Here is a 258,614-nt window from a genome sequence, read left to right on the forward strand (position 1 = left end):
ACAAAGTGTCATCACAATTTCACACACAGTGAGAGGCAGTATAACACACAGCTTAGGAAGATCCTCTTTGACATCATCTTCTATAGTAATTTAACCTTAGTCTTTGGTTTTCCAATCTGTAAAATGGAGACAATTATACACATATCCTGTATTTCACATTTAAGTTCTTTTGAAATAGGTGTGTTAAAGTCAGTATGTATGTTTAATTTTGTAGTCTTCTTCTCCCCCCAAAAGCTATCATTAATATATCTCTTATTCAACAGAATCTCAGAAACATGGAAAATAGGTAATATAACAATAAACCACAGTTTTCTTTTTTTTTTTTTTTTTGAGACGGAGTCTTGCTCTGTCGCCCAGGCTGGAGTGCAGTGGCCGGATCTCAGCTCACTGCAAGCTCCACCTCCCGGGTTCAGGCCATTCTCCTGTCTCAGCCTCCTGAGTAGCTGGGACTACAGGCGCCCGCCACCTCGCCCGGCTAGTTTTTTGTATTTTTTAGTAGAGACGGGGTTTCACCGTGTTAGCCAGGATGGTCTCGATCTCCTGACCTAGTGATCCGCCCGTCTCGGCCTCCCAAAGTGCTGGGATTACAGGCTTGAGCCACCGTGCCCGGCCTAAACCACAGTTTTCTTATCAGTAAAACTGAGGTAATAATTCTATCTAGGTCATAGGGTCTTAGGAAGATGAACAGAGATAAAGCACATAAAACTCTTAGCAATGTACCCTTCACAAAGGAAACGCTACACACACACACACACACACATTCACTCACACTCTATCTGGCATAAAGTGTGTATAGTGACTAGACCAGAAGAGAATTGAAGATTTGGCTGGAAGGCCTCTTCCATAAAAGACTCTTTCATAAAAGATGGAACAATCTCGCCCTGGCCTTGCTGCTAATGGGTATCTTTTCCTTATAACACGGATTTCTGGCAGCATCTATTAGAACTTGGAGCCCCTGGCAGTTCTGTTTCAAGGTTGGTTAGATCTGGCTGAGATGCACTTAACAGCCCTTCTATCAACTTTTCTCTGTAATCTTCCTCCTACGTTGTCTTCTGGCCTACTCTTGCCCCATACTGCTGCCTCTTCACAACACCGCAGAGTTATTAATATTTTTTAAAAACTCAGTCAGATCATGTCACTGTTCTGTTTGAACCCTCCCAGTGGCTTTCTCTTTCTCCCAGATTAAAAGCCTGAGAAAGGAAGAGGCAGGCCCTGACATCTGAGAGCTGGTCTGACACAGCTAGACTTCAGGGTTGTTAGAAGCTGGACTGATGCTCACAGCTTGGCCCAGTTATTCTTCTGTGGCACATAATCTCACAGAACACCAACATGAGTGAGACAAGGTCAGTCAGACTAAAAAAGGTGAGACACAACGAGGCCATTTCAAAATTTTGTCTAAGAGACAAGAGAGCAAGGTCACTGCAAGCCATGAAATATAAAAATGTTCTTCTCTATTATGAGTGACTGCTGCTTCTTTACCAAGTATAGCTTTATCTTCATTCTAGTCTGTCCATCTTACAGACAATACTGATTCAGATACCTAGTCACAGAAACGTCCCTGCTTTCTGACAGCACCCAATCCAGGGTGAAGCCTGGCTTTCTTGAGCCCTCCCGCAAATCGCCCAAATTCTGTAATAGGTTCTCTCTCTCACCAAGCTGTCCCAATGGTTCTCCACAGCACCTGCTTCCTCACTGCAAGACCTATTAATAATGAACTCAACTTGTTTAAGTACAGGTGTGTTCCTGATGGTCTCTGGCTGGAGGGCAGGGACAGGCCAGAGTCCTTACAATTGTCTACAAAGCCCCACATGGTTCTTGGACTTCATCACCCATCAGAATCATCTGGAAGACTAGTTAGAAGAGAACTGCTGGTCCCCAACACCAGAGCCTGTGATTGAACAAAGCTGGGGTGAGGTCTTAGATTCTGCACTTCTTTTTTTTTTTTTTTTTTTTTTTTTTTTTTTTGAGACGGAGTCTGGCCCTGTCGCCCAAGCTGGAGTGCAGTGGCGCGATCTCGGCTCACTGCAAGCTCCGCCTCCTGGTTTCATGCCATCCTCCTGCCTCAGCCTCCTGAGTAGCTGGGACTACAGGCACCCGCCACCACGCCCGGCTAATTTTTTGTATTTTTAGTACAGGCGGGGTTTCACTGTGTTAGTCATGATGGTCTTGATCTTCTGACCTCGTGATCCGCCCGCCTCAGCCTCCCAAAGTGCTGGAATGACAGGCGTGAGCCACTGCGCCCAGCAGACTCTGCACTTCTAACAACTCCCCGCATCTGAGGCTGCAGGTCTGGAGATCACACTAAAAGACTCACTTCTCTAAACCATTTGTTCCTCCCTCTTGTTTCCCTGACTTAGCCTCCTTGTCTCTACTCCCGTCTTACTTCATTCTACTCCAGCCACACTGGCCTTCTTGCTGTGTTGAGCCTCCCTCTGCACATGCCTATCTTAGGCTTCTGCTTTGTCTGCACTCTGATTCATAACACTTACTCCCTCAACCCTCAGTGAGAACTACCCCAATGTCCTTACCCTTTTAAGAATTTATTCTCCACAACACATAATCAACCTTCTGACACGCTGAATAATTTACTTATTACATTTATTGTTTTGCTCTCCCTCTGCTAATAAAGGAATGACACCCTTAAGACAGCAGCTATCTGAGTGTATTTTGTTCACTGCTGTATCCTGAGACCTGGAAAAGTAGCTGGCAAGTAGTAGATGCTCAACAAATACTTTCTGAATCAATGTTCCTTCCAGCTTTTCAGCTGCTTCTCCTGAGTTAGGGCAGCGCTCCCTTCAGATCTTCCTATAAATACAATCTCCCTCCTATACGCCCAACCTCTTGACAATTACAATATCCAGCTCCTGACTTTTCGCTTCAGCGGCTCACGCCTGGGATACAGGGAAGGTAAGTCAGTCACGGGTCAAGGAGACCAAATAACACCAGAAAATTACTGTATCCTGCATCTCTTCTTCGCCCACCTTCTCCAAATGACCTTATTCACCCACCTCCCTCCTCTCTTGTTTTCCAACTTTTTCGTTCACCTGGCTGTCTCCTCTCTCTGACCACCAACATTGTTATGGCACCCCTAAAAAAATTAAAAAGTAACCCCTCGCCCCGTGCTGCGCCACCCTCATGCTGGGGCTCCGCTTCTCCGACAAGGATCCTCCTGACTTTGTTTCTCCTTTCTACTCCCTGAAATTTTGCTTCTGAAATTCCATTACCGCCTCCTTCCTAAATTCAACCGCAATTTTAGGTCTTGCTCTTTCCTGATACACTGCGGAATTTAACACATCTGTCTGGAAACTCTTCAAGAACACCGCGTGTTGCTTCTACCTCCTTTATAGATTCTACTCCGGTCCTTCCTAGTCTTCCCTTCATAAGTGTCCTCAAGTTTCCTTCCAGGAAGATGGGTCGTGGTTTCCTTGACGCCAACGCGTTTCTGGCCGTGCCCTCGTCACTTGCCCACTCCGGGGTCAAGAACCAGGTACCTCGGATTCCGGACGCAGCCGCGGCTGAACCCGGTGCTTTGAATGCGGGTGGAGTTTTCAGTCTGGAAAGAGGCGGGGCCTTGGACCGCCCGGAAGTTTGGTCCTCAGCGGCTTCCGTCCTGCAGCAAGTCCGGAACAAGGCCAGGAGGCTGGGGTCGTGGGACCTGGCTCGGGACCGGGCTGGAGATGGAGTTCGACTGCGAGGGCCTGAGACGGCTGCTTGGCAAGGTGCGGGCAGTCCGCAGGGCCAGGTCTGGGTCCTCAGGGTCTTGGGGGGGGGGGTTCCTCTGCCTTTGGCCAGATTGCCTCCGTTTTGCGTTTCCCGGCTTGTAGTGGGGCTTGGAGCGGGGGCAGCTGGCTATGGGGAGCGGCCCCAGGGTGGCTGAGGGGACCTGGATTCTGATTTCTCCCGCAACTCCGAGGTTTCCCAACCTCCACCTGGTGCGAGCCCTCCTCATACCCCCAGCTTCACTGACCTCGAACAGCTCGCAGCACTCGCCTAACCACGCCTTTCTGTCTGCTGAAATGGTCTGTCTTTTTTTTCTTTTTTCTTGAATTGCAAAGCTCATCCTTTGTAAGACCCAACTCAGTCACTCCCTGGAAGATTGAATCAACCCTTCTGTTTTCAAAGATACCGATTATCACATTGTGGAGTAATTATGTATTTACAAACCTTACTCTTGCTGTGAGCCCCTTTGACTGCAAAGATTGTGCTTTTGTATTCCCTTCATCTAGCCACTGTGTTTGACAACAACATAAGTACTAAATAACTGTGCTGTGAATGAAAGAGCTGAGTAGATTTAGGGATGAAGACAGAGCTTGAAGGCCCTGGAGAGATCTTAATGTTGGAAGGTTGGGGAGTAGGCGGGCCGACCTAGAAATCTGACCTTTATTTCCGAGACCTGACTAACCTGAGTTCCCGGTGTACAATCTGAGGAAATCCCCACCAATTTTCTAGTTAAGAAAACTAGTTTCCACCAGTTTCCTAGTTAAGGTTTTTTTTTTCTTTGACAGAGTCTTGCTCTGTCGCCCAGGCTGGAGTGCAGTGGCGCGATCTCGGCTCACTGCAACCTCCACCTCCTGGTTTCAAGCCGATTCTCGTGCCTCAGCCTCCCAAGTAGCTGAGACTACAGTCGCGCGCCACCATGCCTGGCTAATTTTTGTATTTTAGTAGAGATGGGTTTTCACCATGTTGGCCAGTCTGTTCTTGAACTCCTGACCTCAAGTAATCCACCCGCCTGAGCCTCCCAAAGTGGTGGAATTACAGGTATGAACCACCGTACCCGGCCTTAAGTGATTCACCCGGCCTTAAGTGATTCTTAATGCGTCTTAAGACTTTCTAATGCGGAAACCATAGTTTATGCCATTTTTGTTATACTTGCTTCTTTCCTTGTTGGGGCAGTTTACATATCCGTGGGAGGTTTTGAAGCCTTACGATTGAAATTGTTTATGTAAGGGACTTGAATGAATTTATCTACTGCGACAGGTGCAGATCTTGTAGGAAGAGAAGTATCATAATGCTTAGGATTACTACGCTTTCTGTCTCCTCTTCAGAGCACATGAAATTAAAAGAACCATTCAAGGTTTAATGTGCAGAGGATGATGGATTGTCCGATGAGAAGAATTGTTCAAGTTAAGATTCAAGCATAGAGCATATTTTTGGTGGAACTGGAATGAAGGAAAAGAAGAGAGACAATGGTTTTTTCAAGGGTGAGAGTAGAATAGTATTTTCTTTTTTCCGTCAGTGCATAGCATAGAGTCTGGCACATAGATAACTTATTGTTATTATTATTATTATTATTATTATTATTCATTTTGAGACGGAGTCTCGCTCTGTCAGCCAGGCTGGAGTGCAGTGGCGCGATCTCTGCTCACTGCAATCCCCGCCTTCTGGGTTCAAGCGATTCTCCTGCCTTAGCCTCCCGAGTAGCTGGAACTACAGGCGCCTGCCACCACGCCTGGCTAATATTTTTTTGTATTTTTAGTAGAGATGAGGTTTCATCATATTGGCCAGGCTGGGATAGCTTATTATTAATAAGTATTTGTTTGCTGTATAAATTAAGGAAACCAATCAGAAACAAGTCAGTTCAGCAAATATTTGAGGTTCCCTGACCATTCATTGCAGTAGGCAAATAATATCATTTAATATCTGAAAATAGTTTTAGCCTGGGCACGGTTACTCATGCCTGTAGTCTTCGCTACTTCAGAGGCTAAGGCAGGAAAACAGCTTGAGCCCTGGAGTTTGAGTATGCAGAGAGCTATGATTGTGTCACTGCTTGCCAGCCTGGGAGACAGGATGAGAACCTGTCTCTAAAACATAGAAATAAATTTAAGGCCAGGCACGGTGGCTCATGCCTGTAATCCCAACACTTTGGGAGTCGGAGGCATGTGGATCACCTGAGGCCAGGAGTTCGAGATCAGCCTATCCAACATGGTGAAACCCCATCTCTACTAAAAATACAAAAAAATAAGCCAGGCATGGTGGCACGTGCCTGTAATCCCACCTACTTGGGAGGCTGAAGCAGGAGAATCGCTTGAACCTGGGAGGTGGAGGTTTCAGTAACCTCAGGTTGTGCCACTGCACTCCAGCCTGGGCAACAGAGGGAGACTCCATCTCAAAAAAATAAAAAATAAATGAATTTAAAATTTTTAAAAACTTAAGAAATAATTTTGTTGTGGAAAAATCGATGGAGAAATGATCAGTACATTAAAAAATTAAGCAACTATGGAGAAAGTAAAAAATCTTATTAAATAGATATCCCAGTTTCATAGATGTGAAGATTGTCAGTTCTCCCCAAATTGATCTATAGGGTCAATGCAGTTCTTGGAAACTTCAAACTGATTCTAAAATTCATTTAAAAGAGCCGAAGGCCAAGGATAACTTTGACATTGTTATGGAAAAAGAATAGATATGAGGGCTGGGCGTGGTGTGGCTCACGCCTGTAATCCCAACACTTGGGAGGCTGAGGTGGGTGGGTCACTTGAGGTCAGGAGTTCGAGACCAGCCTGGCCAACATGGTGAAATCTCCTCTCCACTAAAAAATATAAAAACTGGGCATGGTGGTGGGCACCTGTAGCCCCAGTCACTTGGGAGGCTGAGGCAGGAGAATCGCTTGAACCCAGGAGGCAGAGGTTGCAGTGAGCTGAGAATGCGCCAATGCGCCCCAGCCTGAGCCACAGAGCAATACTCTGTCTCAAAAAAAAAAAAAAATAAGAAGAAGAAAGAAAGAATAGATGATAGATTTGAGGACTTGCTCTACCAAATATCAGTACTGGCAAGTAAAATTTAGTGTGGCATTGGTGTGGAATAGACTAACCAGTGAAACAGACTAAAGGGCCTAGAATCATAGTCATACATGTTTGGAAATGCAATATAAAACAGAAGACATTGCAGATAACTCGCGAAAGGAGAATGCAGAGAAAAGTGAATATCCACATGGGAAAAATGAAATTGTACCTTGTATTCCTACCTTACGCCAAACATAAAAATTTCCAGTGGATTAAAGACCTAAATGTAAAAGACAACTTTAAAACCTAAAAATATAAATGGTATAGGCTCAGAATATGCAAACCGTTTTAAAATAATACACAAGTAAGAGACAAATTCAACTATATTAAAATTAAGAACAGAAGACACTGTGGAGAAGATGAAGAGGCAGCCAGGCGCAGTGGCTCACACCTGTAATCTCAGAACTTTGGGAGGCCAAGATAAGCAGATCTGTTGAGTCCAGTAGTTATGGCAAGACCCTATCTCAGTTTTTTAAAAAAGAAAGTGAAGAGGCAGGATACAAACTTAGAGAAGCTATCTGTAGCACACATAACTGACAAAGTTTTGATATCTAAAATATATAAAGCATGCCTACAAATCAATATTAAAACCAATAAATAGGCCAGGCATGGTGGCACACACCTGTAATCCCAGCACTATGGGAAGCTGAGACGGACAGATCACAAGGTCAGGAATTCGAGACCAGCCTGGCCAACATAATGAAACCCTGTCTCTACTAAAAATACAAAAATTAGCCGCCCATGGTGGCTTGTGCCTGTAGTCCCAGCTACTCGGGAGGCTGAGACAGGAGAATCACTTGAACCTGGGAGGTGGAGATTGTGGTGAGCCGAGATCGTGCCACTGCACTCCAGCCTGGGCAACAGAGTGAGACTCCATCTCAAAAAAACAGAAAACAAACAAACAAACAGTAAATAGAGAATTGGGCAAAAGATATAAATGAGCATATTTTTAAAAACAGGAACAAATCACTAATCACATTTCAATTGTTAGTAGCCACATGTGGTTTGTGGCTATCATATTGGACAATGTATGTATAGATTATTTCCATTATGGCAGAAAGCTTTGTCATACAGTTGTGTATCGTAAGTGGGTGGGTCAATTCACCAGTACTTATTATTCTTCAAAAAGTGTGTGCTTTTTCTTTTTTTTTTTTTTTTGAGACGGAGTCTCGCTCTGTCACCCAGGCTGGAGTGCAGTGGCCGGATCTCAGCTCACTGCAAGCTCCGCCTCCCGGGTTCACGCCATTCTCCTGCCTCAGCCTCCCGAGTAGCTGGGACTACAGGCGCCTGCCACCTCGCCCGGCTAAGTTTTTTGTATTTTTAGTAGAGATGGGGTTTCACTGTGTTACCCAGGATGGTCTCGATCTCCTGACCTCGTGATCCGCCCGTCTCGGCCTCCCAAAGTGCTGGGATTACAGGCTTGAGCCACCGCGCCCGGCGCTTTTTCTTTTTTTAAAAAAAGGTAGAGTCTTGCTCTGTCTTCCAGGCTGGAGTGCAATGGTACCATCATAGCTTACTGCAGCCTCAAACTCTTGGGCTCAAGTGATTCTCCTGCCTCAGCTTCTGGAGGTAGCTAGGACCACAGGCAGCATCACCACTTCTGGCCAATTTTTATTTTTATTTTTGTAGAGACAGTGTCTTGCTATGTTGCCCAGGCTGGTCTCGAACTGCTGACCTCAAGTGATCCTCCGTCCTGGACTGTCCAAAAAGCTGGGATTACAGATGTGAGCCACCATGCCCAGCCACATAAGTATATTCCTTCATTTATATTAAGTGTTACATTTAGAGAAATTACCTAGTTTCCTAATTCCTATTTTCTGCTCCACCAGCTGAGTTCTGTCGGAGAGGCAACTTAACCTAGATGTGCTCACTCATAAAATGGTAATACGGCAGTGGCTCACACCTGTAATCTCAACACTTTGGGAGGCTGAGGCGGGTGGATCACCTGAGGTCAGGAGTTCAAGATCAGCCTAACCAACATGGAGAAACCACGTCTCTACTAAAAATACAAAATTAGCTGGGTGTGGTGGTGCATACCTGTAATCCCAGCTACTTGGGAGGCTGAGGCAGGAGAATCACTTAAAGCTGGGAGGTGGAGGTTGCGGTAAGCCAAGATTGCGCCATTGCACTCCAGCCTGAGCAACAAGAGTGAAACTCTGTCTCAAAAAAAAAAATAAATAAATAAAAATACTGGACTTGTTCTATAAGATTCCTTCCTGCTAAAAATTTCTTTTAATAAATGATACTACAAAGTATTATTATTCTTCAGTGTGCCCTACATTTGAGCAAAGTCATATAAGAATACTCTTGAAATATCAGTCTTCTGGGCCAAGTGTGGTGGCTCATGCCTGTAATCCCAGCACTTTGGGAGGCCGAGGCAGGTGGATCACACGAGGTCAAGAGTTCGAGACCAGCCTCGCCAACATGATAAAACCCCATCTCCACTAAAAATACAAAAAAGCCAGACATGGTGGCTGGTGCCTGTAATCCCAGCTACTTGGGAGGCTCAGGCAGGAGAATTGCTTGAACCCGGGAGGCGGAGGTTGCAGTGAGCCAAAATAGCACCACTGCACTCCAGCCTGGGCAACAAGAGTGAAACTCAGTTAAAAAAAAAAAAAAGCATGATGGCTCACATCTGTAATCCCAGCACTTTGGGAGGCCAAGGCAGGTGGCTTACTTAAGCTCAGGAGTTCGAGACCAGCCTGGCCAACTTGGTGAAACCCAGTTTCTAGTAAAGATAAAAATTAGCCAGGTGCACACCTGTAATCCCAGCTACTCAGGAGGCTGAGGCAGGAGAATTGCTTGAACCCGGGAGATGGAGGTTACATTGAGCCGAGTTCATGCCATTGCACTCTACTCTGGGTGACAGGGTGAGACTGCCTCTCAGAAAAAAGAGAAAAGAAATATCAGTCTTCTGAATATACTGTAGTACAGCAGGCAAATTTAAAATTTTATTAAACTCAATTTTTCAGTCTTAATAATTTTTATAACCATGTTTAGAATCTCTTGGACCACTTTCTTCTTTAGTGAAGTACTTGTACCCTTTAAGCACATGGCACTGCTTGAGGCACATTTCTTGAGAGAATGTTATGCAGAATTTTCAGTGGTGAGGACCAGTATGAAATCTGTCTTAATATTACACTAAGAAGATACGCTGTTTAATATGTAGTGAAAATAAGGCTGGGTGTGGTGGCTCACACCTGTAATCCCAGCACTTTGGGAGGGTGAAGCAGGTAGATCCCTTGAGCCCAAGAGTTCAAGACCAGCCTTGGCAACATGGTGAAACCCCGTCTCTATGAAAAATACCAAAAAATTATCCAGCCATGGTGGCACGCACCTGATTGTGCCACTGCACTCCAGCCTGGGTGACATAGTGAGACCCTGTCTCAAAAAAAAAAAAAAAAAAGTTAATATTTTCCTTGGGACAGATAAAATAGGTCCTTTTTGGCAAGGTAGGGGGGTGTCAAAACAAAACAGCAAATGAAATATTTAATAGTAACATTTGGGTTTTTAAGTCCCGAGAAGAGTGCTTTTGCTGGCTTTGAGAAACTTGTGTAGCAGTTTTGCAATTAAATCAATTCTAGTGTAGCCTTATATAGCTATTAATAATCATGTTCTCCAGTGATTTTAAGGATGTGAAAAATAGTGGAAAATGAAGCAAATTATATTTGTTGATAATATGTATATTCCAGGTGACAACAATGCAGCCTTTTGTACATTTGTGTAGTGTTTGGAGTTGAGGTGACTTCATTCAGTTTTGTTTACACTGAATCATGGGCACTGAATCTAGGACTCACTTTGCCCAGCAGACTAAACAAGTCTGTTTTAGTTAATGCTAATCATTTCTTAGTTTTGATGCTCAATGCTGTGGATCATATTTACTTTCTATGTCTACTCTACTCATATAAATCTGCCTATTTCCTAACTCCTATCCAAAAAAACATTATCAAAGGCACACCCTGTACTAAGTACTGTGAAGAGATAGAACAATGAGTGAAAGACGATTCCTGCTCTCGAGTTGTTTATAGTCAGACTTCTCTTCTAGCAAATTCTTCCCCATCTTAGAATGACCTTCCCTTTTCCCCCTAATTTTCTTTTTTTTTTGAGACAGAGTCTGGCTCTGTCGCTAGAGTGCAGCGAGGTGATCCCAGCTCACTGCAACTTCCACCTCCCCGGTTCAAGTGATTCTCCTGCCTCAGCCTCCCGAGTAGCTGGGATTATAGGTGCATGCCACCACGCCTGGCTAATTTTTGTATTTTTCGTTGAGACAGGATTTCACCATGTTGGCCAGTCTGTTCTCGAACTCCTGACTTCAAGTGATTTGCCTGCCTTGGCCTCCCAGTGTGCTGGGATTACAGGCTTAACCACTAATTTTCTATACCATTCTAGATTCTAGGCTGAAATGTAGATTCAACTTCTCCAGAGGCCTTTCTGTAACTTAGATGTTCTTTGTGTCAATTTGTAGTTTCCTGCCTGTACTTACTGTTGTATACATATTTTGTTTATTATCTCACTTTTACATATGTTAATTGTAAGACCTTCATACACACCTGTTGAAGTTGGTAGGCAGTAGAGCTATATCTTTTTTTTCTTTTTTTTTTTTTTGAGTTGGAGTTTCGCTCTTGTTGCCCAGGCTGGAGTGCAATGGCACGATCTTGGCTCACTGCAACCTCCACCTCCTGGGTTTAAGCTGTTCTCCTGCCTTAGCCTCGCAAGTAGCTGGGATTACAGGCATCTGCCACCACACCCAGCTAATTTTGTATTTTTAGTGGAGATGGGGTTTCACCATGTTGGTCAGGCTAGTCTCGAACTCCTGACTTCAGGTGATCCACCCACCTTAGCCTCGCAAAGTGCTGGCATTACAGGCATGAGCCACCGCGCCCGGCAAGCTGTATCTTTTTTGCGGGCAAACAACTTAAGGCTCTGAGAGAGGAAACAGGATCCACTAGCAATCCTCTTCCATTTTCTCCCAAACTCCCACAATCCTAGGTATCCACCAGTCTACTTTGTGTTTCTATGTATTTGCCAGTTCTGGATATTGCATATACATGGAATCATAAAATAGGTAGCCTCTGTGTCTCATTTCTTTTATTTTTAATTTTTCTTTTTTTTTTCTGGGAAGCACAGTCTCTGGCCAAGACCAAAGGCAGGCACTTCCTGTGTCTATTTTCTTTCACTTAGCATAGCATTTTTAAGGTTCATCCATGTTGTAGCATGTATTAGCACTTTATTCCTTTTTGTGGTTGAATATTTCATTTTATGGATATGCCACATTTTATTTATCCATTCATTAGTTAATGGACATTTGGACTGTTTTCACTTTTTGGCTAGTATTAATAATGCTGGTATGAACAGTCGTATACAAGATACCTGTTTTCATTTTTCTTGGGTGTATACCAAGAAGTGGAATTGCTCAGTCATGTGGTAACCCTGACTCTGTGTTGAATCTTTTGAAGAACTACCAGGCTGTTTCCCAAAGCAGCTGCATCATTTTGCCACTGGCAGTGGTATATGTGTGAGAGTTCTGATTTCTTTTTTTTCTTTTTTTTTTTTTAATTTTGTTTTCTTTTTTATTTTTATTTTTTATTTTTTGAGAGTTCTGATTTCTTTACATCCTCTCCAACACTTGTTATTTTCTCCTTTTGGTTATAGCCTGTCTTTTGATTATAGTATGAATCCACCAGCTGTTTTGTTCTTTTTCCTGATTGTTTTGGCTATTCTGGGTCCCTTGAATTTCCATATGAATTTTAGAGTCTGTACATCTTTGGCAAAAAAAAAAAAAAAAAAAAAAAAGTGCAGCTGGGCTTTTGATAGGGACTGTGTTGAATCTGTTGAGGAAAATTGTCATCTTAACAATACTATCTTCAAATCCATGAACAAGGGATGCTTTCCATTTACTTTGCTCTATTTTATTTTTTTCAACAATGTTCTGTAGTTTTCAGAGTCGAAGTTTTGTACCTTTTTACATTTATTCCTAAATATTTTATTCTTTTTGGTGCCATTGTAAAAGGAACTGTTGTCTCAAATACATTTTCAGAATGGTAAACTCTTAATATACTTATTTTCTTTCATTTAAACCTCAACGCAGCGTAAGAGTTAGGTATGATTTATTTTTGTAGATGAGAAAATAAGCTTAAATAATTTAAATGATTTTGCCCCCAAGACAACCAAGTTAGTATCTCTGAGAAGACATCTGGATAAATGAAGAGGCAGTTCACACACCTGACTACAAAACCTTACATGATTTTGTTTTCCATTTGAAACCCAGCATGCAGTGCCAGGAAGGTGGGATGGGAAAGTCGAGGTGTCTCAAGTGAATAAGTCATGCCAAAAAGACAGTTGGATCTTGAATGGTGGTGAGAGGGGTGATTTCATTCTGCCTTCTCTCTCTGGAGGTGTTTGGAGGCAGTTTGATTTAGAGATTAAAGACCCTGGTCCTGGATTTGAGCTCCGGCTTCACTATTTAACTTGCTATCGAACTCAGCAAGTTACTCTGATTCTCTAGCTCTTGTTTTCTTCTGCTGCTCCTATAGAGCAGTTGTAAAGCCCTCCCTGCCTCCTAGGGGTGTTGTTAAAAAGATTAAATCAAATACCATTCATGTTTGTAAAGCTCAGAGCTCAGGGCCTAGTACACGGTAAATTGTCAGTTAAATGTTAACTGCAGGCCAGGCGTGGTGGCTCACTCCTGTAACCACAGCACTTTGGGAGGCCGAGGCGGGTGGATCAGGAAGTCAGGAGTTTGAGACCAGCCTGACCAACATGGCGAAACCCTGTCTCTACTAAAAGTACAAAAAATTAGCCAGGCGTGGTGGCGCATGCCTGTAATCCCAGCAACTCGGGAGGCTGAGGCAGGAGAATCGCTTAAACCCAGGAGATGGAGGTTGCAGTGAGCCGAGATCCCACCACTGCATTCCAACCTGGGCAACAGAGCGAGACTCTGTCTCAAAAAAAAAAAAGTTAACTGCAATTGTTCTTTTATAAGCTTTATTCTTACTACATGCTTATTTTTCTCTTTTCAGTACAAGTTCAGGGACCTAACTGTGGAAGAACTAAAGAATGTAAATGTATTTTTCCCACATTTCAAATATTCCATGGACACCTATGGTAAGAATCATATCCTCTAGTTTAAATGCTGCATTATTTGAACTACTAATTTTTGGTCCTAAAGAGCTGCAAAATTGTAATTTCTTGTTTTCTCTTTTATCCTCTGATTTTCAGCTATACTTTATAAACTGCAATTTCTGAGAAAGCTTAAATTAATACAGTGTATCTTGTATTAGTTTTCTATTGCTACTGTAACAAACTACCACAAACTTAGTGGCTTTAAAAAACACACATTTACTATGTTACAATTCTGTAGGGCAAGAAGTCCAACAAAAATTTCTATAGCTTAGAAAGTGAACTAGAGGTTTGACTTGGCTAAAATCCAGCTGTGAGCTGCCTTTGTTTCTGGAGGCTCTAGGAGATAATCTGTTTCCTTGCCTTTTTCAGTTTCTAGAGGTCACCCACATTCCTGGGCTCTTGGTCTCCTTTCTGCGTCTTCAAAGCCAGCAGTGTTGCATGTCTCTAACCATTCTTCTGGAGTCAAATCACCCTCTGACCACAGCTGGGAAAGATTCTCTGCCTTTTTTTTTTTTTTTTTTTGAGACAGAGTCTCGCTCTGTCGCCCAGGCTCGAGTGCAGTGGCGCAGTCTCAGCTTACTGCAAGCTCCGCCTCCCGGGTTCACGCCATTCTCCTGCCTCAGCCTCCTGAGTAGCTGGGACTACAGGTGCCCACCACCATGCCCAGCTAATTTTTGTATATTTAGTAGAGACGGGGTTTCACCTTGTTGGCCAGGATGGTCTCAATCTCCTGACCTCGTGATCCGCCGGCCTCAGCCTCCCAAAGTGCTGGGATTACAGGTGTGAGCCACCACACTCGGCCAGATTCTCTACTTTTAAGGACCAATGTGATTAGATTAGACCCACCCCAGTAATACCAGATAATTTCTTCATCTCAGACTCCTTAATTTTTTTAAGGTTAGCCAAGTGATCAGAGTCACTAATCACATCTAAAAAGTCCCTTTGCCAAGTACGGTGACACATTCACAGGTTCCAAGGGTTGGATATGGACATCTTTGGAGGACCTTATTCCGCCTATCATATATATGGTTGATTCTAAATTATTAACAGTTTTAGTTATCTTGTTCACTTAATAGTAAGAATTTAGTTATCTAAGAAATATTTTACTTTATTCTTTTTTTTTTTTTGAGACAGAGTCTTGCTCTGTTGTCCAGGCTGGAGTGCAGTGGCACGATCTCAGCTCACTACAACCTCTGCCTCCTAGGTTCAAGCAATTCTCCTGCCTCAGCCTTCCAAGTAGCTGGGATTACTGACATGCACCACCACTCCTGGCTTGGCCAGGCTGGTCTCAAACTCCTGACCTCAGGATGATCCTCCTGCCTCTGCCTCCCAAAGTGTTGGGATTACAGTTGTGAGCCACCCCTCCCAGTCTATTAGCTTTCAAAAATTTCTGACTACAGCCTGCAGTTGGAAGTATATTTTATATCGTGATCCCATATGCACATAACTAAATACTGTGTCCACTTTGACATTTTCTGTTCCATCCCATTTTTAAAATTTTAATTAAATTAATTAATTAATTAATTTTGAGATAGAGCTTCGCTCTGTTGCCCAGGCTGGAGTGCAGGGGTGTGATCCTGGCTTACTGCAACCTCTGCCTCATGGGTTGAAGCAATTCTCCTGCCTCAGCCTCCTAGTAGCTGGAATTACAGATGCGTGCCACCATGCCCAGATAATTTTTTTTTTTTTTTTTTTTTTTTTTGAGACGGAGTCTCGCTCTGCCGCCCAGGCTGGAGTGCAGTGGCCGGATCTCAGCTCACTGCAAGCTCCGCCTCCCGGGTTTACGCCATTCTCCTGCCTCAGCCTCCCGAGTAGCTGGGACTACAGGCGCCCGCCACCTCGCCCGGCTAGTTTTTTGTATTTTTTTTAGTAGAGACGGGGTTTCACCATGTTAGCCAGGATGGTCTCAATCTCCCGACCTCGTGATCCGCCCGTCTCGGCCTCCCAAAGTGCTGGGATTACAGGCTTGAGCCACCGCGCCCGGCCGATAATTTTTATATTTTTAGTAAAGTTGGGGTTTTGCTATGTTGTCCAGGCTGGTCTCGATATCCTGGCCTTAAGTGATCTGCTCGCCTTGGCCTCCCAAATTGTTGGGATTACAAGTGTGAGCCACTGTGCCCGGCCCCATTTTATTCCACTTAAAAATAAATGCTGAACTAGCGCAGGAACAGAAAACCAAATACCGCATGTTCTCACTTATAAGTGGGAGCTAGGCAGGGCACAGTGGCTCACGTCTGTAATCCCAGCACTTTGGGAGGCTGACACAGGTAGATCACACCGTCAGGAGATCGAGACCATCCTGACCAACACGGTGAAACCCTGACTCTACTAAAATACAAAAAAATTAGCCAGGTGTGGTGATGTGCACCTGTCGTCCCAGCTACTCAGAAGGCTGAGGCAGGGGAATTGCTTAAACCAAGGAGGCGGAGATTGCAGTGAGGTGAGATTGTGCCACTGCACTCCAAGCCTGGCAACAGAGTGAGACTCTGTCTCAATAAATAAATAAATAAATAAATGGAAGCTAAATGATGAGAACTCATAAACACAAAGAAGGAAACAAGAGACTAGGGTCTACTTGAGGATGGAACATGGGAGGGGAGAAAAGAGTAGAAAAGATAACTTGGAAACTGGGCCTCATACTTAGGTGATGAAATAAATCTGCACAACAAATCCCCACAACATGAGTTTACCTATGTAACAAACCTTCACATGTACCCCCAAACCTAAAATACAAGTTGTTTTAAAAATTATGTATCATATTAATAAAGTAAACATGCCAAAATAAATAAATAAATACAAATGCTTGTTAAAATTCAGGACCCAAGAATTAGTCAAAATTCACATTTTCAAAAACTGCTTTATTCTGCATGTGTATGTTTTAAATTTCAGTTAGATTAAGAAAATGTTCAGATAAATTCAGATTATATAAATTCAGATTTATATAATAGACATCTTGAGGAGTTATTGAAGTGTTTTGTTTTTGCTTTTTTTTTTTGAGATGGAGTCTCACTCTGTTGCCTAGGCAGGAGTGCAGTGGCGCAATCTCGGCTCACTGCAACGTCCGCTTCCCGGGTTCAAGCGATTCTTCTGCCTCAGCCTCTCAAGTAGCTGGGACTTCAGGTGCATGCCACCACACCCGGCTAACATTTTGTGTTTTTAGTAGAGATAGAGTTTCACCGTGTTAGCCAGGATGGTCTTGATCTCCTGACCTCATCATGATCCGCATGCCTCGGCCTCCCAAAGTGCTGGAGTTACAGGTGTGAGCCACCGCACCTGGCGTATTGAAGTATTGATTAGCACAATAGCATAGGCTTACATATGTGGCACATAATTGTGTATGTGGAAGAAATTATTAGATTCTAGGCTGGGCAAGGTGGCTCACACCTGTAATCCCAGCACTATGGAAGGCCAAGGCAGGTGGATCACTTGAGGCCAGGAGTTTGAGAACAGCCTGGCCAACATGATGAAACCCTGTTTCTACTAAAAATACAAAAAAATAGCTCGGTATGGTGCCATGCACCTGTAATCCCAGCTTCTCAGGAGGCTGAGGCAGGAGAATTGCTTGAACCGGGAGGCGGAGGTTGCAGTAAGCCGAGATTGGTCCACCGCACTCCAGCATGGGCAACCAAGTGAGACCCTCTCTCTCAAAAAAAAAGAAATTATTAGATTCTGATTCATCAGTGACTGGTCTCTTGATTAGCACCTAGTTATTTGGTGCTATGTAAGTGCCTGGAATGAGGGATATAATAGCTACTGTTTATTGAATGCCAGATATTCTTCCAAATGTTTTATCTACATCATCATTATTATTATTATTTTTGATACAGAGTCTTGCTCTGTTACCCAGGCTGGAGTGCAGTGGCGTAATCTCGGCTCACTGCAACCTCCACCTCCTGGGTTCAAGTGATTCTGCTATCTCAGCCTCCTGAGTAGTGAAGGGGTGGCCTGCCCCTCCACACCTGTGGGCATTTCTCATTAGGTGGAACGAGAGACTTGAGAAAAGAAATGAGACACAGAGACAAAACATAGAGAAAGAAAAAGTGGGCCCAGGGGACCGGCGCTCAGCATACAGAGGACCCACGCCGGCACCACGTCTCTGAGTTCCCTCAGTATTTATTGATCATTATCTTTACCATCTTAGAAAAAGGGAAGTGGCAGGATAATAGGATCATTGTAGGGAGAAGGTCAGCAGTAAGACATATGAATAAAGATCTCTGTGACATAAGTTTAAGGAAAAGTGCTGTGCCTTGATATGCATATGCAAACATCTCCATAAACCTTTTTAGTGCATAAAGAGCAGCATTGCCGCCAGCGCGTGCCACCTTCAGCCCTTAGGTGGTTTTCTCCTTTCTCAGTAAACAGAACATACAATCGGGTTTTACACCGAGATGTTCTCCACCCAGGGACGGGCAGGAGACAGATGCTTTTCTCTATCTCAACTGCCAAAAGGCCTTCTTTCCTCTTGTACTAGTCTTCCTCAGCACAGACCCTTCACGGGTGTCAGACTGGGGGACGATCAGGTCTTTCCCTTGCCACGAGGGCATATTTCAGACTGTCACGTGGGGAGAAACCTTAGACAATACCTAGCTTTCCTAGGCAGAGGTCCCTGTGACCTTTGGCAGTGTACGTGTCCCTAGGTACTTGAGATTAAGAGAATGGTGATGACTTTTCACAAGCATACTGCCTTCAGGCACTTGTTCAACAAAGCACACCCTGCACAGCCCCAAATCCGTTAAACCTTGAGTCACCACAGCACATGTCTCTTGCAAGGACAAGGTTGGGGGTAGGTCACAGATTAACAGCATCTCAAATACAGAACAAAATGGAGTCTCTTGTGTCTACTTCTTTCTATATAGACACAGTACCAGTCTGATCTCTCTTTCTTTTCCCCACAAGTAGCTGGGATTATAGGTGCCCACCGTGATGCCTGGTTCATTTTTGTATTTTCAGTAGAGACGGGGGTTTCACCATGTTGGCCAGACTGGTCTCGAACTCCTGACTTCAAGTGAGTCACCTGCCTCACCCTCCCAAAGTGCTGGGATTGCAGGTGTGAGTCACTGCGCCTGGCCTGTCTATATTATCTTAAATATTTTTTTTACAACCAAAGCTGTGTGGTATTATTGTCTTTATTTTGCAGATAAACTGAGACTCCAGGAGTTTAAATAGCTTGCTCAAGATTACACAGCTAGTAAGGGATGGAGTTGGGGTTTGTACTCATGTCTGTCTTGCACTCTGTTGTCTCTTTCCTCTATTTTTTTTTTTTTTTTTTTTTTTTGAGACGGAGTTTTGCTCCTGTTGCCCAGGCTGGAGTACAGTGGCGCCATCTTGGCTCACTGCAACCTCCACCTCCCGGGTTCAAGCAGTTCTCCTGTCTCAGCCTCCTGAGTAGCTGGGATTATAGGCTTGCACCCCCAAGCCCAGCTAATTTTTTGTATTTTTAGTAGAGACAGGGTTTCACCATGTTGGCCAGGCTCGTCTCCAACTCCTGACCTCAAGTGATCCGCCCGCCTCAGCCTCCCAGTGTTGCGAATACAGGCGTGAGCCACTGCGCCTGGCCTTCTTTCCCCTTTCTAACAGGTTATCAAATCTATTTAGAATTTTTGCTTACTCTTATACAATGTCTTTCTTCACCATATAGTTTGATGCTTTATTGTGTCAATTACTTCTGATTCTCATTTCCCTGTCTAGAGAAAGCTCTAATGCCATTAAACCCTCAAATTATAGGATTAATATTGTCAATGTACATTTTTTATTGAAGACAATGACAGTAACGCATCACAGTCACTTCTATTTTGGCTTTTTAAATATTTTGCGTAGACAATGAATATTCATACTAGTAGTTTCTCTACCCTATTTCTAGGTGGTTCTATGTCCTTGAGTAACAAACCCTATTCCACTCCTGTTTCTATTTAGTTTTTGCTAGTGGTCCCTTCATTCATTGTTACCTTTCCTTCATGTAATTCAAGGTAAACACTTATACTGACGTATACTCTTGGCCCTTGGGTTTTCTGTATCAGCCTGTGCTGTGGTCTGAATGTTTGTGTCCCTGCAAGTTCATATGCTGAAATCCTAACCCACAAGGTGATGGTATTAGGAGGGGGGCCTTTGGGCCCTCATGAATGAGACTGGTGTCTTCATAAAAGAGCCCATGGCCGGGCGCAGTGACTCACATCTGTAATCGCAGCACTTTGGGAGGCCGAGGTGGGTGTATCAATTGAGATCAGGAGTTCGAGACCAGACTGGCCAACATAGTGAAACCCTATCTCTACTAAAAATACAAGAAAATTAGCCAGGCATGGTGGTGGGTGCCTGTAATCCCAACTACTAGGGAGGCTGACGCAGGAGAATTGCTTGAACCTGGGAGGCGGAGGTTGCAGTAAGCTGAGATTGTTCCACTGCACTCCAGCCTGCCTGGGCAACACAGCGAGACTCCATTAAACAAAAAAAAAGCCCTGAGAGAGACTCCTTGCTTCGTCCACCTCGCCCTTCCCACTATGTTAGGACACAACAAAAAGACAGCTGCATATATACCAGGAAGCAGGCCCTCACCAGACACCAAATCTGCTAGCACCTTGGCCTCAAACTTTCCAGCCTCTAGACTGTGACAAATAAATTTTGCTGTTTATAAGCCACCCAGTCAATGGTATTTTGTTACCGGAACGTGAATAGACTAACACAACCTGGTTTCCTCTTGCTGCTTTCTAATAGGTTATGAAATCTATTTAAAATTTGTTCTTCGTCTGCTCAAATAATATAGCTACTGAAGTACTAAAAGGACTGCACTCCAAGATAGTTTGATTGTTTGAGACCAGAGATAGTGTTTTCTGTACTCAATCCTGAGATTAGGGCATTGATTCTCTATCAGTGTGTCCCAGTTATTGATGGGAAAGTTGAAATTTCAGAGATATGAATGTTGACAAAAGGTTGAGAATAATGGAATTAGAGAAACCAAGGAAAGTAATTATTGATCTAACAGGTTGCTTTAGAAAGCAATGCTGGCAGTTTTTCTTCTGATTCTAAAAGTGACTATAAATGATTTTGTTACATGTGATAATTTTTTGTCCGTTTGTTTTTTGCGGGAGACTGGAGGTTGGTTGGTTTGTTTGAGACGTAGTCACTCTCTGTTGCCCAGGCTGAAGTGCAGTGGCATGATCTCAGTTCACTGCAGCCTCCCCCTCCTGGGTTCAAGCAGTTCTCATGCGTCAGCCTCTCCAGTAGCTGGAACTACAGGTGCATGCCACCATGCCCTGCTAATTTCTGTATTTTTAGTAGAGACGAGGTTTCACCATGTTGGCCACGCTGGTCTTGAACTCCTGACCTCAAGTGATCCACCCACTTCGGCCTCCCAAAGTGCTAGGATTACAGGCATGAGCCACTGTGCCAGACCTGGAATTTTACTGTTACTCAAATCAGTCTCCCTGAGCATTCTGAGATCAGTTTTTAATGACAGCTTGGTGGGTGGGGGAAGCCAGTGAGCCAGGAGTGCTGATTGGTTAGGTAGAAGATGAAATCATGGGAAGTTGAAGTTGTCCTCTTGCTCTAAGTCACTTCCCAGGTTGGGGTCACAAGATCAGATGAGCCAGTTTATCAATCTGGGTGGTGCCAGCTGATCCGTCAAGTGTACGGCCTGCAAAATAAGCGCTGATCTTAGGAGCAGTTTAGGGAGGACCAGAATCTTGTAAGCCTCCAAGTGCATGATTACTAAACCATAATTTTTATTTTATTTTACTTTATTTATTTTTCTGAGACAGAGTCTCACTGTGTTGCCCAGTCTGGAGTGCAGTGGCGCAATCTTGGCTCACTGCAACCTCTGCCTCCTGGCTTCAAGTTATTCTCCTGCCTCAGCCTCCCAAGCAGCTCAGACCCACCACACCCGGCTAATTTTTGTATTTTTGTAGAGATGGGGTTTCATCATGTTGCCCAAGCTGGTCTTGAACTTCTGACCTCAAGTAATCCACCTGCCTTGGCCTCCCAAAGTGCTGGGGTTACAGGTGTGAGCCACCATGCCCGGCCATAAACCATAATTTTTAATTTTGTGGCTAATTTGTTAGTCCTACAAGGGCAGTCTAGTCCCCAGGCAAGAAGGAAGTTTGTTTTGCGAAAGGGCTGTTATTGTCTTTGTTTTAAACTATAAATTATAAATTAAGTTCTTTCCAAAGTGAGTTCAGCCTATGCCCAGGAAAGAACAAGGACAGCTTAAAGTTTAGAAGGAAGATGGGGCCGGGCGCGGTGGCTCAAGCCTGTAATCCCAGCACTTTGGGAGGCCGAGACGGGCGGATCACGAGGTCAGGAGATCGAGACCATCCTGGCTAACACAGTGAAACCCCGTCTCTACTAAAAAAATACAAAAAACTAGCCGGGCGAGGTGGCGGGCGCCTGTAGTCCCAGCTACTCAGGAGGCTGAGGCAGGAGAATGGCGCAAACCCAGGAGGCGGAGCTTGCAGTGAGCTGAGATCCGGCCACTGCACTCCAGCCTGGGCGACAGAGCGAGACTCTGTCTCAAAAAAAAAAAAAAAGGAAGATGGAGTTGGTTAGGTTAGATCTCTTTCGCTGTCCAGTCATCGTTTTGCAAAGGCAATTTCAATCCTCCCTTTGGGTTTTTAAAACACCTTAATCTTAAGGTGTTGGCTAATGAAAATGGGAAAAGGCCGTCGATCACTCTGGCTTCTTCCTGCTGACAGGGGGCGTAGTGGAGGTAGGTGTTGACCCCGAGGTGAGAGGAGTAGAACCACTTTGCAACTGACATGTGACAATTATTTAATAATGGCCCCAAATATTATAGTACTTCTTAAAAGTTTTCACATTCTGTCATACGATCGTTATGACAACTTGGTAAGGCAGTCTTATTATCTTTATTTTATAAATGATGAAACTGAAGATCAAAGACGATTAAAGTCACCAAAAGTCACATTCCTCTAAGTGGGGAAGGTGGCCTTAGAACTTGGGGTTTCAATATCAAAGGCCTGTATTCTTTCAGCTACCGTTACTGCTTTCTAAGTAAACAACATCTAATCATTTCCTCTTGTTGACAGATTTACCGATTCCTAGATTATGTTTAGAGATTGTGTGTGTATTTGTGTGTGTATTCATGAGCACACACGTGCACACTTACATACTTTACTACAGTTCTTTCTCTTTCTGATTGCACATTTTGGGGCTTTTTTTTTTCTTCTAGTTTTTAAAGATAGTTCCCAGAAAGACCTGCTGAATTTTACTGGCACAATTCCTGTGATGTATCAGGGTAAGTGTGGAAGTTGAAAAAACGTGAGTTTTCTAAAAGACCAGTTCATTTAATAACTTACATTTGTATATGCCATAACATTCTTAAAGTATTGTTACAGATATATGACCTATACAGAACCTTACTGGATCTGTTCCAGTCAAGGAAAGCCTATATTAATGTCAACAAGTTCAGTTCAATTCAACAAATACTTATTGTCAACTGTGTGCCCACTGCTCTGGTAGGCTCCAGGGTACAAAGGAAAGCAAGACAGACATAGGCCTGCCCTTGGGGAGAGTTACTTTTTTCTTCTACATCTATATTTTGTTCCCCTCCTTTCCTCTCTATGTGATATAACATCATCTCCATTCCATAGGTGAAACTGAATCTTAGCCTGGTCTGATTTACCTAAGATCACACAGCTAGTGTTAGCCTGAAACTCAGACTCCAATAGGAAAGTTTTACAATACAAGAGGTCATGAAAGCTCAAAGAAAGGAACACATTTTAGAGTGACCTAGCAGTTTAAGATAGCTAAGTGTTTGCCCAAAAATAAAGGAAAACAAATCACTGACTTTTCTTATACTTAACTCTTCCCATGTTTCCAGACCTACTTCTCCTGTGTTCAACAAGGACTAACCTTTCAGATAAGAATCACAAGAGATTGCTTATGTATAGTATGATTTTAAGAACACCAGTGAATCTTTGTTTCCAAATATTTCTCTGAAGTGGTGCCTGAAGTTTCACTATTAGAAATTCACTGTTCTTGCTGGGTGTGGTGGCTCATGCCTGTAATCCCAGCACTTTGGGAGGCCTAGGTGGGCAGATCACTTGAGGTCAGGAGTTCGAGACCAGCCCGGCCAACATGGTGAAATCCCATCTCTACTAAAAATAGAAAAATTAGGCCTAATGGCACGGCCTGTAATCCCAACTACTCAGAAGGCTGAGGCAGGGGAATCTCTTGAACTCAGGAGGCAGAGGGCAGTGAGCCGAGATCATGCCACTGCACTCTAGCCTGGGTGACGGAGTGAGACTCAGTCTCAAAAAAAAGAAAAAGTTCACGTTCTTTTGAAATGCAAATAATCCCAGGAAGAATAACATCTATAATCACTAATATACAGTTATGTGCTTAAAGGAAATTTTTGGTATTTGTTGAATAGTTGAGTTAGTTTGATTATTGACTGAAGGGCTTAGGAATAAGTGGCTTACTGGGGCATTAAAGATACACTGAAAGGGGGGCTGAGAAAGATTTGGAAACCAAATAGGGAGACAGCAGCATAACTTTGCTCTCCTAAAAAGAGTTCAGCATTGTACAATGAGAATACATTGCCCAAAAGACACTAGGACGCTGCATTTGGGGGGACTTCTTTCAAAGTAGGTGCTTCTTTGTGAGCTCCTGGATTATCACAAACCCCCTTAATTCCCCACTCCCCACCCCCAGTGATGACTTGTTGCTAGAGATGCACTCATGTTTTGTTCTGTGTCTGTGTATGTCCCACCATGATACCTCCTTTTGCAATAATAGGCACTCAGGAAATATGTAGGAATTCATTTTGTTTTTATGCATAGGAGAATGGATGGAGATGAATGCAGCTAGCCATGGGATCCATGCAGAGATTGCAGAGTGAGGTAGGCAGAACAGGCATAGAGTTGATTTTTCTTTTCTTTCCTTGCTTTTCCCTGCCAAGCTTTCAGACTGTTTCCTGGCTGCGTAGAGAATTTTACTCAGACCTATTCCCCTTAAGTTGTATTCTGAATTTATCTTGGTTAGATGTTGAAAAGAAAGGAAAGGGAAGGGTATTAGGGAAAGGAGGAAGGGAGAGGAAGAAGGAAGGAAACTGATGAAGGTGATTCATTCTGAGAGATAAAGGTCAATTCTTAACCCACCCCAGTGTTTTCAAGGGTAGTTGCATATTAACAGAGGAGCTTGTGAATTTAAATGAACTACTGCTTAGTAGCATTTCAGTTTCTAATACAGAGTAGGGAGGTAACATGAGGGAAGAAAGGTTATCTGAATACCATAAAATCCTGCTCATTGGCACTATGCCTGTCCTACAGTCATTGAGTTATGTCATTGATTCTTATGCTGGGGTCTTCCTCAGGTGCACCCCCCATCTTTTTTTTTCTGCATTATACTTTTCGTTTGCTTTGGAATTGTATCAACTCAATGTGAATGCACGCTAGTTATTTCCTGCTGATCAGAAGGTCAGAATGTATATTATCTTTCTCATCTGTAAAATGGGCCAATACTAGAGCCCACCTCAGAATTGTAAGGCTTAAACGAATTACAGTAAGTAAAACTCTTGGCATAGTGCCTGGCATATAGTAAATGCTCAGTAAATGTGGCCATTATTATTTGTCTGCCTTTATGTTTTTTGGTTTTTTTTTTTTTTTTGGAAATGGAGTTTCACTCTTGTTGCCTAGGCTGGAGTGCAGTGGCGTGATCTCGGCTCACTGCAACCTCCTGGGTTCAAGCTATTCTCCTGCCTCAGTCTCCTGAGTAGCTGGGATTATAGGTATGCACCACCATGCCCAGCTAATTTTGTATTTTTAGTAGAGACGGGGTTTCTCCATGTTGGTCAGGCTGGTCTTGAACTCCCAGCCTCTGGTGATCTGCCCACCTCTGCCTCCCAAAGTACTGGGATTACAGGTGTAAGCCACTGTGCCCGGCCTTGTCTGCCTCTATTACTCTCTTTTAGTTAACTAGTTTTATTAGTGCAATGATTATACATGCTTATGCTAAAAAAAATTTAAACATTTGGGAAGGGATGAAGTGAAGCCTGTATCTAACCTCCCATCTACATGAAACTTCTGTTAATATTACCTTATATTTATCTCTAGAAATTTTTGGTATTATTTCTTATACAGCCAACATTGTGTTAAGACATAATTGGCTGGGCGCGGTGGCTCACGCCTGTAATCCCAGCACTTTGGGAGGCTGAGGTGGGTGGATTACGAGATCAGGAGTTCAAGACCAGCCTGGCCAAGATGGTGAAACCCCGTCTCTACTAAAAATACAAAATATTAGCTGGGCATGGTGGCGGGTGCCTGTAATCTCAGCTACTTGGGAGGCTGAGGCAGAGAATCACCTGAACCCAGGAGGTGGAGGTTGCAGTGAGCCGAGACCGCGCCACTGCACTCCAGCCTGGGCGACAGAGTGAGACTCTGTCTCAAAAAAAAAAAAAGACATAATGATACTTTTTCGTCAAACACTCATTTTTTAGAGATGTATATAATCTTCTTTTTCTTTTAAGAGAGGGTGTTGCTCTGTTTCCTAGGCTAGAGTGCAGTGGCGTGATCATAGCTATCTGTAACCTCAAATTTCTGGGCTTAAGCATTCTTCCTGCCTCAGCCTCCTGAGTAGCTAGGACTACAGATATGCACTACCACACCAGGGTCTTGCTTTGTTGCGCAGGCTGGTCCTGAAGTCCTGGACTCAAGCTATCTGCACATTTTGGCCTAGCAATGTATTAAGATCCCACCTGTCTAAACTTTGTTTACATCCAACTTAAGTTACGTTCTTATGATATAATTCCTTTAAATCTGAGGACTTTGTGTCAGGAGTTTGGACTCTTCAGTGCTGAATTACTAAAAGCTAGATGTGCAGGGTAGAAGTCAAGGTATTTGCTGATGGGAAGGAAGAAGAGACTAGTGAACTAGTGGTGAAATCTTACCATTTAGACACAGGAATCTGAGTCACCAATTGCTTTGCTAGTCATGGGCTGTTAAAATGCATAAATACTGCTGGGGAGGGGTATTGGTGGAGGCAGATCCTTGATCAACCAGGGGAATACTTTCAATAGACATTTTTTGTTTTGTTTTTTGAGACAGAGTATTGGGCTGTCACCCTGGCTGGAGTACAATGGCGCAATCTTGGTTCACTGCAGCCTCCGCCTCCTGGGTTCAGGCGATTCTCGTGCCTCAGCCTTCCAAGTATCTGGGATTACAAGTGCTTGCCACCATGCCCGGTTAACATTTTGAATTTTTAGTAGAGATGGGGTTTCACCATGTTGGTCAGGCTGGTCTCGAACTCCTGACCTCAAGTGATCCACCCACCTCAAAAGTGCTGGGATGACAGACGTGAGCCATCACACCTGGCCTTCAATAGACATTTCTTTCCTTTTCTTTAATGTGTAGTGATTAATGTAGGAAGCAACTCTTATCAGGATTTGGGCTGCCACTTTGGCTATATTAGTAAACATTTTTGAAAATTTGATTTTTTTTTTTTATTTTTTTGAGAGGCAGGGTGGATGATTTGGGCGTTGTTTTGTTTTGTTTTGTTTGAGACGGAGTCTCCCATTGTCACCTAGGCTGGAGTGCAGTGGCGCAATCTCAGCTCACTGCAAGCTCCGCCTCCCAGGTTCATGTCATTCTCCTGCCTCAGCCTCCCGAGTAGCTGGGACTACAGGCGCCTGCCACCACACCCGGCTAATTTTTGTGTATTTAGTAGAGACGGGGTTTCACCGTGTTAGCCAGAATGGTATCCATCTCCTGACCTTGTGATCTGTAATTAAACTTACTCAAGTGTTGTACCAGTGCTCTAAAAGGAACATATTTCCAATGTGAATGTGGATGAAATGGGAGGAATAGGCCTTGATTAACATTAATCCTTTATATGTAAACCTGACTAGACTACTTATTTCTTTTCTTTTTTTTTTTGAGACAGGGTCTCACTCCATCACCAGGCACAATCATGGCTTAATGCAAACTTGACCTCCCGGGCTCAAGTCATCCGCCCATCTCAGCCTCCCCAGTAACTAGGACTGTATGTGTGCCACCACACCCAGCTAATTTTAAAATTTTTTGTAGAGATGGGGTTTCTCCATGTTGCCTAGGCTGGTCTCAAACTCCTGGGCTCATGAGATCTGCTCACCTCAGCCTCCCAAAGTGCTGGGATTACAGGCTTCAGCCACCATACCCAGCCTACTCATTTCTTAAAATGCCACCTAGCTATATCATAAGTATAATGTGTGTGTTTTATTATTGTTTGAAGATATGTTTCTTTTGTCTCAAATAGGTAATACATATAACATACCAATTCGTTTCTGGATTTTGGATTCTCACCCTTTTGCTCCGCCTATTTGCTTCTTGAAGCCAACTGCAAATATGGAAATCTCAGTCGGAAAACATGTGGATGCTCAAGGCAGAATATATTTGCCTTATCTCCAAAACTGGAGCCATGTAAGATCAATTTGGATTTTCTACAGAAAGCTTTTTTTTTTCTTTTTAAGACTTATAATTGATTATGCCAATACAAATAGGTATGATACTACATTTTTTTTTCAATGATATTCTTCATGTGGTCTTTGGAATTAATTTGAAATTGAGCTGTCTAGGCTTACCCAAGTCCCAGAACCCTGATGACAACCGCCTGTACAAAGCTGCTCCCTCCAGGTTTTGGAGCCAACTCTTGTTTGCTCCCTGTCTTTTTATAGTCGTTTCCCACTTGAGAAAGTACGGGAAGAGCTACTAGCAAGTAATTGGGGCATTATTTCCAAGTCCCTTCCTATTACAGATTTTTGTGTAATATATATTTATTTGTAGTTTTGCCTGTTTTTGACTTTCATATAAGTTGAATCATACAGTATGTAATCTTTTGTGACATGCTTTGTTTTAACCAACATTAAGTTTTAAAAAGTCATCCACATTGATCTATATAACTGTAGTATTTGTTTTATGTCCTCATGTTATATAATTTTGTATTCTTCATTTTTCATTGACCATTATATTGAGCATTTCTCCATGTAAAACTATTTTCAAAATACATGGTTTTTAATAGTTGCCTGATGATCCAGCATAAGGATGTTACATATTGTATCTACAAATTGCCCTATTGTAAGACATTTAATGATGAACTTTTTTTTTTTTTTTTGAGACGGAGTCTCGCTCTGTCGCCCAGGCTGGAGTGCAGTGGCGCGATCTCAGCTCACTGCAAGCTCCGCCTCCTGGGTTTACGCCATTCTCCTGCCTCAGCCTCCCGAGTAGCTGGGACTACAGGCGCCCGCCACCTCGCCCGGCTAGTTTTTTGTATTTTTTAGTAGAGACGGGGTTTCACCGTGTTAGCCAGGATGGTCTCGATCTTCTGACCTCGTGATCCGCCCGTCTCGGCCTCCCAAAGTGCTGGGATTACAGGCTTGAGCCACCGCGCCCGGCCATGATGAACATTTTTAAATGTGAATGTTTGTATATATCCAATATACATTTGATAATTTCCTAATGATAAATCTCTTGGAGTAGAATTATTGGATCAAAGATTTTAAATATTTTCAAGATTTTCTTATATATTACCAAATTGGCCTCCAAAAGGGTGCACAGAAGGATACATTTCTATAATCAGTAGAAATCCGTGTAGGAGGGTACCTATTTTACAGTACCTTTTCTCTAATAGAAGGTATTATCCTTAAAACAAACCTTTGCTTATCTTCTATACATTGGTTTAGATGATGTATTCTCTCATTTTTGTAAGTAATTTAAAAATTTTATAAAAGGATTATTTATAATATGTTTATATGTACCCAGAAAGCTAGTAGGGCTGGGTATGTTGGAGTCAATTGAGGTTGGAGTAAAGACTGCCTTAGGATTATCACTTCTTATTTTATAGACAGCTTATAAAAAGGTGTATAATTGTAGATGCATTTTACTTTGTTTTGTTTTTCTATATTTTTATATAGAAAACATTTAAAAAGAAGAAAAAAGAAATAGAAAAACAAAGGACATACTTCGGATTATCAGTAGTAGGAGCTGACATTTTACTTTATGAATATTTATGTTATTTGCATTACCTGATGATTCAAATAAGATTGCCAGTTAAATGTGATGAATGGGGCATAATAAAAATTTGTCAATTGGAAGGACAAAAATGGATCTTACTCTTAATTTTCAGTTATTTGGTTATTTGAGAAATTGAAATCATTTTCATTTACTTATCCATCATACATTTCTTCCTTTTTGAATTGTCTGTTTCTCTCCTCCATCCATTGTTACACCCTTCTTTAAACAAAACAAAACAAAACTATCCTCGAGTAGTATTTGTGACATCTGTACCATGTTGCAGGAATTCATGTATCCTGTTTCTTCTCTCTGGTTTTCATTGGGATCTCTTTTCATAATTTTGTTTGTTTAGTAAATCCTTGAGGATAGTCTTATAATCTAGTGAAGGTTGTGCTTAAGTTTAGTTTAGACAGTTCTGGTTTTATTTTACTGTTCTGAGCCTCTTTATTATAAGCTAAAACTAGTCTCTTTTTTTCAGACAGGGTAATGCTGTCTTCACCCACACTGGAGTGCAGTAGCACAATCAGAGCTCACTGCACCGTGAAATTCCTGGGCTCAAGTGAGTTTCCCACCTCAGCCTTCTGAGTAGCTGGGACTACAAGCATGGTCTACCATGCCCCACTAATTTTTTAATTTTTTGTGCAGACAGGATCTCCCTATTATTCCAGGGTGGTATTGAACTCCTGGGATCAAGGCATCCTCCCACCTCAACCTCCCAAAGTGATGGGATTACAGGTGCGAGCCACAATGTCCCGCCTTAAAATTAGTCTTAAAAAGATATTACATTATTTAAATTGCCCTATTTAAAAGTACTGCAGCATACTGTGATACCTGGCACAGTGCTTTGATCTTATGATGCCCTCTGTACTGACCTGAAGGAGACGAAAGAGTCCTTTCCCTTTTTGAGTTTGAATCACAGCCTTGATGTGGTCTCTTGTTTTATGTCCTCGTTCCTAATGTAAAAGTGCTTAACTGCTTCTTGGTTGTATTGGGTAGCATTGGGATAAGATTTTAACTGGGTGTTCTTGAATTGCTTTTACAATAAACCAATTTTATAATCTTTAAATTTATCAGCTTTTTACATTTCTGTTCTTTTCAGTCAGGGCTTCTTAGATCTACTTATGGTTGATAGAGCACATTGATTTGGAGTTTCAGATCTTCCAAAGCACTGTTTGTTGTAATAACTATTTTCTAAATACAGTGCCTTTAAAGGAAAAATGAACACAGGGAAGTGACTTTGCTACAAATAATGTTGCTGTTTTAAGTATTCATATTAAATACATGCCTTCTATATGCAACATGGCAGAAAGACTGCAAAATAACAGTAATTAATTGTGTAATTCAGAATTCATACCACTCAGTGTTGAAACTCAAACACTGCAAAAGTAGGTGGCAATATTCAGTGCTTAACAATTTTATAGCGTTAGTATATCTGAGAAATGAGTGCTCAGGTGGATTTATCCTTGCAAGCATGTTTTTATAAGAATTGTGGGTATGCCTATCATAACAATTGTTTTCTGTATCTTGAAAAAGTATTCTCCACATTTTAAATGGGTTTATGGCCGGGCGCGGTGGCTCAAGCCTGTAATCCCAGCACTTTGGGAGGCCGAGGTGGGTGGATCACGAGGTCAGGAGATCGAGACCATCCTGGCTAACACGTGAAACCCCGTCTCTACTAAAAAAATACAAAACTTAGCCGGGAGCGGTGGCGGGCGCCTGTAGTCCCAGCTACTCCGGAGGCTGAGGCAGGAGAATGGCGTGAACCCGGGAGGTGGAGCTTGCAGTGAGCTGAGATCCGGCCACTGCACTCCAGCCTGGGGGACAGAGCGAGATTCCGTCTCAAAAAAAAAAAAAAATAATAAAATAAAATAAAATAAATGGGTTTATATTAGAGAATTCTTTTTTTTTTTTTTTCTGAGATGGAGTCTCACTCTGTCGCCCAGGCTGGAGTGCAATGGCGCGATCTCTGCTCACTGCAAGCTCCTCCTCCCAGGTTCACGCTATTCTCCTGCCTCAGCCTCCTGAGTAGCTGGGACTATAGGTGCCTGCCGCCATGCCCAGCTAATTTTTTTTTTTTTTTTGTATTTTTAGTAGAGATGAGGTTTCACCATGTTAGCCAGGATGGTCTTGATCTCCTGACCTCGTGATCCGCCCGCCTCGGCCTCCCAAAGTGCTGGGATTACAGGCGTGAGCCACAGCACCCAGCCTTGTTTTTGTTTTTAATTTTAACCTTTCTACTACACATATAGTGACATCTCACCCTATATTAGAGAATTCTTTAATGCACACTTGTCAAATATGTATTTGTAGTACCAATGTTACCTTTTTATTTTTTGTTTTAGATATAAGAGCATGCTCATATGTTAGGTAGTTACATAAATTGTTATATTAGTTTTTCTTGTGTAATACCTTTTTGTTTATGTGGTTCAAATATGTTCTTTCCTTAAAAAAAAAAAGTACTGCAGCACCTTTAAGTTCCACATGCAGTTGGAATTATAATTATGTAGCATAATTATATAGAACTTTGGAGCTAGAAGGAATCTAGAGGTCATCTAGGCCGGGGATTGCAGTTTCTCCAAGAGATTCAGAGGGCCGCGTTAGGCCTATAGAATTTGTTTGAACAGCACAGTTCGTTTTGTTTTACCTTGTTTTGTTTTGTTCTTAATGTAAATTTGAATGCCTATCGGCATGCTCTTTCCAATTTGCCACAATAACTGTCTCTCCAGATTTTCTTATACTTGCCAGCTTCACACATTTAATGTTGTCTGCTTGGTCCCCAAAGGTGTTTGAATTCTTGGCCCTAATAGCCTCATCTCCTTACTTTATAAATAGTGAAACCCACACTCTGAGAAATTAAGCACTTTAAAAATGAGCATACTACTAAATATTGCTAAGAATAATAATAAACATCTGTTTTACACTCACGGCTTATAGTTTGCATTCATTGACTCATTTATTACTCATAACAACCATTTGGGGTTTATTATTCACATTGTATTACTGATGACACTGAAGCTCAGACAGGTTAGTGAATTTCATCAAGGTTGCTTAACCAATTACATTAAAAGAATATAGTACCAAATTAGATAGTATTTTATCAGTGTTAATTTTCTGATTTGATAATAGTTAAAAGGAGAATGTTTTTCTCTTTTAGGAAATATACATTAAAGTACTTAGGGGTAAAAGGACATCATGTTTGCAGTTTACTTGTTCAGTTCAGAAAAACTAGAGAAAGAAAGACTAAACAAGCAAATGTGATAAAATGTTAACATTTGAGTAATCTGGGTGAAGAGTATATGTACTATTTTTGCAACTTTTCTGTCAGTCTGAAATTATTTCAAAATGAAAGTTTAAAAAAAAAAAAAAAAAGAGTTTCCAAACCTAGGTATTAGGCTATTAAGCACATTCATGCTATTATTCTACTTTTGGGAAATGTTGAATTAGCATTTCTTCTTCCTTTATTTTTCAGTTAAAAGTATTCAATAATTTTTCAGTGAAAAGCATTGCAACAGTTAAAAGTATCATATAATTTGTATGATGGTTTTCAAAATATGAGAACATGATTGAATACTTCTTTTTGACTAACTCTAAAAGACTGTATAGGTTAAAAGTTTTTTTGTTTGTTTTGTTTTGAGATGAAGTCTCACTCTGTTGCCCAAGCTGGAGTGTAGTGGTGCAACCATAACTCACTGCATAACTCAGACTGCAACCATAACTCAGACTCCTGGGCTCAAGTGATACTCCTGCCTCAACAAAGGTAGTATTGTTCAGCAAAATTTTTGTGTAACTTTTCTGTTTTTTGTGTATTCTACAGCCTAAATCTGTCATTGTTGGATTAATTAAAGAAATGATTGCCAAGTTTCAAGAGGAACTTCCGCTGTATTCTCTACCATCATCTGATGAGGCACGGCAGGTAGACTTGCTAGCCTATATTGCAAAAATCACTGAAGGTTTGTATATTTGTCAGGCAGACTGTCTTGAGAGTTATGAGTTACCAGTTTCTCACAAAAATAATTTACTTTCTGCCACTTGATTTTTATAAATAAATTTGTGTGCATATGTACATCTGTTTTTAAAATAAGAAATTCCTGTGCCTCAGGCCAGGCACGGTGGCTCACCCCTGCAATCCCAGGACTTTGGGAGGCTGAGGCAGGCAGATCACCTGAGGTCAGGAGTTCGAGACCAGCTTGGCCAACATGGTGAAACTCCATCTCTACTAAAAATAAAAAAATTAGCTGGGCATGGTGGCGGTTGCCTGTAATCCCAGCTACTTGGGAGACTGAGGTGGGAGAATCACTTGAACCCGGGAGGCAGAGGTTACAGTGGACTGAGATTGAACAACTGCCCTCCAGCCTGGGCAACAGAGCAAGACTCCATCTAAAAAAAAAAAAAAAAAAGAAAGAAATTCCTTTGCCTCTATCATAGGATATTACCATGTAATTCCAATAAATATTTTTTATTTGTTTGTTTATTTTTTTGAGATGGAGTCTCGCTGTGTCGCCCAGGCTGAAGTGCAGTGGTACCATCTGGGCTCACTGCAACCTTTGCCTCCTGGGTTCAAGCGATTCTCCTGCTTCAGCCTCCCATGTTGCTGGGACTACAGGCATGCCCAGCCAATTTTCGTATTTTTGATAAGGATGAGGTTTTGCCATGTTGGTCAGGCTGGTCTTGAACTCCTGACCTCAGGTGATCCTCCCGCCTTGGCTTCCCAAAGTTCAGGGATTACAGGCATGAGCCACCGTGCCTGGCCAGGTTTCTAAAAGTGTAAAGAATTAGTGTTAAGCAGATAAAACAATTCTAAATGTTCAAAACCACTTGACATATGTTAATGATCCCAAACCTTTTTTCATGATATGTATATGTAGCTTGTTGGCTTATTCAGTATATTGGACCAGAATATCTATGCTTCTTGATTCTCATTAAGGATGAAAGCAAATACCTATGTTTGAAACATTTTGGTAAGGTGTTAGACATATTTTTTTATTGTAGACCAGAGTAATGAGTTGGAATATTTTTCAGAATTATGGAAATCCTACTTTTTTAGAGTCTTATATATTTTAAAAGTGTTTACAAAGATACGTTCTCTTTAGAAGGATAATTTCTATTTAGTGGAATATTTAATAGAAGACGTCTGTCTTCCTTGCATTCATTTGTTCAGTAGTATTTTTTGCCCATTATGGAGTAGCACCATATTTTCTCTCTAAGCTATGAAGCCTGCTATATATTTTTTTAAAAGATCCTAAAAAAATTGTTGATATTTTTGAATTCTCAGGATAATTCACTTTTCTTTCTAGGTGTTTCAGGTATAAATTCAAAGAGCTGGGCAAATCATGAGAATAAAACAGTCAATAAAGTTACTGTGGTTGGAGGTGGAGAGCTGGGTATTGCCTGCACATTAGCAATTTCAGCAAAGGTATGTAAACATAGTGCTTATAAAGACATCTATCATAGTGCCACACTTCTAGGCAGGTTATGTTTTACACACCAAAAAATGCCTTCATTTTGTCATGTGGGAAAACCTTATTTTGGCTTAAAATATATTTAGTAAGTTGACAAAAAAAAATAGCTGAAAGCTTTCATAAGTGATGTTGCCTCTTAATTAGTAGTTAGGCTTAGAAAAAGTGATTTGAACAATGGGCTTATCCTCATCCAAGGGAAACCTCAACTTGACATTCATATGACTTAGTCACAAATTCTTTTGTATTTTCTGAATCATGCCATTTTAATTAAACTCTTATTTAATATAATAATTTCAGCTCTTCCTAAAATTAGCTTTTTTTAAAAAAAAAGATTGCCTTTTCTTATATAATTACTTTCTTTTAGGATCATAGTTTCTGAGTTGATATGTTATACTAGTTTAGGGTTTATTTTTTCATCAGTCCTTTTCACTAGTCTTTGCATAAATTGTTTGCAGAAAGGCTTAAATTCCTTTCCAGAGAGGTTCAAAAGACCTGCCTGCCTCCCTCCAGAGCCCAGTATCATGATAACAGCATGTCTTTTGTCATTTGAGAGATGTAGCCCTGAATAGAATAGCTGTCCCTCTATATATTTATTTGGTGGCTGGCATTAGTTTTTCTTTTCTGTATATATTGGATTGTTTTACCATCTAAATTCTTCCCTTTCCATTTAAGACTCACATATGTCTTGGAGGTGGGTTCTACTTGAGCAAATAAATTATATCCATGGAGTTAGAATATCTTAAAAGGTGTCTGCTCAGAATTAAATATGCCAACTTTTGGCATACTATAGTTTTATTTTTTTCACCCTCCATTTGAATACGCTATAATACACTATTACCCCCTTTTTTTTTTTTTGAGGTGGAGTCTTGCTCTGTCGCCCAGGTTGGAGTGTAGTGGTACGATCTTGGCTCACCACAGCCTCTACCTCCTGGGTTCAAGCGATTCTCCTGCCTCAGCCTCCGGAGTAGCTGGGACTACAGGCATGCGCCACGACGCCCAGATAATTTTTGTATTTTTAGCAGAGATGGCGTTTTGCCATGTTGGCCAGGCTGATCTCGAACTCCTGACCTCAAGTGATCCACCTGCCCTGGCCTCCCAAAGTGCTGGGATACAAGTGTGAGCCACCGTACCTGGCCTGCTATTACCTTTTTTTTTTTTTTTTTTTTTTTTGAGATGGAGTCTTGCTCTGTCGCCCAGGCTAGAGTGCAGTGACCGGATCTCAGCTCACTGCAAGCTCCGCCTCCCGGGTTTATGCCATTCTCCTGCCTCAGCCTCCCGAGTAGCTGGGACTACAGGCACCTGCCACCTCGCCCGGCTAGTTTTTTGTATTTTTTAGTAGAGACGGGGTTTCACCGCGTTAGCCAGGATGGTCTTGATCTCCTGACCTCGTGATCCGCCCGTCTCGGCCTCCCAAAGTGCTGGGATTACAGGCTTGAGCCACCGCACCCGGCCTGCTATTACCTCTTAATTAGAATTTGAGTTGTATTCAGTCTTTTGTCCCTAAATAAATGCTTCTATAAACATTTCAAGTTGCTTATTTTTTCCTCTGCATTTTTATTTGGTCATACATTATTTTATTTTATTTTATTTTATTTTATTTTATTTTATTTATTTATTTATTTTTTTATTTAGACAGGGTCATGTTCTGTCGCACAGGCTGGAATGCAGTGGTGCAATCTCAGCTTACTGCACCTTCCGCCTCCCCAGCTCAAGCCATCCTCCCACCTCAGCCTTCCAAATAGCTGGGCCTATAGGCGCCAGCCACCATCCCCACTAATTCTTGTATTTTTTGTAGAGACAGGGTTTTGCCATGTTTCCCAGGCTGGTCTTGAATTTCTGGGCTCAAGCAATCCTCTTGCCTCAGCCTCCCAAAGTGCTGGGAGTACAAGCATGCCCCACTGCACTCAGCCTGGTTGTACATAATTTTAAAAAATAGTACTAGTGAGTCAGAGGGCATGAATGGTTTTTATAGCACTTATGACATAGTGCCAGATCGCTCTTCGGAAAGGCAGAGCTAATTTATGCTGCTAATAACATGCACATCAACCGATTTTTTACATCCCTAACAATACTAAGTTTTATTTATTTGTAATTATTTGTAGAAAATCATGGTTTTTCGTTTTTGTTTTTGAGACCAGGATTCTCTCTGTTGCCCAGGTTGGAGTGCACTGGTGTGATCATGGCTCACTGTAGTCTCTATCTCCTGGGCTTAAGAGATCTTCCACCTCAGCTTCCTGAGTAGCTGGGACCACAGGGGTGTGCCACTACACCTAGGTAATTTTTAATTTTTTTGTAGAGATAGGTCTCCCTGTGTTGTCTAGATTGGTCTTGAACCCCTGGTTTAGACTATCTTCCTGCCTTGGCCTCCCAAAGTGCTGGGATTACAGGCCTGACTCATTGCTTCTGGCCATGTTTTTAAACTGTTAGAAGAATCTCACTGTCATTATTTGTCTGTGAATTGTCTGGGTGGAAAATTTGCCATTTTTGGGCTGGGCCCGGTGGCTTACACCTATACTACCAGCACTTTGGGAGGCCATAGCAGGAGAATCACTTGAGCCCAGGAGTTTGAGACCAGCCTGGGCAACACAGCGAGATCCCCATTTCTATAAATTTTTTTTTTTTTTTTTTTTTTTTTTGGAGATGGAGTCTCACTCTGTCTTCCAGGCTGGAGTGCAGTAGCATGATCTCAGCTCACTGCAACCTCCATATCCCGGGTTCAAGCGATGCTTCTACCTCAGCCTCCTGAGTAACTGGGATTACAGGCACGTGCCACTATACCCAGCTAATTTTTGCATTTTTAGTAGAGAGGGGGTTTCACTATGTTGGGCAGGCTGGTCTTGAACTCTTGACCTCAGGTGATCTGCCTGCCTCAGCCTCCCAAAGTGCTGGGATTACAGGTGTGAGCCACTGCACCCAGCCTACAAAAATTAAAAATTAGCCAGGTGTGGTGGTGCACACTGGTAGTCCCAGCAACTTGGGTGGCTGAGGATTACTTGAGCCTGGGAGGTTGAGGCTGCAGTGAACTGTGATTGTGCTGCTGCACTCTGGCCTGGGCAATACAGTGAGACCCTGTCTCAAAAAAAAAATTCTGTTTTTCGGGCCGGGCGCGGTGGCTCAAGCCTGTAATCCCAGCACTTTGGGAGGCCGAGACGGGCGGATCACGAGGTCAGGAGATCGAGACCATCCTGGCTAACACGGTGAAACCCCGTCTCTACTACAAAATACAAAAAAACTAGCCGGGCGAGGTGGCGGGCGCCTGTAGTCCCAGCTACTCGGGAGGCTGAGGCAGGAGAATGGCGTGAACCTGGGAGGCGGAGCTTGCAGTGAGCTGAGATCCGGCCACTGCACTCCAGCCTGGGCGACAGAGCGAGACTCCGTCTCAAAAAAAAAAAAAAAAAAAAAAAAATTCTGTTTTTCTTTTTAAACATCAATATTTTGATACAAAGTACAATATGCATAAGCCACTATTATGACTGCAACAGTGATAGCACTCATAATAGTGGCAACAAAAGTGGTGGTAGCAGCAGTAACTAACCTTTACAGAATGCTTATTAGGTAACAGACACTTGTCTAAACATTTGACTCTTTTTGTTTTTTCTTGAGATGGAGTTTCGCTCTGTTACCCAGGCTGGAGTGCAGTGGTGCAATCTTTTTTTTTTTTTTTTTTTTTGAGACGAAGTCTCTCCCTGTTGCCTACGCTGGATTGCAGTGGCACGATCTCAGCTCACTGCAACCTCAGCCTCCTGGGTTCGAGTGATTCTCTTGCCTTACCCTGGGATTACAGGCGCCCATTACCACACCTGGCTAATTTTTGTATTTTTAGTAGAGACGGGGTTTCACCATGTTGGCCAGGCTGGTCTTGAGCTCCTGACCTCAGGGAATCTACCTGCCTCAGCCTCCCAAAGTGCTGGGATTACAAGCGTGAGCCACTGTGCCCGGCTAGTGGTGTGATCTTGACTCACCACAACCTCTGCCTCCTGGGTTCAAGCGATTCTCCCACCTCAGCCTCCCAAGTAGCTGGGATTACAGGTATGTGCCACCATGCCCGGTTAATTTTTGTACTTTTAGTAGAGATGGGATTTCACTGTGTTGGCTAGGCTGGTCTGGAACTCCTGACCTCAGGTGATCCAGACTCACCTCGGCCTCCCAAAGTGCTGGGGTTACAGGCATGAGCCACCATACCTGGCCCACTTGACTCATTTTTATAACAACCCTTTGTTTAGGTACTGTTATTACTGCCGTTTTACAAATGAAGAAACAAAGGCATAAGGAGGTTACCCAAGTTGCTCCAAATCACACTGTTAATAAATGATGAAGCAAGAACTTTTTTTTTTTTTTTTTTTTTTTTTTTTTTTTTGAGACGGAGTCTCACGCTGTTGCCCAGGCTGGAGTGCAGTGGTGCGATCTCGGCTCACTGCAAGCTCCGCCTCCCGGGTTCCCGCCATTCTCCTGCCTCAGCCTCCTGAGTAGCTGGGACTACAGGCGCCCGCCACCGCGCCCGGCTAATTTTTTGTATTTTTAGTAGAGACGGGGTTTCACTGTGGTCTCGATCTCCTGACCTTGTGATCCGCCCGCCTCGGCCTCCCAAAGTGCTGGGATTACAGGCTTGAGCCACCGCGCCCGGCCGAAGCAAGAACTTAAAGACCAAGTAATCTGTTTATCAGAGCCTGTATTATAGAGCCTTACTACTCAAAGTGTGGCTTTCAAACTAGCAGCATTGGTACCACCTGAGTTCTTGCTAGCAATGCATAATCCAGGCCCCTTCCCAGACCTACTGAAACAAAATCTGCATTTTTTTTTTTTTTTTTTTTAATTGAGATGGAGTCCCACTCTGTCCCAGGCTGGAGTACAGTGGCATGATCTCCACTCACTGTAACCTCCACCTCCCGGGTTCAAGAGATTCTCCTGCCTCAGCCTCCCGAGTAGTTGGGACTACAAGCACGTGCCACCATGCCCGGCTAATTTTTGTATTAGAGACAGGGTTTCACCATGTTGGCTAGGGGGCTCTCGAACTCCTGAGCTCAGGCAATCCACCTGCCTTGGCTTCCCAAAGTGCTCAGATTCCAGGGCTAAGCCACCATGCCTGGCCAAAATCTGCATTTTAATAAAATCCCTGGTGATAATATATGCTTCACTGATTGATTACATGGTGATATATTAAAGCTTTTTCAATCTCTGCTATAAACCACTGTATTATATTGTCTCATTGTTGTTACTGATGAACATTTTGTTGTTCCTAGTCTTGTGAATATCCTTAATATTGTATTCTTTTACGCATGTACTGATAAATTTGTAGGATGATTTCTATAAATGAATCGATGGATTAAAGGAGTTAATGTTTTAAATTTTTGATAGAAAATTGTCAATTATCTTTTATTAATTATACCAGTTTATTGCCATACCCATAATATGTAAGAATACTTATTTTCCCACAACTTCTGCTAAACTTTTGGATTTTTTTGTGCCTTATAAATGAAAATAGTAACTCATAGTTTTCTTTGCATTTTCCTTATGGGTATAGTTAGCATAAAATTAATAACTATGTTTTAGAGGGGATTACTATATGTAAGCCCTGTGTCACATAATTAATCCTTATAACCACATAAAGTAAGGCCGAATTCAGTGACTGTCCTGGTGTCGCATAGCTAATCCATAGTGTAGCAGGGTTATTTTCTTTCTTTGTGTGTGTGTGTTTGTGTGTGTGGAGATAGGGTTTTGCCATGCTGCCCAGGCTGGTCTGAAACTCCTGGGCTCAAACCTATGCCCATCTGTCCTTCCAAAGTGCTGGGATTACAGGTGTCAACCACCATGCCCAGCCAGGGTTGTTTTCTTAACCATCATACTTTCTGCCTGATAGTCTGGTAGATCTTTGGGTACTTTTGCTCATGAATCCTAAAATAGGAGATATCCTCAAGTCTCCTAGTACTTTGGAGAAAGACCTTCCATAAAGGTAAACTGATTTTTAGGAATTTCTATGCTGTTATTTACAGTCTGCCCACTGTGCCATCCTATTTAGAGACATGTGGAGTATTTTCCATGAGATCTCTGGGGAGAGTACTGCATGATAATAGGATTTGATTTTAGATTTTATAGCTATTATACTTTTTTTTTTTTTTTAAGAAAAAGCTGGCCAGGCACGGTGGCTCACGCCTGTAATGCCAGCACTTTGGGAGGCCAAGGCAGGCAGATCACGAGGTCAGGAGATCGAGACCATCCTGACTAACATGGTGAAACCCCATCTCTACTAAAAATACAAAAAAAATTTAGCTGGGCATGGTGGCAAGCGCCTGTAATCCCAGCTACTCTGGAGGCTGAGGCAGGAGAATGGCGTGAACCCACGAGGCAGAGCTTGCAGTAAGCCAAGATCGCACCACTGTACTTGAGCCTGGGCGACAGAGTGAGACTCCGTCTCAAAAAAAAAAAAAGAAAAAGCTGGCATTATTTTTTAACTTTTCTGCTATAAATAAGACACCCAAATAAACCCAAAAGCTCTTTCGGAATGAAAATAACATCAAAATGAAAACATAAATTAAGAGCAATAGCAGAAGTATTGAGTGCACCAAGTCATCTTTATTAACTCATCCCATTAAAAGAAACCTGCAGGGGCCAGGCATAGTGGCTCATGCCTATAATCCCAGCACTTTGAGAGGACGAGGCAGGCAGATCACTTGAGGTCAGGAGTTCAAAACCAGCCTAGCCAACATGGTGAAACCCCATCTCTACCAAAAATGTAAAAAATTAGCCAGGTGTGATGGCACGTGCCTGTAATCCCAGCTACTCAGGTGGCTGAGGCAGAAGAATTGCTTGAACCTGGGAGGTGGAGGTTACAGTGCTGAGCTCGTGCTACTGCACTCCAGCCTGGGTGACAGAGCAAGACTCCTCCTCAAAAAAAAAAAAAAAGAAAAAAGAAAAGAAAACCTGCAGAGTCGGGCGCAGTGGCTCACACCTGTACTTCCAGCACTTTGGGAGACCAAGGCAAGGGCATCACCTGAGGTCAGGAGTTCATGACCAGCCTGGTCAATATGGTGATACCCCGTTTCTACTAAAAATACAAAATTAGCTGGGCATGGTGGTACATGCCTGTAATCCCATCTACTTGGGAGGCTGAGGCAGGAAAATCACTTGAACCTAGGAGGCAGTGAGCCGAGATCATACCATTGCACTCCAGCCTGGGCGACGAGTGAAACTCCGTCTCAAAAGAAACCTGCAATCTGTGACTGGTGAGTTAAGCCCTGTTAGAACTTTTAGTAGTCAAGCCTACAGGATTACTTATTGAAGTTCGTAATTTCTTTTTTTTTTTTTTTTTTTTTTTGAGATAGAGTCTCGCTCTGTTGCCCAGGCTGGAGTGCAGTGACACGATCTTGGCTCACTGCAATCTCTTCGTCCTGGGTTCAAGCAGTTCTCCTGCCTCAGCCTCCTGAGTAGCTGGGATTATAAGCATATGCCACCATGCTCGGCTGGTTTTTGTATTTTTAGTAGAGACGGGGTTTCGCCATGTTGGCCAGGCTGGTCTTGAACTCCTGACCTCAGGTGATCCACCCGCCTTGGCCTCCCAAAGTGCTGGGATTATAGGCCATCAAGCCTGGCCACAGTTAATAATTTCTTGCTTGCATGTCACTTTTACTGCTACTGTGTTACTTATTCTTCTTAACACTAAAAGACAGTGTAGGAGGCCTGTTTATTGTCCTTTGGTCCTCATTGTTGAATGAATTTAAATTGAGTCTCTGGCCATGTTCAGTGTAATGTTCTTTCTCTTACTGTACAGGGCATTGCAGACAGGCTGGTCCTTTTAGACCTCTCAGAAGGGACTAAAGGAGCCACGATGGACCTTGAAATCTTCAACCTTCCTAATGTGGAGATCAGCAAAGGTCTGTTTATTCTGCTTAAAGATGTTTGCCTTATTAGCTCTTCATTTTTGACTCCTAGAATGTTAATGCTGAAAAGCACCTTAAAGATCACCTTGTCCAAGTCTCTCATTTTACATATTGGGAAACTAAGATTGAAATAAGTTAAATGACTTACCCAAAGTCATTCAGGGATTTTAACTGATTATATTAATAGGAATCAAATGAGCAAATAATTCAGATTTATTCAGATTGGTCAGAAGGAGTTATTCTTTGTTTTTGACTTATACCTCAAAATAAATTTATCTCTGATTGCCTCTTTTTTTTAGAATGTATTGGTTAAGAGCATTGGCTTTAGAGTTCCACAGATAGAAGTTTCCATCCCTGCTCTGCAATGATAGTGCTGACATTTGTCAGATTATATAATCTCGCAAACTTCAGTTTTCTCATCTATAAAGTAGAAATAATACCTACCTCTTGGTATATAGCAAAGTGCTAAACCAAGAATAAGAAAAAAAATTTTAGCTGGGTGTGGTGGCTCATGACTGTAGTCCCAGCTATGTGGGAGGCTGAGGCAGAAGGATTACTTCAGCCCAGGTGTTCAAGGCTGCAGTGCACTAGGATTGTGATTGTGAATAGCCACCATACTCCAGCCTGGGCAACATATCGAGACCCTGTCTCTGAAAAAAAAAAAAAAAAGGAAAGAAAAGAAAAAAAAAGAAAGAAAAAATTTCAGTTTACATTCATTGCACTAAAAATACATTGTTAAAATAAATTTTAATAATAAAAAGATTTTCTACATCAATAACATTTGAAATACTAAATTTTCTATCTCTCTTTTTTTTTTTTTGAGTCGGGGTTTCACTCTGTCACCCAGGTGTGAGTGCAGTGGCATGATTCAGCTCACTGGAACCTCCACTTCCCCAGCTCAAGCTATCCTTTCACCTCTGCCTCCCAAATAGCTGGAACTACAGGCATGCACCACCATGCCTGGCTAATTTTTGTATTTGTAGTAGAAACGGGATTTGCCTTATTGCCCAGACTGGTTTTGAACTCCTGGACTCAAGTGATCTGCCCGCCTCAGCCTCCCAGAGTACTAGGATTACAGTCATGAGCCACTGCACCCTGCCCTATCTCGTTTTTTAATTTAAAAATTTGCATGTATTTTACAATGTACATAACATATTAGTATAGACATATTTATGTAGGTAAATACCATATTTGGGGATGTGGGGTTGAAAATATTTTACCAAGGATGCATGATCCAAAAAAAAAGAAAAAAGGCCACTAAACTAGAATAAACATTCCCAAAGCTTTTCTACCTAGTTATGGGTAAGGTCAGATTATAACATGCTATAGTTATTTGGCTTCCCTTTGCCTTTCCTTAGGTCCCCTTTATTCCTTGACAATATTTTCCAAATAATATATAAAGACATACAGTATCACAAGCCTTAATAAACTAAGGAATGTAGTCAGAAAAGTTGAAATTATACCTATCAGTTGTAAAAGTTAGATGTAAAAGTTTTAGTAAGCCTTTGGCTGCCTGTAGGATACAATGAGTTCATTTTCCTTCTCGGGAAAGAGTACCATAGTTGCTTTAAGGATCTTTTTTATAGGTCTCATGTAGAAGTTCTTTGGGGAACTGGATATTCTCTTGTACCTGTGATTTTCAGGTACTAAAGTTCTTAAGGGACTTCCTAACTTTTCTAAATCACTTTAGGAGACTCTTTAGTATATGGACTCTAGAGGTTGTGAGACCACGTAGGACCTGAAGAAATTGTTCCTTCCTGTGTATCTCATTAACCATCAATAGTTATTACTTCAGATAATTGAAAGACTAGAATCCTTGGAATAGATGTGTAGTATATGGTGCTTGCCACCAAGTAAGGAGTCAGTAGTTATCTGTTGAATGTTGAATGAGTGTATATCATCTTGGGGTAACTTTCATTCTTGTTCCCCTTATTAATTGTGGTTGTACTTTTTTTTTTTTTTTAAAAGAGACAAGGTCTTGCTCTGTGGTCCAAGCTGGAGTGCAGGGGTGCCATCATAGCTCATTATAACCTCAAACTCCTGGGTTCAAGCGATCCTACCACCTCAGCCTCCTAAGTAGCTTGGACTACAGGCATGTGCCACCATGCCTGGCTAATTTATTTTCATTTTTGCAGAGACAGGGTCTTGCTCTCTTGCCCTGGGCGGTGTTAAACTCCTAGCCTTAAGCAGTACTCCTACCTCAGCCTCAAAAGTATCTGGGACTACAGGTGCATGTCACCATACCCAGCTTGGTTGTATATTTCTGATAGCATTTAATTTAATTACTATTAGATGAAGTAATTTTATTTATTTGTTTATTTTTTTTTAGACAATGTCTCACTCTGTTGCCCAGGATGGAGGGCAGTGGCAGAATCATGGCTCACCGAAGCCTTGACCTACCAGGCTCAAGTGATTCTCCCATCTCAGCCTCCCAAGTAGCTGGGACCACAGGCATGTGCCACACCAAATTTTTTTTTTTTTTTTTTTGAGACAGAGTTTTGCACTTTTGCCCAGGCTGGAGTGCAGTGGCATAATCTCGGCTCACTGCAACCTCTGCCTCCTGGCTTCAAGTTATTCTCCTGCCTCAGCCTCCCGAGTATCTGGGACTACAGGTGCCCGCCACCACGCCCGGCTAATTTTTTGTGTTTTCAGTAGAGACAGGGTTTCACCGTTTTAGCCAGGATGGTCTCGATCTGCTGACCTCGTGATCTCTCCACTCAGCCTCCCAAAGTGCTGGGATTACAGGTGTGAGCCACTGCGCCTGGCCCTAATTTGTTAATTTTTTGTAGAGGCAGGGTCCCCCTTTGTTGCCAAGGCTGGTCTTGAACTCCTGGGTTCAAGCCATCCTCCCTCCTCGGCCTCCCAAAATGCTGGGATTACAGGCATGAGCCACTGTGCCCATCCTTAGATGAAGTAATTTTAAATGTAATGTTAACTGACTTCTCATGAATATATTCTGTGATATGGAGAAGTACATTAATAATTTGGGGAATTAAAGCTCATTTGGAAATTTTAGTAATGCCCCATCGTAACACACATAGATGATTGCAGCTGACTGATCATCTGATGTCTTTTTAAATAACTACTATAACATTTTGGGGAGGGATATACATATATACATATGAGCATGAAAGTTTACATACAGATACATACATACATACATATACAGTTATGCTTGTGTATATACAGACAATCTAGAGAAATACTAAGAAACTGTTAAGACGTTGGGCGCGGTGGCCCATGCCTGTAATCCCAGCACTTTGAGAGGCTGAGGCGAGTGGATCACCTGAGGTCAGGAGTTCAGGACCAGCCTGGCCAACATGGTGGAACCCCATCTCTACTAAAACTACAGAAAATTAGCCAGGCGTGTTGGTGGGTACTTGTAATCCCAGCTACTCAGGAGGCTGAGGCAGGAAGATCACTTGAACCCGGTAAGCGGAGGTTGCAGTGAGCTGAGATTGTGCCACTGCACTCCAGCCTGGGCAACAAGAGTGAAACTCCGTCTCAAAAAAAAAAAAAAAAGAAACTATAGAGAGAGTAGTTGCTTCAGGAGTCAGACTGAGGGAATTGATTTTGCACTTGTTTTTTACATATAACAGTATATATGTTTAAATCTTTTTATCTTTTTATTATGCTCAAATACATATAACATAAAATTTACCATTGGTGACTTTAGGTACTTATTCACAATGTTGTGCAACTATTACCACTAATTTCCAGCATTTCACCACCCCAAAAAGAAGCTCTGTACACATTGAGCAATTACTCTCCATTTTCCTTTCTCCCAGGTTCTGGCAACTTCTAATCTGTCTGTTCTGTGGATTTTCCTCTACTAGCTATTTTATATAAATGGAATCAGATGGTATGTGACTTTTGTGTCACTTCGCATAATGTTTTCAAGGTACATACATATTGTGGCATGTGTCGGTGCATCATTCATTTTTGTGGCTAATGTTTCTTGGTATGGATATACCACATTTTATTTAACCATTTATCGGTTAATGGATATCAGGTTGCACTTTTTTACTATTGTAACTAGTGCTACTGTGAACATTCATGTACCAGTTTTTTTAATGCCTCTTTTTGGTTCTTTTGGATATATATCCAAAATAAAATTGCTGGATTATATGGTAATTTGATCTTTAAGTTATTAAGGAATTAATTCTACATTTTTGAAGATCTTTATTAACAGTACATATAATATAGCTCTAAGTAACTCTATTTCTTTGAAAAGGTTCATACATAATATTCCATCATATGAATGACTGTATTTTCTTTTTTTTTTTTTTTTTGAGGCAGAGTCTTGCTCTGATGCACAGCCTGGAGTGCAGTGGCACAATCTCGGCCCACTGCAACCTCTGCTTCCTGGGTTCAGGCTATTCTCCTGCCTCAGCTTCCCAAGTAACTGTGATTACAGGAGCACTCCACCATGCCTGGCTAATTTTTTTTTTTTTTTTTTTGAGACGAAGCTTCGCTCTGTCACCCAGGCTGGAGTGCAATGGCGCTTTCTCAGCTCACTGCAACCTCCGTCTTCTAGGTTCAGGCGATTCTCCTGCCTCAGCCTCCCGAGTAGCTGGGACTACAGGCATGTGCCACCATGCCTGGCTGAATTTTTGTATTTTTAGTAGAGGCGGGGTTTCACCATGTTAGCCAGGATGGTCTCGATCTGCTGACCTCGTGATCCGCCCGCCTTGGCCTCCCAAAGTGCTGGGATTACAGGTGTGAGCCACTGTGCCCAGCCTAATTTTTTTTTTTTTTTTGAGACCGAGTCTCACTCGTTCAGGCTGGAGTGCAGTGGTGCAATCTTGGCTCTCTGCAACCTCCACCTCCTGGGTTCAAGTGATTCTCTTGCCCCAGCCTACGAATAGCTGGGATTACAGGCATGCACCACCACACCCAACTAATTTTTGTATTTTTAGTAGAGATGGGGTTTCACCATATTGGCCAGGCTGGTCTTGAATACCTGACCTCAAATTATCTGCCCGCCTTGGCCTCCCAAAGTGCTGGGATTACAGGCGTGAGCCACTGCCTGGCCATAGCAACTATTTTTTAAGAGAATACATGTATTCATACTCTGTTACTTCTCTTACTCCAGTTTATAGATGAAGCAAGTTAAGACTCAGATTTTGAGTTAGGCCACACAGTAAGAGACTGAGTTGGAGTTTCAAACATACATCTGTTACCAATTTCTTATGATTCATTCTAGAAATAGCCTGTGCATATACAAGTGTAAATGTTTGTGTGTGCAGGTAGGTGTGTGTGTGTATAGAGAAAAATAATTGTAAAGAAAAACTAAGTCATTGTTGATATAATGGAGCAAAATAAAATTAGTTCAATAGACAGTGGTTCTTAAGACACGGTTTTTGGGTTGATCACTTTTTTTTTTTTTTTTTTTTGAGACAATCACTCTGTCAACCAGGCTGGAGTGCAGTGGCATGATCTTGGTTCACTGCAACCTCTGCCTCCCAGGTTCAAGCAATCCTTGTGCCCCAGCCTCCTGAGTACCTGGGATTACAGGTGTGTGCCACCACACCCAGCTAATTTTTTTTTTTTTTTTCTTGAGACAGAGTTTCACTCTTGTCACCCAGGCTGGAGTGCAATGGCGCAATCTCTACTCACTGCAACCTCCACCTCCTGGGTTCAAGTGATTCTCCTGCTTCAGCTTCCCAAGTAGCTTGGATTACAGGTGTGCACCACCACACCCAGCTAATTTTTGTATTTCAGTAGAGATGGGATTTCACCATGTTGTCTCGAACTCCTGACCTCAGGTGATCCACCTGCCTCAGGCCTCCCAAAGTGCTGGGATTACAGGTATGAGCCACCGTGCCGTTGGCTTGATCACTTGTATCAGAATCACCTGAGGTGCTTGTTAAAATTATAGATCTCTAGCTTCTTCCCCAAGCCTACAGATCTTGAATTTCTAGAGGTCAAACCTGGGAATCTACATGTTAGACAGGTTTCTCAAGTAGTTTTTATATTCATTAAAAGCAATATTTTTCAAATTGTGAGTAGTGATACAATAGTAGATTGTGAAATTAGGATAGTGGATGGATTATGAGCAGCATTTTATAAAAAATGAACTGATAGAAAAAATGTCAGCATGTATGGTAAAGGTGTTTTTTGCAGTGTTTTTGTGGCGTTTACATATATCCCTACACATATCTTGTGTATCGGGTTATGATATAAAACATCTCTCGTAACACAATTCATGAGCTGGGCACTGTGATGTGTGCCTCTACTCTCAGCTACTCCAGAGGCTGGGGCTGGAGGATCATTTAAGCCCATTAGTTCAAAACCAGCCTAGGCAGCATAGTGAGATCCTGCCTCTTAAGAAGAAGTTTGAAGTTCACTGTGTTGAATTTGAGAATCATTGATTTCATCATCAGCTTTCCTCCCTTCCGCTTAATCCAGGTAAATAAGTCTCTCATTAGCCTCAACTTGCCTGTCTTACTGCTCTTCTTAGTTCCTTATAGCCTGAGTCACCTTCTCCCTAGGAAACCTTCAAGAGTAACCCTTTTGCCAGATCACTTATTATTCTTTATGCTCCTAGTGTTGATGTCTGCAATTTGTATTGTATCTTTTTTTTTCTCTTACTGTGAAATTTTATCAATAGACCTACCATTTATTTTGTAGACAACCCTTTCTAAAGATAGGCATAACATATCAAGTTCATGGCCTTAGTTTACTACATATAGTAAATCTTTGATAGTCTCAGCATTCTTTTTTTTTTTTTTTTTTTTTTTTTTTTGAGACAGAGTCTTGCTCTGTCACCCAGGCGGAGTGCACTGGCGCAATCTTGGCTCACTGCTGACCTCAGGTGATGCGCCCGCCTCAGCCTCCCAAAGTGTTGGGATTACAGCCGTGAGCCACTGCGCCCGGCCTCAGCATTCTTTATAGAACTCCAAAACCCAGCTCACTGCAGCAGTAATGATTAAACCATGCGCCTGAACTGAACAGTGATTTCCTACATTGTTTAAATATGAGTATCCCTGTTTAACACTTTAAAAATCTACACATTTCACCATTTCAGTCTATTCATTGACTGAAACATAATGCCCAAAGTTACTATGAATTCATTCATTGGGATTTTCCCCTCCAAAAGAACATAGGATTTTTTTTTTTTTTTTTTTTTTGAGATGGAGGCTCACTCTGTTGTCCGAGCTGGAATGTAGTGGCAAGATGATAGCTCGCTGCAACCTCTACCTCCCGGGTTCAAGGGATTTTCCTGCTTCAGCCTCCTGAGTAGCTGGGACTATACGTATGCCCCACCATGCCTGACCAACCTTTTTTTTCTTTTTCTGAGACAGAGTCTCACTCTGTCACCAGACTGGAGTGCAATGGCGTGGACTCAGCTCACTGCAACCTCCGCCTCCCAGGTTCAAGCGATTCTGCTGCCTCAGCCTCCCGAGTAGCTGGGATTACAGCCATGCACCACCATGCCTGGCTAATTTTGCATTTTTAGTAGAGACAGGGTTTCACCATGTGGGTCAGGCTAGTCTTGAACTCCCGACCTCAGGTGATCCGCCCACCTCAGCCTCCCAAAGTGCTGTGATTACAGGCGTGAGCCACCACACCCGGCCTAATTTTTTAATTTTAATTTTTATTTTTTGAGACAGTCTTGCTCTGTTGCTCAGGCTGGAGTGCAGTGGTGCAATCTCAGCTCACTGCCACCTCCGCCTCCTGGGTTCAAGTGACTCTCCTGCCTCGGCCTCCTGAGTAGCTGGGATTACAGGTGCACACCACCACGCCTGGCTAATTTTTGTATTTTTAGTAGAGATGGGGTTTCACCATGTTGTCCAGGCTGGTTTCAAACTCCTGGCCTCAAGTGATCCACCTACCTTGGCCTCCCAAAATGCTGGGATTATAGGCGTGAGCCACTACACCCAGCCTTCAGGAAGATTTTTAATAGCTATCATCTTAGCACAGTTTTCTAGACTAATGGTCATTATCATTAGTATGAGAGAACACAAATTTCTAAAATTTTGGGTCATATTAAAAAATAATTTGAAAAGAGTATGTTCAATAATTTTTAGTACTGTGAGAATGGTTTAATGATATACCAGATAAATGAAAATATGTGTAGTGTCTTCAGTATATTCAGACTGATAGAGTAGCTAGAATATTTCAATAGCTCTCCACAGTATTTACACATCATTATTTGATACAGAGTTACCTGGTCTTTCAGTATTTTAAATAATCAGCACTGTTTTAAAATGAGTTCATATTTCATTCATCATAACGTTAGCCTCATCTGAGAAGAGTAGTATATTAAAGCATGAAATATTATTTACTGGGTGTTTTGACATACTTGATTTGATCATCCCTTAGTATAACTGTGACCAGCCTTTGGTTTAGGTTGTAGACCTTGGCTTAGCAGGAAGGATATAGTTTTTTCTGGGCTACCTATAGAAATGGGAAAGAGGTGAGAGGCTTGTGTCCTTATAACACAGATGCTGACCGAGTTCTTGGCATGGGAAGAAACTTTACCATTATGCTAAGTCTAAGTGAGACAGCTCATATTTGAACCAGGCAGTCTCATTTTGAAGCTCTCCTTACTAACCCTTGTACTACGTTGTGTGATATATAGAGTAGGGACAATATCATGTTCACTTTTGTTTTCTTAGGGCCTAACATATTACCTGGGACATAACAGGACCTTAGTAGGGGTTTGTTGAATTCATTATTGTCAAATGAATTTTTATCCTGATGCTTTTTTTTTTTTTTTTTTTTTTTTGGTGACGGAGTCTCACTTGGTCACCCAGGCTGGGGTGCAGTGGCGCCATCTCAGCTTACTACAACCTCCGCCTCCCAGGTTCAAGCGATTCTCTAGCTTCAGCCTCCTGAGTAACTGAGATTACAGGCATGTGCCACCATACCCTGCTAATTTTTTTGTATTTTTAGTAGAGACGGGGTTTCACCATGTTGGCCAGGCTGATCTCGAACTCCTGACCTCATGATCCACCCACCTCCCAAAGTGCTGGGATTACAGGCATGAGCCACCGCGCCTGTCCTATCCTGATCCTTAACCTTGTAATTTATAGCTTTGTATAATCATGCTTAAAGTTCTTTCTAATTCTCTTTATAATCTTCTTCCCTTATTAAATCATCAACTTGTAAGGGAAGACTTGAAGAGTCAGACAAAGATTTTGAGTGCTAGGTACAAGGAACTTAGTTGTCTGTGGAGCAATGCTAACCAAACCTGGCTGTGCATCAGAATCATCTGGGGGTTTGCATTCCTGGAAGCTATTTCCCCTTATATATTTAAGTAAAATCTTCAGAACATGGGCTAATCTGCATTTTTATTAAGCTTCCCAGGTTATGCTTAGGCACCTAGCCTAGCATTTAAGAACTGCTGCAAGGGATTGATAGAAATGGAAGACTCTACTTGGTCAGAAGCAGCTTAAAGTTCAGATAAAAAAACACATGCAATATGTAAACAGTCATTCATGACAAGAGAGTGAGGAGACACTATGTGATTAATGCCAAGAGAGTGGTCCAGACAGGGAGGACTCGAAGTTGGGTAGAGACAGAGATTGCTTTCAGCTGATTAGGATTGAGATAGTTGCTGGTTCTTTTGGGATTGGGGAGATTTGGACTGGCAGAAAGTTGGGGGAAATGTTCTAATTGCTATGCGACTAGATCTTGGAGGTGGAAAGATGAGTAAGAAACAAATAACCCCTGCTCCCCTAGAGCTCATAATATGTTTGATGTAGACAGTTAAGCAGATGTTTGTCAAACATGTGGTAAGTGCAGTGAGAATTTGAGCAAAAGCCAGTATCAGGAAAATTAGGTAAATTTTCTAGGGAATGAATATAGACCAATTCAGCCTGCATCACAAGTTTATGTAGGAGAATTTAAAGAAATACTGAGCTGGGTGCTGTGGCATACACCTATATAGTACCTCCTACTTGGCAGGCTGAGGCTGAAGGATTATTTGAGCCCAGGGATTTGAATCCAGCCTGGGCAACATAGCAAGACCCCATGTCTAAAAGAAAACTTTGAAAGAAATACTGGCTTTTAAACTCAAAGGAGGCCGGGCACAGTGGCTCACGCCTGTAATTCCAGGACTTTGGGAGGCCGAGGCAATTGGATCACCTGAGGTCAGGAGTTCGAGACCAGCCTGGCCAACATGGTGAGACCCTGTCTCTACTAAAAATCCAAAAATTAGCTGGGCATGGTGATGGACACCTGTAATCCCAGCTACTCAGGAGGCTGAGGCAGGAGAATCACTTGAACCTGGGCAGAGGTTGCAGTGAGCCAAGATGGCACCATTGTACTCCAGCCTGGGTGACAAGAGTGAAACTCCATCTCAAAAAAAAAAAAATTAAGGCCAGGCGCGGTGGCTCACACCTGTAATCCCAGCACTTTGGGAGGCCAAGGCGGGTGGATCATGAGGTCAGGAGATCGAGACCATCCTGGCTAACACGATGAAACCCTGTCTCTACTAAAAATAAAAACATAAATTTAGCCCTGTGTGGTGGTGGGCACTTGTAGTCCCAGCTACTCAGGAGACTGAGGTAGAATGGCCTGAACCCAGGAGGCGGAGCTTGCAGTGAGCCAAGATCGGGCCACTGCACTCCAGTCTGGGAGACAGAGCGAGACTCCCTCTCAAAAAAACAAAAACAAAACAAAGTAAATAAATAAAAAATAAAGGAATTGATTTAAAGGCCTGAGAGCTTGATGGGAAGATCTTTTGGAGTAGGAAACCTTTCTTGTACTTTTGAAATCATATTAGGGGCCGGGTACAGTGGCTCATGCCTGCAATTCCAGCACTTTGGGAGGCCAAGGCAGGCAGATCACCTGAGGTGAGGAGTTCGAGACCAGCCTGGTCAACATGGTGGAACTCTGTCTTTACTAAAAATACAAAAATTAGCCGGGCGCAGTGGCGGGAACCTGTGATCCCAGCTACTAGGGAGGCTGAGGCAGGAGAATCGCTTGAAACCGGGAGGCAGAGGTTACAGTGAGCCGGGATTGTACACCACTACATGCCAGCCTGGGCAACAGAGTGAGACCCTGTCTCAAAAAAATAAAACAAAACAAAACAAAAAAAGAAAAGCAGTCACATTAGGCAGCCACTACTATGTTTACTCCTAAGTCAACCTTGAAGATGAGGAAGCTAAAGGAGCAAAGAAAAGAAATCACGATAGCCTGTGGCCAGATTGTAGAGTTATAAATTGAACTGTCCACTGATATTTCATAATATGGACAGACCACCTAACCTCTCCACATAACAATTTCCTCATCCTTATGAGGGTGTAGTAGTAAGTTTCTAAATGTAGCATAGTGTTTAGTAGCACTTTGAAGTCAGACTGCATGGGCTTAACCTCTGGCTCTACACTTCAGCTCTATGACTTTGAGCAGGTTATTTAACTTCTCTGTGCCTCAGATTTCTCATCTGTAAAATACTCCATTGTGTATTGTTGATTAGATTAAGCAAATAAATATATGGAGAACTGTTAGAACAGTGTTTGACACATATGGAATTGTTAAGTGTATCCCTTCCAGCTCTAATGTCTTCTAATTTTTGAGGTTTTGACTCATCACCAGGTATCCACTGTGAACCCTACAACATTGGAATTACTTAAGAGGACTCATGAAGAACCGTAATTAAAATATAGGACTTAGTGTTTAGATCTGCCATCACTACAACTGTATCAGAATAGGAAGTAAAATTAGATAATGCATCTCCAGTGGACACATTGCACAAATGTTTCCTTCTGAAACTTGTTCAGAAAGATGGCCTTAGCCGGGTGTGGTGGCTCATGCCTGTAATCCCAGCACTTTGGGAGGCTGAGGTGGGTGGATCACCTGAGGTCAGGAGTTCGAGACCAGACTCACCAACATGGAGAAACCCCACCTCTACTAAAAATACAAAATCAGCTGGGCATGGTGACACATACCTGTAATCCCAGCTACTTGGGAGGCTGAGGCAGGAGAATCTCTTGAACCTGGGAGGCAGAGGTTGTGGTGAGCCGAGATCGTGCCATTGGACTCCAGCCTGGGGCAACAAGAGCAAAACTCCATTTCATAAAAAAGAAGAAAGATTGCCTTACGGGCTTAATTAAGAATATAAACAATGGAGTCTGCTGTCTCCCTGAGAGGCTAATATTCATTTGTAAATGTTGACTGGACTGATGCCATTCTAATTACTTTATTATGGTTCTCTTATTTCTGATGTTGGTAAGATCTGGCCACGGTTTGGGCATGTACTTACTGTAAAACACACTGTGCAATGGTGAGTAATATAGTTGTAACAGCATAACATGTGATGGAGGGTCAAAGGTGCTCTGGAGTCAGAGTGAACTCCATAGACTAGCTTTTCCTAAGTCATAACAGTTGATTACCTGTAGTTCCCATTGAAAGTGGTAGTTACCCAAGTACCTTCAGTATAAGAAAAGTCAATATTTACAAATGAGGCAGGTGCGGTAAAGTCTCAGCTTCTCAGGAGGCGGAAGCAGGAGGATTACTTGAGCCCAGGAGTTTGAGTCCAGCCTGGGCAATATAGTGAGACCTTGTCTCTTTATTAAAAAAAAAAAAAAAAAAAAAAGAAAAGCCAAGATATTTAATTTAGAGATTTTTAAACCACTCTTTAGAGTAGAATCCTTGATAAGTAAAACAGATTTTTAAAAAGCAGCACTACTCTGCTTGGATAGGCCAAAGTAAGTGGCCTAGAGCTGTGCTTACCAGACTTCTTCCTACTTATTTCCACTCCTCCGTGATGGCCTCCGAGTTTCTTTCAAGGAGCTTTAGGGCGCCTAAACTCACAGTTTAGGAAACGATGGTGTAATTGATTTTAGGTTCATTTTGCCTATAGCATAATATATATTTTCCCTTAAAATTGTAACTTATATAAAAAACTCAGTTCCTGTTTGTAGGTTTTAGATCCCATAATTTATTTTGTTTATTACTATTGCTATCTTCCCCCCTTGGGATACACTCTTACTCTTTTTTATTGAGACAGAGTCTCACTCTGTCGTAAGACTCTGGAGTGCAATGGCGAGATCTCAGCTCACTGAACCTCCGCCTCCCGGGCTCAACCGAATCTCTGCCTCAGCCTCCTGAGTAGCTGAGACTATACAGTCACACACCACCATGCCTGGCTAATTTTTGTATTTTTAGTAAAGATGGGGTTTCGTCATGTTAGCCAGGCTGGTCTCAAACTCCTGGCCTCAAGTGATCCACCAGTCTCAGCCTGCCAAAGTGCTGGGATTACAGGCGTGAGCCACCACACCCAGCCAACACTTACTCTTAACCCTCTATTTGGAGGCAAACCTCTGCATTTTGTATGCTTTTGTGGATATGGGGTTGATTTATGGGGAGGCATGCCTAAAAATTCTCTGTTGAAAAGAACAACCTTTTAATTGTGAACTAGAACTTGATTAAATCTTGTATCTTCAGCTCAGACTGTTTCTTTTCATTCACTAGATTTGTCTGCCTCTGCTCATTCCAAGGTGGTGATCTTCACAGTCAACTCCTTGGGTAGTTCTCAGTCCTACCTTGATGTGGTACAGAGCAATGTGGATATGTTCAGAGCCCTTGTCCCAGCTCTGGGACATTATAGTCAACACAGTGTCCTGCTCATTGCATCTCAACCAGGTAAAATGCTTTATTTTAAATTAAGTTGATGGTCAAGTGCATCAGTAGAATTGCCATTATTGATAAAAACCATAAAACTTTAGGGCCAGGCACAGTGACTCATACCTGTAATCCCAACACTTTGGGAGTCTGAGGCGGGCGGATCACCTGAGGTCAGGAGTTCGAGACCAGCCTGGCCAACATGGTGAAACCCCGTCTCTACCAAAAATACAAAAGTTAGCCAGGCATGGTGGCGGGCGCCTGTAATCCCAGCTACTTGGGAGGCTGAGGCGGGAGAATTGCTTGAACCCAGGAGGTGGTGGTTGCAGTGAGGCCGAGATGGCGTCACTGCACCCCAGCTGGCCAACAGAGCGAGACTCTGCCTCAAAAAACAAAAACCAAAAAACAAACAAAACCTTTAAATTATAAAGAGACGGCTAGAATATTCAGCAAAATTGCCTATATAATAAACAGTGTAGTATTCTGGCAACCAGTTACTTGTTATGACTAACATGATCTAGAAGGTTCCAGCATACAATTTTTTAATGAAATATGATATTATGTTCTAGGTTTTAAGCCATACCTTCCTCAGTGAGAAGATGTTTAAACTCCCAAGAGAAAAATGCAATGACTTATATGCATATTTTGTTAATTCTGAAGTGTCAAAAATGTTAGCATGCCAGAGTACGTTTTTAACATTTTGTATTTTGCAGGTTGTTTTGGAATTGTCATACTCAAAAATAGAAATGTTTTCAAAGAGTTAGTTTGTACTGGACTCAAATTGGTGAACAGATTTTTTTTAAATGTTCCCAATGTAGGGGTATTGTACGCATTTCACTTTTTTTTTTGTAGTAATTTGTTGAGTGACATTGATCTCTTTAATTCTTGACATCCTTTTGGAATGTAAGAAAAAAGTAGTTGTGTTTTCATTTATAATGCTACACTGAATCCAGGTGGCATATGAATCAGTATTTTAATTTAAAGATAGAAATTCAGTTAGGCTGGGCACAGTGGCTCACACCTGTAATCCCAGCACTTTGGGAGGCCGAGGCAGGTGGATCACGAGGTCAGGAGATTGAGACCATCCTGGCTAACATGGTGAGACCCCATCTCTACTAAAAATACAAAAAATTAGCCGGGCGTGGTGGCAGGCACCTATAGTCCCATCTACTTGGGAGGCTGAGACAGGAGAATGGCATGAACCTGGGAGGCGGAGCTTGCAGTGAGCCAAGATCGTGCCACTGCACTCCAGCCTGGGCAACAGAGCAAGACTCCGTCTCAAAAAAAAAGATAAATTCAGTTTAAGATAGATGTAAAAGAAAACTCAAATCAATAAGAAGAAATTATTTTTTGTTTTTTTGTACCAGTTTTTATCCTCACTTAACTGTTCTAGGAATTATCTATTTTCTACCCCTGACAATTATATATTTAACAATAAAATTTGGCCAGACACAGTGGCTCACGCCTGTAATCCCAGCACTTTGGGAGGCTGAGGCAGGTGGATCACCCGAGGTCAGGAGTTCGAGACCAGCCTGGTCATCATGGTGAAAACCCGTCTCTACTAAAAATACAAAAAGTAGCCGGGTGTGGTGGTGCACGCCTGTAATCCCAGCTACTAGGGAGACTGAGGTAGGAGAATCCCTTGAACCTGGGAGGCAGAGGTTGCAGTGAGCCCAGATCGTGCCACTGCACTCCAGCCTGCGGGACAGAGCAATACTCCGTCTCAAAAAAACCACACACACACACACACACACCCCCCCCCCCCCCCCCCCCCCCCCCCCCCCCGCCACACACACACACAGAGTAAAATGTATCTTGTTGAAACCTTGTTAGTGTTTCTTTTTTTTTTTTTTTTTTTTTTTTTTTTGAGATGGAGTCTCGCTCTGTCGCCCAGGCTGGAGCGCAGTGGCCAGATCTCAGCTCACTGCAAGCTCCGCCTCCCGGGTTCACGCCATTCTCCTGCCTCAGCCTCCCTAGTAGCTGGGACTACAGGCGCCGCCACCTCGCCCGGCTAGTTTTTTGTATTTTAAAGTAGAGACGGGGTTTCACCGTGTTAGCCAGGCTGGTCTCGATCTCCTGACCTCGTGATCCGCCCGCCTCAGCCTCCCAAAGTGCTGGGATTACAGGCGTGAGCCACCGCGCCCGGCCCTTGTTAGTGTTTCTAATGTATATTAAAAATATGTTATGGGCCAGGCACGGTGGCTCACGCCTATAATCCCAGCACTTTGGGAGGCCAAGGCGAGTGGATCACGAGGTCAAGAGATCGAGACCATCCTGGCCAACATGGTGAAACCCTGTCTCTACTAAAAATACAAAAATTAACTGGGCGTGGTGGCACGTGCCTATAGTCCCAGCTATATATATATATATGTACATATATATATATATATAATGCTGCAGTACATTGAGGACCTAATATAGTTACTAAAATAATAAATATTTTGTGAGCTAGGCTAGAAGTATATATTTTTTAACCTTTACATTTTTTACTTTGTATGGAATATTTAGTGGAAATCATGACCTATGTGACATGGAAACTGAGTGCATTTCCTGCAAATCGAGTGATTGGAATTGGATGTAATCTGGATTCACAGAGATTACAGTATATTATTACAAATGTTTTGAAGGCACAGACTTCAGGCAAAGAAGTATGGGTTATTGGCGAGCAAGGAGAAGACAAAGGTAAGAAGTACATTTTTAGGCTGGGTGTGGTGGCTCACGCCTGTAATTCCAACACTTTGGGAGGTCAAGGCAGGATTGCTTGAAGCCAGGACTTCAAGACCAGCTTGGGCAACATAACAAGACCCCATCTCTACAAAATGATATAAAAAATTAGCCAGACACGGTAGTGCATACCTGTAGTCCCAGCGGCTCGGGAGACTGAGTGGGAGGATCCCTTAAGCCCAGGAGGTCAAGGCTGCAGTGAGCCATGATTGCACCACTGCATTCAAGCCTGGGTGACAGGGTGAGACCCCATTGCTAAAAAAAGAAGTACGTTATTATTAGTTATAACCAAAATTGCCAGTGGTCGTGGCATTCACATATATCTGAGGACCCCAGAATTGTGGGCTTAATTGGCTTTGTTCCACATTTGAGTGTGCCTTCTGTATACCAGGCCCTATATTGTGAATAAATTCCTCATATGTGTCATTCTGATTGTAATTACTTTTCAGTAAATTTAAAGTTAGACAAGACCACTTAGTAGGATATTTTATTTTTTAATTGAATTTCAGAGTCCAGGATTAATTTAAAACTTTAATTTTCCAGAAAGAAACATTAATTTTTTTTTTTTTTTTTTTTTTTTTTTTTTTTTTTTTTGAGACGGAGTCTCGCTCTGTCACCCAGGCTGGAGTGCAGTGGCCAGATCTCAGCTCACTGCAAGCTCCGCCTCCCGGGTTCACGCCATTCTCCTGCCTCAGCCTCCTGAGTAGCTGGGACTACAGGCGCCCGCCACCTCGCCCGGCTAGCTTTTTGTATTTTTTAGTAGAGACGGGGTTTCACTGTGTTAGCCAGGATGGTCTCGATCTCCTGACCTTGTGATCCGCCCGTCTCAGCCTCCCAAAGTGCTGGGATTACAGGCGTGAGCCACCGCGCCCAGCTTAGAAAGAAACATTTAAATAAACTTTAAAGCACCTATAGAACTCTCCCTTTACTCTCCCCACCCTTCAACCTTGCTTACCTTTCCCAAGTTCAGACCTTCTCCCTAGATACATGCCTCCTGTCTGCTGCTGTTTGAACATAATTTTCACTCATTGTTTATCCCTATGGCCTTTTTCTCCAACCACTTGCTCTTTCCCACAAAAGGCATTCAGTTTCCTGTATTGGAAAGCTCCTTTTCCTATTTCAAAGGAATGCTTTCCTTATTTGACTTAAGAATCTCTTCCCTTACTCCTTTAGTGTTTCTCTCTTGCTATAAAGCCAGGTTAGTCAGTGATTAAAGTGCTTTTTACCCTGATTTTGTTCATTTAAGTATATGAGTACAATAAAGATACAGTATACTATTTGAGTAAGTACCAAAGTGAGTACTATACACTTACAGTGCTTGGATACTTATGAGTGAGCATTTAACATGGGCTGAAATTACTAGAGAAAATTCTATAAAGGCCATTTGGAGTTTGAACTGGAGTTTGGATGAATGAATAGGATTTTAATAGATAGTGAAGAGTAGGAAAAACATTCTAGGAATGGGAAATCAGAATTAGGCAAAAGCAGAAAGTTAAGTATGGCATATTCATGGGATAAAAAATGTGGACTACTTGTTGCAGAAAGTTTCAACCAGATAAATCTAATTGAAATTACATTTTGAAGATCTGTGAATACTCGATCGAAGAGTTGGAAAGTGATTTGGGGGAAGTTAGTCATTACTTCATCATTTGAAGTACTTTACTATTAATTTCACTCAGCATGTAAGTGCTGCAAGGTAGAGCATGATACAGAAAATAACCTCTCTGGGCTGGGTGTGGTGGCTCACGCCTGTAATCCCAGCACTTTGGGAGGCTGAGGTGGATGGATCACAAGCTCAGGAGATCAGGAGCATCCAGGCCAACATGGAGAAACCCCATCTCTACTAAAAATACAAAAATTAGCCAGGCATGGCAGTGCGTGCCTGTAGTCCCAGCTACTCGGGAGGCTGAGGCAGGAGAATCGCTGGAACCTGGGAGGCGGAGGTTGCAGTGAGCCAAGATTACGCCACTGCACTCCAGCCTGGGTGACAGAGCGAGACTTCATCTCAAAAAAAAAGAAAAGAAACAAAAAGAACCTCTCTGCCTGTGAGGAGGTGATAATTTACTTTGAGAGTTCGTTTTTTACTTTAATGCACATTAAAAAGTTAAATAGGCCGGGCGCGGTGGCTCAAGCCTGTAATCCCAGCACTTTGGGAGGCCGAGGCGGGCGGATCACAAGGTCAGGAGATCGAGACCACAGTGAAACCTCGTCTCTACTAAAAATACAAAAAATTAGCCAGGCGCGGTGGCGGGCGCCTGTAGTCCCAGCTACTCAGGAGGCTGAGGCAGGAGAATGGCGGGAACCCGGGAGGCGGAGCTTGCAGTGAGCCGAGATCGCGCCACTGCACTCCAGCCTGGGCAACAGCGTGAGACTCCGTCTCAAAAAAAAAAAAAAAAAAAAAAAAAGTTAAATAGATGTCAGACCATATTTCCACAAAGCAAATCACCTTCTCAAAACTATTTCCTTGGAATTTAAAGTGTCATCTATACTTTGATGCCATTAAAATAAAATATTAACATTGATGATATCTAGGTTAGCGGTAACTTAAAAATTTGTAGTTTTCTGTGTAGTAAAAATATGTAGTATTTATGTAATTTTTAAGAAAAGCATTTTAATCGGTGGCTCAAGCCTGTAATCCCAGCACTTTGGGAGGCCGAGTCGGGCGGATCACGAGGTCAGCAGATTGAGACCATCCTGGCTAACATGTTGAAACCCCGTCTCCACTAAAAAATACAAAAAACTAGCCGGGCGAGGTGGCGGGCACCTGTAGTCCCAGCTACTCGGGAGGCTGAGGCAGGAGAATGGCGTAAACCCAGGAGGTGGAGCTTGCAGTGAGCTGAGATCTGGCCACTGCACTCCAGCCTGGGCGACAGAGCGAGACTCCGTCTCAAAAAAAAAAAAGAAAAGAAAAGCATTTTGATAAAATAAAGCAGTATCTTAAATCTGTAAAAATCTGCACTGGCTACTAGAAAGCTCAGTGCTAGAATGAGTCAGCCTATAAAATAAACCCTTAAAAAACCTGACAGTGTGACTGAGCGAAAATGCTTCTGAGGCTCCAGATGCTCCCTGACACTACACGCTGATCAACAGGACCCTGGAAAATGGTAGCAAGCAAGAACTTGGAGCAAATGTATTCAAGTAATGAATGTCTAGGGATTCGATCAAACTCAAAACCCAACATAGACCAAACCCTCTGGTCCATGTTGATCTCTTGCTTGCCTGGTTATTGCACATCTCACATCTTCCCCTCTAGTCTACCCTATAAATGATGTGAAATTAATAGTATTAGTCAAAACTTACAGAGTGTTTATTGTGTGCTCTCACATATTAATTCAATCTTCCTAGAACATGTTGTTATTTTCAGAAGCTTTCAGAGGCTTCCTCTGACCAAACCATTAAATTGCATTGCTTGGCACTCAGGGACCCCGAAAATATAACCCTAATCTTTCCTCCCAATTATAGTTTGGGAGATAGCCATGTTACGAGAGAGCTGGAAGGGACATTTTGTTTTAGGGAGCCAGTGAATGTAGGCATTGTAAAAGTGACCTGCCTGGAAGCCTACAGCTTTTAGGGTCAAAGGACTAGCACCCAGGTCTTTTGTCTCCCAGGCCTACCCCACAGCTTTGCCACAGGGACATTTACCCACTTTTTTTACCTCATAATTCCTTCGCCTTCTTGGCCATCTTATTGATATCTTTCAAGGTCTAAGTCAAGCACCCCTTATACAATAAAGGTTTTTTCCTGATCACATCACTTCACAGTGATTTCTTCACTCCTTTGAGCTAAAGCTATTTCAGTCTATAAGGTAATAAACTACCTATTGTCTCATCATGTTTCTTTTGTTGTCCTGCTGCTTGTTCTTATCTGATTTGTGTGTGACCTTCTCCTTATTTAGAGTGCAAATTATTAAGTTCTTTTAGTTGAAAAAGTAGTACATTCACACTGTAAAAATAAGTACAAAAAGATATGCAGTGAAAAGTCTCCCTTAGATGCCAGACACTCAATCCTTCTCCCTAGGGACAATCACAGTTATCAGTCTCTTTTATAATCTTCCAGAAATATTCTATGTATAGACAAACACATATGTGAAATAGACATCATACATCATTCTTCACCTTGCCCTTTTACTTACCAATATGATTGTGGAATGATTGCACAGTAACATAGAGCTCATTCATTCTTTTTAACTACTGGATATACCATAATTTATTTAACCAGCCTCTCTACTTTACAAGTTTTGAGGAATAGTTGATATACAATAAATATTGGATGAGTGAGAATGTATGAAATATGGTTGTATTAATTTCTCAAGTCTCATAAAGAGAAAATACAGGCTGATGTGACGTGATAAATATATCACCTACCCTAACCTAGTATATTTGGGTAAAGGAAGAAAACAATCTAGTAGAAGTTATTGTGAGCTCTTCAAAGAGGAACAATTTAAAACCTACCAAAAAGCAGTTTGTGTTTGATTAAATGACCTTTCATCCCAAATATAGGAATTTATTTTCAGAAACATTTATTGACCACCTGCTTTGCTCAATAAACACTGTGTTGACTGCTGTTAGAACTATATAGATGTGTAAGAACCTGACCTTGTCTTTAGGAAACTTTGAGTCTAATACTGGAAATGGCTGGAAGGCTGTATTGACATACTCTGAGAGAGGTCCAAGAGAAGTAGAATAAAACCACAGGGAAGAGATGTAGTAATTCTGTCTTGAGGTCTCAAATTGGAACTAGAAATAGAGAGATGTAGGTGCATGCAAAGTGAGGTTGCATAAATGTAGTATTATGTAATATTTGACACACATGATGCTAGTGTTAAAACATAACTGAGCACTGATGAATCCATACTCAATTAAGAACATTACCAATACTGAAGTTAACTATTTACTCCTCCCCAGTCCATCTCCCTGTCTGCCTTCTAGAGGTACCATGTGATCACTTTTTATTCTGTCTTCTACTCTTCTTGAAGAGCTAGTTATATCCATGGATAGGTATATTTACTTTGGCCCTGGTGTCAGAAATGGATTAGAAGCTCCCTCTGCTGGTTTCATGTACAGATACCAACTGGTTGGACTTTTGTATAAGTGATACCATCACAGTAATTGCAATTATAATTACTTTTTATTGTGCCTACTATGTGTATTAAATATTTTGCATATCTCATTTAAATTTTATAAACTCTCTGTGCAGGAGTGGTGGTTATCCAGATTTATACAGGAGGAAACTTAAGGCTCAATGAGATAAGTAATTTGCCCAAGGTTACATATCTGTGAAGGGCAGAACTGAGATTTGAACCCTAATCTGACTCTGAAGCTGTGCTCTTCCTTGCTGTCACTTAAGATAATTTATCTAGAGCATTTAGTACAGTATCTGGCACAGAGCAAACACACAGCAAATGGTAGCTATTATTACAGTGATTGGCAAGACAGTGATGAATAGAAAATTGGCAGAAAGACATATAAAAATACTCTTTGAAGTAAAGCAACATTAGGATTTGGAAACAGATATAAGAGTAGCAGTTGTGTAAATAAAATATTCTCTTCAGGTATTTCAGAGACAAGCGACAGCTACAGCCTAGGGAGGAATCACATGACATACAGGACCTTTAGATCTATTTCCTGCTTCATCTTCTCCCATTCTCCCAGGCATTCTATGCTAGTCAGATGGTTGACTTGCAGTTGACTGAATGGTTCATGCACTCTCATGCCTCCTTACCTTAGGAACTGCTGCTTCCTTTACCTGAACTCGTTCACTTGGCTAACTCCTGCTTATCCTTTAGGATTGGGCTTGAGTGCCACCTCTCCCAGGAAGCCTTCCTTAAGTTTCCAAGTTAAGTAAGTTCATACAAATAATGTAACAAATTTTTAAAGTAATCTACCTATTTCCCTTCTATCTAAGTAAAACACATATGCCAAAACACATTTTTCAAAACACTCAGGCTAATGTTTAAAGAAAGTAATCCACCTATCACCCTTCTATCTAAGTAAAACATTGTTAAAAATCCCTTAATTTGTCCACATGTATTTATATTTTTCATAAAACAGTTTATGGTTTTGTGTTTTTTTCTTATATAAAAACTTTTGGCTGGGTGTGGTGGTGCACGCCTGTAATCCCAGCACTTTGAGAGGCTGAGGTGGGTGGATCACAAGGTCAGGAGATCGAGACCAGCCTGGCCAACATGGTGAAACCCCATCTCTACTAAAAATACCAAAAATTAGGCAGGCGTGGTGGCAGGCACCTGTAGTCCCAGCTACTTGGGAGACTGAGGCAGAATTGTTTGAACCTGGGAGGTAGGGGTTGCAGTGAGCCGAGATCACACCACTGCACTCCAGCCTGGGCAACAGAGTGAGACTATCTTAAAAAAAAAAAAAAAAAAAAATTTAAAACTTTTCCGTTTTTCAACTTAACTATGGCAAGTATGTTTTCCCCTTTCTTTTTTTTTTTTTTTTTTTTTTTTTTTTTTTTTTTTTTTTTTTTTGAGACCGAGTCTCGCTCTGTCGCCCAGCCCAGGCTGGAGTGCAGTGGCGCGATCTCGGCTCACTGCAAGCTCCGCCTCCCGGGTTCACGCCATTCTCCTGCCTCAGCCTCCCGAGTAGCTGGGACTACAGGCGCCCACAACCGCGCCCGGCTAATTTTTTGTAATTTTTAGTAGAGACGGGGTTTCACCGTGGTCTCGATCTCCTGACCTTGTGATCCGCCCGCCTCGGCCTCCCAAAGTGCTGGGATTACAGGCGTGAGCCACCGCGCCCGGCCATGTTTTCCCCTTTCTTACCAAATATAATTATGAATTGTGCGAGAGATTTTGTATTTTCTTCTGTGTACCCAACACCATGGTAAAGAATACGTGCAAGAGGGGCCAGCCGCGGTGGCTCACGCCTGTAATCCCAGCGCTTTGGGAGGCCAAGGCGGGTGGATCACTTGAGGTCAGGAGTTCGAGACTAGCCTGCCCAACATGGTAAAAACCCATCTCTACTAAAAATATAAAATTAGCCGGGCGTGGGGGTGCACACCTGTAATCCCAGCTACTTGGGAGTCTGAGGCACACATCTGTGATCCCAGTTACTTGTAAGGCTGAGGCAAGAGAATCGCCTGAACCTCGGAGGCGGAGGTTGCAGTGAGCTGAGATGGTGCCACTGCATTCCATCCTGGGTAACAGTGAGACTCCATCTCCAAAAAAAAAAAAAAAAAAAAAATGTACAAGAGGACACAAAAGAAGAATACATGGTCCCTGCACTCTGGGAGCTCATAATCAGTTTGAGGAAGGGAGGCATCTGGATACATATGGGGTCCTTTGTTGCTGACACATGACTAAGTGGCCTAATTTTGAATGTAGTTTAGAATTCTTGTATCTTAAAACATATTATTCTATAGCCACGTGTATTTTTGTTTTGCCTACTCAAATATGTGCAGATTTGTATCAAAGAATGTCTTCATACAGATGAGAAACAGATGAATATTGAAAAGGTTTCAGAATGTTACCGGCAATTTCAATTTAATATTAAAGTTCGGTTGGGCTCAGTGGCTCACGCCTGTAATCCCAGCACTTTGGGAGGCCAAGGCAGATCACCTGAGGTAAAGAGTTCAAGACCAGCCTGGCCAACATGGTGAAATCCTGTTTCTACTAAAAATACAAAAATTAGCTTGCTGTGGTGGCAGGCACCTCTAATCCCAGCTGCTTGGGAGGCTGAGGTAGAGGAATTGCTTGAACCCAGGAGGCAGAGGTTGTAGTGAGCCAAGAGTGTGCCACTGCACTCCACCCTAGGTGACAAAGTAAGACTGTGTATCTAATAATAATAATAATAATATTAAAGTGTGATATAAATTTCTAGTCTGGCCGGGCATGGTGGCTCACACCTGTAATCCTATCACTTTGGGAGGTCGAGGTGGGTGGATCACCTGAGGTCAGGAGTTCGAGACCTGCCATGTTTCGCTAACATGGCGAAACACCATCTGTACTAAAAATACAAAAATTAGCCAGGTGTGGTGGTGGGTGCCTGTAGTCCCAGCTACTCAGGAGGCTGAGGCAGAATTGCTTGAACGGGGAGTCAGAGGTTGCAGTGAGCTAAGATCACACCACTGCACGCCAGGCTAGGTAACAGATCTAGTCCATCTCAAACAGAAAAAAAAAGAAAAAAGAAAAAAAAACATATAAAGAAATTTCCAGTCTGTGTATACAGCTTTGAAGTTTTGAATTGTTTTTATAAATGATGTAGTGAGAGGAAATGGGTAACCCGGAAGATTCTTTTAGAAAACAGGACCCTGGGCCGGGCGCGGTGGCTCACGCCTGTAATCCCAGCACTTTGGGAGGCCGAGGCGGGCGGATCACAAGGTTAGGAGATCGAGACCACGGTGAAACCCCGTCTCTACTAAAAATACAAAAAAAAAAATTAGCCGGGCGCGGTGGCAGGCGCCTGTAGTCCCAGCTACTCAGGAGGCTGAGGCAGGAGAATGGCGTAAACCCAGGAGGCGGAGCTTGCAGTGAGCCGAGATCGCGCCACTGCACTCCAGCCTGGGCGACAGAGCGAGACTCCGTCTCAAAAAAAAAAAAAAAAAAAAGAAAACAGGACCCTGGGGCCAGGTGCGGTGGCTCACTCCTATAATCCCAGCACTTTGGGAGGCCGAGGCAGGTGGATTACGAGGTCTAGGAGTTCAAGACCAGCCTGGCCAACATGGTGAAACCCCGTCTCTACTAAAAACACACACACAAAAATTAGCAGGGTGTGGTGGCATGCACCAGCTACTCAGGAGGCTGAGGTGTGAGAATCGCTTGAACCCAGGAGGCAGAGGTTGCAGTGAGCCAAGATCGTGCCACTGCACTTCAGCCTGGGTGACAGAGCAAGACTCCATCTCAAAAAAAAAAAAAAAAAGGAAGAGGATTCTCTGCCTCTGTAATAGCTATGGAAATTCTAGCCCAAAATAGGTGATCAGATTATTCCTTACCTGGTGAAATTAGTCTCAGTGCATTTCTCAGCAGAACAAATGTCAAGTGCTTATAGATTTCTACTTTGATAGTAAAATGGCCCTTGCAGAACTGTTACCGATGAGAGAGAACAGGTAAGGAGACGGCAAGTAGACTTTGGGGATAATGTTTTTTGTAGTTCAGAGTTTTCTTCACCTTGGGCTAGTGGTATAGCACATTTATTGTCATCCAGTGGAAAAATCTAACTTGCTAGAAATGAAAAAACTTCTACATAAATATTAGCACAGGTACCCTTGACTGCAAAAGATCGGTTATCACATCTTAATCCAAAGAGAGTCATTGGCAAAACATAATTAATTCTTCATCTAATTTTTAGTGCTCACATGGAGTGGCCAAGAAGTAACGAGTCATACCTCTGAAGTGCAGCTGTCCAACAGGTAACACTGACTGGAAATTTGCATTTATCCAACGAAAAATCATGTACTTCATAGCTAACAGCTATTTATACAGTATGTACTTACCAGGCTTCTGAAAACAAAACTAGGAAACACAAACGTATAAAGGAGCACTGTTTTATATTCTTTGATTTCTTATCTGAAAGTAGATCTAAGAGTGCTTTGCAAGCTTTTTCAGATAACACAGTTCACATTTAAAGGGAAAAACATGTTCTTTATTTGTAGACAGTGATTTACTGCTTCTATATCTAAACATCTGAGCCTCGCTCTGTCACCAGGCTGGAGTCAGTGGCGCAATCTCGGCTCACTGTAACCTCCGCCTCCTGGGTTCAAGTGATTCTCCTGCCTCAGCCTCCCAAGTAGCTGGAATTACAGGTGTGCACCACCACGCCCAGCTAATTTTTTGTATTTTAGTAGAGACAGGGTTTCACCATGTTGGTCAGGATGGTCCCAATCTCCTGACCGCATGATCCACCCGCCTTGGCCTCCCAAAGTACTGGGATTACAGATGTGAGCCACTGTGCCAAGCCAACGATTTTCTTAATGTAGAAGATAATTTGTCCACACCACTTAAAAATGAGTATCTAGGCCGGGCGCAGTGGCTCAAGCCTGTAATCCCAGCACTTTGGGAGGCCGAGGCGGGCGGATCACAAGGTCAGGAGATCGAGACCACAGTGAAACCCCGTCTCAACTAAAAATACAAAAAATTAGCCGGGCGCGGTGGCGGGCACCTGTAGTCCCAGCTACTCAGGAGGCTGAGGCAGGAGAATGGCGGGAACCCGGGAGGCGGAGCTTGCAGTGAGCCGAGATCGCGCCACTGCACTCCAGCCTGGGCAACAGCGTGAGACTCCGTCTCAAAAAAAAAAAAAAAAAAAAAAGAGTATCTATTAATCACATGCAAATAGAACTGGAAATCAGTCTAATGCGAATGGATAAGCCATATTATATGTTCAGGCAAACAAAAAGTGTAACACACAGATCCTTTTATCTTTTGCTTTTATCCAGAGGCCTTCCAGGGGTCTGTACCCCATAGGCAGGACTCTACACAGAATTTATATTCATGCCATTTGTTGTTTCACTGTCACATAATAACATTTTCCTGAAGTCTGAGAGGTGGCATTTTTAGTTTTCAAAGCCATCAGCTTATGACTTTTAGAATATAACAACTGGAAAAAGTGTTGTTTTTTATTGAGAAGATTAGTGTATGGTATAATTCATTCTAATCTGATTATACAATCTTGCATTTATACTTTTTAAAAGGAAAAAATTTAACTGTTTATATATTTTTATCATTTACAAAAGAATGTATGCTTATTATAAAATTTCAAATACTGCAGATATCTATAAAGTATTAAAAGAAATTAAAAAGCTAAGGTAATTCCATTTTTCAGAGACAACCATTTTTGACAACTTAGTGTCCACATGCCCAAAAAATTTTTTTCTGGCCGGGCGCGGTGGCTCAAGCCTGTAATCCCAGCACTTTGGGAGGCCGAGACGGGCGAATCACGAGGTCAGAAGATCGAGACCATCCTGGCTGACACGGTGAAACCGCGTCTCTACTAAAAAATACAAAAAACTAGCCGGGCGAGGTGGCGGCGCCTGTAGTCCCAGCTACTCGGGAGGCTGAGGCAGGAGAATGGCGAGAACCCGGGAGGCGGAGCTTGCAGTGAGCTGAGATCCGGCCACTGCACTTCAGCCTGGGCGGCAGAGCGAGACTCCGTCTCAAAAAAAAAAAAAAAAATTTTTTTCTACTCAGGAGGCTGAAATGGGAGGATCAGTTGAGCCCAGGAGTTTGAGACCAGCTTGGGCAATATAGAGACCCTATCTCTAAAAAGAAAAAATTGTTTTTCAATGCTTCTACAAATGTATAATAATATAGATTTGTGTTATTCAAACTATCCTGCAACTTGATTTCTTTCCTTAATGATAAATCTCAGACATTTTTGCACATTGTACATGTAAATCTACCTTATTCTTCTCAAAAGCTACATGGTACTACATGGTAGTGATTTGTTTAACCAGTCCTCTTTTGATGAGTTGTTTCCAAATATGCAGACATGCTTATTATGTACATCTTTGCACTCTTGAGCATACTGCTATAAGATAAATACCTAGAAGAGGAATTTCTAGATCAGATGTTACCAAATCTTCTTCTTAAAAGGTTAGATCACTTTACATTCTCAACAGCAGTTATGAGAATGCCTGTTAATAGTTTCTCCAAGTTAATTATCAGTCTTTTTAATTTTTGCCAGTTATCGGTAGGCAAATAGGTATTTATTGTTTTAATTCATATTTGGTTAAATATCAATGGCAGTGAACATTTTTTATGTTATTAGGTCATCTGTATTTTCTTTGAACTGCCTAACATCTTAAGAAAAGTTTAAATAAACATTAGATTATCTATAGACTTCCCTAACAATTGCTGTATAACTCGTTTCTGTCATAGAAACATCTAATTAATACCTTAACCAGAATGTAAAACTAAATGTGCATATTCTGTGGATTTTCTGAGATCATATATTTTTGTAACCTAGAGCCATGGAACTGCTTAGAGTAAAAAGTCAAAGATCCTGGTCTGTTGGACTATCAGTAGCTGACATGGTTGACAGTATTGTAAACAATAAGAAGAAAGTGCATTCTGTATCAACTTTAGCAAAGGTAATTGCTATTCTTATTCTCTCATTATATTTTAAACTTAGATATTATTAATACAAAACTAGCAAAATCATTATTCATACTCTAACCCCAGGTGTCTTCAGTATTTTAGAGTAACAGGTAGGAGAAAGCAGTTTAGTTTAAGCCCTATCCTGCTTAGCTATGAGAAGTCTGCCAGCTTGGGCAACATAGTGAGACCCCCATCTTTACAAAAACAAAAACAAAACTTTGCCAGGCATGTGACAGCCACTCAGTAGGCTGGGGTGGGAGAATCTCTTGAGCCTGGAGGTTGAGGCTGCGGTGAGCCATGTCACTGGACTCCAGCATGGACAACACAGCGAATCCCTGTCTCCAAAAATAAAATCTTGACTGGGTGCAGTGGCTTATGCCTGTAATCCCAGCACTTTGGGAGGCAAGGCGGGCGGATTGCTTGAGGTTAAGAGTTTGAGACCAGCCTGGCTAACATGGTGAAACCCCTCTCTACTAAAAATATAAAAATTAGCTGGGCATAATGGCAGGTGCCTGTAATCCCAGCTACTTGGGAGGCTGAGGCAGGAGGCAGAGGTTGCAGTGAGCCAAGATCACACCACTGCAACTCCAGCCTGGGTGACACAGGTTGAATTGAACACTAAATTCTAGTGTTCAACAGCACAGTAGGGTGAGTGTGATTATTAATAATTTATTGTACATTTCAAAACACCTAGAAGAGGGTGGGTGTGGTGGCTCATGCCTGTAATCCCAGCACTTTGGGAGGCCGAGGTGGGAGGATCACTTGAGCTTAGGAGTTCAAGACCAGCTTGGGCAATATAGAGAGACTTCATCTCAACAAAAAAAAAAAAAAAAGAAAGAAAGAAAAGAAAAACAAAATAGCCAGAAGAGACCATTTGGAGTGTTTTCCACACAAATAAATGATAAATGTTTGAGGTGATGGATAGCCCAATTACCCTGATTTGATCATTACACATTGTATGCATATACTGAAATATCACATGTATCCCACAAATACATACCATTATGGTACCAGTGTTTTTTTTTTTTAGATGTTATTGTCATTTGACTGTGCCCAGAGACCATCCCATGCCCCTCCCCAGGAAATCCATTCTTAACTATTTTTTTTCTTAGCCCCCAACCTGCTACCCATATTGCAGGGGGCTAGCTTACTTCTCTACAAAGTGGGTGTCTGACCAAGTTGCTTCCATCTCTCAAAAATTTTCTGAAATGATAAGTTTATAAAATCAATGAATGATTGTGAGGTCTGGACTTCTAAAAATAAAATAAAAATAAGTAAATGAACAAAAAAACCTTTTTGAGTCCAACTTGTATCACTTTGTCTTAGAACTAAGAAAGCAAGAAAGTATGCATTTTTGTATTAACTTCTTTGCAGTGATTTAGTTCTATTAAAACCCTTATTTTTCTCATTTCAGGGATATTATGATATAGATAGTGAAGTGTTTTTAAGTTTGCCTTGCATCCTTGGAATCAGTGGAGTATCTGAAGTCATCAAAACCACACTGAAAGAAGATACAGTTTCTGAGAAACTCCAAAGCAGTGCATCCTCAATCCATGGTCTCCAACTACAGTTAAAACTTTGATTCTCAAATGCAATTTAAGAGGCTGGACTTCTACCTAAAGGGAAAAGTCATTTAATTTTACCAATATATATAGGTTTGAGAATTTCTGTATCCTGCTATTTATCCTTACAAACTGCTTGGTTAAAGTAGAGGGTTTCTTGATTAGCTCTGTGATTTAAATCCTTAAGAAGTTACATAAGGAGGGGAAAAATTAATTTCATTTGGGGTTCTTGAGATATCTATGCTGTTCTTTAAATCTACAGCAGGGGTAAACATTCATCTGAAGTGTGCATCAATTTAAATCATATATCCTAAACTAAAAGCACAGTTCACACTTTGGGAATATTTTATAAGTAATACATCTTTAAAAGAAAACTACCCTTTGACTTTTATAATAAACATAAGTTCAAGGCCCAGTATGGATTTACAAAATCTGTATCAATTGTACATTCACAGGATCCACAGCTTAAGTTACTAATGTTTCTTGTGTAAAATCCTATTGGTAGTACTAGTAAAGCATTATATTTCCCTTCTTCAAATTAATTAGCTACCAAAAAATGGAAAAGAATTTTACATGCACTTTAAAACAGAAAATGGAAAGTGAATTTTTAAAATGATATGCATTAAAAGTTTAATTTAATTTCCAGTGGGACTTTATGAAATTTTCTATAACTTCTTCCTGGAGTATATAAGATCTCCAACATCTCATAAACTAATTGTGATATTAGTAGAACCATAGACAAATGTATATTTTTAGTGGAAATAGATTATGAATGAAAGCCAAGCAGCTTACTTCAGAGCCAAACTATGAGATTTTCATTAAAAACATTGGTCATAATAGGGAGAGGTCAAACGGACTCTCCCCATTATTTGTTCTGAGCAAATCCTTTAACCTCTCCTGATCATACAGTTCAGAGTACACACACTTTGGTGATAGATCAACAGCAATATTTTCTTATGTGAAAGATAGCTTATTATTACTATTGTGACATTACAACTGATAGTAACAGTTAACATTAACACTTCATATATACCAGGCAGCATGATAAGCACTTTATTATTTTACTGAATCCTCACAACAGCCCACAGAGGTAGGGACTATTACCATCATCATTTTATAAAAGGAAATTGAGGTTTAGTCCTCAAGAAGTCTTGGCGATTAAGGGGCACTTATCCATACAACCTCTACTTTTTCTAGGCACTAAAAGGGGGAAAAGGCTTAACAGCCAAAATAGTTATCAAAAGACCCTAAAGTTGGGGTCCTATACACCATGAAAGGATTACTTTCATTCTCATGTAAGGGCATGCTTTTATAAAAAACAAACGTGGGCTGGGCGTGGTGACTCATGCCTGTAATCCTAGCACTTTGGGAGCCCGAGGCAGGCAGATCACGAGGTCAGGAGATCGAGATCATCCTGGCTAAAGAGCCTGTCTCTACTAAAGATAAAAAAAATTAGCTGGGCGTGGTGGCAGGCGCCTGTAGTCCCAGCTACCTGGGAGGCTGAGGCAGGAGGATGGCATGAACCCAGGAGGCGGAGCTTGCACTGAGTGGAGATCACACCACTGCACTCCAGCCTGGGCGACAGAGCGAGACTCCATCTCAAAAAAAAAAAAAAGTTTAAAAATTTGCCAGGTGTGGTGCTGTGCACCTGTAGTTCCAGCTACTCAGGAGGCTGAGGCAGGAGGATTGCTTGAGCCCAGAAGTTCAAGATTACAATGAGCTATGATCATGCCACTGCACTCTAGGCAACACAGTGAGACCCTGTCTCTAAAAAAATAAAAATAAAAATAAATCAAGCATATAATAGGTTAATCCAGACGGACATAGGAGGGTTTATAAGGGCAGACACATCCTAGGTAAAGAGGAAATAGGCAAACTAACACTGTTTTAGTGTAATAAGGAATGCTTATAATGATGAACTTTAGTCATAAAGAAAAGGAGAAATTATATTCAGTAACCCATGTTTAGGAAAGCAGAAAAGTATTTAATATGCTTGGAAAGATTCCCACCAGAGTTAACTGGATAAAAACCTTGGACATTTGAAGAGAAAAGCATTTAGGTCTATGTAATTTCAATATGCACGCGAATTAGTTCATGTTACCCTAACAATGTATTCTTACTGTCCTTTTTTATGAAATAGGAAAGTAAAACTGAAAGAACTATTGTTTTTAAAACTAGCCTTTTCTAATATTTGATATCTAAAGTTAGATAATATGTAATATGCTTTTGAACAATAACCAGAAAATAGTGTATAATAAATTACCAATAACTCATTAATTATAAAAGGAACATGTCAATACAACAAATGTTTATTTAACACCTACTGTTATTCCACATACTGTGTTAGAATTTGACTGTTCGAAGATGAATAATAGTCTTTGCCCTCTGGAAGGCCACAATGAAGAAGTAATTCTCTGTATCAGATATTTCTTTGAGTGTTAAGTATATTAGTAATCATGTTGTAAATCCCAGTGTAAGTCAAGAAGCAATATCACCACCACCACCTCCCTATGATTTTGTGATAATTTGACATTCTCAATGCTTGTTAACTTTCATGTTTTTATTTTTACAAAATCATGCAGAGCTTGTTACAATTTTTAGTGGGGTTTGGATTCAAATGCTTTTTTGATGTAGCAGAAGACAAATTTTTTTCCATTGTTTTCCTTAAATATTAAGAATAATGAACAAAATAAACTGATTTCAAAATCACCAGGTGATCCTTCATTTATTAAGTGAAAGGAAACATTCAGATTAAGGAGATTTTTTCATACAATTCACACAGCACCCAGGATATTTAGTTATTTTGTGTAAAATGAAGAGACTAGATTTTATCAATTGTTTTCAAACTTTTAAAAATTAATTTAGCAAGAAAACTTTTAAAATCTTTTTGGTTTTGAGCCAGGTTCTCACTATATTGCTCAGGCTGGACTCAAACTCTTCGGCTCAAGTAATCCTCCTGTCTCAGCCAATGGAGTAGCTGGGACTGCAGGTGCACCATCAGCTTGTGTTTTCATCTGTGATAATCGGGGGATTTAAAATTCTCCACTAATATATGTGAGGACAGAAATCAAAATGCCTAATGAGTGGGAAAAAACTCATATTTAGTGTTGAAATGGCAAGCAACTTTCAAAAGCATTTCAACTACTGTTACTTTCACATCAAAAAATTAACCGATTTTGCATATTTCTAAAACCACAAAGACTTTTTCCCCACACACAATTCAATCCTTCATGGTTCCAATGAAATAGATAAGAAGTTAACACTGTATATTGAGGTAGCGTTGACCCTGAAAGATTGCAAAAGACTGATAGTAAACATGCAGCAAGAAAGCTTTTTAAACAATATATTGCTGGGCACAGTGGCTCACACCTGTAATCCTAGCACTTTGGGAGGCTAAGGTGGGAGGATCACCTGAGCCCAGGAGTTCTGAGGCCAACCTGGGCAACAAAGTGAGACCTCATTTTTACAAAAAATTAGAAAATTAGCTGGGCATGGTGGCACACGCATGTGGTCCCATATACAAGGGAGGTTGAGGCAGGAGGATCACTTGAGCCAGGGAGGTCGAGGCTGCAGTGGGCCATGTTCACACCACTGCACTACAACCTGGGCAACAGAACAAGGCCGTGTCTCAAAAAATATATAAATAGGCTAGGCGCAATGGCTCACGCCTGTAATCCCAACATTTTGGCAAGCTGAGGTGGGTGGATCACCTTAGGTCCAGAGTTCAAGACAAGCCTGGCCAACATAGTGAAATCCTGTCTCTACTAAAAATATAAAAAATTAGCTGGGTGTGGTGGTGGGCACCTGTAATCCCAGCTACTCAGGACGCTGAGGCAGGAGAATCATTTGAACCTGGGAGGCAGAGGTTGCAGTGAGCCGAGATCACACTATTGCACTCCAGCTTGGACAGAAAGAGCAAAACTCCGTCTCAAAAAAAAAAATTAAAAAAAAAAATATATATATACACACACACACACACACACAAAATTTATTTTAATATAAATTTATATATATTTATAAAATATATAAATAACATTACCTGGCATTCCTCCAATTCATAAAGGTACAGTTGCTCTAATTAAAGGGACTCCTGGTTAAGCCATGGCTTTAAGAACAGTTTGAAAACCCCATTGCTTTTAAAAAATATAAAACAGCAAGTAAAATGGAAGGACAGACTGACCTCTAGTTTGGTTTGACTGGAGCTGTATGCTTAACTAAGGAGCTGGAAAACAGGCGGAGGTTGCAGTGAGCCGAGATGGTGCTACTGCACTCCAGCCTGGGCGATGGAGTGAGACTGTCTCAAAAAAAAGAAAAGAAAAGAAAAACAATACTTATTGGAATAGTCTTTATTTGTGTGTGTTAACAACAGTTTATAATGATGCTTCTACATGCTTTCAGTTACGCCCTCCTTGTGAATGTGACCTTCATTTAGATGCCAACTTTGAAGGGAATCAATACCACAGCCTTGTTCTCATTAGGGCTGTACTAAAATAACTGAAACTGTCACACATCTCATCATCAAACTCAAAATTGTACAATACCTTGAATGACACTGTGGTTACAAAACTGACGGTGATGTGTAATGATGACTAATGTAAGTCACCATGAAGAATTTTTATGGGAAGTAAAAATTCAATTAAGATGGAAGTACCTACCCTTGCATTGTGCAAGGCAATGAAGATCTGAAGTAAGCCTGCCTTCAAGGGCTTGGATTTTGACAGTGACAGGTACAAAAATACAGCACCAGGTAAAATACGGCCTGTATTATCATTTATGTCTGGGTACAGGAGAAAGCTGACTTTAGGAATGGTTTCCTGGAGAAGAAATTACTATCTGGCTTCTCGTGAAACAAAGGCTCTACATTTTACCCTTGCCAACGTAGTATGAAGGTCTTTAAAGCTTAAAAAAAAAATCACTAATTAGAGGAACACTGGGCATCATCTAATGCAAGTGTATCACTTTACAGTCGGGAGAAACGTATGCCTGAGCTAGAAATGCACTAGCCTACCATTATCACAAGGGCAAGTCAGTGACACAACACTCTGACTGCCAGTGCAGTGCCCTCCCACTTGATGAATCAGTCATTAAGGCGCATTGGCAAGCCCTTGGTACTTCTTCCCTTTCCGGCACTAGCTTCCTCAAGTCGACTCTGTGAAATACCTGCCAATCTTATCCTGAACCGGAGTTTCGACCCTCGGAACAGTCTTGCCCACATCTTTGGGACCTGATTCGTCCTGCTGAATCCGGCACTCGAGGGTAGGGTTGGTTGGAACCCACCCCGTCAAGTCTCTTTCAATCCCACACCGCGTCCACCCTTGCCCGCAGGATGGCGGCCCGGAAGTGACGTAGTGGAAACGGAAGTGGTGCTTTGGTTCCGACTTCCTGTTGTTTGAGGCCGGGTCGGGGGTGTGCGATTGTGTGGGACGGCCTGGGGCAGCCCAGCAGCGGCTGACTTTCTGCCTGCGGGAAAGGGAGTCGCGAGTGGGCCGTCATGGCGGTGTCGGAGAGCCAGCTCAAGAAAATGGTGTCCAAGGTGAGGCTGCGACGCGCTCGCCCTCCAGCGCGCGCCCACCGCTCCCTTCCGCGCCCTGCCGAGTCCGTCCCGGCCCAGCCAAACAAGCTTCCCAGACGGGCCGGAAGCCCCAGTACAGCTCTTAGCCACCTTCTCAGACCCTCGCCCCGAGGCGCCTGTCGCCTGGTGCGGGAATCCCCGTACGGGAGCTGGGAGGGTGGGGGGCGGCCACAGTCGACAGAGACGTGGAGCGGAAACTGCCGGACACCTGCCGCCCACCCGCCTTTCTCTCTTCCACAGAGTTTGGAGCTGTCTATGGGGCAGTGTGGTTTTTCGTCTTAGTTTCTGTAAACACAAAGACGGAATCTCATTTAGCTCTAGATCTGAGGCAATCCTCTATTGGTGTCCCAATCCAGGGATCCTCCAGTCTTAGCCTTTCTTTTGCCGACCTGCAGAGATTGTGGCCTTTTCAGTTTTGTATTCTCCGGAAAAGTCCAGAGAAGCCAAAATACCAGTCCCTTACTGAAATACCATTACCGTTTCAGGGATTTGCTAAGAGTAACTACTCTTAAGTGTATGCTGCTTATAATGCGTATTTATTTGCTTTGAGCTTAATCTATGATCTTCACGGCTCAAGGCTAGTTATTATTATTTTTTTTCAATTTTTAAAAAAGCAGTTAAGCATTTTGTATTTTAAAGCCATGATTTATTTATATAATTACTTCAAACGTGGCACCTCACACCAGAGTGGAATGGCTTTTGTTATGTTTTGTTGTAATTTTCCAAAACTATGTAAAATGATTGAGAGCTGAGTCTTGACCAGTTCAACGTGTTAGCTTCGGATAGTTTTGTCAAAGCAAGAATGGTAGCAATCAGCGGTTTAAGCGGTTTCAGTTTTTAATAAAACACACTATTATGTATAAAACATTTTTAAAAACGGACTTTTTCCAGTTAAATCGCCCCCATAGTCCTTGATTGAAGACCAAGTAACCTCTAAAGAGAAAGTGACAGTTTTCAAAATAAAGCATACCTTAGTTGTGTAATCATGTATTTTAGGCTTATTGGTTTTGTTTTGACAAACTAGTTATCCTTAGTTACAGAGGAAGTGTGGGAAGCCATAGAAGATTGTGACCCAGGTAAAGATCCATGTTGTAACTTTTATACATCACTTTCTGAAAAAACGGTATATTGTTTTACATAGTATGTAGCTGAAGAGTATCTGTTCCGTTACTTTTTTTTTTTTAGTGTCTTGCTCTGTCACCCAGGCTGGAGTGCAGTGCCGCGATCTTGGCTCACTGCAATCTCCGCCTTCCAGGTTCAAGCAATTCTCCTGCCTTCGCCTCCCAAGTAGCTGGGATTACAGGCGCCCACCACTTCACACAGCTGATTGTTGTATTTTTAGTAAAGTCGGGGTTTCACCATGTTGGCCAGGCTGATCTTCAACTCCAGACCTCAGTATTCCCTCTGCTTTGGCTTCCCAAAGTGCTGGGATAACAGGCGTGAGCCACCACGCCTGGCCTCCATGACATTTTTGATCTTTAAATTGATAGCGTAGTCATTAAGATTTATTCCTTGGGCCGGGCGCAGTGGCTCACACCTGTAATCCTAGCACTTTGGGAGGCCAAGGCAGGTGGATCACCTGAGGTCAGGAGTTCAAGACCGGCCTGATCAACATGGTGAAACCCCGTCTCTTCTAAAATACAAAAATTAGCCGGGCATGATGGCGGGTGCCTGTAATCCCAGCTGCTTGGGAGGCTGAGACGGGAGAATTGCTTGAACCCGGGAGACGGTGGTTGCAGTGAGCCGAGATGGAGCCACTGCACTCCAGCCTGGGTGGCTGAGCAAGACTCCGTCTCAAAAAAAAAAAAAAAAAAATTTATTCCGTAATGTATGTGTATATTCATATAAAGAGCAAGAATATTCAAATATTAGCTTATTTTTTATACCCTAATTAAGTTTCCTAAGCGTCCTCTAGAGAAACCTGCCATCAAAGACAAAGGCAAGGCATGTTCAGAAGATATTTTATACCTCTGCCTGCCTCCCCCTGCAGCCAACCTGTGATTACTCTAGAAACAAAAACAGGTAGGGAAGAGGTAGGAGAGGGCATTCTACCTGTCTTTTGGTCCTTGGCTCAGTATCTGGAAAATTGAGACTCCTGTATGTGATTATGACGATTCTGAGCATCAGCATCTGTTCTGTCTAACCTATGAATTTTAGACAGGTAAGAATAGCAAGTAGAGTAATAGAAGCAGTTGTGGGGCTCCTTCCTCCTAAAGAAGGGCTTGAAATGTTTTTCTTTCAGCTGGTGTGGTCTGATGTAAGAATTGTTAGCCAGGACCCTGCACTCATGGCTAGGGTGAAGGTCATTATTGTTTTCTCTTTATCTGATTGTAGGCTCTCCACACCCATCATGGTACTCTGGCCACCTGCCTTATGTTTTGTATGTATATTATAAAAGATCTTTTTTCCCCTTGAGCATTATCTTAGCTCCCAATTTCAACATAACTTTTAACACCCTTCTCTGTTATCATTTTTGCAATTAACAGAGGTATATTTATACCAGATTAGTCCTTCTTGCTTTAAAGAAACAACTTTCCACTTTAGATGTTTCATGCATACAATCACTTACATTTTTACATAGTTTATTTACAGCATTTCTAGAGGCGCAGTCACTGCTAAATGAGTAGAAGAAAACTGTGGGCCTGGTGTGATGGTTCATGCCTGTAATCCCAGTACTTTGGGAGGTAGAGATGGGAGGATCACTTGGGGCCAGGAGTTCAAGATCAGCCTGGGCAACATAGCTAGACCCTGTCTCTACAAAAAATTTAAAAATCAGCCAGACTTGGTGGCATGCACCTGTAGTCCTAGCTACTTGGGAAGCAGAAGCAAGAGGATTACTTAAGCCCAGGAATTCAAGGTTACAGTGAGCTATGACAGAATGAGAACCTATCTCAAAAAGTAAAAAATGAAAAAAAAAATTAATAACAAAATTGGCCAAGTGCGGTGGCTCATGCCTGTAATCCCAGCACTTTGGGAGGCTGAGGTGGGCAGATCACTTGAGGTCAGGAGTTCGAGACCAGACTGGCCAACATGGTGAAACCCTGTCTCTACTAAAAATACAAAATTAGCCAGACATGGTGGTGCGTGCCTGTAATCCCAGCTACTCAGGAGGCTGAGGAAGGAGAATTGCCTGAACCTGGGAGGTGGAGGTTGCAGTGAGCTGAGATCACGCTACTGCACTCCAGCCTGTGTGACAGAGCAAGATTCCATCTCAAAAACAAATAAATAAATAAAAATAATAAAATAAAGATTGATATGTCCCTCACACTGTTTTAGGCTCTAGGGATGCAACAGTGAACAATCAGACAAAAAAAAAACTCTGCTTCTGGAATTTAAATTTTTATAGAAGACAATAAATAACTCAATAAATACATCAAGTAGTATGTCGGAAAGTGATAAGTGCTTTAGAGAAAATAAAGCAGGAAAGGGAAATGGGGAGTGCTAGAGTGTGGAAATGGGATGAGTCACAGTTTTGTATCTGATAGTAAAGAGAGGTCTTTCTGAAAAAATCTATTTGAGCTCACCTGAGAGAGGTAAAGAAACTGTGTGGTTGGCATGGGGCTCACACCTGAAATCCAAGCATTTTGGGAGGCCGAAGCTAGAGGATCGCATTGAGGCCAGGAGTTCCAGACCAGCCTGTGCAACATAGCATGACCTTGTCTCTTCTCTACTAAAAATATAAAAAAATTAACCAGTCGTGGTGTATACCTCTAATTCCAGCTACTTGGGAGGCTGAGATGGAAGGATCACTTGAGCCCAGGAGTTTGAGGTTGCAGTGAGCTGTGATCATACCACTGTACTCCAGCTTGGGTGACAGAGCGAGATCCTGTCTCAGGAGAAAAACAAACCTGGAACAATCTGGGGTAGGAACATTTCAGAAAGAAGGAGAAACAAATGCAAAGGCTCATAGACAGAAGTTTGTCATGCATGATAGAGGAACAACAAAGGAGGGTATGGTGGCTGGACTGAAGTGAGCAAGGGAGGAAGTGGTGGTATGGATCTAGACAGATCCATGGTATGGATCATCAATGGTATGAGAGGTTTGGAGGACCTTGCAGGCCATCTTAAGGACCTTGGCGTTTACTTGGAGTATGATGAAAAGCCATTGCTCTGTTTCAGCTGTTAGCAATATTACTCTAGCTGCTATGTTGAGACTAGACTGTAGTGGGTTAACGATGGAGGCAGAGACACCATAAAGAGGCTGTTGCAGTAATCTAGGTGAGAGGTGTTGGTGGCTTAGACCAGGACTGTAGCTGTGGAGATACCGGATGTATGCTGAAGGCAAAGCTAACAGGATATTTTGACAGATTGGCTGTGGATGTGAAGAAAAGAGAGGGCATCAAGGATAACGTCAAGGTTTTTGGCCTGAGCACCTGGAAGGATATGTATGTGTACACATATGGAAGACATTGGAGAAGTAAATTTGGGGGGAAGATAAGGAGTTCAGTTTTGGTCATGTTCAATTTGACATTCATTAGATATCCAAGGGGAAATGTCAAATTAGTAATTGTATATATGTTTTCTGGAGTTCAGAAAAAAGGTTAAGATTGGAAAATTTTAATTTGAGGGTTTTCAACATATAAATTATATTTTCAGCCATGAGGGAGATCAAAGGAATGAGTTTAGATAGAGAAGAAGACCAAGGACTTAGCCTGCACTCAATAATAATTGGTTAGGTTAAGAGAACAAGCCAGCAAAGAAACTGAGAAGGCACAGAGTTCAGGAGAACAGTTGATGTCCTGGAAATCAAATGAAGAACATATTTTAAGAGAAAAGGGGCTGGCCATGATGGCTCATGCCTCTAATCCCAACACTTTGGGAGGCTGAGGTGGAAAGATTGCTTGAGCCTAGAAGTTCAAGACTAGCCTGGGCAGCATGGTGAAATCCAGCTCTATCAAAAATATACAAAAATTAGCTAGACATCGTGGTGCGTACCTGTAGTCCCAGCTACTTGGGAGGCTGAGGTGGGAGGATCACTTGACCCCGGGAGGTGGAGGTTGCAGTGAACTGAGATCATACCACTGCACTCTAGCCTGGGTGACAGAGCCAGACCCTGTCTCAAAAAAAAAAAAAAAAAAAAAAAAAAAGGAACGGACCAGGTGCAGTGGTTCATACCTGTAATACAAACACTTTGGAAGGCTGAGGTGAGAGGATCACTTGAGCCCAGGAATTTGAGACCAGCCTGGGCAGCACAGTGAGATCTCATCTCTATGAAAAATTTAAAAATTATCCAGGTGTGATGGTGCATGCCTGTAGTCCCAGCTACTTGGGAGGCTGTGGTGGGAGTATCACTTGAGCCCAGGAGGTTGAGGCTGAAGTGAGCCATGATCGTACCTGCACTCTAGCCTGGGCAACAGAGTGAGACCCTAACTCAAAAAAAAAAAAGCGGGGGAAAGGAAGGAATCAGCTTGGTCAAATATTGCTGATAGATGAAGTAAGACAAAGATAGTATTGGTCATTACATATCATGTGGCAGTTATTGGTGACCTTACTGAACAATTTCAGTGAAGTACGGAGTATAGAAGCCTAATTGGAGTGGATTTGAAGAGACCAGGTCTCTAGACATTGAGCATGGTTGCTAACATCACAGAGATACTCAGATATGTTGTGCTCCATGATGAAAAACATTATCCTCTATGAAGTGATCTTATCAGAGAAAGAAGAGGAAAAAAATATAAAAGGAAAAATTTTTTTTTTTTTTTGAGACTGAGTCTAGCTCTGTCGCCCAGGCTGGAGTTCAATGGCGTGATCTCGGCTCACTGCAACCTCTGCCTCCCGGGTTCAAGCAATTCTTCTGCCTCAGCTTCCTGAGTAGCTGGGATTACAGATGCGCGCCATCATGCCCAGCTAGTTTTTGTGTTTTTAGTAGAGATGGGGTTTCACTGTGTTGGTCAGGCTGGTCTCGAACTCCTGACCTCGTGATCCGCCCACCTCAGCCTCCCAAAGTGCTAAGATTACAAGCGTGAGCCACCATGCCCGGCTGGAAATTTTGTAATCGTGAGGATAATAACCTGTAGATCCAACTAACTCACAGAAACATGTATCTATGAAACTATACTAAAGGTATACAATTAACACATTCCAAACCATGAGAGCCTCTATAAGACAAATGAACAAATGTCTTTAACAAATAAATTCTAAGGAGCAAAAATAGAGATGTGCCCATCAGTTAAGTATTTTTCAGCTGAACAGTAGATAAATAAAGTGTGCAGTAAGAAGTGGGCCATACTTGCCTGTAAATCCCAACACGTGGGGAGCCTGAGGCGAGAGGATTGCTTGAGGCCAGGAGTTGGAGACCAGCCTGGGCAATATAGCAAGACCCTGTCTTTACAAAAATAAAAATAAATTAGCTGGGCATGATGGCACATACCTGTAGTTCTGTGTACTTGGGAGGCTGAGGCAGGAGGATCACTGAGCCTGAAGTTTGAGGTTGCAGTGAGCTGTGATTGTGCCACTTTACTTCATCCTGGGCTACAGAGCGAGACCCTGTCTCCAAAATAAATGAAAGGAATGAAGTACAGATAAATGCTACAAGGATAATCTTGAAAACATGCTAAGTGAAAGAATTTAGTCATGAAAGATCACATTGTATGAATAAGCAAATCTATAGAGACAGATTTGTGGTTGTCTAGGATGAAGGCTGGGGGTAGAATGGGGGGTGATTGCTAAAGGGTATGCATTTCTTTTTAGGGATGGTGAAAATGTTCTGAAGTTGATTACGGTGGTGGTTACACAACTCCGAATGTATTAAAAACCATTGAACTATACTTTTTAAATGTGTGAATTATATGGTATAGTTAAAGAATATAGATTAAAAGGGACTTGAGACATTTTAACAAATGCAATGTGTGGACTTTATTAGGATCCTGATTCAAACTGAAAACATAAAAAACATGACTTGAGACTATAGATATTTTCTGATGTTAAGGAAATAGTGATTATTTTAGTGTGATAATAGGATTGTGGGGTTTTTAGGTTCTTTCAGGCTTTCATTAATGCTAACGATTAGTGAAAAAGATTTTAAGAAAATTCATCCGCTCTAAAATACATGTATTGGTTTTAAACTAAATTCTTACGCGATTTTGCTTTTCAGTACAAATACAGAGACCTAACTGTACGTGAAACTGTCAATGTTATTACTCTATACAAAGATCTCAAACCTGTTTTGGATTCATATGGTGAGTTTATGCAATAAAAATCAATTTCTATACTTTGAGTTTACTCTCTTTGTTAATGATTGTAATTTTTTCCATTTTCCTTTGAGGTTTGTGGATTTTTCAATTGTAGGACTGCACCACCACCTAATAAAACTGTTGGAAGGTAGCATATTAGAAGATCTAATAAAAACATTTTATATTTATTTAGTTTTAGTTTTTTATGTTAAAAAAAATACTCTAGCTGGACGTGGTGGCTCATTTCTATAATCCCAGCACTTTGGGAGGCTGAGATGGGTTGGACCACTGAGCCCAGGAGGTTGAGACCAGCTTGGGCAATATGGTGAAACCTTGTCTCAACAAAAAAATACATAAAGTTGGCCTGGCACTCCTGTATTCTCAGCTAGCCAGGAGGCTGAGGTGGGAGGATTGCTTGAGCCAGGAGGCAGCGGTTGCATTGAGCTGAGATCGGGCCACTGCACTCCAGCCTGGGCAACAGAGCAAGACCCTGTCTCAAAAAAAAAAAAAAAAACAACTACTAACATAGAACTATGCAAATTTAAACCTAGGAGGGCATGTTAAAGATAGTTTAGTCCATTTCCCAAAGTTTTGTCTCTAGACCCTTAGTTGTGCTGGGGACAGGGGTAGAGGCAGAATTCTATAGTTAAGCTTGAGCAACTTATGGATTAAACAAAATTGAGTTTTATTGCATGAAGATTTCTCAGAGCCTTTAATATGCTAATGTGTTGTGTATCACTGAGATGAGCAAGAATATATTGTATAATACATCCTAAAGTTACTTAACTGCTGAACCTCCCTGTCCCCACAGTGTCTCTTTATATTTTCAGGAACACATTTTGCAAAACTATACTCTGGACTGTCCCTTTCATTTTATAGTTGAGGAAAATATTATTTAATGTGGTCTTTAATTCTATAGAGTAGGTAAGCATGTCAGTTTGTCTCTACTTTCTATTGAGACAAAATAAAGTTGTAAGACATGACAATGCTTGGAGTTTCCCTTTTTTTAAAATAGTCTTTTCTGTCCCTGCCAAATCCTAACATAATCTCTTCTACCATGTCTCCTTGAAAATACTTAATATGCCAGGGCCGAGGGAAAACCCATGCTGCTGCTTGTCCACTGTAAGACCCTTAACTCTGAAGGCAAGGAACTGAATTTTGTAGCTGAGACTTTCTAAATTTCACTTGCTTCCAAGGCTTTGAAAACATTAGGAAACTGGTGAAGAGAGGTGGGAAGGAACAGAGGGGCAATCAGTTCTGCATTTCCTGAAACAATAAAGACATGAACCCAAAGTCCTCTTCCAAACCTAGGTCACAATTCCTTCTCATCTCAGCCTACCTTATTTCTGTCCACATGACAGTTTTGATCAAAACTGACAAAGACTCCCTTATCAAATCGTGTGTAGTTTCATATGGCTGGACCAAGTGTAAATCATTGTTACCAAATTCTTTTAGAATAAACAAAGCCCCACATTTATATAAGGTGGTTTTCTTTTTTAAAATGCACAAAATCAGAATACATTGCAGTGTAGCTTACATTCGTCAACAGTAAGTAAAAGAACAAAGGTCAACAATGTACCGTCATGCATTTTGTAGTGATAGAGATATGGTCTGAGAAATGCATTATTAGGCGATTTCATCATTGAATGTACTTAGACAAACCTGGATGGTATATCCTACTACACACCTAGGTTATATGGCATGCCTGTTGCTCCTAGGCTACAGCCTATACCAGATGTTACTGTACTGCATACCATAGGCAGTTGTAACACAATGGTATTTTTGTATCTAACTATAGAAAAGTTACATTAAAAATACAGTATAGTAATCTTATGGGACCAATGTCTTATATGCAGTCCATTGTTGACCCAAACATTACACAGTAGATGGCTATAGTTCTGTTTTTGTACTGCACATTACAACCTTTCCCCTATGTGTATAGTGTTAATTCCAAATCACTGTTAGAAATAATAGCTGTCCAATACAAACTATGTGCTGTATTAAGTATAGACATAAATTATAGATAGAAAAATATGTGGGGTATGAGAAATACAGATTAAAAGAAATTGTCTACATTTGGCTATGAACTTTTCTTTTTTTCATTTTAATACTGGCTAAGGAGGCTGCGGCCAGGAGATCACTTGAGTCCAGGAGTTCAAGTCCAGCCTGGACAACTTAGTGAGACCCCATTTCTAAAAAATAGGAAAAAAAGCTGGGCATGATAGTGCACGCCTATAGTCCCAGCTACTCAGAAGGCTGAGGTGGGAGGATTGCTTGAGCCTAGAGTTTGAGGATAGCCTGCACAACATAGCAAGATCCTGTCTCCAAAAAACAATAATAAATGTGAGTGACAGTCTGGATAAATGTCTAGAGATCTCTAAAGTATAATGACATTAGGTGAACATTTAGTATGGTATTGTTTGATAGTGTTTTTTGTTTGTTTGTTTGTTTGTTTATTTTGCAGTGGAGTTTTGCTCTTGTTGCCCAGGCTGGAATGCAGTGGTACAATCTTGGCTCACTGCAGCCTCTGCCTCCCGGGTTCAAGCATTCTCCTGCCTCAGCCTCCCGAGTGGCTGGGATTACAGGCATGTGCCACCATGCCTGGCTAATTTTGTATTTTTAGTGGGGATGGGGTTTCTCCATGTTGGTTAGGCTGGTCTCAAACTCCCAATCTCAGGTGATCTGCCTGCCTTGGCCTTCCAAAGTGCTGGGATTACAGGCGCAAGCCACTGCGCCTGGCCGATAGTGATATTTAAATAGTTTTAAAAGTGACTCACACCTGTAATCCCAGCACTTTGGGAGGCCAAGGCGGATGGATCACGAGGTCAGGAGTTCGAGACCAACCTGGCCAGCATGGTGAAGCACTGTCTCTACTAAAGATACAAAAAATTAGCCAGGTGTGGTGGCGCGCGCCTGTAATCCCAACTACTCAGGAGGCTGAGGCAGGAGAATCGCTTGAACCCGGGAGGCAGAGGTTTCAGTGAGCCAAGATCGCACCATTGCACTCCAGCCTGGGCGACAGGGCGAGACTCCATCTGAAAAAAAACAAAAAAGAGCTGATCAATGACATTGAGTGAATCAACAAAGAATTGTTAGTTATTGGACAGGATGGATGATACATTGACAGGTCAGCCCCTTTCAAGGATAAAAATGAATTTTAACCAGTCTTTCTGAAAGAATAACCTATGGGAGTATCTAAAAAAAATGCTCATGATTAAATCATTGTTCTTTCCTTTCAGTTTTTAATGATGGCAGTTCCAGGGAACTAATGAACCTCACTGGAACAATTCCTGTGCCTTATAGAGGTAAATGTCTTATGTTATTAGGTTTCCAGCTAGATGTATTTTGAATACATAATAAATATGTTGCCAAAGAGTTATAAGTAAATTAAACCTACTTTCTCATGGCTTTCATGCTGATATAGATTTTAACTTCTATTCAAATTGAAGTTCATTTGGCAGCAACACCTAACATTTTCAACTTTCTTAAAACTTCCTTACCAAGATGTATGAACAAATAAGTGCCTAAGTTCACCAGAGGAGTTTAATGTTTCACAGAATCAAAGAATTTTAGAACTAGAAAGGGATCTTACTTGCCTCTTGGTTCAGCCTCCTACACCATTCAAACTTTCCTGACAGTGGGAAGCTTAAGATACAGGCTTCAAAGTCAGGACAGAGTTATGTTTGAGTTCTTGCTCTATAATCTTAGCAGTTCTGTTACATGTTATAAATGGACATCTTTGACATTTAGATAATAGTACCTAACTTGGGGAAATGAGCATTTATTCGTTAACGAATGTGAAGGACTTGGCACAGAGCCTTGAATGTAATAAGGAGACAGTTAAAAGTAGCTGTTATTTACGGTTGTGATGTTGGCGCTAATACTAATGGTAGATAATTGATCTCTGTTAGCCTGTCTTTCACCCTCTGCTGAAATACTTAGTGTTGAGGAAGCATTTAGCTTCATGCGAGACCATTTTGTTTTTGGACAGCTCTGTTTGTTAATTATTCCTTGTAACTAGCTAAGACCTATGTCCTTTACCCAGTGATTTCACATAGTACCTGCTATGCATAAGGCAATAAGGAGAGGAGCTATGGATACAAAGATGAATAAAGGATGTACCTCTTCTGGAAGAACTCCACTAATAGGGGAAACAAAGGGAACAGATAGATATTTACACTATTCTGTAACTGCTATAGAATTATAAAATGAAAAAGTGCTATGAGATTACAGAGGAGAAGAAGGCCACATGGGAAGATCACAGTTTAAGTGACATTTGAGCCACTATTAAATAATAAGTCAATCATTCATAACAAGCAGAGGGAAAAAACAGTTAATTGAGCATCAGCGTTGTATAAAGCGAGTGTAAATTTAGGGAAGACTGAGTAAAATTTAACATTACTGACTTTGCTATTCCCCTCAGGAAATAAATTCTGCTGGGGGAAATAGGTATGGGGGGGTGCGGATGTATGCATAAATTGTATCTAAACTAAACCTGTATTCCTTTAACCATTCTTCAATTTAAAAATGATAAAAATAGAGTAATTGAAGTTTCTATTTCTTTTTCAGGTAATACATATAATATTCCAATATGCCTATGGCTACTGGACACATACCCATATAATCCCCCTATCTGTTTTGTTAAGCCTACTAGTTCAATGACTATTAAAACGGGAAAGCATGTTGATGCAAATGGGAAGATATATCTTCCTTATCTACATGAATGGAAACACGTAAGTATTAATAGTGTTCTGTGAATTAGTTACGTTTTATATATTTTGCTCACTAGCATCTGCTTTTAGCACTCAAAGAGGATTCCAAGTAGGGTAGATAAGTTCAAATAATGGACTAATCACTGAGTTGAGGGTAAATTAGAAAAGGCTCACTAAAAGGAATGGGTTTGTGTAGAGCTTTGTAATTTTCAGAATACTTATATTCACTATTTTATTTGCTTGAGTTGAACCTTTTAAAATAGGCAGGATTCACATAGTAGGAAGTGCATTTTAAAAAATAGTATGCTGGTGGGGTAGTTATGGAATTCAGATCTCATTACTCAAAGCATTTCTGTCAAGAATAATAGTAGGAAACTTCTGTTCCTGTGTCTGGTAATGTAACTGTAACAGATTAATGTTCCTATGAAAAGTAACTAGAAAAGCAAGAGAAAATACAAACACCACCTGTTGAAAGGTTTTGGAAAGCTGTTTAGGCAATCAAGACATGGATGGCCAAGATGCTGTAGAGAAAAGGCACTTCTGCCAGTAACTTTTCCCCCAGGGTGGTACCTACTGATTTTTTTTTTTTTTTTTTTTTTTTGGAGACAGAGTTTCATACTCTGTCACCCAGGCTGGAGGACAGTGGCACAATCTCAGCTCACTGTAACCTCCACCTCCCAGGTTCAAGCGATTCTCCTGCTTCAGCCTCCCTAGTAGCTGAGATTACAGGCGCCTGCCCACCATGCCTGGCTAAGTTTTGTATTTTAGTAGAGATGGGGTTTCACCATGTTGGTGAGGCTGTTCTCGAACTCCTGACCTCAAGTGATCCACCCACCTCGGCCTCCTAAAGTGCTGGGATTACAGGCATAAACCACCATGCCCAGCCTACTTACTGATTCTTGATGCAGGATGAACGGCTGAGAATCTGGGCAAAGGACCTTAACTAAGAGGCAGAGAAACCTGCAGAGTCTCTTAGCAGTCTCAGAGGGCTGAAAAGACAAAAGTTGCTGTTCTGTCTATCAAAGTAACTAGGACTTTTAGATCTAAGATTTGGGAGAAAAGGAAGCCGTAAAGAAATGAGTAGCTCTGGGGATGGTGGCTTATGGCTGTGATCCCAGGACTTTGGAAAGCTGAATCAGGAGAATTGCTTGAGCTCAGGAGTTTGAGACCACCCTGGGCAACATAGTGAGAACCCCATCTCTATTAAAAAAATTTTAAAAACTTGGCATGGTCATGTGTGCCTGTGACCACACCTACTCAGGAGGCTGAGGTGAAAGGATCACTTGAGCCTTGAAATTCGAGGCTGCAGTGAGCCATGATTGCATCACTGTACTCCAGCCTGGACAACAGAGCAAAAGAAAAGATGACATACTCTGAATTTCCCACCTTAAGAGATAGGTTGAATTCCTGAGCTTCAAAGATGAGATGCTAAAAAAAACTAAGCAGAAAGCCTCTGAAAAATCAGCCAAGTTTTCGGCAGTCTTAGGTTAAGGAGGCAATTGGAGTTCAGTACCTTATCAAAAAGGGGAATAAGTAAACATCCTAGGCTGTTAGTTGGCACCACTGGAGGAACACATCTTAGGAGGGAGAACTTAGAGGTAGAATGAGCCTTACAAAAATCTGTCCTTGAGGCTGGGTGGGGTGGCTCACACCTGTAATCTCGGCACTTTGGGAAGCCAAGGTGGGAGGATCACTTGAGGCCGGAAATTTGAGACAAGCCTGGCCAACATGGTGAAACCCCATCTCTACTAAAAATACAAAAATTAGCCAGGCGTGGTGTGGTGCATGCCTTTAATCCCAGCTACTCGGGAGACTGAGGCAGGAGAATCACTTGAACCTGGGAGGCGGAGGTTGCAGTGAGCCGAGATCGCACCACTGCACTCTAGCCTGGGTGGCAGAGTGAGTGAGACTCCGTCTCAAAAAAAAAAAAAAAATCTGTCCTTGAGTCAGCTCAGTCCCTGATCCTGACTGTGTATCTGCCTGCCACAGGATAGGGTGAACCCTTGCTGGAAGAAGATAATACATAGACCCTCTATAATTTTTCACAATATCTAGTATACAATTTATATTTATCAAGTACACCAAGAAAGAGAACCAAGAGGAAAAAAAGACAATAGAAACAGGACATCTTTCCACTCCACTGCTACAAACACACGAGTAACTTAGTTATCAGACACAGACTTAGAAATGGTTGTGATCAGTGTGTTCAAGAAAATAGAGGACAAAATGGTAAATTTTATTAAAGAGAAAGTAAGTGGAAATCTTAAAAATGAAAAATAGAATAATAGAGATTAAGAACTCAGTAGATGGGTTTAGTAGCAGATTGGACTCAGTAGAGACTGCCTCAGCCTCCTGAGTAGCTGGGATTACAGGCCCCTACCACCACACCTGGCTAATTTTTCTATTTTTAGTAGAGACAGGGCTAAAACCACCTTGGCCAGTCTGGTCTCGAACTCTTGACTTCAGGTGATCCGCTCGCCTCAGCCTCCCAAAGTGCTGGGATTACAGGTGTGCGCCATTATGCCTAGCCTCAGTTTGAATTCTTTTTTTTTTTTTTTTTTTTTTTTGTTGAGACAGAGTCTCGCTTTGTCGCCCAGACTGGAGTGCAGTGGCCAGATCTCAGCTCACTGCCAGCTCCGCCTCCCGGGTTCACGCCATTCTCCTGCCTCAGCCTCCCGAGTAGCTGGGACTACAGACGCCCGCCACCTCGCCCGGCTAGGTTTTTGTATTTTTTTAGTAGAGACGGGGTTTCACCGTGTTAGCCAGGATGGTCTCGATCTCCTGACCTTGTGATCCGCCCGTCTTGGCCTCCCAAAGTGCTGGGATTACAGGCTTGAGCCACCGCGCCCGGCCCAGTTTGAATTCTTAACCTGTTGCTTTATAATTGGCCTGGAAGTAGATATTAACATAGGTATTAATTTTTTTCTTCAAAGAATTTAGTGTAAAAGGAATGGTGTGATAATTAAAACTTACCTTGACAAAACTGTAAGAATGTGTGAAGAATTGATTCATACTACAACATTAACGAACTCTGAAAACATTATGCCAAGTGAAAGAAGCCAAGCACAAAAGGCCATATATTGTATGATTTCATTTATATGAAACATTCAGGAAAGCAAATCCATAGAGACGGAAAGTAGATTAGTGGTTGCTAAAGGGCTGTGGGAAAAGGGAAATGGGAAGTGACTACTAATGAGTACAGGGTTTCTTTTTGGGATAATGAAAATATTCTGGAATTAGATGGTGGTAATGGTTGCATAGTGTTGTGAAATAATAAAAGCCACTGAAATGTATACTTTAAAAGAAAGTTTTTGGGATGTGAATTATCACCTACATGCATGAGGCTTACATGAGGTTATGATTTAGTTAAGGAATTTTGTTGGGCCGAAAAATTGAGAAAGTGTGTAGTCTCAGGGGCCATCCTCACACACATCAGCCACAGTATCTGTGAGTGCTGCACAGATATTGTGCTTGTAACACCCTGAGTCTCAGTATATAAATTTACAGGCAACACAAGAAAAATATTGGAACAGCAGAGATCAACAAGTTTTCACAGAAAGCTTTAAGAAATGTTATTCATTGTCATCTTCCATAAGTTAGGTCAAAATTGGACAAATGAGGTGAGTTTGGTTCTTTGGAAAAGGTGAAAACTGCCCCTGAAGTCTTCTGTCAGGAGTATTAAAGGAAGTGCCAGTCCTAATCCTGTAATCCCAACTACTTGGGAAACTGAGGCAGGAAGATTGTTGAGTTCAAGTCTAAGCTGGGCAACATGGTAAGACCTTGTGTGGGGGGAAGGGGGATGTAAAAAGTAGCTTCTGTGAAGATGGTTAGCCTATCAAGGTGATTGAGTAATTCTTCAGAACTCAGTGAACTTACGAATGAAGTATGTGAGATTAGATACACACAAAATAGATTAAGGAGTAAAAGAAGAATCATCAAGCCATTTTGAGCAACTTTGACTAGCACAGTTTAATTAGTGGTTGGTAGATACTTCTGTTGTTTTGTTGTTGTTGTTGTTGGGTTTTGTTTTTGTTTTTTTGAAACAGGGTCTCACTCTAACCCAGGCTGGAGTGCAGTGGCACAATCATGGCTCACTGCAGCCTCAACTTTCCTGGATCAGGTGATTCTCCCACTGCAGCCTCCTGAGTAGTTAGGACTACAGGCGCATGCCACCACATACAGTTTTTTATTTTTTTGTAGAGACCAGGCTGGTCTCAAACTCCTGAGCTCAAGCTGGATTCCAAAATGGAGAGGAAAGTGCTGGAATAGAGCTAGAATTTTTAAAATTATGCATGCTGCGAAATAGCCTTATTTGATCCTCCTGCCTTGGCCTCCCAAAGTGCTGGGATTACAGGTGTAAGCCACCACCACTGACCAGCGGTCAATAGGTATTTGAGAGAAAATCTTAGTAACTCTTACGAAAAAATAGGCAGTCTCTTTGTCATTGTTGTTAGAAGGAAAGATCTTTTAACACCTTTAACAATTCACCCCTTTTGTACTACAGTCTAGCAATTTCTAAGCTAGAATCTACGTATAAGTTTTGCTTTTTTTTTTCGGTTTTTTTTTTTTTTTTGGAGACAGAGTCTTGCTATGTCGCCCAGGCTGGAGGGCAGTGGGCAGTGGTGCAATCTCAGCTCACTGGAACCTCTGCCTCTGGGGTTTAAGCGATTCTCTTGCTTCAGCTTCCTGAGTAACTGGGAGCACAGGCGCACACCACCACCCCCGTCTAATTTTTGTGTTTTTAGTAGAGATGGGATTTTGCCATGTTGGCCCAGCTGGTCTCAAACTCCTGGCCTCAAGCAGTTCACCCACCTTGGCCTCCCAAAGCACTGGGATTACAGGTGTGAACCACCTCACTTGGCTGTAATCTACCTGTAATTTCAGAGTTCATAATATCTTTAATAAAAATTAATTTTAAGAACACGTATTTCCAAGATATCATTGATGTCTTTTAATGACCTTAAATAATATTGTGACTGTTGCTCATATTCATCCCTAAATTTGTATCAGTATACTTATAATAAATTGTGCAGTGGCAATAAAATAAATTTTTGTTCTGTGGAGTCAAATGAAGAACAAAACTATGAATTTTGCAATATGCTGCTTTAACTAGTGCTATTTTTATATACTTGAAGCAAGAACCTTGCTGCACATCATGTTTAAAACCACTTAACTCTATTAAAATAAATTAATTAAATGAAATTCTTTCCTACAAAGAAAATTGTCAAGCTGAGTTGAAGACCAATGAGAAATGGCCAACCTTTTTCTTTTTACTGAAAAGCAACTGTAGCTGACTTGAATTTTTTTTCATTTTTTAGCCACAGTCAGACTTGTTGGGGCTTATTCAGGTCATGATTGTGGTATTTGGAGATGAACCTCCAGTCTTCTCTCGTCCTATTTCGGCATCCTATCCACCATACCAGGCAACGGGGCCACCAAATAGTAAGTAGAATTGAGATTTTACTTTAAAACTCACATAAACAAAAGAGAACAGAAACCTTTGTTTAAAAAAAAAAAAAAAGAAAAAAAAATTAATGACCTCTTTGCTTTTTAGCTTACCAAGCTAGTGGATTTTTTGGAAGTATTCTGAGGCCCCACATCTGCATGTACAGATTCCCACCAAAGACTGGCATTTGGGCTTCCATTTGTAGGTAGAAATCTAAGAATGGTTGTGCTGGATTCCAAAATGGAGGAGAAAGTGTAGAATAGAGCTAGAATTTTTAAAATTATGCATGCTGCAGAATAGCCTTATTTGATCAGCTTGGAAGCACATATAACTTGAAAGGTAGTCTGACCTCTCCTTTCTGTTTGCAACTACAAAATCAGAGTTGTAGATAAGGATTAAAGTCAACTGAAGCATTCACATTCAGCTATTCTGGGTATACACAATTGGACATCTAGCTCTTAGCTTTCTTCTCTTTCGTACAGCCAATTCATGATTTTACCTCGTGTGGAGTGGTGGGAGCATGGAGACAGTATCGCTTCTCCCCTAATTGGAATATATTATCTCTGTTATCTCTGTTTTCTTGAATAATTCTTACTGATACTTAAAAATCACTCTGAATAATTGTGAGTTGGTTGTACTTATTTTGAAATTGCTAAATCTGTATTGATTTCATTGTGTTTTGAGCTGTGACTTCTTTTTTTTCTTTTTTTGGTAAATTTTCTTTAAGGTTATAATTAACCGAACTTGTTTATCTTACAAGACAAATTATATGTGCTTTCATTTTTCTTCTGCTGAAAATTATACTTTTTCCTTTTTAATCCATTCTTTCCTGAGGAACATCTTGGTTTATAAGCCGAATGGGAATTTAACAGAAATAATTTTTTAACCCATTTCTCTTTCCTTCCCTACCTTCCCAGAATAAGCTTGATTTTAGGATTACTATTTCTTTTAGTAAAGATACTGGTAATTCTTGTGGATCAGAAATTTGTTTTTATCTTATTAAATTCTGTTGACTCTAGTGCCCGAGAGTAGAGTATCTTGCTTAAGTTTGAAATGCTAAATATTTGGCTGGGTGTGGTAGCTCATGACTGTAGCCCCAGCACTTTGGGAGGCCGAGGTGGGGGGTGGATCACCTGAGGTCAGGAGTTCAAGACCAGCTTGGCCAACATGACGAAACTCTGTCTCTACTAAAAATACAAAAATTAGGTATGTGGTGGTGCATGCCTGTAGTCCCAGCTATTTGGGAGGCTGAGGCAGACGTTGTGGTGAGCTGACATTGCGTTACTGCACTCCAGCCTGGGTGACAGAGCAAGACTTCATATCAAAAAAAAAAAAAAAAAGATACCAAATATTTCCTAGTCTTGTTACCTTTGTTTATTTGCTCAGATAATATAGCTAGTGACCGCTATGACAAAAGTAACCTTTTCAGAAACTCAGGTAGTCTCTTAAGCAACTTTTTTTTTCTTTTTTTTTTTTTTGAGACGGAGTCTTGCTCTGTCACCCAGGCTGGAGTGCAGTGGTATGATCTGGGCTGACTGCAACCTCCACCAAGTGAGGTTCAAGTGATTCTTGAGCCTTAGCCTCCTGAGTAGCTGGGATTACAGGCCCCCACCACCATGCCTGGCTAATTTTTGTATTTTTAGTAGAGTCAGGGTTTTGCCATTTTGGCCAGGCTGGTCTCGAACTCCTGACCTCAAGTAATCCGCCTCAGCCTCCCAAAGTGCTGGGATTACAGGCGTGAGCCACTGCGGCCGGCCCGCAACATTTTTTTCCCCTAATTTCTTTGAGTTTTACATTTACGTTGGAAGTGCAGTATTCAAGAAAGAGACCATACTGTTGTCACTGTTGCAATTCAGTTTTGTACTCAGTCACTGTAAGTCACATTAAACACTCCAGAGCTGATTCTTTATTCTTTTTTTTGTCAGTTAAGGTCAAGATTAACTTCTCTTTTTCTTCCTCTATGTTGATTAGCCTCTTGGCACCACTGATCTTAGTTCTTTGGCATTCATGTTCTCTTTAAAGAATATATAAAGTATTCTTTTTTTTTTTTTTTTTTTTTTGAGACGGAGTCTCGCTCTGCCGCCCAGGCTGGAGTGCAGTGGCCGGATCTCAGCTCACTGCAAGCTCCGCCTCCTGGGTTTACGCCATTCTCCTGCCTCAGCCTCCCCAGTAGCTGGGACTACAGGCGCCCGCCACCTCGACCGGCTAGTTTTTTTTTTTTGTATTTTTTAGTAGAGACGGGGTTTCACCATGTTAGCCAGGATGGTCTCGATCTCCCGACCTCGTGATCCGCCCGTCTCGGCCTCCCAAAGTGCTGGGATTACAGGCTTGAGCCACCGCGCCCGGCCTAAAGTATTCTTTAAGCTTGCTGGATTTTAACCTTTTATCCCTAGTATTTCTGAGCTTTTGTTTTGTTTCTTTATTTTGAGATAGGGTCTCACTCTGTCACCTAGACTAGTTTTTAACAGTCTGGATAATGTAAGTTTTGTATAGGACTTCTCATTTTTAAGAGACTCATTTGAAGTCTCTTAAAGTCTTCAAACAAGCCAACAAAATCAGCTGTACTAAAACTGGTCAACAGTTACAAAAGAAATATCAAAAGATTTATTAGCTATAATAAAGAAGTTACTCTCTAAGAAGTTAACCTTGGACCAAAGGAGGCCAGAATTACCTTCCTCTAAATTTGAAATTAAACCTGCTCTTATCTCAGGTTATAGACTTCTTGAGAACTTTAAAAGCTGACCAGGTTGACCTGTTTGCCAGTTCTTTTGGTTGGGGTTGTCGTAAGTATTGTAATTCATGTTCAATGATTTGAGGATTATGAAAGGGTAAGGTATTTGTTTTGTTTTGGTGCTGAGAATTGGATTTTTTAACTGTGTGAAATTTTGCTGTGTATTGACAGTGTGGTGTATATCTTACTCGGTAGCCTACATATTCAGGCCTTGTATATTATTTTTACAATGTGAAAAAATTGTTTTTAGCTTCCTACATGCCAGGCATGCCAGGTGGAATCTCTCCATACCCATCCGGATACCCTCCCAATCCCAGGTAATGAAAAGTTATCTTTTGAATAATTGTATTACAAATTCTTCTATTAGATCTAGAATCAAAATAATTTGCTAATTAGGGCATTAAAATAAATTTAGTTGCAATTTAGTGGAAGATAAAATTTGGTTTATTGCTGGAATTTATTTATTTATTTATTAATTTTTTTGAGACGGAGTCTTTCTCTGTTGCCTGGGCTGGAGTACAGTGGTGCAGTCTCAGCTCCCGGGTTCAAGTGATTCTCCTGCCTCAGCCTCCCTAGCAGTTGGGACTACAGGCATGCGCCACCACGCCTGGCTAATTTTTGTATTTTTAGTAGAGACAGGATTTCACCATGTTGACCAGGCTGGTCTCGAACTCCTGACCTTGTGATCCGCCTGCCTCAGCCTCCTGAAGTGCTGGGATTACAGGTGTGAGCTGCCGCGCCTAGCCTATGTCTTTTTTTTTTTTTTTTTTAAAGAGGGTATTATAAAATATTTTTCCCCTTGGCTGAATTCATTGTAACTAACATTCCATTAATATTTCAGCTATCTATACTAGATATACAAATTTCTTAAAAGGGAAATAACAAGGACTTCAAGGTCAAAAACCAATTGAGATCATCGTCATTACTCACCCCATTTCTTTCCTCTGTAAAATAAAAATACAGCCCAGGAGCTGCCTTTCTCTAGATTGAAAGAAACTCCTTTCAGACTATACACACACACACCTTAAAATTCTAGCAATAAGGCCGGGTGTGGTAGCTCACACCTGTAATCCCAGCACTTTGGGAGGCCAATGCAGGCAGATCACCTGAGGTCAGGAGTTCAAGACCAGCCTGGCCAACACAGTGAAACTCCATCTCTACTAAAAATAAAAAATTAGCTAGGCGTGGTGGCACATGCCTGTAATCCCAGCTCTTTGGGAGGCTGAGGTAGGAGAATTGCTTGAACCCAGGAGGTGGAGGTTGCAGTGAGCCAAGATTGCGCCATTACCCTCCACCCTGGGCAACAGAGCAAGGACTCTGTCTCAAACAAAACCGCACAACCTGTCTTTTCTATACATTGCAGGAATCAATAGTTCAGATAATGGGGTCAAACTTGTCGTGTCATATTTAATTCATAGACTACCTGTACTGTCAACCTTCATTATCCATTTAGTAATAACATAGGTAACTAAATTTAATTCATAGACTACCTGTACTATCAACCTTTATTATCCATTTAGTAATAACGTAGGTAACTAAATTAAATTAACAATGAAATCAGTCTGTTAATAACACACTAGAAAGTCAATGATAATTACTAACCCATGTTTTAAATGTATACTTGTTTCAGTGGTAATCTAGGAGTACTCTCCAAAGGTGGTCTTTGGGCTAACTTAAAATTCCACTCAGCACTTTGGGAGGCTGAGGTAGGAAGATCGCTTAAGCCCAGAAGTTAGAGACCAGCCTGGGCAACATAGTAGACCTCATCTCTACAAAAAAAATTAAGATTAGCCAGGCACGGTGGTGTGAACCTGTAGTCCCAGCTACTTGGGAGGGTGAGGTGGAAGGATCACTTGAAGCTACAGATCGAGGATGCAGTGAGCCATAATTGCACCACTGTACTCCAGCCTGGGCAACAGAGTGAGAACCTGTCTCAAAAAAAAAAAAAAAAGATTGGCATATACTGATGCCAAGATGAGACTTCCAGCTGCTCTAACAATTAGCAAGGAAATTTCAGTCTTCTAACTCTTCTTAGTTTCATATAACCCAGTCATAATCCTTATGGATAAATGCAGCCAGATTTCTGAACACATCATAGGTAAATATATATATGTACATATATAATATCTAGGATTTTGAAAGTTAATTTAGCAAACATTTCATTTCTGGGTTGTCTTAATTTCACAACTTTTTGGAAGGTAATAAGCATTCTGTCACTTTGGATAGGTAAGCAGAGATTAGAAGAACATTTGTCAGGGACAATAGAGAAAGATTCCTTTGGTAGTAATATATAAGCAGGTTATACATTTTAGATTTCTTAAGGCCCTAAAATTTCTGATTAAGTTCTAGAAATGGAATCCTACCTGAAGCCTTGAAATTACAAGTCTTTCTACTGAATAATTGCTAGTAAAAAGGAGGTTCGGACATAAGAGGGAATAATTGTTGAAGATATGCTATTGAAATGGACTTCTGAACAATAAGGCTACAGATGGAGATTTCTCTGAAGTTAATATCTATAGGCTTAGAAGAGTTTTATACCAAGTTACAGAAAAATTCAGCAATGTGATCACATTGTCTTTGCAAAGGTATGCAAAATGGGAGAAACTCCAGAAAAAAAAGAGCAGTTTATCCCAGTTTTCAAAACGGTAGATTTAGAAATTTCAGTAAGATTGACATTTTTTTACAACATTATAGTATGGATTACTGAAGAGACTAGAAACAAAAGTACTGTGTTTAGTAGCCTCCAGCGTGTGTCCACTAGGAACAAAAATGCTTTTTTTCCCCCCTGATTTTGCTCTTATACTGATATATAAGAGAAGTACCATGATTACATTGAATCTTCAGCAAGTCATATATAAAACTTTGTTGAGGACAAGTTATAAAGTGGAAGCTGATAATACAAATAGGAGAATGTTTGAACCACTGCATTGAAAGAGGATTATTGACCATAAACTCAGAAGGAGCTCTTGCTCCAGTGCTCTAGGCTAGGATTTTTTTTTTGTTTTTTGTTTTTTTTGTTTGTTTGTTTGTTTGTTTGAGATGGGGGCTTCACTGTATCGCCCAGGCTGGAGTGCAGTAGCATAATCTCAGCTACTGTAGCCTCGACCTCCTGGGCTCAGGTGATCTTTCAACCTCAGCCTCCCGAGTAGCTGGGACTACAGATGTGTGCCACCACACCTGGCTAATTTTTCTATTTTTGTAGCGATGGTTTCACCATGTTGTCTAGGCTTGCCTTGGACTCCTGGACTCAAGTGATCCACCTGCCTCAGCCTCCCAAAATGCTAGGATTACAGGTGTGACCCGTTGCACTCAGTCTGGGCTGGCTCTTTTTAATCAGTAATTTTAATGAGCTTGTAAAAGGCAAATGTCATAGAATTGACAATTGTAGGTAAAGTAGGATTAATTGAGATTTATTGTCCAACTAACCAGGCAGCTAGTAATCATCCTATTCTAATTTTCTTCTTCATTGTAAGGGAAACACTGACGAGTAAGCATTCAGAGGAAAGCAATTAGATCTGAAAATCATGTCCTGAGACAAATGGTTAAAGGAATTAAGAATATTTAGGGCCAGGCACGGTGGCTCACACCTGTAATCCCAGCACTTTGGGAGGCCGAGGTGGGTGGATCACAATGTCAGGAGATTGAGACCATCCTGGCTAACACAGTGAAACCCCGACTGTACTAAAAATACAAAAAATTAGCCGGGCATGGTGTTGGGTGCCTGTAGTCCCAGCTACTCGGGAGGCTGAGGTGGGAGAATGGCATGAACCCAGGAGGTGGAGCTTGCAGTGAGCTGAGATCACACCACTGCACTCCAGCCTGGGCAACAGGGCGAGACTCCGTCTCAAAAAAAAAGAATATTTAACCTGAAGAAGAGAAGCTTGAGGGGAAAAATGTTAGAAGTTCTCAAATATTTGAGTTTTAGGAGTCTCCAAATAGTTGAGTGATCTTCCAAAATGCAAATTTAGGACTCCTATTTATAAAGTATATTGAAATGATGTTTAATGTTAAATAGAGAAAGATGACCATTTGTCAGGGATGTTATAAATGATGTATATAGGTAAGAGATTGTTGCAAGGGTGATTGGAGTAGAATACCTCTAAGGAAAGTTCCTCTGACTTTGATATGAACGCATGAATGACAGAAACTGTCCAGAAAGCGAGAAAAAAGGTTTTTTTTAAACTATTTAAAGACGAGTTTGATATGAATGTTATCAAAAGAGGAAAAGAAAACTGTTTCCGGGTTAAATATCCTCAAAGGTTACCAATAAGCCACAGGTAAAAATTAAATAGTATCATTTTCCCACAGACTGAGAAATCAGAAAAGTTCTCTCACAAATTACTTGTTGCTTCTGATGCTGTTGGATTGTCCTTAGAAATACTCTCGTTACAGGCCGGGCGCGGTGGCTCAAGCCTGTAATCCCAGCACTTTGGGAGGCCGAGACGGGCGGATCACGAGGTCAGGAGATCCAGACCATCCTGGCTAACACGGTGAAACCCCGTCTCTACTAAAAATACAAAAAACTAGCTGGGCGAGGTGGCAGGCGCCTGTAGTCCCAGCTACTCGGGAGGCTGAGGCAGGAGAATGGCATAAACCTGGGAGGTGGAGCTTGCAGTGAGCTGAGATTCGGCCACTGCACTCCAGCCTGGGCGACAGAGCAAGACTCTGTCTCAAAAAAAAAAAAAAAGAAATACTCTAGTTACGTTTCCGCTGCTCTGAAGGTGAGACTCATATAACTGAGACCAAGCAAGAGCATTTAACCATTTAAGAGTAAATCCAGTGTCATTAATACAATTTCCATAGAACTTTAATTGAATAAACACTTGCAGCTCTAAAACTATAAATTCATCAACTGGTAAAATAACCATATGTCAAGCTTAACTTCCTGAATGGGGTTCTTAAAAAATACTATAACGTTGGGTCATCTTAAATGTTAAATGTTTTTTGTCCTTGTCTTTAGTGGTTACCCAGGCTGTCCTTACCCACCTGGTGGTCCATATCCTGCCACAACAAGTTCTCAGTACCCTTCCCAGCCTCCTGTGACCACTGTTGGTAAGTCCCCTTGAAAACTTGTGTTCCTCCATATAAGCAAAGTCTAACTCCCTGTTGTGAAAACCACATTTTACTTGTGAAATTTTGGACTACTCTTTCTTGTTAGAGGAAAACCTATAATGGTGTACTATAATCTTAAACTTGAAGTAAATGACTTATTATCATGTAAATGAACCTTCTACCAGGGCATGAACATAAATCTGATTAACTCATCAACCTTTCTGTTGATCACATAGTTTTATTTGTGAGCCAAACATGTGTAGAACTATTGGCAGATACATACATTTTCCTAGCTTGGTTATATGTGCAAACAGATCACCATCATTAAGAGAAGAAAGCAAAATGGGTTAATATGAGCAGGTGAAATAAGGCAAATTATTGAAGATCAGTAGTTTTTGCTTTTTGTGTTTGCTTATTACATTACCTGAAATATAATTTTCTTCAACTGAGAAAACTAAGGCAGTGAGAGAATTTCTTTAGAGTCCAACCTTCATCTATGCCTATCTCCCCCTTGCACCACCATATCTGCCTTCTCCCTGTTACCATAAGTTGGTTATCTTTGCTTCTATCTAAAACAGATTTATCCACTAGACCGTATCCCCTCTAACGTACTTGGGGCATCACTTTAGCAGTTCCTTCCTCTCAAGTTTTATTCTCTACTGGATGACTCATCAGCACACAGAACCATGCCCTAAAAAAACTTTAAAGAGTCCTCCTCTTCAGACAAACAAAAGGAAAAACATCTCATGCCCATGAAGAATTAATATTGTAAAAATGACTGTATTACCCAAAGCAGTCTGCAGATTCAGTGCAATCTCTATCGAAATACCAATGTCATTGTTCATAGAAATAGAAAAAGCTATCACAAAATTTATGTGGAACCAAAAAAGAAGGCAAATAGCCAAAGTGATCTTGAGCTAAAAGAACAAAGCTGGAAGCATTATACTACCTGACTTCAAAATACATTACAAGGTTATAGTAACCAAAACAGCATGGTATTGGCATAAAAACAGAAGCAGACCAATGGAACAAAATAAAGAACCTAGAAATAAATCCACATATTTACAGCCAACTGATTTTCAACAAAGGTGCCAAGAACATACATTGGGAAAAAGACATCATTGTCCATAAATGGTGGGAAAACTGGATATCCATATGCAGAAGAATGAAACTGGACCCCTATCTTGCACTACATACAGAAATCAACTTGAGATGGATTAAAGACTTAATGTAAGACCCAAACTATAAAACTACTAGAAGAAGACATAGGGGAAACCCTTCAGGACATTGGCGTAGACAACCATTTTATAGTTAATATCTCAAAAGCAAAGTCAACAAAAATAGACTACTGAGTTGATACTAAATTAAAAAGTTTCTGGGCCAGGTGCAGTGGCTCACGCCTGTAATCCCAGCACTTTGGGAGGCCGAGGCGGGTGAATCATTTGAGGTGAGGGGTTCAAAACCAGCCTGGTCAACATAGTAAAACCCTGTCTCTCCTAAAAACTAAAAATGCAAAAATCTGGGCATGGTGGTACACCTGTGTAATCCCAGCTACTCGGGAGGCTGAGGCAAGAGAATCACTTGAACCTAGGAGGTGGAGGTTGCAGTGAGCCGAGATTGTGCCACTGCACTCCACCCTGGGCAACAGAGCGAGACCTTGTTTCAAAAAAAAAAAGCTTCTGCACAACAATGGAGATAGTCAACAAAGTAAAGAGACAACCTGTTGAGTGGGAGAAAATATTTGCAAAGTACCCATCTGACAAGGGACTAATAAATATGCAAGGTATTCAAACCACTCAACAGTAAAACAAAAAACCATTAAAAGGTGGGCAAGGAACATGAATAGACATTTCTTAAAGGAAAATATACAAATGGCCAACAGGTATATGAAAAAATCCTCGCCGGGCGCGGTGGCTCAAGCCTGTAATCCCAGCACTTTGGGAGGCCGAGACGGGTGGATCATGAGGTCAGGAGATGGAGACTATCCTGGCTAACAGGGTGAAACCCCGTCTCTACTAAAAAAATACAAAAAACTAGCCGGGCGAGGTGGCGGGCGCCTGTAGTCCCAGCTACTCGGGAGGCTGAGGCAGGAGAATGGCGTGAACCCGGGAGGTGGAGCTTGCAGTGAGCTGAGATCCGGCCACTGCACTCCAGCCTGGGCGACAGAGCGAGACTCCGTCTCAAAAAAAAAAAAAAAAAAAAAAGAAAAAATCCTCAATATCACTCATCATCAGGAAAATGCAGATAAAAACTACAAAGAAATATAATCTCCTGAGAGTTTGAATGGCCGTTATTAAAAAGACAAAAAAATGAAAAATAACAAATGCTAGTGAGGATGAGAAGAAAAGGTGACATACAGGGTTGGTGGGAATGTAAATTAAAGCCACCATGGAAAACAGTATGGCGATTTGTAAGAAAACTAAAATTAGAACTACCAGACAGTTCAGCAATCCCACTCCTGGGTATTTATCCAAAGGAAAGGAAATCAGTATATTAAAGGAATACCTGTACTCCCATTATTATAGCAACAGTATTCATACTAGCTAAAATATGGAGTGAACCTAAGTATTTATCAGCAGATGAATGGATAAGGACAATGAGGTATATGTACACAATGGAATACTATTCAGCCATTAAAAAAGAATGAAAACATGTCATTGTAGCAACATGGATGGAATTGGAAATAATCTAGGCACAGAAAGACAAATATCAAATGTTCTCATGTGGGAGCTAAAAAACTTGATCTCCTGGAGGTAGACAGTAGAATGATAGACACCAGAGACTTAAGAAGTGTGTGTGGGTGGGATAGGGCTTATGAAGAAAGGTTGTTTAATGAGTACAAACATACAGTTAGATAGAAGGAATAAGTTCTAATGTTTGTTAGCAAAGTAGGGTGACTATAGTTAACAATGTATTGTCTATTTCAAAATAGCTAGAAGGCTTAAAATGTTCCCACCACATGGAAATGATAAATACTCAAGGTGATGGATACCCTAAATAACCCTCACTTGATCATTACATTCTGTGCAGGCAACAAAATATCATGTTACCCACATAAATATGCACAAATATTATGTATCTAAACAATTTTTTTAGGCCAGGCACAGTGGCTCATGCCTGTAATCCCAGCACTTTGGGAGGCCGAGGTGGGCGGATCATGAGGTCAGGAGTTGAGACCAGCCTGGCCAACATGGTGAAACCCCGTCTCTACTTAAAATACAAAAAATTAGCCAGGCGTGGTGGTGCATGCCTATAATCCTAGCTATTCAAGAAGCTGAGGCAGGAGAATTGCTTGAACCCTGGAGGCAGAGGTTGCAGTGAGCTGAGATCAGGCAACTATACTCCAGCCTGGGCAATGGAGCGGGACTCCATCTGGGGGAAAAAAAAAATTAAAAAAGAATCCTCTTCTGTATTCCACTTTTCCTGCCACCACTATTGGGTATCTTTATTCTTCTCTGAATAACTCCTTGAAACAACTGTCTTTGTTATCTTCAATACCTCTTCTCCCTTTCTCTTTTAAACCTCCTCCTTTTGGACTTTTTCTCATACCATTTTGCTAAAACTGGTCATGATTATCAATAACCTTTTTGAGGTTACATCCAATGGATAGTTACTATCCTCATCTTGTCCTATCAGCAGCATTTCACACAGTTGGTTGTTTCCTCCTTGATGCATTTTCCTCTCATTTTCCAGAACACCATGCTCACTTGATTTTCTTCCTCTCTCATAGGTACTCATACTTAGTCTCCTCTGCAAGTTCTTCCATTTTTCTTAACATTGGTGTGACCCCGGGTTAGTCCTTGGCACTGTGTAGTCTCACTCTCCTGATAATTTCCACCAGTCTCATAGCTTTAAATACCATCTCTGTGCCCCCAGTTCTCAAATTTATGTCTCTAACCTATACCTCTCTCTTGAACTCCAGATTCCTATATCCAACTGCCTTTTCAGTATCTCCCCTTGGATTCTTAATAGTCATCTCAAACTCAACACAACCAAAACGAATTCTCAATCTTTCTAACACCTGCCCCATCTCCGTCTCCATTGTTACCTACTCTGTACTCTTTGGAGTCATCCTTGACTCCTCATCAGGAAATCCTCTTGTCCTCAAAATATATCTAGAATCTGATCATATCCAGTGCTGATCCGGGTTACCTTTATGTCTCATCTAATTTAATTCAAAAGCCTTCCACAAGATTTCTCTGCTTCTCTCCTTGTCCCCCTACATCTCTCTTTTTTGCACAGCAGCTAGAGTGATCCTAATAAAATATAAATAAATTGTATTACTCCTCTGCTCAAAACCTTCAGGCGACTTCCTGTTTCACTCAGAGTTCAGTCCAAAGTTCTTGGGCCCAGAAGGCCGTACATGATCCTGCCTTCTTCCCCATTACTTTTCTGACCTCATCTCCTACTGGTCTCCTGTCTTAGGATTTGCCCGCGGCCTATTTCCTGTGCATGGATCAGCCAGGCCTGTCCTTACCAATTTGCTGCCACCACCACCAATCACCCCTCCAACCCCCTATCCACACATTCAACATCCAGAAGAGGGCTTGGCATATAGAAGTTCACCATTAAAGAGATTTGCTGAGTTCCTGAATGAATACAGAATCTTGTGAAGTTTATTTTTCTGTTATATTTTCTGATAATTTGTAACCATCCTGAGGTCTGATGTAGATGTCGTCCCCTACCCCAAAAAGCATTATTTCCACTGTTTTTCTCATTGATACACACTATTCAGGTTCCAGTTGTGTGGTTTTGATTTATTAAAATGTGTTTGTCATTAATGTAACTGCAATATAATAAAATGTTTGGTGTTAGAAACCTAAATGATAAAAGGTCTTTAATCCATAAGCAAAGCACACTAAATCTGGTGAAGCTCTCTGTTTTGGTTCGGGCATTATCGATAAAATAGGAATAGTGCTATTTGTCACCCTGTTTCTCGTTGAGATAATAGTATAATCCTTTTGATTTGTAGAGAACCATAGTTTACAAATATCTTTTTATGTTAACTTGTTTCAGTACATTAGATATGAAGCATTTTTTGTAGCTTAGATTATTTCCATATATCCAAAGAATAGGAAATGTGTGGAAAATGGTATATGTGGAATCAGATCTCATGTTTATGATTTTTGAACAGGTAATCAAATCAACTAATATTTTGCTGTGCATTTTCAAAAGTACTGTCTTAGGCATATAGGCTAGAGACAAGTTATGATAATCTAAGATATCCTTTAATATATATTATTTTTCTACCCTTTGATCTTTGCCTACTTGATTTTTTTTCATGTTTCAGTAGTTGTTGAACTTTTAGTAGTCTGTTGAACTTCAGACTTACATTAAAGGAAAGCAGAAACATAAAAGTATCATTTAGATATTAGAATCCGCAGTCACGTTTTCTGTTTATCAATGGTCAGAATTTGGGCTGTTACTCTGTTACCGAGGCCATGAGAAAGAATGAATATGGTTATTTATCCTTATTTTTTGTTTGTTTGTTTGTTTTTGGTTTTTTTGTTATTGTTTTTGAGACAGGGTCTTGCTCTGTTGCCAAGGCTGGAGTGCGGTGGCGCGATCTTGGCTCACTGCAACCTCCACCACTCAGGTTCAAGCAGTTCTCCTGCCTCAGCCTCCTGAGAAGCTGGGATTACAGGAGCATACCACCACACCTGGCTAATTTTTATATTTTTAGTAGAGACAGGGTTTTACCATGTTGGCTAGGCTGATCTCCAACTCCAACTCCTGACCTCACCGCCTGCCTCAGCCCCCAAAGTGCTAGTATTATAGGCCTGAGCCACCACACCCGGCCTGTCCTTGTTTTTTGATTCAGGATCTTGCTCTGTTGCTCAGGCTGGAGTGCAGTAGTGCTGTCTGCCCACTGCAACCTCCATCTCCTGGGCTCAAGTGATCCTCCCACCTCAGCCTCTTGTGTAGCTACGACTGTAGACACACACCACCATGCCTGACTAATTTTTGTATTGCCCAGGCTGGCCTTGAACTCCTGGATTCAAGTGATGCGCCCACGTTGGCCTCCCGGATTACAGATGTGAGCTACTGCACCAGGCTCCCTTGTTCTTTTTGAAACTTAGCAGTTTCACTCTGTAGATTTTATTCTGTTTTATTTTATTTTAGAGACAGAGCTTCGCTCTGCCACCCAGGCTGGAGTGCAGTGGCGTGATCTTGGCTCACTGCAATCTCTGCCTCTTGGGTTCAAGCGATTCTCCTGCCTCAGCCTCCTGAGTAGCTGACACTACAGGCGTGCACCACCGCACCCACTAATTTTTGCGTTTTTAGTAGAGACGGGGTTTCACCATGTTAGCCAGGCTGGTCAAACTCCTAACCTCAGGTGATCCATCTGCCTCGGCCTCCCAAAGTGCTGGGATTACAGGCATGAGCCACCTCGCCCGGCCTGGATTTTAATTTTATGGTGTAATCTGAATTAAGAAAGATTTAAAATTTACCAGATGTTCAAGAATGTCAGTATATAGTACGGTACCCAGAAAAGAATGGTGTTCCACTCAGTGATACTTCCACATGTTACGAATTTATGTGTGAGGAATGTCAGTGGACTAATTGGCCTCTTTATGAAGTCCCTTGGAGGGTGTACTCTCAACTATACTTTGCTTGTGCCAGAATCTCCAGGTTTGTTTGATCTGTGTAGAGTCCTTTTACCAGAGTGCTATAGATATCTTCAACCTCAGTTTACATAGTGTTTTGAAAACTCTAGGGGAATGAGGACGTGGTAGTCGGTGAATAATGAAGGAACAAACCGATTCATGTAGCAAAAATAATAATAATAATAATAAAATAACTGGTAGTATGCATTGAAACTTAACACAAAGATTCTTTTTCCTGTTACTATAGACACAAAACATAAATTGACTATACCTATCTTAATCAGTTTCACATACAAGATCCCTGAAAAATAGTGGGTATTGATGGGCACCAGGTGAGCCACCACAGAGTTTCTCTACCACAACCACCACCCCTGCCCCGGCAAAAAAAGAGGAAGTTTAAAAGGCTTTGGCACTTCTTTACTCCAGTCTCAGCAGAGTGTGAAAGTTCTCTTTCGAAGGCTGACTTATTTTAAAAAGCTATATAGATGATTGTACTTGATTTATAGCTCTGAATCCTAGGCTTTAGGCCCTTAACATATACACAGTTTGACTTTTTACTAGTTGCAGTTTAATAATAGTAAAATTGAAGAATAGGTGTTTATTCCCAGTTAAAGCCAATACCTACCACAGAATTTTTCTTGGTAAAACTTCATAAATACTGTATATTTCAACCTCTGAGTTTTAAAAATGTCATTTTAAGATTTTGTTTCTAAAAATCAAATAAACAAGGATCAGAAACAGTAAGTTTGGAAGGCTGCTATTAACAGAGATTCAGGGATCTTTGTTTTACCTTTGTTAAAGTGTTGTTTAAAAATGTGGGAGTGGAAAACCCTGAAAATGCTGCAGCTGAATGATTTGTTTCTGTAGTTTCCACTCTTTAGTCCATACTGTATATTTAGATAAAGAAAGGAAAAGGTAAATAAAAATAAGAGAACTTACTTGTTAATATTTCTTTGAGGATAGAAGCTAGTAAACATGACAAGTTTTTCTTGACTGTCTTATCCAATGCTGTTCTTCTCTCTGGCCATCTTGGATTAAGTGTTTGGCCTACAGAGGCTATACTTTTGGCCGGGCGCGGTGGCTCACGCCTGTAATCCCAGCACTTTGGGAGGCTGAGGCAGGTGGATCACAAGGTCAGGAGATTGAGACCATCCTAGCTAACATGGTGAAACCCCGTCTCTACTAAAAATACAAAAAAATTAGCCGGTCGTGGTGGTGGGCGCCTATAGTCCCAGCTACCCAGGAGGCTGAGGCAGGAGAATGGTGTGAACCCAGGAGGCCAAAATCTCTTCTTCTTCTTGTTATAGCAGGTATAGAGAATATTCAAATTTCTCCTAAGATGTTTGAGAAAAAAGTTTTGTTTGGTAAGTGTTCACAAAGTAGATGAGAATCTTCCACCAAATCTTTTTTCTTATTTGTTTGCATAAACAGTATCTTAAAGTGGCGTGGTTCATCGAATTTTGAACTTTGATGAGTTTTTCTTTTACTTCTTTGAAAAACTGGGTTTTTCTTTTTCGACTTTTTAATTTCGGATCTTAGTTATAATTCCTTTTTTTTGTTTTACAAAGTAGTTTGATTTTTAAAAGTTTAGATATACTTCACAGTGAAGTCTATGTGTGATGGAGATAAGACTAGGTCTAATCTTGGTGTTCGTAGCTTCCTCAGGTGAACTGTGACCTTTATAGGCTGAGCGACTGCTGCCTCAGCTTGGTTCCTATTTTGAGTGTTAATGGCTTTGGCTGGAGAGTCTTGGCAAGGACTTATTTGGTGATGTTATGGCAGCATTTGCCTGAACATATTCTATAAAGAGAAATACAATGTAAATTCCAGGATTTAAATGTGTGTTTTTAAAAATAGAGATTTAAAAGTTTAGCATCAGTATAATTTGACCCATTAGACCAGATATAATAGCTTTAACAAAGTATGTTGATGTGTTTATGTGTGAAAAATTCACTAACTATAAAAAGACCCTTAAGTTTTCATTAGTTCTAATAACTTCTGTGCCAATTAATGGAATACCTCCACTGTTGCATATGATTGAATGCTTAATTATAGTCATATCATTTAGGTACCTAATCTATGGGAGAAGGATTTTCCCTCCTATCTCACAAGAACCATCATAAAATATCATATAGATTATAAGACAGGTTCTTTTAGAAAGGTTTTTAAAATTCCTTCTGCTAATGCATCCTTATACTATAAAATGGGGACTTAATGAGATCTTCAATAGTCATCATTTCATGAATCACCCTTTGGATATGAAATTCTAAACCAAACTCTTGTAGAAATTGGCTTTTTCACTTTCTTTAAAGGACTTTTTAAGTACAGTAAAAGAAATTAGAGATTTTTATTTGGTCTGAATTCTGTCCAGATGACTGAACAACTAAGACTTTAATTCATATTAAGTCTGTGAAAGGGAGCTCATTCTCTGACATATTTTAATCTGTCTATTCAGTGAGTGTGGAAAAATGTGTTGCCTTTTTACATAGCCTCATTTGAAGGAGACCGACTTACTTACTCTACAAATTGCCATGAAGAGCAAGTTCTTGATTAGGTAAGAAAATACCCTTTAGTTAAGTACCTGTAAAGTTTGGAAGTTCACAAAACCACCTTCACTTCTGACACTCATTGCAAGTTCAGGGTTTCCCAAGGCCACCCTAAGGTTCTATAATTATCTAGAAGGACTTTAAAAGCTCACTGAAAACTGTTATACTCACAGTTATGACTTATTATGGCAAAAGATACAGATTAAAGTAGGCTAAGGAAAGACACTTGTGCAACCCAGAAAGTTCCGAGTGCAACGCTTCTAGTTGTCTTCTCCCAGTGGAGTCATAGGCAGTGCTGATTTTTCCCAGTAACAGTATGTATCATCATGCATGGAGTATTACCGACCAAGGTAGCTCACCTGAGCCTTGGGTCTAGAGTTTTTATCAGGTCTTGGTCATATAGACACCACTGACTGCCTGTGAGGTTACCCTTTAGTCTCCAGCTCCTCCAGAGGTTGAGCTGTTAACTATCACTGCATGGCCCAAAGAGCCCCCCATAAATCACATTGTTAGACTGTCTGGTGTAAATACAGGACGCTCTAATTCGTCAGGGAATTACAAAGGCTTAGAAATCACCTCCAGGAGCCAAGGGCAAAGGCATGGCCTCTCTTTGGGTAAAGTTAATTCTTGACTACACAGAACCAAGCTATAAGGCATTTTGCCTTATTTTGCTTGAACTTTAAAAATATCTGAATACAGGAGCTGCTGCCACCATCGCTGCAGCAATGGCAGGCACCGCCACCGCTGCCTGAGGAGTGGGCTTGGGAAGGAAGTGGTCATCTCTCTTGGAGCTTTTTCGGAAGCATCCTTGTCCCCTGCAGCCCTCCCACAGGAATGACAGTGGACAAAAGTGAGCTGGTACAGAAAGCCAACTCACTGAGCAGGCTGAGTGCTGTGATGATATGGCTGTAGCCATGAAGGCAGTCAGGGAACAGAGGCATGAATTCTCCAACGAAGAGAGAATTGCCTACAAGAATGTGGTAGGTGCCTGCTGCTCTTCCTGGCGTGTCACTCCAGCATTGAGCAGAAAACAGAGGAAAGAGAAGAAGCCGCAGGTGGGCAGAGAGTACCATGAGAAGATGGAAGCAGAACTGCAGGACATCTGCAATGACGTTCTGGAGCTGTTGGACAAATATCTTACTCCCAATTCTATACAACCAGAGAGAAAGGTGTTCTACTTGAAAATGAAAGGAGATTATTTTAGGTATCTTTCTGAAGTGGCATCTGGAGACAATAAACAAACCACTATGTTGAACTTCTAGCAGGCTTATCAGGAACCATTTGAAATTAGTAAGAAAGAAGAAATACAGCCTACACATCCAATTTGACTTGGTCTGGCACTTAATTTCTCAGTCTTTTACTATGAGATTCTAAACTCTACTGAAAAGGCCTGCAGCCTGGCAAAAACAGCATTTGATGAAGCAATTGCTGAATTGGATACACTGAATGAAGAGTCTTAAAAAGACAGCACTCTGATCATGCAGTTACTTAGGGACAGTCTCACTCTGTAGACATCAGAAAACCAGGGAGATGAAGGAGATGCTGGGGAGGGAGATAACTAATGTCTCTTGTGCTTTATGATCTGTTCACCGTCACTCTGTACCCTCCATAGATATCCCTTGTGTGATAAAACATAAAGAATAGTATGTTGACTTGCGATTTTTCACTGCCTCAGCCTAGCAAAAATGGTTCATGGGATAAACAGCTGGTATTTGTATTCTAAAACTCAGATTGGTCACATAAATGCCACGGCATTCTGAAGTTTTTATTTTGATTAACATTGACAGGATTAGGTGTGTTTAATTTTTTAAAAATTCAATACTTGTGATTATGGGGTTTTGTAATTTAGCAAAACTCTTACTTGTAGAAAAAATAGACCTGAATGGTCTTTGTTCCAAGATGGCCGAATAGGAATAGCTCCAGTCTACAGATCCCAGCATGAGTGAGGCAGAAGACAGGTGATTTCTGCATTTCCAACTGAGCTTTGAAAAGACTAGTGGTTCTCCTGGCATGGAGTTTGAGATGGGAGAACAGACAGACTGCCTCCTCAAGTGGGTCCCTGACCCCTGAGTAGCCCAACTGGGAGGCACCTCCCAGTAGGGGCTGACTGACACCTCATACAGCCAGGTGCCCCTCTGAGACAAAGCTTCCAGAGGAACAATCAGGCAGCACCATTTGCCGTTCTGCAATATTCACGGTTCTGCAGCCTCCACTGGTGATACCTGGGAAAACAGGCTCTGGAGTGGACCTCCAGCAAGCTCCAACAGACCTGCAGCTGAGGGTCCTGACTGTTAGAAGGAAAACTAACAAACAGAAAGGACATCCACACCAAAACCCCATCTGTACATCACCATCATCAAAGACCAAAGGTAGATAAAACCACAAAGATGGGGAGAAACCAGAGCAGAGCAGAAAAGCTGAAAATTCTAAACATCGAGCACCTCTTCTTCTCCAAGGGAATGCAGCTCCTCGCTAGCAATGGAACAAAGCTGGAAGGAGAATGACTTTGATGAGTTGAGAGAAGGCTTCAGAAGATCAGTAATGACAGACTTCTCCAAGCTAAAGGAGGATGTTCGAACCCATTACAAAGAAGCTAAAAACCTTGAAAAATGATTAGACGAATGGCTAACTAGAATAAACAGCATAGAGAAGACCTTAAATGACCTGATGGAGCTGAAAACCATGACACGAGAACTACGTGATGCATGTACAAGCTTCGGTAACCGATTCGATCAACTGGAAGAAAGGGTATCAGTGATTGAAGATCACATGAATGAAATGAAACGAGAAGAGAAGTTTAGAGGAAAAAAGAGTAAAAAGAAACAAAGCCTCCAAGAAATATGGGACTATGTGAAAAGACCAAATCTACGTCTGATTGGTGTACCTGAACGTGACTGGGAGAATGGAACCAAGTTGGAAATGACTCTGCAGGATATTATCCAGGAGAAGTTCCCCAACCTAGCAAGGCAGGCCAACATTCAAATTCAGGAAATACAAAGAATGCCACAAAGATACTCCTTGAGAAGAGCAACCCCAAGACACAAAATTGTCAGATTCACCAAGGTTGAAATGAAGGAAAAAATGTTAAGGGCAGCCAGAGGGAAAGGTCAGATTACCCACAAAGGGAAGTCCATCAGACTAACAGTGGATTTCTCGGCAGAAACTCTACAAGCCAAAAGAGAGTGGGGGCCAATATTCAACATCCTTAAAGGAAAGACTTCAACCCAGAATTTTATATCCAGCCAAACTAAGCTTCATAAATGAAGGAGAAATAAAATCCTTTACAGACAAGCAAATGAGAGATTTTGTCACCACCAGGACTGGCTTACAAGAGCTCCTGAAGGAAGCACTAAACATGGAAAGATCACAGCAGAACTGAAGGAGATAGAGACACAAAAAACCCTTCAAAAAAATCAGTTAATCCAGGAGCTGGTTTTTTGAAAAGATCAACAAAATTGATAGACTGCTAGCAAGACTAATGAAGAAAAGAGAGAAGAATCAAATTGACACAATAAAAAATGATAAAGGGGATATCATCACCGATCCCACAGAGGTACAAACAAACTACCATCAGAGAATACTATAAACACCTCTACGCAAATAAACTAGAAAATCTAGAAGAAATGGATAAATTCCTAGACACATACACCCTCCCAAGACTAAACCAGGAAGAAGTTGAATCCCTGAATAGACCAATAACAGGCTCTGAAATTGAGACAATAATTACGAGCCTACCAACCAAAAAAAGTCTAGGACCAGACGGATTCACAGCCAAATTCTACCAGAGATACAAAGAGGAGCTGGTACCACTCCTTCTGAAACTATTCCGATAATAGAAAAAGAGGGAATCCTCCCTAACTCATTTTATGCGGCCAGCATCATCCTGATACCAAAGCCTGGCAGAGACACAACAACAAAAAAGAGAATTTTAGACCAGTATCCCTGATGAACATCGATGCAGAAATCCTCAATAAAATGCTGGCAAACCGAATCCAGCAGCACATCAAAAAGCTTAACCACCATGATCAAGTGGGCTTCATCCCTGGGATGCAAAGCTGGTTCAACATATGCAAATCAGGAAATGTAATCCATCATATAAACAGAACCAAAGACAAAAACCACATAATTATCTCAATAGATGCAGAAAAGGCCTTTGACAAAATTTAACAGCCCTTCATGCTAAAAACTGTCAATAAATTAGGTATTGATGGGACATATCTCAAAATAGTAAGAGTTACTTATGACAGACCCACAGCCAATATCATACTGAATGGGCAAAAACTGGAAGCATTCCCTTTGAAAACTGGCACAAGACAAGGATGCCCTATCTCACCACTCCTATTCAACATATAGTGTTAGAAGTTCTGGCTAGGGCAGTCAGGCAGGAGAAGGAAATAAAGGGTATGCAGTTAGGAAAAGAGGAAGTCAAATTGTCCCTGTTTGCAGATGACGAGATTGTATATTTAGAAAACCCCATCGTCTCAGCCCCAAATCTCCTTAAGCTGATAAGCAACTTCAGCAAAGTCTCAGGATACAAAATCAATGTGCAAAAGTCACAAGCATTCCTATACATCAATAACAGACAAACAGAGAGCCAAATCATGAGTGAACTCCCATTCACAATTGCTTCACAGAGAATATAATACGTAGGAACACAACTTTCAAGGGATGTGAAGGACCTCTTCAAGGAGAATTACAAACCACTGCTCAATGAAATAAAAGAGGACGCAAACAAAGGGAAGAACATTCCATGCTCATGGATAGGAAGAATCAATATCGTGAAAATGGCCATACTGCCCAAGGTAATTTATAGATTCAGTGCCATCCCCATCAAGCTACCAATGACTTTCTTCGCAGAATTGGAAAAAACTAAAGTTCATATGGAACCAAAAAAGAGTCCACATTGCCAAGACAATACTAAGCCAAAAGAACAAAACTGGAGGCATCACGCTACCTGACTTCAAACTATACTACAAGGCTATAGTAACCAAAACAGCATGGTACTGGTACCAAAACAGAGATATAGACCAATGGAACAGAACAGAGCCCTCAGAAATAATACCACACATCTACAACCATCTGATCTTTGACAAACCTGACAAAAACAAGAAATGGGGGAAGGATTCCCTATTTAATAAATGGTGCTGGGAAAACTGGCTAGCCATAAGTAGAAAGCTGAAATTGGATCCCTTCCTTACACCTTATACAAAAATTAATTCAAGATGGATTAAAGACTTAAATGTCAAACCTAAAACCATAAAAACCCTAGAAGAAAACCTAGGCAATACCATTCAGGACATAGGCATAGGCAAGGACTTCATGACTAAAACACCAAAAGTAATGGCAACAAAAGCCAAAATTGACAAATGGGATCTAATTAAAGAGCTTCTGCACAGCAAAAGAAACTACCATCAGAGTGAACAGGCAGCCTACAGAATGGGAGAAAATTTTTGCAATCTACCCATCTGACAAAGGGCTAATATCTAGAATCTACAAAGAACTTAAACAAATTTACAAGAAAAAAATGAGGCCGGGCGCGGTGGCTCAAGCCTGTAATCCCAGCACTTTGGGAGGCCGAGACGGGCGGATCACGAGGTCAGGAGTTCGAGACCATCCTGGCTAACACAGTGAAACCCCGTCTCTACTAAAAAATACAAAAAACTAGCCGGGCAAGGTGGCGGGCGCCTGTAGTCCCGGCTACTCGGGAGGCTGAGGCAGGAGAATGGCGTAAAAACCCGGGAGGCAGAGCTTGCAGTGAGCTGAGATCCGGCCACTGCACTCCAGTCTGGGCGACACAGCGAGACTCGTCTCAAAAAAAAAAAAAAAAAAAAAAAGAAAAAAATCAAACAACCCCATCAAAAAGTGGGCGAAGGATAACAGACACTTCTCAAAAGAAGACATTTATGCAGACAACAGACACATGAAAAAATGCTTATCATCTCTGGCCATCAGAGAAATGCAAATCAAAACCACAATGATATACCATCTCACGCCAGTTAGAATGGCGATCATTAAAAAGTCAGGAAACAGGCCGGGCGCGGTGGCTCAAGCCTGTAATCCCAGCACTTTGGGAGGCCGAGGCGGGCGGATCACGAGGTCAGGAGATCGAGACCATCCTGGCTGACACGGTGAAACCCTGTCTCTACTAAAAAATACAAAAAACTAGCCGGGCGAGGTGGCGGGCGCCTGTAGTCCCAGCTACTGGGGAGGCTGACGCAGGAGAATTGCGTGAACCCGGGAGGCGGAGCCTGCAGTGAGCTGAGATCCGGCCACTGCACTCCAGCCTGGGCGGCAGAGCGAGACTCCGTCTCAAAAAAAAAAAAAAAAAAAAAAAGTCAGGAAACAACAGGTGCTGGAGAGGATGTGGAGAAATAGGAACACTTTTACACTGTTGGTGGGACTGTAAACTAGCTCAACCATTGTGGAAGACAGTGTGGCGATTCCTAAAGGATCTAGAACTAGAAATACCATTTGACCCAGCAATCCCATTACTGGGGATATACCCGAAGGATTATAAATCATGCTTCTATAAAGACACATGCACACGTATGTTTATTGCAGCACTATTCACAATAGCACAGACTTGGAACCAACTCAAATGTCCATCAATGATAGACTGAATTAAGAAAATGTGGCACGTATACACAATGGAATACTATGCAGCCATAAAAAAGGATGAGTTCATGTCCTTTGTAGGGACATGGATGAAGCTGGAAACCATCATTCTCAGCAAACTGTCACAAGGACAGAAAACCAAACACCGCATGTTCTCACTCATAGGTGGGAATTGAACGATGAGAACACTTGGACACAGGATGGGCAACATCACACACCGGGGCCTGTTTTGGGGTGAGGGGAGGTGGGAAGGATAGCATTAGGAGATATATCTAATGTAAATGATGAGTTAGTGGATGCAGCACACCAACATGGCACATTTATACATATGTAACAAACCTGCACGTTGTGCACATGTACCCTAGAACTTAAAAGTATAATAATAATTTTTTAAAAAAGGAAATTAAGAGAAAGAAAAAGTTTAATTCTTAATGAGAGAGAAACTAGAAATCATTGAGAGGACAGTCAAAATCAAAAGCTGTTTTTTAAGAGAAACAGAAAAACACCTAATAAAATTGAGTTGCTTTTGGTAAAATTGCTCAAGACAAAATGAAATCATGAATAAATGATGAAAGAGAATATTAGACTTTTTAATCCTCCAAATGCAAGTCTTATTTAATATTTGTAAAAAAAAAAATTGACCTGAATTATGTGTAACTTTTTGGAAAGTTTAATCTGATATCAGAATCATTAAAATACAATTCCATTGTAAAGTTGTACAGAAGGTTATAGAGATTATATTGTGATGCTAGAACTTGGAGTGAGACTACATCATTTGGCATTTGAGTGTAATGGTCATTCACAGTAATGCTGCCTGTTGTTTGGAGCTTAAAGACACTTGACCTCTTTGGGCTGTTGCCACTCAAAAGTTCATGACCACAGATGTCCACAGTGTCTTCCTCTGAAGAAACTCGAATCCTGAAATTTAAATTCTTTGTGGCAGATTAACTGGCTTATGACACCTTAAAAAGTTCAAGTGCTCATATAACACACCTGACTAAATCCCCTTTCCTACTGCAATATGTTCACTATGTTACCAGTTTGCAACTTGTGCTTCAATAATGGAATCTATTTTCGTTAACACTAGCTAAAGAAAAAAGCCGTGTGTTTTATGAATGACCTTACCTGCTTCCTGGATAATATCTTTAAGAATAACCTTCTGAGTCAGGCATTGTGGTGCATGCATATAGTCCTAACTACTTGGGAGGCTGAGGCAGGAGGATCGCCTGAGCGTAGGAGTTTAAGGCTGCAGTGCCTTTTGGCTGCACCTGTGAATAACTGCACTGCAGCCTGGGCAACATAGGGAGACCTCATCTCCAAAAAACAAAAGAAGAATGATGTTCTGTAGAGATTACCTTTCACTTGAGGAGTACTCAGTTTTCAGGTTCTTCGTGGCATGCGACTTTTAAATTTTTAAATCTAAACATTCTTTTTTTTTTTTTTTTTGAGCTGGAGTCTTGCTCTTTTGTCAGGCTGGAGTGCAGTGGCGTGATCTTGGCTCGCTGCAGCCTCCGCCTCCCAGGTTCCAGCGATTCTCCTGCCTCAGCCTCCCAAGTAGCTGGGACTATAGGTACGCGCCACCATCCCCAGCTAATTTTTGTATTTTTAGTAGAGATGGGGTTTCACCATGTTGGCCAGGATGGTCTCGATCTCTTGACCGCATGATCCACCCTCCTCGGCCTCCCATAGTGCTGGGATTACAGGCATGAGCCACCGTACTCGGCCCCCCACTATCCTTTTTGACTGTTGACTTTGGTTTTATCTTCCTTCCTAAATTTCTGTCCCTCTGCTTCCTTACTTTTTTTGCTTTTTGAATTCTATATCTTTTTTTTCACTTTTTAATGCTGTATATGGGCAGGGGAGAGAGACATTAGTGAGCACCTTGGTGAGCAAGCCTGGCTTTAAAGACTTGAGAAGAGCCTCTGGCACCAGAGCTCTGTCTTCCTCCAGTTCTCAACACGGTATTGCTCTTCAGTCTTACCAGGATCTGAATCAAGAAAGTGTTTTTAAATATCCCTGACTTCTCCCTGTATTGAGGCTGGCCCTGATCATGCTTTTTAGTGCCCCTCACCAAGTCTTCCAGTTGCACTCATCCAGCTCAGCTCTCAGATATGTTTTAATGAGACCCTGTATTCAGGGAAGTTGCATGGACACTGCAGTGAAGAGAATTGATAATAGGCCTATCAGTCTCACAATATCACCCCTCTACCTTTAACATTCCACTTAGCTGTAGAGTCCATCTGTTTGTCCATCTGCTGAAATGAGAAAAGAAAAACTCATGCACTGATTTAAAACAAACCAAAGAAAGAAAAAACAAAAATCCCACCTTTCTAGCTGAACAAAAATGTGCAGTTAATAGTTGGCCCTTGAAAATAAAGTAGTACATGTGGAACTGAGCCTGTTTGTATATCTGGTAGCTCTTTTCTTGCTCTGTTTTTCCTTAACCAGTTTTCCGCCTAACATTTTCTTCTGTGATGATTATATTGCCTAGCAAGCACACCCGTGGTTGTGAAAATAGTATAGCAAAAAAGAAAAATCCCCAGTTATTGATGTACTAGGTTTGTGTATGTCTTTTAAACAGTTCTAGTTTCACCTTACACAGAATAATCAGGAAAAGTGTAAAAATTCAAAGTGAAATAAAAATTTTATCAGTTGAAAACAAAAAATACCTGAACACAAAAGGGAACAAAAAATTAAGATCTGCCAAAAGCTTCCTGCCTGATACTATAATATTGAAGATGAGATGGGCAACATGTAGCAATGGAAAAGGAGGATGTATGCTCACTGAAGCATGAGCTGGGCCATCACTCCTGTTACAAACCAGGTATTATAGCAGATTCCTATACTTTGAGGTTTTTTGTTTCTTTCGTTTTTGTTTTTTTGCAATAGCAAATAGGTGGGATGCCAGGCACAGTGGCTCATGCCTGTAATCCCAGCACTCCAGGAGGCTGAGGCAGGAGGATAGCTTGAGCCTGGAATTTGAGACCAGCCTGAGCAACATTGAGAGACTACCTCTCTACTAGAGAAAGCATTTTAATGGTTACAGCAAAGATCTCATTTATTCTTCCTTGTGTTAAGGTGTTTTAGTAGTTTTTTCAAACTGTATTGCAGTTTACATTTTTTCTCATCCTTCGAATTTGTTGTGAGAGACCAAAATTATAAATCAGTTTTCCCCTCCCTGGCAAAAATGGAAACCAAAGCAAGTCCAAGAGATTGAATTATGGTAATTATGGTAATATTCATTGCTAAAGAATTTGGATGTTCCCTTGGGGACAGAAATATTTAAAGAATTTAACTGCCGAAGGGGCTTAGCACTGAATTATGGTGGCTGGTTGGGCAAAATTGTTTGAATAAAGTGAAGCAGTGATAGTGTTGATGATGCAAGATTTTCTTCTCAGTCACTCTGCAAGCCAGGGATCTCTGACCAGCGACACCCTGCCTGGGCCTCCCTCAACCATGCTTCCTGCTGCAGGAGACAGCCCTCCCACTCAGCCCACTTGGGCCGAGTCTGGCTTACCCACTGGTTCCCAAGTTCTTGTCCTGTGCCCAGAAAGAATGAGGATGCACTGACAATCAAAGCGTGAGCAAGACAGGGAGTTTTATTGAGTGATGAAATAGCTTTCAGTGGAAAGGAGACACGGGGGTGGTTCCCCTACCCAAAGGTGGGAAAGTTCCCACTAAGTGGCTGAGTCCTGGGGCTTCTTAGGGGCTCTTAGGAAATCAGGGTAGGCCATAGGTAGTATTGGAAAAGGCAACATTTGATTGGTTAAAAGGCATTATTTAGAAGGAATCAATGGGAAAGGGTGAGCAAACAGGAATAGAAGTTCTCACTGTATGTCAGGGGTTTCATCCAGAACCTACAGTCCAATCTTTCAGCCTTTCGGCTGTTTTTGGCTTGAAGGTGGTGTTTCACCGGGGACCCACCCCATCTGCCCAGGCATTTGGCTGCCTCCTGTCACTGTTACTGAAATCCATAATTTTATTTATTTTTTATATTTTATTTTGAGATGGTGTCTTGCTTTGTCGCCCAGGCTGGAGTACAATGGCGCGATCTCAGCTCACTTCTACCTCCGCCTCCTGGGTTCAAGTGATTCTCCTGCCTCAGCCTCCTGAGTAGCTGGGATTATAGGCGTGTGCCACCACGCCCAGCTAATTTTTGTATTTTTAGTAGAAACATGGTTTCACCATGTTGGTCAGGCTGGTCTTGAACTGTGATCCGCCCGCTTCGGCTTCCCAAAGTGCTGGGATTACAGGCTTGAGCCACTGCACCTGGCCTTGGAAATCCATAATTTTAAATATTTTACTCTAGTAATGACTTTTCAGCACTCTTTCCAACCACATGCCTTCAAAGCAGTAGAGTTTTAGCAGTTCACTTTTCTGATTTTCAGGTAGTAGAGATATTGATGAGTTCTTTCATTTGGTTTAATACCACCTTACTATTTATTTTTGAGCACTTGTATATTTATAAACAATTTTAATAATTACCTTCTTCTACATTCCAGCAGAAGGCAAGAGAAGGAAAGTTTCCAAAAAAGCACATCCTAAGGACTTCTAACCATCTGAGCCTTTTCTCTAGGACTCCTAGAAGATAACCAATTCTGTTGATTTCAGGAAATCATTCAGCAACAGTTTGCCACCCTTAACATTTAGGATTTAGGCTGCATAATAAGGATTATAGAGTCCTTTCCTTCAGAAAATAGGTTTTTAAACTAATAAGTGTAGTGATAACTGTTAAGAGAGAGCAGATTCTAGTTGTTGTGCTGATATTTTGGGAATTATTGTTAATGGAGGAAAGATCATTGGCAAAGATTAGCTTTCACCATAATTTAATGGTAGAGAGAAGATGGGATCTGATATTTGAGAGCATTAAACTTTTTTGTTAGTTTAGAATGGCTTAGACAGAGTTTGTTGACAGAGTTTGTTGATGGTTTTGGTAAAAAGCAGGATCATCTAACAGGTAATTAGAAGACCCAGGTAATTCACAAGGCTTTCAGGAAGTTTGCTTTTCATAGGTTGTGTTTAGCTTAATTTAAATGTAGCTGATGTGGATCTTAAGTTTAAGAATGAGATGGGGATAAGGCCACGCTCAGTGGCTCATGCCTATAATCCCAGCACTTTGGGAGGATGAAGCAGGCAGATCACTTGAGGTCAGGAGTTTGAGACCAGCCTGGCCAACATGGCGAAACCCCATCTCTACCAAAAATAGAAAAATTAGCTAGGTGTGGTGGTGCATGCCTATATTGCAGCTACTTGGGAGGCTGAGGCAGGAGAATCACTTGAACCTGGGAGGCAGAGGTTGCAGTGAGCCCAAATTGTGCCACTGTACTCCAGCCTGGGCAACAGAGCAAGACTCCGTCTCAAAAAAAAAAAGAAAAAGAAAAAGAAAAGAGATTGGGATGGTAGTGACAAGGCCAGCAAGTAGAAGTTTACAGTAGCAACAAAACATCTAGTTGAAAAACAAGATCACAGATGAATTTCAGCAGTGTTTCCTTTTTTTTTTTTTTTTTCATTGTCACCCTCCTAGGAAGACTTTTTAGACTTTTTTCCCCTAACAATTCCCACCCCCGACAAATGTTGATTATACTGTGTATCTGTTTAGGTACTGTATGGATATCTCTGCTTTATACATAAGAACGAGACTTTTTTTTTCCACCTCAAACCAATTTTTGCCCAGTTGTTGGGGGATATCACTTCTATTGAGAATGTGCATGAATTAGAGAGTGATGTTGGCTAAGACTGGAGTTGACCTCAGAGGATGTAAACACTAGAGAGAAAAGGGCTTCAAAGATGACCCACGGTTTGGGGCTGGTAAGAGAAGTGAATAAATGGGCCTTAACTTAGCTAAGAGCCTTAACCAGAGAATAAGAACAAAAGCATAATCGTAAAAGCAGTTGTTGGACTTAGACTCATTGGAATTAGAGAAGTAGGTACAAGCTTAAAAGCATCTGGTCCTTCGGAAGGATCTGGAAGAAAGCAAGCTGTCTTGCTGAGAAAGGGAAGTTTGTACTTGTGAACAGTGAGGAATCAGGCATGTAAATAAAGGGGTTAGGATTCTTGTTCCAAAAGAAGTGGAAGAAACGAGAGTCGGAGGCACCCATTAATGGTTTCAGTCTTCTTTGGAGATGTGTTGAAGGTTTTTGCCTTTGTGGGAAGATGCTAAAGAGAACTTCAGGAGTTAAGAAGGAATTAAGGCCAGGCTCAGTGGCTCAAACCTATGATCCCAGCACTTTGGGAGGCCAGGCAGGTGGATCATTTGAGGTCAGGAGTTTGAGACCAGCCTGGCCAACATGGTGAAACCCCATCTCTACTAAAAATACAAAAATTAGCCGGGCATTGTGATGTGTAATGTGTGCCTGAAATCCCAGCTACTCGGGAGGCTGAGGCAGGAGAGTTGCTTGAACCCAGGAGGTAGAGGTTGCAGTGAGCCGAGATCATGCCACTGTACTCCAGCCTGGGTGACAGAGTGAGACTCCATCTCAAAAAAAAGGCAATTAAGGTTAAATATACTTATGTCCTCACATAATATTTTATAATCAAACATAATTAAGTCAAAATGCCATTTACACTTTTGCTGATTTAGGACAATAACTGAAGAACACTGATAGTCATAAAGAATACCCAACCTTTATATTAAAAAGGAGACCTTTTTGAAGAAAATATCCAGGGGATGTTTATTTGATCTGAAATATGCATGGAAATTATATAATACACTGATTAGGAAGGGACATTTGGAAGAGAATAATCTGGGAATAAACACTTTATCAGCTGTTGAATTTTTGGATGTCATTCTTTTTTGTTTATCCATTCTGTCCTGTTGGTAAAGGGTGAAGGAGTGAAAGTCTTACAGAGGGGAGCCTTATTAAACTGTACATTCGTTTAGGGAAACTGCCCATTCTCAGTCCTCACTGGCTGCTACAATGGGCACCTGTTTCCTTCAGCTTAGCAGTGAAGCCTGATATTGGACTTTGCCTGCCTCAAATGTTTTTCCTTGGTGGAAATTATCGTGCCATTTGTTGGTGATTTAGGAACAATTGCAATTGGTAGGGACATAGCCTCTGTCTCATTGAGAAAATAGCTAATTGTTTGGGCTATGAATAGGGAAACTGGGTTTAACATGGATTAATAGTAATCTCTTTCAGGGCAAGTATTTCTGAATCAACTCAGATTTTTTACATTGTTTCTGATGAAACGTAATTTTTTTCTTTCCTCACATTTTGAAAGTGTCGGTTCATATTGCCCTCTTTTCTGAAGGTTCCTGTGAGACAAATAGAAGGAACTTGGGAAGTAAGCAAGTGTTTTTTGCCTCTGTTTCCTGCAGGTCCCAGTAGGGATGGCACAATCAGCGAGGACACCATCCGAGCCTCTCTCATCTCAGCGGTCAGTGACAAACTGAGATGGCGGATGAAGGAGGAAATGGATCGTGCCCAGGCAGAGCTCAATGCCTTGAAACGAACAGAAGAAGACCTGAAAAAGGGTCACCAAAAACTGGAAGAGATGGTTACCCGTTTAGATCAAGAAGTAGTAAGTGACTCATTAAAGACTTAAAAGTTTTGGATTGAATTGTAGCCATGGCAAAGTGTTCTATATGTATCCTGGATGTTGTGGGCATAATAGGAGTTCAGAAAATTATAGGCATCTTTAGACATGTGAATGTAATTTTTTATAGCTTTGTTTACAGTGGAGCCTATGTCTGGTATTTGGTCTTTGATTGGGAGGGGAATAATATTTAGACCGTTTTGTTTGCACCTTGTATCAGTCCATTTTCATGTTGCTGATAAAGACACATCCGAGACTGGGGAGAAAAAGAGGTTTAATTGGACTTACAGTTCCACATGGCTGGGGAGGCCTCAGAATCATGGTGGGAAGGAAAAGGCATTTCTTTTTTTTTTTTTTTTTTGAGAGAGTCTCACTCTTGCTCAGGCTGGAGTGAAGTGGCATGATCTCGGCTCACTGCAACCTCTACTCCCCAGGTTCAAGCGATTCTCCTGCCTCAGCCTCCTGAGTAGCTGGGATTACAGGTGCCTGTCACCATGCCTGGCTAATTTTTGTATTTTTTAGTAGAGACGGGGTATCATCATGTTGGCCAGGCTCGTCGCGAACTCCTGATCTCAAGTGATCTGCCCACCTTGGCCTCCCAAAGTGTTGTGATTATAGGCATGAGCCACCACACCCAACCAAAAGGCACTTCTTACATGGTGGTGGCAAGAGGAAATGAGGAGGAAGCAAAAGTGGAAACCTCTGATAAACTCATCAGATCTTGTGAGATTTATTCACTATCATGAGAATAGCATAGGAAAGACCGGCTCCCATGATTCCATTACCGCCTCCGCCCCTTCACAGGTCCCTTTCTGTGAGATAAAATTCAAGTTGAGATTTAGGTGGGGACACAGCCAGACCATAACACACCTTTGCCCTAAGAAATGATGTTTTAACCCAACGGAGGACTGTTTGAGTGGTTGATGTTGCCAGTTACTAGGAAATAAGTTGAGAGCTCTAAGCCATGCTAAAGATCTCTACATCTTAGGTGCAGACTTAAAAGGACAGTACTGTTTTATTGTTTCCAAAGGTTGTGTGAGCCATCTTTAAAAGTATGTTCGGGGAACTTTCACAATAATCCAGAGATACTTGGTTGGCTAAAGAGCTACATATAAACATAGCATATGCAACCTTCAGCTCTTTAAGCTTTCTCATATTTATAACAGACAGCTGTGCCTTGGAGAGTCCATGTGTAAGTCAGCCCTGTGGCTTTGCTTAATGATGATAAAGTGGAGGCATCAGCATAATTGAAATGCCAATTTCATGCTCCATTTTCATCCCCATGAAGGAGAATTTATTCCAGTAAATGTGCCTTTTTGATGGAAGAGTCAAGAATTCTTAGAAGGTTGAGGGCGCTGTGGAAAGTGATTTGTGTGTACCCATTAGCCTTACAAAGTGGTTCTAGATTATAAAATGAGCTTCGAAGTAGCCAATTTTTAGAATTCAGGAAAGTGACACCAATACAACTCAGAGCCTACAGCCATCACCTGCGTGTGATACTTTGTGATTAGAATACAGACATTTGGGCCTCTCTGCATTGAATCCTCTTCATAGACGGGAAAGTTACTCTCCTATGGCAGATGCCTACTTGCTGAGAAGAAAAACCTCTTATGATTTTCTATGTAAAGGAACCTTCTGCTGGAAAGTATCTTGTCTGACGGCTTAGTTTGCAGGATCATTTGTCACTGACAAGTGACAAGCTTGTTACCGTCGCTGAAAGTGGTCAGCTCAGGATATCTCCATCATTACTGTATTTCACTCAGCATAGATCACATCTTTTCCTCTACCTTTGACCAGGGTGCTATTTGAAACATGATTCTCATCCATGAGTTATTTAAACATGGTTATTAGCCCACCTTTTTCTGTGAAGTGTTGTAGATGTCTGATAAGTGGATAATTATGTACAATTAATAATGCTTGGACTGTTCTGTTTTCAGGCTGAGGTTGATAAAAACATAGAACTTTTGAAAAAGAAGGATGAAGAACTCAGTTCTGCTCTGGAGAAAATGGAAAATCAGTCTGAAAACAATGATATCGATGAAGTTATCATTCCCACAGCTCCCTTATACAAACAGATCCTGAATTTGTATGCAGAAGAAAACGCTATTGAAGACACTATCTTTTACTTGGGAGAAGCCTTGAGAAGGGGAGTGATAGACCTGGATGTCTTCCTGAAGGTATGTCTTCATTTTACTTTCCAAGATTTTTTAACTTGGGCTGTAGAGACCCTGACCTTGCAAACCACAAACCAAGAGAGTTTCTCTGTAGTGTGAATTAAGATTCTTTATCTTCCCAAAAGACAGCAAATGAGATGTAGGGTTTTGTGCCATCTTTTTACCTACAGAGTACTGAGGATTGATCTGAGCAGGGGAAGAAAAGTGGGCTGGTGGCTGCAGTTCTCTATCCACCAGGCAGCATTAAGATGAGTGTAATTCTGTGCCTGGGTGGATCAGGAGGCACGATCAGATTTCCATTGGTTCTTTGAGGTCATACCACCTGAGATCACTGATTGTGCCACCTCCATTTTTTATCTGTTAATTTTCTTAGAGTTATATAACTTTCGACCAGTTTTCCCACATCAGACAGCCCTTCAAGGTATCAGGCTGTCCTTTCAAACCCTCTTGAATGAAAGTTGTCTCAAGCTTAATGCTGTTGTACAGAGGAAAATCTAGTAAGCGAAGTTTGGCTACTGCTGTCTCTTGGGTCATGGAGAACATGGTTTTAGGAATAATAGCAGCCACCCTTGGGATATTTGATCCAGCTGCAGCTGGAGCCAGGTCAGGTCATGTGCTGATCTTGCCTATCTCCTCACTGTGGGGGAATGGCCAAACCATGTGCCTCAGAAGTGGTATAACCACAAGAATGGCTGGATGTAAACCAGAGACCCAAGAGAGGACTCTCTTTCTGTACAATCTCTTGCTTGAGTGGCATGGCTTAGGAAAAGAAAGTGTAAGTCAAACTCCTGAGCCAGATCCTGCAATGTAATGCTTTCCCTGTTGAGTAAGCCTTTATAAGATGAAGTTTAAAAGCCACATGTAATGAGGTATTCTTTCCAAAGGTTGACAGGTTGAGTTAGGGTTCTTAGATCCTATCTAGGTTACAAATTGTCTGATATTTTATGACTGGGCCTAAATCAAAGCCATTCTAAACTATTCAAATTTTTTCCCCCTCCCAGCATGTACGTCTTCTGTCCCGTAAACAGTTCCAGCTGAGGGCACTAATGCAAAAAGCAAGAAAGACTGCCGGTCTCAGTGACCTCTACTGACTTCTCTGATACCAGCTGGAAGTTGAGCTCTTCTTAAAGTATTCTTTTCTTCTCTTCCTTTCTCTTATCAGTAGGTGCCCAGAATAAGTTATTGCAGTTTATCATTCAAGTGTAAAATATTTTGAATCAATAATATATTTTCTGTTTTCTTTTGGTAAAGACTGGCTTTTATTAATGCACTTTCTATCCTCTGTAAACTTTTTGTGCTGAATGTTGGGACTGCTAAATAAAATTTGTTGCATAATTTTTCTCTCCTTTATTGAACTTTAGGAAAGATCCATGAAACCTTAATAAGCCCAACTTTTCATTTAGCAAAAAAAACATAAAATCCATCTTAAGTTGAAATTAGTATTATTCTACAGCATATGAAGTGAATTAATATGGGGATATACCAAATAGAAATCTAAATTTTGAAATATTTGAAGTTAAAGGATTTGAGTAACTTATCTGTGAAAGGTCCAAGGTGATACTCTCCTACCAACCCTACTAAATTTGTTTCCTTTCTAGGCCTCAGTGAACCATAAGTGTTTTCATCAGAAAGCAGCACAGTGGCAGGTCCAAACTATATACCTGATAACTTTAGGATTAAAGGGAAAGATACAGTGTACCATTGCCTCCCTGCTTTGTCATTTAAAGTTTCGTCTTCATGGTGAGTGATTCTGTAGCCAAGTTTGTGACCACCCAATGAACTATGTAGCTACTGTATGTCCTGCAGAGCTCATCCAGAATAGAATGTTCTTGATCAAAATGAGAGTGCTAGAAGGCTCATGAGGCTATAAAGGAAAGTATATTCCGATTTGGGATGTTATTAAGATAATTAGGCAGCCCATTCTACTCCCAAGAGAAGAACGACCAATTTAATCTGTTGTCACCAAGGGGTTTACAGCTTAAGACCTTTCCTGTAAAAATTAAAATGCACTCATAAAAGTTACCAGAAGAAAAACCAGCAAGGTCAAATCAAGGTTTTATCTAATGTTAGGAACATTTAGATTACTTTGTGTGTGTGTGTGCATATATATATTTTTATTTTTACATTGTAGAGGAAATTAAAGCTTTTATTAAATGGCATGTAAACACAGGTATTAAGCCATAGAGAAGAATTACTATGCACCTGATGAAAAGAATCAAGATTTCTATAACACAGCATACACATTCTCATGGACCAGATGGCAGTTACGTATACATACAAGGCAAGTACTAAAAGATACCAAAAACATCTTTGATGCCATCACTTTTGTTTGGAAAAAAAAAAAGAAGTGTCGTCCATCATCTGGATACTAAATCAAAGCTAAGGCCAAGCACAGTGGCTCGCCCCTGTAATCACAGCACTTTGGGAGTTCAAAACCCCATCTCTACAAAAAAATACAAAAATTAGCCAGGCATGGAGGCACACACATGTGGTCCCACCTACTCTGAAGGCTGAAGTGGGAGGCTCATCTGAGTTCGGGAGATCAAGGTTGCAGTGAGCTGTGATGGTGCCACTGCATTCCAGCTTGGGTAACAGAATGAGACCCACCCAAAAAAAAAAGCTGAAAGGCTACACTAAATAGGTCACTCTTTCCTCTATTTTTCCAACTTTTAGAAATTCAAATTTATTTTAAAGTTTGACATATACAATTCCATAACTACTATTTCATCTTCAATCTATAGAATGGTAACTTTAAGCAACTTTAAAACTTGAGTTCCTTCTGAATTTCCCAGAGTGTTTCTGCACTCTTTTGCAAGCAGGCCTCCTCTTCAAGGGTCAGTTTCACTTTTATGAGGTCTGTGATGCCATTCTCTCCCAGGATACATGGGACACTAAGGAATATTTCTTCATTTATTCCATAGAGGCCCTGAAAGTAAAGACTTAAAAATTATTCCTTTTTTAACTTTTAACAAAGGTCTGCAATATGAGAAACAACAGTTGTGAGGTGAATAACAGATTGGTAGTACAAACTATGGCAGAGTACCAAGACAGAGAACAATTTAAAACATGATAAGACATATTTATTGTTCAGTTTCAACCCACCATCTCTCCACATGGGCCCCAGCCTCCTGCCATGTTTGCTGGGGCCCACCCTTCTTTCCTCATCTCCTTACTCCACTTCCTATCAAGAGACCACTTCAAAATTCCTATGACTTTATTTCCAATGATTTAGATCTCTCTTGTTTTATAACCTCTCCCATTTAGACTAGCAGAAGGATCTCACCCATGCCCCAACTCCCCTCTCCCCAGGAGACTGCTAATTCTTTTGTGTCTAGTGCTTTTTTCCTAGATCTCTTCATTGGACATAATCGAAACGAAGAGAACAACTCCAAAGGTACCAAGGTCTGCCCATAGTGGTTCCCAGTGTTTCCAGATACTGGTAGAGTCAGATCACTTAGTTAAATAATCAAGTTGCAAAAACACTTACTTTTATCTAATAAAAGGAAATGTCACGCTAGACCAGGACAAAGGTCTATAAAGATAGACTCTTTCCCCGATCTCCCCACTCTTCAGCAGCAAAGAACAGACTTCAGGAAGAGAGGTTCTTCCACGAGATCAAACCCAAAACCGGAGTGTCTCAAAAATGTTATTTACCCCTGTTTTATGTTGAAGTTAATGATTTTTCAAACGTGAATGTCCTACCTTACTTAGGGTAGAAACTGGATGCACTCTCCTGAGATTCTTCAGAATACTTTCTGTTAAATCAGCTACAGATAGGCTAATGCCCCAAGAAGTATAACCTTTCATTTTGACCATCTCATAGCCACTGTAGTTAGAAGAAACCATAAACATAAGTTAGTTGAGAAGATCCACTTGTCATTGAACTTCCACTTTATAGCATCCTATCTAACAATGCCACAAAACTGCAATGACTCCATCAACAACTTCTCCTAGAAATTACTTGGAGTATGTATGCATTTTTTTCTTAAGTCTTGCTCTGTCGCCCAGGCTGGAGGGCAGTGGTGCAATCTCGGCTCACTGCAACCTCCACCTCCTGGGTTTAAGCAGTCTTCCCTCCTTAGCCTCCTGAGTAGCTGGGATTACAAGCATGCACCACCATTTGTGGCTAATTTTTGTATTTTTAGTAGAGCTGGGTTTTCACCACGTTGGCCAGGCTGTTTTCATACTCCTGACCTCAAGTGGTCTGCCCACCCTGGTCTCTCAAAGTGGTAGGATTAGAGGCATGAGCCACCACGCCTGGCCATATGTATGCCTTTTTTAGGGAGGGTCTCAGCTGGAGTGCAGTGGCACCATCAGAGCTCGCCTTGACCTCTTGGGCTCAAGCAAGCCACCATACGCTCAGCTAATTTTTTTTTTTTTTCGTAGAGATGGGGTCTCCCTATGTTGCCCAGGCTGGTCTCATACTCCTGAGCTCAAGTGATCCTCCCACCTCAGCTTCCCAAAGTGCTGGGATTATAGGCATGAGCCACCATGCCTTGCCACGGTGGTTAAACATTAGAGTTACAAGTACAGAGATGCAGAAATTAATATGGAATTAATTCCACCACTAACAATAAACACTATATAGCAAGTGTTTGAAAAAATACATTGTCAGTCAACAAGTGAGCCCCTACCATGTGCTCAATACTGGGTTAGGCTCAGGAATGAGCAACATAGAATCAGTCCCTGACTGTTGAAGAATTTATAATCTGGTGAATATGATCACACAAAAAAGCAGAAGTGCAAATAAAAATATGGGAAATACAACAACATATACTTAAGGGACTAATCTCAACTTTCTAACAGAGTTCAGGCTCACAACTTCTAAGGTACTGAAAATGTGAAACTAGCGTGTATTACCTGGAAATCACTTTTTTGTGGACATTTTCCCACTGCTCAGGATCTTTATCAGTTCCTATATCTGGGTTCAGATCCTTCAGAGGGACACCAGCAATGTTCACACCACTCCACACAGGAACTAAGAAAGAGATACCCAAAATCCCACTTCTTACAACATAGTATTAGCAGGGTTTTGGTTTTTGACCTTAGCAAAACTGTTATGAGTGGTTTTCAACTAGGAATGTTCTGATATCTGAGCCCCACTCCAGATATTCTAAATCCAGATCTCCACAGAGGGGGATCCACAATTCTATTATCTTGGCAAAGATTCTGCAAATAAGAAAATTGCAGTTTTAAACTTTCCACTAAGAAGTTTTAGTTTTTCTACCTTTTAAGTCTTTTTCCATAGCCAAGGTTTATATTAAATAGATTTCAAAGGTTTTTTAGCCAGAAGACACTAAGAGGGGAGAAAAAGACTATTACCACAGTACTCTTTCTCTTCCCTCTTACATTCTTCAGTTATACCCATCCCTTAATCTGAAGAATGCCTACTACATGAAGTACACACTGCTGACCTTTGTGAACTAGAGTGTCCCAAATTAAATACAAACTATATCGTGTTACTTAGTTCTCTATTTAAGAAAAGCATTATAATCCTAGCCATCCATATGTAGGATTATAGTGTCAATCTCACATTTTTCAAATCTGTATTTTTTGTTATTTTAAAAATAAGTGTAGTAAAAAGTTACTACTAAAAGGGCCTAAAGTGGAATAAAGTCTTTTCTCCCCTCCCAGGAGCTACTTTGCATTAAATGTCTATATGATTGGTAGGAAATAGATATTGCAGAGGCTCCAATCGTGCCTCAGGCTTACCACTTGAGTCGCCATGCTCTCCAAGGATCAGCCCATGACAGCTTTCAGAGTGGATGCCAAGCCTTTGCCCAATAAAGTAACGAAAACGAGCAGAGTCGAGATTACAACCACTTCCAATAACACGGTTTTTGGGAAATGCGCTCAACTTCCAGGCTACATAAGTTAAGATATCCACTAAGAAGAAAAAGTTCATATCAAGAAACGTCCTCATCTGCAAGGATACGTTTTTTAGATTTACCTAACTTAAAACTAGTAAATCTGATGTTTTGTGGAGGGGGCCAGAAACATGGTTTTCTATCCAACCCCAGCTATATCCCAACTCTAAGAATATCTACCAAATAGAAGTAATGAAAAACCTTTTTGTTGATACTTTGCATAGCTTGGTATGCAGAAACACAGAATGTTCACTCCACAGAAAATTCTGAGAAATATGAATAAACAAATACTCTTATCAAGTCTTTCAGATAATTTTGCTCAGAGAATAACCCATTTTCAACGAAAAGCATAGTTAAGAGGGGAACAGAGGGATGGGCACAGTGGCTTACACCTGTAATCCCAGCACTTTGGGAGGCTGAGGTGGGCGGATCACGAGGTCAAGAAATTGAGACCATCCTGGCCAACATGGTGAAACCCCATCTCTACTAAAAATAGAAAAATTAGCTGGGCATGGTGGCATGCACCTGTAGTCCCAGCTACTCAGGAGGCTGAGGCAGGAGAATCGCTTGAACCTGGGAGGCAGAGGTTGCAGTGAGCCGAGATCACATCAGCTGCACTCCAGCCTGGCGACAGAGCGAGACTGCATCTCAAAAAAAAAAAAAAAGGAGTTGGGGAGAACAGAAAGAAACAAGTATAAATCCCAGCTACTTGGGAGGCAGAGGTGGAGGGATCCCTTAAGGCAAGCAATCATTCAAGATCATCCTGGGCAATATAGCAAAACTGCATCTCCAAAAGGAAAATAAGCCAGGCCCGTGGTGCCATGTGCCTGTTGTTCCAACTACTTGGGAGGCTGAGCCAGGTGGATCACGTCAGCTCAGGAGATCAAGCTGCAGTGAGCTACTATCACACCACTGTACACCAGCCTGGGCAACAGAGCAGGAACAAGACCAACTGTGTCTCTGTCCCAGTAGGGAAGGGATAAATTTTTGACACAGTGTGATATTTGAGTGTCAGTTATTTTAAACATTATTAGCTTTATCAGAATTTTTTTCTTGAAGTTAATTTTTAAAATGATAATACCAAAAAGAAGGTCAGTGTAGCTATATTAATAGCAAATAATAGAATTTTCAACAAGAAAGCATTAATGGGGGTAGAGATAATTTATGTATAATATGTATATAATATGTAATATATATGTATTATCTCTTATGTATCATACACATTTATGTATTATCTCTGTATCCCCACTAACATAATTACATTATATACAATTACATATAACATATGTATTAAACATGTATTCTCATTAATGTATGAGATACATAAAACAATGCAACAATTTAACAACTGTACATTTATATATACTTAATATAGCCTCAAAATATATGAAAAAAATTAGGAACTGTAGATTTGATTCATAAGCATAGCAGACAATTTTAACATACTTTTGTTATAAACTGATTTATAAAGTTAATTTTGCAAAACTAAATAAAATTAATAAGTATAATCAAAGATCATCATGCCCATTAAAGTCCATAATACATCAGGAATTGTTTTTTTTACAAACACTATTATCTGGATCACAAAGTGTTAACAGACTTTAAAGAACTGATCAGACAACCCAATTCAGTTATATCAGAATCAACCACAATAAAATTTTTTTAAATGTTGAAACATACACTTTTTTTTTTGAGACAGGGTCTCGCTCTGTCACCAGGCTGGAGTGCAATGGCGCGATCTTGGCTCACTTTCTACCTCTGCCTCCTGGGTCCAAGTGCTTTTCCTGCCTCAGCCTCCCGAGTAGCTGGTACTACAGGTGTGTGCCACCACGCCTGGCTAATTTTTATATTTTTAGTAGTGATGGGGTTTCAGCGTGTTGGCCAGGATGGTCTCGATCTCTTGACCTCGTGATCCACCCACCTTGGCCTCCCAAAGTGCTGGGATTACCGACATGAGCCCCTGTGCCTGGCCCCAAAAATACACTTTTAAATGACTCATTGAGTTAAAGAGGAAGTAAGACAAGGGATTACAATATATTTAAAACGAAAATACAAAGTACCATGAAACAAAGTTAATAAATAAAATTGTATATGGTGATAAATTTATTTTATTTTATTTTATTTTTGAGACGCACTCGTTGCCCAGGCTGGAGTGGAGTGGCGCGATCTCTGCTCACTGCAACCTCCGCCTCTTGGGTTCAAGTGATTCTCCTCCCTCAGCCTCCCAAGTAACTGGGATTACAGGCACCAGCCACCACGCCCGACTAATTTTTGTATTTTTAGTAGAGGTAGGGTTTTACCATGTTGGCCAGGCTGGTCTCAAACTCCTGACCCCAGGTGATCCACCTGCCTCGGCCTCCCAAAGTGTTGGGACTACAGGCGTGAGCCACTGCACCCGGCCTAATTTATATTTTTTAATGCATTTTTAAAACAAAGATTTTAAAAAATCAGTGACAAGCGTTATTTTAACAGTAAAATAAAAGGAAGGAAAGAGCATCGAATAGTAGGAAAAATTATTTTTTTAATAGAGACAGGGTCTTGCTATGCTGCCCAGGCTGGACTAACTCCTGACTTCAAGCAATCCTCCTGCCCCAGCCTCTCAAAGTGCTGGGATTACAGATGTGAGTGACCATGCCCAGCCTAAAAAATATTTTTTTAAAAACAGCATCAGAGGCCGGGTGCGGTGGCTCATGCCTGTAATCCCAGCACTTTGGGAGGCCAAAGCCAGTGGATCCCCTGAGGTCAAGAGATTGAGACCATCCTGGCCAACATGCTGAAACCCCGTCTCTATTAAAAATACAAAAATTAGCTGGCCATGGTGGTGCGCGCCTGTAGTCCCAGCTATTTGGGAGGCTAAGGCAGGAGAATCACTTGAACCCGGGAGGCGGAGGTTGCAGTGAGCCGAGATCGCGCCACTGCACTCCAGCCTGGCAACAGCGAGACTCCGTCTGAAAAACAGAAAAGAAAAGAAACATAAGTCATCACCAGGTGTGGTGGCTCACTCCTGTAATCCCAGCACTTTGGCAGATTTAATATAAGTACTCACTTAAATAGTAGAAATTAGACACTTAAAAGATATGAAGATGACATCTTTTGTCCTCTAAAACAATGTTTTCTAAACACGTAGTATTTCCATTAATGTAGAAGTTAGAGCTTCTGTTCCCTGTTTAATACCCATTGACGGTAAAAAGTGATACTGAAACAGTCTGATCATACCACTATTTAAAATGGTAAGCATTCATTCTAATACCTGAGATGGAGAGAAGTATGTGTAGAAATGTCTAAGTTTTCTCACACATAAAGCTATCAAGTGAAAAACCTCAGTCAGTCATGCTGGGCCTTAAGAGGTTCGTCACCTGCCATTGAAATGCAAGGGGATTGGGGGACCTCCACCAGGCCCTGGGTCTGGAACTGAGAAAGTGACCTGTTTTAATTGGTAAACTGAAAACAGAGCAAGTAACTCAGCTGTGTCCCAGGGTACCCAACCACATTTTTGAGGTAAATGACTATAGATTTGAAGAAAAGGTTAAACTTTTCCTAAATCTTTGATCTTCAATTGTTTAGGTTCTCTTCCTGTATTATTTTACATCCCCTCCCTTACCGTACTGCCTTCTAAATTTTCCATTTTCCACTTCTATTTGGTCATTTAGTTCATGTAAATAATTAGTTACTGGAACTTTTTAATTTGTTTAAAAAAAAAAAAAGTCCTAAATACTCTTAAATCAACAGTTACAAACCTCCATAAGCCATTCTGGGTAGATTTTTCTTTGTAAAATTTTTTTTTTTTTTTTTAAACAGAGACAGGGTTTCACACTATTTTGCCCAGGCTGGTCTTGAACTCCTGGGCTCACGCAATCCTCCCACCTCAGCCTCCCAAAGTGCTAGGGATTTTAGGTGCGAACCACCACACCCAGCCTCATTCTGAATAGTTTTGAAATTAATACGTAGTATTTGTTATGTCTTGTGCTCCACATTTCCACAGTAATAAACTAAAATCCTATTTTAAAATAATGTCAACAGTGTGTTATTTATCATTGAAATAAGATCTGGATGCAATTTTTTATTTTATTTAAAAAACCTGGCCAGGTATGGTGGTTCATGTCTGTAATCCCAGCACTTTGGGAGGCCAAGGCGAGTACATCACTTGAGGCCAGGAGTTGGAGACCAGCCTGGCCAAACATGGCGAAACTCCGGCTCTACTGAAAATACAAGAATTAACTGGGCATGATGGTGCGCGCCTGCAATCCCAGCTACTTGGAAAGCTGAGGCACAAGAATCACTCGAACCCAGGAGGTGGAGACTGTAGTGAGCCAAGTTTGTGCCACTGCACTCCAGCCTGAGTGACAGAGCAAGACCCTGTCTCAAAAAAACAAAAACAAAAACAAAAAAAAACAAAAAAACCTTCTAAAATGTACAGTTGTACGTTTCTACCACTACATGGATAAAGTTATGCACTTAGGTAAGATAAATTAATATTTAACATAAAGAAACCCTAATTGCTTGTTTTAATTTTTAAAATTTCACATTCATATCAGCATAATAAAATATCATATATAAACTAAAACAAAAATTCTTAAAATGGACTGCAGTAGGTCAGTGAGTGAAAATAAAACACTGTTGAAATGTGGCCAGGCACTGTGGCTCACGCCTGTAATCCCAACACTTTGGGAGGCTGAGGTGAGCAGATCTCTTGGGGTTAGGAGTTTGAGACCAGACTGGCCATCATGGTGAAACCCCATCTCTACTAAAAATACAAAAATTAGCCAGGCGTGGTAGGTCACGCCTGTAATTCCAGCTACTTGGGAGGCTGAGGCAGGAGAATTGCTTGAACCCGGGAGGTGGATGGAGGTGGCAGTGAGCCAAGATCACCCCACTGCACTCCAGCCTGGGCAACAGACCGAGACTCCATCTCAAAAACAACAACAACAACAAAAAAGTGTGCTAGGTAAATAAGTAAATGTGAGTATTGCTGTGAAGTTAGTAATGTTTTAAAAATAGCACCACAATCATCGTAACTATTAATACATTCAGTTTTTATCCATGATTTGCCAAAGTAAAAATTGGCACATCCTTTAAAGGGAGATTTCTAAAGGAACTTAAGAACTTCTAAAAGTGTCAATGGTGATTCATTTAAATGATACTTTTCCTGACCTTAAAATTCTGATTTGAACTTGCACTCCATTGTGTAGTGATGCTGCCTCTAAATATTACACATGTGTGAAGCCTTTCCTCTACTACAGAATCACTAAAACCAAGCCTTGAGGACTGTGGAGACACGGGAGCTGCATCTGAAGGCAGTCCTGCATAGGAATTAGTACCTACACCTGAGAAACCCCTCTCTATCCAGATTGCTCTCAGAATTACCTTTTCTTTCACCAAAATTTTAGTTAAATATTACCATTCAGTGCCACACAGTGGCTCACGCCTGTAATCCCAGTACTTTGGGAGGCCAAGGCAGGCGGATCACTTGATACCAGGAGTTCAAGACCAGCCTGACCAACATGGTAAAATCCCATCTGTACTAAAAATACAAAAATTAGCTGGGCATGGTGGCACGTGCCTGTAATCAGCTACTTGGGAAGCTGAGGCACGAGAATTGCTTGAACCTGAGAGGCAGAGGTTGCAGTGAGCCAAGATTGCACCGCTGCACTCTAGCCTGGGCGACAGAGAGAGAGACTATCTCAAAAAAAAATAAATATTATTCAGGGGGGAAAAAAATCTTTCCTGAGTGGTATCAATTTTTGGTAGCTTAATAATGCTAATTTAAAGTTGTCAGTTTTTTGTTTTTTTGTTTTTTTATAAGAGTAATGAAGTTAATTGTTTCTTTTAACTTTTGAAGCACCTGAAATTTTGAAGATGATTCTTAGTGAACCATTTTAACAAACTCACTAAAATAATGGAGAAGACTTTCTTCAACATGATTCTAATATCAGAAAAAGTTTTCTAAATAGATATAGAAGATATATTTGATAGTGTGTACTATAACTGCATACACTATCAAGCAAATACAGAACTAAGCTGTTAAATCATTTGAGATTGAGATTTTTTGATTTTTTTCCTCATTTTTACTGCTCTTAATGGCAGACAGCCAGTATATAAAACACAGAAAAAGTATCCTCTGAATGTGCTTATTAGAAATATTAGTCAATAAATTAAATATTCTTTAATAGACTTCTGCCATAATGCACAGAGAAGCATCTTTTGCAAATGTGCTTCTAAAATCTGCGGTGGGAGTGTGGTGGGCCAGTTAATGTCGCCAAGCAAGTGATGCTTAGTTTGTGTTTCCTCATTTGTTATCATATAACCTTAATGATGTGGGACTTTGAGGGTGGAGGCTTTTTAGTGCAAATTAAAACAAAGTAGGTTGGGGATTCATTTCACATTTACTGTTTGTATTAACTTACTGTCCCTACAGACGTCAGCGCCCTGAATGGTTAGAGAAATTAATGAAGTAGCTCCATCAGGTGCCTTCACAACTCTTGAGTCCTATCAGAATCTCTCCACAGCTCTCATTTCAAAAATGACACTGTGAGATTTCAGGATGTGAAAACACTTACTGGAAAGTAAGAAAATATAAAATACTATTATACAATGTGATAATGTATCATCAGCTTGTTATTTTCAGTGTGCTTCCATGTAGCGCCAGACTACCATTTCTGAATTTTGGATTTGGTATTTTTTTTAAAGAATCAAACTCTTAAAAAGAGCAAATGCTTACACCAATAGCCTGTATGAAGGAAAATTTATGTGAAAGCCAAAGATATGCATGCAGTTAAATATATAAATAAATATCTCAATGCCATACAAAAAGAACTTTTGATAATCTATTAACTACTTTAAAAAAGAAAAAACAGAGCCTCAAACTTGTGGGACACCGTTAAGCACACCAACATATATATGCATGTATGGTAGCACCAGAAGGAGGGAAGAGGAGCAGAAAATTATTCAAAGAAATAACAGCTGAAACTTCCCAAATAGAAAAACATTACACATCCAAACCAGGTGCAGTGGCTCATGCCTGTAATCCCAGCACTTTGGGAGGCTGAGGTGGGCAGATCAGTTCGGGTCAGGAGTTCGAGACCAGCCTGGCCAACATGGAGAAACCCCATCTCTACTAAAAATACAAAAAATTAGCCAGGAGTGGTGGTGAGTGCTCATAATCCCAGCTACTCAGGAGGCTGAGGCACGAGAATCACTTGAATCCAGGAGGCAGAGGTTGCAGTGAGCTGAGATCACGCCATTGCACTCCAATCTGGGCCACAGAGCAAGACTCCGTCTCAAAACAAGAAGAAGAAAAAAAAAAAAAAAAAAAAACCTATACATCCAAGCTGCTCAATGAATTCCAAGTGGTATAAACTGAAAGACTTTCACACTTCGACACATCATAGTCAAACTGTTAAAAGCCAAAGAGAAAATATTGGAAACAGCAAGAAAAAAACAACTTATTAAATACAAAAGAACCAAAATAAATCAGCAGCAATCCCTATCAAAATCCTTGTTGGTTTTACTTTAGAAATTGACCAGCTGATTCATAAATTCATAAGGAAATGCTAAGGATCTAGACAAGCAAAAAAAAAAAAAAATATATATATATATATATATATATTATGGTTTACAGCTTTTTGTTACTACATATGTTTTTCTCCATCTTCTTTCATTTTTAACTTAATATATCATGAAGCTCACTCCATAGTAGTATTTATAAATATGTTGATTACTGTAGCTTTGTGGTAAGTTTTGAAATCAGGATGTGTTAAGTCCTCTGACTGTTCTTTAAGATTATTTTGGGCCAGGCATGCTGGCTCACACCTGTAATCCCAGCACTTTGGTTACGGGTTTATATATATATATATATATATATATATATATATATATATATATAGAGAGAGAGAGAGAGAGAGAGAGAGAGAGAGAGAGAGAGAGAGTCTTGCCTTGTTGCCCAGGCTGGAGTGCAGTGGCGTGATCTCAGCTCACTGCAGCCTCCGCCTCCTGGGTTCAAGTGATTCTCTTGCCTCAGCCTCCAGAGTAGCTAGGATTACAGGTGTGCACCACCATGCCCAGCTAATTTTTGTATTTTTAGTAAAGATGGGATTTTGCCATGTTGGCCAGGCTGGTCTCGAACTCCTGACCTCAGGTGATCCACCCGGCTTAGCTCCCGAAGTGCTGGGATATGGCTGGGCGCGGTGGCTCATGCCTGTAATCCCAGCACTTTGAGAGGCTGAGGCAGGTGGATCACCAGACATTAAGAGTTGGAGACCAGTCTGGCCAACATGATGAAACCCCATCTCTACAAAAAATACAAAAATTAGCCGGGCAGTAGTGGCGTGTGCCTGTTATCCCAGCTACTCTGGGGGCTGAGGCACGAGGATCGCTTGAACCCACGAGATGGAGGTTGTGGTGAGCGGGGATGGTGCCACTGCACTCCAGCCTGGCAATAAAGCGAGACTCCGTCTAAAAAAAAAAAAAAAACCCATAACCAAAGTGCTGGGATTACAGGTGTGAGCCAGCATGCCTGGCCCAAAATAATCTTAAAGAACAGTCAGAGGACTTAACACATCCTGATTTCAAAACTTACCACAAAGCTACAGTAATCAACATATTTATAAATACTACTATGGAGTGAGCTTCATGATATATTAAGTTAAAAATGAAAGAAGATGGAGAAAAACATATGTAGTAACAAAAAGCTGTAAACCATAAAAAATGTAAATGGTTACCTATAAAGGGATGGAGGCTATAGGGGAAAGGGCACAGGGACAGAAGCTGGAGACTTGGAATAATTCCTGTTCTCTAGAATTGATGTTGGAGCCATGTGAATATTTTATAAAACTGTGAAACAAAAGTTAAATAGTTCTTCAGCATCGAAATTAAAATGAATAAACTTAATCACGCACTCAACTCAGTTTTGGTCGCACAGAGAAAAACTATTCCAAATGATTTTAGAATACAGTAATTTGAATATCCCTAAACTACTAAGCTCAAGACTCATAATCTCTAGCTGTTTGACATTTCCTCTGATCATTTCAGGTATCTTGATTTTTCTCCTCTATATTTAACATCCCCACCTCCTTCCCTCACTGACTCCCACCCGATCGGTAAATTTACCAACCCAGTTAAATGAAACTACCATTCGTTCAGTTACTCAAAGGAAAAATCTAGAAGTTATTTTTTATTCCTCCCTTTCCCTCACTACACACAATCTATCAGCAGTCCTGCACATGTTATCTCCAAAGTCTATTTTGCGTTTGGCCACCTTGTACATGCACCAGTGAGGAGTCTAGTACAATTCTGGAGAGTCAGGCAGGAACTATAGCCCTGCTTTCACTTCTCAAACAGTAATGTGGAAAGCAAACCTCAGCCTTTAGAATATAAATCTTGAACTCATATGATTAAGCATATTATCTTCCCATACACACCACTTTTTTTTTTTTTTTTTTTTTTTTTGGAGACAGGGTCTTACTCTGTCACCCAGGCTGGAGTACAGTGGCGCAATCATGGCTCACTGCAGCCTTGACCTCCCTGGCTGAAGCAATCCTCCCACCTCAGCCTCCCAAGTAGCTGGGACTACAGGCATGCTCCACCATGCCCTGATAATTTTTGTATTTTTTTTTTGTAGAGATGGAGTTTTGTCATGTTGCCCAGGCTGTTCTCAAACTCCTGGATTCAAGCACTTCACCCACCTTGGGCTCCCAAAGTGTTGGGATTATAGGCGTATAGGTGTGAGCCACTGCACCTGGCCTCACACTAGTATTTTTTTAAAGTCATTATAGTATATACACTGATTACAACTGTGCAAAGTACATATTACACTAACAAAACAGAGATTCTGGAATTATATTGGTAGTTTACGATTTAATACTCATTAAATTCTTTTTCTCTTCAAAGTTACTAAACCCACCCCCAAAAACTCCTTCACTGAACAGTGAAAATAAAGCTGACCTATGTAGCCATAAAAAAACAAAATCATGTCCTTTGTAGCAACATGGATGCAGCTGGAGGACATTATTCTAAGCTAATTAATGCAACAATAGAAAACCAAATACCACATGTTCTCACATATAAGTGGGAGCTAAATATGTGGGTGCACATGGACATAAAGATGGGAACAAGTGACACTGGAGACTACTAGACAGGGAGGGAGTGAGGACGGCAAGGGCTGAAAAACTATTAGGTACTTCGCTCACTACCTGGGTGGCAGGATCAGTCCTACCCCAAACCTCATCATCACGCAGTATACCCATGTAATGAACCTATACAGCGTACTCCCGAATTGAAAAGTTGAAAATGTAAAACAAAACTGACCTGGATTAGTAACAATAAGCAGTTTGCAGTGAGGGCTATATTGGGTAATATTGGGAATCATTAATTTAAAGATGGACACATTTCGCTGGACTAAATCAAGGCGTGTTTCTCCTTTTTTCTGGCGTGCACCTGCTGTGATAATCACTAGATTGGAGTTTGCAGTGACCAAGTAATCTGGGGAAAGATTAGAAGAAACAATCGATTATGAAAGAAAACATCTGGCATTTAAGTATACTTCCTGTTCACTTCAATCACCACACTATGTTTACCAAAGAGCAGGTTCCCTTAAATCTTCTAGTATGCCCAGACTACTTTTTAATTTCAGGAAATTAGCACTAAGTTTCCCTTGTACATTTTTTTTAATTAAAAAAAAAAAACCTAAGTCATGCGCAGTGGCTCACGCCTGTAATCCCAGCACTTTGGGAGGCCGAGGTGGGTCAATCACTTGAAGTTAGGAGTTCAAGACCAGACTGGCCAATGTGGCAAAACCCCATCTCTACTAAAAATACAAAAATTAGCCAGGCACAGTGGCGGGTGCCTGTAGTCCCAGCTACAAGAGAGACTGAGGCAGAGGTCACAATGAGCCAAGATCACACCACAACACTCCAACCTGGGTGACAGAGCAAGACTCCATTTCCAAAAACAAAAACCTCCTAAGTTGGGTGCAGTAGTGCACCTGTAGTCCCAGTTACTTGGAGGCTGAGACCAAGAGGATCACTTGAGCCCAGAAGTCCAAGTCCAGCCTGGGCCAACATAGCAAGACACTGTCTCAAAAAAACACCTCATCTCCTAAAATACCTTTTGTATTATTTAGACGAAGAGGTCAAAATATGGATTAGTCTGGCAAGAATACTGAGAGATAGATGTGGTGTGAACAGACTTTTGAATAGGGAATTGTTGGTTCATTCATTTGTTCAAATAATTATCTCCCAGGTGCCAAGTGAATAAAGTACAGTAGTGAAGAGCTTAGGCTTTGGACTCAAACAGAACTGAGTTCAAATCCCTACTCCATCACTTTTTTTTTTTTGAGACAGAGTTTCACTCTTGTTGCCCAGGCTAGAGTGCAATGGCGTGATCTTGGCTCACCACCACCTCTGCCTCCCGGGTTCAAGCGATTCTCCTGCCTCAGCCTCGTGAGTAGCTGGGGTTACAGGCATGCACCACCATGCCCGGCTAATTTTTGTATTTTTAATAGAGACAGGGTTTCTCTATGTTGGTCAGGCTGGTCTCAAACTCCCAACCTCAGGTGATCCGCCCTCCTTGGCCTCCCAAAATGCTGGGATTACAGGCGTGAGCCACCACGCCCAGTCCTATCACTTTTAATTAACCTTAGTTCAGAGGTACATCATCTCTTAAATAGAGTTGTGCTTAGGTCAATGTCTCACACACAATAGGCAGTCAGTTCATTGCAGCTGTCATGGTAACTGCTATTACTGCTGCTCACAAGGAACTCAGTCTGGTGCTGTGGGAAACCTTGCAAAGTACAACCTAAGGATCTGAACATGTTATGAGAGCACAGAGTAGGGAGCAACTAGCCTTATCTGTAAAAACTGCAGAGGTCAAAAGAAATAAAGATGATTTTCTTGGATATTTGTTCATGTATATTAGAATATTTATAGTATTTAACTATGACATTAACCTTTGCTGGAGACAATATTTGGCATTTTCATAAAAGGGCTGCCATGTTGAAGATCCATTGTCTCACCCTTCAGTTTGCCTTCATCAGCATCCACAAGGACAAGTTCATCACTCAAACCCTAAAACACATTATTAGTCAAATGGGTGAGTGTATCTCTTGATTAACTGGAGAATGAAAGAAAATTCTTATATTGGTGATCTGTGTCTAGCTTGTGAATTATCAAAATCAAAGGAAACATAATAAATGATCTCATCATTTCATCATGATATAAAAGTCTAAACCAGAAAAAATACAAGTTACAAAGAGGAACGTTTCAGCTCATCATTAGGAAAACAAAAACAAACTGCGTAGTAAATAGAACAATCTCTGAAAGTAGTCAGCAGCCCCATTTCCCATTTCAGCCGAGGCTGCAGAGTGATAAAGTAGGGCTTCTGCTGAAGGAATTTCTCACCAGACCATGGGCTTCTTGAGAAAAGGAAGTCATTCATCTCCAGCCATCTGGTGCTTACTTATCATCCACCTGGCACAGAGGAGCTCAACGTTTTTTGAATAAATGGTATCTTAGTCCATTTCCTGCTCCTTATAACAGAATGTATGAAACTGAGTACTTTATAAAGAAAAGGAATTTATTTCTTACAGTTATGGAGGCTGAGAAGTCCAAGGCCAAGGGGCCGGCATCTGGTGAGGGCTTTCTTGCTGGAGGAGACTCTGCAGAGTCCCAAGGCAGTGCAAGGCATCACATGGCAAGGAGGCTGAGATTGCTAAATTCAGGTCTCTTCCTCTTCTTGTAAAGCTACCATTCCTACTCCCCTGATAACCCATTCATCCATAGATTAATCCATGGCAGAACCCTCATGACCCAGTCGACTCTTAAAGGCCCCACCTCTCCATACTGCCACATGGAGGATTAAATTTAAACATGAGTTCCAGAGGGGACAAACATTTAAACCACAGCAAATGGATTAAAATATAAGGCTCCTTCCAACTCAAAAATATTTTAGTTCTATAGTCAGACAGTTATTACCTGCAGAAACCAATTCGTACATAATTTATATGATGCTACTTTATATGTAGGAAAGGAGAGAAAATATAGTTCTATTTAAAAAAACAAAACAAAACACTAGAAATACAAGAAACTGATTCAAATAGTTGCCTCAAGTGGATGCTAAGGAAAGGTTGGATGGAAACTAGTGTGACTTCTCCATGTATGTATCTTTTCTTTTTTCGAGATGGAGTCTCTTGCTCTGTTACCCAGGCTGGAATGCAGTGGTGCAGTCTCAGCTTACTGCAGCCTCCACCTCCTGGGTTCTAGTGATTCTCCTGCCTCAGCCTCCTGAGTAGCTGGGATTATAGGCATGTGCCACCAGGCCCAGCTAATTTTTTTGTATTTTTAGTAGAGACAGGGTTTCACCATGTTGGCCAGGCTGGTCTCAAACTCCTGACTTCAAGTGATCCACCTGCCCTGGTCTCTCAAAGTGCTGGGATTATAGGCGTGAGCCTTAATCCTCACCCTGCCTTGTATGTATCTGTCTGAATTCTACTTTTACTTTTTGTTTCTGAGACAGGGGCTTGCTCTGGCCCCCAGGCAGGAGTACAGTAGCATGATCTTGACTCACTGCAGCCTCAACCTTCTCAGGCTCAGATGATCTTCCCACCTCAGCCTCCTGGGTAGCTGGAACAACAGGTGCTTGCCACCACATCTGACTCATTTTTGTATTTTTTGTAGAGATGGGGTTTCACCATGTTGCCCAGGCTGGTCTCAAAGTCCAGGACTCAAGTGATCCGCCTGCCTCAGCCTATGAAAATGCTGGGATTACAGGCGTGAGCCTGTGCCCAGCCTACTTTTTTTTTTTTTTTTTTTTTTTTTGAGATGGAGTCTCCCTCTTGTTGCCCAGGCTGGAGTGCAGTGGTGCTATCACGGCTCACTGCAACCTCCACCTTCCTAGGTTCAAGCAATTCTACTGCCTCAGTCTCCCAAGTATCTGGGATTATAGGCGCCCGCCACCACGCCCGGCTAATTTTTTGTGTGTTTTTAGTAGAGACAGGGTTTCACCATGTTGGCCAGGCTGGTCTCAAACTCCTGACCTCATGATTCACCTGCCATGGCCTCCCAAAGTGCTGGGATTACAGGCATGAGCCACCGTACCCAGCCTTACTTTCAAACCTTGTAAATGTATTACCTTTTAACTACATATTCTTTTATATTTATTACATAATATATTTTTCCTTGGAGGAAAAATAGCACCTTTGTGTTAGTGCTGAGAAGTAAATGATCAAGGCGGGGCATGGTGGATCACGCCTGTAATCCCAGCACTTTGGGAGGCTGAAGTGGGCGGATCACGAGGTCAGGAATTAGAGACCAACCTGGCCAATATGGTGAAACCCTGTCTTTACTAAAAATACAAAAATTAGCCAGGCATGGTGGCGCGTGCCTGTAGTCCCAGCTACTCAGGAAGCTGAGGGAGAAGAATCGCTTGAACCCAGGAGGCAGAGGTTGAAGTGAGCCATGATTGCACTACAGCACTCCAGCCTGGGTGACAGAGCGAGATTCCGTCTCAAAAAAAAGAAGTAAATGACCAAGGCCGGGCGCGGTGCCTCACGCATGTAATCCCAGCACTTTGGGAGGCAAAGGTGGGCAGATCACCTGAGGTCAGGAGTTCCAGACCAGCCTGACCAACATGGTGAAACCCTGCCCCTTCTAAAAATACAAAAATTAGCCGGGCATGGGGGCACATGCCTGTAATCCCAGCTACTTGGGAGGCTGAGGCAGGAGAATCACTTGAACCTGGGAGGGAGAGACTGCCATGAACCAAGATCAGATTGGCCATTGCACTCCAGCCTGTGCGACAGAGTGAGACTCACTCTCAGAAAAAAAAAGAAAAGAAAAGAACCAAGCATCCATAATTTAAGCACATATCCAATTCACATTGTTAGAGCTTTTTACCTTTTTTCTTTTTTGAGACAGGGTCTCACTTTGTCACCCAAGCTGGAGTACAGTAGCACATTCATGGCTCACTGCAGCATTAACCTCTTGGGCTCAAGCAAGCCTCCTGCCTCAGCCTCCCAAGTAGCTAGTACTACTAGCAGGTACCACTGCACCTGGCTTTTTTGAGATGGAGTTTCTGCTCTTGTTGCCCAGGGTGGAGTGCAATGGTGCAATCTTGGCTCACAGCAACCTCTGCCTCCTGGGTTCAAGGGATTCTCCTGCCTTAGCCTCCCAAGTAGCTGGGATTACAGGCATGTACCACCACCATGCCCAGCTAATTTTTTATATTTTTTGTAGAGATGGGGTTTCGCCATGTTGGCCAGGCTGGTCTCAAACTCCTGACCTCAGGTGATCCACCTGCCTTGGCCTCCCGAAGTGCTGTGAGGCCACCGTGTGCAGCCACCTAGCTAATTTTTAATTTATATTCATTTATTTATATTTTAGAGACAGGGTCTTGCTTTGTTGCCTAGGCTGGTCTCAAACTCCTAGGCTCAAGTGATACTCTTGCCTCGGCTTCCCAAAGTGCAGGATTACAGGAATGAGCCACTGCCTGGATCCAGCCTGGATCTTTTTACTCTATTTGAATTACTGGAAATTCAAAGCCAAGCGCTTTAAATTTTAAACTAGACTACAACTGATTAACCTAGAAGTCTAAGCTGTATTGCAAGGAACAGGTTGTTGCTTAATGAAATGCCAAAGCTTCTTGGACACTCAGAGATTGGAGTCATATGGAACAGTATTACATGGCATTGATAAAGTTATCTTTGAAAGGCAGCTTTGAAAATGTATCATAACCCCAGGAGCAAGGAACATAAATAGCCCAGATCTTGGTTTCTAATACTATTATCCAATAAAAGGAACCAAGTTTCCTTGGAGAAAAAAGGCTGATTCTAGGAGTGGTGCAGAAAATATACAAGATGAAGAACCAGAAACATCTTGAAATGACAAAGAGTAAGGAAGCGTTCAAAACCAAACAAAACTCTATACTGATGTAGTATGTCAAAGGCACACAGCAGGCAACTTCAAAGAATTACCAATGGCCACAGCTGGAACAAATTCATACAGAAGTATTAGATTATAATCCAAAGTATAAAGTAAGACCCATGAGTGCATAGTGATATTAACAAATGATTGAATTAATAGGGGAGGAAGGATAAATCTCCCACACAGAAGAATTAAAATAATTCTCCACCCCGTAAGTGTAGGCTGCATATAGGGACTTTCTTCCAAAGAGACCAGTATGGAAAGGGGGAAAATAGTAACTTTACAGTAGAGAAACCTGATAAACACAGTCTCAGTCAGGTAACCGAGGTCAACATCAACACTGAATCATGATAGTATGTACCCGGGATAAGATGTGATGAAAAATGGCACTTTATATGTCTTCCTCCCCAAAACCCAAAACCTTGGTCTCACCATTAAAAAAAACCCACCAAATTCCAACAGAAAGGTGTTCTACAAAATACCTGACTAGTACTCCTCAAAACGCTCAGTCATCAAAGACGAAAAATCTAAAGAAACTGTCATAGTCTAGAGGAGCCCAAGGAGAAACAGTGACAATGTCATGTGGTATCATCCTGGATGGGATCATGGAACAGAAAAAGGACATAGGTAAAAACTAAAGAAATCTGAGTAAAGTGTGGACTTTATAGTTAAAGGTGATATGTCAATATCCATTCTTTCATCATGACAAATGTACCACACTAAGGTATACAATATGTATTAGAGTTCTCTAGAGGGCCAGGACTAATAGGATAGATGTATATATGAAAGGGAGTTTACTAAGGAGTATTGACCCACATGATCACAATGTGAAGTCCCACAACAGGCCATTAGCAAGCTGAGCAGCAAGGAAGCCAGCCCAAGTCCCAAAACCTCAAAAGTAGGGAAGCCAACAGTGCAGCCTTCAGTCTGCAGCCAGAGGCCTGAGAGCCCCTGGCAAACCACTGGTGTAGGTCTCAGAGTTCAAAAGCTGAAGAACTTGGAGTCTGATGTTTGAGGGCAGCAAGCATCCAGCATGAAAGAGAGATGAAGGCGGGAAGACTTAGCCAATCTAGTCCTTCCATGTTCCTCTGCCTGCTTTTATCCTAGACGTGCTGGCAGCTGATTAGATGGTGCTCACCCAGATTGAGGGTAGGTTTGTGTCTCTCGGTCCTCAGACTCAAATGTTAATCTCCTTTGGCAATACCCTCACAGACACACCCAGGAACAATACCCTGCATCCTTCAATCCAATCAAGTTTACACTCAATATTAACCATCACACCATACTAAGGTATAATGTTAATAACTACATGTGGAGTATAAACTATTATCCTTTCAATTTTTCTGTAAATCTAAAACTACTCAAAAAAAAAAGTCTATAAAAATATATCCTAACAATCTCTCTGGACTCTCTTTCCTTATAAAAATGAAAGTAAACAGAGTATCCCATCTTTATATTCACAATCCAGTGCATTTTCCATTTTAATGGGCATCTTTGAGCAATTCTTTCATCCAACTACTAAATATCAATTACAGGAGGCACTGATCTAGATTCGGGATACATCGCTGAAAGAGAATACAAGTGGATCTCACATTACACTAATTAAAGTTTATGTATTACGGTATAACTCAGTAGTTTTTAAAGACATTACTGTTTCTCTACTAGGTTCGTGCCATAAATTCCTGACAATAAAATCCTGAACAATTCCTTTTGAGAATTCCTTATCAGCAAGGAGTTTTTAGGCTATCACCATCTCCTTGAATGACAGAAGTTGCAGTGTCTAGGGCAAGGACAGGGAAAGATTAAAGTGAGCCTTAACCTGAGGCTTTATAGGGGGATTATGTACCCTATTTCCTAAGATATTCAAATGCCATAGTTAGCAACATACTAGAATTCAAGTTCTAGAAGCAGGAGGTGACTGGGAAAGTTCTGCTTCATACCTTTACAGCAGGGAGCATCACTGAGTTTGGACAATGGGTGCTACAGGTGGCATTTTAAGCCTCCAGAGGTAAGCCCCCAGTGGAGCCTATGGATACTCTTACATGCCTAGTGTGGCCTGTACCTCCCATCACCAGTTGCAATGGAATGCACTCCTATCCACCACCTCCACCCGAGATCTAGGACCTCCCATCACAGATAGGGCCATGAAACAGGTGCAGCCCCATGGTACTGCCCTCTCCTCGGCCCCTGGAACCTCCCATCAGAAGCCCCGAAATTCCCTCCACTCCTGCAACCAAAGCTAAGCAGCAGCTGGCAGAGGTAGGAGTTCCAGGGATATGGCTCAGTCCCTCCCCAAATGGCCCTTCAAAGCAGAGGTGATAAATAAATATTTTATTTCAAGCTTTTCTGTATATATTACCTGTATACTTATTCATGCAATTAGAGATAGTCTGTGCCTTTTTTCTCCTCTAAAAAATAGGTCTAATATTTACTTTTCAGGGTTGTAATATTGGATAATTTATAAACATATTATTATTACTGATGTTTAAAAAAATGTGTTGGGCAAAGCAAGGTGACTCACGTCTGTTATCTCAGCACTTCAGGAAGCTGAGGCCTCCTGCTTGAGGCCAGGAGTTTGACAGCAGCCTGGGCAATACGTGGAGGCCCCATCAATCAATGAGTCACAGATGCGTTGGTTTTCACCTGTGTGCATTCTTCATTAGCAGTGAGGACACTGCTGATAAAGGCATTACAATAGGTAGGACAAAATGAATCATGGGGAATTTGTATGGCTGGCAGGAGCAGCAGTTGGCTGCGGCCGCTATCCTTAGTGCCACAAGGTCACTATGTCATCTAGATATGAAACCCAGAGGCAATCCTTTAAATCCAATGAATCATGCCAGGTTTAAAGATTATATAAAAGATGGCTTAAAACATTTTACAGATACTTCATTAATAAAAGTATAGCTCAAAATGTCTTATGATTTATTAAAACTTTATGGTAATAAAGTTCGTATCAGGGTAATATTCTTAGAAAGGGGTCAGAATCCTTTTTGGCCTCTGTCTATAGCCATTAAACTTTGTCAGCTGTATCAGTACTAAGAACAGCTAAACACTAAAACTAAGCTAACGTGAACAAGGAATGAAGGGAAATAAAGATCTAGAGACTAGGAAATGGGAGAGATATTTCAAGGAAAAAAGATTGTATTTTGTGCTCACAGGCTGCCTACCATCACTGACATGCTTGTATACTCTTTTCTGCCACCTCTTTCTACAGTTTGTTTTGTGAGCTGAGTTTCCAAATCAAGCAAAGGGGTACCTCATATTGTCATTATGTGAAAGCGAAATGTCAACATACTTTCACAGAGATGCTTCTAACATATGATATAATACTATTTTAAAAAAGGAGCGCCCTCTGGGTGGAACAACTAAAAAAAGGGCACCTTTTCCTCTGGTGCCCCTTGTACTGGATCCCCACTCATCCCTTGAACTGGACACAACCTGCACAACCATACACTGTGGCCTTGCCTCCAACCGAGGTGAACCCTGTGGTGCGGAGCACATAACTTACTTTTAATAAGATGCTGATAGCACAGGCCACACCAACCGATCCAGTTCCTACAATGGAGATCTTATTGTGATGAATGGCCTCCTCTTTCGTGAAATTCTTAATAAGTTCACTCTTGACAGTTGCCATCTTGGAAACCTAACAGTGAAGACAAATTGCACAGCCATTTCTAAGACCTGAAATTGGAAATGGCTTGGAATTCCAAGACCTGTGGTGAGAGCGCGTAGGGAGAACTTCTGGGCCCCCGTGTGGAAGGAGGTGCAAGACCGACAAATCTGACAGCAAAGAAGCTGGGTAGGTTCTGGCCAGGTAGCTCAGCATCCATGAAGCGGACCAGGGGAAGGAGAAGAAAGCGTGAGTATAGTTAAGAGGAATTAAGAGAGAGAGAGGAAAGGAACAGGGGCTGCTCCACCAAACATGAAACCACAGCTGGGACGGCTCTCCGTCCCGCAGCTGACCCCCTTTTCTCTCCCCTCTACCCTACTTTTCCCCCAACCTCCAGTTCGCAGCTCCCGGACTGCGCCGGGGTCCGCAGGTCCAAGTGCGAGGTACTTCTGGCGACACTCACAGGGGTGAAGGGCCACCCGCGCCTGAGCAGGTCACATGCCGCCTGGCGGAGACACGGAACCATCCTTGGGCAAAAACAATTCGCTCCCGCGGCGCCCGCTCGCTGGCTGCTCCCCAGGACTCTTGCAGCCCAGCTCATGGCCACTCACTCAAGAGTGAAGAAAGAGAATGGAGGAAAGCGGCGTTACAGCTCCTCGAGGCACGAAGGAGATGAACCACCAACTAATAGACGCCGGGTCACCTCCTTACTGCAGCTGCGCGGACCGCACCCAGCTCGTGCAGGCATCGCAGGTGTGATGCTTGGCAGGTGTGAGGCCGGAAGCGGGCTGTGAAGCACCGCACCTGCGCCTCTTCCTGCCCGCCCCGCCCCCGCGTGCTGGTGGGCGCGCTGCTGTGTCGGTGGTTGGCCGGCTGCAGAAGGCGCCCGAGGTGAGGCAGGCACAATGCAGTGCACGGCCTCTCCTGTCCGGTGGAGTTGTTTGCCTAGAACCCATCCACCAGAGAGCCCAAGTAATTTTATTTCTAACCAAACCTTGTCTGGATGTATCTGAAAAGGACTTTTTGACTCTCATTTGGAAATTTTTCCCCAGCACTGTAGGAGAAAGGGACCTCAAGATTAACTTTTACCACCTTAAATGTGAGCTAAAGTAGAAAAAGTAAAATTTTAAAACTCTGGGCCGAGCGCGGTGGCTCACGCCTGTAATCCCAGCACTCTGCGAGGAGGGGTGGGCGGATCACCTGAGGTCAGGAGTTCAAAATCAGCCTGGCCAACATGGTGAAATCACGTCTCTACTAAAAATACAAAAATTAGCTGGACGTGCTGGTGCACACCTGTAATCCTAGCTACTTGGGAGGCTGAAGCACAAGAATCATTTGTGAATCTGGGAGGCGGAGGTTGCAGTAAGCGGAGATTGTGCCACTGTACCCCAGCCTGGGTGACAGAGTGAGACCCTGTCTCAAAACAACAACAAAACTCTGTATGCAAAAGGAATTTTGAAATAAGTTATGAAACCTGAAGAATGTGATAAGTGCAGTGCCAACTGATAACCATTTTTACAAGCTGAAGAGAAAGCTCAATTCATTATTAAGTGGTTAAATGTAGAATCCACACTTTGGGAGGCCGAGGCGGGTGGACTACCTGAGGTCAGGAGTTCGACACCAGCCTGGCCAACATGGCGAAACCCCGTCTCTACTAAAAATACAAAAATTAGCCGTGTGTGGTGGCACGCACCTGTAATCCCAGCTACTCAGGAGGCTGAGGCAGGAGAATCGCTTGAACCCGGGAGGCGGAGGTTTCAGTGAGCTGAGATCATGCTACTGCACTCCAGCCTGGGTGACGGAGTGAGACTCCGTCTCAAAAATAAATAAAAATAAAAATGCAGAATCCAAAACAAGTCTGGAGTAAACCAAAGTTTCTACTTCTCCCACCACATTTTACCTAATTGTTTTCTAACTCATTTGTGAATCATAATACGTAATTTTGATGGTTGAGTGTCAACTTGATTGGATTGAAGGATGCAAAGTGTTGATCCTGGGTGTGTCTGTGAGGGTGTTGCCACAGGAAATTAACATTTGAGTCAGTGGGCTGGAAGAGGCAAACCTACCCTCTTCACAGGTGAGCACCATCTAGTCAGCTGCCAGCACGTTAGGATAAAAGCAGGCAGAGGAACCTTTAAGGACTAGACTGGCTAAGTCTTCCAGCCTTCATCTTTCTCCTGTGCTGGATGCTTCCTGCCCTCAAACATTGGACTCCTAGTTCTTCAGCTGTGGAACTCCGACTGGCCTCCTTGCTCCTCAGCTTGTAGACAGCCTATTGTGGGACTTCACCTTGTGATCGTGTCAGTCAATACTCCTCAATAAACACCCCCTTTATATATATAGCTATCCTATTAGTTCTGTTCCTCTAGAGAACCCTAATAGAGTAATACATATTGACAAATTTTTATAAAATATAGAGCAGTGTTTCTCAGTTTTCATTATCACTCCCTCAGGAGTCTTTGTAGATATGTTCCCCCAATTGTTTTGCACTCCCCATCATGAAATTAAATATTAAGGAGTTGGCTGGGCACGGTGGCTCACGGTTGTAACCCTAGCACTTTGGGAGGCCCAGGCGGGGGAATTGTCTGAGCTCAGGAGTTTGAGACCCACCTGGGCAAAATGGTGAAACCCCATCTCTACTAAAATGTAAAAGAAATTAGCTGGGTGTGGCAGCCAGCACCTGTAGTCCCAGCTACTCCGGAGGCTGAGGCAGGAGAATTGCTTGAACCTGGGAGGCGGAGGTTGCGGTGAGCGAAGCTTGAGCCGCCGCACTGCAGCCTGGGCGACAGAGCAAGACTCCGTCTCTTAAAAAATATATATACATATACACATATACATATATACACATATACACATATATATATGAGTTAAAATTTTGTCAGGCAAGGTTGAGCTTTGGAGAGTCAAACTCTTGTAACAGCTAAGGTTTTTTTTTTTACCTTTTCCTCCCTCCCCTCTACCCAGAACCAATTTTCAGCTACTTGGGGACATGTAGAGCAGTTTTACATACTAGAATGTTCCCTGTAGAAACTGTATCAATTTTTCAGCCTTTTAATCTCTGCAAGAATTTCCTAAAATGAAGTTTTGATGTACAAATGAGCTTTTTAAAAAGCCAAAACCCACAGAAGACTCCCCTTGCCCTCATCCTAACTCAACTGATAATAATTGTATACATTCAAGGGAAGATGCTAAAGAAAAAGGGAAAATAATAAAATAATGGGACATTAATCATGTTCAGGAGTAGATGACCAGAAAGCAAGCTATCAACAGAGCAAGAATAACAGATTATGAGGGTAAACCATGACTCTCTGACCAAATGAGTCAGCCTCCACTAGTCATGCAAGTCCTCAGGGGCTGCATATCTACCTTCTAATCTTTCCCATTGGTCCAGTTCTAGTCTTAATTTGTAAACTGGCCAGGAGTGGTGGCTATGCCTATAATCCCAGCACTTTGGGGGCTGAGGCAGGAGGACTGCTTGAGCCCAGGAGTTGAAGACCAGCCTGGGCAACATGGTGAAACCCTGTCTCCAAAAAATACGAAAATCCGCAGGGCATGGTGGCATGTGCCTGTAGTCTCAGCTACTCAGAAGGCTGAGGTGGGATGATCTGATGAGCCCGGGAGTTCGAGGCTGCAGTGAGCCACAACTACACCACTGTACTCCAGCCTGGGTGACAGAACAAGACCTTGTCTAAAAAAAGAAAAAAATGTAAATTAATTTGATACTGATTTCTTAGTTTTTTTTTTATTGTATAGTTCCTATAGCTGCTTTAAATTTCTTGTGGAATCAAGAAAGACTTCATATGTGTGTATATACTATATAAATCAGTAGAAGCACTTTCACCTTTAGACACCAACAGGGAGCTATTAATGACTGTTATCAAACATTAGTCAACAATCAACTGGGCGCAGTTGCTCACACCTGTAATCCCAGCACTTTAGGAGGCTGAGGTGGGCAGCTCACTTGAGGTCAGAGTTCAAGACCAGCCTGGCAAACATAGTGAAACTCCATCTCTACTAAAAATACAAAAATTAGCCAGGCATGGTGGTAGGTGCCTGTAATCCCAGCTACTTGGGAGGCTGAGACAGAAGAATCACTTGAACCCAGGAGGTGGAGGTTGTGGTGAGCCGAGATCGTGCCACTGCACTACAGCCTAGGTGATAGAGTGAGACTCCATCTCAAAAAGGAAAAAAAAAAAAAATAGTCAAAAACAATTTGTTGAGGTACCCTAAATACTGTGAATACTTGAGGGCAGAGATCATGTCATACAGATTTCATAACGATACCATAGCAAGCATAGTAGTAGTTTGCTGCACAAATAACTGAGGATGGTATAAGCTCCCTGGGTGATATTTCAATTGAGACACCAAATCAACTATTTGAGTCTATATGACTGGTATAATACTTGCAGAGTTGAATATCACTTTATTCAACTTTTTTACATCATAAAGTTGTATCTGTATCTTCTTCTTGTTCTTTCTGCTTTTCTTCTGTCTTCTCTTCTTTTGAGTCTGAGTCTTCCTCTGTTGCCCAGGCTGGAGTGCAGTGGCACAATCATAGCTCACTGCAGCCTTGAACTCCTGGGCTCAAGTTATCTACTGGTCTCAGTCTCCCAAGTAGCTGGACTACAGATGCATGCCATCACACCTAATTTGTTTATTTGTGTAGAGATGGGGTGTTGCTATGTTGCCAAGGCTGGTCTCAAACTCCTAGCTTCATGTGATCCTCCTGCCTCACCTTCCCAAAGCACTGGGATTACAGCCATGAGCCACTGCACTCAGCTTTATATTTCTTTTGATATATATGGTCTTAAAAATAAGCATTTATAATGATTTTTTTTTTTTTTGAGACACAGCCTCACTCTGTTGCCCAGGCTGCAGTGCCCGGCCACATTTATAATGATTATACATAAACATATGATGCTAATGTAATGAAATGAATATGCTGGTACTCTAATGGACGAAAGTACAAGATAAAATTGTAATACTAGAAAAAGGGTTTGGTTTGTGAAAAGAATCAAAGCTCTGTATTATAGTGATTATACATATTCTATTATATCTGAAGGCTCTCTAAAATATATGACATACTTCAGAAGTATAACTTACACCTGTACGGATTGGGTATCATTAGAATAGAGCTATAAAGGATTCTTAAAGAGGAAAATCTCTTTACCATTTTCTCGTTCTAATCTTGAGAGACTGGAGTTATGTCATAGGTCTCCAATTTGTTTTTATTTTTTAAAGATCAAATGAAAATACTTTCAAAATTTAAAATATACAGCCTGCTATCTTCTGTTCTCCAAACAGTGGAACGTTAGAAGGCTTTAATTTAAAATACTAGATCCTTTTGAATATTCCAAAGTGTTTCTGCACTCTTCTTGAAAAGGGCCTCCTCCTCAGAATTCAAGTTGATTTTCACAACATCTGAGACACCATTCCGCCCCAAGACACAAGGGATACTGAGAAAGATTTCTTCTTTTATTCCATATAATCCCTGAAAGGCAAGATAAGATGTTGTTCAAACAACCTGATATGGAAAAGCATCTATGTAAAAGGGCATCAAAATAAGAGTATACAGGAAAGACTAAAGCATTCAACAAGAATCGCTCAGAGGGTGGCAAAGTGATGGTCAGCAAAAGCAAGAGCATCCTTATGTTCTATGAGCATGTGGAACTTACATTCAATGACACAAAGAAGATGCCAGAGGCCTTTAGAAGGACCAAGAGAGGTACAATTTACCTTATCCCTTACCAGGTCATCTTTTGGTCCACAGGGAACGATGCCATGCAGTCTTTCATGATGCCATTTTATCAAATGGAGGACTATAAGGACCAAGTAACTTGTGTTTAGTCCAAACTACATAAAGGCAACCGTGAAGCAGGAGGTGACTGGGAAGGTTCTGCTTCATACCTTTACAGCAGGGAGCACCATTGAGTTTGGACAATGGGTGCTACAGGTGGCATGTTAAGCCTCCAGAGGTAAGCCCCCAGTGGAGGCTATAGATACTCTTACGTTCCTGGTGGGGCCTGTGCATCCCATCACCAGTTGCAATGGAATGCACTCCTGCCCTTCTGTACTCCTATCTACCACCTCCACCTGAGTTCTATCTAGGACCTCCCATCATGGATAGGGCCATAAAACAGGTGCAGCCCCATGGCACTGCCCTATCCTGGACTTCTGGAACCTCCCATCAGAAGCACCAAAATTCACTCCATTCCTGCAGCCAAGGCCAAGCAGCAGCTGCCAGAGCCTATTACAACCTGGGCAACTCACACAACATCTACATGCACATGTACCAGCCTCCACCACCCGCATACTACCCTCCCTGGTCTTGGAAGACTGGAAGACTCAATATACACCAAAAAAATTAAAATTAAAAAAATTGCAAAAGAAGACCCAGTAGACCTCTCACACTTCCCTACTTCCTACCACTCATCACTCTTTACCCCTCTCCTTGGGGCTGAGTCTGGGGTTGTGGGAGATGGGAGGGCCTTGTTCTTCTCCAGGACTGATTATAAACAGTTACCAGGAATAGTATTGAAGGAAAAGGGGAGGCTCCTTGACTCTGGAACAGTGCCTCACAGCTTTCCAAGCTACAGAGCCCACGGGTGCTAATCAGCCATGCTTCCCTCTCACCATCTCTGGGGCTCTCCTCAGGAGCACAAGGTGTGCCCCTTGTTCCTGTTTCGCTCTAGTGACTTCTCCCCACAGAGGGATTCTCTGGTTACCTCCTCTACCATAGTCCAGCTCCCTCATTTTGGTAGCCAGTTTACACTCAACCCCATAAGCACCATCAGATCAGCCAAGTGTCATCCCTGAGGGCGCCCTGCCAGGAACTACTTACGTTCCTTCCACTTTGGCATCTGCCTAGCTGTGGAAAGCCACTGTCTTTTCAGACTGTCAACCCACACTATTCAGCCAGGCTCCAGCCACAGTCATACTCAAATTCCCTATCCTTTTTTTTTTTTTTTTTAGGAGACAATGTCTCACTGTGTCACCTAGGCTGGAGTGCAGTGGTGCAGTCATAGCTCAATGTTGCCTGGACCTCCTGGGCTTAAGCAATTCTCCCACCTCAGCCTGCCAAGTAGCACACACCACCATACCTGGCTAGTTTTCTTTCCATTTTTTATAGAGATGGAGTCTTGTTATGTTGCCCAGGTTTGGTCTCGAACTCCCTCTCTGATCCTTGATCATTCTGTTGCCAACTCTGTGACATTCAAAGCTTTAACATGAGCTTCCACGGGTGTGATCAGAGGCAAGGCCTCTGACGGTGGCAGGGGAAGAAATCCCTCTGCTTCCCTACTGGTATTTCCAGAATTTGTTTCCCTTTACCTCCTGTCATCTCTCTTCTCTCTAGAAGAGGCACTTCAGACTGGAACTCGAGAATTCATGTCGATCCATCATGCCATCTGAGGACTGCTGGGCGGGGCTGGGAACAAGGGCTCCTGCCTGAATCCTGGGACCAAACCTGGCCCTGTGTGCTAACTGTGACCTGCTGCTAGTTCCCTCAGCCTACCCTTTTCCCTTTAAGCTTTATGCCTAGTTGGTGATAATTTACCCTGGATATATTAGAATTTGTTCTCATTTGCTCTAGGACTGGCTGTGAAATACAGAGATGGTTTAACAAGAATTCCCTACTTATTTGACAAAAAAAAAAAAAATCAATCCAGTTAACACATTAATGTGAAATAAATTCTGCACACCTTGATTTGGCGAAAAAGTGTAGTAGTAAAAGTGAAGTAACTGGGAAAGAAAGAAAAAATAAGAATATACAAATGATTCTGCTTGTAATGTCAAATGTTTAAATGTTCCCTATAAAATATAACTCAGCAGGGTGCGGTGGCTCACGCCTGTAATCCCAGCACTTTGGGAAGCCAAGGTGGGTGGATCGCTTCAGGTCACGAGTCCAAGACCAGCCTGGCAGCAGCGCAAAACCCCTTCACTACTAAAAATATAAAAACTAGCTAAGCATGGTGGTGCGTGCCTGTAATCCCAGCTACTTAGGAGGCTGAGGCACAAGAATCGCTTGAACCCAGGAGGTGGAGGTTCCAGTGAGCTGAGATTGAGCCACTGTACTCCAGCCTGGGCAACAGAGTGACACTTCATCCCTCCCCCAAAAATTAAAATTAAATTAAAATATAACTTCCATTGACTTGTTCGGTAAAGGCTATTAAATTCCCATATTACTCAGTCTCTTCACTGATTACTCATTTGACACTTCCCTGACTCTTTCTCTGGAGTCCTAGAGGGGTAGTTGCTTATTGTCCCATAGGTTCTGCATCCTCAGAAAAGAAGGGGTGTGTGGTATCCATTGTGTACGCTTCATTGCCTCTTCCAAATCTTTTTTTTTTGGAGACAGAGTCTCATTCTGTTGCCCAGGCTGGAGTGCAGCGGCACAATCTTGGCTCACTGCAGCTTGCGCCTCCTGGGTTCAAGCGATTCTCTTTTCTCAGCCGCCCAAGTAGCTGGGACTATAGGCATGCACCATCATACTCAGCTAAATTTTTTATTTTCAGTAGAGGCGGGGTTTCACCATGTTGACCAGCTGGTCTCAAACTCCTGACATCAAGTGATCCACCCACCTCAGTCTCCCAAAGTGCTGGGATTACAGGCGTGAGCCACCATGCCTGCCCGCTTCTTCCAAATCATTAATCCCCTGCTCTTAAAAAAACAAAACATATTCTCCCTATTCTTTGAAGATCATCTTGTTGGGAGCAGGCCCCCCAAATCTGGCCATAAACTGGCCCCAAAACTGGCCATAAACAAAATCTCTGCAGCACTCTGACATGTTCAAGATGGCCAAGACGCCCATGCTGGAAGGTTGTGGGTTTACCAGATAGAGGGCAAGGAACACCTGGCCCACCCAGGGCAGAAAACCGCTTAAAGGTGTTCTTAAGCCACAAACAATGGCCTAAGTGATCTGTGCCTTAAGGACATGCTCCTGCTGCCGTTAACTAGCCCAACCTATTCCTTTAATTCGGCCCATCCCTTCGTTTCCGTAAGGGATACTTTTAGTTAATTTAGTATCTATAGAAACAATGCTAATGACTAGCTTGCTGTTAATAAATACATGGGTAAATCTCTGTTCAGGGCTCTCAGCTCTGAAGGCTGTACGACCCCTTATTTCCCACTTCACACCTCTATATTTGTGTGTGTGTGTTTAATTCCTCTGGCACTGCTGGGTTAGGGTCTCCCCAGCCGAGCTGGTCTCCGCAAGTGGCATCCATCATGGGGGCTCGAATTCAGGTCGAAGGGTTGCCAGAGCAACGGTTGGAGAAAGTGAAAGTAGCTGGAGGACACCCGAGTACTCTTAAAGTAATCCCCATGGTGAGTAAGAAGGGGAGCTCAGAAGTGTCAGGGTAACAATGAGACAAGTGTGGGGTATGGTTCATTCCACGTTGGTACTTTTTCACACTGATGAGGAGGAGGAAGGAGAGTGTGGCAAAGTAACAGAAGAGGTTACAGAGCAGGTTTGTTTGCCAGCTGAAGCGGCAAAGGAGGGAGAGGTTCTTCCCTACCCTTCTGCACCCCCTCATTATTATTTTGAAGAAAATGAGCCTCCAGATCTTTCTTTTCCGGAGGACACTGGACAAAAAGTAGTTGCCCCAGTGACTGGTCAAGCAGCACCTCGAGCAACCAACCACTCTTAGTTCTATTCAGACAAGAATTCAGCAAGCTCAATGAGAGGGTGATTTAGAGGCTTGGCAGTTCCCTGTTAGAATACACCCCCCAGATCAACAGGGAAATATTATAGCTACATTTGAGCCTTCTCCTTTTAAATTCGGAAAAGCACATTTAGTTGATTATATCAAGGCCTGTGATGGTATCAGAGGTAATCTGTGTACAGCTACTTTGTTGGCAAAGGCAATGGCAGGACTGAGAGTGGATAAAGGAAATACTCCATTTCCTGGAGCTTGTTTTAACTGTGGGAAGCATGGACACACTAAAAAAGAACGTACAAAAAAAAATCAATGAGTCAGGCTGCCAGATAGGGGAAAAAAGAAAACTGCTAAGCCTGAAATATGTCCAAAATGTAAAAAAGGAAAACATTGGGCAAATCAGTGTCACTCTAAGTTTGATAAAGAAGGGAACCCAATTTTGGGAAACGCCACGAGGGGCCCGTCCTGCACCCTGTTCTAAACTGGGGCATTTCCAGTTCAGGCCATTCTCTCACCCCTGTACACTGTCTGTCCCCCGTCACAGTTGGTAGTGTCACAGTAGATTCATGCTGCACAAAAGCTGTGAGCCTTCTGCCTGGGGAACCCCTGCAAAAGGTCCCAAAAGGAGTCTGTGGACCCTTGCCAGTGGGGACAATAGGATTACTTCTAGGCAGATCTAGTTTAAGTTTTAAAGGGGTACAAATACATACAGGAGCCATTGATTCAGATTATTATGAGGAAATTCAAATTGTTATATCTACTTCTGTTCCCTGGAAAGCAGAGCCAGGAGAGTGTACAGCACAGCTCCTGGATTGTGCCATATGTAGGAATGGGAAAAGGTGAAATTAAATTAACAGGAGGATTTGGAAGAACAAATAAACAAGGCAAAGCAGCTTACTGGGAAAATCAAATTACTGATAAACGTCTTACCTGTGAAATAACTATTCAGGGAAAGAAATTTAAAGGTTTGGTAGCTACAGGAGCGGACATTTCAATCATTTCTCTACAGCACGGGCCGTCTGCATGGCCAATTCAACCCGCTCAATCTAACATAGTTGGAGTTGGTAAAGCCACTGAAGTATTTCAAAGTAGTTACATTTTGCATTGTGAAGGGCCTGATGGACAACCTGGGACTATTCAACCAATTATGCTTCTGTACCTATAAATTTATGGGGGGGAGATTTATTACAATGGGGAGCACAAGTTCTAATTCCAGAACAATTATACAGCCCTCAAAGTCAACATACAATGCATTACATGGGGTATGTCCCTGGTATGGGACTAGAAAAAAACTTGCAAGGTTTAAAAGAACCACTTCAAGTGGAAAGACAAAGTTCCCGCCAAGGTTTAGGATATCATTTTTGATGGCAGCCATTGTTAAGCCTCCAGAACCTATACCTTTAAAATGGTTAACAGATAAGCCAATTTGGATAGAACAATGGCCGCTAAGTAAAGAGAAACTGGAGGCTTTAGAGAAATTAGTTACTGAACAATTAGAAAATGGGCACATAGTTCCAACATTTTCCCTTTGGAATTCTCCAGTTTTCGTAACTAAGAAAAATCAGGTAAATGGAGAATGCTAACTGACTTAAGAGCAATCAATTCAGTTATACAACCTATGGGAGCATTACAGCCAGGATTGCCTTCTCCTGCTATAATTCCAAAAAATTGGTCTTTAATAGTCATAGATTTAAAAGACTGTTTCTTTACTATCTCTTTAGCTGAGCAAGACTATGAACAGTTTGCATTTACAATTCCTGCAGTAAACAACCTGCAGCTTGCTAAGCGTTTTCATTGTTTTTACAGATGGGTCTAGTAATGGTAAAGCTTCTTATTCTGGCTCAAAAAGTAAAGTTTTCCAGATGCCCTATACTTCAGCTCGAAAAGCAGAGGTTGTAGCAGCAATTGAGGTGTTGACTGCTTTTGATATGCCTATTAATGTGATTTCTGATTCTCTATATGTGATTCATTCCACACAGTTAATTGTAAATGCTCAGTTATGATTTCATAAATATGAACAACTGATGACTTTATTTACCCAATTGCAAACAGCAGTTAGAAGTAGAATGCATCCTTTTTACATCACTCACATTACGGCCCATACACCTCCTCCAGGACCTTTGACTGAAGGGAATCAAATGGCTGATCGCCTAGTTGCTAATGCAATATCTAATGCTAGACACTTTCACAATTTAACCCATGTTAATGCCTCTGGTCTCAAATACAGATACAGCATTACCTGGAAAGAGGCCAAAAATATTATCCAGTGATGCCCAACTTGCCATATGGTACACTCCTCATCTTTTACAGGAGGAGTTAATCCTTGAGGATTAGAACCTAACTCTCTTTGGCAAATGGATGTCACACATGTTCCCTCATTTGGGAGACTAACTTATGTACATGTATATATGAACACCTTTTCTCACTTTGGGCTACATGCTAATCAGGAGAGTCTTCTGCCTGTGTTAAGCGTCATCTTTTGCAGTGTTTTGTGGTGATGGGCATTCCAGCTTCTATTAAAACAGATAATGCCCCAGGCTATACTGCCAAGCTCTAGCTACATTTTTCTCTGTGGAATATTAAACACATTACTGGTATCCCATACAATTCTCAAGGACAAGCGATCGTGGAAAGAATGAATCTTTCCCTAAAACAGCAGTAGCAAAAGCAGAAAGGAGGAGACAGAATATGGAACCCCACGGATGCAACTGAATCTAGCATTATTAACTTTAAATTTTTTGAGCCTGCCCAAAGGCCAGATGTTATTAGCAGCTGAACAGCATATACAGAAACCAGCTGCAAAGACAGAAGCAGAACAATTGATTTGGTAGACAGATCCAATAACAGAAAGATGGGAAATAGGTAAAATAATAACTTGGGGTAGAGGTTATGCTTGCGTTTCTCCAGGCCAAAATCAACAGCCAATTTGGATACCATCAAGACACCTGAAACCTCATCATGAGCCAGATGCTGAGGAAGAGATTCCGGGAGGATCCCGAGGACCCCCCGGTTGCAGCCATGTCGAGACTGATGCTGAGGAGGACACCAACTGTCATGAGCAACACCCATCAAACACAGCCACCCACCTGGGGACAGATCAAGAAGCTGTCACAGATGGTGGAAGAAAACCTGAGGAAAGCAGGACAATCAGTCATAATGAATAATTTAATAGTAGCTATGATAGCAGTTATCACCACTGCCAAGAGTATTCCTTCAACACAGAGAACAATTATACTTATTGGGCATATTTATCAATCTGGCTGGTAATAATGCCTGGATTTAATCACTCTATGACACAGTTACACATGCTTTCTGATCTCAGTATTTATCATAATAAATCTGCTCCTATAGTTGAGGCATACCACCCTCAAAAACCTATTTATAAACAAAATAGAACCTGGCCAGAAATAATGAAAGTACTTGTTTAGGAAGATTGCACTGCAGAACAGGTAGAGGTGCTGCACAACAATTCCTATGGAATCATTACTAACTGGTACGCTAAGGGGATGTTTAGCTTGAATTACACCTCTCAGTCTGCATGCCACGGCCACACTGTATTCAGTTGGTCTGAACAAAATGGTCAGATAGTAGAAATGATAAAAAGTACGAAAAAGTTCCTATTATCTGGAAACATGGCGGTATAGTGGCACCTCAACCTCAAATGATATGACCCACTCTAGGGGCTTAACATAAGGATGTGTGGAAACTATTAATAGCTCTTAATAAGATCAAAATTTGAGAAAGAATAAAAAAGCATCTAGAAAGACACTCTACAAACTTGTCTTTGGATACTGCAAAATTAAAGAACAAATACTTAAAGCATCCCAGGCACACCTGACCTTAATGCCAAGAACTGGAGTGCTTAAAGGAGTTACAGACAAATTAGCAGCTAGTAACCCATTAAAATGGATAAAAACACTTGAAAGCTCTGTGATTTCAATGACTGCGCTTTTAATCTGTGTTGTCTGTCTTTGTATAGTCTGCAGATGTGGATCCTGACTCCTGTGAGAAGTAGCTCACTGTGACAAAGCTGCCTTTGCTTTTATCAATTTGCAAATCAAAGAAGGAGGGACATGTTGGGAGCAGGCCCCCCCAAATCTGGCCATAAACTGGCCCCAAAACTGGCCATAAACAAAATCTCTACAGCACTCTGACGTGTTCAAGATGGCCATAACGCCCATGCTGGAAGGTTGTGGGTTTACCAGAGAGAGGGCAAGGAACACCTGGCCCACCCAGGGCGGAAAACCCCTTAAAGGCGTTATTAAACCACAAACTATTGCATGAGCAATCTGTGCCTTAAGGACATGCTCCTGGTGCAGTTAACTAGCCCAACCTATTCCTTTAATTCAGCTCATCCCTTCGTTTCCCATAAGGAATACTTTTAGTTAATTTAGTATCTATAGAAACAATGCTAATGACTGGCTTGCTGTTAATAAATACATGGGTAAATTTCTGTTCAGGGCTCTCAGCTCTGAAGGTTGTGAGACCCCTGATTTCCCACTTCACACCTCTATATTTCTGTATGTGTGTTTTTAATTCCTCTAGTGCTGCTGGGTTAGGATCTCCCCAACTGAGCTGGTCTCGGCATCATCTAATTCAGCTCTTCCTCCCTTTGTAATGACTAACCTCCTAGTTATTCCATCTCATTCACAGACTGACATGTGGCTCACAGTCTTCCTTGTCTATCCCAATTTTGCCATTATCCTTGTTAACTTCAATATACATATGAATAATCCAACCAAAATTCTCTCTCCAGTTTCTAGACTTTTTTTGCTTATGAAACACCTTCTGCTCCCACTCCTGTTATCCTACTCCTTTCACTAAAATAGAGAAATCAGCCGGCTGCGGTGGCTCAAGCCTGTAATCCCAGCACTTTGGGAGGCTGAGGCAGGCAGGTCACGAGGTCAGGAGATCAAGACCATCCTGGCTAACACGGTGAAACCCCGTCTCTACTAAAAAAAAAAAAATACAAAAAACTAGCCGGGCGAGGTGGCGGGCGCCTGTAGTCCCAGCTAATCGGGAGGCTGAGGCAGGAGAATGGCGTGAACCCGGAAGATGGAACTTGCAGTGAGCTGAGATCCGGCCACTGCACTCCAGCCTGGGCGACAGAGCGAGACTCCGTCTCAAAAAACAAACAAACAAACAAAAAAAAAAAAAACAAAAAAAATTAGCCGGGTGTGGTGGCAGGTGCCTGTAGTCCCAGATACTCAGGAGGCTGAGGCAGGAGAATAGCGTGAACCCAGGAGGTGGAACTTGCAGTGAGCCAAGAGCTCACCACTGCACTCCAGCCTGGGCAACAGAGCGAGACTCCATCTCAAAAAAAAAATAGAGAAGTCATCAGATGCTTCCAATGTCAAATATACAAATCTACATGCAGCAGTACACTTTCTCTCTTTGTTAACTCCTGCCCCTCCTCCTTTTAGGGGTAATGCCTACACCTATGCTCTAGACTCCATTCCCCTCTGCTTACCACTTCTGTCTTCAGCTTCTCCCTTGGTATTTGATCTTTACTATAAGCATCTTATCTGTATAAAAAACAAACAAACTTCTTGCCCTGATTTGCCTTATCTTCACAGTCAAATTCCTAAAAATAGCTATTACACTTGTCTTAATTTCCTCAGTCTACTCCAGTGGTTCTCAGCCAGAGGTATTATAGGATCTAAGCCTGCAGCTACTAGAAGCCGTCTTTGTTGCCCCATGGAAAAAGTTTGCATGAGTTGGAAGCCAATAGAGGAAAAAGATGAGCCAAGAGAATGGAGAGAAAAGACAGCTCTCATAATATAGTTTGAGTACCAGAATCAGGCCTCCTTGGCATTTCAGTTACATAAGTCAATAAATTTTCTTTTTGCATAAGCTAGTTTGAGTTGGCTTCACACTGTTTACATGCCAGGGCTCAAAACTGTGTCCAAAACTGTAAATGTGATCTTCAAACCTGGTTCTCTTTCAGGATTCCCTTCCTTAGGTCAAGGTATCTGTATTTTTTTGACCTGACCTGGGGTCAAGTTCTCTGTATTTTTTATTCACTATTATATCCTCAACATCTTGTACACTGCCTGGCATATAGTAGTGACTCAATAAATATTAAAGGAAAGAATGATAAATGAAGATTTAATTTAAGCCTACCTTAACCATGGTGGAAACCGGGTGCACTCTCCTAAGATTTTTCAAAATGGATCCTACCAGATCCATCACAGAGAGTCCAATAGCCCAAGAGGTATACCCCTTCAGCTTGATAATCTCATAGGCACTACAGTTGTAGAAAGTAAGAAAATCAAATTCATAATAAGTCAACCCAGAGAAAACATAATATTCTTCAAGCATCCATTTTGAAGTAATCTACATGTCAATGCAATTGTATTAAAATTTTCTCATAGATTTCTTACAGAATTTATAAACAGGCAACAAAACTTTCTGTACTGGTCTCATAAAACTTCACTACATACTTTAATTTACTTTTTTATTGATTATCATTATTATTATTATTATAGACAGGGTCTTGCTTCCTTGCCCAGGCTGGAGGGCAGTGGTGTGTGATCATGGCTCACTGCAACCTCTGCCTCCTGGGCTCATGCGATCCTCCCTCCTCAGCTTCCCAAGTAGCTACTTGGGAGCATGGGCATGAGCCACCATGCCTGGCTAATTTTTGTGTTCTTTGTAGATACGGGGTTTTGCCATGTTGCCCAGGCTGGTCTTGAACTTCTGAGCTCAAGCAATCTGCCCGCCTCGGTTTCCCGGAGTGCTGGTATTACAGGCGTGAGCCACCATGCCCAGCCTACTTACTTTAAGTAAAAATTAATACACCCTTTTTTTTTTTTTATCATAAAGGCAGAATAGTAGGACAAATGCGCCACTCAAGATGAAACTAGCTTTTATTTATTTTATTTTTATTTTATTTTTTTGAGACGGAGTCTCGCTCTGTCGCCCAGGCGGGAGTGCAGTGGCCGGATCTCAGCTCACTGCAAGCTCCGCCTCCCGGGTTTACCCCATTCTCCTGCCTCAGCCTCCCGAGTAGCTGGGACTACAGGCGCCCGCCACCTCGCCCGGCTAGTTTTTTGTATTTTTTAGTAGAGACGGGGTTTCACCGTGCTAGCCAGGATGGTCTCGATCTCCTGACCTCGTGATCCGCCCGTCTCGGCCTCCCAAAGTGCTGGGATTACAGGCTTGAGCCACCGCGCCCGGCCGAAACTAGCTTTTAATATTTTTCGTATTGTTGCTTAGATATGCAACATAGAAACTAATCACCTTGAAAGTTACCATATAAATCTCTTGAACTGTTTAAAATTGTTACTAGTGGCCAGGGTCAGTGGCTCACACCTGCAATCCCAGCACTATGGGAGGCCGAGGTGGGCGGATCATGAGGTCAGAAGTTTAAGACCAGCCTGGCCAATGCTGGCCCAACATAGCGAAACCCCATCTCTACTAAAAATACAAAAAGTAGCTGGGTGTGGTGGCATGTGCCTGTAGTCTCAGCTACTCGGGAAGCTGAGGCAGGAGAATCACTTGAACCTGGGGGGCAGAGGTTGCAGTGAGCCTAGACTATACCATTGCACTCCAGCCTGGGTGACAGAGTGAGACTCTGTACAAAAAAAAATTGTTACTAGTTTGCCAATGTAAATTTATATAGTTGTAAGTTGTGTGTATATATCTTTCCTAAGAATATATCACTAAATCAATAAGTGAATATGGAAAATATTTATGATACATTTTCAAAGGAAAATACCACAATACTAAACATTATGCACTTTCTTATCTCTGGCTTGTAAAAAATATAAATTTTTATACAAACTTTAGAGTTGCATCAAGCCACCAAGTTATTAATAGTGTTTATTTTTACAAGACAGCCTTACAGGTGAGTCTTCTTTATGCCTATCTGAATTTTCTTATTTTCTACAATTAATATTATTATATATTTGCATTGCTACAAATAGTGGCCTCAGGTTTGGATTGACAGTCAAATTCACTGGACAAAGAGGGTTTAATTTAGCACTAAGTTTAACTTTTAGAAAGGCTATAGGACAAAAAGCACAGACTGCACAGCATATCGTTCATATGACGAAGTCTTACAACTACCCAGTTTTAAAGCCCCAGGAATGCACATAACACACTTGGTTGCCAAAGATAACGCTGATTTTATATATATATATATACACACACACACACAGACACACACAGATGGGGTATGGCCAACATAGCGAAACATTAGCTATGTTGTATAACATACAAAAATTAGCTGGGTGTGGTGGCACGTGCCTGTAGTCTCAGCTACTCGGGAAGCTGAGACTTTTATATATATATACGTGTATATATATATATATACACACACCTGAGCACAGGAGGTTGGGCCTGGACTGTTCCTACAATAGTGTCCTATGATTTGACTATCAGTCCAAAATCAGGGCCACTATCAGAGGCCATGCAATACTTTTGATGACAAAAGTACTTTTAGACCCTCAATTCTATATGGCCAAGACTCTGGAGGTAAGTAAAAGGAAAGGGAAAGAGGATCTGCCTGGCACCTGACTGACAGCACACTGTCTATGAGTTGAAGTAAAGAAAGCTCTACAGTAGATAACTGGGGACAAATCTCACCAGTTGAATCTGGATAACAGATTTATCCTCTCGGGTATTAACAAAATGGATAGAGAAAGAGAAGAAAGTTGAGAATGGCTAAAAACATAATCCTTTAGTTGTTATTAACCATCTTGATGAAAATAAAACTGCTGTTGTAAAAGAAAGGTAAAGGGAGCAAACAGAAGAAATAGTTTCAAGGCTGGTACTTTAAGACAAAAACTGATACATATTGTAAACCAAATGCCCTCTTGGGTTCCCTCTTGGGAACCAGTAAGGACATCCTATTAAATCATGATGTCATTCCTCTGCAATTGGTTACTAGCAAATCAGAGGCTGTTGTGTAAAAAGAGCTGAGTAGTTTTTAGATAAATATTAGCAGCACCCTGAAGATTGTTTATAATTATAGATCCTCTGCAAAATGATCAAGAGGTAAATAATTTAATTTTAGATACTGCAGAGTTGAGAGGACCAATAGTGATAAGTACTGATCTGAAACACATTGGAATATTTGGTATTCAAATCACACAGGATTTCAATGGGAAATGTGATCTTAATCCTTGTTCCCTTAAAGCAAGTGTCTCAAATTAAAAAGGAACTGCCCGAGCGCAGTGGCTCACACCTGTAATCCCAACACTTTGGGAGGCCGAGGTGGGCAGATTGGTTTAGCTCAGGAGTTTGAGACCAGCCTGGGCAACATGGTGAAACCCCACCACTACCAAAAATACAAAAAGTGGCCAGGCATGGTGGCATGCACCTATATTCCCAGCTACTCAGGAGGCTGAGGTGTGAAGATGGCTTGAGCCTGGAAGTCAGAGGTTGCAGTAAGCCAAGATCAAGCCACTACACTGTAGCCTGGATGACAGAGCCAGACCCTGTCTCAAAAAAAAAAAAAAAGAAAGAAAGAAAGAAAGAGAAAAAGAAAGAACTACCATTCTCTGTGGTACAATTATTAGTCACTGGGTAGATAAAAGACCAACACTGTGACATCCCTACAGGAGGTAGATGGACTGCTCCATAACACTTGGAAACCACTATTGGTTAACACAGATTCCTGTGTTAGTGGGTGAGGCGTACGGATGTGCCTCCAGACCAGTTAGATCCCTGCATTTATTGGAGACTGGTCTCCTGGCCCCTATAGCTGAAAATATATGGGGATAAGGGACATTTTTTTTGAGAAGGATAGGAAAAGATACCGTAATATTAATACATATTGTGTTTTCTAGGGATTAATTTAACCTCTCATTCAAAGCTTTTTGGTGAAACAAAGCATTTGTAGGTTCCCTTAAGAGAATTTAAGAAAATAAAACATACCAAAATGATTACCAAAGTAAAAGGTATTTTGGTAAACTGACCTAAAACTTTTGATTGATGTGATACTTATGGAAATAGTTTGGCCAAAAGAAGAAATACATTTGCTTTAGAAATATAAAAACAGGGCGAGCGTGGTGGCTTTGGAAGGCCAAGGCGGGCAGATCACCTGAGGTCAGGAGTTCGAGACCAGTTTGGCCAACATGGTGAAACCCCGTCTCTATTAAAAATACAAAAACTAGCCAGGTGTGGTGGTGCGCTCCTGTAGTCCCAGCTACTCGGGAGGCTGAGGCACGAGAATCGCTTGAACCCAGGAGGCAGAGGTTGCAGTTAGCCAAAAGTGCACCACTGCACTCCAGCCTGGGCAACAGAGCAAGACTCTGTCTCAAAAAAAAAAAAAAAAAGAGAGAGATAAAACATGTGATTAAAAGTGTGTATCAATACCTTTAATAAGACACAAGTGATAGTAAATGACAGAGGGGGAGAAAAGACAGTCTAGTTGGTTAAGAATTACCAAAACATTGTGAGAGATTCTGTTTAACTACTGTATCTTATAGATTCTAGTGGTTGTAGATGTACTAACTTGTCTTTTTCTATTTATAAGATATTGAAGAAATGTTTGTCAAATGAACTCTGAAGAATATATGATACAAAGATAATAATCTGAGGTCATGGAAAGGTACCAAGGGTAAAGGGATATGAGCCCTTTCAAAAAAGCCAGAAGTAACTGGGAAGATAACCTTGAGTTTGAGTTCAGGCAACACAGTTTTCTAGACATAAAAATTAGTTATGAAAAATGTGGACTATTAACTATAACAGAACTAGGTTGTCAGCACTGGATTTTATGAAACCATTGATTTGTGCATTGTATCAGGACTAGCAGGGCTGGGATCAAGTATGCAGACCCTGAGGGCTATGTGACAAGAAGTGCACATAAGAACTGTTGAGAATTTCCTTCTTTTGCAGTTAAAAACAAACAAACAAACAAACAAACAAAAAACATTGAGAACCAAAGGCAGCCACTTTCCTGTCTTGGGGAAGTCTGCCCCCATGTCAGCTTCCTCCTTTATAATTGAGTGTACCCCATGCAGTGACAGGGCCTAGAAGCTACACCTAAGCATTGCAATACTGTTGTTTTGTTTTGTTTTTAGACGGAGTCTCCCTCTGTCACCCAGGCTGGAGTGCAGCGGTGTGATCTCAGCCCACAGCAACCTCCACCTCCCGGGTTCAAGTGATGCCTCAGCCTCCCGAATAGCTGGGATTACAGGCGCCTGCCACCAAGCCCAGCTAAAATTTGTATTTTCAGTAGAGACAGGGTTTCACCATGTTGTGCCAGGCTGGTCTCAAACTTCTGACCTTATGAAGTGATCTACACACCTCAGCCTCCCAAAGTGCTGGGATTACAGGCATGAGCCAACACACCTGGCCACATTGAAATACCTTCTAAAGAAGATACTGATATGCTATACTGTGTTTTCTTCCTGGTATCCTTTCACCATGCTAGATAAACTTAATGCTAGGTGAAAACCTATTATGTCCTGTGAGTTGGACAGTCTGAATTTCAGACAACAATTAGTGGCTATATACTTTTAATATTGTTGTTGTTTGGTTTTTTGTTTTTGTTTTATTTAAGAGACAAGGTTTCACTCTGTTGCCCACATTGAAATGCAGTGGACTATCATTGTTCATTGCAACCTGGCATTCCTGGGCTCAAGTAATCCTCCCATCTCAACCTCCCAGGTAGCTAAGACTACAGGTATGCAACACCACACCTAGTTAATTTTTTAATTTTTTAATTTTAATTTTTTTTTAGAGAGACAGGATCTTTCTCTGCTGTCCAGGCTAGTGTGCAGTGGTGTGATCATACCTCTGCTAGTTTGAATTAAGCCTAAAACTCCTGGGCTCAAGTGATCTTCCTGCCTCAGGTACCCCAGTAGCTGGGACTACAGGCATATACCATGCCTGGCTAATTTTTAAAAATTTTTTGTGGAGACATGATCTCACTCTGTTGCCCCAGCTGATCTGAAACTCCTGGCCTCAAACAATCCTCCTACCTCAGCCTCCCAAAGTGTTGGGATTACAGATGTCAGCCACTGCACCCAGCCTTAACTGCTTTTTTAACTGTGGTAAAATTTATCATCTTAACAATTTTTTAAGTATACAGTTTAGTGGCATTAAGTACATTAACGCTGCTGTGCAGTCATTACCACTATCCTCTCTCAAATGTTTTCATCTTCCCAAACTGAAGCTCTGTACTCATACACATTGCCATGTTACTTTTTATAACCAAAAATAAAATAATATAAACTTTTAAAACTAAAAGGCATTTAAGAGAATAAAAACTCACCCATGATCACTTTTTTGTTATATTATGTGACTTTTTAGTCTCTGCCCTAATTCTTACACATTTTTGTTTTATTTTTTATTTTATTTGTTTGTTTGTTTGTTTTCTTTGAGACAGAGTCTTGCTCTGTCACCAGCCTGGAGTGCAGCTGTGAGATCTCAGCTCACTGCAACCACTGCCACCCGGGTTCAAGCGATTCTCCTGCCTCAGCCTCCTGAGTAGCTGGGATTACAGGTGCACACCACCAGAGCCGGCTAATTTTTTTTTTTTTTTTTTGTATTTTAGTAGGGACAGAGTTTTAACATGTTGGCCAGGATGGTCTTGATCTCCTGACCTCATGATTGGCCCACCTCCGTCTTCCAAAATACTGGGATTACAGGCATGAGCCACTGCACCCAGCCTATTATTTTGTTTTATTTATTTATTTTTTTTTTTCTGAGACAGAGTCTTGCTCTATTGCCCAGGCTGGAGTGCAGTGGCACAATCTTGGCTCACTGCAACCTCCGCCTCCTGGGTTCAAGCAATTCTCATGGCTCAGCCTCCCAAGTAGCTGGGATTACAGGCACACACCACCACACCTGGCTAATTTTTGTTATTATTATTATTTTTTTTTTAGTAGAGACGGGTTTCACCATGTTGGCCAGGCTGGTCTCGAACTCCTGACCTCAGGTGATCTACCCACCTTGGCCTCCCAAATTGTTGGGATTATAGGCATGAGTCACCGCGCCCGGTCTCTTACACATTTTTGTAGGGTTTTATCATAAGCATACATATAGTAGACTTGTGGTTTTTGTTAAGTTCAATATTCCAAGCTGTGAACATCCAAAAGTGATTTTTAACTTCTTTTTTTTGAGATGGAGTTTCACTCTTGTCACCCAGGCTGGAGCACAATGGCGCTGTCTTGGCTCACTGCAACCTCTGCCTCCTGGGTTCCAGCGATTCTCCTGCCTCAGCCTCCCAAGTACCTGGGATTACAGGCACCCATCAACACACCCAGTTAATTTTTGTATTTTTAGATACAGGGTTTTACCATGTTGGTCAGGCTGGTCTCGAACTCCTGACCTCAGGTGATCCACCCTCCTTGGCCTCCCAAAGTGCTGGAATTACAGGTGTGAGCCACCCCCCACCCAGCCAATTTTTAAGTTCTATAACTTCTATTAATATGTAACTTGACTCTTGACTAAAGCATGAAGAATAATCCTGTGTGCTGTTAAGGCTAATACATATGGAGTCAGATGCTTCACTTATAAGAAAATCATATTGATTTCTGATCATCTGCATTAGCTTAATGTTTCATCTAGTCAAATGATGAACATTTAATAAGTTCTTGGCTGGTTCTAGCATTTTACATAAAATAGTACTAACTTATTTACTCTCTATAGTAGCCCTGTAAAGTAGGTTCTATAATTATCCCCATTTTGAAGATGAGTAAACAACTTCTGATATTTTAAGTAATTTCCCAATATCATATCACTAATAAATGATGAAGGTTTCAAACCTGGACAACCTGGCTCCAAAGTCCATTGTCATAATCACTATGCTTTTATTACTCTCAAATATATGAGTTGTGAAATAATAAGTACTTTTTCTTTTTGACAAATGCCCCCAAAAAGAAAGCTATGTATAAGCCTGAATTTAGTGATTTTCAGAAGACTGGAGTTATTTATCTCACAAAAGGCAAAGATCAACTATTTGATTTTTGTCTGTGATACGTATTCTTAAGGCATTAAGAAACTTAATAGGAACTATTACCTTTGAATAACTTGTTTATGGATATTTTTCCAGTGTTCCTTATCTGAATCTGTTCCTAATTTAGGGTCCAGAGTCTTCAGAGCAACACCAGCAACATTCACCCCACTCCATAAGGGCACTAAAAAATACAAATGTTAAAATAAACTCTTCTTCCCAATATTGCATCAGGAGTTTGAATTCCATGTTATCTTTTTAAGTTAGGTTTGCCACTTGATATGGTTCAGATGTTTGTCCCCTCCAAATGTCATGTTGAAATGTAACCCCTAGCGTTGGAGGTGGGAAGTGTCTGATCATGGGCGCTGATCCCTCATGAATAGCTTAGCATCATCCCCCATTGATGAGTGAGTTTTCACTCTGAGTTCATGTGAGATCTGGTTGTTTAAAAGCGTATGGCACCTCCTCTCTCTCTCTCGTTTCCACCCTCACCATATGACACATCTACTCCTCCTTTGCTTTCTGCCATGATTGCAAGCTTCCTGAGGCCCTCATCAAGAGCATACCTTGGAGCCTGCCTGTACAACCTGCAGAAGCACAAGCTAAATTAAACCTCTTTTCTTTACAAATTACTCAGCCTCAGGTATTTCTTTTTTCTTTTTTTTTTTTTTTTTTTTGTCTTTTTCATCCAGGCTGCAGCGTAGTGGTTTGATCTTGGCTCACTGCAACCTCCACCTCCCAGATTCAAGGGATTCTTCTGTTTCAGCCTCCGAAGCAGGTGGGATTACAGGTGTGTGTCACCACACCCAGATTTTTTTTTGTATTTTTAGTAGAGATGGGGTTATGCTATGTTGGCCAGGCTGGTCTTAACCTCCTGGCCTCAAGTGATCCACATGCCTTGGCCTCCAAAAGTGCTGGGATTACAGGCATGAGCCACGACTCCTTGTCAGGTATTTCTTTTTCTTTCTTTTCTTTTTTTTTTTTTTTTTTTTTTTTGAGACAGAGTCTCACTCTGTCGCCCAGGATAGAATGCAGTGGCACGATCTCGGCTCACTGCAAGCTCCATCTCCCAGGTTCACGCCATTCTCTCCAGCCTCAGCCTCCTGAGTAGCTGGGACTACAGGCACCCGCCACCATGCCCGGCTAACTTTTTGTATTTTTAGTAGAGATGGGGTTTCACCGTGTTAGCCAGGATGGTCTCCATCTCCTGACTTTGTGATCCGCCCACCTCAGCCTCCCAAAGTGCTGGGATTACAGGCGTGAGCCACCGCACCAGGCCCTGGCCAGGTATTTCTTTACCGCAACACAAAAAAGGCCTAAAACACCACCTTACACCATACATAAAAATAGGTTTCAAATGCATAAAAGAGGGAAATGTAAGAAATAAAATTATAAAGTTGTTAGAAAATATGTAGTAGAATTTATTTATAATTGTGTGGTATAGGAGGCATTTTTAAGCAACATACATATTTTTAAGCAATATGCCAAATGCAGTATAAACAAAGAAAAGAACTGATAAAATATAAACAATTAGAGGGAAAAGAATACCAAATTAATACCATACTTCTCAATAGTAAAAAAGAGCCAGGGAGGAATAACTGTCAATCTAGAGTCTCACATCCAACTAACCTGTCATTCCAGAATAAGGTGAGACTAAAACAGTCATATAAACCACACCAATAGGATAGAGTTCAGGAAGAAGTAAATTGAACCCAGGTGAAGAAGTTAGATGGAGAAAATAAAGATAAGCAACACAACTGGCAAACCTGTACTTGAATCAAAACAAGTATTAACTATTAATAATAATTATAACTAGTTTGAGGGATATAAGAACAGTATGGGTACAGAAAAGGAATTAATAATTACATGTATGACAGAAAGAGGATGGTGTCAACATCATAAAAAAGAGGATGATCAAACTAAAAGCATTCTAAGATCTTTGTATTATCGGGACCCGGCGCAGTGGCTCATGCCTGTAATCCCAGCACTTTGGGAAGCTGTGGCGGGTGGATCACCTGAGGTCAGGAGTTCGAGACCAGCCTGACCAACATGGTCAGGTTTGCATCAGGAGTTTGAATTCCATGTTTGGTAGAAACCCTGTCTCTACCAAAAATACAAAATTAGCTGGGTGTGGTGGCACATGCTTGTAATCCCAGCTGCTCAGGAGGCTGAGGCAGGAGAATTGCTTGAACCCAGGAGGCGAAGGTTGCGGTGAGCTGAGATCGCGTCATTGCACTCCAGCCTGCGCAACAAGAGCAAAACTCTGTCTCAAAAAGAAAAAAAACAAAAAAAAAAAAACCAGATCTTTGTATATCCCAAAGGACAGTAAATAAATTTATCATCTGAGATCAAGTATTAATGTTAAAAATTTACAGATAACCATTTACAAGGTAAGTGTATAATCCAAAGTATTAGAGGAAATTAAAGAAAGTAGATCCAATAGAAAGCAGAAAAAGAGAAAGGAAACAGAAAAATCATGCTAAACAGAATACTAAATATGTTCAAATTAATACTAATCAGAATATACTGTTTTCTAAAAATAAAGTTAGAGAATATTAAATGTGAGAAATTAAAATATACCAGAGAAAATTAGTTTTAATGACCTTCAGGAAAAATAACTGTGTTAGGACAATACCACAAGCCAACAGGGTCAAAGTAAGGCTCTGGTTGAAGAAATATTTGTCCAAATCAAATCAAAGTATTTGTTACATTATGGGTCTTAGATTACAAAGAAAAGAGCACTTTAAATGTTTTGAATAAATGAATGAATGTTTGAACAAATGGTCTTTATTCTCAATTGTTTTATTGCCATGATGAAAAGAAGATTTACACACATGACACAATTAAGGAACACTGTAAAAAGTATAAAGTTCTAACCATGTAGCAGAGACTAAGTGTTTAAAAAGAGAGGTTGGTGTGGCCTCAAGAGTTAAAGTCACATATTATTTCATTTACATGAAAACTCTGGAATAAATAAATATACAGAGTGAGAAAGTAGATTAGTGGTTGCCTGGGGCTAGGGTAGTGGAAAGAATGTGGATTTCATTTTGGGCTGATGAAAATATTCTGTATTTAGATTGTGGTGATGCTATATTTCTGATTCACCCTGTGAATATATCAGAAACTCAAGAATTCTATATTTTGCTGGTTGAATTTTATGGTATGTGAATTGTATTAGTCCATTCTCACATTGCTATAAAGAAATACCTAGGCCGGGCGCGGTGGCTCAAGCCTGTAATCCCAGCACTTTGGGAGGCCGAGACGGGCGGATCACGAGGTCAGGAGATGAGACCATCCTGGCTAACACGGTGAAACCCCGTCTCTACTAAAAAATACAAAAAACTAGCCGGACGAGTTGGCGGGCGCCTGTAGTCCCACCTACTCGGGAGGCTGAGGCAGGAGAATGGCGTAGACCCGGGAGGCGGAGCTTGCAGTGAGCTGAGATCCGGCCACTGCACTCCAGCCTGGGCGACAGAGCGAGACTCCGTCTCCAAAAAAAAAAAAAAAAAAAGAAATACCTAAGACTGGGCAACTTACAAAGAAAAGAGATTTAACTGGCTCACAATTCTGCAAGCTGTACAGGAAGCACAATGCTGGCATCTGCTTGGCTTCCTGGGAGGTCTCAGGAAACTTTCAATCACGGAAGAAGGTGAAGGGGAAGCAGGAGTGTCTTATATGGCTACAGCAGGAGAAGGAGGGAGAGAGGGGGGTGGTGCCACACACTTTTAAATGACCAGACCTCACGAGAACTCACTATTGTGAAAACAGTACCAAGTCGGATGGTGTTAAACCATGAGAACCTGCCTCCATGATCCAACCACCTCCCACCAGGCCCCAGCTCCCACACTGGAGATTACAATTCAACATGAGATTTGGGCAGGGACACAGATCCAAACCATATCATGAATTATGTCTTAATAAAGCTGTTTTAAAAAAACACAATAAATAAAAATGTATTACAGATAAGAGAAACACTCATATTGACTTTAAAACAGCTATATGTTTTGTGGACTATTTTATGAAAGATAGCTAAATCAATGATGCAAAAGATTGAAAGTAAAGGAACAGTAAAAGTTACACCAGGAAAGTACCAACAAAATGAAACTTATACAACTATATTAATATCAGGAAAAAAAACTTTAAAGGAAATAAGCATTATTAGAGATAAGAAGGGTAGTCACATAATAATAATAGATTTATACTTACCGCTAGAATCACCATGTTCTCCAATAATCCAACCATGGCAGCTTGTGGAGTGGACACCCAACTTTTCTCCAATTAAGTAACGGAAACGGGCAGAGTCTAAATTACAACCACTTCCAATTACACGAGTTATAGGCAAGCCACTTATCTTCCAGACTATATATGTCAAAATATCCACTAAGAAGAAAAATTTCATGTTAGAAAAAGATTCAGTGTAACTTAAAAAAAATTTTTTTCCTGAACAGATAGATGAATTGTTTTAGAGTCAAATACAGATTTACTACAAAGTGAAGCAAATCACTGGCCAGGTGTGGGGGCTCATGCCTGTAATCGCGGCACTTTAGGAGGCTTAGGTGGGTGGATCACCTGAGGCCAAGACTTTGAAACCAGCCTGGCCAACATGGTGAAACAGTCTCTACCAAAAAATACAAAAATTAGCCAGACATGGTGGCACACACTCACATTCCCAGCTACTTGTGAGGCTAAGAAGGAACCAGAAAAGCAACTTTGGTAATGTAACAAAATAAGATTCGTCAACACCCCCCCAAAAATCACACTAGTTCAATAGAAATGGATCCAAACCAAGAAGAAATCCCTGGTTTACCTGAAAAATAATTCAGGAGGTTAGCTATTAAGCTCATCAGGGAGGGACCAGAGAAAGGTGAAGCCCAATGCAAGGAAATCCAAAAAATGATACAAGAAGTGAAGGGAGAAATAGTCACCTAAATAAGTAGCTTAAAGAAAAAACAATCAAAAATTCAGGAAACTTTGGACACACTTTTAGATTTGTGAAATGCTCTGGAACGTCTCAGCAATAGAATTGAACAAGTAGAAGAAAGAAATTCAGAGCTCGAATACAAGGTCTTCAAATTAACCCAATCCAACAAAGACAAAGAAAAAGAATAAGAAGGTATGAACAAAGCCTCCAAGACGTCTGGGATTACGATAAACAACCAAACCTAAGAATAATCAGTGTTCCTGAGGAAGAAGACAATTCTAAAAGCTTAGAAAACATATTTGGTATTTGGGGAGATAATCAAGGAAAACCTCCCCGGCCTTGCTAGAGACCTAGACATGCAAATACAAGAAGCACAAAGAACACCTGGGAAATTCATCACAAAAAGATCTTTGCTTAGCACACTGTCATTAGGTTACCCAAAGTTAAGACAAAGGAAAGAATCTTTTTTTTTTTTTTTTTTTTTTTTTTTTGAGACGGAGTCTCGCTCTGCCGCCCAGGCTGGAGTGCAGTGGCCGGATCTCAGCTCACTGCAAGCTCCGCCTCCCGGGTTCACGCCATTCTCCTGCCTCAGCCTCCCGAGTAGCTGGGACTACAGGCGCCTGCCACCTCGCCCGGCTAGTTTTTTGTATTTTTTAGTAGAGACGGGGTTTCACCGTGTTAGCCAGGATGGTCTCAATCTCCTGACCTCGTGATCCACCCGTCTCGGCCTCCCAAAGTGCTGGGATTACAGGCTTGAGCCACCGCGCCCGGCCTTGGAAAGAATCTTAAGAGCTGTGAGACAGAAGTACCAGGTAACCTATAAAGGAAAACCTATCAAATTAACAGCAGATTTCTCAGCAGAAACCCTACAACCTAGAAGGGATTGGGGCCCTATCTTCAGCCTCCTCAAACAAAACAATGATCAGCCAAGAATGTTGTATCCAGTGAAACTAAGAATCATATATGAAGGAAAGATACAGTCATTTTCAGACAAACAAATGCTGAGAGAATTTGCCACTACCAAGCCACCACTATAAGAACTGCTAAATGGAGCTCTAAATCTTGAAACAAATCCTGGAAACACATCAAAACAGAACCTCTTTTTTTTTTTTTTTTTAATTTATTTCTTTCCTTTTTTTGAGATGAGTCTCACTCTGTCGCCCAGGCTGGAGTGCAGTGGCATGATCTCAGCTCGCGGCAACCTCTGCCTCCCAGGTTCAAACAATTCTCCTGCCTCAGCCTACTGAGTAGCTGGAACTACAGGTGCCTACCACCAAGCCCAGCTAATTTTTGCGTTTTTAGTAGAGACAGGGTTTCACTATGTTGGGCAGGCTGGTCTTGAACTCCTGACCTCAGGTGATCCACCCACCATGGCCTCCCAAGATGCTGGGATTACAGGCATAAACCACTAGGCCCGGCCCAGAACTTCCTTAAAGCATAAATCACACAGGACCTATAAAACAAAAACACAAGTTAAAATGCAAAAACAAACAAACAAAAACCCAAAGTACACAGGCAATGAAAAGCACGATGAATACAATGGTATCTCGCATTTCAATACTAACACTGAATGTAAATGGCCTAAATACTCCACTTAAAAGATACAGAACTGCAGAATGGATAAGAACTAACCAACCAACTATCTCCTGTCTTCAGGAGACTCACCTAACATACAAGGACTCACATAAACTTAAAGGGGTGGAAAAAGGCATTTCATGCAAATGGACACCAAAAGCGAGCTGGGGTAGCGATTCTTGTATTAGACGAAACAAACTTTAAAACAACAGTGGTTAAAAGAGACAAAGAGGGACATTATATAATGGTCAAGGGCTCTTCCAACAGGAAAATATCACAGTCCTAAACATATATGCACCTAACACTGGAGCTCCCAAATTTATAAAACATTTACTAATAAACCTAAGAAACAAGATAGACAGCAACACAATAATAGTGGGGGACTTCAATACTCCTCTGACAGCAATAGACAGGTCATCAAGACAGAAAGTCAACAAAGAAACAGTGGATTTAAACTATACCCTAGAACAAATGGATTTAACAGATATATACAGCACATTTCATCCAACAACCACAGAATACACATTCTATTCAACAGCACATGGAACTTTCTCCAAGATAGACCATATGATAGGCCATAAAACAAGCCTCAATAAATTTAAGAAAATTGAAATTATATCAAGCACTCTCAGACCACAGTGGAATAAAACTGGAAATCAACTCCAAAAGGAACCTTCCAAACCACGCAAATACATGGAAATTAAATAACCTGCTACTGGATAAGCATTGGGTCAAAAATGAAATCAAGATAGAAATTAAAAATTCTTCTAACTGAATGACAGTAATGATACAACCTATCAAAACCACTGGGATACAGCTAAGGTGATGCTAAGAGGAAAGTGTATAGCCCTAAATGCCTACATCAAAAAGTCTGAAAGACCATAAACAGACAATCTAAGGTCACACCTCAAGGAACTAGAGAAACAAGAACAAACCAAACCCAAACCCAGCAGAAGAAAGGAAATAACCAAGATCAGAGCAGAACTAAATGAAATTGAAACAAAAAAATACAAAAGATAAATGAAACAAAAAGCTGGTTCTTTGAAAAGATAAATAAAATTGATAGACTATTAGCAAGATTAACCAAGAAAAGAAGAGAGCAGGCCGGGTGCAGTGGCTCACACCTGTAATCCCAGCACTTTGGGAGGCAAGACGGGTGGATCACCTGAGGTCAGGAGTTCCAGACGAGCTTGGCCAACGTGATGAAACCCCATCTCTACTGAAAATAAAAAAATTAGCTGGGCATGGTGGCAGACACCTGTAATCCCAGCTACTCGGGAGGCTGAGGTGGGAGAATCACTTGAATCTGGGAGGCACAGGTTGCACTGAGCCGAAATTGCGCCCTTACACTCCAGCCTGGGTGAAAGAGCAAAACTCCGTTTCAAAAAAAAAGAAGAGCAAATCCAAATAACCTCATTAAGAAATGAAACAGGAGATATTACAGCTGACACCACTGATCGTTCAAGGCTACTATGTACACCTTTGCGCACATAAACTAGAAAACCTAGAAGAGATGGATAAATTCCTGGAAATATACAACCTTCCTGGCTTAAATCAGGAATAATTAGATACCCTGAATAGAACAATAACAAGCAGCAAGAATGAAATGGTAATTAAAAATTACCAACAAAAAGAAGTCCAGGACCAGATAGATTCACAGCAGAATTCTACCAGACACTCAAAGAAGAATTGGTACCAATCCTTTTGACACTATTCCACAAGACAGAGAAAGAAGGAACCTTCCCTAATTCATTCTATCACCAGTATCACCCTAATACCAAAACCAGGAGGGACACCATCAAAAAAGAAAACCACAGACCGATATCCTTCATGAACATAGATGTTAAAATCCTTAACAAAATACTAGGCCGGGCGCGGTGGCTCAAGCCTGTAATCCCAGCACTTTGGGAGGCCGAGACGGGCGGATCATGAGGTCAGGAGATCGAGACCATCCTGGCTAACACGGTGAAACCCCGTCTCTACTAAAAATACAAGAAAATTAGCCGGGCGAGGTGGCGGGCGCCTGTAGTCCCAGCTACTCGGGAGGCTGAGGCAGGAGAATGGAGTGAACCCGGGGGGAGCGGAGCTTGCAGTGAGCCGAGATCGCGCCACTGCACTCCAGCCTGGGGCACAGAGCAAGACTCCGCGTCAAAAAAAACAAAACAAAACAAAAAAAAAACAAAATACTAGCTAACCGAATCCAACAACACGTCAAAAAGATAATCCACCATGATCAAGTGGGTTTCCTACCAGGGATGCAGGGATGGTTCAACATACACAAGTCAATAAACGTGATATACTACATAAGCAGAATTAAAAACAAAAATCACATGATCATCTCAATAGATGCAGAAAAACCATTCACCAGCATCCCTTCATGATTAAAACCCTCAGCAAAATCAGCATACAAGGGACATACCTTAATGGAATAAAAGCCATCTATGGGCCGGGCATGGTGGCTCGCACCTGTAATTCCAGCACTTTGGGAGGCCGAGGCGGGTGGATCACCTGAGGTCAGGAGTTCAAGACCAGCCAGGCCAATATGGTGAAACTCTGTCTCTACTAAAAATACAAAAAATAGCTGAGTGTGGTGATGTGCACTTGTGGTCCAGCTACTTGGGAGGCTGAGACAGGAGAATTGCTTGAACCCAGGAGGTAGAGGTTGCAGTGAGCCAAGATCGCACCAGACTCCATCTCAAAAAAAAAAAAAAAAAAAAAAAAAAAAAGCCATATATAGCAAACCCACAGCCAATATAATACTGAATGGGGGAAAAGTTGAAAACATTCCCTCTGAGAACAGGAACAAGACAAGGATGCCCACTCTCACCACTCTTCTTCAACATACTACTGGAAGTCCTAGCCAGAGCAATCAGACAAGAGAAAGAAATAAAGGACATCCAAATTGGTAAAGTGGAAGTCAAACTATCCCTGTTTGCTGACGATACGATCATTTACCTTGAAAACCCTAGCTGGGCACAGTGGCTCATGCCTGTAATCCCAGCACTTTGGGAGATCAAGACAGGCAGATCACCTGAGGTCAGAAGTTTGAGACCAGCCTGGCCAACATGGTGTAACCTCGTCTTTACTAAAACTACAAATACAAAAACTAGCCAGGCGTGGTGGTGTGCACCTGAAGTCCCAGCAAAATGGGAGGCTGAACAGGACAATCACTTGAACCTGCAACAGGGAGGTTGCGGTGAGCCAAGGTCATGCCACTGCACTCCAGCCTGGGAGACACAGAAAGACTCCATCTCAAAAACAAAAAACAAAACAAAACAAACCAAACACACACACACACACAAACACACACAATGATACTGGATTGGCTAAAATTTATTTTATTTTATTTATTTATTTTTATTTTTATTTTTTGAGACAGAGTTTCACTCTTGTTGCCCAGGCCGGAGTGCAATGGTACCATCTCGACTCACCACAACTTCCACCTCCCAGGTTCAAGTGATTTTCCTGCCTCAGCCTCTTGAGTAGCTGGAATTACAGGCATGCATCACCACACACCTGGCTAAGTTTGTATTTTTAATAGAGATGGGGTTTCTATATGTTGGTCAGGCTGGTCTCAAACTCCCGACCTCAAGTGATCCACCATCTCAGCCTCCCAAAGTGCTGGGATTATAGGCGTAAGCCACCGCACCTACCTTATTCATTTATTTATTTATTTAGAGACAGAGTCTGGCTCTCGTCACCCAGGCTGGAGTGCACTGGCATGATCTCGGCTCACTGCAACCTCCACCTCCAGGGTTCCAGTGATTCTCCTGCCTCAGCTTCCCAAGTAGCTGAGATTAAAGGTGGCTGCCACCATGCCCGGCTAATTTTTGTATTTTTAGTAGAGATGGGGTTTCACTATGTTGGCCAGGCTAGTCTTGAACTCCTGACCTCAGGTAATCCACCTGCCTTAGGCTCCCAAAGTATTGCTGGTATTACAGGTGTGAGCCACCATGCCTGGCCTGGATTGGCTAAAATTTAAAACTTTGTTTTTTTTCTTTTTTGGTTGTTTGTTTCTGTTTGTGTTTGTTTGTTTGTTTGAGACAAGGTCTCACTCTGCCACTCAGGCTGGAGTGCAGTGGCACAACCACAGCTCACTGCAGCCTAGACCTCTCAGGCTTACGCAATCTTCATACCCAGCTTTTTTACTTTATTTTATGTACAGACAAGGTTGTACATGTTGCCCACACTGGTCTCAAACTCCTAGGTTCAAGCGATCCTTCTGCTTCAGCCTCCCAAAGTGCTAAGATTACAGGCATGAGCCACAATGCCCAACCGGTTTGGTAATATCTGATAGAGTTAAACATATACCTACCATATAACCTACCTATGTTACTCCCAGTTATTTACCCAAGAGAAATAAAGACATATGACCACACAAATACTTACACACAAATTATGATATTAGTTTCATTCATAATAGTCCAAAACTGGAAATAACCTCAATATGTTTCAACAGATGAATAAACAAAAAACACATGAATAAAATAGCAATTTAAATGTATAAATAATGGCTGGGTGCAGTGGCTCACATCTGTAATCCCAGCACTTTGGGAGGCCAAGGCGAGTGGACTGCCTGAGCTTAGGAGTTCCAGACCAGCCTGGACAAAATGGTGAAACCCCACTTCTACCAAAAATACAAAAATTAGCTGGGTGTGGTGGGACATGCCTGTGGTCCCAGCTACTGCGGAGCCTGAGGTGGGAGGATCAATTGAGCCTGGGAGGCAGAGGTTACACTGAGCCAAGATTACACCACTGCACTCCTACCTGGGGGACAGAGTGAGACTCCATCTCAAAAAAAAAAAAAAAAGAAAAAGAAAAATGTATAAACAAAAGAATACTTTGGCACTAAAAAAGGAATATGATACACTGAATAATATGGATGAATCCCAAAATAATTATGCTGGGTTAAAGAAGTCAGGTAGAAAAAATTACATTCAGCATGATTCCATTCATATAAAATTCCAGAAATTGGGGCCAGGGCAGAATGAGAGATGAACTGCAAAGAGGCACAAGAAAACTTTCAGAGGTAACTGAAATGGTTTGTATCCTGATCATGGTGGCAGTTTCCTGAGTGATTACTTTTATCAAAACTCATTGCATTATATACTTTAAATGAGTGCAATTTATTGTACATAAATGTTACCTCAATGAAGTTGATTATTTTAAGGGAATGGTATGGAAAGATCATCCTTATGCAATAGAAGGTAAGAGAGAAGACTCACCTGGATTTGAAACAACAAGAATTTTACAATCAGGACTATAATGGACTATGGCAGGAATTATTGATTTCATGATAGTCACATTACGTTGGACCAGGTCAAGGCGAGTTTCTCCCTCCTGCTGCCTTGCACCTGCTGTGACAATAACTATTCTGGAGTTTGCAGATACACTGTAATCTAAAAAGGAAACAAAATACTATATTTGGATCAAGATTACCATAACCACTGTGCCTTAACTCCTTAAAACTCTATTGTATATTCTTTGTACTATATTAAAGTATCCATGTACCTTTATGTCTGGCATTTTGGAGATGAATGGACTTTTCTAACCTGTATAATCTGAAGGAAGCCTTGTCACTATGACTTGCCAACTTTCACATAGCTACCTCAAAAATTTTTATAACAATAGAAACTAACACCCCCTTTTGCCCAAATTCCCATGTGTTATGAAGGCCCAAGGCAATGAAAGTCAGCTCTCTGCCTTCTTAGAAACACCAAAATGAGGCCGGGCATGGTGGCTCACGCCTGTAATCCAGAATTTTGAGAGGCCAAGGTGGGCAGGTTACGAGGTTAAGAGATCAAGACCATCTTGGCCAACATGGTAAAATCCTGTCTCTACTAAAAATACAAAAATTAGCTGGGCGTGGCAGCACATGCCTATAGTCCCAGCTACTTGGGAGGCTGAGGCAGGAGAATCGCTTGAACCTGGGAGGCGGAGGTTGCAGTCAGCCAAGATCACACCACTGCACTCCAGCCTGGCAAGACTCTGTCTCAAAAAAAAAAAAAAAAAGAAAGAAAGACCAAAATGAATGAAGACTTAGAACTCTGAGAATTTATGTGTCTGTTTCAGGAGTCTAAGAGTGAGAATGTATTTACTTCTAATATTGTAAGGGACTGGGTTTCAATCACAAGTTCTTGACCCACACAAGAAAATAAACTATGTACTAAATGACCAGTTGTTTCACCTGTTGAATACAATGTCACTACTATGTAGCACTTACTAACTCATACTGGACTTTTTTTTTTTTTTTTCTGAGATAGGATCTCACTCTGTTGCCCAGACTGGAGTGCAGTGGTGCCATCTCAGCTCACTGCAACGTCTGCCTCTCAGGTTCGATTCTCCCACATCAGCCTCCTGAGTAACTGGCACTACAGGCACACACCATCACACACAGCTAAATTTTGTATTTTTGGGGAGAGATGGGGTTTCACCATGTTGGCCAGGCTTGTCTCGAACTCCTGACCTCAACTGATCCACCTACCTCGGCCTCCCAAAGTGCTGTGATTATAGGCATGAGCCACCACATGTGGCCTCATACTGGACTTTTTAAAAAAGCACTATATAGCTGAAAGTTATCTACCATATGGATGTAAAAAATTACTTAAAATATCCTCTATATCTATCTCATTTCAACTTTTCACGTTCTTTTAGAAAATGAAATCTAATAGCTGGGCGTGGTGGCTCACAACTGTTAATTCTATCACTTTGGGAAGCTGAGGTGGGCGGATCACTTGAGGTCAGGAGTGCAAGACCAGCCTAACCAACATGTCTCTACTAAAAATACAAAAATTAGCCAGGCATGGTGGCGTGCAGCACCTATAATCCCAGCTATTCAGGAGGCTGAGGCAGGAGAACTGCTTGAACCCAGGAGGCAGAGGTTACAGTGAGCAAGATTGCACAGAGCAAGACTCTGTCTCCAAAGAAAAAAAAAAATAGCTTAGCATGGTGGTGGGCACCTGTAATCCCACCTACTCGGCTGGGGGTGGGGAGGGCAGCTGAGGCAGGAGAATGGCTTGAACCCAGGAGGTGGAGGTTGCAGTGAGCCCAGATCGTGCCACTGCACTCCACCCTGTGTGACAGAGTGAGACTCTGTCTCAAAAAAAAAAAAAAAAAAAGAAAAAAGAAAAAAAGAAAAGAAAATGAAATCTACTTAATTTTTAAAACGTTACATCTTCATTTATGGTGATTCTTGTATCTTTCTAATCCAAAAGAGAAGATAACTTATGAAATATGAACACTGCTGTTTTCCTGCCCCAGTAAAGATTTTAACTAGAAAGGCAAATTTAGAAAGATGGCATTTCTGGCCAGGCACAGTGGCTCACACCTGTAATCCCAGCACTTTGGGAGGCCGAGATGGGTGGATCACTTGAGGTCAAGAATTCAAAACCAGCCTAGCCAACATGGTAAAACCCTGTCTCTACTAAACATACAAAAATTAGCCGGGTGTGATGGCACGTGTGGTAAGCCCAGTTACTCAGGAGGCTAAAGCAGGAAAATCACTTGAACCCGGGAGGTGGAGGTTGCAGTGAGCCGAGATTGTGCCACTGCACTCCAGCCTGAGTGACAGAGCAAGACTCCATCTCAAAAAAAAAAAAAAATCTGGCTCCAAATAATCTTACTAGCTTTATGTCTTATTTTTATATCAGATTTTCCAGGTGCCCTGGTGCTGTTAATGCCATCATTTCTTTACCTGTTCTTTATTTTTCTTTGTAAATATAACCACAAAGAGACCATAAACTACAGTGGTCTGGAGCAAAAGCTCTGAGGTCTAACTGCCTGTATTCCCCAACTTTGCCACTTACTAGCTGTGTAACCATGGACAATTACTTTGCCAACCCCTCTAACTCTCACTTCCTCATCTACAAGGTCAAGCTAATAGCGTTTTTTTGTTTGCTTGTTTTTGTTTTTGTTTTCCTGAGGTGTAATCTTGCTCTGTCACCCAGGCTGGAGTGCAGTGGTACGATCTCAGCTCACTGCAACCTCCGCCTCCCAAGTTCAAGCAATTCCCTGCCTCAGCCTCCCAAGTAGCTGGGATTACAGGCGCCCACCACCACACCCGGCTAATTTTTGTATTTTTAGTAGAGACGGGGTTTCACCATCTTGGCCAGGCTGGTCTTGTACTCCTGACCTCATGATCTACCCGCCTCAGCTCCCAAAGTGCTGGGATTACAGGCATGAGCTACCACGCCTGGCCGCTAGTAGCCTTTTAAAAAATATGGTTCTTAAGAAGATAACTCAGTGAGTTAATATACATTAAGTACTCAACAGGGTGTATTAAATGTTCAATAAATGTTAGCAATTAATATTATTATTAGTCAAGTACTTCTTCAAATACCAATTCCTCTGCTAGATATCCCCAAGCATTTATCATATCATTCAAAAATGACATGAGGTTATATTTTGAAAGAAAAATATACAACAGATAAGGAAACGATGGCATTAACAGGATCGGGGCACCTGGAAAATCTGACATAAAAATAAGACATAAAGCCATCATATCATTCATTATTTATCATATTCATAAATACCACTTTCTTCACAGATTTGTTTATAGCACTTACTGCCTATAATTATCAAAAAGTCCTTATAAGAGCATATGTTATCTTCCCATGGTTATGTCTTATTTAAACCTCTAACTTAATCATAAGCACAATATTAATAATAGGTTCTGATTTCACATTACTCCCTTCTTTCCATAAATATAAATATCTTTTTTTTTTTTTTTTGAGACGGAGTCTTGCTCTGTTGCCCAGGCTGGAGTGGAATGGTGTGATCGTGGCTCACCGAAACCTACGCCTTCCCAGTTCAAGTGATTCTCCTGCCTCAGCCTCCTAAGTATCTGGGATTACAGGGACCCGCCACCACGCCCAGCTAATTTTTGTACCTTTAGTAGAAACAGTGTTTTGCCATGTTGGCCAGGTTGGTCTTGAACTCCTGACCTCAGGTGACCCACGTGCCTCAGGCTCCCAAAGTGCTGGGATTACAGGCGTGAGCCATCATGCCTGGCCCATAAATATCTTAGCACCTTCTATGTTCCAGGCACCTGGACTCATTGTACATATGAGATAATTTAAAATATCTGTGGAGCTGGGCATAGTAGTCCTAGCTACACAGGAAGCCAAAGCAAGAGGGTCACTTAAACCCAGGAGTTAGAGGCTGCAGTGCACTGTGATTGTGCCCATGAACAGCCATCTCTTAAACTAAAAATTAAAAAAAAAAAATTGTGGATAATCAACGATGTTCCATCATTGCTCTTCCCCATTCGACCTCACAAAATGTATTTTCAAAATGTTCTATTGTGAAATATTTCATATAGAACATATAAGAAATATACATTCAATTTATAAAACATTAAACAACTCTGTTAAAACCACACAAAAGGCCAAGCACGGTGGCTCACACCTGTAATCCCAGCTACTGGGGAGGCTGAGGCACAAGAATCACTTGAACCTGGGAGGCGGAGATTGCAGTGAGCTGAGATCGTGCCACTGCACTTCAGCCTGGGTAACAGGGCAAGACCTAGTCTCTAAAATATAGTAATTTTTTAATGAAAAAAATTAAAAATATTAAACAACTCTGCCAAAACCACACAGTAAACACCTAGTTCACATTTGTCCTCCGGAGACAGAGGTGGGAGGACTGCTTGAACCCAGGAATTCAAGAGTTTGAGGTTGTGGTGAGCTATGATCACATCCCTGAACTCCAGCCTGGGCAACACAGCAAGACCCTGTTAAAAAAAAAAATACAAAAAAATCCCCAAATTTATAAAACATTGTCAACACCTTGGAAGCCCTTGCATGCCTCTAATAGATTATATCTATCAATCATTCTTGTGGCTGGCAAAAAAATCACAACATCACTTTTTAAAAAGTTTTACTACCTATGCATGTTTAAATTACATATTAATTGTTTTGTTTTGTTTTGAGACGACTCTATCACCCAGGTACAGTGCCATGATCTCAGCTCACTGAAACTTCCGCCTCCCAGGTTTAAGCGATTCTCCTGCCTCAGTCTCCTGAGTAGCTGGGATTACAGGCACGTGCCACCACAACCAGCTAATTTTTGTATTTTTAGTAGAGACAGGGCTTTGCCATGTTGGCCAGCCTGGTCGCGAACTCCTGACCTCAAGTGATCCGCCCACCTCGGCCTCCCAAAGTGCTATATTACAGGCATGAGCCACCACACCCGGCATTACATAGTAAATTTTACCTGTTTTTGAATCATAAGGCATGTATTCCCTTAACTAAATATTATGTATCTGATATTTATCCATGTTAATGTGTGTCCCTGTAGTTCCTTCACTTTCACTGCTGTGCAATATTACACTGCATAATATACACAACTTAGTACTGGGATTCATTGACTTGTTTACAGTTTGGGGCTACTACAAAGTAAACCACAATACATTCTTGTGCACGTATCCTAGTGCACATGTGCATAAGTTTTCTTGGGAATATACTTAAAAGTGTAATTTCCGGGTTGTGGGATATGTTCATGTTCAACTTCACCAGGTAATGACAAACTTGCGGGTTTTCTTTTTTTTCTTTTTTTTTGTCTGAGATGGAGTTTCGCTCTGTTGCCCAGGCTGGAGTGCAGTGCTGTGATCTAGGCTCACTGCAACCTCTACCTCCTGGGTTCAAGCAATTCTCCTGCCTCAGCCTCCTGAGTAGCTGGGATTACAGGCACACACCACCACGCCTGGCTAATTTTTGTATTTTTAGTACAGACGGGGTTTCACTAGGTTGGTCAGGATGGTCTCAAATTCCTGACCTTGTGATCCGCCCACCTTGGCCGCCCAAAGTGCTGGGATTACAGGTGTGAACCACCGCACCCGGCCAAACTTGTTTCTTTAATTGGTTTTACTATACTCCTACACGCTGTGTATGACAGCACTTACTGTTCTACATCCTCATAAACAGTATCACACTTTTACCAATCTAGTGGGTGGGTAATGGCATAATGATATGGTTTTTACTTTCCTGTGCTTGGTTATTGAGTTTTGTTCCCTGTATTCATAAGCCACTTGAGTGTCTTCTTTTGTAAGTTATTGAAGCCTTTTCTGATTTTTCTATTGAGCTGTACATATTTTTCTTAAACATTATATTAATACAAGTATTTTTATTCTGAACACTATTACTTTGTTAGATGTTAACACTGCAAATATCTTCTCTCAGTTTATGGCTTGTCTCTTTGCTCTTTTACATCATATTTTTGTGAACACTCTTAACTTTGTATTCTTTATTGATTATGCTTTTTGTGTCTTTGTGTTTAAATCAGTCCCTACTTTCAGGTCATAAGAATATTCTACGTTATCTTCTAAAGAGAAACTTTGAAGTTTTGCTTTTCACATTTTAGTCTTTAACCAACCTGGATTTGATTTTTGTGTGTGGTATCAGGTAGGGTGTGTGTGTGTGGTACCAGTTTATTTTTTCCATAATGATAACTACTGCCATTAGAACAATTTTAAAGGTCCATAAATTTCCTATTTATCTAGAAAATTATCAGTGTTACATAACAATCTTTTATATTGTCTCCTGATTAAGTCTCTGCACATAAGTGCTTTATAATAAATCTTGAATCAGCTTGGAGTGTCCAATAATAACGAAATCTGCGGGGTTTTGACTAGGATTGCATATAATCAATATGGGAAGAATGGATAGCTTACAATATTGAGGCTTCTATGAACAAGGAATATCCCTTCATTTATTTATTTTACTGTCGAGTAGCTGGGACTACAGGTGTGTGCCACCATGCCCGGCTAATTTTTTGTATTTTCAGCAGAGACAGGGTTTCACCATGTTGGCCAGGCAGGTCTCGAACTCTTGACCTCAAGGGATCTGCTTGACTCCGCCTCACAAAGTGCTGGGATTACAGGCGTGAGCTACTGTACCCAGCCTCCCCTCATTTATTTAGATAATATATTCTTTGAGGCTTTTTTTGTTTGTTTTTGGTTTTGATTTTTTTTTTTTTTTTGAGACATGTCACCCAGGCTGGAGTGCAATGGTGCAACCTCAGTTCACTGTGACTTCTACCTCCCAGGCTCAAGCCAACCTTCCACCTCAGCATCTCGAGTAGCTGGGACTCAGGCATACATCACCATGCTCAGCTAATTTTTGTATTTTTGGTAAAGACAGGGTTTCACCATGTTTCCCAGACTGGTCTTAAACTCCTCCACTAAAGCAATACTCCCGCCTCCGCCTCGGATTCCCAAAGTGCTAGGATTACAGGTACCACATGGGTCCCAGCCTGACATTTAATATCTTCTAATGAGGTGGTATGTTTTCTGCACAAAAGCTCTTATCCCAGGTATTTCCTATTTTGATGATATTGTAAATAATAGCTTTACATTTCTTTTGCCTGGTTTTGACATACAGAAATACAATGGATTTTTTTTTTTTTTTTTTTTTTTTTGAGATGGAGTCTCGCTCTGTCGCCCAGGCTGGAGTGCACTGCCACAGTCTCGGCTCACTGCAACTTCCACCTCCCGAGTTCAAGCAGTTCTCCTACCTCAGCCTACCAAGTGGCTGGGATTACAGGTGTGCACCACTACACCCGGCTAATTTTTGTATTTTTAGTAGAGACGGGGTCTCGCCATGTTGCCCAGGCTGGTCTCGAACTCCTGGCCTTAAGTGATACACCACCTCAGCCTCCCAGGGTGCTGGGATTACAGGCGTGGGCCACCGCGCCCGGCCTCAATTTCTGATTACTAACTTTGTCTGTCATCCTTGCTAAACTTTTAGTTTTATATGCTGTCCTCCTCTTACATTTATTTTCTATCTTCTTTTTAATTCGTTCGGTATGTTTATCTAATATTACTTCTTCCTCTTTACTAATTTTTTTGTTTTTTCGGATCAGAGTCTCACTCCATAGCTCAGGCTGGAGTGTAGTGTCAGCAATCTTGGCTCAATGCAACCTCTACCTCCCGCGTTCAAGTAATTCTCCTGCCTCAGCCTCCTGAGTAGCTGGGATTACGGGCATGCATCACCACATGCAGCTAATTTTTGTAGTTTTAGTACAGACGGGGTTTCACCATGTTGGTCAGACTGGTCTTGAACTCTTGACCTCAAATGATTCACCTGCGTTGGCCTCCCAAAGTGCTGAGATTACAGGCATGAGCCACTATGCCCAGACCCCTTTACGAATTTAAAAGTTTCTGTTCTTTTGTTAGTTGTCACGGAAGTTAGACCACGTCATCTATAATCCCAGCTGAGTAAGGCAGGAGGATCGTTGGGCCCAGGAGTTTGAGACCAGCCTGCGCAACACAGAAAGATCCCATCTCTTTGTGTTTTTTGTTTGTTTTGAGATGGAATTTCACTCTTGTCACCCAGGCTGGAGTGTAACAGCATGATGTCAGCTCACTGCATCCTCCATCTCCTAGGTTAAAGTGATTCTCCTGCCTCAGGTTCCTGAGTAGCTGGGATTATAGGCATGCATCACCACGCCTGGCTAATTTTTGTATTTTTAGTAGAGATGGGATTTCACCAGGTTGGCCAGGCTGGTCTCAAACTCCTGACCTCAAGTGATCTCCCTGCCTAGCCTTTCAAAGGATTACAGGCATGAGCTACCGCATCCGACCTAGACCTCACCTCTTTAAAAATTATTTAAAAATTTGAGGCCGGGCATGGTGGCTCACTCCTATAAGCCCAGCACTTTGGGAGGCTGAGGTGGGCAGATCAACTGAGGTCAGGAGTTAGAGACCAGCCTGGCCAACATGGTGAAACCCCATCTCTACTAAAACTACAAAAAATTAGCCAGGCTCAGTGGTGGGCACCTGTAATTCCAGCTACTTGAGAGGCTAAGGCAGGAGAATCACTTGGACCTGGGAGGCGGAGGGTGCAGTGAGCTGAGATCACACCACTGCACTACAGCCTGGGTGACAGTGTGAGACTTTGTCTCAATAACATAACATAACATAACATAACATAACATAACATAACATAACATAACATAACAAAAATTTGAAAAAAAATTACAACATACATTTTTAACTTATCAAAGTTCAGTTAATCACCACACTTCCTGCTTCCCTAATGACAAAGGAAACTTAGAATACTACTTCATTCATCACTATACCCCCTCACCCATAGATTTATATGCGGTATTAAAAATTTTTTTAATCCCCAAGACTACAGTTTTATACAATTGATGTTTATTTAGATTTGCCTTCACATTTACCATTTTCTCTGCCCTTCATTTTTTGTCTTACATCACAGATCTTGTATGTGAGATCACTTTTCTTTTGCCTGAGATATATACTTTTGTGTTTCCTTTAGGGAGGGTCTGACAGTAATTGTCTCAGTCTATTTCTGAAAATATCTTCATTCACTCTTCCTTTTTTTTTTTTTTTTTTTTAAGAGACAAGATTTCACTATGCTGCCCAGGCTGGTCTCAAAGTGATCCTTCTGCCTCAGTCTGCTACCAGGCCCAGCTTTGTCCTTGTTCTTGAAAGATGTTTTTGCTGGGTAGATTCCAGATTGACACTTACTCCTCCCTTAGCACATTAAAAATATCATTCCATTGTCTTCTGGTTTCACTGCTGCTATTGACACGCTCTCCCTTTTCTGTAGGTAATTTATCTTCTCTCTGACAATTTTTATGAACTCCTTTTTGCCTTTAGTGTTCTCTAATTTCACAAGAATATGTCCAGGCAGGGATACTGTATTTATTTATCTTGAGATTATTTGGCTTCTTAAATCTGTGGGTTGATATTTTTCAGTGGTCTTCAAAAATGCTCAATCATAATCTCTTCAAATGTGATGATTCTCTCCTCCATGTTGTATTTTCCACTTCTTGTCTTCTGGGTAATTGCCTTAGATTTGCCACTTCTCTCTTCAAATGTGTCTAATCTATCATTATATCCATAGAGGAGGTGGTGGCGGTGGTGGTGGTGGTGGTGGTGGTGGTGGTAGTGGTGGTGGTGGTGGTTTTAAGACAGAGTCTTGCTTTGTTGCCCAGGCTGGAGTGTGGAGTGGTGCCATCTCAGTTCATTGCAACCTCTGCCTCCAGGTTCAAGTGATTCTCTTGCCTCAGCCTCCTGAATAGCTGGGACTACAGGCATGCACCACCACACCCAGCTAATTTTTGTATTGTTAGTAGAGACAGGTTTTCATCATGTTGGCCAGGCTGATCTCCAACTCCTGACCTCAACCAATCCACCTGCCTCAGCTTCCCAAAGTGCTGGGATTACAAGACTGAGCCACCATGCCTGGCTCCATTGAGTTTTTATTTCACATTTATAAGTTATATTTTGTTATTTTTTAAATGTTTTTATAGTTTCCTGTCTCGGCCGGGCGCGGTGGCTCAAGCCTGTAATCCCAGCACTTTGGGAGGCCGAGACGGGCGGATCACGAGGTCAGGAGTTCGAGACCATCCTGGCTAACACGGTGAAACCCCGTCTCTACTAAAAAATACAAAAAACTAGCCGGGCGAGGTGGCGGGCGCCTGTAGTCCCGGCTACTCGGGAGGCTGAGGCAGGAGAATGGCGTAAAAGCCCGGGAGGCAGAGCTTGCAGTGAGCTGAGATCCAGCCACTGCACTCCAGCCTGGGCGACACAGCGAGACTCCGTCTCAAAAAAAAAAAAAAAAAAAAAAAAAAAAAAAGTTTCCTGTCTCATGCTGATATGTTCAAGTCTGTCTTTTATTTTTTAAGTAGAATAATCATATTAATTTTATAATTTGTGTTTGATAATTTTTAAATCTATAGTGGCATGTCTCTGTTATGCTGGTTCTTGCTCATGCCTTTTCTTGCAGATTTAATTGTTTCTACTGTGAGATGTTCATTTTCTTTGGAAGTTTATTTGTGGAAGTTCCTTGATGCCTGAAATAAAGTGAGTTTCCTCCAGATACCATCTGATTGCTTAAGGTTTTCTGGAACTCAAATAAGAGCAGCTTGTGGTTCCAAATCCTTAGTAGGTATTTTCCCCCACTAAAGTGTCTAAGACATTCAATGTTACTTGCAGTCCCCAAAGGCAGGGAGATAATAATTATTTGTAGATCATTATTACATTAATGGCATAGTTCTGGCAATGGTAAACTACTGTTGGCAGGCAAGCGATATCTGGTCTACCACCTGTTTGGTAAATATAGTCTCACTGGAGCCACACCCACTTGCTTATGTATTATTGTCTGTGGCCTCCTTTTGCACTACAACAGCAGAGTAGGTATAATAGGAACTACATAGCTGGAAAAGCCTGAAATATCTACTGTCTGACTCTTCCCAGAAAAAGTTTAGTAACCTCTGGCTTAGTCCACCAGGGTACCAGCTTTGTGGGGTGATCTCCCCAAATCAAGCTCTGTCTCTGGTCTCCTAAATTTTATGAGTCAGTGAATACCAAAATTGATGTCCACCATATTTGGCTAATGCTATTAGTGTAAAAAGAGCTATCACAGGGGCAGTGCTCTGCTTAACTCTCTGGTTTCCTCACTTCATTCAGTACCTGTTGTGAAATGCTTTTTTGTTAAGATCATATTCTTTCTTAAGGATTAATTTTTTTAATTTGATATTTTATGCAGGAGTATTCTCATTTACAGCAAAAGATTAATCCAGGTATTTATCCTGCCATATTATTAGAAATTGAAGGTTGAGTGGGTCGGGGAGAGGTTCCAGACCCGCACGCCGCGCGCACAGAGCTCTCAGCGCCGCTCCCAGCCACAGCCTCCCGCGCCTCGCTCAGCTCCAACATGGCAAAAGTCTCCAGCCCTACAGAAACTGAGCGGTGCATCGAGTCCCTGATTGCTGTTTTCCAGAAGTATGCCGGAAAGGATGGTTATAACTACACTCTCTCCAAGACGGAGTTCCTAAGCTTCATGAATACAGAACTGGCTGCCTTCACAAAGAACCCAGACCCCGGTGTCCTTGACCGCATGATGAAGAGACTGGATACCAACAGTGATGGACAGCTAGATTTCTCAGAATTTCTGAATCTGATTGGTGGCCTAGCTATGGCTTGCCATGACTCCTTCCTCAAGGCTGTCCCTTCCCAGAAGCGGATCTGAGGACCCCCTGGGCCTGGCCTTCAAACGCATCCCCTTTCCTTCCAGCCTTTCTGTCAACATCTCCATAGCCCACACATCCCCTGAGCCCAGCATACCAACCACCTCATGCAGGCCCCACCTGCCAATAGTAATAAAACAATGTCACTTTAAAAAAAAAAAAAAAAAAAGAAATTGAAGGTTGAATATGTTTTCAAGAATTTTAAAATATGGCCAGGTGTGGTGGCTCACACCTGTAATCCCAGCACTTTGGGAGGCTGAGGTGGGTGGATCACTTGAAGTCAGGCATTCGAGACCTGGCCAACATGGTGAAACCCCGTCTCTACTAAAAATACAAAAATTAGCTGGGAATGGTGGTATGCACTTGTAATCCCAGCTACTTGGGAGGCTGAGGCAGGAGAATCTCTTGAACCTGGGAGGTGGAGGTTGCAGTGAGCAGAGATCACACCACTGCACTCCAGCCTGGGTGACAGAACAAGATTCTGTCTCAAAAAATAAAATAAAATAAAACAAAATAGTAATGTTCTTTTAATTTGACTCCATTTAACCAATCCACCAAATTAACTGATACAAAACATACTGATACCCCAGGCATACTAAACACTCTCAACTAGTAAACTACTATCTAGTATGTCTATGTACTTCTGCTCATTAGTTGCTACGTATCAAGAATTAGTCATATTTGTACCCAAATATATTTATGTAATTATATGTATTATTATTATATATAATTAAAGATAATATAAGTCGCTGAATACCAGTGTGAAAGAAATGTTTGGTAAAGGTAAACACTACATTTAACAATGAGATTTGAGGCACAGGAAGATATGAATATACAGAATGTATCAACTGACTTGGTAGTGTTTTATTTCTTTTGCTGAGTGGTAGATGCACTGATGTTTGTTACATTATTATATATATTTTAGCAATAGGATCTTCCTTTGTGCGCAGGCTGGAGTGCAGTGGTACAACCATAGCTCACTGCAACCTTGAACTCAAGCAATCCTCCTGTGTCAGCCTCGCAAAGCTAGGGCTATAGGCACAATGGAGACAGGTCTCACTATGTTGCCTCTGGCTGATTTCAAACTCCTGGCCTCAAGAGACCCTCCTACATCAGCCTCCCAACATTACATTATTTTGAATCTCTTTTCTCTATCAAGTATTTCATAATTAATGTTAAAAATAATTGTTTCTATGAAAAGTAAGTTAATCCCTGGGACGACATTAAAGGCAAGTTGTTTAAAAATTGTCCTTCTAGGTTTGAAAAAGGGATAAAAATGGGCTGGGCGTGGTGGCTTACACCTGCAATTGCTTGAGCCTAGGAGTTTGAGACCAGCCTGAGCAACAGAGTGATACCCCATCTCTACAAATAGTAATTTTTAAAAAATTAGCCGGGTGTGGTGCCGTGCACCTATAGTTCCAGCTACCCAGAAGGATGAGGTGGGAGGATCACCTGAGCCTGGGAATTCGAGGCTGCAGTGAACCATGATTACGCCACTGCACTCCAGCCTGGTGAAACTGTTTCCAAAAATAAAATAAATAGTCATAAAATTTAGTAAGGTTTCATAACCAGACTGCTTCATGAACACTTCTAAATTTCTTGTAGTACTTAAAGCAATCTAAATGATCATTATTGACGTGCTTTCAGAAAGACACTGCCTGTTGTCCCAGGTACTTGCCAGGCTGAGGCAGGAGGACCACTTCAGTCCAGGAGTTCGAGATTGTAGTGTGCTAAGACCATGCCTATAAATTGCCACTCCAGGCCGGGTGCAGTGGCTCACACCTGTAATCACAGCACTTTGGGAGGCCAAGGCAGGCGGGTCACCTGAGGTCAGGAGTTCAAGACCAGCCTGGCCAACATGGTGAAACTCTGTCTCTGCTAAAAATACAAAAATTAGCCAGGCATGGTGGCGCACACCTATAGTCCCAGCTACTTGGGAGGCTGAGGCAGGAGAATCGTTTGAATCTGGGAAGTGGAGGTTGTGGTGAGCTGAGGTTGCGGCAAGCTGCGGTTGTGATGAGCTGAGATTGTACCACAGCACTCCAGCCTGGGCAACAGATCAAGACTCTGTCTCAAAAACAAATAAATAAATAAATGATTAGTCACTCCAGTCTGGGCAACATGGAGAGGACAGGAAAGGAAAGGAAGGAGGGCTGGGGAGGGGAGGGGAGTGGAGGGGAGAGGATCAGAGGGGGAAAGGGGAAGAGGAGGAAAGGAGGAATGAAATGAAGGGAGAAGGGAAAGGGGGAAGGAAAGGGAAAGAGAAAGGAAAAAGGAAGGGAAGGGGAAGATGGAAGGGAATGGGGGAAGGGATGGGAAGGCACTGCAAAACTCTAATCAGCTGAGCCGTATTCAAAGGACTTGCCCTACAATCGGAAAATCAGTAAATGAACTTACATCTATCTACATGTGTATGTTTTGGGTCAATATAAAATGTTTATCATAGCTCTTTCTAAGAAGCATGTTTAAATTAGGTAACTGCCTTCAATCTCGATCGTGTTAGATAAGAGGGCTTCTAGTAGACAGTATCGCATTACCAAAGAGTGCACCATATACTTTAGTGTATGATAAAATAATTATGTTTCCTAATTATCTGAGGCTTCTTAGTTGGTCAACAGATGATAATGCCAGTGAGGCCAAGTTCTAAATTTCTTATGTTCTATGGCCTCATGCTATGCCTTGAAACTTGGTTCACTATAAACACAGAAAGAAAACTAAAGAATATGGATAAATGTATTAATAAATATTACAAAAACTCTTCAAGATTGTATATTCTTGACAGAATATATAAGACAAGCTTAAAAGCATTTATACAGCAGTTATGTAAAAAAAAAAAGCTTAGAAAACCTACATAAAGTTATTAATAGAAGAGATTCAATTTTTCTTTATACTTTTTTACTGTTTTCCAAATACGCTCCAATTATACTGAAATGTTCTTTTAAAAAAAATTAAATTTTTAAATTATATATGGCCCGGCTGGGCACAGTAGCTCATACCTGTAATTCCAGCACTTTGGAAGGTTGAGGCAGGTGGATCACCCGAAGTCAGGAGTTCCGAGTCCAGCCTGGCCAACATATAGTGAAACCCCATCTCTACTAAAAATACAAAAATCAGCCAGGTGTGGTGGCGCATGCCTGTAATCCCAGCTACCCGGGAGAATGAGGCAAGAAAATTGCTTGAACCCGCGCAGCGGAGGTTGCAGTGAGCTGAGATAGTGCCACTACACTCCAGCCTGGGCGACAGAGCGAGACTCCATCTCAAAATAAGTAAATAAATAAAAATAAACTATATGGCCCAATCACCTGAGGTCAGAAGTTCAACACCAGCCTGGCCAACATGGCAAAACCCCGTCTCTACTAAAAATACAAAAATCAGCCAGGTGTGGTGGCACATGCCTGTAATCCCAGCTACACAGGAGACTGAGGCAGGAGAATCGCTTGAAGCTGGAAGGTGGAAGTTGCAGTGAGCCGAGATCGCACCACTGCACTCCAATCTGAGTGACAGAGTGAGACTCTCTCAAAAAACAAAAAAAATTAACTAAATTAAATTATATGGCCCAATGGCATGGTGCTATTTTTAATTTTATATTTATTGATATCAGTTTGGTAAAATTTATTACTTTTTAAAAAGCTTTGAAAATAACTTTATAAAACTAAAATTAACCTTTTCCAGAGGTAATCTTTGAAGTACTAAAGAAAAGACTGCCATGCTGAAGATCCATCATTTCTCCCTTCAGCTTGTCCGATGCGACATCAACAAGGGCAAGTTCATCAGCCAAATCCTAAAACACATGAAAGTTCTGAATAAAATGTTCCTATTTAAGTTTTAGGAGAATAAGAAGAATTTTCACGTGGCTACTTGATAATTAAAGGACTCTCATATTTTAATAGGAAAAATGATATAAAAACAGTTTTTCAATGAGCCTGGGTGACTGAAAGTCAAGGTAAGTAAACGTTAGGATGTAGCAGAAATTATTGTTTGACTCACATAATTGTCAGAACTTTTCAGAGTTGGGTTTTTTTAAATTTTTTCATTCAGATAACAATTTGAAACCAAGGAAAATAAAATCATTTCAAAGACTTTTATTATATTTAGCCTTTATTTTTGTGTTTTTTGTTTTGTTTTGTTTGAGATGGAGTCTCTCACTCTGTCACCCAGGCTGGAGTACAGTGGCACAATCTCGGGCACTGCAACCTCTGTCTCCCAGGTTCAAGCGATTGTCGTGCTTCAGCCTCCTGAGTAGCTGGGATTACAGGTGACTGCCACCACGTCCGGCTAAGTTTTGTATTTTTAGTAAAGACAGGGTTTCACCATATTGGTCAGGCTGGTCTCAAACTCCTGACCTCAAGTGATCTGCCCACCTCAGCCTCACAAAGTCCTGGGATTACAGGCCTGAGCCACTGTGCCTGGCCAGGATTTTATTATATTTAACCTTAAGCCTAATTTCTGAGTTGGCTGAAGCTGCTTTTAGTATGCATTGTTATGGCCCAAACAGGAAGGTAACCACCTCTGATGAACACTTATTGTTTTCATCTGTCTAGCGTCCCTTTTTCTGGTAATAGAATTCCTCTTTTCCATGGGAACCCATTCCATGTGTTTCAGTGCAGTACAACTAACATCGGTCTTCCAAGCTTGGGGTAGATGGGCATAAAACCAGACCTAGCCAATTGTTCCATCCTTTCCTTCTGGTCACAGAAATCAGTTCATAAGTGGACATATGGCCCAGGTATAAGAAACAAGCATGTCTATGAAGTTTGAAATGGAAGATGGAAGATTACATCTCACTTTTCTTTGGAATCATAAGCTCTAAGAATAACACACAAATCTAAGAACATTAGTAAGGACTGTAGAGTTGGAGAAAAAACAAGAATCTAAGAACAAACTGTACAGCCATCTTTGCTATCACATAGAAAGACTCCAAGAATTAAGCCAAAAGAGAAAATCTAAACCAAGATATGCAAAGACTATGTCTTGATATGTCTGAACTTCAGAATCCAGTAGTACCTGAGGCTAGTTTTGCCCTATTTCCAGTTACATGAACAATACATTGTCTTTTTCTGCTTACCCTAATTTAAATTGGGTTTTTGTCACATGCGACAGAGTACAGAACTATATAGGAGGAGTGTATTCATTCAGATTTCAGTGGCCAGATTCCAAAGGCGTAAGGGAAAGAGGTAAAAGTCCCTGGCCGGGCGCAGTGGCTCGCACCTGTAATCCCAGCACTTTGGGAGGCCAAGGCGGGTGGATCACCTGAGGTAGGGTGTTCGAGATCAGCCTGGCCAACGTGGGGAAACCCCATCTCTACTAAAAATACAAATATCAGCCGGGCGTGGTCGCGGGCGCCTGTAATCCCAGCTATTTGGGAGGCTGAGTAACGAGAATCGCTTGAACCCGGGAGGCAGATGTTATAGTGAGCCGAGATCATGCCACTGCACTCCTACCTGGGCGACAAGAGCGAGACTCCATCTCAAAAAAAAAAAAAAAAAAAAAGTCCCTACTACGGGCAGGTGCAGGGGCTCATGCCTGTAATCCCAGCACTTTGCGAGGCCAAGGTAGGTAGATCACAAGGTCAGGAGATTGAGACCATCCTGGCTAACATAGTGAAACCCCGTCTCTACTAAAAATAGAAAAAATTAGCCAGGCATGGTAGAGGGAGCCTGTAATTCCAGCTACTTGGCAGGCTGAGGCAGCGAATTGCTTGAACCAGGGAGGCAGAAGTTGCAGTGAGCAGAGATTGTGCCACTGCACTCCAACCTGGCAACAGAGCAAGAGCAAAAAAAGATGGGAACAATAAACACTGGGGACCCCAAAAGCAGAGAGGGAGGAGGACATAAGGGTTTAAAAAAATACCTATTGGGAGCCAGGTGTGGTGGCTCATGACTGTAATCCCAGTACTTTGGGAGACCAAGGCAGATCACTTGAGGTCAGGAGTTCGAAACCAGCCTGGCCAACGTGGTGAAACCCCATCTCTACTAAAAATACAAAAAATTAGCCAAGCGTGGTGGTGCAAACCTGTGGCCCCAGCTACTGAAGAGGCTGAGGCAGGAGAATCGCTTGAGCCCGGAAGGTGGAGGTTGCAGTGGGCCAAGATCCCACCACTGCACTCCAGCCTGGGCAACACACAAATCCTGTCTCAGAAAAAGAAAAAGAAAAGTCAGAAAAAGGAAAAGAAGAAGTTAAAAAAAAAAAAAAAAAAAAAAAACGGAAAAGAGAGAGAGAGAGGGAAAAGTCAGGGGACACATAATTGCTTTCAAGGGATTAACCTGGCAACCCTGAATACATCGACATATACAAGCCTCTGAAGTGCGCACTTGATTTTGATTTTCAGCCACAGGATGGGCTTCTCACTCACCTTCAGTAAGATACTAATAGCACAGGCCATGCCTACGGCACCAGTTCCAACAATAGTAATTTTACACTGGGAGTTTTTATCATCCTCAATTAGCTTCTCAATTAGCTGCTCCTTGACAGTTGACATTTGGAGAACCTGATAGGGATAATGCAATTTCATTGGATTAACCACACTGAACATCTAAAGAACTACCTCTTAAGTTTGCAGAATGTTGGAGCCCGGGATAGGGGGAAGCCAAGGAAATAATTTCCCGGTCAAACGGTGCGGGGAGGGTAAAGCAAGGCCCAGTTTACCAGGCAATGGGACGGCTTGGGCACGAGACGGCTTTTGGATTTCCCCCTGCCCCCAGCCACCACTTTCACCCCAGCATCACACGCTCACAAACGCTTTGCTTGGCGCTATCAGTACAGATGACCCAAAAGGGCAAAGCACCACCTTTGAAGGAAGGCACAGAAGTAACAACAGAAAAATACACCAACAACAGTTGAGGCTCGAGGCCGGGCGACGGTTACCCTCCCTGGGTCTTGAGACACGCACGTTCCCACGCACGGCTCTCGTGCGTCAGCACGCAAGCTCCGCCCCCCGCCGACCCAGGCGCAGGCATACGGATGTCTTCCCTGCCCTGGAGAGCTGAGTGGGTGGCAGAGGTTCAGACCACCGAAATGTTGGTGCGAAGAATTCTAGCCTGGCCCAAAGAGTGTGCAAGACGGGGATATCCATGCATTATTTGCAGGATTTTAAAAAATTATTAACTTCTGTAACTTCAGGACTGAGTGCTGAAATAGAATTTCTCTTGAGAGAACAGAGGGTAGTAATGAAATGCAAAGATGCGAAGGATCCTTTCAATTTACAGCAAGAAATTGTTAATATTTATAACTCATGGCCGGGCGCGGTGACTCACACCTGTAATCCCAGCACTTTGGGAGGCCGACGCAGGTGGATCACCTGAGGTCATGAGTTTGAGACCAGCCTGGCCAACATGGCAAAACTCTGTCTCTACTAAAAATATAAAATTAGCCGGGCACGGGTGGCACATGCCTGTAGTCCCAGCTACTCGGGAGGCTGAGGCAGGAGAATCGCTTGAACCCAGGAGGCAGAGGTTGCAGTGAGCCAAGATCGCGCCACTGCACTCCAGACTGGGCAACGAGAGAAACTCCATATATGTATCTCTCTCTCACAGAAGGGGACACAACCTCCTCCATCTTTTGTCGAGTATTGCATTTGAACCTTTTTCAAAATCCAAAATATAATTTATTTTTCTTATAATAGCCTGTAGTGTTGTTATTGTTGTTGTTTTTGAGTCAGAGTCTTACTCCGTCGCCCAGGCTGGAGTACAGAGGCGCGATCTCAGTTCACTGCAACCTCCGCCATCTAGGTTCAAGCAATTCTCCTGCCTCAGCCTCCCGAGTAGCTGGGACTACAGGCATGCACCACCACGTCCAGCTAATTTTTGTATTTTTAGTAGAGATGGGGTTTCACCGTGTTGGTCAGGATGGTCTCCAACTCTTGACCTTGTGATCCAACCTCCCAAAGTGCTGAGATTAAAGGTGTGAACCACCGTGCCCAGTCAGTATTTGTTTTGAATATGGTTCAGATTATACAATAACTCTGCTTTAAACCCTTCAGTGGCTTTCCATTACACGTAGAGTAACCCACTTTTACCACAACCTAGATCTTCAAGATTTGGCCTCCTACCCCCACCTCCGATATCATGTCAGGACACTCAATACACTCCCTTCCAACTAGGCTTTGGACAGTTTTTTTGGATCAGGACTTTTTGCTGTTCTTTAAACCAAGAAAGCTCTTTCCCTAGCCCTTCTCAAGGTTAATTCCTCATTTTCAGCTTTGCACATACATGCTCTGGCTTTCCTTGACAAATATCAACTACTATCATTTCCTGTATCTCTCTCTCATGGCACTTTTCTCAACCAACAACTAACCTGAAGCTAGAGGCCAGCTATAGCGGACAGGAGCAGCAACCACTTGGTCCTGTACCTCCACAGCAACCTCATTTATTCCCAGACTGAGAGGGAGATTGCTGGCCTGGATGGAATGGAAATTTAAGCTCTACACCTGCCTCAGGCCCCTGGCGGCCAAGGAAGGTATCAGCTTGGTAGTGGCCAAATTGATGCTAGGTGACTAGAACTGGCTCTTCATCCATGCCTGCCCAAATACTCCAAACTTACTTAACATTTCGCTTACTTGATTGCAGTAACTTTAGGAGAACCAAAGTTTGTCTTTATTTATTCTTGTACATTGCAACATTTACCAAAGTATAGTAGGTACTCACTAAAGAATTTTGAGACCAGACATGGTGGCTAACACCTGCAAAGCCAGCACAGCACTTTGGGAGGCCGAGGCACAAGGAGCACTTCAGCCCAGGAGTTCAAGACCAGCCTGGGCAACATAGGGAGACCCCCATCTCTTCTCTAAAAAATAAAAATAATTTTTTTTTTTTTTTTTTTTTTTTGAGACAGAGTCTCGCACACTCACCCAGGCTGGAATGCAGTGGCGCGATCTCAGTTTACTGCAAGCTCCACCTCTGGGTTCATGCCATTCTCCTGCCCCAGCCTCCCAGGTAGCTGGGACTACGGGCGCCCACCACCACGCCTGGCTAATTTTTTCTATTTTTAGTAGAGACGGGGTTTCACTGTGTTATCCAGGATGGTCTCGATCTCCTGACCTTGTGATCTGCCTGCCTCGGCCTCCCAAAGTGTTGGGATTACAGGCATGAGCCACTGCACCCAGCCAAAATAAAAAAAAAATTTAAAGAATTTTTAAAGAACATGGCTTTGAAGTACTGAGTTTTATTTTGGCAACATGGTCTTTAGTGGGGAAAAAAAATGGAAGTAGAACCATGTTCTGAGCATCACATTTGCTTCTACACTAACTGGCAACTTCTCTGAGATGGGGATAAGGCCTGCTTAATTTAGTTCCCAAGGTTACTAAGGAAAAAAAAAAATCAAGGCTCCTTGCAGAGTTGGCCTACTTCATGCCTGGGGCAGGAAAGTACAAAGTGAACCTACAACATTTATTTTGCCCATAAGCAAGGAAGTTTTACAAGACTGCATTTGAAAATTCATGAAAGATTAATAGAATCAATTTCACTGAAGCATTATTTTTGAGTCATGTTGGTATTGGCTAATTTATTGTATCAAATAATATAAAATTAATGTAAATTAAAAAAATTTTAAAGACTGGTGACTCAGTTTACAAAAGGATACAGGATTAAGTACAGGCTTCTTTTTGTGCTAATCAAAAAAAAATTTTTTTTTTTGAGACAGGGTCTCACTCTGTCACCCAGGCTGGAGTACAGTGGCGGGATCTTGGCTCACTGCAACCTCTGCCTCCTGGGCTCAAAGGATCCTCCCACCTCAGCCTCCCGTGCAGCTAGGACTACAGGCGCCCGCCACCACGCCTGGCTAATTTTTTTTTTTTTTTTGTAGACAGGCTTTTGCCATGTTGCCCAGACTGGTCTCGAACTCCTGGGTTCAAGCAATCCACCCACCTTGGCCTCCTTAAGTGCTGGGATTAAAAGGCACAGCACCCAGCCTATATTCTAAGATTAGATACTGGTGATGGTTGCCAACTATATGAATACACTAAAAATCCACAGTATGATACACTTTATAGCTGTGTCGAACCCTTTGAATGTGAAGACTCTTTAGGTGTTGGCGGGTATCAAGATTATGAACTTTTTTTTTAACTCATCAGCTACCATTAGTGTTAATGTATTTCTTTAATTTTTATTGAGATGGAGTCTTGCTCTGTTGCCCAGGCCCGAGAGCAGTGGTGCCATCTTGGCTCACTGCAGTCTCTGCCTCCCGGGTTCAAGCGATCCTCTCACCTCAGCCTCTTGTGCTTCAGCTTCCCAAGTAGCTGGGATTACAAGTACAGGCCACCATGCCTGGCTAATTTTTCTATTTTTAGTAGAGATGGGGTATCACCATGTTGGTCATGCTGGTCTTGAACTCCTGGCGTCAAGTGATCCACCTCGGCCTCCCCAAGCGCTGGGATTATAGGTGAGCCATCACACCTGGCACGTGTTAGTGTATTTAATGTGTGGCTCAAGACAATTCTTCCAATGTGGCTCAGGGAAAGCAAGAAGTTGGACAACCATGCTTTAAGATAATTCCTTCTCTTAACTAGTTCTCAGGAAACAATCTTTGGAAAAAGATCTTGGAGTTGGGAATGACAATAATGTTGTTCAGTTAACGTTTACAAGTATGGTTTTCAGGCCTGTATAAGGGTCACGGTTATATTTTCAGAAAAATGTACAGAAAACATTCGTAGACAACCACGAAGGGTATTTTTTTTTTTTTTTTGTAACAGATGTGGTTTTGCTGTGTTGGCCAGGCTGGTCCCTAACTCCTGGCCTCAAGTGATCAGCCCACCTGGGCTTCCCAAAGTGCTGGGATTATAGGCATGAGCCATCGCACCTGGCCTTAAAATTGTTTTTAATTGTTACCGGCTTTCAGAGGGCAAAAGATCTCAAAAATCTGTGTTCCCTATAGTGACAAACTACCATTGCCTCTATTCAGTTGGCAAATAAATTTTACATTCACATATAGAATGTTACTTTCCAATTATGATTAGCATTATCAAATATATAATACTTTGGGACTTATTATAATGGAAGTGGTACCAGTACAACTCAGTTGACTATAACATCCTCTGCTAAAAGTCAATAATATCCCTTTTAGAAAAAATTGTTGCCGGGCGCGGTGGCTCAAGCCTGTAATCCCAGCACTTTGGGAGGCCGAGACGGGCGGATCACGAGGTCAGGAGATCGAGACCATCCTGGCTAACACGGTGAAACCCCGTCTCTATTAAGAAATACAAAAAACTAGCCGGGCGAGGTGGCGGGCGCCTGTAGTCCCAGCTACTCGGGAGGCTGAGGCCGGAGAATGGCGTGAACCCGGGAGGCGGAGCTTGCAGTGAGCTGAGATCCGGCCACTGCACTCCAGCCTGGGCGACAGAGCGAGACTCCGTCTCAAAAAAAAAAAAAAAAAAAAAAAAAAAAAGAAAAAATTGTTGCAGGGTTGCCCAAGAATAGCCTAACATTTCCAAATTAATATAATAACTAGTAGCTTTATGACTATATCTTAATATAATGAATTAACCAAAGTAGTCACTGTTCAAGGTTTATTGGGGTTTTTAGTTGGTATAACACTTGGATAGTTGGTTGTATTGTTTATATGTAGATCTTTTTATGTTATGTGGTAATGTACATTACTGATATATATAGTTCACAAAATAAGCTCCTTTGGAACAATTATGCACAAGACATACGATATTGGATTTATACCCTGGATCCCAGGATGTGACTGACTGGGAAAAAATGTTGGACTAGGCATGTTCAGTGAAGGAGCCAGGAAATTATAAAACACACAGTAAACATCCACCTGGCTCAAGGGGCAAATGCAGCATGTACAGAATTGGCAGTGGTGCGTCAGAACTATTTCACACTAACCAGTTTAGGACTACACAAGATTAATACCATCTAGCATCAGGACTGTGGATTTCACAAACCATTCCTATTTCTAACTTCAGGAGTTAATGCTTTTCCCAGTCCATCTTAAAATATTACTGTTTTAATCACAGATCAGATAAAAAGGACAACATGCACAACCTCCAACTAGAATCCTGTTGTAGCCTAGACAGTGAAATGCTATGACATCAGAAGACTTTAAAATTGCAGCTCTTTTTGGATCCCCCAAAGTGTATCTGCACTCTTCTTCAAACGGGCCTCTTCCTCAGGAGTCAGAGTCACCTTCACAAGGTCTGAGATTCCATTCTGTCCCAAAATGCAAGGAACACTGAGGAAGACATCATCCTTTATTCCATAGAGACCCTGAAGATGAAATGAAAAAACAAATCTTACATTTTATCTATGCATTCTACGGTTTCTCAAGACTTACAGCCTCTATCATTTTAAAGCTTTTTTTTTTTTTTTTTGAGGCAGAGTCTCGCTCTGTCACCCAGGCTGGAATGCAGTGGCACAATCTCAGCTCACCGCAACCTCCACCTCCAGGGTTCAAGTGATTCTCCTGCTTCAGCCTTCTGGGACTACAGGCATGCACCACCACACTTGGCTAATTTTTGTATTTTTAGTAGAGATGGGGTTTCACCATGTTGGCCAGGCTGGTCTCAAACTCTTGACCTCAGGTGATCCACCTCTTGGCCTCCCAAAGTGCTGGGATTGCAGGCATAAGCCAGAGCCTAGCCGCTTTTTTTTTGGATGGAGTTATGCTCTTGTTGCCCAGGCTGGAGGGCAGTGGTGCGATCTCAGCTCACTGCAACCTCCACCTCCTGGGTTCAAGTGATTCTCCTGCCTCGGCCTCCCAAGTAGCTGGGATTACAGGCTTGTGCTACCACGCCCAGCTAATTTTGTATTTTTAGTAGAGACAGGTTTTCACCATGTTGGTCAGGCTGGTCTTGAACTACTGACCTCAGGTGATCCACCCCTTGGCCTCCCAAAGTGCTGGGATTACAGGCATCAGCTGCTGCACCCAGCCCTTTTTTTTTTTTTTTTAAATAGAGACAAGGTCTCACTATACTGCCTAGGGTGGTCTCAAACACCTAGGCTCAAGCAATTCTCCTGCCCTTGGCCTTCCAAAAGTGCTGGCATTACAGCTGTGAGTCACTGCGTGTGGCCTAATTATGAAGATTTTAAAATACAACTTGAGGCAGGGTGCAGTGGCTCACGCCTGTAATCCCAGCATTTTGGGAAGCCAAGGCAGGTGGATCACAAGGTCAGGAGTTCGAGACCAGCCTGGCCAATATGGTGAAACTCCATCTTTACTAAAAATACAAAAATTGATTGGCCACTACTCTCCAGCCTGGGTGACAGAAGAAGACTGTCTCAAAAAAATAAAAAACTTTGATAGGGAGAAATTCCTTTCCAGGTTTTCAGTTATGACTTAATGAATAATATAAAATAAAGTCATTAAAAATAGTAACAGAATGCTAACTTGAATATAATTTCTATTTTCCCCAATGGAAAAATAGTTTATTTCTTTTACAGTCTTCCACCTACCTCATCAGCATAATTGAATGAGACTTCTTTGTAGTCAAATTATCAAGTATCTATGTGTTGAACAGACCTAGTGGACATTAATCCTAAAGCTCAACCATTTCTTTCAAAAAAGGAAAGCTGTGGGTCCATTAATTTATTTCACTTTAGTCAGTAATGGAAGACTTATATTAATCTTTCTCAGAAGAATCTTTGTAAAAGGCCAGGAAAAAGCATTCAAATACAGTGTATCACTACACAGACCTACCTTAATCATGGTGGAAACTGGGTGCACTCGCCTAAGATTCTTCATTATACTCTCTGCCAAATCTGCTACAGAGAGTCCAATGGCCCAGGATGTGTAGCCTTTGAGTTTGATCACCTCATAAGCACTGGAGGGTAGGAAACCATAGGTCAGGGCAGAAAAAGCAGGGTGGGAGAAAGAAAGAAAAACAAAGTTTTCATTAACACATGTTTTACAGTAAATAATGCCAAAATGTTGCATTATACCAAGAATAACTCTCGCACATGTACGCTAGGGATGTTCATTAACAGTACTGTGAGTAACAGCAAAAACAGGACAATCTTTCCAATGTCCTCCAACAGAAGAATGGATAAATCATGGTATACTGATACAATGGGATATTACACAGGTATCAAAAAATAAACTATAGCTACTTGTACAAAAAAAGGGGATAATTCTTAAAAATATAATATTGAATTTTAAAAAGAAATCCAAGACAACATAGCATTCTTAACTCAAGATTATGTCAAGTGGGAGCGTGAGGGGGACAGAGGGATAGCTGGGGGAAAGAACACAGAATCCACTTATTTCCAAACACCAGCGGAATACTAAATTCTGATTCAACAATGTTATTTGACAGGTATCATCAGTGTTTCTTTCTTGAGCTGGGTGGTGGGTTCACAGGTTTTAATTAAACAAATACAAACAAGAGGGCCTTGCTTGACCAATCATGAGAATATGTCATGAACTACAGATTATGATTCGTTTCTTAACTCTATAGACCTGAGGTCCACACAGGACCACAAAGGTAAATAATGCCACCAAGTTGAAAGCTTCCCTATTTCAATAATTTCTTTTTTCTTTTGAGACAGGCTCTCACTCTGTCACCCAGGCTAGCAGGCTGGAGTGCAGTGGCAGGATCTCGCTTCACTGCAGCCTTGACCTCCCAGGCTCAGGAGATCCTCCTGCCTCAGCCCCTTGAGTAGCTAAGACCACAGGTGTTCACCACCACGCCTGGCTAACTGTTGTATTTATTGCAGAGACAGGGTTTTACCCTGTTGCCCAGGCCGGTCTTAAACTCCTGAGCTCAAGTGATCCTAGGGCCCTGGGGCCTGGGCCTTGCAAGGTGAGGCGCATTCTTTTTTTTTTTTAAAGAATGTTTTTATAGTATGATCTTAACAAAGCTTAAGTAAACAAGTTTTCTCAGCCAGGTAAGGTGGCTCATGTGTGTAATCCCTGCACTTTGGGAGGCTAGGGCGGGCAGATCACCTGAGGTCAGGAATTTGAGACCAGCCTGGCCAACATGGTGAAACCCCATCTCTACTAAAAATACAAAAATTAGCTGGGCATAGTGGTGAACGCCTGTAGTCCCAACTACTTGGGAGGCTGAGGCAGGAGAATCACTTGAACGTAGGAGGCATAGGTTGCAGTGAGCAGAGATGGTACCACTTTACTCAAGCCTGGGCAAGAGTGAGATGCTGTCTCAAAAAAAAAAAAAAAAAGGTATGGTGGTTCACACTTGTAATCCCAGCACTTTGGGAGGCTGAGGCAAGCAGATCACAAAGTCAGGAGATCAAGACCATCCTGGCTAACATGGTGAAACCCCATCTCTACTAAAAATACAAAAAATTAGCCGGGTGTGGTGGCACATGCCTGTAGTCCCAGCTACTCAGGAGGCTGAGGCAGGAGAATCGCCTGAACCTGGGAGGTGGAGGTCGCAGTGAGCCAAGATTGCGCCACTGCACTCCAGCCTGTGCGAAAGAGCGAGATTTTGTCTCAGAAAAAAAAAAAAAAAAAAACCCTCAAGTTATCTCTCTAACAAAAAGTTCTCAAATGCAAATGCTATTACAATTTTAAACTTTTAAATAAAAACAGTAAATGTTCATATTCTGTGTTGCCAAATTAAAAGATTACCTCTCAACCACCTGCTTGTGAACCTCTTTCCACTGTTCCTTATCTTTATCAGTCCCTAAATCTGGGTGCAGAGTCTTCAGGGAGACACCAGCAACATTCATTCCACTCCATACAGGCACTAAAAGAAACAGTACAGACTACATCTATTTTCATGTACCAACAGATTAGTAATTATGATTCATTTTTCTAACTCTTATCTTCGGAGGAGGAATACTCAATTTTGGTAGATGGTCAAGACTACTAAAGTAGTCATTACTCATTTTTAGATTAGATTTTCATTTACTTATGTTATATAAAACTAAGAATTTTCACTGTATTCTAACCTGTTTCTCTGGCCAATTGAAATGTTTAACCCACGTATATTTGAAATATAAAGATAGTATGAGAACATAAGGGGGGTTTTCTTAGCATACAGAACCAAATCATAACATTTTTCAACTGTGATAATAATATAGCTTTTGCGCACTCCATTTGGATTTGCTGACATTTTCAGGGCCAGGCAGTACAAGTCAAGTATAAACAGCTGTGATATTAAATGACTGAAGTCATCCTAAGAACTATAGTCTTAAGATATCCACGGTAAGAAAAGAAATTTCATTCCCCATCCCCCTCCCCATAAAATGCCATATAAAATGGCAACAATCTTAACAATTCTTAACATATAATTATATAAAATACTAGTTTTCAGGAAACCATTCTATCCTACTGAATGGATATTTGATTAGGCTCTAATTGAATAATAACAATGTTCATCGACTTTTTATATAATCTTTTCAAAAACAAAAAGAAAATAACTTATGCTTACCACTGGAATCTCCATGTTCCCCAAGGACCCACCCATGACAGCTTAATGGGTGAACTCCCAGTCTTTCCCCCATCAGGTAACGGAATCTGGCTGAATCCAGATTGCAACCACTTCCAATAACACGGTTTTTGGGAAAACCACTTATCTTCCAAGCCACGTAGGTCAAGATATCCACTATGAAAAAGGAGAAAATAAAAGTCACCCATTATCCCTCCCCATACACAAAAAGATATCCTTACTATGAAGAAAATAGTTAAGCAGATACTAGGTGATTGTTAGATAATGATAGGCTACTCCAGATATATGGCTTTGTATGGATCTTGATATTGATCATGGCTAACCCATAATTTTGTTAATATTTTTTAAGCCTCTATACTATGTATATCAAGTCCATTAGTATTCAAAAAGTATAGTTTTGGCTGGGCATGAGAGCTCACACCTGTAATCCCAACACTTTGGGAGGCTGAGGTGGGAGGACTGCCTGAGGCCAGCAGTTCAAGACCAGCTTGGGCAACATAGCAAAACCCCACCTCTACAAAAAACCTTAAAAAAACTAGCCAGGCATATTGGTGCACACCTGCAGTCCTAGCTACTTAAGAGGCTGAGGAAGGAGGATCACTTGAGCCTAGTAGGTCAAAGCTGCCATGATCATCCCATTGCCCTCCAGCTTGGGTGGCAGAGTGAGACATGGTCTCAAAAAAAAGTATAGTAACAGTTTTATGAAAATAAACTGTGTATCAACTAAGAGACAATTATGGGCCCGAGCACGGTGGCTCACACCTGTAATCCTAATACTTTGGGAGGCCGAGGCAGATGGATCACCTGAGCTCAGGAATTTGAGACCAGCCTGGGCAACATGGTGAAACCCTGTCTCTACTAAAACTATAAAAATTAGCCGAGCATGGTGGCACGTGCCTGTAATCCCAGCTACTTGGGAGGCTGAAGCAGGAGAATTGCTTGAACCCAGGAGGCAGAGGTTGCAGTGAGCCAAGATTAAACCACTGTACTCCAGCCTGGGCTACAAAGTGAGACTGTCTCAAAAAAAAAAAAAAGAGAATAGCAGTTATTCACAAACTTATCCCTTATCCAAGATCTTGGGCAGGTAATTTTAAGCTCCAACTACATTTAAAGGCATTGTATTCTCTTTAATGTTTTAAAATTAATTATTAAAAAAAAAAACAAAAAGCACAAATCTCCTTAGAAGGGAAGTGAAACATGAAAAATAAACGAATCAATAAATATGCGTGGCTGGGCACAGTGGCTCATGCCTGTAATCCTAGCACTTTGGAAGTCCGAGACAGGTGGACTGCTTGAGGCCAGGAGTTCAAAACTAGCCTGGCCAACACTGTGAAAACCTGTCTCTACTAAAAATATAAAAAATTAGCCATGCGTGGTGGCAGGCGCATGTAATCCCAGCTACTTGAGAGGCTGAGGCAAGAGAATCACTTGACCCCAGGAGGCAGAGGTTGCAGAGACTGCGCCACTGCACTCCAACCTGGGCTACAAGAGCGAAACTCCGTCTCAACATATATATTTTTAAAATATTAAAATATATATATATATATACACACATATCATATACTATCAGTTTTACTACAGCTTGTCAATTGTTACGCAGTTAAAAGGCTCACCTGGATTTGAAACAATAAGCAACTTGCAGTTCGGGCTGTATTTTACAACATTAGGAACGATGAATTTAAAGATGTTCACGTTACGCTGGACCAAATTAAGACGGCTTTCTCCCTCTTGTTGACGTGCCCCAGCCGTGATAATGACCAGCTTGGAGTTTGCAGTTACACTATAGTCTAGAGAAAAGGGAAATGACCAGATTAAGGCCTTTAGAATAAATTTTACCTAAGCAGCAAAAAGTTGTTACATAAGTGCCCCACAGACCTTTCTTGTTGTTTTTAGAGTTTTATCATTATGATTTCTTAAATGGAGGAAGAGCATGTCAATATCTTCCTTGTATTCTAGTTTTAGTCAAGTTGTAACGTTATGTAACTGCAATTAGGGGGAGGTGGAGGGAATCAAGTTTATTATTTGATTCTCCTATTAATTTTTTACATATCCTCAAAATTTTTGTTACCTAAGGTCAACGTTCACACTTTTCCATACTCCTGTTTTTACTTAACTCGTGTCCTATCAGTCCAGGAACAGGCAATTTGTGTGTGTGTGTGTGTGTGTGTGTATATGTGGTGGTGGTGGTGGTGGTGGTGGTGGTAGGGGGACTTGTTTCTAAGCAGAGACAGTTTTACACTTAACAAGCATATTTTGCTTCTAGATACCCTATGGCACAATAAAGTTAAGCCAGCAATGAAGGGAGTTGCCCATTAGTGAGGTGGCCAGTGATTTTCAGGTACAAAAGTAGACACTATTTGGGGTCACATTCAGGTTTCTTGACTGGTGCTGTTAAGAGTGAAAGGGTCAAGTCAAGAATACTGGCTGAACAGGCTCAATTATTTACCCTATTCTCAACTTTGTGTTGCGCCTGTGAAAGGATATGGGGACAAGAAAGTAACACAATGTGGTTAAATACAGACCTAAGGTTTAAGCTTTACTCATTACATTCTAATTCAGGTGGTTTCCATAGCATGGACAAATTGGATTTCTATTTTAAACCATTTACTGGAAATTGAAACTTTGATATTCACAGTCACCCAAGTGAAATCTTTCCCAGGCTCTTGTACCCTGCATTTAAAACAAAATCTTCAAAGAGCTAGGATTTCAAGCCTGATAAAGCATTTAAGTCTAAGTCTGGGCACAGTGGTTCACACCTGCAATCCCAGTACTTTGGAAGGCTAATGAGGGAGGATCACTTGAACCCAGTGGTTCAAGACAGGCCTGGGCAACACAGTGAGACCCCATTTCTACAAAAAGTAAAAAATTAGCTGGGCATGGTAGCATGCCCTAGAGTCCCAGCTTCTTTGTGAGGGGGAGGGGGTAATGAAGTGGAAGGAGGATTGCTTGAGCCCAGGGTTCGAGACTGCAGTGAGCCATAATTGTGCAACTGCACTCTACCCTAAGCAACAAAGAGAGACCATCTGAAAAAAAGAATTTAAGTCGCATGGATTATAATATAAACTTGTTGAAATCAACCTTTCCCAGAGACAATCTTTGGTGTTCTAAGGAAAAGGCTGCCATGTTGGAGATCCATCATCTCTCCCTTCAATTTGTCTTCGATGACATCAACAAGAGCAAGTTCATCTGCCAAGTCCTAAAAGACATAAAATATTTAGTTAAATGGAAAATTGCCACGTCTAGATTTTAAGAGGAGCATGAAAAATTTCTGTATTTCTGGCGTAGGAGAGTTCTGTTACTTTATTAGTACAGTATCAAGATAAACTTCAAAGTAGAGGGCACCCCATTTCAAAAGCTGACTTACAGATTACTCCATACGTAGATAGCATTGACCCTCTCTCCAGCCCTGTCTCCCCACTGAAGCAAGCTCTATAGGAGTTCCACCACTGTAGATGTGGAAGCAGAACACTGGATTGGCAGTTGCTAGAATAACTTTCAATTATATAAAACTGCTCTATCTACTCTCTCAAATTCCATCCTACACACCAATGTTAGGTTGTTATTCATTTAACTAGGTGATATTGACCAGTTATCAAGACTTGAAATCAGTAAATATTCTGGCTGGGCATAGTGACTCACATCTGTAATCCCAACACTTTGGGAGGCCAAGGCGGGCGGATCACTTGAGGTCAGGAGTTCAAGACCAGCCTGGCCAGGCCAGGAGCGGTGGCTCACGCCTGTAATCCCATCACTTTGGGAGGCCAAGGCGGGCAAATCACGAGGTCAGTAGATTAAGACCATCTTGGCTAACACGGTGAAACCCCCATCTCTACTAAAAATACAAAAAATTAGCCGGGCATGGTGGCAGGCAGGTGAGACAGGAGAAAGGCATGAACCCAGTCCGCGGAGCCTGCAGTGAGTCAAGTTAGTGCCACTGAACTCCAGCCTGGGCGACAGGGTGAGACTCCATCTCAGGAAAAAAAAAAAAAAAAAAAAAAGGCCAGCCTGGCCAATATGGGGAAGGCCTAGCTCTCTATCTCTACTAAAAATACAAAAATTAGCTGAGTGTGTTGGTGGGCACCTGTAGTCCCAGCTACCCGGGAGGCTAAGACAGGAGAATTGCTTGAACCCAGGAGGTGAAGTGAGCCAAGATCGTGCCACTGCACTCCAGCCAGGGCAACAAAGCAAGATTCTGTCTCAAAAAATAAGTTAAAAAGTCTGATTTCCACCCATCTTTCAGAGATGGAATCTGAACTATTCCCTGGTTGATTCCATATATGAACCAATACTAACAGTTATGGATAAAAAGGTTTGGGCAGTGTATAATATTGGCAAAAAATATCCTTATAGTTGCAACTCTAAAAGTTAATAGGTGCATTTCAGGCCAGGAGCACCAATAACAGCTTTAATACAAATGGATGTGGTCTATCATTACCAAAAAAGTTATTCGAGCTGCAGATCTACCCCTAAATCATCTACAATATAATGAGTGGCAGTTACTTTTCTTACCCACACCTGAGCCAGAGGCCATCACAGAGAAAATCCATAGGCAGTTTGTAGGTGTGAGGAAAACAGCATCAATTTCTCATCAAGTGGGTAAGGAATAAAAGTTTGTGTATTATGTGGCCTTTCCTAAGAACATATGTAGAGTCACCCGTGTTGTTACAAGGCCTTTTCATAGCTCATTTCTGCCTTTAGTCCCTTCTCACTTGAATCCATTTCTATTCAGAACCCAGAATTCATTTGTATTAGAAACTCCACATCTGAACGTCAGATTTTTATTTTTATTTTTGAAATGGAGTCTCACTGTCACCCAGACTGGAGTACAGTAGTGCTATCTTGGCTCACTGCAACCTCCACCTCCCATGTTCAAGCAATTCTCCTGCCTCAGCCTCCCAAGTAGCTGGGACTATAGGCGTGAGCCAGCACACCCGGCTAATTTTTGTATTTTTAGTAGAGATGGGCTTTCATCATGTTAGTCAGGATGGTCTCCATCTCCTGACCTCGTGATCTGCCCACCTCGGCCTCCTCCTAAAGTGCTGGGATTACAGGCGTAAGCCACCGCACCCGGCCTCAGACATTTTCATGTTGTAAGCTGCCTCAATTTCTTTTAAATATAAATCAGGTTTCAATAGTGTAATAAGGAGTGCTTTACTCACAATTTCTCTTTTTTCTAATTAAATTTTAGTTCCATAATTGATAACAAAATTGCTACCTAAGGCACAGGGGCAATGAGGTTTGGGTAGAACTTAAGATTTCCCATATAATTTTACCATATGTGTCATTTTTAATTCAAAAATCACTTTAAAAGAATTTTGGCTCATTTAAAGTCATGGACCCTTCCTTTTCATTGGTAGTCAATCCATGCATGTTAATACAGAATAATGAATTTTAGGAACTGGGTCTCCAGCCTGATGACCTTTGATTGTTTTTAATTTCAGATACACTTTTGGTGTATCATCATATTTCCAAACTTTGTTTCACAGAAAGTTATCTGAATGAGTGCATAAATCTAAATATTGTTATATGAAACGTAATAATACAATTCTAGGGGTGGGAGTGGGGGCAGAGGACGGGGTCAAGGTATGGGCTTCCAGTGTGGTAGATTCTCACTTACCTTCATTAAGATACTGATGGCACAGGCCATGCCAACAGCACCAACCCCAACAACTGTAATCTTATTCTGGGGAGTCTGTTCTTCCTTTAGAAGATTATGAATCAGCTGATCCTTGAGAGTTGCCATATTGGACTTGGAACCAAAAGGAATCTATAGGGGGAAAAACAGTGTCACTACATCCTCTTTAATGTTTGTTAACCAAGAGATTTTTTTTAAAAGCTATTTTACTTCCTTTGGGGGTATTTGCCACTATAAAATCACAAGAGATGACTAAAAAGGGAGGGGAAAAAAAACCTAATGGTTGCCAAAAGAGAGTTGAAAGGCCTAATGACAGGGTCGGTGAAGAGTGAAGGCCCATACCTTAGCGTGGAAAAGGAATATCGACGTTTGGGTGTAAGTATAGCCTCCTGAGGGCTCACCCATCGCGGTTTATTAACCCCAAGTGGGGCTGGCCTTTCCTCAGACAAGATCACTTTGAGCCACTCCTGCTCCTACAGCAAGGACACAGCCAGGCTTCAAGTAAAAACCAGAGGTATGTGCAGAAAAGCCACTAACTGCCACAAAGCTCGAGCCCAAGGCACTGAAGCGTGCGGTGATCCGCGCGCATGCGCGCTTTGTGGTTCTCCTCGCTCGGAAAGGTGGGCGGAAATGAGACTAATAGCTGCGGCTTCAGACCGCCCTGCTTTTACGCCCTGCCCAAATCCGGAAGATGGGCGGGCCCTGGAAACTTGTGTGCGTGCGCATGCGCATTACAGAGCGCAGGGGCGAAGCCGATTACCCTAGCGGCCTCCGGCCTTTGGGAAGCGGGCAACTGGCCAGACTGCAGAAGCCTGAGAAGCCCCGCCCGCAAGCAGAGGCAATCTGGAGCTATCCAGCTCAGTGGGTGAGACAGAGGGAGCTGGGATTCAGACTTCAGACCTAATGAATGCCCCGAAGCAGACGCGAGCAACGTGAAGCCTAGCTGGCAGCCTCCCAGGCCTGGCGCGCAGTTAGCGCCAGACTTTAAATCTCAATACTAGAAACCAGGGCCTGTTAACCAACCCAGAGGGAGGCGCACGGTGTGGCTTCTACCGTGATCCTTGTTGCAAAGGCCTGTCAGGCCCAGTATGAAGAAATTGTTTGAGTACAGGGAGTGTAGAAATAGCTGCAGAGGACCTGAGGCCTGCAGCCCTAGAGTTAATAGCTACTTGATGGAACCCTCGAATTCTTTCCACCGTGTTAATCCAACCCTGCACTGCATTCGCTGGAAGGAATATCACAGGCTGCATCCCCAAAGTATCACGTCTAGTTTTGATACCACTCCAAAGGGCAAAAACCCGAGAGGACCTCTAGGCAGGCAGCCCAGAGCCACCAAGCTGGAGTCGGGTCTCTCCTTACAATCACTGCTATTTCTAGACAGCCTTGTAAGGTTTCTAGCCTGGCAGGGGGAAGGGAGTTCCTGCGGACACCTGCTAGCTTCACTAACGGCCCCGGGATCCAATGCTACCTTCAATGTAGGGGCGGAGGTGGGAGGGCATGGGGTGAGGGAAGGGTGCGTCTAGCGGCGAGAGACAGGCAAAAACGAGTTCTACTCCTCACCTCTGCCGCCTACTCACTGGGAACTTAGAGATCCCTGACTGTCTCCTAGCTTTAGGTCTCCCCATTTGTTAAAGAGTTGGTACCGGCGGATCCTACTCAACTGAACGTCGTGAGGTGCGGGAGGGCTGGCATGCTGCCTGCTTCATCTTTGCATGAGCCGTGCTTAACGCAGCCTGAGATACACCAGTAGTTCCTTAATAAATGCGCAAAGTGCTCCCTATAATCTGCAGGCAGCAGCTGCCCTCACGGAGCCCACCTCTCGAGCGTCCCAAGAGAAAAATGCAAGCCGCGTGGTACTCAGCCGCTTTCCGGCTTCCAACAACCCGCCCCGGACAAGCTGAGGCTTTTTTGGCTCTATGGGCTCCGGGAACTGGACCTCGAGTTTTACACTGCCCGCCGATTTCGAGCCCAGCCGCATGCCCCACCCTTAAGGCCTATCATCTCGTTGTTCCGCATCCACCCTGGCTTTCAACCCCTGGTTGGGTGTGGCCACCTCCTCGGTTCCCCAGCACGGCCAGAAGCCATGGTTCCCGCTTAGAGCAAAAGCAGAACGCGGCGAGCTCCGAACACACGCGTGGTGTGCGCCACCGCCGAGGTGTCGGGGCTGCGCTTCTTGGAAGCAGCTCCTACACCTCCCGGGTGTAGGAACCCCTTCGCGAGCAGCGGAGGCCAGCTGAGCCAGAGGCAGTTAGCTCTACGCGCCCATCCCTCCGGCGCAGTGCGCGCAGGGCCCTACCGTACCGGGAATGCACGTCAGGCGGTCGTCCGGGACACGCGGCAATGAGATCCCGAATCGGCGGCAGCGGCTGCAGCACTCTGAGCGGAGCGCGGGGGGGGGGGCCTTAAGTGGAACAGCTATGCTGACGTCAGCGGGGGGGGCCGGCGGACGTGCGGGAACCCACGTGTGGGTCGGGCTGGGGGTGGATGCAGAGCCAGGCGGGGCACTGGAGAGGCCCAGGCGGCGCGCGCAGCCAGAGAGCCGACCCGCAGACTGCTCCACGTGCACTGGAACTTATAAGTAAGGTGCTGCCCTCCAGCCACAGAAGCCTGGGTCGGAGACATGACGGAGTCCGGACGACCTTCAGTTTCCTCATCCATGAAACCTGGGGAGGTTACTCTCAGGAAGGCTTGGATCTGTTTATTCTTCATCCCTGTTTCTCAGTGTCCAGAACAGCTTCTGGCACGTAATAGGCACTCCACAAATACTTGTTGAACGAAAGGAAGAAAATGCCTAGCAGTCAGTCGGTCTGTTCTTAAGTCGAGTGACCTCCAAAACTTGACGCTGCTTTTCCCTCTGCTGCTAAGCCTACCAGCTCCTCACTCACAGTGAAGCCTTGGCCTCTCAGGCCTTGCAGGGTGACTCAGTTCAAATTTACATCTTAGTCTGCAGTTCCTACTGCCCACCGCACTGGCATCTCATCTCAAGTCTCAGCCATACCCAAGAACTGTCGGTGGTTTGTTTTTTTGGTTTTGGTTTGTTTGTTTGTTTGCCTTGGTATATTTCGAGACAGAGTCTCACTGTCACCCAGGCTGGAGGGCAGTGGCGTGATCATGGTTCCCTGCAGCTTGACATTCCGGCTCAAGCAATCCTCCCACCTTGGCTTTCCGAAGTGACGAACTACAAGCGCGCTCACTTGCCCTGCGATTTTTTTTTTGAGACAGAGTTGCTCTGTCGCCCAGGCTGGAGTGCAGTGGGGTGATCTCAGCTCACTGCAACCTCCGCCTCCCGGGTTCAAGCGATTCTCCTGCCTCAGCCTCCTGAGTAGCTGGGATTACAGCCACGCGCCACCACGCCCGGCTGATTTTTGTAATTTTTAGTAGACACGGGGTTTCACAATGTTGGTCAGGCTGATCTCAAACTCCTGGCCTCATGTGATCTGCCCGCCTTGGCCTCCCAAAGTGCTGAGATTACAGGCTTGAGCCACCGTGCCCAGCTCAATTGTTTGTTTTCTTATCATACTTACCTCTGGGACTGTATTATTGCTGATTCCATTGCCTAGCCCGCCCTCCTCCATCTCTAATTTGTACCAGTACTTTCCCACTGTGGGGTATATTATGAAATATATTTGGTAAGCCCTTGAGTATGCCAAAATTTCCTGAATTTTCTGATAGGAGTGTCTTTTGTTATTTATTAACAGCCTCTTTCCCTGACTTAATGTTAATGAATTAGGAGTCTTAGATTGCCTCAGGAAGGGGCCAGTCATGGGAAAGACCACATGATTAGGGAATTAGAGGGCTGGAACTTTCAGCCCAACTCACTAACCTCTAGGAAAGGGGTGGAGGCTGGCAATTAAACTCTATAAAACTCTTGTAAAAGATTTGATGAGCTTCCGAGTTGCTTAACTCTGGAAGTGTTCAGAGGATGAAGTACCTAGAGGGGGCATATCTTGGCCTTTGCATCTCTTCTATCTAGCTATTCGTCTGTATCTTGAGATTGGTGTTTGAAGGGGGAAGCAGCCTTGTGGGATGGCACTCTTAACCTGTGGAATCTGACACTATCTGCGGGTGGACAGTATCAGGATGGAATTGAATTCTAGGACACCCAGTTGGTGTCTCCTGGAGAACTGCTTGGTGTCGGGAAGTGGGTGAGGTGGAAACAGCCCACACATCTGGTCACAGAAGTGTTCTGTGTTGCACGCAGGACAGCCAACACACAGAACTGGTACTGCCTTGCTCTCTGCCCGCTACAGCTGGACGGTACATTTTTCAAACCAGCTTGCAAGAGAGGTATGTGTGGCTATGCTCCCCTACCAGACGGTGAGCCCCTCAAGGGCATGGATGGGTTTACTTACTCCCTGAACCTACAGCACCAGCCCAGTGCAGCTCTGAGATAGATCCATAACTGAGTTTCTTGGTTTTGACGGAAAACTCTACTCAGCTCCAAAATAGCACAAGGAGCCGGGTGCAGTGACTCATGCCTATAATCCCAGCACCAATGTGGTTGAGGTGGGAGTATTGCTTGAGGCCAGGAGTTCGAGACTAGCCTGGCAGCATCATTAAAAAAAAAAAAAAAATAGCAGGGCATGCTCGCATGTTCTCACAGTTTTGCCATCACTCTAGGTTCTAAGATCACTCTAGGCTCTGAAATGGGGCTCTCACCTCAGACACACAGCTGGAAAGGTTAGGGGTGGGCCACTGATTCTTCAGAGTACCTCAGGGCACGGCAGATTGCCACAGTGTTTTCCGGTTCCTCAGTCTTTGCAACAACGTTCTCAGTCAGGGCTGGGCCCCTGCCTGCCTACCAAATGTGGCCACTGCTGCTGGGAAGAAGGGTAAAGAAGGCAGGGAGCTGAAGTTGGCTGGGGAGACGAATAATTTTCACCTGAAAGGCTTGGGTCTGGGCACTTTGGGATGACCTGTGAAGATAAACTAGGTAGAGTCTTCATTCCCCTAATTCATGATACCTAGCAACAGCTTGCTCCAAGCACAGCTCAGGCTTCTTAGGCAGAACAACAGCCAGTATTTGACTCCACAAATATGAATAAAACAAATACCATTTACTGAGCATCTGCTATGGTTCCGGCAGCCAGTTAGGTAATCCCCATACTCATCCTTTGGAGTAGGCGTAATTATCCCCATTTTTCAGATACAGAAACCAAGGCTCAGACAGGTAAGTGACTTTGCCAAGGTTGTGCAGCTAGTAAGTGATGTTGACTGAAAATTTAAACCAGTGCTGACTAACCCCAAAGCCTATAATTTTCTCTCTATTATAGGATATTGCCCCATCCCACTCCATACAAAGGGGAAGAAATTATCTAGGGGGCCCAAACCAGTCCCAGGTTCAGAAGAGGCCGTGGGTGCCAATGGGTGTCTCTGCTGAGACCTTGGTATTCTGCCCTTAGACTGGGACTTAGACCATTGGCTGTCCTGGTTCTCAGGCCTTTGGGCTTGAACTGGAATTTATACCACCAGCTTTCCTGAGTCTCTCCAGCTTGCAGATGGCAAGATCATGGGATTTCTCTGCTTGCATAAACACATGAGCAAATTCCTCCTCATAAATCTCTTTATATCTATTCTTCCATTGGTTCTGTTTCTCTGGAGAACAGACTAATATAGGACCCTGACTAATACAATCCAAACAGTAGAACTTCTGTACTAAAGCCAGAGAACAATGTGGAACCCTTGGAATGGGTCAGAAAACACTTTCAGGGGACAGAACAGAATTCTCAATCTGACCAAGTGTTCTTTGGATGTGACCTCTTCAAAAGGGAAAATCCCTAGCACAGTCACTATGGAAAACAGTATGGAGGCCCCTCAAAAAAACTAAAAATGGAACTTCCATATGATCCAGCAATCTGAGTATATATCCAAAAGAAACAAAATCAGTATATCGAACAAATATCTGCACTCCCATGACTATTGCAGCACTATTCACAATAGCTAAAATATGGATGGACTCAATCTAAGTGTCATCAATAGATGGATGATAAAGAAAATGTGTTGGCCAGGTGCGGTGGCTCATGCCTCTAATCCCAGCACTTTGGGAGGCTGAGGTGGGTGGATCACCTGAGGTCAGGAGTTTGAGACCAGCCTGACCAATATGATGAAACCCCGTCTCTACTAAATAAAAAAAAGTAGCCGGGTGTGGTGGCACATGCCTGTAATCCCCAGCTACTTGGGAGTCTGAAGCAGGAGAATTGCTTGAACCCAGGAAGCAGAGGGGCTGGACATGGTGGCTCACACCTGTAATCCCAGCACTTTAGAAGGCTGAGGCAGGCAGATTGAGCCCAGGAGTTCAAGACCAGCCTGGGCAACATGGTGAACCCCCATCTCTACAAAAAATACAAAAAAAAAAAAATTGCTGAGGATGGTGGTAAATGCCTGTAGTCCCAGCTACCCAGGAGGTTGAGGTGGGAGGATCACCTGACCTCGGGAGGTCCAGGCTGCAGTGAACTGTGATGTCACCACTGCAATCCAGAGCAAGACCCTGTCTCAAAAACAAAAACAAAAAAATTTTTAAAAAGTGCTATATATGCCCAATGAAATACTATTCAGCTATTTCAGAATGAAATCCTGTCATCTGCAGCAGCACGGATGGAACTGGAGGTCATTAAGTGAAATAAACTGGCACAGAAAGACAAGCATCGCATGTTCTCACTCATGTGGGAACTAAACAATCTGGTTTTATGGAGGCAGTGAATAGAATGGTGGCTACCACAAGCTGGGAAGGATGGCAGGGAGAAAGGATGAAGAGGGATTGGTTAATGGATACAAAAATACAGTTAGATAGGGTGACTATAATTAATAACTTACTGTATATTTCAAAATAGCTAGAAAATTCAGAATGTGCCCAACACAAAGAAATCATAAATATTTGAGATGATGGATATTCCAGTTCCCCAGATTTGATCATTATACATTTTATGTTTGTATCAAAATGTCACAGGGAAAATCCCATAAAGAGGGGTTTGACCAAGAGACAAGCTGGCCTTGGAGAATAGATGTTGCTCAGCACCCACTGTAAGATTTTCCTAAAATGGCCCCGGTCACAGGATGGTGTCCATCCAAAACACAGCGCTGAGTCATTCCTTCATCCTGTATTTGTTATACTCCTCCTCGAGAGCGTTCGGCAGCCCCTCATTGCTTCCAGAATAAAATCCAAACTCTTTGGAAAGGCACAGCGGGACCCCTGTGATCCAGCGCCCACCTCCCCTCTCTGGTTTTATCTATTTTCCTTCATGCTTCCTATATACCAGTCCCAGGGCTACTCACCACATTCCCCAAATGTGCCATGTACTCTCTTACCTCCAGCCTTCCACCTAGGGAGTTCCTTCATTCTGAGTGCCCACTCCTTTGCCATCATCCCTGCCCACCTGAGCCCCACATAACCAGCACTCAATACACTGTTTTTTTTGTTTTGTTTTGTTTTGTTTTGAGACAGGGTCTCCCTCTGTGACCCAGTGCGATCTCAGCTCACTGCATGCAATCTCCGCATCCCAGGCTCAAGTGATCCTCCCACCTCAGCCTCCTGAGTAGCTGTAACTATAAGTGTGCACCACAATGCCTGGCTAATTTTTATGTTTTTAGTAAAGATGGGTTTTCTCCATGTTGCCCAGCCTCGTCTTGAACTCCTGGGCCCAAGCCATCTGCCTACCTCAGCCTCCCAAATAAATTAATTCATATTGGTGTATGTCTTTGTCACTGAACTGTGAGCTCCTAGTGCAAATAAACATTTTTTTCCACTGGGAAACTTTCTTTCCACTAGGAAAAAATGTTTTCCTAGCACAGGGCAAGAAGTTTTCCTAGCACTGGGCACAGTGGCTCATGCTTGTAATCCCAGTACTTTGGGAGGCTGAGGCAGGAGGATCACTTTAGCCCAGGAGTTTGAAAGCAGCCTAGGCAAAACAACAAGACCTCGTCTCTATGAGAAAAAGAAAAAAAAGAAAAAAATTAGCTGGGCATGGTGGTGTGTGCCTGTAGTCCCAGCTACTCAGGAGACTAGGATGGCAGAATTGCTTGAGTCCAGAAGGTTGAGGCCGCAGTGAGCTATGATCACTCCACTGCACGCCTGCCTGGGTGACAGAGTGAAACCCTGTCTCAAAAAACAAATAACAAATAACAAGAAGAAGGCTGGGTGCGGTGGCTCACCCCCGTAATCCCAACACTTCAGGAGGCCAAGGCTGGCGGATCACGAGGTCAGGAGTTCGAGACAGACTGGCCAACATGGTGAAACCTCGTCTCTACTAAAAATACAAAAATTAGCCAGGCGCTGCGGCAGGCACCTGTAATCCCAGCTACTTGGGAGGCTGAGGCAGGAGAATTGCTTGAACTCGGGAGGCGGAAGTTGCAGTGAGCTGAGATCACACCACTGCACTCCAGCCTGGGTGACAGAGCGAGACTCCATCTCAGAAAACAAACAAACAAAAAAACCCCCACAAGTTTCTCATTTACCTCCATAACCCAAAACATACATTTATTTGTTTAACAAATATATCTTGAATTAAATACCTGCTATGTAAAGGGACTGTGCTAGGTATTGGGGATACAAAAATGAACACAACAAACTTATAAGCCTTTGAAGACTTTAGTATTTAGTGGAGGAAACTGACAGCCTCACCCTTAATAGTTAGAATGCATAAGAGAATGTAACTACTGCAAAAGAGGTAGAGAAAAGTGCTCTGCCATTCAGACGAGAGAGGGCATTTGGGTGAGGATACCAAAAAAGGCTTCCTGGAAGAGGTAGCATCTGAGCTGGAGCTAGAAGAGGATTTTAATTGGTAAAGATCAGGTGTTGAGAAAGCAGAGAACAAAGCATGAGTAAATGCACAGGGGCAGGAAAATACATGGTGAGTCTGGTTAATCTTTAGCCTTAAATGCCAGACTAAGAAATTTGGGGGAGACAGGGTATGATGGCTGACACTTGTTTTTTTGTTATTGTTGTTTGTTTGTTTGTTTTTGAGATGGAGTCTCGCTCTGTCACCAGGCTGGAGTGCAGTGGCGCAATCTCGCCTCACTGCAACCTCTGCCTTAGTCTCCCGAGTAGCTGGGACTACAGGCGCGCACCATCACACCAGCTAATTTTTTTGTATTCTTAGTAGAGACGAGGATTCACCATGTTGGCCAGGATGGTCTTGATCTCCTGACCTCATGATCCGCCCGGCTCTGTCTCCCAAAGTGCTGGGATTACAGGAGTGAGCCACTGTGCCCGGCCCGTGGCTGACACTTATAATCCTAGGACTTTGGGAGCCTGAGGCAGGAGGATTGCTTGAGCCCAGGAGTTTGAGGCTGCAGTAAGTCATGCTCACACCACTGAACTCCAGTCTGGGCAACAGAGTAAGGAAAGGAAGGCACCAGGCTTTTTTCAGTAATATACAACATATAGATCTATAACATGTACAGACCATATACAGCTCCAACCACATCTGTTCAGAACATACACTTCTCCTACAACCCTACACAACCCCACAGTCCCTTCAAACCCTCACTGACAGCCTGACTTTTTTTTTTTTTTTTTTTTTTTTTAACCTTTTCTGTGGTTGCAAAGCTGATGGCTTTCCTGAGTTGCAGGGCCCAAGATGCAGACAACCTCATCAGTCTCTGTTCCTGAGAGACCAGGGCCTACTATGTACATGCCAAAGTAGAGGGTCCTCTCTTTGGCATGGGAGCAGGTGACTCCTTCATGTCCCTCTCCCTATCCCAAGCCCCATCCATCTCTCAGATGACAGGAGTGGAGGCCAGAAGACCCTGACCGTTCAGGTTCTCCTGGGTGACATCCCCTGGTCCCCTGATGCCTGTCTCCGCCTCCTCACCCGCTCCTCCTCCAGGCAAGGCTCATCCTTAGGCACAAGATGCCTGCATTTCCTCTTTTGGCTTGGACTGTCATTCCCTCCAGAATTCATTCCTCACACTGTTCCTTAATAAAATCCATCTCAAAAACTCTAGATTCCTTCCCAGCCACTTCCTAACCCAGGAAATAAGTAGCAGCTGTGCCCTTTCTCTCCCTCTTTCCCTGGCTGGAATTTGGGCCTCAAGCTTCCCATACCACTGAGAAGTTCCAAAGCAAAGACTGTCACAAGCATATAAGTGGCTTCCAAACCGAGGGTCCTCAAAATTAGTGCTGCAGAGGGAGTCCCAAGGCCCCTCCAAGCCAGTCAGTCACCAGTGGCACCTACAAGCAGAAACTGTCCCTTTTCTAATCACAGCAGGAGAGGACCATGGAAAGCTGTGATAGCCTTTCCCTCTGACACCTTGGGTGGCAAGGACAGTGATGGGCATGACTGGACAGAGACGAGTGGGCAGCTGATGGAGAGGGGACACTGGCCTGGGGGTCAGGAGACATGTATTCTTACCCCAGCTATGTCATGGACACCTGGGTAACATTGTGGCAGTTGCATTCCCTCTGTAGCCTCAGCACCCTTGAATGTAAACATAAAAGGGGTCTCTCTTGGCTGAATGTGGTGGCTCACACCTATAATCCCAGCACTTTGGGAGGCAAAGGCAGGCGGATCACTTGAGGTCAGGAGTTCGAGACCAGCCTGGCCAACATGGTGGAATGTTGTCTCTACTAAAAATAAAAAATTAGCCGGGCGTGATAGTGGGCTCTTGTGATCCTAGCGACTCAGGAGGCTGAGGCACGAGCATCGAACCCAGGAGGCAGAGGTTGCAGTGAACCCAGACAGCGCCACTGCACTCCAGCCTGAGCGACAGAGTGAGACTCCGTCCCAAAAAGAAAAAAACGGGGGCTTTCTCTTCCAGCTGTAATGTCCAAGGAGGCTCTGAAGTGGTGAGTCCAGCTTCCACACACACCTTCATTTTGACAATGCTCAGGACCCAGAGGCAAAGCTATCCCCATTTTGGGAAGTGATCAGGGCTGCTCCTGAGGTAAAAGGGAGAAATGCCTGTGGCAACAGGAAACCTATGCCTGCCATCCTCTTGTCCCCCCTGTTAGTTCCAAAACAGGGTCCCAAATGCCCAGTACACTGGTGAGCTATTAAATTTGTTAATAAAAACTATCTTGGGCCGGGCGCCGTGACTCACGCCTGTAATTCCAGCACTTTGGGAGGCCGAGGCAGGTGGATCACTTGAGGTCAGGCATTCGAGACCAGCCTGGCAAACATGGAGAAACCCTGTTTCTACTAAAATACAAAAATTAGGCGGGCGTGGTGGTGGGCTCCTGTAATTCCAGCTATTCAGGAGGCTGAGGCAGGAGAATCGCTTGAACCTGGGAGGCAGAGGTTGCAGTGAGCTGAGATGGCGTCACTGGACTCCACCTGGGCAAAACAGAGCAAGACTCCCTCCCAATTAAAACAAACAAACAAACAAACAAACAAACAAAAAACAACTCAGCCGGGCATGGTGGCTCACGCCTGTAATCCAGCACTCTGGGAGGCCGAGGCAGGCAGATCATGAGGTCAGGCATTCAAGACCAGCCTGGCCAACATGGCGAAACTTCGACTGTACTAAAAATACAAAAATTAGCCAGGCTTGGTGGTGGCTGCCTGTAGTCCCAGCTACTTGGGAGGCTGAGGCAGGAGAATTGCTTGAACCTGGGAGGCAGAGGCTGCAGTGAGCCAAGGTCGTGCCACTGCGCTCCAGCCTGGGCAACAGAGCGAGACCCCGTCTCAAAAAAAAATATATATATATTTCTTGTCCTGACACAGTGGCTTACGCCTGTAATTCCAACACTTTAGCAGGCCTAGCTAGCTGGGAAGATTACTTGAGACCAGGAGTTCAAGACCAGCCTGGGCAACATAGTAAGACCCTGTCCCTACAAAAAATTTTAAAAATTAGGTTCTGCTGGACAAGGGGGCTCTCTGCCCTGTTCTTTGAGCCTGCTCACAGGACACTGCCCTGAAAAGGCAGCCCTACTCGTTTCTGTAGGGTGCTAGAAAGGGTTCTGGCTCCACTGGGAAGCATGCGATTCTATTATGAGGAGCAAAGGAAAACTCCCCACATGCTCAGGAGGGAGCTCAGGCTGTGGGGAGCCAGTGCAGATATGGAGAAGGCTTCTTCTGTGGCTAGATAAAGGACATCAGGTCCTTTACTCGCATGTAGCTGTGGTGGCTTTCACAAGCATTCTGTCAGGGTGTTTTCACCCCTACCAGGAGAGGAAAGCAGGAACTTTAACATTTGACTGGTGATATTGCCAAAACACAAAAAATTGAATTGCTCCAGGCCACACATTGGGAAAGCAGCCAAGTGGATTTCAAAGTCTCCACTCTGTACCTCTGACTTCCTGTCTCACAGTCTGGGAGGATAGTAAGAAAGTACTTAGCCCTTTGCTTCCTGGATATCACAGGGCAAAAGTAATAATTGCTCCCTATCTCCCTCCCCTGCCCAAGGCTAGAGGAAGGTCCTGGCAGCTCCGCTGGCTCACAGGGCTACTTCAGGCTCTATCTAATTAGCCTCCCCCCTGGTGCTGCATTAGCCTTGCATGGCCCTTGGGTATACGGGGCCAAGCTCTGCCTTTGGTACAAACACGCTTGCAGTGTCAGGCTCTCTCAAAGGACAGTTTCACTGAGCTCATTCTCCAGTTTTAGCCACAGAAGGGATGGAAGCCCCAGAGAGATCCTCATAGCCTTGGTCTTCCTTTACCTACTGAATCAGAGGGAGACCACCAGCCCCTGATATCTGCCCCTGCCTCACTTATGCTGCAGGGCCTCTCAGTAACCCTGCCTAGCTCACAGGGCAGACATTAGTCACACAGTGGAGACTCAGTGCTCAGAGAAGAGAAGGGAAGTTCTCTTGGTCCGCCCTAGTGTTTCAGTGGTGGTGACTCAGGGCCTAGAACTTCCCAACCACTCCCCTAGTGGTTTCTTGTCTGTACCATGTACCATGACCTTCACAACATGCCTGGCACTGTGGGTGTGGTTCTCCCTCTAGTCTCTGACTCCTGGGTTTTTTCCACTGTACTAGAGCTTCTTCTAGCAGCCCTTGCTTGGAGTTGGCAGCTCTGTAGCTTGACCTCACTCTGTAGGAGGCCACACCCCAGCTTTTAAAGCTACAGGGTCAGCTGAAGGCTACCTCAGTGGAGACCTCCCAGCCTCAGCTTCCTCTCCAGTTGTCTTTTGGCTGCAAACTCATGATGTCACAGACAACCCCCAACCTGACCCCCACCACAAGCTAGTTCTCAAGCACCCAAATTCCTCCCCTTTCCTAAGGAAGACTGCCTGTCAACCACAGATGAGTATAAGCTGTGCCAGCATCTCCATGGCAACCATCGGCTGCAGCTTCCTGCCTTGATCCAGAGCTTGCACCCGTAGCAGGGCTCCCTTGCAAGGAGGGCTGGCTGTCACAGTAGGCCCTCACTACACATCTCACTATCATCCTTGCATGGGGACAGCTTAGGGAGGCAGCACAGCTCAGGAGTTCTTTGAGGAAGGTCTGAAAGGGGGCAGACGGGGAAGGCCCTCCCTTCTTTGTGGAATCAATTCTTCAGCGTAGGCTGTGGGGCTCCAGTGTTAACACTTTTTCAGGGCAATGGGTGAAAGTTGAAAATGTGAGTTTGTGAGTTGGCTTTAGACTTTGCTCTCTTGGGGGGTACAGGAGAGAGATTGCAATTGATTAGGCAATAATCCCAGTTCCTTGCCACCCCTAACTCCATAAAATGTCCCCTGGGACAGTTGAGGAGCTCTCAACTAGGGGGGCTGTTGATCCATGTGGAATCAAAGACTCCAGAGTGAGAGGGGGGCCAGCAAGGGCCAACGAGAGGCGAGCCGACCTGACCTACACCATTTTGAGGATTGAGGAGGTATCTTCTGAGAGATTCTGTTTCCAGGAGAAAAGCAAACCAGAATACAAACTGCAGGTGCTGCAGTTCCTCCTGCTCCTCATCTCCATCCTCTAAGCACTTCTCCTCCACTCCCAACCACAGTACTAGGAGGTAGGGGATGGGAGTGAGCCTGAAACTCACTGTGGCAGACCAGAGCTCACACAGCCTTCCCTAACCTCTGCGTATTTGTTCTTTTTTTTTTTTTTTTTTTTTGAGATGGAGTCTCACTCTGTTTCCCAGGCTGGAGTGCAGTGTGTGTGATCTCGCCTCACTGCAAATTCTACCTCCCAGGTTCAAGCAATCCTCCCACCTCAGCCTCCAGAGTAGCTGGGACTACAGGCGCATGCCACCATGCCTGGCTAATTTTCATATTTTTTGTAGAGACAGGGTTTCACGGTGTTGGCCAGGCTGCTCCCAAACTCCTGAGCTCAAGTGATCCACCCGCCTCGGCCTCCCAAAGTGCTGAGATTATAGGCGTGAGTCACCGCATGCGGCCTTACATAATCCTTTTCATGTTCAACTTCTTTTCCAAATCTCCTTTGAGGGAAGTTAGGTGTTTGCACTTCTGTGATTTGGAATCAAGAATACCAGTGGGTGCGGTGGCTCACGCCTGCAATCCCAGCACTTTGGGAGGCTGAGGTGGGCGGATCACCTGAGGTCGGGAGTTCAAGACCAGCCTGACCAACAGGGAGAAACCCTGTCTCTACGAAAATTACCAAATTAGCTGGTCATGGTGGTGCATGCCTCTAGTCCCAGCTACTCAGGAGGCCAAAGCAGGAGAATCGATTGAACCCGGGAGGTGGAGGTTGCGGTGAGCCGAGATCGCGCCATTGCACTCCAGCCTGGGCAACAAGAGTGAAACTCCGTCTTAAAAAAAAAAAAAAAAGAATCAAGAATACCATGTTAGCTAGGTGCAGAGTTAGCATGGAGTACTGCTTGAGCCCAGGAGTTCAGGGCTGCAGTGAGCTTTGATCATGCCACTATACTCCAGCCTGGGTAACAAAGCAAGACCTTATCTCTGGAAAAAAAAAAAAAAAAAGAAAGAAAAGTAATTCCAAAATAGCTCAAATACTTACCTTCACCTTTGGTCAAGTGATAGTGAAGATTCCAATGATGTCTACAACAGCACTAAATGAGAATAGCTAGAGGCCTCATTCCTCTACAGTTCATTCTGATCACAGTCCACAGAAGTTAAGGCATCTCTTCAACTCTTCCACCCTGAATGCCCCCCAGATTCCTTTGAGGTGTTCTCTCTTTCTCTGTATTAGATTAACAGCCTAAGGACCCTTCTGCCTCCCAGAGTGCTGGGATTATAGGTGTGAGCCACCATGCCCAGCCTTAATATGTACTAAACCCTTTAAATTCGTTATCTAATTTAATCCTCACAACTACCCATTTTAACAGAAATAGGAACTGAGTATTAGGGAGGTAAAGTAACATGCCTAAAGTCACTTGGGCACATGTGCTGGAGCCAGGCCTCAAAGAAAATGAAATCCAGAGGCTGGGTGCGCTGGCTCACGCCTGTATATCCTAGCACTTTGGGAGATGGAGGCGGGTGGATCACATGAGGTCAGGAGTTCAAGACCAGCCTGGCCAACATGGTGAAACTCCGTCTCTACTAAAAATACAAAAATTAGCCTTGCGTGATGGCTTGCGCCTGGAATCCCAGCTACTCGGGAGGCTGAGGCAGGAGAACTGCTTGAATCTGGGAGGCAGAGGTTGCAGTGAGCTGAGATTGGGCCACTGCACTCCTGTCTGGGCCACAGAGTGAGACTCCATCTCAAAAAAAAAAGAAAATGAAATCCAAGTAGCAACTTGAAATCCAGGTAGAAGCTTAGCAGCTGGGTAGGCTCCCTACATGGAGAACAGGAGCTGCCACTACCTCTAAGAGCAGGGACAACAGGGTGCTCCGCTCAGTAAGCTCCCAAGAAAATTGCCAGGCCATGCTGAAAAGGGCTCTCACTGATCTAATGAAGCAGAAAATCAATAAGGTTTACATGAGGCATTGCAGCTCGGAGGCTGCTCCCCCACGCATCTGAGCACCAGGAATGTGCTGGGGCCCAGGTGACCATCTGTAGCAGCTCCTGCCAGCCTGTTTCTGTGCCACTTTGTTAAGTCCCAGAGGCAGGGGATAGGGAAACACAGAGAGAGTGACTCTCTCCAAGGAAGCCCTATTTTTCTTTTCTTCTCTCTCTCTTTTTTTTTTTTTTTTTTTTGGAGACAAAGTCTTACTCTTGTCCGCCAGGCTGGAGTGCAATGGCATGATCTCGGCTCACTGCAACATCCACCTCCGAGGTTCAAGTGATTCTCCTGCCTCAGCCTTCCAAGTAGCTGGGATTACAGGCGCCTGCCACCATGCCTGGCTAATTTTGTATTTTTAGTAGAGACAGGGTTTCACCATGTTGGCCAGGCTGGTCTTGAACTCCTGACCACAGGTGATCCGCCCACCTCGGCCTCCTGAAGTGCTGGGATTACAGGCGTGATCCACTGTGCCTGGCCTAAGAAGCCCTATTTTTCTATCTTTCTGCCCAGGCTTTTCAGAAAATAGACATCTCCCTCCTGCTCACACCACTTGGAGAGAAGCTCTTTACCTCTCCTAGGGACATGGAGGCACAGATGGCAGGGCCTCCAGCTGCTCTGCATTGTCCTCCAGCAAGAGGGTCCCAGACAGTAATCATTGTGCAGTGGGAACCTCAGGTTTGGGAGCCACACAGACTTGGGTTCAAATCCTGACTCTGTTCCTACTGCCTGAACGCTTCTGGACAAGTCACTTAACTTTTGAAGCCTTAAGCATCTGTGACACACACACAAAAAAGTCCCCATGTGAAAGGTTTAATGCAAATAAAAGTACTTGGCACAGGGTGATTGCCCAATAAACTGGATTCCTATTGCAGGAAATGATTTGGGAAGAAGCGAGTTTGTGGTTCCTGTTCTGACAGTTTGTTTCATCTATTTTGGACTGTAATGTGTTTTTTTTTTTTTTTTTTTTTTTTTTTTTGAGACAGAGTCTCGCTCTGTCCCCCAGGCTGGAGTGCAGTGGCATGGCATGATTTCAGCTCACTGTAACCTTCATCTCTTGGGTTCAAGCAATTCTCCTGCCTTAGCCTCCCGAGTAGCTGAGACTACAGGCATACGCCACTGCACCCAGCTAATTTTTGTATTTTTAGTAGAGACAGAGTTTCTTTTCTTTTTCTTTCTTTCTTTTCTGTTTTTTTTTTTTTTTTTTTGAGACGAAGTTTCACTCTTATTGCCCAGTCTGGAGTGTAATGATGCAATCTAGGCTCACTGCAACTTCTTCCTCCTGGGTTCAAGCAGTTTTCCTGCCTCAGTCTTCCAGGTAGCTGGGATTACAGGCGCCTGCCACCATGTCCAGCTAATCTTTTGTATTTTTAATAGAGATGGAGTTTTACCATGCTGGCCAGGCTGGTATTGAACTCCTGACCTCAAGTGATCCACCTGCCTTGGCCTTTCAAAGTGCTGGGATTACAGGCGTGAGCCACTATGGCTGGCCCATTTTGGACTGTAACTGATTCTTAGAATCTTTTTTGACCCTTGCCCAAGTCTATCTTTGACCCCTTGCTCAGATAAAGGCTGCTGTAAAACCTGTTCCCCTGCTTTTATTTTGCCCTAAAATTAGAGATGGGGGAGCGAGTATCACTATATTGCCCAGGCTGGTCTCAAACGCCTGGCCTCCCAAAGTGCTGGGATTACAGGCATGTGAACCACCATGCCCATCCCTCCACTGCTTTTTAAAAGAAAAACACCTTATTACTTAGGACTAATGTCAGTTGTATATACAAGGTTGGCTACCAGTTTCCCAGTTTTTTATGGTGTGTCTAGGATATAAAGCACATGAATGTTTCCGGTCATTGTCAAACACTGGTTTGTCTCTGCCCCTTGCGTGGATTCAGAAAGCCAGCCCCTGCCCAGGAGGCTCTGGCCTACTTCAGTTTTGTTTTCCTTACAGGTTGGAAAGAGGCAGCCATGTAATTGACCAGACAGCAGCAGAGTGAGCCGCATGTCTGTGGGGGAACCAGCTTGCTCAGTACAGCTCTTTGCTTTGGCCTCACACTGCCCGGGGTTTAACTGCTGGTTCTGCCACTCATTTCAACATGGGCAAGTTTCTTGATCTCCTGGGGCCTCGGTAGAATAGGGGTAATACTGTTTCTTTCTTTTCTTTTCTTTTCTTTTTTTTTTTTTTTGAGATGGAGTTTTGCTCTTGTTGCCGAGGCTGGAGTGTAATGGCACGATCTTTGCTCACTGCAACCTCTGCCTCCCAGGTTCAAGGGGTTCTCCTGCCTCAGCCTCCCGAGTAGCTTGGATTGCAGGCGCCTGCCACCACGCCTGGCTAATTTTTTGTATTTTTAGTAGAGACAGGGTTTTGGTATGTTGGCCAGGCCTGTCTCAAAATCCTGGCCTCAGGTGATCTGACCACCTCAGCCTCCCAAAGTGCTGGGATTACAGCCCGAGCCACCACGCCCAGCCTGTAATACCGTTTTCTTTTCTTTTCTTTTTTTCTGTTTTTTTTTTTTTTTGAGACGGAGTCTCGCTCTGTCGCCCAGGCTGGAGTGCAGTGGCCGGATCTCAGCTCACTGCAAGCTCCGCCTCCCGGGTTCACGCCATTCTCCTGCCTCAGCCTCCCGAGTAGCTGGGACTACAGGCGCCCGCCACCTCGCCGGGCTAGTTTTTTTGTATTTTTTGGTAGAGACGGGGTTTCACCGTGTTAGCCAGGATGGTCTCGATCTCCTGACTTCGTGATCTGCCCGTCTCGGCCTCCCAAATGTAATACCGTTTTCATAGGTTGCTGTAAGCTTTAAATGTAAAGCTCCGGGCCGGGTGCGGTAATCACGCCTGTAATCCCAGCACTTTGGGAGGCTGAGGCAGGCGGATCACGAGGTCAGGAGATTGTAGACCATTCTGGCTAACACAGTGAAATCCTATCTCTATTAAAAATACAAAAAACTATGAAACCCCGTCTCTACTAAAAAATACAAAAAAAAACTAGCCGGGCGCGGTGGCGGGTGCCTGCAGTCCCAGCTACTCGGGAGGCTGAGGCAGGAGAATGGCGTGAACCCGGGAGGCGGAGCTTGCAGTGAGCTGAGATCCGGCCACTGCACTCCAGCCTGGGCGGCAGAGCGAGACTCCGTCTCAAGAAAAAAAAAAAAAAAACTAGCCTGGCGAGGTGGCGGGCGCCTGTAATCCCAGCTACTCCGGAGGCTAAGGCAGGAGAATCACTTGAACCCGGGGGGTGGAGGTTGCAATGAGCCGAGATCGCGCCACTGCACTCCAGCCTGGGTGACAGAGCGAGACTCCGTCTCAAAAAAAGAGTAAAGCTCCAGTGCTCAGTAGGTGCTCAACAAATATTAATTCTCTCTCTTTTATTTTTCTTTTTCTCTTTCTGCTGGAGTGTAGTGGCCGGATCTCAGCTCACTTTGCAAGCTCCGCCTTCCCGGTTTACGCCATTCTCCTGCCTCAGCCTTCCGAGTAGCTGGGACTGCAGGCCCCCGCCACATCGCCCGGCTAGTTTTTTTTGTATTTTTTAGTAGAGACGGGGTTTCACCGTGTTAGCCACGATGGTCTCGATCTCCTGACCTCGTGATCCGCCCGTCTCGGCCTCCCAAAGTGCTGGGATTACAGGCTTGAGCCACTGCGACCGGCTTAATCCTCTTTTCTATCCCTTTTGGGCAATCTGGAATGTGGAACTGAAGGTGCTTCCTGGAAAGCTCCCAGGAGCCCAACCTAAGGAGAGGGAATGGCTCAGAGGAGCCAGGAGTGAGACCTTTGACACTCCCTGCTTCCCTACCTGTTGCTGCCTTGTCTGGGCTGGCGTTGTGCTAAGAGCAGTTCTGGGACATATGAGGAGAACAACTGTTCTGCCTGGGGCTAAGGACTGAACCCTCCAGGTAGCTGTCAATTACCAGCCCTCCCATTTTCTCAGCCTGCGTCTCAGAGCAAGGTGCAAAGGAAGGGAGGTCTCTGGGAGGTGTAAATGCAGCTTTAAGACGGAGGCTACTGAAGTTGCTATTCTAGTCCACACCATTTGTAGGCAGCCTCTTGCAACCAGCAAGCTGTTTTATTCCACAAAAACAAAGTGATTTCTGGGGAAGTGAGGACTGCACTGTACAATCCTTACAGGTTCCCGGCCAGTTTGGGAGTTAGAGGAGGCAGAAGAGCACAGGTCCTGGGGCTATTTTGGAAGGAAATGGGCTTCTAAAATCTATTCTCTGGATTAGTAGTACTAGCTACGTGCAGGATTAGTGTTTATCATATTGTAGTCACCGTCACAATGCTTGCCTTTCCTAAATAGCACCTATACTATCATTTATTTAGCACTTTTCTTTAAATTGACTATTTTACTTAGACTTATCCTTAGCAAAATATGGGTCTGATATGCCAATTACCTTTCTTATTTTTCTTCTTCTTCTTCTTTTTTTTTTTTTTTTGTTTGAGACGGAGTCTGGCACTGTTACCTGGGCTGCAGGTGCAGTGGTGCGATCTCTGCTCACTGCAACCTCTGCCTCCCAGGTTCAAGCGATTCTCCTGTCTCAACCTCATGAGTAGCTGAGACTACAGGTGCCTGCCACCACAACTGGCCAATTTTTTGTATTTTTTTTAGTAGAGACAGGGTTTCACTATGTTGGCCAGGCTGATTTTTTTTTTTTTTTTTGAGATGGAGTCTCGCTCTGTTGCCCAGGCTGGAGTGAAGTGGCGCAATCTCGGCTCACTGCAAGCTCCGCCTCCCAGGTTCATGCCATTCTCCCGCCTCAGCCTCCCAAGTAGCTGGGACTACAGGCGCCTGCCACCACGCCCGGCTAATTTTTTATATTTTTAGTAGAGACGGGGTTTCACCGTGGTCTTGATCTCCTGACCTTGTGATCCGCCCGCCTCGGCCTCCCAAAGTGCTGGGATTACAGGCGTGAGCCACCTCGCCCAGCCAGCCAGGCTGATCTTGAACTCCTCACCTTGTGATCCGCCCATGTCAACCTCCCAAAGTGCTGGGATTACAGATGTGAGCCACTGTGCCTGGCTGTTTTGTTGTTGTTGTTGTTGTTGTTGTTGTTGTTTTTTAAGAGATGGGGATCTTGCTGTTTTGCCCAGGCTGGACCACAGTGACTGACTATTCATAGGTGCGATCATAATGCACTACAGCTGTGAACTCCTGCCTCAGCCTCCCAGGTAGCTGGCACTACAAGTATGTGCCACTGTGTCTGGCTAATGCCAGTTATATTTAAAAACACATATACATTAAACATATATAACTTTTACAATTAAAAAAAGTTCATTCATCTGAAATTTACTCTCTCAACCTCCTGGAGGTGTGCTAACCACATTTTAGAAAACAATGGGTTAGGCTGGGTGCAGTGACTCATGTCTCTAATTCCAGCACTTTGGGAGGCCGAGGCAGGAAGAATGTTTGAGCCCAGGAGTTCAAGACCAGCCTGGGCAACATGGTGAGACCCAATCTCCACAGAAATTTAAAAAATTACCAGCCTGTCTGGGCGCGGTGGCTCACGCCTGTAATCCCAGCACTTTGGGAGGCCAAGGTGGGCAGATCACGAGGTCAGGAGATCGAGACCATCCTGGCTAACACGGTGAAACCCCGTCTCTACTAAAAAAATACAATTAGCTGGGCATGGTGATGGGCGCCTGTAGTCCCAGCTACTTGGGAGGCTGAGGCAGGAGAATGGCGTCAACCCGGGAGGCAGAGCTTGCAGTGAGCCGAGATTGCACCACTGTACTCCAGCCTGGGCAACAGAGTGAGACTCCATTAAAAAAAAAAAAAAATTACCGGCCTGGCCAACATGGTGAAACCCTGTCTCTACTAGAAATACAAAAAATTAGCCAGGCGTGGTGGTGGGCGGCTGTAATCCCAGCTACTCGGGAGCCTGAGGCAGGAGAATTGCTTGAACCCGGGAGGCGGAGGTTGCAGGAACTGAGATCACGCCGTTGCACTCCAACCAGAGCGACAGTGCGAGTCTCAAAAAAAAAAAAAAAAAAAAATTACCTGGGCGTGCGTGGCGGCTTGTGCCTGTGGTCTCAGCTACTTGGGAGGCTGAGGTAGGGAGGATCACTTGATCTCCAGTCAGCCAGATTCCCCCCACTGTACTCCAGGCTGGGTGACAGAGTAAAACCCTGTCTCAAAAAAAAAAAAAAAAAAAAAAGTTTAATAAAAGAAAAAACACTGGCCTAATGAAGAACTTGGTAGTGGAATGACAGTGACATGCTCATGCTGGAAACTTTGGTTTGGTATATCACAAGGCACTGTGACTAGCTAATAAGGGTATGGATGATATCAGTTTACAGCAACCGTCTTATGGGGCCTTCAGTCATGAAATGGTGAGCATTCGCCTAAACATGAAAATGAAACATTACCAAAACTCAATGCTAGTGGACCTCTGGTTAAACAGATGAATTGACCTGATATATTTATCTTAGCTCCTTCCCCAAGTCCCACTAAAGTGATAGGAAAATAACACACAAAAGTATAACCACACAAAGGTGAGGAGACTGGAAGATGAGAGACTACAGCAGGAGAAGTCTGCCAACAACGCTTTGGAAAGTAGAAATCGGTGGAGACTGAGACCATAGTGAAATCCAAGTGCCCACACTGAGAGGGAGTGAAAAGATGGAAGCTGATTTGCTCTGAAGAGCACTGTTCAGGCTCAGGAATTGGAGGTACCAGGTACCATGGAAGGGAAGGGTAAAGTGTGGGGCTGAAACAGGGGCTATAAGGAAATGCTAGGCTCCCAGACTTCTATTCCCACCTGCAACAAAATGGGTACCTCCTGCCTCCACCTTCAAGGAGAACAGGTTTATTTTCTGAGGAAATGCAATCAGGGCGCAAGCACAATGGTGAGGATGCTGACTAAACACTGGGGCATAAGAAATAGTCTGTATGCAGAGAAATCCCTTCCCTGGGTGATTCCCAGAAAGGTGGCATCCAGGCTTACATTCCCAGTAGAAACCTGGAGGTCTCTTCTTTGGAGAGACTGAACATCCTCAGAGAAAAAATACTGACTTTTTTTTTTTTTTTTTTTTTTTTTTTTTTTTTAGAGACAAGGTGTCATTCTGTTGCACAGGCTGGAGTGCAGAGGTGTGATCACCACCCACTGTAGCTTCAACCTTCCTGGGGTACATGTGATCCTCCCATACTGCTGGGGATTACAAACATGAGCCACCATGCCCAGCCCAGCTGAGGGTTTTGTAGTCGACTCTGCCTGGCTGTAGTGCTGAACATTTTCTTTTTGCCTTGCAGGTCTACGTTTCTCTTTGCCACACTGCTCTGGGCTCTGGAGGTTGACCTGAATGGACCACACAGCCATGGTGTCTCCTGTCCTCCACCTTCACTGGCGGAGACTGGGTGTGAGGAAGAAGAGTGAGATTGCACCCTCTCTGCAGGACCATGGGCAGACCCTGCGCCTTACCTCCTCTCAGGGGTCTCTCTTCTCTCCTGTTAACTTCTTCCCATTGCCTCATCAGGCCTTTGCTTGGTTTCTCGACATGCCGCCCACACTTTTGTAAATTGTCCCTTTAATCTCTTCAAATTACCCTGTTTAATGGTGCTATTTGTATCCTGCCAGGATCCTGTCTGAACCAGTAAACAATAGTCACATAATCAAAATGTAAACACTATTAGTTATCAAAAAACTGTGAAATAACTATATCAGGAGCCTGGAGTCGGGGGGAAAGGAGTAATGGTATTATAAAAACACTAAATCTTCAACTACCGTAATAGAAAATAACAAAATTAATAAGAATGGTATACTGTCAGCTAAAAGAGTGGAAAGTAGTTGATTCAGTGAAGAGAGAATAAAGGGTAGGGGGCAGTGGGATAGTGGACGTGGTATTTTGAAATGTGCCTTCTAGTGCTTTTCACTTTTTAAATTATGAGCACGTAAAACGTTGCTTAAAAAAAAAAAAAGTCAATTTTTGAAAAGTCTAACGCCAGGAGAAAAAAACACAGTATGGCCCTTTGAATTCTTTCTAGGGCCTAGTGCATAATGGATGCTTAGCAGTACCAACAGCAGAATTCCAGCCTCCCTGGTGACTTCAGATCCAATAATCCATCTCCTTCCCTGCACTTTTGGAGAATAAAGCGGTCTCAGCCTCAGAGCCATCTGTGCTTGTCAGTGTGAGGCCTGATAGAAATAAAATAGCTCTCCTGCTCCCAATTATTTATATCAGGTAGAAGGAAAAGTTCCAGCCTGCAGGATCAGGTTAAGGAGAGAGTGAGGAGGGTAGGGAGAGAGGGATCAGTAGTTTCAGATGCACAGAATTTGCATTCAAGAGCTGAATTTGAATCTTAGCTCTCTACTCCCGAGTTGGACTCAGGGCCTTTCATCTCTCCAAGCCTGTTTATTCTTTTTTTTTTTTTTTTTTTTTTTTTGAGACGGAGTCTCGCTCTGCCGCCCAGGCTGGAGTGCAGGGGCCCGATCTCAGCTCACTGCAAGCTCCGCCTCCCGGGTTCACGCCATTCTCCTGCCTCAGCCTCCCGAGTAGCTGGGACTACAGACGCCCGCCACCGCGCCCGGCTAGTTTTTTGTATTTTTTAGTAGAGACGGGGTTTCACCGTGTTAGCCAGGATGGTCTCGATCTCCTGACCTCGTGATCCGCCCGTCTTGGCCTCCCAAAGTGCTGGGATTACAGGCTTGAGCCACCGCGCCCGGCCGCCTGTTTATTCTTAAGTAAGCTTCACAAGGGCACAGACTTATTTTGTCCATCATCTAGGACAGTGCTTTGTTTTTTTGAGATGGAGTCCTGCCTTGTTGCCCAGGTTGGGAGTGCAGTGGTGCGATCACAGCTTGCTGCAACCTCCGCCTCCCAGATTCAAACTATTCTGTGCCTCAGCCCCCCAAGTAGCTGGGATTACATGTGTGCACCACCACACCCAGTTTATTTTTTTATTTTTAGTAGAGATGGGGTTTTGCCATGTTGGCCAGGCGGGTCTCAAACTCCTGACCTCAAGTGATCCACCTGCCTTGGCCTCCCAAAGTGCTGGAATTACAGGCATGAGCCACTGTGCCTGGCCAGGACAATGCTTTCTAATAACCCGAGGCTTTTATTTTTACTTTTGACACAGGGTCTCTGTCGTTCAGCTTAGAGTACATGATCATGGCTCACTGCAGCCTCAGCTTCCCGGGTCACGTGATCCTCCCACCTCAGCCTCTGGAGAAGCTGGGACTACAGGCATGTACCAACACACCTGGCTAATTTTTATTTTTTGTAGAGATGAGGTCTCCCCATATTGCCCAGGTTGGTCTCAAACTCCTGGTTTCAAGTGATCTGCCTGCCTTGGCCTCCCAAAGTGCTGGATTACAGGCATAAAGCCACCACACCTGACCAATAAATTGAGACTTTTATTTATCTATTTTTGAGATGGAGTCTTGCTCTGTTGCCCAGGCTGGAGTGCAGTGGCACGATCTCGGTTCACTGCGATGTCTGCCTCCCAGGTTCAAGCAATTCTCCTGCATCAGCCTCCTGAGTAGCTAGGATTACAGGCATAAGCCATCATGCCCAGCTAATTTTTGTATTTTTAGTAGAGATGGGTTTTCACTATGTTGGCTAGGCTGGTCCTGAACTCCTGACCTCAGGTGATCCGCCTGCCTTGTCCTCCCAAAGTGCCGAGATTACAGGTGCGAGCCATTGTGCCCAGTCAATTTTTGGCTTTATAAGTAGAAGGCTGTAGACTGATGCACAGTAGCTTAATAATTATTGAATGAATCTTGAGGATGAAATAAGAATGGTTATATAGCATAGCAAATATTTGGCAAATAGATCTAATAGATAGTAGATAGTAGTAAACTATCTAATAAGAGTTTCTTTCCCTTGATCTCTACCTCAGCTTTTTACCAATGTTGTTATAGGGCAGCCTAAGTCAACAAGCTTTGTTTTTTCTCTTGCTCTGTCGCCCAAGCTGGAGTGCAGTGGCACGATCCTGGCTCACTGCAAGCTCCACCTCCCGGGTTCACGCCATTCTCCTACCTCAGCCTCCCGAGTAGCTGGGACTACAGGCGCCCACCACCATGCCCTGCTAGTTTTTTTTTTTTTTTTGTATTTTTAGTAGAGACGGGATTTCACCGTGTAAGCCAGGATGGTCTTGGTCTCCTGACCTCGTGATCTGCCCGCCTTGGCCTCCCAAAGTGCTGGGATTACAGGTGTGAGCCACTGCGCTTGGCCCTAAGTCAATACGCTTTGAACTGAAGCCTGGTAATGGTAAGTAAATAGAGTCATGAACCCCACAATGTTTTGGTCAACAATGGACTGTATATACAATGGTAGTCTCATAAGGCTATAATACTGTACCATACTTTTACTGTATCTTTCATACATTTAGATACACAAATACTTACTCTTGTGTTACTATTTCCTCACACTATTCTGTATAGTAACATGCTGTACAGGTGTATAGCCTCGAATCAATAGGCTGTACCACATAGCCTCTATGTTTTGTAGGCTATACCATCCAGGAGGTATAGCTTACAACATGTTGGGAGGCCGAGGTGGGAGGAATGCTTTGTATAAGTATAGTCTGTGATGTTCATACAGTAATGAACTCATCTAATGATGCATTTATCAGAACATATCCTCATTGTTAAGTGATGTATGACAGTGATAGGAATAAATGATAGAAAGGACATTTATTCTCAGAAAAAAGAAAGAAAGAAAGAAAGAACACTTATTGAATGGTCATTTTGAGCCAGGCACTATTCTGTATTAGCTCATTTAACCTTCACGGTAAATCTGTAAGTACCTGACCTCGGGAGGTCCAGGCTGCAGTGAACTGTGATGTCACCACTGCAATCCAGAGCAAGACCGTGTCTCAAAAAAAAAATAAAAATAATTAAAAAAAAGTGCTATATACACCCAATGAAATACTATTCAGCTATTTCAGAATGAAATCCTGTCATCTGCAGCAGCACGGATGGAACTGGAGGTCATTAAGTGAAATAAACTGGCACAGAAAGACAAGCATCGCATGTTCTCACTCGTGGGAACTAAACAATCTGGTTTTATGGAGGCAGTGAATAGAATGGTGGCTACCACAAGCTGGGAAGGATGGCAGGGAGAAAGGATGAAGAGGGATTGGTTAATGGATACAAAAATACAGTTAGATAGGGTGACTATAATTAATAACTTACTGTATATTTCAAAATAGCTAGAAAATTCAGAATGTGCCCAACACAAAGAAATCATAAATATTTGAGATGATGGATATTCCAGTTCCCCAGATTTGATCATTATACATTTTATGTTTGTATCAAAATGTCACAGGGAAAATCCCATAAAGAGGGGTTTGACCAAGAGACAAGCTGGCCTCAGAGAATAGATGCTGCTCAGCACCCACTGTAAGATTTTCCTAAAATGGCCCCGGTCACAGGATGGTGTCCATCCAAAACACAGCGCTGAGTCATTCCTTCATCCTGTATTTGTTATACTCCTCCTCGAGAGCGTTCGGCAGCCCCTCATTGCCTCCAGAATAAAATCCAAACTCTTTGGAAAGGTACAGCCGGAGCCCTGTGATCCAGCGCTCACATCCCCTCTCTGGTTTTATCTATTTTCCTTCATGCTTCCTATATACCAGTCCCAGGGCTACTCACCACATTCCCCAAATGTGCCATGTACTCTCTTACCTCCAGCCTTCCACCTAGGGAGTTCCTTCATTCTGAGTGCCCTCTCCTTTGCCATCATCCCTGCCCACCTGAGGCCCACATAACCAGCACTCGATACATTGTTTTTTTTTTTTTGAGACAGAGAAAGAATATTTATTGAATGGTCATTTTGAGCCAGGCACTATTCTATATTAGCTCATTTAACCTTCAAGGTAAATCTGTAAGTACTACTATTATGCTCATGTTACAAATTAAGAAACTAAAGTCGGAGGAAGGGGTGGCAGGGGAGAGAGAGAGATGGAGAAAGAAAGAGGGTGCAGTGGCTCCTGCCTGTAATCCCAGCACTTTGGGAGCCCGAGGCAGGCCAAATGCTTGAGCCCAGGAGTCCAAGACTAGTCTGGGCAACATGGCAAGACCTCGTCTCTATGAAAAATACAAAAATTAGCCAGGTAAGGTGGCATGCGCCTGTAGTCCTAGCTACTCCAGAGGCTGAGGTGGGAGGATTGTTTGAGTCCGGGAGGCGGAGGCTGCAGTGCTGTGATTGTGCCACTGCACTCCTGGGCCACAGAGTGAGACCTAGTCTCTAAAAAAAAAAAAAAAAAAAGAAAGAAAGAAAAGAAGAAAGAAAAAAAAAAGAAAAGAAGAAAGAAAGAGAAAGAAAAACTGAAGCATGGAGAGATTAAGTAATCACACAGCTAGCCAGGGCTGGAATTGGAACCCAGGCAGCTTACCTATAGATCTTGAGTGCTTTATCATATAAGTTAGACTTTTCTTAATCTATTCATCTAACAAAGAAAATGGATCACTGATGTATTTTTTGAGGAAATTCCTTCTTATCTAAGTTATAATTGTGTATGTAACTGTTATAATGCCTAACCACCATATTTAGGACATGCTAACTGAAACCTGTTAGTGACCTTATTTTGAAGATAAACCCTTCACACCTATTGAATCAAGTTTCAAGGTTGCTCTCCTGCTAACTCAGCATACTCTCAATAGCTTTTTCTTATAACTCAAGTTTGATCCCAACTTCTACTTAAAGAAAAAATTTTAAGCCGGGTGCAGTGGCTCATACCTGTAATCCCAGCACTTTGAGAGGCTGAGGCAGGAGGACTGCTTGAGCCCAGGAGTTCAAGTTCAGCCTGGTCAACATGGTGAGACCCCATCTCTATGAAAAAAAATTTAAAAAATTAACCAGGCATGGTGGTACGAGCTTGTAGTCCTAGCTACTCAAGAGGCTGAGCTGGGAGGATCACTCGAGCCCAGGAGTTTGAGGCTGCAGTGAACTGTGATCATGTGGCTGCACTACAGCCTGGGTGACAGTGTGAGACCCTGTCTCCAAAAGAAAAACAAAAGACCTCATAATTTGGAGAATGCAGGTCATTACTAAAAAGTGTCTACTAATCAATCTAGTAAAGATGATCTAAGAAAATCAAATGTGTACAGGTTTTGGGGGAAAAATGAAAGCACAGAAGAAAGCATTTGTCTTTGAGGGAATTTTCCTCCATTTAGGTTTCTAAGGTTAAACAGTAAAATCAAGAAGGAGCTGCAGTCTTTCACTGCGTGACTCGGGAAACCTTATCAACATTCATTACAGCAAATACTTGCAGAGCACTCGAGGTGTGCTGGACTCTGCTCTAAGTGGCTTATAGACATCTCAGCTAACCTCACAACACCACTGTCTGTTAAATGCTACTACTAGATCTATTTTGTAGATGGAGAAATGAAGGCACAGATTAAGCAAATGGTTCACAGCTAGTGTTTTAGACAGGTGAGATTTGAACCCAAACAGCCTAGGACCAAAGTATAGCATCCAACAGACACATGTTATACCATGTGTATACTGATGCAGAGATGTGGATAAATCCTGTGGAGGGGCCATCAGAACACCTGACTTACTCTCTATTCCTTATTCTGTAGGTCCAAATGTTCAAGGGCAATAAGCATCTGGTTGATATATGTGAAGTCTCAAGGATGTGTATTCGGCACGGGTATATAACCTGTTCTCAAGAATAACCAGGTGGCTGGGCACGGTGGCTCATGCCTGTAATCCCAGCACTTTGGGAGGCTGAAGCAGGCGGATCACTTGGGGTCAGAAGTTCAAGACCAGCCTGGCCAACATGGCAAAACCCATCTCCACTAAAAATACAAAAATTAGTAGCCAGGCATGGTGGTGAGTGCCTGTAATCCCAGCTACTCGGGAGGCTGAAGCATGAGAATCGCTTGAACCCAGGAGGCAGAGGTTGCAGTGAGCCAAGATGGTGCCACTGTATTCCAGCCTGGACGACAGAGCAAGACTCCATCTCAAAAAAAAAAAAAAAAAAAGAAAAAGAAAAAAAGAAAAGAAAAGAATAACCATGTGTCAAAAACAGATAGAAATGGGTAGGACCAAAATTTACAAGAATTTGGCTTGCAGAAATAGGACCACTAATGGATTCTTCTCTAAGGATATGGGCCCCTTTGTTAAGGATTATCTTTTTATTCATTTATTTATTTAGAGACAGGGTCTTGCTCTGTCGCCCAGGCTGGAGAGCAGTGGTGTGAACACAGCTCATTGTGGTCTGAACCTCCCAGGCTCAAACTATCTTCCCATCTCAATCTCCTGTCTCCTGAGTAGCTGGGACCACAGGCACATGCCACCATGCCAGGCTAATTTTTTTTTTTTTGGTATTTTTTTGTATAGAGAGGGTTTCACCATGTTGCCCAACCTGGTTTCAAACTCCTGGGCTCAAGGGATCCACCCACCTTGGCCTCCCAAAGTCCTGGGATTACAGGTGTCAGCCGCCATGCCTGGTCATTTTCTAACATTTAAAAATTAAAAAAAAAAAATTAAGAGGCAGGGTCTAGCTGTCATCCAGGCTGGAGTGCAGTGGCATGATCGTAGCTCGCTGCAACCTCAAACTCCTGGGCTCAAGTGATTCTCCGGCCTACCTCCTGACTACAGGTGCATTCCACCATGCCTAGCTAAAAGGATTATCTTAAAGGGCATGTTCAGGTGCATAGGTATCTTTGTTAGAAAAATCTCAGGTTGCAGGTTAGAAAAGAATTTAAGTGCATAGACAAATGTCCAGAAGAAGATGCACTGACCATTACCTCAGGAAAGACTTGGAAGTAAGGGTACAGAGACACTTTCTATTTTATATACTTCAGTACTATTCAAAACTCAGGAAAAAAAAAAAAAAGCCCATGAATTAGGCTTTCACTATATATATATATATAGCACATTATATATATGTAACTATGTAAACTATGTAACTCCACTCAGGATGGAGTTCAGTGGTGCAATCACAGCTCACTGAACCTTTTTTTTTTTTGAGATGGAGTCTCGCTATGTTGTCCAGTCTGGAGTGCAGTGGCATGATCTCACTGCAACCTCTGGCTCCTGGGTTCAAGTGATTTTCCTGCCTCAGTCTCCCTAGTAGCTGAGATTACAGGCGCCCACCACCATGCCTGGCTAATTTTTGTATTTTTTGGTAGAGACAGGGTTTCACCATGTTGACTAGGCTGGTCTTGAACTCCTGACCTCATATGATCTGCCTGTCTTGGCCTCTCAAAGTGCTGGGATTACAGGCATGAGCCACAGTGCCCGGCCTGTAGCTCACTGAACCTTGAGTGATCCTTCTGCCTCAGCTTCCTGAGTAGCTAGGACTATAGGTGAGCACCATCACACTTGGCTAATTTTTTTTGTAGAGATGTGGGGGCAGGGTGGGGGGGGGGGTCTCACAATGTTGCCCGGGCTGGTCTTGAACTCCTGACTTGAAGCGATCCTCCTGCCTCAGCCTTCCAAAACGCTGGGATTACAGGCATAAGCCACTGTGCCAGCCTACAATTTTTTAAATGAACATTAATGGGCAATAATAATGTGTCTTCCCTTTTCACTGCGCTGTTCACTACTTATCTAACAGGACCAGATAAATCAATTTTAGAGTAATAAAGGCCTTTGAACTCTAACACCTAGGGAACTGATTTGACATCTGATGGAAAGGCAAGTCCACTGAGGTAAGTATAGACATTTCTGTGACTATAACTAGCATAAGTTCAGTCTTGTTTCTTAATCCAGGTGTTCCATCTGCTTACATTTAATGTAACTGTTGATAGTTGGGCTTAAGTCTACCATCTTGCTGTTTCTATCCACAGATAAATTCTTACTCATCTTACACTTCAACTTCACCCTACTCTTCCTATCAGGCATCCCAGCAAACACAGCAGGTTGCCAGTGGCCAGAGGGTATGGATTTTTCATGTTGTTGTAGTTTGTTGGGGTGGGGTGGGGGAAGGAGCTGGATCTCTGGTTCCACCTCAACAGGCATAATTCCATTTTGTCTTATGTATTAGGGATGCTGTAAAAGATTATGAAAACCGGGTTCTGCATTTACACAGTTTGAAAGCCATGAGATGACAAGATTTCCAGTCTCTTCTGTGACTTTAATATACACCCAAACAAGGAGATGGACTATTAACTCAGGCTGATCACTCTTGAATCAGGTTCCAGGCAATACTCCAGTTCTGGACATTTTAACAGCTGAAAATAACTAAGACGCCCCTGGCCTCAAGAACTGGAACAGCTGAGTCTTGAAGGAGCTAAATCGGGAAAGGGCAGAGGTAATCCTAAGGAATCCCATGCAAGTCTTGACACTGGAGACAGCAAACCTAAGTTTGAAACACACAGCTTCCCATTCCAGACACTGTCAGCTCTAGAGAGATGGTATATGCAACAGGAAATCACTTTCTGGATTAAACTCTCAGGCTGGATGAGTGGGGTTACCTTTCTAGTTACAGGTGTTAAAACATTCTTTGGTTTTCCATCCTGAAGTGGACTTTACAAGGTACCTCACCCACTTGGTAATATGTCTAAAGCAGACTAACACTACTGACTTTTGTTTGTTTGTTTGTTTGTTTTGAGATGTTGTTTCGCTCTTGTTGCTCACGCTGGAGTGCAGTGGCTCCATCTCAGGTCACCACAGCCTCCGCCTCCTGGGTTCAAGCAATTCTCCTGCCCCAGCCTCCTGAGTAGCTGGGATTACAGGCACCTGCCACCACGCCCAGCTAACTTTTTGTATTTTTTAGAGATGGGGTTTCGCCCTGTTGGGCAGGCCAGTCTCAAATTCCTGACCTCAGGTAATCCACCTGCCTCGGCCTCCCAAAGTGCTGGGATTACAGGCGTGAGCCACTGCGCCCGGCCACTACTGACTTTCTTTCCAGAAAAGACTCATTCTCCTAAGGCAGGACATGCTTTTGTTACATTATTACATTTTGTAGCCCTCTGGGCCTACTAGGCAGACTAACCCCATAATGTGATTTGCTACAAGTAAAGCACAGAACAGAGTCGGGCAGGAATGACAAAGAAATCAAAGGAAAAACTAGGCAATGGAAGCCTGGGCTGCGGAATGAAAACTTGCAACTTCACAGACATCTCATCCCTTCTCCAGACTAGACAAGCCTTAGCAGTTCAGGGTAAATCCTAGCTCTGACACTTACTAGCTGTGTGAATTTGGGTAAATTACTTAACCTCTAAACCATTTCTAATTTGTACAAAATCTCATAGTATCTACTTGCTTCTTCAGTTGTGGGAATGAAGTGAGATACAGCAGAAAAAGTGTTTGGCACAGTGCTGGTTTACAGCAGCCTTCAGTCATCAGTGGTGCTATTGTTTTCCACAATGAGGTGAAGGGCCATAAAAGGCCTATACAGCTGCTGAAGTTCATCGTTAAAGGAATCCACGGCTCAAATATTTCAAGTGCAAGCTAGACATGAAATTCACAGCTATCTCCAGTGAAATCACCCTTGCTTGATTCCTTCACTCCGTGTGAAATGGTCACATACACGTAGGAATGCCTTTACTCAGGCCCTTTCTATTTACTAGGACTTCATTTTAATGTAGACCGTTTCCTGTGTGGTTCATTCCAAAAGTCTTCTAAGTCTGTTCTAATTGCCAAGTTATTTAACCCCTGCCTAACCCGCCCCCACCAGAAAACCCCCCCATAAAAGCAACTTGCTTAGAATTTTCTCTCAAGTCTCCCATGCCTAATAGGTAAGGTCTGAGTATTTTACTTTAGCATACAAGGCCATTCACAAGCTGAATTAAAATGGTTTTCTGAGCTTTACTTGTCACTCCCAACTCTCCAATCTAACACATTTTTCCTGTTCTCCTAACATATTTCAGTCTTTCAAACCTTCACACCATCATGCTCTTCCCTCAGTCTAGAAGTGATGACTTTCTTCTCTACTTCACAAAATCTTACTCAACCTTCAAGGCTTAGCTAAAATGCTCGTTTAAATGAAGTCTATCCCAATTTCCCAAAATTGTATTTTCTTCCTTCAGATTTTGTATGTATTTTTTTTTTTTTTTTAAGACAGGGGTTTGTATTTTTTTTTTTTGAGATGGGAGTCTTTTTTTTTTTTTGAGACGGAGTCTTGCTCTGTCACCCAGGCTGGAGTGCAGTGGCCGGATCTCAGCTCACTGCAAGCTCCTCCTCTCGGGTTCACGCCATTCTCCTGCCTCAGCCTCCCGTGTAGCTGGGACTACAGGCACCCGCCACTTCGCCCGGCTAGTTTTTTGTATTTTTTAGTAGAGACGGGGTTTCACCGTATTAGCCAGGATGGTCTCGATCTCCTGACCTCGTGATCCGCCCGTCTCGGCCTCCCAAAGTGCTGGGATTACAGGCTTGAGCCACCGCTCCCGGCCGAGATGGGAGTCTTGCTCTGTCTCCCAGGCCGGAGTGCAGTGGCTGGATCTTGGCTCACTGCAAGCTCCGCCTCCCGGTTTACGCCATTCTCCTGCCTCAGCCTCCCGAGTAGCTGGGACTACAGGCGCCCGCCACCTCGCCTGGCTAGTTTTTTTGTATTTTTTAGTAGAGACGGGGTTTCACCATGTTAGCCAGGATGGTCTCGATCTCCTGACCTCGTGATCCGCCCGTCTCAGCCTCCCAAAGTGCTGGGATTACAGGCTTGAGCCACCGCGCCCGGCGGACAGGGCTTTGTCTTACTGTCCAGGCTGTAGTGCAGTGGTGTGATCATAGGTCATTGCAGTCTCAATTTTCTGGGCTCATGCAATCTTCCCGCCTCAGCCTCCGGAGCAGCTGGAACTACATACCACCACGCCCAGCTAATGTTGTTGTTTTTTTTTTTTTTTTAACTCTTAATAGAGATGAGGCTTTGCTATGTTTCCCAGGCTGGTCTTGAATTCCTGAGCTCAAGTGATCCTCCTGCCTTGGCTTCCCAAAATGCTGGGATTACAGGTGTGACTCACCATGCCCAGCTTACAACTTAATTTTTAACACAGCACTCAACAGAACATTCTGTTTCTTATGTCTGTCTTTCCCAATAGCCGTATTTTTTTTATTTCAATCATTTTTCTATTTGCCCCATTGTGGCAGTAACACATTTGAAAGTACTTTGTGAAAGTGTAAATTTTAAGGGATTATACCATTACTATACTGATCTGAAAGAGAAATGGGAAGACTGAAGGCAGGAAATGATGTGGCCTCTTTCCCTTTACCAGTTCAAGGTC

At 42.5% G+C, this 258,614-nt stretch overlaps 5 protein-coding genes, 1 long non-coding RNA gene and 2 pseudogenes across 17 annotated transcripts; 4 read left to right on the plus strand and 4 right to left on the minus strand.

Annotated features, from left to right (window-relative positions):
- Positions 1-3,590: 3,590 nt before the first annotated feature.
- On the plus strand, positions 3,591-75,839 carry LOC105486987 (UEV and lactate/malate dehyrogenase domains). 7 transcript variants are annotated; one of them, XM_024794489.2, is made up of 12 exons: positions 3,591-3,742; positions 13,799-13,883; positions 23,077-23,142; positions 28,137-28,300; positions 33,705-33,840; positions 35,185-35,303; positions 43,115-43,217; positions 56,649-56,819; positions 59,307-59,480; positions 68,825-68,885; positions 71,438-71,561; positions 72,983-75,839. In XM_024794489.2, the coding sequence occupies exons 2-12, from the start codon at positions 13,871-13,873 to the stop codon at positions 73,148-73,150; spliced, it is 1,299 nt and encodes a 432-aa protein (XP_024650257.1). In that variant the 5' UTR covers positions 3,591-3,742; positions 13,799-13,870; the 3' UTR covers positions 73,151-75,839. The 7 variants fall into 7 exon arrangements, with proteins under 7 accessions (XP_024650257.1, XP_011748517.3, XP_011748518.1 ...); XM_011750215.3 differs by having other exon boundaries at positions 3,591-3,719; XM_011750216.3 differs by lacking the exon at positions 13,799-13,883 and having other exon boundaries at positions 3,591-3,719.
- A 148-nt stretch (positions 75,840-75,987) lies between these two features.
- LOC105486982 (uncharacterized) lies at positions 75,988-78,459 on the minus strand. Its single transcript, XR_011610778.1, has 3 exons — positions 78,291-78,459; positions 77,311-77,424; positions 75,988-76,206 (listed from the first exon to the last, which is right to left on the minus strand). It is a non-coding gene; the product is annotated as an uncharacterized lncRNA (long non-coding RNA).
- A 39-nt stretch (positions 78,460-78,498) lies between these two features.
- LOC105486984 (tumor susceptibility 101) lies at positions 78,499-130,992 on the plus strand. 3 transcript variants are annotated; one of them, XM_071074984.1, is made up of 11 exons: positions 78,503-78,663; positions 85,796-85,880; positions 89,114-89,179; positions 90,444-90,607; positions 95,905-96,028; positions 99,014-99,080; positions 103,724-103,815; positions 126,903-127,105; positions 129,058-129,297; positions 130,296-130,423; positions 130,893-130,992. In XM_071074984.1, exons 1-10 carry the CDS (start codon positions 78,622-78,624, stop codon positions 130,383-130,385), a joined length of 1,173 nt encoding a protein of 390 aa, XP_070931085.1. In that variant the 5' UTR covers positions 78,503-78,621; the 3' UTR covers positions 130,386-130,423; positions 130,893-130,992. The 3 variants fall into 3 exon arrangements, with proteins under 3 accessions (XP_011748514.1, XP_070931085.1, XP_011748515.1); XM_011750212.3 differs by having other exon boundaries at positions 78,499-78,663; positions 130,296-130,992; XM_011750213.3 differs by lacking the exon at positions 85,796-85,880 and having other exon boundaries at positions 78,504-78,663; positions 130,296-130,992.
- LOC139357497 (14-3-3 protein beta/alpha-like) lies at positions 105,881-118,753 on the plus strand (annotated as a pseudogene).
- Positions 130,993-131,091: 99 nt separating the features above from the next.
- On the minus strand, positions 131,092-155,473 carry LOC105486986 (lactate dehydrogenase A like 6A). Its single transcript, XM_011750214.2, has 8 exons — positions 155,149-155,473; positions 154,584-154,718; positions 147,103-147,220; positions 145,464-145,637; positions 135,007-135,180; positions 134,155-134,272; positions 132,997-133,120; positions 131,092-132,220 (listed from the first exon to the last, which is right to left on the minus strand). The coding sequence occupies exons 1-8, from the start codon at positions 155,284-155,286 to the stop codon at positions 132,056-132,058; spliced, it is 1,146 nt and encodes a 381-aa protein (XP_011748516.1). The 5' UTR covers positions 155,287-155,473; the 3' UTR covers positions 131,092-132,055.
- A 4,422-nt stretch (positions 155,474-159,895) lies between these two features.
- On the minus strand, positions 159,896-208,651 carry LOC105486981 (L-lactate dehydrogenase C chain). Of its 4 annotated transcripts, none has more exons than XM_011750208.2 (8): positions 208,529-208,651; positions 208,094-208,228; positions 205,405-205,522; positions 189,972-190,145; positions 182,457-182,630; positions 178,317-178,434; positions 170,465-170,588; positions 159,896-160,176 (listed from the first exon to the last, which is right to left on the minus strand). In XM_011750208.2, the coding sequence occupies exons 2-8, from the start codon at positions 208,217-208,219 to the stop codon at positions 160,012-160,014; spliced, it is 999 nt and encodes a 332-aa protein (XP_011748510.1). In that variant the 5' UTR covers positions 208,220-208,228; positions 208,529-208,651; the 3' UTR covers positions 159,896-160,011. The 4 variants fall into 4 exon arrangements, with proteins under 4 accessions (XP_011748510.1, XP_011748509.1, XP_011748511.1 ...); XM_011750207.2 differs by having other exon boundaries at positions 208,475-208,625; XM_011750209.3 differs by lacking the exon at positions 208,529-208,651 and adding an exon at positions 208,387-208,408.
- Positions 201,339-201,803, plus strand: LOC105486980 (protein S100-A11 pseudogene; annotated as a pseudogene).
- Positions 208,652-213,223: 4,572 nt separating the features above from the next.
- LOC105487039 (L-lactate dehydrogenase A chain) lies at positions 213,224-224,272 on the minus strand. The gene is made up of 8 exons (XM_071074985.1): positions 224,067-224,272; positions 223,707-223,856; positions 221,168-221,285; positions 219,703-219,876; positions 218,072-218,245; positions 217,267-217,384; positions 215,377-215,500; positions 213,224-213,947 (listed from the first exon to the last, which is right to left on the minus strand). The coding sequence occupies exons 1-8, from the start codon at positions 224,127-224,129 to the stop codon at positions 213,783-213,785; spliced, it is 1,086 nt and encodes a 361-aa protein (XP_070931086.1). The 5' UTR covers positions 224,130-224,272; the 3' UTR covers positions 213,224-213,782.
- Positions 224,273-258,614: the final 34,342 nt, after the last annotated feature.

The sequence above is a fragment of the Macaca nemestrina genome, chromosome 12 (assembly GCF_043159975.1).
Source record: "Macaca nemestrina isolate mMacNem1 chromosome 12, mMacNem.hap1, whole genome shotgun sequence".
NCBI classification, from domain to species: Eukaryota; Metazoa; Chordata; class Mammalia; order Primates; family Cercopithecidae; genus Macaca; species Macaca nemestrina.

Excerpts from the sequence above, each read along its gene's own strand:
- LOC105486987 (XM_011750215.3), top strand. The coding sequence starts at position 3,678 with ATGGAGTTCGACTGCGAGGGCCTGAGACGGCTGCTTGGCAAG. Across the intron at positions 28,301-33,704 it reads ATCTCCAAAACTGGAGCCAT|CCTAAATCTGTCATTGTTGG; the intron begins GTAAGATCAATT and ends TGTATTCTACAG. Across the intron at positions 33,841-35,184 it reads TATTGCAAAAATCACTGAAG|GTGTTTCAGGTATAAATTCA; the intron begins GTTTGTATATTT and ends TTTTCTTTCTAG.
- LOC105486984 (XM_011750212.3), top strand. The coding sequence starts at position 78,622 with ATGGCGGTGTCGGAGAGCCAGCTCAAGAAAATGGTGTCCAAG. Across the intron at positions 85,881-89,113 it reads ACCTGTTTTGGATTCATATG|TTTTTAATGATGGCAGTTCC; the intron begins GTGAGTTTATGC and ends CTTTCCTTTCAG. Across the intron at positions 129,298-130,295 it reads ACCTGGATGTCTTCCTGAAG|CATGTACGTCTTCTGTCCCG; the intron begins GTATGTCTTCAT and ends TCCCCCTCCCAG.
- LOC105486986 (XM_011750214.2), bottom strand. The coding sequence starts at position 155,286 with ATGAGCTGGGCTGCAAGAGTCCTGGGGAGCAGCCAGCGAGCGGGCGCC. Across the intron at positions 135,181-145,463 it reads GCTTATTGTTACTAATCCAG|TGGATATCTTAACTTATGTA; the intron begins GTCAGTTTTGTT and ends TTTTCTTCTTAG. Across the intron at positions 134,273-135,006 it reads AGAGCATGGCGACTCAAGTG|TTCCTGTGTGGAGTGGTGTG; the intron begins GTAAGCCTGAGG and ends TCTCTTTCTTAG.
- LOC105486981 (XM_011750208.2), bottom strand. The coding sequence starts at position 208,219 with ATGTCAACTGTCAAGGAGCAGCTAATTGAGAAGCTAATTGAGGATGAT. Across the intron at positions 205,523-208,093 it reads CTATTAGTATCTTACTGAAG|GATTTGGCTGATGAACTTGC; the intron begins GTGAGTGAGAAG and ends CATGTGTTTTAG. Across the intron at positions 160,177-170,464 it reads CGGTTTCCACCATGGTTAAG|GGATTATATGGAATAAAAGA; the intron begins GTAGGCTTAAAT and ends CTTGCCTTTCAG.
- LOC105487039 (XM_071074985.1), bottom strand. The coding sequence starts at position 224,129 with ATGGGTGAGCCCTCAGGAGGCTATACTTACACCCAAACGTCGATATTC. Across the intron at positions 223,857-224,066 it reads TATTCCTTTTCCACGCTAAG|ATTCCTTTTGGTTCCAAGTC; the intron begins GTATGGGCCTTC and ends TTCCCCCTATAG. Across the intron at positions 221,286-223,706 it reads CCATCAGTATCTTAATGAAG|GACTTGGCAGATGAACTTGC; the intron begins GTAAGTGAGAAT and ends TATGTCTTTTAG.